A 235,912-nucleotide genomic window follows, 5' to 3' on the forward strand; every position below is an offset into this window, starting at 1 on the left:
GGTCATCATGAACTTGGGACTGACCATGCAGGCAGGTCCAGGCCTACCCCAGCCCCATCCTCCCCTCCCTCCTGCTTTGGACCCAGCTTTTGCCCAGGATTCCCATGCAGGAAAAAGGACCCTTGCCCCTCACCCTCTCTGGACCAGCTTGTGGACCCAGGTCCCTGGCCTGCAGCTCCAACCACCCATGAAATCTTAATGGAATCATCGATTCCACAACAAATCGAAACTCTCACAGCCCGGAGGACAAAGGGAGTGTCAGTGCTGCCTGGTAAGGGAAACTCGCCCGTACTGAAAGGGACTCGAGGAAGGGGTGGGGGATCCATGTGTCTCAAAGCAGCACCCCATCTCATCTCAACATGCCCCTCTCTAGAGCCTTCCCTCCTCTGCTCTCCAGGATAGCAAGATTCCTTCCCAGTCCTTGAGTCTGAGCTGGAGGCCCATGTCAGTTGTGGGCCAGTAACCAGGACCCTTTTGCAAACAGAGCCCCCTCTCTGTGCATTTCTCAGGTAACCTTCTGAGATCAGCACCAGAGCACATCAGAAATAATCAGGTCCCTTCTCAGTGGGTAACACTACCATCCCCCAGATACACAGGTCAGAACTCCAGGCATCATCCTTGACAACCGACAATGCCCTAGTCTCCTGGCCTAATCTCTCACCACACCTTCTCGTCTGGCCTGAGAATCTTCTTAAACCTGTCCACTTCTCAGGATCCCCATAGCTGCTGCCCTGATGCAAGCCCTGGCCAGAGACACCTTTCCCAAATCCAGACCTGATGCAGTTACTAAGGATTTGGGGAGCTGCTGCTAAAGGGGGGCACTCAGGGGGTTCTGGGTTCCCACCCCTCTGCTCAAAGCAGAGTTTGTTAAGTGAAGGAGCTGGGATGACTGGACCGTGCTCACCTCTCGTGCTTGTGCTGCCACGATTCTCTGCACCTGGGATCCCCCACCAGCCCACATCCTTCTCACCTCTGCCCTTTTATACTTTCCTCTTCGGACAAGCTCCGTTCTGCACTTAGCCCCTGCTTCCTTGATTTGAAACAACATCAGTTACAAAATGTATCATTCCAAGTTTTTAATTGGGATGGTGGGGACTGGGTGGTTGAAGTTTCGTTAAATGTATCAACTGGAAAATGCGTCCTGATGTTGGGGAATGGTGATTTAAAAGAAAACAAAAGGTACATACAATCTCCAACTGTAACTGATGCCCCCAGTTCTCCCCTTGCCCCAGTGCCCACCACAGGACCCCACATAGACAAGGAAATAGTCTGTTGTTTGATGAATGAAGAATTGACGGATGAGCTGTGTGAATGAGCTCCTCAGCCCAAGTAGAAGTCTGGGGCTTCGCAGAGCAGGAAGGAGGCCTCTAAAACCTTCCCCTCGTCCTGCCCCAACCCAACTCTCCAACTCTGAGGGGACGAACTCCAGACCACACGGCTGGCCCGGTTTTTGGAGCAGCCCCTATCTTTAAAAAAATTCTTCCTGAGGGGACCTGGAGCTGGCTCAGATGGTAGAGAGCTGGCGACTTGTGATCTCTCAGGGTTGGAAAATTCAAAAGCTCCTCACACAGAGTGTAGAGGGAGATTACTTAAAAAATAAATCATAAAGGGGCGCCGGGGTGGGCCAAGTTCAGTTAAAGTGTCTAACTATTGTTTTCAGCTCAGGCTGTGGATCTGGGGGTGGTAATGACATCGAGCCTCCGCCAGCCCCCAGGGCTCCATGCTCAAGCCGGAGAGTATGCTTCAAGGCTACCTCTCCCTTCATCCTTTGCCCCTCCCCCCAGCATGAATTTGTGTGCGCACATGCTCTCTTTTCCCTCAAACAACTAAATAAATATAAATCTTTAAAAATATAAATAAAGGGGCGCTTGGGTGGCTCAGGGGGCTTAAAGCCTCTGGCCTTCGGCTCGGGTCATGATCCCAGCGTCTAGGCATCGAGTCCCACATCGGGCTCTTGCTCAGTGTGGGGAACCTGATTTCCTCTTATCTCTGCCTATCTCTCTGCCTACTGTATGATCTCTGTCAACTATAAATAAAATCTTTAACATATACATAATAAATAAATAAATATTGAAAAAAAATTAAATTCTTCTTCATCAGCTTGTCCGTTTGGGCTCTTGAAAGACCATCCATCTGGCCCAGGAGGTCGTTCTTGCCCTCCCCTCACCACACTGAAAAACCCCATCCCCAGCCCTGCCCCGGCCTAGGCAGGCCTGAAGCCCGGGTCATAGACGGGGAGCCATGTCCTCCAGGGCAGCACTGGGATCCCCCCCCCAGCCCCCTCCCGATTCTGTTGAACCGGAAGCAGCGCTGGGGGGCCCCGGCTGGAAGAGGTAAGAGGTTGAGGGGAGTCCCTGGCCTGGGGCAGGCTGTGCTGTTTTGGGGGATGGTGCTGCCCCTGGTGGTCGACGAAAGGCCGATTGTAAAACTCGTCTTTGCGAGTCGCTTTCAGACATTCCTATTCTTAAAAACCCTTAGTGTGGACCCAGCTGGGGGATGCCGGGCGGGAAGGAGTGGAAGCCCGTCCTTTGGCCAGCTGGCGGGCGCGCAGCACACACCATACCACCCCACCGGCCATCTCTCAGAGGACTGTAGGTGTTTGCTGACCTCAACGCATCCCACGCACAGCTCTGGCTCCCACCACCCAGGCCGGCCAACCTGCTCCTCTCGCCCACCTCCCCTATCCCAGTCGTGGTTCTCCTTCTTCTTCCACAATACCCAGGAGTCACCCTTGAATCCTGTCCTCCCTCACCTGCCGCTGCCCCCACTCATACTCCTGCTGGTCATCTGGTGTGTCTGCCTCCCAAGTATGGCCCTGTGTCCTTCCACTGCGTCCTGCTGAGCCCCACCAAGTCCCACCATCTCCAGACTGGGACTGATACCTGCTGCAGCACCAGCCTTTTCACTGGCACTCCTGGCCTCCTCTACCTCTCTAGCCGGTTTCTACAGGGCCTAAAGCAAACCCCACCTCCAGTGTCTGCCTCTGCACTAAGGAAAGATACCCCCATGACCCAGGACTGACAGGGTCTGGCCCCTGCCTGCCTCCTCTCTAACTCAACTCCATCTTCCCTTCCCCCAGCCTCTTAGTCTCTGGTCATTCTGGTCTTCCCTCACTACAATCAGAGCCAAGTTCATTTCCACTTCTAGGGTTTTGACCTTATAATTCCCCTTGCTGGAATGTTGCTGCCCCTCCTTGCTGTCCAGGAAGGCTCCTGTTCACTCCGTGGTCTCTTTGGCTGAAGAGGAGAGGTTCCTGCTCAGGGGGGCTCTCCCTTGGTGCCCCTGATTGCTGTGGTCACTGCATCATTCCTCACACCCAGCATGGGGCCTGGCACAAAGTTAGGCATCACAAAGAGAGGAAAACCGGATTTCGTGGTGGCCCAGTCCTGTAAGGAGGAACCTCTCAAAGTACACCTCCGATTAAGCTGGCAAGAGCTACACGGTAAAAAGAGGTGGGTGGGCAGAGAGGGGCAGGGGAGAGGTGGGGAGTGTGTCTTTCAAAGATTTTTATTTTATTTTATTTATTTGACAGGACAGAGATCGCAAGTGGGCATAGAAAGGCAGGCAGAGAGGGGAAGGGAAGCAGGCTCCCCCCCCGCCGAGCAGAGTGCCCGATGTGGGGCTTGATCCCAGGACCCTGGAATCATGAACTGAAGCCGAAGGCAGAGGCTTTAACCCACTGTAACCACGCAGGGCCCCCAAGGCAGGAAATTCTTGAACTTGACACTCTGTATGCATAATAAGCATGCATCAGGTTGGGGTGAGGACTGACACATGCCCCAGACCCAGGAGTGGCCAGTTGCCTCCTGCTGGGGCCTCCTAGGCTTTGAAGATCCAGGAGGCTAAGCTCAGAGGCTTCCCTGACCTCACCAGCGTTGTCCTGGATTGACAGGGAGAAACTCCTGTCTAACATGGACAGCTACCTCTCTGATGTCTAGGGCTTAGACGGGTGCCAGCTCTTCCTGGGATGGGCATAAGTTCACTCCCTCACTCATCCGAGAATATTTTGTTGAACTCCTACTACATGCTAAGCACTGGTGCTTGGCCTTGAGGATCCAACACAGGGAGAGACAAACAGTGAACTTACAGGCAAAATACACATAATAATAACCGCTGACATTTATCGTGTGTTCTCAGTCTCTGTGGAGCACTGTTGCTAGAGCCCCAGATGATCTCATTTAATGCTCAAACATCCTTATGAGGCAGGTGACAAGTTATTATAAGAGTCCAGGAGGGGGCGCCTGGGTTGGCTTCAGTCAGTTAAAGCAGGGAGCAGGTGTGGGGCGGAGGGGGACACTTCTGGTTTCCGCTCGGGTGGTGGGATCCAGCCCCAGGATGGGCTCCGTGCTCCTCGTGATCTGCTTGTCCCTCTTCCTCGTCCTCCTGCTAGCCCTTCCGCTGCTTATGCACACACACACTCTCTCTAAAATAAAATAAATAAAAATCTTGGGGGGAAAAAAAATAAAAGAAAGAGCGAGCGAGGGAGCCAGGAGCCTTCTCCTGTAATCAGGGATACCCCCAAGGAAGGGCGCGGTTTTTGCCACGTAGCCAGAAGGATGGGAGGGAAACAGCTTTGTTTTAGGGCAGGGCAAAAGAGTTTTTCGGGCATGTGGAATAAAAAAAACAGGAAGTTAAGTGCAAAGGCCCTGAGGGAGGAGGAAAGGGCTCTAGTATCCAGGAGGCTCGACTTCTCCAGGACGCTGGGCCTATGCTCCCATCCGCACAGTCCCAGGCTCGTCCTGGCCCCTTGGCTCCCAGACACCCGCCCCACAATTCCGGGCCGGGCTTCCAGACAGCTTGCTCCGCCCGACCCCCTTTCCGGAGCAGCGCCTCTCCGTGGAACCCTCCGGAAGGTCACGCAGTCCCCCGCTCAGTCCCCGGGGCCCATTGTCTCCCTTTCCGCCTCAGAGATAGCCTTAAAATAGGCCTGGGGCCCTGCGGTGGCCCCAAGCGACTGGGGCCCTGGCCCCCCGCCCCCGGTCTGCCCCACCCGGCCCCCCCCCTTCCCCCCCGCCCCGGCCCCGCCCCGGCCTCCGTGGCGCCGCGCACCAGCGGTCTCTAGCGCGCGGCGCGCGCCCGGCGCCCCCGCTCCGCCCACCTCTGGAATCGTTGGTGTTCTCGCCGGGAGCGCTTGTTTCGCTGGCGCCCCAGGCCCCCCTGTGAGTGCCCGAGGCGTGGTCTCGTAGCCCCCACGGGCCTCTCATGCTTGTGGCCTGTGGTACTTGTTGTGTCGCGGAGAGGGAGGACGTGTGCGGAGAAGACCTGGGGGTCCGATGCGAGTGCCGCTTGCTACTGTCCGGGCTGGATGCCCAGCCAAGTTACTTAACCTTTCAGAGACTTGCGTTTCTCTCTTCTCCTTGCCCTCCGGCCTGACCTCACGGATCGCTCTGAGAATTAAGGGAGATGCGGGTGTGTGCAGAGGTGGGCTCGGGGGACAGGCGTCTTGCTGAGCGGCCACTGTCACACGTGGAGTATGTGGGCCTCACTTGTATCTCCCTCTGTGTGTCCTCTGTGGCCTTCTTTTCTCCCCTCCTCTCTCCCTTTTCTCTCCCTTTCCTTCTCCGGATCTTTTGGGTGTTTTCCTCTGTGTGCCTATGTCTCTTTCTGCTTCTGTCCTTCAGTCTTGCCATCCTAGCACTCCGATGACACACCCTTGGGGGGGCAGGGCAGCTGGACCATCCAGCCCCCTGTAACTCCCTGGAATGGGCAGGTGGCAGAGGCAGAAGCTGGGTGACAGCGCCGGGCTGAGAGCAAACCCAGGTGCTCCCGACCTCGGGTGCCTGCTGTCACTGTTTCCTGCCCACTCGGGTGTCAATGCTGAGCTTTCCTTCTGGGCTGGGGCACCTGGAAAGGTGGAGGTAGGATGGTCTCCCCAGCCAGGAGGTGCCAGGCCTGCTCTGCTGCTGGCCTCCCACGTGACACTTAGCACAGAGCTGGCCTTGGGAGGGAGGGTGAGAGAGCTGCATGTACGTAGACTGCAAATGAACTCACGGGCTCCTTGTTTAAAAAAAGAGAAGAGCATTTGAAGATGGCGATAGCAGAGCGTTCCGCTGAGTGTGGGATCCTTCTGCATGCAGGGCCCCTGTAAGGGCATGGGTCACTTTCCTATGAGTTAGGTACTGCCTCCCCCTCCCATAACACCCACCTTTCATTCTGCTCAGTAAATGTCCTTATCCCACCACTCCTGGAACTGATAAAGTGGGGGGTTGGGCTGAGCTAGCTCAGGCGAGCCCCACCCTCAAAAAGGGCTTGGGAGAGCTGGGGTCAAGTCTGTAGGGCCCCGGCCTAGTGTTCGCATGCATCCCTGCTCGGCCACGGACTCTAGAGCCTTGCTTCCTCTCGGAACCTTGGTTTTGTCATCTCTAGAATGAAGGCACCTGCTCGATCCCAGGACCCTGAGATCATGACCTGAGCCGAAGGCAGAGGCTTAACCCACTGAGCCACCCAGGCACCCCCTTTTTAAAAAAGATCTTATTTGAGAGAGAGCATGAGTTTGGGGAGAGGGGCAGAGGGACAAGCAGACTCCCTGTGCCCACCCAGCACCTCAGGTACCAGCTGTTTTTACTACATTGTTGATGCCAACGAAAGGCACAGAATGTCCAAATTAATTCATTTTGGGTGGAGGGGAAATGGAGGAAGAGGTTTGAAGGAAAATGTTCATAGTTTTAGTGAGGGTAGCATATCCTAACCCGAGCAAGCCTGGGGCATGCGGGTGGCTCAGCGGGTTAAGCATCGGCCTTCAGCTCAGGTCATGATCCCAGGGCCCTGGGATTGAGTCCCACATCCGGCTCTCTTCTCAGCAGGGAGTCTGCTTCTTCCTCTCTCCCTTACCCCACTCGTGCTCTCTCTCAAGTACTTAAAAACAAACCCAAAGAAAACCACAGCAAGCCTGGGGACCACAAATGTGTCATTCAAGTGCTCATAGAAGCACCTACCTTGTGCCATTTTACAGGAGGAGTTTTTGCTGAGTTTAGATATGACCCTGGAGAATTACTTAAGATTTTTTTAAAAAAAACATTTTATTTGACAGAGATCACAAGTAGGCAGAGAGGCTGGCAGAGAGAGAGAGGGGGGAAGCAGGCTCCCCGCTGTGCAGGGATGTGTGGCTCGATCCCAGGACCCTGGGATCATGACCTAAGCTGAAGGCAGAGGCTTTAACCTACTGAGCCACCCAGGCGCCCCAGATTACGTAAGATTTTTTGAGTGCGCCTTAGGAAGAGTAATTCATAGCTGAAGGCTATGTGAGTTTTGAGAGGGGGCAACAGACAGACTGCACTGGGGAACAGATGGGCCTCTGGGGATCTGAGCTACTGCTGGGCACATCACCTATTAGGTGCCAGGCTCTGCACCAGCTGCTGGAGATGATGTTGGGAGCAACACAGACTGATCCCTGTCCTCGTGGAGCTTCCCAGCTAGCTGGGGAGATGATCTCAGTGTGTCCTAAAAACTAGTAGGGTACTGCGGGAGCACAGGACTAGTCCAGAGCAGGGCGGGAGGTGGCTTCCCAGAGGAAGGTAACATAAATTGAGGCAGGTGCACCAGCAGAGGGAATAGCAAAGGCCCAGAGAGAGTTGGACTGAAAAAAGGTAGGTATGGGTGGAGAGGAGTCTGAGGGGCAAATGGTGAGTGAGGAAGCTTGAGGCCTTTGCCCTGAGAAAAATAGCAATAGGTTTTAAGCAAAGGAGTCAAATCTAAGAAAAATGTTCTGGCTGCCAACATGGAGCGCAGGGGTTGGACTGGAGGCTGGGAGGCACTCACGGCTCTTGCTGTGGTCAAAGTTCCAGACAATGGTGGGCATTGAGTAGGGTGGCAGAGATGAAGTCACCTAGAGGCAGATGGGTTTTCTGAGATAGTTAAGCTGCAAACCTGACACCCTTCCTTCCTTTCCCTGGCAACATCTGACCACCACCACATCCATATCCATCCTCAAGAAACCAACATGAAATCAACGAACTCCTTGTCCAAGACCCTGTCCTTTTCTAGAACATGCAGAGCTGGAGCTTGGGGAGTAGGATGGGCAGGGATTTCCCCACTCCTTTGAAGGTAGTGGTGGAAGCCTACTCAAGACCTCCCAGATGTGAGTGCGGCTCTCTGGATATGCTGCCATCAGGGCTGGGGTGGTAGTTGGCTGGCAGCACCTGGCACACTCAACAAGCCAAGTGATGAGAAAGCAGCAAGATGTGGTGGGACCAACACTGACTGGAGCCTGTCTGGTCCAGACCTTGCTCAGTGACCTTGAGCAGGCACTATCAACCGGCCTGCTCTGCAGCTTTAGTGGGTGGAGGTTGGTTGGCCTTGGATGGGGATGGCAAGATTAGAAATTCCCAGGCCTTCTCAGCACAGCACCACGGGCGGGGCATGGGGACTACGGGGAATCAGGTAATCATATTTGCACATTTATTACAATGTTCACCATGATGAAGTAAAATAGCATGGTGTTTCTAAAAGCAAGTAATGTTTTTTGACATTAAAAAAAAAAAGGAAAGGCAAGTAGTACAGGCCCATGATGGTTCTGCTGCTTCTCCTTGAAGAATGAAACAGGCAACCCTTGACCTTAGTCTCTAGCACCAGAGCCTCCATGACCTTCTGACACTCGGGCACACACATACACACCAATGCAGAAAAGGTTTTGTTCTTTAGTTTTTAAATCTTTTTTTAAAAAAAAAAAAAAAAAGAAAGAAAAGAAAAGAAAAGAGAGAAAGAAGAAAAAAAACCCACCCAAACCCCCAAAATCCCCAATAAAAATATTTCCCATCGGAGGCTGTTTCTTTTTTTGTCTTTTAAAAATTTTATTACACAAATATCTCCCATTCATGTGTCAGAGGAAAGATGTCCTTGCTCTTTCTAAAACCAATAGTGGAGAACGTTTAGAAAACCGAAGTCCAACTAACTTTCCTCCTTCCCTGGCCCAAAGCAACCCCCATGTGTCAACTGAGATAGCAGGACTTGCCCCCTTAATGCTTACATTTAATTTAAAATTTTTAGCACAACATTGGAGATTTGACTCTAAATCAGCAACAAAAAATATATATTTACAGAATTTCTCCAAACAAACAAACAAACAAACAAACAAAAAACACAACCAAACCCTTTAAACATAGTGACTTTAGGAGTTTTATTTATGGAGCAGTTATTTTTTTTAATCACCAAGTGATTTTATATTATATATATATATAAATTTTCTTCCTTTCCTTTGTGGTTTTTCGCCCCGGTGCTTGGAAAGATGGAGGCGGGGTGTCTGGCCCCTGCGGTCTGAGGAGGGCAGGCTCTCCTGGCAAGGCCACATCTCAGAGCAGATTGCAGGAAATGCGATGGGACTCCCGGGATCCTCTGTCCCCAGAGACATTTCTTTCCTCCACGCAGACCAACCCTCACCTCTAAAAAACCATTCCCCCCCTCACAGTCCTAGAGAAAAAGGCAACCCAGCAAGGGCGTAGGGTCCATCTGCCGCCAATCCTGGGCTCCCTTTCCTGCTGACCAATTTACGTGTGCGCGGTAAAAATGCTTGTTTTTCCAAACCAAAAACAAACAAAAATAAAAACCAAGCCCCCCCACCCCCAACCAAACCATCAGCTTGGAAATTTCTGTGGATGAAATGTCCCAAAGTCAGAGGCACTCTCCCGGCACAATCCCTGCTCTGAAGGGGTCTCTCCACCTCCCCTTTTATAAAAAGACAACAAAACGAAACAATCTTTTCAGTACTTTCCACAGGAGCAACCAGAAAAAGGCAGGAAGCTTCCAATTATAGGTCATTAACAATAATATTAATAAGGTTTTTGCTCAATACCCAGGGTTCTTTACAGAGAAGTCCCCCTAACTGAGGCACTCTGGAATAAATCACTGGCATTTTCCTCGAAGTTTCAGCCCCAGGTCACTGGGGCCTGGAGACCAACGGAAGGGGCAGAGGGTCACGGGAGCAGACTGCTGCTTTTTAAGGTGCAGCCAAGAGAATCAGCAGATTGGAAGGAACCGACACAATGCCACCCCGTACCAGGACCCAGTTTTCTCTTAGGAGGCCAGTCTATGCCAGGGTCAAAGCTGCGCTAGGTGGCAAAGAGGGGGCCCCCTCTGCCTCTATTTGCTTTGGAAGTGGCAAGTGTGCAGTTGGCGTCTCTCCTCGGGGTGGCTCACGCTTCAGACCCCTGGTGCCTGGGCTCCTTCCCCTCCCCCACGGGGCTCCAGGAGGAGGAGAGCCGGGAGACTGGGCTGCAGGGAAGGGGCCAGGAAGGAGGGGGCTGGAGGACGAGAAGGCGGGGCAGGGTTGTGCTATCGCTATCCTCACAGATGGGGAGCAGAGTGCAAATCCGCGTCTGTCACGTGTGAGCTCCTGCCGCGGGCTGCTGCCACTGAGCATCTCCTCACACACTTAAATATTGACCCAAAAGAAATTCCGACCTTTCTTTCTTTTTTTCTTCTTTTTTTTTTTTTTAAAGTGCAAAAAGCTCTCTGCTGCCCTAGAGAGAGGATCTTTGGACAGGCCGTTCTATGCAAAGTAAAAGGGGGCAGCTGATGGGGCTCAACACAGGGCGGTGGAGGGGGAGACACCACGCTCCCCTCCCTCGCTCCCTCCACACACACGTGTAATACACTCAGCCACACACACAGAGGCACATGCACACCCCCTTCCACGGCTACAGGCGGAGGGCAGGTGACTGGCTTCAAAGCAGGACCCCACTGCCCCCACCCTGCCACAAGGTGCCGGATCAGTGAGCCGCTGGGGCTAAACACAGGCCTGGGCTCTGGGGGCTACACCGCAGCGGAGGCCCAGAGCCTGCTGGGAGGCAGGTGGGGACCTAGCCAAGCTCTCTGCTCTCCCCGGCTTGGGGAGATAGGCTGCTCCCTCTGAGCACACACATCCTGGGAAAGCCCTGTCCAGGCAGGAAGGAGGAACGTGTGGAAAGGGCAGTGGGAGGCTAAAGACGGAGGGGAACAAGGAGATGGCGCCTGTCTCAGAATCTGCCTAGGAAGCAATAAAATGGGGGTGTCCCTGGGGTACACAGTTCCAGCTCCTCTGAAGAGCTTCAACCCCAGTAAGTGCAACAAGGACTTCAGAGAGACTAGTGGGCAAGTCTGGGGAGGGGGGTGACCTCATTACGCGAACTACCACGAGCATGGGACAGGATCAAGCTAAAGGCAGGGGCAGAGCGTGGACACGGATGAGAGGTTTTAGACACCTCAACAGCACCAGTACGATCGGCGCGGGTCTGGCCTTCCTGGGGGCCGCTGGCCCCTCCTGCGTGAGCCGGCAGAGTGTGGGGGAGGAGAGACACGCACTGGACACCACGAGGAGAACCGGGCCACGGAGACGGGGCCGCTTTCTTCCCTGGAAATTTGCTCAGAACCAGGCACGGCTGGGGACCATGAATGGGGAGAAGGGCACCAGGGCCCAGCACGGATGACGGCTGCACAGATACCCCAAACTGAGAGCCCGGCCTCCCGGCCGGTGAGCAAGCGGGCAGGCGGGCAGGCGAGCAAGCGAGCAGGCACCTTGACAGCACACAGCCTGTGCTCTCCCCTCGGATTCGGATCAGTCTGCTACTCCTTTCTCCTTGGGAGGAGAGGAGCCGGCAGGTAAGCCTGGTGTCTACCCCCCTTCTCTGCCCCGCCTGTAGGGGAAGGGCTCAAGGGACAGGAGAGCAGAGAGGGAGTGTGACGCTGGCCTCAGAGCCCGTGCAGGGTTGGGGAGAGAGGCTCTCCTGGCTGGGGAGTCAGGGGAAGATCGGTTTCCTGCTCAGTCTGGGCTGCGTGTGTTTTAGCTGATCTTCTGTATCAGCTTCTCGTCAGACAGGCAGTAGAGACTGTTGATGGACAAGTCTGAGATGAAGTGCTCGCAGGCTTTTCGAGTGATCTGCTTGCATCCTCGAAGGTCGATCAAGGTGACGTTGGCAATTCGCCGTAGGTAGATCAGGGTCTGGTCTGTCAATTTATTGCAACCTGTGAGGAAAGGGACCATGAGGGCAATGCCATGTGCGCACAGCCACAAGAGCCTGCTCCGCCGCTCAGCTCCCCAGCTCTTTTCCTTAGAATGCTAAGCAAAAGCCCTCTGTCTCATAAGCTACCCGGCTGAGAGACGAGAAGCGCGCCCCTTCTGCCTCGCACACCCAAGGCCAAGGGCCGACCAAACTGCAGCCGGCAATGGCCACGCCCTTAAGCAGCCAACAACTACTGGAGGCTTCCATCTGCCAATCAGTTAGAAGAGAGGGAAATCCGTGTCCTTGTCCAGATATGAGGAGGAAACAAGTTAATTCCCTTCCAACAAACCCAGGTTCTCTGTTTCACTGGTCAAGCTCCAGGGAGGGCTGAGCCCTTCCGGAGGCGGGCGGCCCTGAGACGCCGCGGCGGCGTACCTGCCATGTTGAGCTCCGTGAGGGAGGAGTAGCGAGTGGAAGACCCGACAGCGGTGAGCAGGGTTGGAGGACTGGTCTGTCAGGTGGCTGCAGTGACTGAGGTCTAGTCGAGAGAGGAGGGGCATGTGGCGAATGATGAGGCGAAGCGTGGCATCCGTGATGTCAAGGCCCTGCCAGCCGGAAGTCAGTCATGTTCCGGAGCTTGCTGCGATTGTCCTGACCTGCACAGGCAAGGCCGGCGCCTAGGTCAAAACTCTTACCTCAAGCTGGCTCCAAAGCTGCGGGCAGCCTCAGCTCCTTCCAAGCCAGGCCTCCTCGCAGGGGTTAAGCAGAACTGCCCACACCCAGCCCTGCCTGCGGGGAGTGAGTAGGCTGTGGGGGCAGTTTCTAGGAAACCAGACACATTTTCTTTCTTCCCAGCTGCTAGATTTTGCCTCACACAGCAAGCAAGGGGATGTGTGGAACGCTCCACTCCTCCCCACACTCCCACACTTTTCTAGACCATAATGCAAACAGCTTCTAACGTCCCACCTCAACCATGAAGCCTTCCCAGACTTCCTCAGGATTACACCATCTGCGTCCCAGACGGAGTCCCTCCTTTGCCTGCAGGCAGGTGGCCGGCTGTGAACAGCTAACCTGCGCATCCACACCACCCGGCACTTTGCCCTCCATCTGTACTCATCCACAGCATCGTTCTGGACACTTCCTTAGTTTCTGAGACAAAGTCTGTCGAAAGACAAAGCTACCCTAAGATGAACACAGAGAAGTCAGGGCCAGAGCATACCTGGTTTATCAGCCGGTGGAGTCAGCAAGTCCCGAATTTGAGGGTCCTTGATTCCTACTGCCCACCGAAGATCAAGGGTCCTGAGAAGGGGGCAGCTGGAGGTGCTGAGGGCAGATACTGCAGACCAGGAGCAGCCTGCTAGGAGGAGGTCCTTCAGTCCTACAACGGGAACAGACAGACATGCAACCGTATACTCTATTGCATTTCCTCGCTTTGGTGGTAAAACCAATTGCTTAGTTCCTACCACAGTAATGTAGTGAGCGTTAGTGACTTCCTGTCTTCTAAGACCCCAAAATGCTGACGAGAGAAGGCATGCTAAGGGGCCAATCATGGCAGTATCACACTCAAATCTTGTCAGTGGCTCTATCTGGGGTGATGATGGACTACTCCAGCTAGTCTGGAGTGGTGCCTTGGGGACTGGTCGTTAGGGGCCCTGGGTGGAACCCCTGCTAACAAGCAGGAAGATGACAATGGCATGGAGCTGCTGCCCAATATGCTCCAAAGCAATTTTATTTTATTTAAGATTCTACTTATTTATTGAAAAAGAAAGACAGACAGACACAGACACACACACACAGAGTAGCACGCAGAGAGAGGGGGAGAAGCAGGCCCTCCCCTGAGCAGGGAGCCCGACTCAGGATTGATCCCAGGACCCCAGGATCATGACCTGAGCTGAAGGCAGATGCTCAACTGACTGAGCCACCAGGTGCCCAGCCCTAAAGCAATGGGAAGCAGCACTGCCTATAGCCTTCCCTGCCTGCTCACCCGGCAGCCTGTTGACGAGCCACGTCAGCTGTTTCTTGGAGATGTTGGTCCAACTGAGGTCAAGGCTGACTGGCTGCCTCTTTGATGATGCCACTGAGAGCCTGGGGTACAATAGCCTTACACCTACTCAAGTCAATTTTTGTCCAAAGTCTCTTGTCGCAGCACCTGTGAGAGAGAGAGAGAACTGGCTGTCAATAACCCAATACCCATTGTCGGAGGAGCTCCCATCAAAGCGTGCTGCGGGCTTCTGGGAGAAGCAGAGCACGTGGAGAGCCACCCTGCCTGGTTAGGCTCTTCTATAAGCAGACAGGTACCACACCCTGGGTTTTTTTTTTTTTTTTTTTTAATTGTTTTTGGTTTTGGTCTTTTTTTTTTTTTTTGCTTCAGAGAAAAGGACTTGTCCTTTACGGCAACCATACAGGTTAAGTAGTGAACTTGATCCGGTTCACCAATTTACTCTGGAAGGGCTGAGAACACAATTGTTAGGAACACACAGCAGACAATACTATAACCCTTCAATTGCATTAAAACAATATGGCTCCCACCAAAGCTTGTAGAAGGACGTATTAAAAAATTTGACTTCTTACTGCCTGAAGCCTTAGACTTGCCTCCAATTCTCTCCCTTGTCAGTCGTACCCAGCTGCCCGGGCTGCAGGATGTCCTCAGCACAGCTACAATCCATCCTGCCTTAAGCCCTACAAAGAGCCCATCCCTGTATGAGGCCGAAAGACGGTCTTTATCATCAGGTCAGGACAGTCTTCTCCCTGTCTTGCATTTCTGCTTCAGTGCTGTCTTTTTATTTTCTGCTCCAATCCAGACCAGAACTGGAAGGGAGAGGGCCGCCTTCCCCCCTGCAATCTACAGTCCACAGGCCATAAATAGCACTGCAACATGCAGGCTTCTGTTTAATATTTTACGGCCCCTGCCCCCAAGCCTGGCTCAGAGTCTGGTCAGCAGGGGAAGGGGAGACAGCACATAAGATGTGTCTTATGTGACTTGGTCTGGAAACTGAGGGACAGAACCAGGCAGGCCCGCTAGCACTACAAAGAGAAAATATTAGGACAATTTGGGTAGATCACATATTAATTCAGATTTGGGAAATAAACTCGCATTTGCCAAGAATGAGGTCTTTATTTAAAGACTGAAAATATTTCACCAATGGCACATGAGACTTGTATGGTAAAAAAACAAGCTGCTTATGATAGAGCAGTGAGTCTCAAACTTTAACGTGTATCAGAAGCCCCTGGAAAACGTGTAAAAAAAAAGATGGCCTGGCCCCACCCCCCAAAGGTTCTGACTCAGAAGTACTGAAACAGGCAATGAGAATCTGCATTTCTAACATGATGCCGGGCAATGCCAGTGGCCCACCAGTAGTCTGAGCATCACATTTTGAAAACTACTCTAACTTTGTTTGGCCCAGATACAAAGAATATGTTACGTCCTAGGGCCTAGGCACAAAAGGAAAAATAATGCCCTACGGAAACGTCTGTTCATCATCTCAAGGGACTTCTTCTCTCCGCTAAGTATCTCACTGCTGAGCTTGAGAAGAAATGGCAGGTCTCATTAGGAAGGATGAGTAAGTCTCAGGAAGCTCAAAATTCGACTCTGCTTCCTCAAGAAAGGAATTAGGGTCCAGACTTGGGGGATAAGAACAAAAACTGGAAAACGGTGAAAACATTTACATTTTTTGAAAAGCATGTCCACCTCTTTCTATAGATGGAGAAGAAACCGAGGCAGGGGCTCGAGAACAGTCACCTGGGTCAGCAGCAACGGGTGTGACTGATACAGCTGAGACTGAGACAGGCTCTCAGCACATGTGTGCTGAGTACAGGTTACTTACGAGAGGGGGGTAAAACTGATGACTAAAGGTTTGACACAAACTGTACAAATCCAACCCCCAAATCAGTTTCGCACACCCAGCAGAGAGAAGCGGGAAAGTGCAGAGCAGGGAGAGGAAGCCAAGGGCCAACCTTGCCCGAGGACCCCTGCAGGTACAAAGAGCCGCATCTTTAACAGGACCCACTGTCTAGGGAACGGACTGAGTTGATTCAGTCCTTGGGGACCCAGCAAGCCTCCAGATGCCAAGAAGCATGCAGTTCTCATATGGAAAGTCTGCCACCTACTCCCATACCCCTATTCCTGATCCCTGTATCCCTGCTCACCATTTATACCACGTCTTGCACACTCGCATACATTCACAAAGTTCTCTGCGGCTGAGGTAGCGGAAGACAGACATCCAGACCTCCCGCTGCATCCAGCTTTCGTCTCCATCCTGAGCCCAACTGCCCCGGCCATTCAGCCTGGCTGCACCCCCCTCCTCTGCACTGTCATCTTCCTCCTCCTCCTCCTCCTCTTCCTCCTCCTCTCCCCCCAGCCCCTCCTCATCCCCACGCTGGGGGGTTCGGGCTGAGCAGTGCTGCACTAGCACACGGGGGGAATGGCGAAGGTTGGCAGAGGAGGCCGTGATGGCCTGCAGCTTGGGCACAATGGATGTCCCGTGGAGCTCTTTGGTGGGCCTCTGCAGCGTGACAGTGAGGTACGATCCCCGGATCTTGGCTTTCTCAACTTCAGACAGCTCCTTTTTGCCGCTGGGATTGTTCTCCTTTTCCCGTACCATGGTGCGCTCTGTGGCCTGTAGCCGCAGCAACTGCCGCCGTTTGAAGCGCTCATCGCGGCTGGCACTGTGGTGGTCGCTGGGGCCAGCCCCAGGGGATGACCGAGTCACCATACCCCGGGGGGAGACCGGGTCATGGATGAGCTGCAGCATGGAGGTGGGTGAGTGAGGTGGGGGCGTGAGGGGCTCGTCGCAGCTCCGCAGGGGCCGCAGGACTTTGGCTTGCACGGCTTCGTCGTCACTCTCTTCCATTTTCCGCTTCTGCAAAACACGCCCCCAAAAAGCCCCGTCAGTACTTTCCTCCAAAACCCTTTAAATTTGCAGCGAGCCTCACTGTTGCTCTCCGGAGACGAGAAAGAAGACAGATCACTGCTCTTCTACGGGCAAAGGGGTGGCTGCAGGCTACAGGGTGGTCACCTCCTCAGAGTCCACGATCTGCCACATCAGCAACCGGGCCCGAGCCTGTGCTGGAGAAAGCTGATTACAGACCCAAACCCTTAAAATAGGTCACTTGGGAAAATCTACCTGTGTGTGACACAAAGGTTTTGTGTCCAAGTATAGAGGAGTGAGACCCAAATTTGAGCTGCATGATTCCACAGCCCACCTTATGCATCTCTTGCCCCAAATTTTGGGATTTTAATTCCCTGGATAAAGATATCCTTTAAAGAGACCACAACTTTACCCCTATGCAATCTGACCATTTTAATTCTGTCTCTAATTTAGCTCCTTCACCCTGGAGAGGTGTCTGATGGTAGATGCTTGTGGTAGAAGAAAAGCAGCCTACAGAAACCATTTGAACTAGGACACGGATCTCACAGCAGTAAGCACCACGTTTAGCTCCAGTGTCTGAGCCAGACTCTACCAGGCTGCTTCCTCCCCTCCACACCCCACCCTATCCCTAGAGTCCAACCCCACGGAAGACAAAGCAGAGCGCGAGAACCTCTGTGAGCAACTGCAATGCTCCAGAGGCATGTGCGCCAGATGAAGAGGAGGAACTGGGGTTCAGTGAAGCCAGTGCTCCACCAGGGCCAACACCTCATCCCAGGGCACCTGTCTCTTCCTGGCGCCCACCGTGACTCTGCCTGATGACGCTGAACCAGTGTTCCACTAGGGATCAGACAGCAGTGTTCATATTCTCCTCAAGGAGACCGTTTCTGTCCCTCAGCAACAAGCCCCGCTCCCTTTGCTCTGTACTTTCTTAGAGCACTATGTTTGGAAGGGAATGACCGCCTCCTGGGTGCTGGCTTTGACAATGCAGGAAGGTAACACTAGAACACAGAATCTGTCGGCCCACCTGCTCGAGAAGGGAGGCAAACGCCCACCACTATGCTACTGCCGCCAAGGACAAAAAATGTAGAAGCTTCCAGTATAAGAACCTGAGGTACCTGCTGAAGCTGAGAACTTCAGCACTAGTCAACTCTACATCCCCGCAACTCCCAAGACAGTTAGACTGAAATTCAACTACCTCAGTGCCCAAGTGGAAAGAAACAGACGACAAGGAAATCTGTCTCTGCTCCTGTGCAATGGGGCCATGAGGGGACCACTGGGGGCTGGTTGGCTGCCACCAGGCCAGCTGCCTCCTCTGGGTGTGCCCTCAACAGGTCTTGTTCTTGCTGGTCTGAGTAACCAGAGTCCTTCTGGCCCTTTAGCATTACCCACCGGGCCAGCAACCTCCACTACTCAGGGCCAAGGTCATGGCACTGGTCCCCCTGCAGGGAGGGGCTACTTCTGTGGGACATGTTTGGGCACAAGGGCAGGGCTTTCTGCAAGGCCACAAAGGTGAAGAGGACAAAAATGTGAGCCTGCTTAACTGGAAACTCCAGCACACCACTGTACTTACCCACTGCCTCAGGTCACTGCCTTCCCTTTAGTTTCATTCCTCAGGAGCAACCGTGCTCGCCTCACCGCCCTCCTCAAATAACTCAGCTGTCTGGGCTGCCTAGGGTCCCAGAGTGTAAAAAGACCTCAGCGATTTGCAGACCCCAAGTGGAACAGTATTCAGTAATACAAAAAACCCAAACATTAAAAATTCCAAACAAAAGAAAAAATAATTAAGCAAAGGTAAAAAAAAAAGAGACACAATACAAAATAATCTCTGTGGGTCAGAAAAACCATGTAAATAAAGTTGCAAAGGCAAATGTATTCTAGCCATCCTCCAAGCCTGGCGTTTCCTTTCTTCTCCAGAGCAATCTGGAAAAAGCTCCCCTACCTGGGCTTTCTCCGAGCTGTCCTCCTGGTAGCACTTTGGACACTCCCAGCAATTTGGCAATTCCTCATTAAGCAGCCCTTCTCCATCCATCTAGAGTAAGACAGGGATGTTAACAATCTAGCACATTAGAAGCAAACAAAAAACCCAAAATATAAGAAACCCCAGCCTCTCTATTTTTTTTGAAGATTTTATTTATTGAGAAAGAGGAAGAGAGCACAAACAGGGGGAGCAGCAGGTTTCCTGCTGAGCAGAGAGAGCCCAATGCGGGGCTCGATCCCAGGACCCTGGGATCATGACCTGAGCTGAAGGCAGAGGCTTAACTGACTGAGCCCACCCAGGCACCCCCACCCCGGCCTGTTTCTTAAGGCTCCTGTATCATACAGTAATAGCCACATAGTTGGGAAGAACGTGGAAGTTACCTACTCGTAAACACGTCGTTGTTTGTGGAGATTCCCAAGAGTCTGGGTCAATGTGGGGTCTCTCTCCTGACATACACATGTATATATTTATCTCTCCTGACACATTCATTTTCTTGAAAGTTTCCTGCCACTCTGCAGAAGGAACTGACCCCACAATTCAGAAGGTGCCAGACCTTATTTTGATAGTGGGGCACAATAATTATGACTGCTTGGGTTCTGACACCAGTGGCCTCATCTCTGTGACACTGTGCTCTCAACTATAAAGTGAGGATAAATAACAACTCCTATCTTATGGGGTTATAGTGAGGAGTAGATGAATTACCTGTTAAGTGTTTAGGAAAATGTTTAGCGTATAGTAAATACTTTCTTTATCGACATGGAGAGGATATCGCATCTTACTGATCCTAAGATGCATATTTTTTTCACATCTATTTCTGAAATTGGGCTGCATCTCACAATTAACAGTATCTTACAATCCTTGTCAGCCAGGTGGCAGTCATGATACAGTTGTCACCCTTGGAGAAATCAACAAAATACCAGTACCAGTGCCCTTTAGATTGAAAGAAATATGAATAGGGTAGATCTGACTTCACAGGGCTGTCTTCAAGACGTAAACAAGAGGGGTGCCTGAGTGGCTTAGTCAGTTAAGTGTGTGACTCTTGGTTTCAGCTCAGGTCATGATCTCAGGGTGGTGGGATCGAGCCTCACATTGGGCTCGGTGCTCAGCGGGAGTCTGCTCTAGATTCTCTCTCCCCGTCCCTTCCTCTACTCATGTGTTCTCGCTCTCAAATAAATAAATCTTTAAAAAAAAATTTAGAAGAAGATGTAAACAAGAGAATGCATGTAAAACAGTGGTTCTCCAGGTGCCTGGGTGGCTCAGCTGGTTAAGGGTCAACTCTTGATTCTGGCTTGGGTCAGGATCACAGGGCTGTGAGACGGAGCCCTGCATTAGACTTGGAGCTGGTAGTGGAGCCTGCGTTCCCTCTGCCCTTCCCCTCCTCCCTCTCAGAATCAGTCAGTCAATCAATCAATCAGTGGTTCTCTGCCCCAGCTACACATTAGTATCATTTAAGGAGCTTCTGCACACACTTAGGCCCAGGGTCCCTGCTTGAAGAGTGGACATGACCTCTTTTTGTTTTTGTAAGATTTTATTTATTTATTCATTTGATAGCTAGAGATCACAATTAGGCAGATAGGCAGGCAGAGAAAGAGGAGGAAGCAAGCTCCCTGCTGAGCAGGGAGCCCAATGTGGGCCTCGATCCCAGGACCCTGGGATCATGACCCCAGCCAGAGGCAGAAGCTTTAACCCACTAAGCCATCCAGGCGCCCCAAGGACATGACCTCTTAAAAGACTGAACCAATTTCCCTATTACTTTCTTAGAGGCCCTCACGTGCGTACAAAGCGTGACAGAGCATAAGCACTCATTAAACATTAGCTGATACCATCACTCTCACCATCTTTCAGGAACTCATATTCAGAGACACACTGAAGTACATAGCACAGATGCTTAAAGGCACAAAGCATTCCAAAACAGACCAGGCCTGGCCTGGCGACTCCAAATATACTCTTTGGAGGCCAGACTGCAAGCTCCAGAACTGAACTGTTATTTTGTCCTGGGCTATCCCTCAGGGTCTAACACAGTGGCTGACACACAAACCAGGCATCTGAATCAACGAAAGATGTTAGACTATGACGTGACCCACAGATGACGGTCCATATTAGGGACGCTGGTGGCCTCTTATGACACATTCCCACTGCATGCTCCACCCGGTGCCTTCAGACATTCTACCAGCTGAGCCCTCAGGGGGCCCTGAGGCCTCTCCTCACCTGGAGGCAGCCAGGATGAACAATCTCATTGCAGATACAGCATTCCATGAGTTTCTTCTCGAAGTCCTGTGTCTCCTCATTTTGATCCACCTCTCCACAGAGGGAACACGTGACAGAGTGAGGCAGTCTGGGCTACAAGAGGACAAAGAAACCAAGAAAAGAGCAGACTCAGATGCTTATCAGTTCAGCTTCCCTTTAACTCAAGACGGGTGATTTGCTTCCTGTAATTCTCAGGGAGCGTGGAAACTGGGCAAAGAGCAGCTTCTGGGTGGCCAGCGGAGGAAGACCGGGAGAACCAACCGGCTGGCAACTGGAAACAGAGACCAGTTCACTCTCACCAGTCAGCCCGAGGCCTCACAGGCCCTTCCTCCTAACCCACCTAGCCTGGAGGGACCGACGGCAGGGACCTCTGTCCCTGCAGTACTGCCTTCTTAGCTGAAAACAGGGCAAGCAAGGTCGAAAAGGTGAACAGGGTCACTTCTGAGCCCAGAGAAAAAACGGACAGACAAAGCAAGCCAAAAAGAGACAGAAACTTCTTTCCATCTCTGAAGTCTCTAGAACTCTCACTCCCTGTACTTCAGTCCCTTTGGCACCACCTGTCTTCTCCCTCCCCCAAGTTCTTTACCCAGCAGGCCACTTACTGCCAAGCACTGCCGAAGAACACAGGACTGCTTCATGCGACCGGGCCCCCCAAACTTCTTCATGTCCCTGCAGTAGTGGCAAACACCACACTCTCCTTGCACACACGCTTTGCACTTCCGGCAGCGCACCCGTCTCCGCCGGGCTCCTGACACGATGGGGGAGGCAGCAGCAGGCCTCACGGGTGTTAACCGAGGAGCCGGTTTCATGGTGTGAGGCTTTGTGATGGGGATGGTAGGAACCCGCACCTTTGGCCGGGCGGGGAATTTAAGCTGGAAAGAGAAAGCAGCGAGGTCAAATATATCAAGTAACTCTGAGGACTGGAGAAGGTAGAAGATAACGCAGCTTGGCGAACTATGGCCCACGAGCACATCGGCCCGCTGCCCATTTTTGTAAATGAAATGTGACCAGAACACAGTGACGCTCATCTGTTTACGTATTGTCTATGGCTGCTTTCACGTGCAACTGCAGAGTTGAGAAGTTGCCACAGAGACTGTATGGCCTGCAAAACCAAAAATATTTATTGCCTTTATTATATTTGTCATCTGTGTATTACCTCTACAGAAAAGGTTTGCCAATCTTGTCAGTTTTTTCACCTCACCCACATCCGTCTCACTCTGCTGAGCTGTGACACCCCCACTCCCTGGAGCTTTCTATGTACCAAAGCCATCCAGGGGCCCTCTGATATTTCCTTGTCCTGAATAGTCCTACTCAGAAGATACTCATAAATAAGACCGTTAACTACTCGAGGGGGAGACGGATCTTGCTCATTTCTTTATTATTCTCAATCTGGTACATAACATACACTCCAGTAGCCCTTAGGTATAGAATCTCTCTCTTAGGTATACGTTTATAATCTTATTGCTTGTCTTTGTCCTGGTGATCTTTTCAAGAACAAGGACTGGGTCTTTTAGTTCTTCAAATTTCCAGGGTACCTTAAACATGTTTCTGACACAAAACATACAACAGCGAGAAATGACTGAGCTGTTCTGAGGCAGTTTCATGTGGTCAAGCATCGGCTAGGTGGGACTTCTCCACCTAGGAAGTGGTTCTTTTAAGACATCTTTCACAGCTATACATCTAAACATTCCTAAAACGTGACAGCTCTGCAAATTTCAACTGGGGACACCAAAGAAGGGCCTATGTATTTGCCAAACTCATGGCAAAGATCAGAATGCGAGCTCTTACTTTTATTTAATAAATAACCGTGACAAAGGACAATACAGGAAAAAAATCATACAGAACCTAACGAAAACTCGTAAATGACAATTTATTAGCTGACAGGTCATTCCTTTCCTTCTTTTTTCAATTTGATACCGAAAAATCCAAATTAAGGGGTTTCCTGAGTGTGTGCACTCACTCCATCATTGAAATAGTCCAGCCATTTAAATATATGTAATTATTTTGACTAGTTAAAAAATACCCGTGAAAATAACTGAATCACCAGGCCAGAAGGATAGGAACAAATCCATTCTGGTGAATAAATGTACACTTTTGGATCTAAACCTGGAGGCAGGTTCTTAGTTCTGTTAAGAGAGTCACCTCCAAAGATAGCCACTTATCCTGACCTAAGAGTTAAAACAGAACAGAGTAATGATTTTCTGTCAGTTTATTTTCATGTGCCAAAAGCTGTCTGCCTCTAGTTGTGCTTTTTCTTCCTGGAACGGTGATGACCAGCCAGCAAAATGCTTCAGCAGCCTGAAGATCAAGAACAGCTCCTTACCTTATCCCTTTTTGGCCACTGCACTATCGGGACTCCAGTGAGGGCTAACTTGGGATCGCTGTTGGCAAGCTCCTCCAGCAAAATCTGAGGGTAGGATAGGACAGAAGAGAGGGGGGGAGGAAAAGCAAGGCACAGTGAACAAAGAGCCGACGACTCCCAGCAGCATCAAGACTTAGCCCCAGTCCCTAAAACCAACCGACATGGGAAGGGCAGGCTGGCAACTGTGTTTTTCCCTTCGTTTACAGGACTCACTGTAAAACAAATTGAAGATGAAAGAGAAAACTCCGACTAGTACTAGTACTATCAAGACTTTGAATTTACCTTTGCTCCCAACCCCATACTCGCATACTCACTGTGCAGTTGGTATGTACACTGAAGTAGCTAGCTAGCTACGTGGCAACAAGTGTTACTTGTCATACAGTTCTATATATGGCGGTACAACTTTATACTGCCCCTTTAACTTCTCAATACCAGTCAATGAATATTATCAAGAAGTAAGTACTGCCTTCATTTTGTAGATCTCAGCAAAGTGGCAAAAAAGACTGGCTAATGCTGGATTAATATGAAACGCAGAGTCTTAATGTCTTGATTCAACCCAGAGCTCTGTTCTTTTAAAGTTGATTACAGCAATCTCAACTTCAAATCAACCAATCAATTGATCAATCTCTCTCTCTCACACACACACACACACACACACACACACATAAAGTCAAGTATTTGGCTTTATTCTTATAAACAGAGCAGGAACAATCTTGGGGACAACAGTTTTGATGGCTTTAGCCAATCTAGTCTGAACGACTTGAAGACAATGCGACAGTAAGAAACTGCCGCTGAAGTGATTCATGCTGGTCTACTGTTACTTGGAAACAAGTCTTTATGTTTTACACAGAAAACTTCTGAATCCCAGACCTAGCAGAATGAAATCCCTCTTTCCCTGACCTCATGAGCCCTAATGCAAAGGTAACAGCAAAAAACCCCTAAATCCAGAAGGCAAGTTACAAGATTCCTTTCAGGTTGCCCTCCCTAGTATATTAACTATTTCAACAACTAAACTTTGATCCTGGACCGTGAGCACGCCTGGGCCATCTTTAATAATCATTTCCATATTCCTGCAGGCTCTGCCTAGAAGACCAGGACTTTTTGAGGCATGAAGCACTTCTCTACCAAGCATTTTCATCCTAACCTAAGGATCATGATCCAAATCCCAGAGTTGGGACTCAGAAAGACCCTTTAAAACTCACACCCAGGAAGCTCCCCCACGAAGATCCCCTTTGCCAAGTCTCCAGATGCCTCTCACCCTCCCCCAAACTGATTTCATTTGCAGACGTTTTATTTACTTCAAGTTGCTATGGCATCCTATTCTGAAGCCTCCTGTTCAACACCGCCCAGCCCAGCGTGGGGGGGGTGAAGAGGCGGTGCGGTGCCACGTGGGACTAGGCTCTGGTACGGGCTCCTAATCTCCCTAGGGTGAAAAATTCAGGTCCATTCAACGTGTGTGTTAGGGAGTACATAGTTCCCCTCCCCCACGTCATACTGCCGAGGAGTAGGACTCTGCCCATTTCCTCTGCCGGAGAGCACTGAGCTGTCCACAAACAGGGACTTTCCACTTTCAGCAAAACAGACCGCACAGAAAGATCTGCGATTGTCTGAGGAGGAAAGGAACCTAACTGCTCACCAAAAGCAGTCTCCTTCTACCTGCACGATTTTTTGTGTGGGGGACAGGGAAAGGTAGGTGGAGAAACTGCCTCAGCGTGGGGGTGGAGGGGGGCAGCTGTTCACGCATATACCGCTCACTTGCTGGGGTCCGTGTGGGTGTGGAGGGAAATGCAGATTTCCTTCCAACCCTTATTTTGTTGGGGCCATACAACCAAGCTCACCCCGCTTCATCCAAAAGGCAGACTCCAGATGAGGCCCTCTAAGAAACCATATAAAGAAGCCACCACCCTTCACCAGAGGGGGTTTGGGACGGGGAGCGGAGAGCGGGGGTGGAGTGCGGAAAGGCTGACGCCTATCTAGGCTCCTGGCATTCGGGAGAACATTCAAACACAAGCCCACACCCCACACATCACAGGAAGGGGAAGAGAACAGCAGGGGCGTCTGGGCAGAGAAGGGCGGAAAAAGGATTCCCCAAAGCCCAGCGACCCAATTCAAAAAGCAGAGCCCACCAGGACAGGGCACAAGTGCGGTGAGGGCTCCCGGGCTCCCGCAGCACTGAGTAACCTGAGCATTGTCCGGGACCCGCCCGGCAGGCTGCTCTTCTGCCTCTCGGCCGAGACAAAGTCCCTACAGTTACACACACCCCGAGTCAGAAAGGGTTTGCCGCCCGCCCGCCTGACCTTGCGTTTCTCGTCGCTCTGGAGCTGCCGAGGCTCTTGGTTGAAGTTTTCCCAGCGTCCTTTGTTTTGTTTTCTGTATTGGAAGTTGTGCTGAAGGAGTTAGGTTTTCTCCCTCTAGGAAAAATACCAATTTACTTGAAAATTCTGGAATCTCCCAAAGTACATCAGGCAGGGCAGTCCGGTTATAACCCTTCAGGCTACCCGGAGGGAGCAGCCTGTCGTGTTCTGAGCTCCTTCTCGAGCCCTTCAGCTCAGCCGCGGCTTCCTGTGCCTGCGAACAATGCTGCTGCGTCACCCACATGCAGCTCCCAGAAATGCTTTGCAACGGAAGATGGCAGGAGGGGGAGCTGAGCTCGAGTGAGCGAGCCAGGCAGAGGGCCCAGCCGTCCTGCTGCAGAGTCGGGAGGGGGTGTGCTCGGCGAGGGCTGTCGGCCCCGTGATTGGAGGAAAGGCTGCCCAGGAGGCGAGCTAGGCCGCGCCCCGGCCCCCCCCCCCCCTCCCTCCCACCACCACTGCAATAGAGAGAACCCAAGGCCGGCCCCAGAGGGCTCCCTCCGGCCGACTTCGGAAGGCGCCAGCGAAAGGAAAGGCTTTAACCCGTTCTGCATCTGCGCCCGTGAGTGTCCTTGCCTCCGTCCACACCCTTCAACGCAGGGTCACCTCTTACTGTTACAGCAGCACTCTTTCCCGGGGAGCAAACACACACGACCGTCCCCCCTGCTCTTCAGGCAAACAGGAAGTCGCCCGAAGTTCAGCCTGTGCAAGAGCCAGGCACCCGGGTTGAGCTCCTCTGAGCCCCCTTTCTGCCGGCACACCCGCCTGCTTCACCTGCCCTCAGTGCTGCTCTCCCAAGTCCAGAATTCACAACGAACATACGTGTTTCCAGAAAAACCTTCAGGAACAACACATTTCAACCAATATTGAGATATTCAATACATATGTCTGTTTAATATCAACTATTTCTACAACAGATGCCTGCCTCTGGTTGCGACTGGGCACTCTCCCACCACCGAACAGCAATGCCTAGGCAGCTAGTGCTTCTAGCAGTTCCATCACGACCAAGTCCAGCGAGCTGAGGCTCAATCTCAGGTCCAGGTGCTTTACTCTCCTGCCACGGAACCAGCACAAGGAGCCACTGAATCTGTGTCTGCCAACTCCATTACCCACCAGTCTCCTCAGACTCTCCAGGACACCAGCACTCCTGCACATTTCCTATCTAGTCGTTTGTTTTGCCTGCCCCCATTCCTGATGTCCCCTGGATGAAGCAGGCGACCCTGCATCTTATCAGACACCTCAACCACGCCACTTCTGACAGCCCCTTGAATGATGTGTGTCACACACTCTCCATGCACTGATCACGGTTAGGGAGAAGCTCAGACTGAACACACTCTCTCTCAGGCTACAGTGTATCTTTTGGATCCAGATTTATGTAATTTTTAGACTCTCATAAATGTAACTTGGCTTTTTCAGGAATTACAGATGCTGCTTTGAAAGCCCTCAGGCCATTGGGAACCTAGCTAGGAAACATTCTTATTTATTTTCAGGACAGTTGTCTCAGTGAGTTTCTGGTGCAGAGTCAGCGGCTAATGGGCTTTATGGGGTCTAGGCCAGGGGCTACAATATGGGCTTTATGGGGTCTAGGCCAGGGGCTATTACATATTCACAGTAGTTTACCAAGGAAAGGTGGGAGTTCTGTGCTTTTTTGGTAGAGCTCTTCCTTGAAAAGGTTCTATGATCATCTTAATCCTGAACCTCTAGTCTGCACTTTATCTTAAGACTCAAAGACCAAGTGCCATCAGCCTATTATGTTTGACAAACTTTCCTTGATGGTGTGGGAGGTCTTCTTAGAAAATCCTTGTTTTGGTCTTGGTCCTATCTAACCTAGAGGGATGATAAAAAACGAATACTTAGGAAAACATATTGTCATGTTGTAGCAAGTGAAAACCCTAAAGGTCACCAGGAAAGGACAAAAACCAGATAAGATACTAGGGAACTCACTCCAAGTAAGTTTCCAAATCATTAATTAAACAAGGCTGATTTTTTCTATTAATTTAGAATAAGATAGGCAATAAAGATCAGAATTAGTAAGAACCTGACATGTAATACAAGAATGTAATAAAAACACTTTGAAGAATTACATGCATTTTAATCTAACCTTATATGCCTTGTAGCTGTTAAATTATTTAAAACTTTCTATTTAAGGGTGCCTGGCTGCTCAGTCAGTAGAGCATGAGACTCAATCTTGGGGTAGTGAGTTCAAGCCCCATAGTGGGTGGAGAGTTTACTTAAAAAAAAAAATATTAAGTATAAGTAAACAAAATAAAACTTTCCACTTATTAACAATGTGTGAATTATTACAAATAACAGTAAAAACTGCAAATGGGAGTTTTATTTATAGAGGCTGCCTTCTCCCCCCTCATCTAGTTTTATTAAAGATTAAGATCCAATACAGGGTCCTCTACCAGTTCTCTTTAACTAGCATCCGAGTCACCCCCAAAGTGTCAGATGAAGCAAACTTGTGAATAGTGTCTATACTTATCTGAAACCATGACTCTCTGCTTTCAGTTCCAGCACACTCCTGAGATGGAGCCGACTGTAAATTTTTAGATCATGGTTGCAAAATGTTAGCATCTCAGATCAGAGCAGCAGTAGTAGTCTATGCACCACAAAGAACAACTCTGGAATTTATAAGTTGAGAGCCATTTATATAATGTTGGCAATGAATCTATATCATCTAACAGGAAAGTTTATTAACTTTCTATTTTTTATTTAAGAGCTCACCTGAAATGTTTATTTTATTTAAAGATTTAATTTATTCATTTCACACATATAAAGCAAGGGGGGCGGGAGAGGGAGAGAGAGGGCAGGCTCTCTGCTGCGCATGGAGCCTGATAGGGGCTCAATCCCAGGAACCTGAGATCATGAACTGAGCAGAAGGCACATGTTTAACTGAGTGAGCCACCCAGGCGAGGCTAACTTTTTATTTTTTATTTATTTATTTCTTGAAGTGGGCTCCATGCCCAGCATGGAGTTCAATGTGGGGCCTGAACTCATGACCCTGAGATCAAGAGTCAGGATGCTTCACTGACTAAACCACCCGGGCCCCTTATTTATTTATTTTTAAGTAATCTCCCTACCTAACGTGGGGCACAAACTCACGGCCCCAAGATCAAGAGTCACATGTTCCTTCTATTGAGCCAGCCAGGTGCCCCCTTAACTCTTGAATTAGGAAGACTGGTACCCTCCTTCCCTCAGGACAGGATCCACCCACTACACCCAGTGCTCACTCGGCACCCTACACCACGCACAGCGCCTGTAAAACCTAGAACGCGCTGACTTTCTCAGCCCATTTAAATGGCTGCTCCAACATTGACCTGTACTCCCCCTGAGGGCTTGATCCATAGCAGGTCTCCATATTTACTCCAACACTCAGCCTGCTTCCTGGCACAGAGTAGGCAGGCATTATTCGGAGAAGTGGAATAAATGAATTTCATAGATTTGTAACATCTAATTTTGTTTTCTCTAACAGTGATATGGATTATTAAGTACTCTACTAATATTATCATTAAATTTTCAGAATAGCTCCACTGAGGTGGATGTTATTTTAGAGAAAATAGGCTTTCATATATCTAGTATCTTGACCGAAAGTCACATGTTTGCTAAGCTCATCAAAATAGCTTAGAGAAACCAAGAAAGTAAATATTTAGTAATATAATATATACTATATATATATTTACTAAATATATGTATTTACTAAATATATGTATTTAGTAAATACATGTATTTAGTAAATACATATATTTAGTAATATAATATAAAGTAAATATTCAGTAAACACTGAATTTGTTTCACTGAGTTGGGTAGCCAAATACACTGATACACTAAAAATCTTTTACTTATGTACGTATATTAAGAGCTCCTTTATAACCAAAATAAATACAAACAACACAGTAAAGTCCGATTAAAAACTTAGTCTTCCAGCTGACGCCCACCACATTGCTGTGACCCACTGGCAGCAGATGGCATGTCCCTCTCTCCAGCACCTCTGCGATGCACATACAAAAGAAACTTTTTCTCACATTAATGGCAGTGTACTATACACACTGCACCAAGTTCTGTCTCTAGTCAACATCTATCAAGCACAAGACTTCCCGGTTTCAGAGACGCGAAGTATCTCACAGTGCGAGAGAACTCCATTCTACTTTTAGGAGTCCAAGTCAACGTACCTCCCAGACACACTACTGACTACTTTCCCCGGATCTGTTACCAATAAGTCAACACTTTTTAATGCCCCCTTTTAAATCAAACCCCCTTCCAATTTTATATTCTACAATCTTTCTTCAACAACGTGGACTTTAATGTCTGGAATCTTCAAAGCCCTTTCCCACCATCACGAGAAAGGCCTCTTCTCTCAGGGATACAGAATTACGGATCTTTCATCTGATCACTTCTACTCTCATCCCCGCTACCGGCTCTTCGTGAGAGCCACACAGGCCGCACCAAGAAGCAATCCCCTCTCTTTGCAGGAAGAGTAAACTCCAGGCTTGCTGTCGTCCTCCACTGCAGCACAGGCCTCTATGCTACCCAGCTCCAAGTTCTCGAGCACTGCAGTCTCCAGCTGTGCGGGAGTGGCACCTACCCAATCCAGTGCTTCTTTTCTTTTTGGTGATGTTCAGATTCTCAAAGTATTCAGGCTCTAAATTCACTATTGTCTGAAGCTCAGACTAAACATAAACGGGTCAAATGCAGGCATGATTATCCACATGACCTTAAGTGAAAACTACCTGCAGAGCTGGGGGTCTCAGCCTGCCGTCTTCTGCAATCAGCTTTACTTTAACTACGGTTATCAGGGCAAAACAAGACAAGGTGTGGACAAGCCCCCTGCAGGAATAATCAAACGCTGTCACCCCCGCAGGTAGGTCGTCCGTCCTGGTGGCCACTCCCTCCTCATGCTCTGGTCTCTACGCCACTCTACCTTAGCCAGTGATGGCAACCATGTTTTTCATGCTTCCTGACAAACAGAAGGAAGCTCTCCCTAGACTCTTTCCATAATGCTCAGAGCCCTCTTTAGAGATCTTTTTGACTCATTCCCCTTTCTTCCTGCCTCCTTTCACTCTGCTTAGATATTTGACACAAATTTTTCTATATTTTCCTCTTCTACCACTCTGCCTCCTCAAATATCTTTAACTACTTTAGTTAAGGGAGCATCTGTATTTCTATCATGACACCTGACCCTTTACAACTGACCAGTGGATTATAATATGGCTTCCGACAACTGGATTCAATGAAGTCAAATCCCCTATTCTTTTTCAATGATTCAGAAATATAGATACCCAGACCAAAAGAATGTCAGTGAGATATAAACTTAGAAATCTTTCTTTTTAGGGATCCTATAGGCAAGTTTAATTAATTTAATGTTTCCTACAGGTATCTATGATGGAATAGCTACATACAAAAGAAACGTCTGAGGGAAAAAGGTAAAGATGCTATAAAATCAAACTCTCAGGAAAGAACGCTCAGGAAATAAAAATGTATGTCCTATCACATGGAAAAGAAAAAATTTAAATGCTCACTTTAGGGTGGAAAGTGAATTTAGAATCTAGTTTGTGGGGTGCCTGGGTGGCTCAGTGGGTTAAAGCCTCTGCCTTCGGCTCAGGTCATGATCCCCAGAGTCCTGGGATAGAGCCCCACATTGGGCTCTCTGCTCAGGCAGGGAGCCTGCTTCCCTTCCTCTCTCTCTCTGCCTGCCTCTCTGCCTACTTGTGATCTCTCTCTGTCAAATAAATAAATAAAATCTTAAAGAAAAAAAAAAGAATCTAGTTTGTGAGTCTGGGAAAGTATGGTTAAGTTTGTTTTGCAGCATATTAATCATTATAGAAACAAGACCACACCTACCTAGACCTCTGCCATTTCCTCCCCTAAATATAAGCAACAATGATACCACCTGTCTCTTCTAGAACAAACCTTGTAAAACCAAACTACAAAACCAACTGTCCCCACTTCTGTCACTACTGGAGAGGACCAACCTCACCAGGTTACCACTCTTTTCTGCCTCTAGTCTTTTAACACCCTTTCACTGATGCCTAAACAGTAAAGATACAATTAAAAAGTTTAACATAAAAAGAAAAAGCAGGAGAAAGAAAAGTTCAGGTCCCTATCCCAGATTACAGAATTCTTTCCTGAGGTGGTTGGCAGAAGTGGCCAAGGAAAAATGTGAATCAGGAAATCAGAAATGGAACAGACATACTAAGATATTAAGCCCATCTTCCTTAGGGCCACATAAAATTATTCAATATAAATACTTCTGTGGCTTAAAATAATCTGGTATGACAAATTTTGAAAATAAACACTTATTTACCATAGCGAACCAGCTTTCTAATTCACATATCCATGCCCCCTGCATCCAAACTGTAGCTCCAAATGATGACTTACAAAGAAAATTGATATTCCCAGCCTGTAGAGTTTTTGGGATTTATGGTAATGGTTACTTGTGAGGAAAGACTTAAAGGAACTTCCTCCAGTTTAGACAGTTGATACCTGGACCCCTGAGAAGCTCATTTCTTTGATACTAATACATGAAGGGTGGGGGACACAGCTCTGAAAAATCACTAATACTGGGAGAGCTCTTGAAAAAGCAAAAAATATATAACATGAAGAAACCTGATCTAGCAATCAGATAGGTTATGTCTGTCTTTTTTTTTTTTTTTTAAAACCTCTATGCTCAATTTGCGACTGACCTCACTACCCAGAGATCAACAGGCGCATGCTCCACTGAGAGAGCCAGCCAGGCGCCACGGGACAGATTATGTTTATTTACAATGACACTTCCTCAGAAGCTGTCCAATGGGTTTTAAAAAATTTAAATCTTAAAAGTAGATAAAAATGAAACTAAGTATGCGAAAGCCTACTCAACATCAACCAGTGGAAAAGAGCTTCTTCTTCCTTATCTGCTTGGGGTGAGACTGCTAGAGATTGTTATTGGCCACTTTATTCTGAAACAGGCCTCTTCATCTGCAGGTAACTTGTTTAAATATAGTATTTCCTAATACTATTACTTAGTATTAAAAACGAAAAAAGAGTCTCCTTTATTTTTAGAATGAATCTGAAATCTGTGTTTTTTTTTAGGACTAAATTTAAGTCCTAATTGAACATATAAATGTTAGTATTTCAACAGCAGGGACCTAACCTCACTTTAGGAATTCTAACACTGTACAGCACACACACACACCAGTAAATATTAATTTCTTTCTGAATGAAACAGATTACCCGGAATTCCCTATACTTTCTAAGAATGCGATGCTGCTTTCCCGAGCCAGATGAGTGGCTCCCATCCACATAAAACCACCCTTACCTTCACGTCGGCAATAAGAGCATCTTCAATCTTCTATCCCTGTGGGGACAACACACTTCTTGTGCAGTTGCAGAGAGACTCCAACTTATCTACAAGACAGCGAGAGGCCTTCAAGCTCAAAATGGGTCAGATGCACCTGCCTGTCCTTTCGAGGACTACACTGGGGATCCCACACATTGGCCGTTATGGAGGCCGGCTAGAAGTGGCTAGAGTAGAGACAGAGGAGGAGTCCCCTTACAAGGTTTGGTTTTCTATCAGACTTGGAAAAAGACTTCCGGCAAGATTTTGCAAGTCGTTCACTTAATAAAGTCTTGTGACCACTGGGGGGCTTTTTAAGGGGATAGTGAGCGACGAAAGGCGGCCTATTGATCAGGAGCAATTCTTGGGTTCTCGATGACACGGCTTTTCTGCCATCCCCATGTCAAGATTAAAACCCATTTAACAACATCCCAAATCGGAAAGTAAAAAAAAAAAAAAAAAGAAAAAGGCACTTGACCTCCTGTGTATCAACGAGGGGAGGCGAGAAAAGGCGGCATGGGAGGGACCCTGGGCCCCCACCCGGTTGTATAAATGACAAAAGCTGGGACATTTTTTTTAAGATTTTATTTATTTGACAGATGAGAACAAAACGTTGGAAGAGGATCGGGAAGAGAGAGAGGAGAACGAGAAGAAAGAGATAGGGCACGGATGGAAGAAAGGAGAGGGGGGCGAAGCAGGCTCCCTGCTGAAGCAGAAGAGCCCAGTGCACGGGTAACTAGCCCAGGGACCCGAGTTCATGACCCGAGCCGAAGGCAATGGCTTAAAATCACTGAGCCACTCAGGCACCCAAAGCTGGGACATTTTAAAATGGTCCTCGGTAGTCCTTATCCCAGACGATGGCCACTTGTTGAAAATCGTAGTTACAGGTAAGAACAGGATCCCGGATTAGTGGAGTTAGTGGGGACAGCTAAGGCAATGATCAACTGATTTTTCAAAAGATTGAAGATTCCATGAACTGGTGTGTAGAAACAAGTCAGCTGACAATGGCTTATAAATTACTTCCAACCCGACTAATAAAATTGGGGTTAGTAATGTCATTTAACTTTGTATTTCATTTTTATTCTATTTATTTGACATCAAAGCAGAGCACAAGAAGGGGAGTGTGCACAGGCAAGAGGGAGAAGCAAGCTCTTCACTGAGTAGAGTAGCCGTAGTGTGGGGCTTAGTCCCCGGGACCAGGGAACATGATCTGAAGCCAAATGTAGACATATAACCGAGCCACCCAGGTGCCCTTCATTAAACTTTTTAAAAAAGCAAGCAGTACGAAGCACATAACATTTTTTTGTTTTGCTTGGTTTGTAAATTTATTTATTTGACAGGAGCCGAGACCACAAGCAGGCAGAGAGGGCAGGCAGAGAAAGAGAGGGAAGCGGCCTCCCTGCTTAACAGAGGCCCCCATACGGGACTCGATCTCAGGCCCCTGAGATCATGACCCGAGCTATTGTACAAAAGACAATCATTGCGCACCCAGGTGCTGCTTACATACCGTTCTTGTTAAAAGTTTGGGTTATGGGGCGCCTGGGTTGACCGCTCTCTCTGCCTGCCTCTCTGCCTACTTGTAATCTCTCTCCTCCGTGTCAAATAAAGAAAATCTTAAAAAAAACCACGCTTTAAGTTTTGGTCATACAACTAAACTATGGAATTGAAATCTCAAATATGGGGTCCTGGGTGCGCAGTTGGTTGAGCGACTGCCTTCGCTCAGGTCATGATCCCAGCGTCCTGGGATCGAGGAATCCACATCGGGCTCCTTGCTCTGCAGGGAGCCTGCTTCTCCCTCTGCCTCTGCCTGCCATTCTGTCTGCCTGTGGCATCCTCTCCCTCTCTCTCTGACCTGCAGAAAGAAATCTCAAATATGGCCTAATAAAACAAAGCAGTGTTTTAAAAAGATTTTGATAGGGACACCTATGTGGCTCAATCCACCTTTCAAATCATAATACTTATTGTCACAATATCCTTGACCTGGGCTAAGAAACCTACCTCTCTACCTATGTGAACATAAGTGCCTTTTCTCATGTTATTTGGGCACTTAGAATGTCTTCTTAAACCCTCACCCTCCCAATACTTTGGCTTGTATCGTCAAGGCAAATGTCATCTTGGTAATATGTAGAAGTAAACATCTTCCTACATCTACCAGATTGTATCGCACTTATACTTTCTGGACCTTGAGCGTGTGATATGTATGGAGATTTCTTATCTCTATTCATAACTTTTGGGGAGGGGCAGGATTTGTCCGATGACTATTGTGCCTCTTTGTCGCACAGTGTTATAAAGATGGGCTATCAAATGGAGTGCTGGAATAGGTATACCCATATATATATAGCAATGACCACCACACACTAGAAAATAGTGCTGAGGCATGCTTCAAAGCACTATTGTGGGGGTTAAATAGCAGGGGTAGTTAGGTCCAGATCGGGTCATTGAAATCTCAGTCGGGTTTGATTCCTAGGCGCCACTTATGTTTATTTGTATGATGTAGAATAAATTTGGCAACATTGTTAAATTTCCTTATCTGTAAAACAGGTATGATGACTAGTACCTCTTTCATAGGGTCGTTGGGGGAATTAATAAGACAGTGTGCATGGGCTGCCCTAGAATAAAATAATACTCAATAAACATTATTTAACATTATAACTAAAATGCATATACCATATATCGTATTACTATAATTTAGTGAGAGGCTACCTGCTGTAATAAAAAAATATGACTTTTAGGGGTTCCTGGGTGCTCAGTTTGGTTAAGAGTCCAAGTCTGATTTCCCACTTAGATTATGGACTTCACGGCTGTGAGATCCAGCCCAACGATGGGATCCATCCTGGATGTGGAGGCCTGCTTTGAGATTCTCTCTCTCCTCTTCCCTCTGGCACCCACCCCCCCCACCCCCTACCAAGCTCATATGAGCACTTTCTTAAAAAAAACAAAAAAGAATATGACTTAAGACTTCCAGAGTCAGTCTTCATTGTTTTTACCTGTAAATCTGGGCAAGTTACTTGTTTTGTTGTTTTTGAGCTTCATTGTCACTATATGTGTAAAATGGGGATAATATATATTGACAATGTTGTGGGTTTTAGTAACGAGATGATGGTACACAGTAAGAGCTAAAAATTGTATGCTTCCAGGAACAAGACCTCTAATCTCAGCCAACAGCAATGTTTGAAGGCTTATTCTTTGATTGAAATAATAAGCCTATATGTATATTGGACATGTAATTTTCTCTCTAAACATCATTACTTTCACAAAGATTAAATAAGCTTGAGATGTTAAAAAAATCTCAGCTTATTGGGAAATAAGGGAAAGATTTATAGATTAATTTAGAAAATAAAGTAGGCCAATCAAAATGAAACAAACAGTTGAACAGAGAAAGTGAACATTGCCAAAAACATGGACTAACATCTGTCTTATCTATAAGAATAGGAAAATATAGTAACTTTCCAGTTTCAGGGTACACACACAGAGTTCAACTTGGCAGTAACCATACGATAACTCACAGGTCAGAAAACAGCTGAAGAGCCAAACAAATGAATGTAATTGACAGAATCAGAATATTAAGAGTTAGAAGGGGCTATAGGGACTATTTAATATTAGCAAACATTAGCAGTGCAAAAGGTTCTATAAAAAAGTGGATACTGGGGAGAGTAAGTCGGAGAAACTTATAAAGCTTAATAAAGGTATTAAAGATTCTCAGATGTAACTATGGAAAAAGAAACCTTTTTAATTTTAAAAAAAACTGATACTTTCCTTTGTTTGGCCACAGAATTCTTTTTAAAAATAATACCTAATAAGGGTACTCAGGATTAGGGAATATTTCTTTTATTTTACAGATAGGAAACCTCCAATGGAGGCTACATTGTTTGCTTAATGTAGCACAGAAAGAAAGCTACAATGGGAAGGGGGGACTCAGATTCTTACCTCTCAGTCCTCCTCTTTATTTATTCAACTGGTATCAGATGATGTATAAGAAAATAAAGCAAAAGTGGGTGTTCTAACATTCAAAGCAATCTGTGTTAAGCTAGGCCTGTGAAAGGAATTATTGAGGACTGATTTTTTTCCTCCTTCAATAAACAAACTTCAGTCCTTAAACATGGTTCTATTTATTATCACTTTTTTTATTATTAATGTTTCTGCTCTTCTATTTTCATGGTAGTGAATACCTATTCTTAGAGTCTACTACTTTCTCTTTAGTAAGAATGGACTCCCGCCCACCCACTTTTTGTCCATTATGTCCCACAACATTAACCACATGCTTGATTTATGCTCTCGCTTCAACCAATGCTCCTATAGTGATGGGGATAGGACACTGCTCTTAAAATAGACTATGCATATTCATCTGGGAGATGTGGCACAGTGCCAAGAATACTTAAAGTCACAGGACAATCTTAGTACATCCTCTTTAACCACTGGTTTACTAAAAGATTTAGTCGGGGCAGGGTGGGGAAGAATTTCTACATGAAAATAAATACATTAAAACTCACAATACAAAAAGTCACAGGAATTTTTAAGATTAGAAAATAAGAGATGAAAGGAATATTGTAGCTAAGGCAGGGTCCATTGGTTGACACCTCCCTGGCCTCTCAAGGTTGTGCCTACTCTCTCCTCTGATGGATGTCACTGGATATATATTCCACAGGGATCTAATTTTAGTTCTTAACTGGAGTTGAAGGTCAGCCACCTAAATCTGATAGTTCTAAACTTTTGCCCTCTGTGTACAGCACACGTGAGTGTGTGAGTGTATGTGTGCGCATGCAAGACAGACGGGGGGGTATTAAATTCTAAAATAAGATTACTATAATTAACAGTTGGAACAGTGTGGTCAGTTCTACAAGACAGACCTATTAAAAATTTCTATTTTACAAAAATATTAAACAATCACCGACTCACTGCCAGAATTTCTAACTGTGCTTCTAATAAAGGTTAGAGAAGGGATTCTGAAGATCAAATTTGGCATTTCTTTATTAAAAGCTAAAGATGAAATTTTCTAAATGAATATTCATGCAGCTGGGTCCATTTGATATTTAGCTTACTATTTATCTGTGCACTCTTGTGTGTTTTCTTTTCCTGCTTGTAGTACGGGGGGTGATGGTAATTCTCACTTTTTATGTAATGGATACTGTCCTCGTGAGCAAGGTTTTATCTCACTGCCTAAATTTCACCTCTACTTTCCCTTATGCACATGCATACTTTTCAGTAAGACAGTCCTTCCGGTTATGTTCTATACCATGGTAATTCTGCCAGACTGAAAAGAGTGCAGAGGAACAACAATTACTTAAGTTTGGCTCAAGCTTTTTTGCTAATTAGCAATCCTGAGAAAGACATGTTGCACCATCAAGGGTTCATTAAGGGATAGGAAAGACTGCTTAGGTGTAAATGGAAACACAACATCACTCAGCTACCCATCCTTCCTTGACTGACGGCAGAAATGGGGATGTCAAACTTTTTATTTCTCTTCAAATATAGTACCAGCCAACCCTGCTTCTCTTAGTACTTAAGAGTCTTTTAATTTTTCAGAAAGTCCTTTTCTCTACTACCTACGTAAAACATATTTTAGTGCTTTAATATACTGGCAAATACAAAGTATCATTGTTTGTTGCTTATTATAATTTACCAAATAAGGGTCATTATCTCATTTAATCTTCAGCAAATTCTTAACACAAGCTGTAGTTTGATTATGCAATGACTAACAGGGCTGGAAGATGGGCATTGCTACAATGTATACCTCATAGCTTAGTGGCTAATAGAGATCTTGGTCCCATGGATCTCTACAGCTGCTTTGCCTTTTTGCCTTTTTCAGTTTCTCAAAGTCTTTTCCTGTATAGTCTCTTTGGGATTTCCTTGCTTCGTGTCCAGTACCATCTACCCCATGACATTGAACTATTCACTCTGTACTAATTACTCTATCTCCGAACCCCTGGTTCTCAGCTGTAATGGCCCAGGTATGTATAGTATGCATAGGTATGTATAGAATGGCCCAGGTATGTATAGGTATGTATAGAAGATAGGGGCATTCTGATGGTAAGCTGATGTTATGGACTGAATGTCCGTGTCCCCATTTAATCTGTCTGTTGAAGCCCTAACCCCCAATGTGTTGGTATTTAGAGATGGGGCTTTCAGGAAAGTAATTAGGGTTAGGGACCCTCGTCCAATGGAATTAGTGTCTTTATAAGAAGAAACACTAGAGAGCTAGCTCACTCACAGTCTCCTCCGACCCCCTCTCTGCCCAAAAAGGTTATGTGAGCACACAGTGAGATGGCAGCCATCTACAAGCCAAGAGAAAAGGCCTCAGAATGAAACCTACTGCTGGCATCCTGATCTTGGACTTCCTATAGCTTCCAAAACTGTGAGAAATAAAATTCTGTTGTTTATCCAAGCCACCCAGTCTTATGGTATTCTGCTAATGGCAACCAGAGAAGACTAAGATAGCTGAGAAGAGGGACAACAGAGAAGTTAAGGTGTCCCTATGTGACAGTTATGAGATTTTAGAGATCCTTTAAGGTACACGAAGACACTAATGACGTAGCAGAAACTAAGCAGAGAACAGAGTATTATGTTTTTCTATTTCCTAGTGCTACTATTTTCTGAACCTGGATCTGGAGCAATTTTCTTAATCTACCTAAAGCTAAATTTCCTCATTTATAAGACAGAAATGTATCTGTATCACAGTTAGTCATTAGTTAATATAGATAGCATCTAAGAGAACATACAGTAAGATGTAATTCACCTTATATGTCACTTATTGGGAAACAGCACAATTGAAGTGAAGAAAGCACCTGGCTTGAAGCACTAGCTTTGCCCTTGTGGCTATGTGATCTTAGGCAAATTTCTTGAAATCACTTTTGCCTCATTTCTTCATCTCTAAAAATAGGAATAACATCTAGGGCTTTTAAATATTAAATGAGATTATATATTTAAAAATCTTTTGCTTGAGGTAGAGTAGAGGCTAATACATCTTACGTCATAAAGATGGCCAGATGAACAAACAGTTCAAGAAACATTAACAGGCATACTCTACACACGCACAATATGGCTAGGAAATTGTTATCTGTATTTGTCTTAATGGCAAAGCCACTTGAAAAAGGAAAATGTTGATGTTATAAACATAAAATTGCAATTATGTATTAATTTTATAGATTCTGTGGTGTTCACTTGGAATCTATAGTGTCCATTACTGAGCACTTGTGTACTCAGCCCCCATATAGGCACACAACTCAAAATGTTCCCAACTTAAAATTCAAGTGCAAGCAAATTATTCAAGAGAAATAAATTCTAAGTGACAAGAAGTCTATTTTTGGGTTGGGGAGCTAAAAAGCGCATAACTTAAGTTGTTTATATATTGGGAAGACTGAACATGTGTAAAATGAATAAATAAGGAATGTAAATGTGTTTCAATGTATAGCAATTTAAGCTGTGTATTAAAAGACTGAAGGAATAAACTATACATAATTCAGCCAGAAAAATCTTCTTGATAAATATGAGTGTTAGGGGTGCCTGGGTGGCTCAGTGGGTTTAAAGCCTCTGCCTTCAGCTCAGGTCATGATCTCAGGGTCCTGGGATGGAGCCCCACATCAGGCTCTCTGCTCAGCAGGGAGTCTGCTTCCTCCTCTCTCTCTCTGCCTATTTGTGATCTGTCAAATAAATAAATAAAATCTTTAAAAAATAATATGAGTGTTAGGCAGTAAGTGGGGAAAACATGATAGAGACGGTATGGCAGAAAGGAGGTAGGAAAACATATCAAAACAGTGGACAAAGGTAGAGGCAGAGAGGGATATGTGTAAAGTAGGGGATCAACCAAAGCAGATTTAGAGTTCATATAAGCAAAACCTTTCTAACAATTAAAGCTATCTGACAGCAGTGGCTGCTGTGGGTTTCCTGCTACTGAAAGTATTGAGTGTGATGACCCTTGGTGCAGGATACCTTACTTAGAAGGAATCCCACAGTACTGGAAGATATTTTGGGTCCCTTACTACACTGTGAGTTCCCTGAGGAGGAGCACTGAAGGCAGAAAAGGAGACAGAGGACATGGGTTGAGTCTTAGCTCTTCCATTCATTAATTGCGACCTTCGGCAAATCAACTTCTCAATTTTTCATCTATAAATGGGGAAGCTGGGAACACTGGAGATGTCTGTTCAGTCAGTAAACTCTTTCAGGTCCCTAAGAATTTTTAATTAGTCAAAGGCAGACATGCATGTTCTCCCTTTCCTTAGTACACAATCAAACTTTGTAAGGAAGAAAAGAGCTAACTGCTAAGAAAAAGCAGCAGTACCTTTTTGGAAAACAAAAACAAAAACAAACAAAAAAAAAAAACCCCAAAACTGCAGGATGCCCAATCAGAAGGATGCTCCTTCTGATCAAGTACTACACGGCTTAAGGGGAGAGCTGATACTACATACTACCCTATCCAGTCCCACTGCAAAGCGTGCTCTTCTGTTTCCTGTCAGTGCAGATAATCAGCTCAGTGTCAAAGCTTTGCTTATGCTCTGCATCAAGTTTTGAATTTTAGAAGCCTAAAATCAGAAAATGAATAGAATCAATTCCTAAGCTATACAGCAGGTCAGCTGAATTATTAATGAGTGGCAGTAAGGCGTAGCACACGGGCTGTGGAGCCAGACTGCCTGGGCTTGGATCATGGCCTCCCACATCACTAGTTTAGGCAAGTAATTTCCTGTGTGCCTTTGTTTCCTCATCTGCAAAGCAAAATAAAAGAACCTACTTTATAGCCTGGTTGTGAGGATTAAACATGTTAATATCATACACTGCTTAGAATGATGATGGACAGGGCACCTGGTGGCTTAGTGGATTAGAGCCTCTGCCTTCGGCTCAGGTCATGGTCCCAGGGTCCTAGGATCAAGCCCCACATCAGGATCTCTGCTCAGTGGTGAGCCTGCTTCTTCCTCTCTCTCTCTGCCTGCCTCTCTGCCTACTTGTGATCTCTGTCTGTCAAATAAATAAATAAAATCTTTTTTTTTTTAATTAAAAGATTTTATTTATTTATTTGACAGACAGAGATCACAAGTAGGCAGAGAGGCAGGCAGAGAGAGAGAGAGGAGGAAGCAGGCTCCCTGCTGAGCAGAGAGCCCGATGCGGGGCTCGATCCCAGGACCCTGAGATCATGACCTGAGCCGAAGGCAGCGGCTTAACCCACTGAGCCACCCAGGCGCCCCAATAAATAAAATCTTAAAAAAAAAAAAAAGAATGATAATGGACAGGTAGTGTGTGCTACCTACTAGTATTTAATAACAAGCTTTATTGAGCTATAGTTCATATATCATAAAGTTCACCCTGTTAATAAGTGTACAATGCATTGGTTTTCAGTATATTCACACATGGATAACCATCATCATCACCGTCTCATTTTAGAACATTCTTGTTACCAAAAAAAAAAAAAAAAAATCCACTAGTCAGAAGTTAACTCCCCATTCCTCTCTCTCTCTAGCCCCTATGCAACAACTCATCAATTTTGTTTCTACGGATCTGCCTATTTTAGACATTTCATATAAATGGAATCATACATTATGTAACCTTTGTGTCTCTGCCTTCTTTCACTTAGCATAATTTTTTCAAAGTTTATCCATGTTGTAGCCCTTATCAATAACTTTTTTTTTTTGGCTGAATAATATTTCATTGTATGGTTAACACGTTTTTTGTTTATCCATTCACAAACTGATATATTTGGGTTGTTTCTACCTTTTGGTTGTTATGAATAATGCTGCTGTAAACATTCACATGTAAGTTTTTGCATGGACATATATCGTTTCTTTTGTGTAGATACCTAAGAGTACAATTGGGGAGTTTTTAACCTTTTGAGAAACTGCCAGACTGTTTTCTAAAATGGCTGCACAATTTTATGTTCTCACCAATAAGGTATGAGGGTTCTGCTTTCTCCACCTCCAACACTTGTTATTATCTCTGATTATTTTTATTCTAGCCATATCAGTGAGTGTGAACTGGAATCTCACTGTGGTTTTTATTTGAATTTCCCTAGTGATTAATGATGTGCTTTTATCATTTTGATCATGTGTTTACTGGCCCACTGCATGTCTTTGGGAAAATGTCTATTTAGATCCTTTGCCCATTTCCGAATTGGGTTGTCCTTTTATTGAATTCTTTATGTAGTCTAGATACAAGTCTCTTACTAGATATATGATTTGAAAGTACTATCTCCCATCCTGTCGGTTGTCTTTTCATTTTCTTAATAGTGTCCCTAGAGGCACAAATTAACTTTGATGAAGTCCAATTTATCTATTTTGCTCTTTTGTTGCTTGTTCTTTTAGGATCATATCTAAAAATCCACTGCCAAATTCTGGGTCATGAAGATTCATCTCTGTTTTTTCTTCTAAGAGTTTTATGGATTTAACTCTCACATTTGGGTCTAATCTACTTAATTAACTTTTGTATATGGTAAGAAGTAAAGGTTTAACTTCATTCTTTAACTGGGACTAGCTAGTTATCACAGCACCATTTGTTAAATGACTGTTCTTTCCCCATTGAATGGTCTTGGCATCCCTGTCAAAAATTAGTCCCAGAGACACAGGGGTTTATTTCTGGACTCTTGATACTCTTTCATTGATCTACATGTATATTCATATATTTAATCTATCTGCATGCCAGTACCACACTGTCTTGAATACTGTGGGCTTGGTAGTACATTTTGAAATTGGGAACTGTGAGCCAAATTTGTTCAAGATTGTTCTGGCTATTCTGAATCCCTTTCAATTTTGTATGAATCTTAAGAATTGTCCTGTCAATTTCTAGAAAGAAGCTACATAGAATTCTAAAAGGTAATTCATTAAATTTGTAGATCAATATGGGAACTACTGCCATTTTAACAAAAGTCAGTCATCCAATCCATGGACATGAAATGTCTTCCCATTTATTAGATTTTATTTAATTTTTTTTCAACAAGATTTTTTGTGGTTTTCCTAAAATTGAGTTATTACTTGAGTCTAAGTTTTCTTGGTTCTTGCTCAAGGGCTTACTTCACATATACAACTTTTCAGAATCAGCTCCAGATTTATATTAACTTAATTCCAGTAAGATACAGAAACATTATTTCTACATGATACTACTCCCTTTCCCTCTTTTGGTAGCATCATTTGTTATATATGTATCTACAAATGTTGTAAACCCAACAATGTATCTTGATAAATATTGCTTTATATAATTTTGTCTTTTAAAGACCCCGAGGAGAAAGGAAAACAAGCATATACTTATAAATTTTGTTATATTAGCCTTCTTATTTATCATTTTGAATTCTCTTGATTTGTTCTTGAGGATGTGAGTTACTATCTAGACTCACTTCCTTAGTCTAATACAGCTTCGCTCTTATCCACTGTTGTGCCATTTAGCAAATATATTACATTTCTGTATGTTATTGGCTCAACAATGCACTGTATATTGTTTTATACAAATGTTTTTAAAAACCAGTTAAGAAAGGAGAAATATATGCATTTATATAGTCTTTTTAAATTACACAATTACCTTTACCAGTTCCTTTTCTTTCTTCATTAAATTCAAACTGTGGTTTGGGTCACTTATTTTCTGTCTAAAGAACTTTTAGTATTCTTATAAGGTGGGTCTGGAACAAATACTCGCAGTTTTTCATTTATCTGGAAATGTTTTTATCTTCCTCGCACTGTAAAAGATAGCTCTGCTGGTAACAGGATTTTTCTTTGAGCTGAATGAGTATGTTATCCCACTGCCACTGGCCTACATTTTTGAGAAGTCAGCTGTATGTTTTGTAGAACTTCCCTTGTAAATGATGAGTCATTTTTCTCTTGCTGCTTTCAAGATTTTCTCCTTGTCTTTGGCTTTTAGCATTTTTGCTAATGATGTATTTGTTTGTGGATCTCTGACTTATCTTACTCAGAATTATTAAGCTTCCTGGATGTGTAGGTTGTTTTCCAATAAATTTGGGAAATTTTTAGCCATCACTTCTTTCAGTATTTTTTCTTCATTCTCTCTCTCCTCTCCTTATGCTACTCCCATTTTATATAGTCTGTTGACATTAACGTTATCCCATATTTCTGAGTCTTTCTTTCTCTTTATTCTTTTTTCTTTGTTCTTTACCTTGTATATTCTCTATTGATCGTCAAATTTGTTTATTCTTTCTTCTCCCAGTTTCAACCTAATGTTGAGCTCCTTTAGTGAATTTTTATTTGTTACTGTACTTTATTATACCTTTCAACTCCAAAATTTCCATTTGGTTCTTTTTTTCCCTTTTAACAATTTCTCTCTTTGTACTGGTATTCTTTATTTGATGTGACATTGTCATCAACCCTTGCATTATTTTTTAAATCATGGCGTCCTTTAGTTCTCTGAATATAATTATAATGGCTATTTTGAAGTCTTTGTCTATTAAAGCCAACATCTGGTCATTCTCATCAACAGTTTCTGTCACCTGCTTTTTCCTCCAGTGTATAGGTCATTCTTTCTGGTTTCTTCACATCATTCATACATATATGAATATATATATATATATATATACACACACACATTTTTTTGGAAACTGGACATTTTATGTAACATACAGTAGCAACACTAGATATTGCATCTACCCTCTAAGACTTGCTATTATTATTTGCTCAGTGACTGGATGAGTAATTTTAATTAAGTATATTTTCCCTCTCCCTATCTACAGATGTTGCTCTGCAGGGGGCTCACCCTCAGTTATGCCACAGTCATCGTAAAATGACAGTGGGTTTGGCTGGCCCCTCTTTGACCTTCTCTTTCCCTGACCACACCCAGCTGTTAAGTTCCACTAACTACCAGATGATTGATCTACTGTCTTCAACAATGTCCTGGGTATAAATTGCTCCACAAACTGAACCAATCTATTAGGGCTCCTTTGAAGGGACAGTCCCTGAGGTCAGTATTTAGGATTTGTTCTAACTACCCCATGGCTCCTTCCAGCTGCCTCTTTCCCCTTTTCTCTCTAGCAAACTAGCTAGTCTTCTGGTTAGCCTGCTTCTCCAAAGACTATCAGTCTCCCTCCAGTTCCTTTCGCCACAACCTGCATCCTCAGGCATGCACTTCACACTCTGTTGCAAATGATGTTGATTTCCTTTTGGGAGAGATTCAGAGATCTCTGCAATAAGGTCTACTTGTTCCTCTGGGCACAATTTCTGAGCTCTGGTTTTGATGCTGTGGGCAAAGACAATGTCGTGCTTCTCTCTGGGTGAGTTTGATGAAGGGACAGAGAAACAGCAACCCCAGCTGTTCTCAGCTTACCTCTCCCAGAGTAGAATCTGCATCCCACAGGTGAGGGCAAGGGCAGCTGGGGCTCCTCTATAAGGAGGGGGACCCCACCATTCAACTGCATTCACCTAGAATTTAGTCTCAGCAACAGGTAGCTGGGCAGGATGAGAAATGCTGATCTTACATCCCTACTGGGAAGACAGCCTTCCACCTGAGAACTGAGGAAAGAGAGAGTTCTATGTTCTTGATTCTTGAACTCATCAGTCTGGAGAACAGTTTCTATCTCACTCAGCTAATAAAGCGGAAGGGAGCAGGTCTCAGTTCAAATACCATAGACTTTCATTTTTCTTACTGAGTTTTAGTAGATTTTCTTGAATAAGTACTTCTTATTGTCTGTATGCTCTTAGGACTATTTTCAGAGACTTTAAATGATTGTTTTTTAAAAATAATTTTCACCAGTTTCAGTGGGGAGCAGGTCTGTAGAACTTCTCATACTGTCACGACCGGAAGTGGAACTTCTTGATGATTTTTTTGTTGTTTTTGTTTGTTTGTTTTTGGTATGAGAAAATGAATCTGAAACTCTAAAGTACAAATTGGAGATACTACTCTTATTATTCTGAAAAAGAAATCCTAAAATGTAATCCAAAGACCATATGTGGGCTGCTACATCTATGGCCTGCTAAGTTGGAAGAGCTGTTTGATTTTTTCTCCCTACACTTAGTCTCTCAATGCCTTTGTAAACATCCAAGATAAAAAATGGAATCTGAAATGAAATTTAAATTATTTTGAACTCCTATGAAGCATTCACCTTGGCCTATGATACAATTCAGCCCTTCTAAGTCAAGTTTTATGCCAGATCCCAGCTGGACTAGAACTTCAGAAAGTAAAAGGTTTAGGATGCTTTTGTGTGTGTGCATGCACACATGTGTGAATGTGTGTTTTAAAGAAATCAAAATGAGGGGCACCTGGGTGGCTCAGTGGGTTAAAGCCTCTGCCTTCAGCTCGGGTCATGATCCCAGGGTCCTGGGATCGAGTCCCACATCGGGCTCTCTGCTCGGCAGGGAGCCTGCTTCCTCCTCTGTCTCTGCCTGCCTGCCTTTCTGCCTACTTGTGATCTCTGTCAAATGAATAAATAAAATCTTAAAAAAAAAAAAAAAAAAAAAAAAAGAAATCAAAATGATGAAAATGATTATTTTTAAAGTTACTGTCTTCTAAGTAAGAGTTGTACTAGTGTCATGTAACAGAATATTCCCTAAGGTGAGACATCAAATAAAATTTGAGTCAAATTTACAAGGCATATAAAGCTCATTCTGTTTTAGCAAAAACTGGAGTTTAACAATTTCAAATAACTAAAAAACAAGTGTAAAGGGCTTTCAGGATAAGTATCATACCTTGAGTTATTCCTAAGTATGAATTCACAGTATAGAATCAATGGTTCTGTCTTGGCACATTTTCCTTAGGGGAATCTAATATGGAAATTTACCCATTCATTTTCTAGAGTCTACAATGGCAATCTTTAGTATGCATCTATAGCTGAGAAAATGCCAAACCACACACCACAGGCAAATAGCCAACTTAGCAACCAAGGTCTAACACAGAACTTGGCACACAGGAATTACTGAAAAAATATTTGTGGACTACAGAGATCTCTACTACTATGCCAAGCACATTCAAGTCTGGGAGGAAAGAGTAAAATGAAGATTTCAAATGGTAGAATGAACTTTCATGTTCATATAAATTTATTTTGCACAATAAACTGGCTCCGTGTGTGATATTATTTCTAAACCAGTGACGTTTTTTATGTTCCCTTCCAAAAGCATATAATAAGATAATCAAGAAGGCTCCATTTTAGAGAAAATAGATGATTTTTAAAAAAGCATTGGTCTTTGTTTTTGCCCCTAATCACGCTATTATAGAAGAATAGAATATATAACATATGCTATATAATAACCATATTCTTATAATCTACTGTAATTTTCTACTTAAATATAGAAAAGGTAAAGAAAAATTATATTCAGATAGCCACCACTTAGTAAATTTCCTTTGTCATTTTTCTTTGTATAGTTATTACTTTTACATGATTATGATCATACTGTATGAATACTTTTGTATCCATTTTTTTTCCAGTAAACATTACACTGAGATTCTGCTGTATAATTAAGAGAATATCAGATTCAGAGTCAAACAATATGTACAAGTCATAGGAATTCTGGCCTCCACTCAATCTCCAAGTTCCCTCCATTTATTTAAGAGGTGTTTACTATATCTAGGTGCCTATTTTCTGTTGCAGGCGGGGCTGAAATATATAAAGAAAACTAAGCCAGAGTTCTTGTTCTTCAAGAGTTCTCTACTAGCAATTACTCTCTGCCTTATAAAAAATGGGCTTATCTATGTGAGTTTAGATGTTATGATATAAATGCTCAAAATTTGGCTATTTTTAACTTTACTCTCTTGAGGAAAATTGCTATGTACATAAAGATTTATCTCAGACAACTGAGGTTTTCCACATTCGATACGGCTGTATTCTCTTACCTGACAGGTGAAAGAGCTGCAATTCTTTTACTCTTTTACGACATGTATTTTTAAACATTTATTACTATTAGTACTCTTTATTGGTCTTGAGATCAGTTGTGTTTTAGAAGCCAATATAAGAGATTTTATTTCCTCACGATGTAAATGTTCAGATTATTCATCATACTCCCCCCCCCCCACCATCCTACCTATTTGCATGATGTATTTGTTTATGTGCAAGTAAACAATCACAGCCTAGAGGTAGAGGATGTAAGGCAAATGCTTCAATAAGCACAGGTGCTTTTATCCAACCATACAACGATCCACATGCGCCTGGAACTATTTGCATTATATGCAAAATTTAACAGTTGGATCTGACTTTGCTTCTCCCCAAAAACTTAAGCCCTCCTTGTTGGTAATTTCCTTTGCTATTTTCCAATTAAGTCTAGTTGCCTAAATGGTGTCTCAAGGAATGAAACAAGAGATAAAACAAGGTAGTGAGTCATAACTTCAAAACCTCTGAAATATACCTCAAGTGGTAATGAGTGGCAGCTATGGAGCATTGAGCAGTGGCGGGGCTGCACTTATCAGTCTGAAAATCCATTCTCTATTTGAGGACCTGCCACTTACTAGTCATGTGAGTGTTAGCAAGTTGTCATTAACAGGAGCCTCAGTTTTCTTATCCATAAAATAGGGTTGGCAGTAGTCTCACCATACTTACATCCTTACTGCATTACTGTTGCAATACAAATCTTCGTAAAAAATGTAGACACTACCTAAGGGTTGGGTCTTTTATTATATATTATATAAATATATTAGCTATATATATTAGGTATAAGGATCATTAATTTATAACCATTTCCTTAAAAGCTCAGTATAATCAAGTTTTATTTTTTGAAAGGCTCTGTCTATTCATTTACATTTACTTCTAAGTCGTCATTAAAGTTCTTAGAAGAAAGGGATTGTGTTTTTCAGAAAGATAACACCTGTAGTTTATTGAAAGGGGTGCTGCTGTTACCAAGGAGCTATTGGAAGAAGGCTCCAGAAACATGTTTAGGAAAGAGGAAAAGAGAACTGGGGCAGCAAAATAAATTGTAACTTGAGTTACTACTTGAGTTCCTCTTATTTTCAGATTGGGTTTAATGTGGAGTCATGCCTATACTATTCTACATCTCTATAGAGAGAACCTAAAAAGCTGTTAGGATATAGATCCTTTGGAGCATTCCAATAGTTTTAGGGCCTCGGGCATGAAAGAGTCACTAATGATTTTAACCCTTGGAGACTAACATGATTTTGTTTGCCTATGTTTTTCCATTAATAGGATAGCTAGCTACGTCCCTAAGGGCATATGTTTATATCTGACCTCCTAGGAAGCAGGAATCTACCTACCATCACTGATACAGAAGTTACTATCTCCAAAGATCTGGCAGGCAGTAAAAGACAATACTTAGATGTGTTACATTTTGCTACTATCCTACAGAAAATACACATGCTTTACTAACAACTGAGTAGGGAATTATTCTGCCTCAACTGAAACCTACATGGAGTGGGGGGAATCTCTGTCTTAATGTACTTATTTTGACCAGTAAAAGCACTATCAGATTCTAGTATCAGATTCTCAAGGCACCTTGAATCAAGAGATATAGTATAGATTCTCTCAAAGTAAAAGTAGCAACTGCCTCCTTAGCCTGAATACCTATCATGAATGTGTCAAAAATTATTCTTTTAAACACCTTGCCCCTTCTTTTTTTCACTTAACTCTGTCCCCTTAGCATATACCTGTCTCTCTCCTCCTCCTCCTTCCCTTCTCTCTTTACTACGTCATAGTATTCCACTATGCAGATGTACCCTAGTTGCTTCAAATACCCCCTAGACATTTGTTTGTTTTTAATCTTTTGCTATTATGTATAATTTTCAATAACTAACTATATTTATTTGGGTTGAACCTATTCACAGAATAGATTTCTAAAAGTGATGTTGCTTGGTCAAAGGGCAAAATGCATCTGTAATTTTGGAAGACGATGCCAGTTTCTATTCCACAGGGATTGTGCCATTTTGTACTCCCACCAAATGTGTAAGTACTTATTTCCTGAAGACTATTTATAAAAATACAAGTGCCTGGATTCCACCCCCCAAATTCTGACTCAGTAGATAAGGGGTCAGGCCTGAGTAGACCTTTTTAAAAAAATTTTTATTTCTTTTTATTTTTTATTAACATATAATTTATTATTAGCTCCAGAGGTACAGGTCTGTGAATCGCCAGGTTTACACACTTCACAGCACTCACCATAGCACATACCTTCCCCAATGTCCATAACCCAACCGCCCTCTCCCTAACCCCCTCCCTCCAGCCACCCTCAGTTTGTTTTGTGTGATTAAGAGTCTCTTATGGTATGTCTCCCTCCTGATCCCATTTTGTTTCATTTATTCCTTTCCTACCCCCCAAACCCCCCATGTTGCCTCTCAACTTCCTCATATCAGGGAGATCATATGATAATTGTCTTTCTCTGGGCAGGCTTATCTTGAAAAGGCTCTCCAACCAGCATATCCCTAGCTGAGAATCTGTTCCACAAGGTACTCTAGTCTTGTTTATATTGTTCAAATCCAAAAGAAAATTTAAATCTTAAATCTTTACCCTTCAGAGTCTATACCCCAAGTCACTAATTCAATAAATATTTTTTGAGTACCTATTATGTGCTGTTCATTCTAGATGTTGAAGATATAAATATTAGTATCTATCATTGGAGTGTGCAGAGTTTATCAATGAGAGACATTAATATATAATTGAAAGATAATGGGGAGCACCTGGGTGGATCAGTGGGTTAAGCCTCTGCCTTGGGCTCAGGTCATGACCTCAGGGTCTTGGGATGGAGCCCTGCATGGGGCTCTCTGCTCAGCAGGGAGCCTGCTTTCCCTCCTGCCTACTTGTGATCTCTCTCTCTCTCTCTCTCTGTCAAATGAATAAATAAAGTCTTAAAAAAAAGAGAGAGAAACTATGTGCAATCATAATGTTAGAGATTTACATAGAATTTTATGGGAACACTGAAGAGGGCTACTCCATCATGACAGAATGTCAGAGGAAGCTTCCTGAAGGTGTTCCTGGAGCTGAGCAGGTGAAAAGAGGAAGTGGTATACAAGAAGGAGAGGGCATTCTAGGTAGAAAACAACTTGTGCAAAGTTAGGAAAAAAGAGACAGAGGGATGTGGATGCGTATGTAGCTGGAAATACTTCATATGACTAAGGCATAAAATATAATATAGTACTGGACAGATATCAGATGACTGGACATGTATAATATCATGTTAAGATGCCTGACCTTATTCTATAGGCAAAGAAAGTCACTCATGGGTTTTTAAAGTTGGGAGTGACAAGATCATATTGTTGTTTTAGAATTAGGGACAGTGGACTGAAAAGACACATAACTGGAAAAAGCAGGAACAGTCAGGAAACTGGTACAGTAACTCAGGTGAAGGCTTGAATTAGGTCAGGGATTAAGAAGATAATGAACTGAAGGAGTCTTAAGAGGTAGAATGAGCAAAATATAGACATACATGGGGGTGGAGGTAAATAAAGGGATGATTTCAACATATTATCAAACCATTCCCAGCAGAGCCCTGGATTTAAGCTATTTTTTTCAGCAGCAGTGATAGTTTTTCACTGGTTCAGTCATATTCTCTCACTTGGTCTTGATATTTATATGGCCAGGGATAAATGTAGGGGCCCAGCAAATGCTCAGGGGAATCTGGTGAGCTCCTCCTTTAGCATCATGCTCTAATCAGCTAAGTAAAGCAACCACAGGAAACCCCAACAGGTAAACATAACATTACATGGTCTTATCTCTTATGCACCCTTTCTTTATTTTTATTTTTATTTTTTTTATTGATTTTAGAGAGAGGGAGACGGGGAGAGAGAAACTTAAGTAGGCACTATGTGCCCAATGTGGAAATCGACACAGGGCTTGATCTCATGACCCTGAGATCATGCCCTGAGCCAAAATCAAGAGTCACACACTTAACTGACTGAGCCACCCAGGCACCCCTCTGATCCACCCTTTCTTATAACTCCTCCGCTGGTGAGGCTCTTGACTCCATTTTCCTCTATGCCTGTGAAGTCAGTGACCAAGACAATTGCTGACAATATAAATAACTGCCAGTCCAGGAAACAATGTGTGGTTGAGGGGCAGCACCACGAACAGCTGCTTTCCCAAAACCTAATCCATAAAGCCAAGTTTCCCAATATTAGCAATGCATTTTTGGGCAGCCTACATTTCTGCCACCAAATAAAGTCAATTTCTGGAGGTGAGGAGACATGGGAAGAGTCCCCTCTAAACTCTTCCCATTTCCCTGATTTACGCAAGAATAATGGTCCTGTGAGGATGAAACAGAGAAATTTGGGTGTAATCCATACCACCCCTGGCACTGTCGTCTTCTCAGAGTTCCTAAAAACAAACTGAAGGAAAACCAAAAACTAAATAATCACCAGATGAAAACAAGTTCACTCTTTAGAGTCCATGAATGAAAATACACACACACACACATATACATACAAACACACACACACACACAAACACCAAAGCTTACCTTTCTTTTATCTTCATCTGTTGATTCAAATTTGAAAGTAGCCCTATGCTGAGGGGGGGAAAAAAAAAAGGGAAACAATGTCATTTTAAATATACAGATTTTTAATTTTGGTTATATTTAAAAACATGTCTGTAGAAATGTTGCCTTCCCACATTGTATTTCAACAATCATATTAAAGGAAGAAAGATTAGCATGTAAGTAAATAATTACAAAGCAGTATGAAAGCCTACAGCAGAAAAACAGACAAAAAGAACAGAGTACCAAGCCATTAACTTTGCCTGAGGAAATCTGGAATACTTTGCACAGAATATAGAGCATTTGAACTGGATCCTAGGGGCTGAATAGGAGTTTGCTGTAAGGACAGAAACAAAGGCTCAGATGTGTGAAATGCTATGATATATTTGTGAAATAAACAGGTCTGTCAGAATGAAATACAGGACACATGTGAGGGGATGGGAAAGTGGAGAAAGAGAATGGAAAAATAAAATGGACAGAAATTTGGAAGGGTCTTCAGTGTTGCTAAGACCCAATGTTGCTTTCTTTTTCATACGCACTTAGAAATGATCAGAGAATTGTAGACAGGAAAGAGATTTAAGAGACTGGTATTTCAGAAAAGTAATTCTCTAAGAATTAAGGTTTAAATTATTGCTCCACCACTAACTAGTGGAGCAGATAATAAAATCTTTATTAGTGGATTTCTCTTGTGAAAAGAGGGAATACCTAGTTCACAGAGCTGCTGTGAGGGTTAAAATAGCTAAGGCATATAACATACATCTCAGTGCCTGGTGCTGAGTAAACACTCAGTAAATATTAGGATTATAATGATGATGATGCCAATGATATTGATAAAAAAAAATAACTTGAAGAGAACAGAGCGCCAGGAATCTTTAAATTTCCGATCCAAATGATTGGCAACACTGTTTTCCTTTCTGTAGCTGAAACAGAGGATGGAGTAAGTTACTTGCCCATTGTCAACAGAAACAGTGATATTACCCAAAATAGAGCACAAAGCTTCTCATTCCCTTTCTCAGGTTTTATTCAGGAGAATCAAGTGCTCTTATGAATCTTAAGTTTTCCTTTAAAAAAATATCCACTGAACATCTCTGCCTTTCTTTTGTATTTTTCTCATTGGCCACAATGACATTTATTGGCAACTCATCAGGAGTTAAGTACACAAAGTACCAAAGACATCTTGATTACAGGTGGTTCTATGTTGTCAGTTTTACAGAAGAAGCAATTTTTGAAATTAAATGAGATGGAGAATGTTGACAGAGAAGCAGTTCTGAAGAAATGGTCAGGGGGAAGACTTAGAGGTAAGAGACAAGGCTGTTCAAAGAAACTGGAAAGAGGCTGCCTCACATATGGTTTGTGAAACAATTAAAATGGATGATGTCAGGTGGTAAGATGGGCTTGAATTTAAAAATTTATACCTGATCTAGCAGATAGGTGACAGGCAACTAAAGGAAGATTCTGAGGTAGGTATAAACAATAGAGCATTCTGGAAGAATATTTTGGGCAGCTGCTTACAGGCCAGATCAAAGGAGACCAAGACTGAGGACATAAAGCCTTCTAAGAAATAGGCATCAATAATCCAGGTGTGCTATTGCTGGCAGCAGTATAAACTGAAATAAACTCTAAAAGTGAAAGTAATTTGGCATCATATACTAGAAAATATAAAAATATTCACATCCTTTGACCCAGAACTTCTACTCCTAGGAAGTTTATCCTAATGAAGTCATCCAGAAGGAGAGAAAAATTATATACATAATCATATTTGTTGCAGAGTTATCTAATATTATGGAAGAAGGAGACAGTCTGAATATCCAACAACAGGAGACTGAGGAAATAAACTGCTGTGCATCCACTGATAAAATTTTACATTGCAATTACAACAAAAGATAGCTAAAAATATCTTAACAACAATGTAAGATTACTTATAATGGCATCAAGTGGAAAAATAGTAAAACACCAAGCTAGATGTCTATGGTGACAGTACATGTTTAAGTACATGGATGCATTCGAACAAAGGCTTGAGTGTTAAAATGCAAAAATAAAAGCAACTGTATAGCGGTGGTAGGATTTCTGGTGAGGTCTGACAAGTTCCATTGTTGGTATATTATTTTCATAATTAAAAGGGAAATTTAAAAAATGAAAGAAAAATGAATGAATGAACATGGAAAGAAAGAAAGAAGAGAGAAAGGAAGAACAAGTTGTAACTCCGAAGTCTGTAACTCAGGAATTTATAGGCAAGGCTTAATAAAAACTAACTTTAGATAAAGAAGCAGCAGACATCAGGCTAAAGTTTTAAACTGAAGCATAATAAAAGTCCAATACATATGATAATAAATTGCACTCAGAGACCAAGAAAGCTGATTTTTTCCATTATATGTGAAATATTAAATTCATAAATTATCTGGGATAAATGAACCTGGTTGCCAATATAATGGTTCTCCTCAACTTTTTCTGGCATTTGTGTTAAAGGAACAGAGAAAGAAATCATCTTTTGGAAAAACCCTCATTAAGTTATAAAAATATCTTTCAGACAATTTCTACATAGAATTCATCTTTTAAGGTGATAATTTAGAATAGTACCAAGGACTAAATTTTCTGTTGCTTTTAAATGCAAGGCTGATCCAGTCATAAAACCAGAACATTAACAAAGAAAGAGAGAAAAGCTTTCAAAAGCCCTAACTAGCATGAGGGCTTAATTTAATTAGAAAATATACTCGCATATGAGGCAATACAAATTGAATTTTGAATGTGCCAATCTATTCAGAAGCTCAGCCCTCTATGATTATTTGGATCCAAAGATGTTGGCTTCTCTAGGGCTGGTTTCTTTTATACAACTTAGATTGTACCTAATCTGTTTAGTACTTCTAGCCCTTATTCTATACCTTTTCAAAGGCTGAAAGGGAAGGGATGGGGAACTAGCATTTCTGGCTGTAAATACCTTTATAGAACTGCTAGCCAAGAGCCAGCCACCTCACCTTCTTTATATGCTTAATTTCCAGATGAACAGGAGCAACAAGTCAAATATAAACTAAAGAGTAAAACCATTGTTCAATTTAGAGACCAAGTAAACTAGGAACAGCTCTGTGATAGACCAGATTTTTAAGAGGACTCCTCCCTGGGTTTTATATCCCATGAGTAGGCTCTAAAAAGCTCAGGTTTAGGAGTTAGACAGCACTGGGTTTGAGTACAGTCCTGTTGTTTACTAAAAGTGTGACCTTGGTCAAGTTATCCAACTTTACTACCTGTCAGAGTTTCCTTATCTTTTATGTATGGCACCTTGCACATTGCAGGTGTTCAATAAGTGGCCACTATTGTTATTATAGCATGGCCTATGATGTGGCATCTAGCCAAATACTGACCTACTAGAGAACTAGGAGTCATTTCATATTTTAGAAGATATACTCAAACAGTACTGATACAAGGGAATTAGCCTACTGGGCGTGTGTGTGTGTGTGTGTGTTGTGCTGTATTTCACGAATAGAGATTATTCCTAGAACTAACCGCCAGTAACCGCCAGTTACTGAGAATTATAAGTCTGGAAACAAGAACAAGGTATAACAAAAAACAACTCACTAAACATGCTCCTCTGCAAAAAATCTGTGGAACAAGCTCAAAGAGTCAGAACTTAACCTCAAACTGGAAAGCAAAAAGTCCTCTGACATGGTCCAGGATATTTACATACCCTATTCAAATGTGTAGCCTGTATTTCTAGAACTGGCTCAATATTAGGTCCCTATCCATCAGGTTCTTCTAGCACATAAATGAAGACCTTGCTATGATCAGTATCATTTTCTTTTCTTATGAGGAGTACTCTTGGAGACCTACCTACTTCCCCAAATCTTATATAACTTTTATCTTTAATTTAGTCATAAATTTGTCATATTTCCAAAATGGAATCCTGTTGGAAATTGCTATGGGATAATCATAAATCCAGGTAGTCTCTCCGGCTACCAAGCCATCTCTCTATCATCATAGTTGATGACTCTAGGCTCAGTCTCTTCACTTATTAACTAAAGGGGACAGATCCAATTACCTTTGAGATTCCTTCCAGTCTAAATATCCTCTGATTCAGGGAGCTAAGATAATACTGTATATCTCAGGGCCATTGATCACTGTTCTGATAATCCTAACAACACCATAAAGGTGGTAATCTCTCTACTATATCTGTTGGTTTTTTTAAAAAGATTTTATTTATTTTGACAGAAAGAGAGAGAGCACACGAGTGGGGGGCGTAGGGGGAGAAGAGGCAGAGGCAGAGGGAGAAGCAAACTCCCCACTGAACAAGGAGCCTGATGTGGGACTTGATCACAGGAATCTGGGATCATGACCTGAGCTGAAGGCAAATGCTTAACTGACTGAGCCACCCAGGCCCCCCTCTAGTAAATCTGTTATCAGAACAAGACTTGAAGGAGGAGGAGGCTGGACAGCCTACACTAGACCAATCCATATGTCAAATAATTAATAGCTCACTCTATAACTGGAGTGGAGGTGATTAGGACCCAACGGTAACCAAAGGAAGTACTGTATTGGTCCTGAAAACATTTTTCTCTTCTGTGCTCAAAAACACAGAATAGACAGGGTAAAGGCAACATGACCTTGCACAAAGAGTCCTGATATGGAATCCAAAGAATATGGATATGGAATCTGCCACTTCTAGCTATACGCCCTTGAGCCCATAGGTAGTCACTTGTCTTTCCTATTCCCTGTGAAAGAGAATACTTCTATCTTTCTCATAAGTAATAATGTAAGAGAATTATACGTGATGACGTGTGAAAATGCTTGGGATAGATAATACATAGAACATAGCAAGCACTCAGTGAAGGTTAACAGGTGAATTGAGACAAATGAAAAAGAGTAACCATTCTCTCTATTTGTTTTTTAATACTTTCCTATGCTAGGTCAACTTGCATTATGCCCTTGAGAAACAGACAAATTTCATTTTTTTCTGGGATAGATGGCTCTTCCCTCTCCCCCAGAATAACAAGGGTCAGGGAATGAAGGAAGAAGGCTTAAAAATTAGAGTCTCAGTAATACAGTAGAAATTAGATGTTGTTACCTGGAGCCAGATAGGTAACTATGCTCTAAACAAGGTACAAGGTATTTTGCTATCCATTAGAAAATATAAGTGTCAAGGAAAAAGAAAGGCTAGAGTATACTCCCCTAATTTTTTGTTAAATCAGGCTACATCAACTCAGTGCTGCAGGTTTAACTCCTGCCTTCCTCACTGCCAGGTACTGTTTTAAGTGCTTTAGACATAAAACTCACTTAATCCTGACAACAAACCTATGCTGTAGGTACTATTATTGTCCCTGTTTGACAGGTGAGGAAACTGAGCCACAACAAAGTTATGTAACTTGTCCTAGGCCACATAGATGGTGAGTTAAAAATCAGAGTCCAGGCAGTCTGGCTCCAGAGCCTGTGCTATGCCCACAAAACGTCCTCAGTACCTTGATCACTAGAACTATAACTCACTGAGTAAGCACCTCCTAGGTGCACTGTGTTCAGTGTACAGCATTAAACTTCAGTTAATTTAAGCCACATGATAACTTAGGTAATAGTATCCCTATTTTACAGATTAGTAAGCCAAGACTCAGGCTTAAAATAACATCCATAGCCATGAAGCCAATAAAAGGCAGATTTGAACCAAGATTTATCTGACTCTAAATTCTACCTTCTTTCTACTATCTGGCAGGAAGAGCCCATTAAACATGCTCTCTGCAAAAATCTGTGGAATGAACTCAAAGAGTTGGAACTCAACATCAAACTGGAAAGCAAAAAGTCCTCTTACATGGTCCAGGCTATTTACATACCCTACTCAAATGTGTACACTGTGTTTCTAGAACTGTCCCAAGTTCTAGCTTTATTAGAGAAACAAGGTAGCATAAAGAACCTCATCCCCCAAATAACCTGTCACTTTCCCTATACATCGTTTATTTCCATTCTTGGTTAGACTCTTCAATGTCCCTAAACATTTCTCAAATCTACTTTTCCAGATGAGGAAAATGAAGCACACAATATTCAGCTACTTTTTAAGGGTTTAAGACTCCATATCCCATACAGCTGGGTAATTTCACCTCCCCATTTTTATCGCCAGACCACCAGTCATACTTCCCCTTCCTATTCATCTGCCTCCAAGGTCTCCCTTGCCTTGACGGGCAAAGCCCCATTGTCAATATGAACCTTAGCTATTTTCTTTGTACGCTAGCCCTACTATAATCAGCATTAAACATGAGAGCTCTCGGGGCGCCTGGGTGGCTCAGTGGGTTAAGCCGCTGCCTTCGGCTCAGGTCATGATCTCAGGGTCCTGGGATCGAGTCCCGCATCGAGCTCTCTGCTCTGCAGGGAGCCTGCTTCCTCCTCTCCCTCTCTCTGCCTGCCTGTCTGCCTGCTTATGATCTCTGTCTGTCAAATAAATAAATAAAATCTTTAAAAAAAAAAAAATGAGAGCTCTTTTCTGAAGGAGCTGACTGATGGGGCTTGTGTCAAATCAGAGCATTCTCAGGCATGGCTCAAAGAGTACTTCAGGAATACCACCTTAAATAATATACACCGGGCACTATAACTTTAAAAACATTCCCAATGTGAAAGGAGAGCTGGAGATGTCCAGAAGCTAAGCTCTGACAGCACCTGGCCAGGAGTAGTTAGTGGAAACCAACCTGGAGGGAGATCAAGGAGAGGAAGAGATAAACTCAAGGAATCAAATCTGGAGTTCTGGTCAGCTTAGACATGAAGGGAAGGAGAAATACTGAAGAAAGTGGTAAGATCCAGTTGGGGGGTTTTCCCTCCTCCCTTCCCTAAAGAAGAAAGTTCCTATTTATTGCTGGATATCTGGCATATAGTAATTGCAAAATAAATACTCATTGATTCAACACTCTTTCTTTTGAAAATCAGTTGGTAGCTGCCTCAATTTCTTTTTGGAAAGGAGTTACAAATCGGGTTAAATGAATTTAATCTCCACAATATGTACACCTATGCCTTAAATGAATTTCTCCTAAATTAGGCAGATACGCAATAGTAAAGCATATCAGAGAGTGGAAGAGCAAGATACAAACAGAATTTAATCAAGCCACACATCCTCCCAGAGAAAGCAACATAGTAGTGTAGAAAGAGCTGTCAGACAACCTATATTCAAATCCCAGCCCCATCTCTCAGTGACTGTGTGGACTTAGGGCAACCTTATCCTAAATGTCATTTGGGAAATGGGGAATACCACCACCTTCCTCACAGGGTTTTTGGGAAGATGAAATGGAAATGAAGGTGTCTTATCTTTGGATCTTCTCCACCCAGGGCAGAAACAGCACAATGGCAGCTCAGTCATACAAAGTACAATAAAGTGCAGTGGTGGGCACAAAGCAAACACAGAAGGGGAAACTATGAGTGGGAGCAAGTGAAAGGAAGAAGATGCGGTATCTAAGGTGAGACTTGGTGTTGGCTGTTTTCACACTAGTGAAGAGTCAGTCAATTCCTATAAAGTAGTCTCCTAAATGAAGAATAAAGGTGTGATGTGCTACCTTTTGTAGTGCGCATGTAAAATTCCTGGAAGGAGAAGTAATGGAGAGCTAACGGTTCTTGGAGGAAACATTCAGAGAAGTGACTGGGATTTATAACAAGATACCTTTTTACTGCACAGTTGTTAAGTGGAAAGAACAATTAATGGTTTGAAGACCTAGGTTGGAATCCCAGCTCACAAGGATGACCTTGGGCAAGTTACTTAACAGAAACAATCTCAATTGCAAAACGAAGATAAAACCTCACAGGACTGCTGTTGAGATTAAATGAGATGATGGATGGGAAAGCTGTTAATCCGATACATGTAATAGGTATTATTCGGAGTCAGAACCTACCCCCAATTTACAACATAGTATGTCCATGACCTTGGCATGATTTCAGTTCTTAACGCCTCGGTTTTCTCATCTATAAAATGGGAAGGATGCTACCATCTACCCTATAAACACCCTGAGAATCAAGTTTGCCCATACAGGAGACATCAAGCCTTGAAAGTGTGCGGTGCTGTAGGCATACAAAGAATTGCCATCGTGGCTGATAGGTTTTATGCCTATCAAGGGCCGTGTTTAAGCACGGAAACACGGATTTTCATGCTATACAGGTGAGGAAGCCTCGCGTGCATTTAGGCATCCCAGAGCGGGGCACAGGGCACAGACGCACATCTACGGATTCCGGGGGTGTGACTTGCACGCTTGGGAGGAGGACCACAGGACAGCCTGCTGGGCCAGAATCAGAGGAGTGGGCGCCAGAGTGGGGGCAGGGGGATGCAGGATGCACGGACGGGGAAGGCTGGGGGCACAAACACGCATGCCCAAGCCGGAAACGTTTTCGGGGGAGAGTAACGCGCATCCCCGGAATGAAGGGGGTTGGGAGGGATGCGAGGTGCAAGCCCCGAGGGCGGCCCGGGGGTGCTCTACCGCACGCCCGGGTCCAGGGCTCTTTACCTTATCGCTGTAATCCCTCAGGACCCGCTCGATAGCCCCCGCCTCGCCGGCCCGGACGATGTAAAGGGCGCGCTCCTCATCCATGGCCGCAGGTGCGGGGGAGCCGCGGCCGCTCTGCGCGCCCAAGCCGCTGCCTCCAGGTAAACGCCTCGCGCCCCCGCTCGCTCGCTCGTTCCCAGCTTCCTTCCTTCCCTCCTTCCCTCCCTCCCTCCTGCCTCCAACCCGCCAGCCTCCGCCCGGGCTGGGCCGACGTCACCGCCCCTCAACTTTCACCCCGCGACGTCACGGTCCCCCAGCAACCGGCGCCTCGCGGCCGCCCCCGTCAAGGCCCAGGACTCTATAGAGGCCTGACGAGCGGCCTGAGGCGGGGTCAGTCCCGAGGCCTGGCTTACTCTCCAGCCTCTCCCTCCCTCGGAGAAAAGTCCAGCCTTTTAAGTGGGCGCTTGCAGACAGAACTGTTTTTCTCTCCTGACCCTCCTCTATGAATCATTCTCCTCAGCTGACGAGAGCGACCCGGCTCTTCTCCTCCCCTCTAAGAGCCAGCACCTAAATGGACTACAATTCCCTGCGTTCGTTGGGGGCATTCCCCTCTTCCATCTAATTTACTCGTTTGCCGAATGGCATGCCGGGATTAGTAGTCATCCAGCGGGAAAGACTTCCCTCCAAAGGCATGCTGGGAGCTGTGGTCCGGCCAGGGCCGGAAACGGGAGTCCCGGGGCCGCTCGAGGCCGGCGGCGAGGAGACCGTTAGGGGGAGGGTGTAAGCGTCGGCTCTGCCTCCTTTTTGTTCCTATCGGAGCTGACTGTCCTGCTCTAGCCTTGGCTGGTCGGGCAGGTTGACAGTCGCGGAAACTGGCACCCCTTGGTGGGAACTGCCGAGCACCGGTTTAATTCCCTCTTTTTCTCGTTTAGCGGTTTCGGTCTTTCTGAAATTCTTTCCTTCCTCCCCTTGTTTGCGGTCATGTTACGTATTCAGCCGCAGTAATGTGGGAAATTGCAGGCACTTATCTGGATAAAAGGTCCCCCCCCCCTTAGTAATAGTGGCTGCCACGTATCGCGCGCCGCGGGGGCTCCAGACTCCGTGATAGATAGGTGCTCGCCATGCAGCTTCTGATTCTCGCGACACGCAGATTTTGGCGGAAGCAAAAGAACCCCGATAGGTTAAGTAATTTGTCCTAAGTCACATAGCTGGTAAATGGGAATGAGAGACTTAAATCCGGGTCTTTCCCCCAAAGACAGCTGCTCTACACCCTCCAGTCGTGTAATAATACTGATGTCCTAGTGATGATAGTGGCGATGCGGAAAGTGAAGGTGAAAGAGGCTCAGGTTTGCTAAATGTTTTTACTATGGGCCATTGTTCCTGTAAGTTACATGCTCCACCTGTGTCCTCTCAGTCGGTGTCTCACAAAGTCCACAAGTACTTGAGAACCTGCGTTGTGCCCGGCACTCTTCAATAAAGTTCAGTGCTGCTCAGTGTAGGTACAGTGGGCCCCAAATAACGCCCCTGCTCGTAGGGGGCTTCCAGTCTAGTGCTTAACCCTTTGAGGGAGGTACTGTTCTCTTCTTATTCTCACTTTAAGATGAAAAAAACAGTCTTGGAGAGGTTAATAGAGTAATGTACCAAGATTGGGCAATTTGGAAACAACCTGAATCTATACTCTTTTTGCTCTCCCAAGCTATTTGTTAGAGAATGAGTGAATTTCCCGAGAAATTCCCGAGTGAATTTCCGGAACAGAAATCTGTTCCTCTCATAATTATTCTATTTCTTCTATGTGTCAGATGCTGTGCTAGCTCTGGGAATTTGGCGATAAAAAGGAATATGGAATCTAAGCTCATGGAGCTTTTGGTCTTTCTGTGGATTATACTTTTCATGCGGCATTTATTGAGCATATTTGTTGAGCCAGGCCCTGGAGTGCATGCTGTGCCCATAATAAACTAATTCAAAAAGATTTTAATCTATCTTTTGAAATCAAAAGTACAGTTCTGGGGTGCCTGAGTGGCTCAGTGGGTCCAAGTCTCTGCCTTCAGCTCGGGTCATGATCCCAGGGTCCTGGGATTGAGCCCCACATCGGGCTCTCCACTCAGCGGGGAGCCTGCTTCCCCTTCTCTCTGTCTCTGTTGGCCTCTCTGCCTACTTGTGATCTCTGTCAAATGAATAAAATCTTAAAAAAAAAAAAAAGTACAGTTCTTAGAGGTGTTGCGATAATAAGCTACATTCCTTTGATAATAGTAATATCTTGCAATTGTTTTTAACAGTGTACAAAACATTTTAATATACACTGTCTCAATGGATTATTGAGAAAGGTACTGTTCCCATTTATAGATAAGAAAACAGGCTCAGATGAGCTAGGTAACAAGAGCTAGGACTCAAACTGAGAGCTTTAAGGTAACAGTATTTGGGTTCCTACTCTGTGTCCTATTACATGCCTTTTGGGTAACCATATATTTATTTTTGGAACAAGGGCACCATGACAGGATACTAACAAGCATGAAGTATCAGAGTTGAGATGTTTCTTTTATAGAATTTTTAAAAAGACTTTATTTGAGAGAGAGCAGGAGAGAGCATGAGCTGGGCTGTGGGGAGAGGCAGAAAGAGAGGGAGAAGCAGACTCCCTACTGAGCAGGGAGCCTGATGTGGGGCTCTATCCCAGGACCCCAAGATCATGACCTGAGCCACCCAGGTGCCCTGAGATGTTTCTTTTAAAGAGGGTCTTAGACATGGATTTAAAATATCTGTTTACCAGAAATAGGCTTGTGTTTTTAGCCTCCGACCCTGTACTTCTAAAAAGAGATTTTAAAAAAATGTAAAACCACATCAATTAACAACTTGGGAAACTGCACTTTAGTAATTTTAATTAAGCACTAATATTCTGATTTTATAAATCAAAAGGATCTTTGACTCTAATTCAAGTCATCCTTTGACCACTGACGAGACTCTGGTCCCAGAAACATTAAGTGACTTGTCCAAAGTCAATAGTTAAAAGCAGACTCTGGGACTAGAGCCTAGACTAGCTAAATTCTGGTCACTACATCACTTTACCTCGCTGAATATTTAGTTATGTGATACTTTCAGTGACTAGAGCTTCTAGTCCAGCATAGCTCCAGTTCCTATTGATTCTTGGGTGGCATGTACTGAAGAATTAGGATTTAGAGCCCAGATAATAAAAATACATAAGTACTCACGAGTCGTTGCTCTGAAAGATAGTAATATAATGATTTTATACATATATTTATTCTATTAATATGTATATTCTATACATATATTCACATAGTGCTTTACTCTTCTCAGATATCTCCAAATAGATCATCTAAGTTAATCCTCCTAATGGCGGAAAAATGCAAGGTCAATAGGACAGGCACTATCTTCCTTTTTATAGAGAAAAGGGAAGTTCAGGGTGTTGATTAGCTTGCTCACAAGCAATAAGTCTACTAATAAGTGGTATAGTTAAGGGTTAAAAGTGCACTGGGCTCTGAAGCATAAAATGTTATGGACCGGGGCCAGTGAAAAAAACCCGCAAATACATACTAGTCATTTCTTTTAGACTTTGATATATCCCCTTGTGGTATTTCCTCTGCTGTGACAATGGGCTCGATGGAATGTGCCAGATTGGTCTTTAAGGAGTACCTGGTGCTAACAGCTTTTAAAATCCAAATCTTGTATGTGCATGGGTGAGCGAGTGCTCACACTTTATACATTTTATAAATGTATACACACACACTTTATACATTTTCTATAGAAGAAAGCAGAAATTTAAGAGCAGAACAGTTTGGTCTACTTGCTACAGTCCCTGAACCAGAGAATTCCACTAATTCAGGACATGACCTGTCACACAGGAATCACCTTGCCACTGTGTCAGGCTACTTGCTCAATCTCTCTTAAGTCACAGAAACTTCAGCTATAAAATAAAAGGGTTGGTCCAGATAGTATCTTAGTTCTCAGTTCCAAAACTCCATGATTCCAAGAACAACAAAACCATATTTGATCATGCTCAGTCTTTAGAAAAATCTGTTAGGGTGAGGTTGTAGGAATCAGTATGTGCCGATCGAATACCAATGTATTACAAATCATTGCAAATCATTGCTTGGGGACACCTGCAAAGATTCTGATTCAGTTGATCTGTGGTGAGGTCTTGGTAGCTGTAAATGCTTCCAAGTTGATTTGAGTGAGCAGTCAGGGTTGAGAACCACTGAGCCGAGATTTTTTTTTTTTTTTTAAGATATTTGAGAGTGAGGCAGTGAGAGAGAGCATGAGAGGGGAGAAGGTCAGAGGGAGAAGCAGACTCCCCGTGGAGCTGGGAGCCTGATGCGGGACTCGATCCCGGGACTCTGGGATCATGACTTGAGCCGAAAGCAGTTGTCCAACCGACTGAGCCACCCAGGTGTCCCTGGGCCGAGATTTTGATAGCGTATCAACCACAACTAGTTTTTCTGTAGACTTATCAAACTCGTGTGCCTGTGACCCGTTAGTCTTTGAGAATTCAGAATAAACTAGCAGGTAAAAGTGATTTTTATTTCATTTTCTACCAATAATCCCCCTTTTGTAGAGAAGCTAATTAACATGGTCTGTTCCTTTAACAAATATTTGGTGCTTATTGGAGCACAGTGTTGTGCTAGGCACCCCCCCCCCAAAAATAAAATAAAAGTGAGTGAAAAGTGAGTAGAAACCATTTATCTTGTCCTTTGGGGGGTCTAAGAAACAGCCAGGCAATCCATGAATCTTTTCTAGCAGGAAGGGGAGAATTAAGTACTGTGCAAATCAAAGCAAGATACACATTAATGGGAAGACAAGGAAGCAGAGAAGCCTTTCTGGCGAAGGTGAATTATATAGAGAAAATAGTGGAGAGAGCTTGGAGGGCCAGGAGACCGGGGGTTGGGGGGGGTGAGGGGGATGCCTTGAGAGGAGTTCAAGAGACCAAAATTAGTGAGACACTTATTGAAAAATACCAACCTGGTTAAACTTGAAAGCCAGCAGTGGAGATTTCTTAAGAGGTCAGTTGGTCAGTGGGATAAGTAAAAGTTAAATCTGAGAGACAGTTCATTATCAATGATGACCCCACAGCCAACCAGTACAACTTCAGTTTGTGGAATGTGATGTTCCTGAAAACATTCTCTTACCCTGCCATATGACAAAGATAAATAACACTGGGAAACAGGAGAGGGTCTGTTGCCAGCTGGTGTAAAATAATTGTGCAGATCATTTTAATTTCTCAAGTATCATAAAATTAGAGTTGGACTGGATGACTTTGAAGGTTTTTTTTTTTTTTTTTTTAACTCCTAAAAATGTGAGGCACCAGGGTGGTTCAATGGGTTAAAGCCTCTGCCTTCAGCTCAGGTCATGATCCCAGGGTCCTGGGATCGAGCCCTGCATCGGCCTCTCTGCTTAGCGGGGAGCCTGCTTCCTCATCTCTCTCTCTTTGCCTGCCTCTCTGCCTACTTGTGATCTCTGTCTGTCAGATAAATAAAAAATTAAAAAAAAAAAAAAACCTCCTAAAAATCTATGATTACTCGATCCAGCCTTTTAGCACCTTTATTAGGTTCCTCGGGCATATTCCCAGTATTTTAATTGCTAAAATTGAACCCATGCTGTTAGTCCTTCTATCGTTGTTTAATATTGACTGTCCACAGTGGGACTTTCAAATGAAGCACACAAAATGGGCTCTGCCCTTTAGGAGTTTTTATTTATCCAAGAGCTGGAATGTGGGTCAGACCTATTTGCATCTTGCTGGCTTGGAATCCCATCCAGCACCTCTTGGGAAAACCCAGCGCTTTGGGTGGCGGTGCTGTCATGTGGCAAACGGCCCCGGGACCGGGGATTGGAAAACCTGGATTTGAGTCCCGACTCTCTGCGTGCATCTCAGAAGCCCATCATTCGTGAAATTCTTTAAAACCCCTACTGACAACTGATTTTTTGTATCTAATGGGAAAACTTGAAAGCCGAAAGACTCGTTTGAATTTTAACTCTGTCCCTGGGTGTTCAGGGATAAGTCACTCACCCTCTTTGAGCATTGATTTTTCTCAGCTGCAGCGAGCATTATAAAACTTTGGAGGGTTACAAGAGATGGCCATCCAAGTGGGCAGCACAGCAGCCCCAGTGTGGAGTAGCCCCTGAAATGTTAGCTGAACTGGAATGAAAACTGCAGCCTCCCTCACAATGATGTGAAGATCCGGGGATAAAGGTCATGTTATTCCTACTGGTGTACAAACACATGAGTTTTGTTGTTGCTGATGTGTAACAACAGAAGAGTAATTCTAGCACACTGCTTTGGTCTTTCAGCCTTGAAGTTCATGTCTTTAAGGCTGACATAATTTAACAGGGGACAGGACAGTTTGGGGACATTGTCATATATATGTGTATGTGTAAGTAAGGAGACTAAAACACTCAAAACACACACACACGCACACGCACACACACACACACACACACACACCCTATATCCGTGTCTTTGCAATTAAGTGTTTGAGATTCACAAGTCAAAAGAAATAAATTCTCAAAGCCTGTCTTCCCACCACTTGCTTTTTAACTGTTTAGGCAGTAAAGCATTAATTTACTTACCAACATTTGATTAAACTCTTAAGGTTCAACCCTAGGAGGAGGCAGGAGTGGACAAAGGATTATTGTCATTCATCATCAACACGTTTTAGTCTTCCCCTCCAGTTGCCTATGAAGGATTAGCATTTCCCTGGAAGGAGGAAGACAGAATAATTGCGTCCACCGCCAGAGAACTGCCAGCTCCTTTCAGCTGGGGGCACATACCGGGAGCTTTTCCCATATTAGTCAGCTTTATCTCAACTTTTGGGCAGTGCCTACATCTGAATTTCATGGGTTTCAGGGTCAGTCAAAACAGAATTGTGGGGTTGTTGAGGTCAGAGGCCACTGCTGTCAAAGGGTAGTGACCTGAACAGCAAGAGGTAGCTAGCCCCCCCCCCACTGCCTCCCCCCTTCAAATGACTTCATTCTCCTGAATACTTGGCTCATTGCACCTCCCCTGCAGAGTCTTTTTTCAACCTGCTAATAAAAATCCTCCTGTGACCTGGTATTTTTTTTTTTTTTTACATTATTACTGATTTTCTTTTGTTCCTGTTTCTGTGTAGAATGACCCAATCTTGGTCCTTGATCATGTATTGTTCGTAGGTACCCTGGGAAATGACAGAGGGAAAGCTCGTGTGCTGTTGACTTACAGTGAGTGGAATGCCACCTCGGGCGTGGGGGAAGGATCTGGTGCCCAGCTTAGAGACTGCCTTCATTGAGCGCACACAAGAATTTCCCAGAACTTCTGAAACTCTTTTCAACCCCAGTAGGTTCTATTACCATGGTCAAGGTTGATTGAAAAACTGCACCAGCCAAAGGCGCTTAGGAGAGAGGCTGGCAGGGGTGAGGGGGTGGGGGGTGGTGTGGAGACAAAGGAGGAAGGAGGAAGAAGGCAGGAGTGTGGTTGTAGGAAGAGCATAGACGCTGGAGCGGGGCCGTTGTGTGTTCAGATCCCAGCCCTGCCACTTAACCGTGTGTGACTTTGGGCCTCGGTCTGTTCATCTGTACACAGAGACGATTACGCCACTGGCATTGCAAGGAGGTTGTGAGGGATGGAGACGGGCCATCTGATGATATGCCTGGCACAGAGCAGACCCCAAGAAATGGGGACCTCCATCCAGGGAGGCAGACCCAATTGGGAGAGCGAGGGGAGGGGAGCGTGTTGCGGGGCTCCTCGCTTAGACTCACTTGCCTTGACTTATCTCCCCTCTCGCCGTTGATGGGGTCTGAGAGGCGCGGGCCGGGACACTCCGGAGGTCAGCCCCAGGGGGAGCACAGTCTGGCAGTTCCGGAAGAATCCACCCTTCTCAGCTTCTCTCCGAGGCTCTTTCCTCCTGTCCGGAGGCCAGTCTCAACACCGAGCGGCAGCCCTGCAGCTGTTCCGAGGCGGATTCTCTCACCCCTGCTGTCGCGGTCAGACCTCATCATTTCTCATCATCCTTCTCAAACAACTGGTTTTAGCTCTTAGGCATTTATGATGGCGAAGGGAGGAATAGGACTGGGGAGCCCTGTTTCTCCCGCCCACCACCTCTTTTCACCCACACTCCTTTCCTAGCAACAGCTCCTTTCTCAACTCTTGGGGCCCACGTCTTCTGTCGCACCTACACCAGCAGCAGCAAAATATGGGGGTGAGAAGGCTGGGGGGGGGGCGCGAGGTGCAGGAGGACGGCCGGGGGACGAGCCTCAGGGAGGAGGCTGACGAAGCACAAAAGGTTCTGACCTCCTTGGAAGAAGAGGAAAGCACAGGGGCCGCGTCCAAGCGGGTTCAGCTTGGGAGGCTGGCAAGGAACTGAAGCAGAAAAGGTCCAGGTTAGGAGGGCAGGCGGCGGTAGAGAGGTGGGCTGGGCTGAAGGGCAAACCACACAGTGCCCTTAGGGGCAGCTTCGTCAGCTGCGGGGAACCCAGGCGGCCTAGGTTATGGGGAGTGGCACCCTTCTCCACTCTGGACAGACTGGAACCCTGGGGTGCACACTCAGGGAGTAGCAGACCCCTGGATCTTAGAGCGTAAAGGTGGAAGGGTTTGTTCTCAACCTGGGCTGCATATTAGAATCACCTGGGGAGCTTGAAAGCTGCTGGTGCTGTTGTTGGGGGCCGGGGGGGGGGGGTTGTCGCATTCCTGGCCAATTACTTAGATAGGACGTATGCGTCAGTATTTTTAAAAACGTGGACAGGGTTAACTCCACTGGGCAGCCAGAGTTGAGAGCCGCTGAAGTCCAGGCCTACTTAGAGCAGAAATGTCCCTTCTATAGCATCTTCGGTGAGAGCGAGATTTAATCTCGGGGCTTCCTCCCTTCGAAGCCAAGGAGGAGAGCCATCTTTTTCTCTTAAGCTTCCAGTGACAACGTGTTGCACATTTCGGGCTCTTGACTAAGTGTGAACTCTGTGCTTCAGGAGACCTACATCAAGCCCCCCCCCCCCCCGCACCCCACACACATGCCCTTTTCCCTTTAATAAAGGGAGTATTTATACTATCCCCTCCCCGGCATTTACTTTTTTTTTTTTTTTTGAATCTTGTGATTCTGCCTAAAAGACGTACAAGACGTTGGGACAAACAGCCCGTTTGTTTTTGCTCTTTCCATCAGCAGATTCGCTTCCGACCTTTTGATTGATGTCACTTTGAAGCAAGTGTGAAGGACAGAGCTGGAGGCAGGGAAACAGCAGAAGACCGCAGTCCAGAGCTGTGGAAGAGGGGGGACTGGCTCTGAGGAAGGGGGTACGCCTCACTCAGTGGCGGGGGCAGGTTTACGGGCCCGGCTCATGGGCACGAACCCTGGGCTGTGTCTGAGCACCAGCTGGTGGAGCCGTCGCCTCTCTCTTGTGGCTCCCTCTCTGAGTCACTGCCCAGCTGCCAGTCCATTCTGTGTCTCCCCTGAGCTGTCTGCCCTCCTCACCGGGATCTGCCAGCCTTGCTCCATCAGCGCACAGGCTATAATCTGAGATGTTATAGTCCTAGAACCTGCCCACTTGAGGTCCTCACTGAGGAGGTAATGCCTCCGAGGTCACGTGGTGGTGAAGCCAAGACTCCCTTTCAGATCTTTCTCCAAGATTTCAGTCCCTCTCTCCATTCGGGTTGGGCTTGCCCAATGGCACACATTTCTGATTGGTCTCTGACTGGGTTGCAATCTCAGAAGCGCCACAGATTCCCTTTCTTCCCAGACCTGGGGCACACGAGAGGCCTGACAAAGGGACACAGCAGGGCGGACGCCTAGGACGCCACAGGCCTGCAACGTGGGTGAGCCGTCCTGGCTGGCTGCCGTTCATGACTTCAGCCAGTTTCAAGCTGGCAGAGTCCTTTTCAAAAAGAGTCCTAAGGAGGGGAGTGTCCCTTTATTGCCAAGACTCCTCTGTTCTTCCTCTGACAAGTGGCTGGCCCTACTCCCAGCTGCCAACCTTGCCCGTTCCCATTCTGGTCACTGGCGAGGAACCATCAGAGGGGAGAGAAGGTGCATTTGAGTCACGAGTTCACAGCAGCTGTTGTCTTTTCCTAATCAGATCCTTCTCAGTTCTGAACTGGAAGGTTTAGAACAATTGGGAACACGGGCAGTACACTCGACTCCCAAGAGCGGGCTCCTTGCGTTCTGGAGAGCGCGCCCAGCGACCCCCTGTCTTCATGGAAAGCTGCCGTCTTTCTACAGTGCTGAACCCCATCCTCGGCTCTGCAGTGAGGAGGAGGCATGCGTTCTCTCCCCTGCAAAGTCGATGCAATGACCATTGTTCTCTGGGATTGGGCCCTTGTTGGTTGAGACGATCTCTGCCTCAAGATCTGTCCATTTAATGACCTTGGGGCTGTTACTTGCACACAAGTATTGTTCGTTATGTGCTACCTGGCCAGAAAATTTGGCAAATGCTTCATTTTTTTCATGCTTGGTAAGTCCAATGTCAGACTGACTACATCCTTTCCTTTACGGAGCACTAGCTTTCTATTGTAAGAGAGCAACAGGCCTGGTTCTTCTTGGGCTCCTGTTACACGGTGACTAAATCTGACATTTTTTTCTTCTTCACCCCCACCCCCGCCCCCAGTGCTGCTTTCCTCAGACTGGGCCAACTAACACATCGTGGCCGAGAGATCAAACTAATTTACCTTCAGAGAGTGAAATCCAACATCTGCTTTCTTTTTGTTGAACAACATAGGGAAATATTTTTAAGGGATGCTATGTAAAATATATCATTTTAATCCTAAAATCATTTTTAGGTATAAATATGTTATGTAATGGCAAGTAAGAGCTTGGCTTTAAAAATAAATCTTTCAACATGCAAATTGAGTTGTCAAATTCTCTTTTGCCTTTTAGTTAAAATAGTCACTGCTACCATTTCTGGAAATCTGTGGCTCTCAATTTCTCATAGATCCTACTCTTTAATGTTTGGACAAAATAGTCATTTTGCCTCTGTATCCTCACTCCTCAGCCCTAGCGTTAAAATGAAGAGCTGGAGAAGAATTTGTTGAAACTTATTAAGTATTCAGTAATGTTACTGTTCTATCCCAGAAGTTTATTAGCATTTAAAGCCCTGCGCTTGTAATACCTTTGCACCCAGTGATCATTAAAGCATAATGAACTAAGTACCAGGGGACCTCTTCGTGATGCTGGTATTGAAGAATAATATTCCCTATAAGACCTGCTCTTTCCTGACGCTAGACATCGTGCAAACCTAAGCCAAATCCTTGTATGTAGGATTGGTCCCCTACAAACCTCCATTAGGCTATCAATGCTAAATCATTCAAGGACTGGATGTGTGGCCGATCCAAACGGTAGTGATTGTTTTACAACAAGATGACGGGGGAAGTGGATAAGCACAATCAGATGAGGCCACCTAATTTTGCCTGCTTCAACCTAAGTGTTCACAATGCTATGCATTACTCTTTATTTCTCTCTCTCTCTCTCTCTCTCTCTGACACACACGCGCACACATATTTTCAAATGTCAAATGCAAAATGAAAATGAAGAAAGAGGTCATTTCAATACTTTTTATTTGAGTGTGAAACCATTCATATCTTGCACAACTGTACAGATAAAACTATTTCCATTTTAGCTGTAGACATGATTATCACACTGAGCGGTGTGATCAAAGATTTTATTTACAGAACAACTGCTAAAACATCCGATGTCATATTTCCATTTATTTCTTACCCATAGGGTAATAGGTCCACCATAATTGCTTGGTGCATTTTATAATACAGAAAGAAAACCTATGTTAATCTCTAACAAACCTCACAAATTGCTACAAATCTGACAGAAAAATGCCTACGAAAAAAATTTTCCAAAAGTACAATACATTTTCTTATTTCCACACATACACAGTATAGTATAGGTTCAAAGGCACAGCTTTGAATTTTTTTTTTTCTATCAAAGTGTCGGAAATTATTATGGTCTTATGAAGGAACCATGAAAGTCGTTTTCACACTTGGTGCTTGGTAAGTGAACGTTTGGTCCATCTGGTTTCACAAAGTTAATACAGCAGAGCTGAGTGTGATACTCAATACCATAAACCCACATTCTCACAGAATTTTAAAAACCCCTCTCCTGCCTTTTGCTGACACTAGCCATTGTGCAAACTTAGGACAAATACTTGTATGTAGAAGACCCGGTCCCCTACAAACCTCAGTCAACTTAAGGCATACAGAACAGGCCTCTTCCTTCCCTCTAGACAGTGCTTACATTCCAAGACAATGCAGGTACTGTGAAAGACATGGGTGTGGTAACAGGGACTCTAGAGTTTTCCAGACACCAGCGTTTTGCTCTGGTGCTCCCGGAAGCAGTGATGGCACCACCAGGAAGAAGGGATGCGTAGAACATACCTGAGGGCTGTTCGTGGTATAGTAAGATGACTGACAGATGGCAAGGTGAATGTTCTTGGTGAATTATGTGCCCATCCAAGAACACAAACCAGACTCTGTCTCTAGTATCCATCAAGACTAATGAACTTTTGTCAACAGGAAAATAAGTAGCTTACGGGGAGTGTTTGCCAACACAAAGCAAAGTCATGGAACAGAGGGAAAAGGCACAGATTGGCCTGCCCAAAATAGTGCTCTATAGAAACAGTCAAGTCTGGCTTGGCTACAGGAACCCAATCTCACGGACTTTCAGTGAGTCCTGTTTCTGAACTAAAGTTGATTCATTCCACACTGAATCCCAGACTCACGTTCATTAGGGAAATGGACACCTAAGAGTAGTCCATGAGTTATGATGTATAGAGATAAAGTCTTCTGGGGGTGGGTTGTTGGGTTTATTATTATTAATAATTATTATTAATATTAAATATGGATTCCTGCAATAGCAGTCATTTAGCCCATCCTGTGGAGGCCTCTCCGTTGATGTAAGCAAAGCCAGGAAAGTGTTGCATGTGCTCGTACTCAGAATTCCTGCGCGTGGTCAGGGGTGTATACATGTCACTAGAGTTTCCATACCTCGTGGAATGCACAGACGGGCTTGTGTAGCACGTGTTGGCTGTGGGCACCTCTGGCCATCGGGGGGTGACTGGGGTGGGATGCAGTCTGGGAGTACTGCTCATCAAACAGGGTTCCATCCGGGAAGTAGGGCCATTGAAAGGGTACTTGTGGAGGGGAAAGAAATTCCACAAAGTTAAACTTAGCTTGCAAGTTGCATACACACAATATTGGTCATGCTCACAGTTTAAGTTAATTTCTTAAGATGCTATTAATAAAAGTTGATAGGAAGGAAATCAGTGAACTTCTGAAAGATGGAAACTTCTAAGGAACCAACAGGAGAAATGCAAAGGATTTCATATCCACAGTTGGTGTTCACTCAAGTAAGAGTACTGATTTTGTGCCTGGAATCTAGAATATTTGGGGAAGTCAAATCCAAAAGAAGGAAGAGCCCCACTGGGAGTACAGGCGTGTGTGTGTGTATGTGTGTGTGTGTGTGTGTGTGTGTGTATACAAGTAACAGCATGTCCAAACAGATATGGATGTATGGAGGTATGGCTGTGAATTTTACCATTAGGAGATGTGATAGGTCTCATTTCATCAACCCAAGAGAACAATACTACCAAGTAAAATACAGTGACATTATTAAAAATAGCATTTTACAGTTGAATTCAATTATGAACTGCAGCCTAAAAGCAGGCTTTTGAAGAGGAAGCAAGCCAACAGCTTCGAAGGTTATTATTAGTGCCTATCATTTAGAGAACATCTCTCTTTTTGGTTCACATTCACTGAAGTCCTGAAAGAGGCACGAAGTAGGAAATGGTGAATTGTGGGGCTTGGTGTGAATGTGGAGGAAGGAGTCGAGATAAGCCAATGGTGAGGGGATGGGAGGGGTGCTTTGTGGAGGACAGAAGAGGGGAAGTAGCTCTAGAAAGAACTGGGAATAAGAGAAGTGCTTCTTCCACATTCTTTTCTGTTTCCAAGACAGCTATGCAAATAAGCCCCTTTTAGAGGGGAGGAACGTGTGGCGCTTCAGGCTCCCTTTGAGAGCTCCAAGTGGCTGGCAGGTTCACACACAGACTTCCTCCCTGGGCTACAGAAGGGCCACCCCAGCAAGGATGGGTGCCAGTCAACAAGGAGGCAAAGGCAGCGAATAGGGGAGAGAGAGGAAGTAGGAATTCTTCTGCTCCCCATCTGTCTTCCCTGACAGTTGGAGAGTGGATCCCCGAGGGATTAGGTAGGGGGGAGACAGACAGGCTGAAGCCTAGACAGCCTTGAGAAGGGTTTCTGACAATAGTGGCTGCTCCCTTTAGTCAAGGGGGCCACACGGAACCATTCTGCTGCTTTGAGTGGGAGCCTGAGGAAAGCAGGGGCAGGCTGTTAGGCCCAAAGCATGCAGAGAGAAACAGTTACTCAGGGATCAAGAGAGACGGCTCCAACTCCTGGTAAGAACTCCTGGGTTTTTTTTATATGGGAAAGCATTTCTTGTATTGAAACTGCAGCCACTTCCCAGCCCAAGAACAGGTCAGAAAGAGGGAGAAGAGTGGAGATGGGGTCTGGGAAGTCAAGGGAGAAGCACCCAGGGCTCTGAACGCATACCAAGGCTTTCATATCCCCAAATCGGATCAGAAACCCTTGAGTGCACCCATGTGCCCAGTACGAGAATCTACATGGTCCTGTGTGTGTGGGGCAGCCATGGTGAAGTCTCAGGCCTGAGATCATAGTGGTACTTGACCTTGCCCAAGAAAACAAGATCCCAGGTATCACACAGGTAATGTTAATATTATTACAAAACAGTCTTGCATTTTTCCCAAAAGATTGCTTCCCCCTCCTGATAGTCTCCCAAGTAAGCTCCCTACGTGCATGTCACCTTGGCTCATGGGGCTCTCCCTGGCCCAGAGGCCCCCTCTCCCATCCTGTGGCATGCGAGGCTGGTTCCCCGCTCAGGGAATTTCGTCCTACCTGTTCCCGCTGCCTAGAACACTAGGTTTCCATCCTAGCCCCAGGCTCCTTGCATGGCCTGCCTTTTTAACCTCCTTCAGATCTCAGCTCAAACGTCGTCTCCTCAGAGACTTTTCTGGACATCCTATCTCAGGATGCTAAATGCTCCACGCTCTGCCTCTCAGGCCACGCCCTTACCATCCTGCTTGTTAGCTGTCTCTTTCCACTGCTCTCTATTCATAAGCTCCTGGCTGGGCTTCGCCATGTTCACTACCATATTCCCAATATCTGGAAGGATGCCGGGCATCCCAGCAGCTATCTGGCAACCGAACACCAGGGTGTTACCTCTAGAAAGCAGCTTAGGGATCCCATACTCCAGGCCGTGTATGCACATGAGAGCCACAGCCACCAGCAGGCTAACGTGAGGCTGGCATGGAAACCCGGGGCTGGGGTAGCGTGTCCCCCCACATCGCTGTGGCACAAACTAGGCATAACCGGCCATGACTGAATCACATGAGAGAGGAAGACGTGCCTGTTTCGGAACACACCCCATTATACCTTAATGTCTCTGTCCCTCTGGCTCTAAGTGCCCTCCTCTAAGGAGGTCAGAGGGCCTCCTCTGACCAGGCCTCCTCTTGCTCATTCAGACAGAACCTGCCTTGGCTTGGCCTGTGTAGGTAAAATGTCGCCATATGGACTTGTGGAGCCTCTTTCCCACAGAACCCAAGAGAGTGTGGCTTTTGTGCCTAATCCAGGACCCTAGATGCAGCTGTGCCCAGGGGTGGTGTCACAGGCTCAAAAGCGTAATTGCCTGGAAATGAGACTGGCTCAAAATATCTCTAATGGGACAATAAAATCCTGTTACCACAGAATGCAGCATGGAAAAATCTGTCCCGTTAGGTCAGCTAATTGCAAATGAGTCAGTGACTCGTTTTCCCCGTGGTGAAGAGACCATTGAAAGATGAGAGGCTGAAGGGCCCGCTGCCTCAGCCTGGTGATTAAAGCCACCAATGAAGCTTCTATTCAGTCTGGTGGGAGCGGCTGAGGCCGGCCTGTGGCACCCGCCTCACCTTTCACACTTTACATCCGGTTTCGTGCGGGGTCCTCCAGCATGCTGGGCACAAACCCTGGGGTCCAGAGAGCTCTGCCCAGAATAAAGGCGCTTTTTGTTGAGGGCCCGTAACAGGAAGTTACCACTTGCTGGCTTAAATCACACGCTGTGGTCACTGATGTTAAGCTGGGGAGAAGTCCCCAGTCCCCACCCGGTGAGAGAGGGGCTGAGGGAGGCTTGTGGGCACGTGCGTGCGTGTGCGCGTGCATCAGGAGTCCGACTTCCTGTCAGGTGGCCATCCCAGCTGTGATGGATTCTGGGCCTCTTTGGAATCACATTAGGAAGTTCTATTTTGAGAAACAAGTCCCCACCCTGAGGCTGACTCGATGGTCCTGCACATGAAGAGGGAAGAATGAGCCCTTTATCCCTGACCCTCTGCAAATGGGCTGCTCCTTGAGCAAGGGGTGAAAGGTGGCCTCGTCAGAAGCACAAACTGTTTTCCTATGAAAGGCGGCTCTCACACCGCACCGAGGTTCTGCCAGTGGGCCTGCCCCTGGGCAGGCTTCCTCTTAGCCTCTTCTGGAAGAGGATGTAGCTCCCCCTCCCCCACAAATCTTGGCCAGACAAGCCACATCCGCTGAGCTTTTAGGGTCTGGATTAAATGAGTTAATACACATGAAACACTCAGAACTCCCACACAGTAAGTTTTCAAAATGTGTTAGCTGTTACTAGTATTCTTCGCATCATAGGATCATGATCCGTTAATAATAGAAGAGCCTTAGTGACGGACCATCTGATCCTACCTCTCCTTCCACAGATGCAGGAACCGAGGTCAAGAGAGGGGAAACGATCTGCTTGAGGTCACAGAGCAACTTAGTATCAGAGTGAGGAGCCATTCATTCATTTCGTTTCATGGACAGATACTTAACTGAACACCTGCTAAAAGCCACATCTATTCTGAGCCTTGGGGATATAATAGCCAGGAAGAAAAGATGTGGTCCCTGTCTCTGTAGAGCTAGTAGAGAGAAATAGATATTCTTTAATTACACAATTGGTGTCATGAAAGATGATATACACAAACAGTGTTATCCATGAGCCAGGCCCTGTTCCAATCTTTATCAACTCACTTAACCCTCACAACCCTAAGAAATATGTACTACAATCCTTCCCATTTTTCAGATAAGGGAATTGATTAGAGGCAGAGCTGGGATTTGAACCCAGGAAGCTGGCTCTGTAGTCACAGATCTTCCACTACTCTGGCTGATTGACTTTTCTCCCCTTTGGCTCAGGGGAACACCCTAAGCAGAATGGCCCAGGGCAGGGCGGGGCCACTGGAGATTGTGTGAGAGCTGCGGGATTGGCTGGCAAGGCCCGGCCTTGGCCATGCGGATGAGGGATAAAGCACAGCTTTCTAGTCTACGCTAGGGGAATTTCTAGCCCTCCAGCTTCTAGTTGATCACACACCCCCAATCAACTCGGGTAGAGAGGTGATATAATTAACTTCTCACCCCACTTAACAGCTTTTGGGCTCCAGGGCCCAGTGCACATTCATGGCCGCTGAGGGGGGTAGAAGTTCCACAAATGTGTGTTGAATGAGGCTCAGAAATATTTTGCAGGCACATATTTGGTCTGGTTGGTTTTCCCTGTTTGGTCGGGCATGGGAATGGGGCACCTGGGAAGAGGCAGCCGAGACCATCCCTCGTTCACTTAGTTGGATGTGAACAAGTATGGCATAGTCGCAAGAAGGGTGTTTTTCTGAAATCGTTCAAGCCTTACAGTGTGAAACCTTCATCAGGACTAATTCAGAAATTACGAGAATTCAAGCAGGACTGGAGGTCTATGTTTGTTATTACCCAAGAGGAAAGCATGTGTCGTGCAAATAACTACTACAGGTAAGGGCATACACATACTCCAGTTCAAAAACCAAATGGGGGGGGGGGGCGCCTGGGTGGCTCAGTGGGTTAAAGCTTCTGCCTTCAGCTCAGGTCCTGATCCCGGGATCCTGGGATCGAGCCCTGTGTCGGGCACTCTGTTCAGCAGGGAGCCTGCTTCCTCCTCTCTCTCTCTCTGTGCCTGCCTCTCTGCCTACTTGTGATCTCTGTCAAATAAATAAATAAAATCTTTAAAAAAAAAAAAAAGTGGGTTCTGATTATTCCGAGCATACACCCGCTGGGGCTGGGACGCAGGATGGGGGCACTTCCCGGACACACTGCATTCGTCTTGAAGACGGGCGTTCATTTGCCGAGATTGGTTTTAGTTACTCTAGTGCTGATGGCCACCTGCGTTCCTTAACCGTGTTCTAGAATTGTGGTTTTTCTCCAGTTCAGACTGATCTTTTCCCCAGTAAGTCTGATATAATGAAGTGTGATATTCAGTTCTTAGGCACTAATCAGCCCTGCAGTGGGATTTCCCCTCTATGCTCAACGTTAAACCAGAGTACCACAGGAAGAAAGAAAGAGGGAGTCTAGGGTAGGGGATTCTTCTCTTTGGTCCCTTGAAACTGACTGGGAATAGCTGCAGTAACTTCTTGAATTCATATCTACCCTCCAAAAACACATTGGGGGTAGTGTTCATGGCCCCGGGCTTGGGGTTCAGAGCTGGAGAATTTGCATTTGAGTCTGCTTTGCTGCTTACTGGATGCATAAGCTGGGGCAAATTACCTTATGAGGCCATCTCCTCATCTTTAGAAACTGGAGAAAACTGCCTTCTTCCTCAGGTTGCTATGAGAATTAAGTGAGAGTGTGTATTTGCAAGAGTCTACAACAGGACTTGATGCATAAATGCTAATGAAAAAACAAAGGATTCTTTGTGTTGTACTGGCCACACACACCCCCAATCAACTCGGGTAGAGAGGTGATATAATTAACTTCTCACCCCACTTAACAAATGGAGGCTAAGGCATAACCCTTCAAGCACAGAATGTGAGTGTGTGGTGGGGGTCAGAGGTTGTCAAAAGGCCTTGTCAGAGGGGCGGAGGGCATGGTGCTGCCCGGCCCTGTCACCTCTCACCCCTCGTCTGGATTCAAAGGGCTCCTCCGTGGGCTTTCAATTAGTCCTTGGTCCTTTGATTCAGAGCTGCTATTAAATGATAGTGCTCCGTTCGGGGACTTCTGTGGCTTCCACAGAAGTGGAAGCTGCAGACCTATCATTGATCACCAGGGACCACATGGGCCTTTAGGAGACCCTGGTTTCTTTTTATGGCCATGGCTTTAAAGATACCACCCCTGAAATTTCACGAGGAAAGACAAGGGCGGGAGGAAAGAGGGAGGACAATGATGGCCACTGCGGCTTAGGACTTGAGCTTGATCTGGCCACTGCGGCTTAGATGACTGTCTTCTACTGGAGCCTAAGCTCTCCAAGGGCAGGTGCGCTTCTGTCCCTTTCTCCACTGTCTGATCAGGGACTGGCGCCCACTTGCCAGACAGCAAGCATCCCACAATCATTTGAGGAGTGAATGAATGAATGAGTGAGTGAAGGCCCACGTGAGCTGCTTCTGTTCAATGTGAGCTGGCCTCAGAGCAGCTCGGAGGCATCTTGCAGATCACAGTGAGGAGCACAGACTCTGCTCCCAAGGGAAGCAGGACCTCAGGAACCAGCTTCTCTGCGTGACGCAGTTGGGAGACCTATAATGAATGCCCCAGGTGATGGTTTAGTGGAATCAACTTCTTGGCTTGTTTGGGGATTATACTGGGGCTTCCCTTGGTACTGCAGATGGAAATCAAAACAGAGGCCTGTTTGCCCCGAGTGCCCGTGTATTGTGGATACAGGCTCCTCAGTGCCTCCCCTCCGAGGCTGGTCCTCGGGCTGGCAGCTGATGCAATCCTGGCCTCCACCCTTGCTCGGGTCCTGCCATCTCTCTTCTAGACTCCCACAAGTGCTCCGCAGCAGAGCTCCCTGCCTAGACTGGGCCCCTTTCCAGTTTATCCTGAGTACTCCCCGCCTCGAGCCGTGCTCCATCCTGCCTGCCTGGCTGCCCGTCCCCCCACAGCATGGAGTGAGGGTCCTCTGCACTCCCGTTGCTTGTGATGCCTCACTTCCTGTCTCACTGGTTCCAGAAACTCTTAGTGAATGCTGGCACAGGAGAGGGGGCAGAGGGCCACGTGTAGGAGCTTGGACACACGGGGTCGTACTGCCTGGGTTCAGATCCTCAGGCAGGAGGTTCTGCACACATTACCGTGACGATGTGTAAAGTGCTCAGGATGGTGCCTAGCCTATGACAAGTGTTCAGTCAGAGGTAGCTGTGGCTCTTGACAGGTGCCAGGGTTTGTGACCCAAGGACACCAGACTTACTTTTTGGCCCTCGAGTTGCTCTGGGGTCTCCTGCAGGAGTCAGAGAAGTCAGTGATGATAACAGGGCGTGAGGCGCTGTGTGAGTCTAGAGCAGTGGGACCTCATAAGGTCCTGGAGGAAGGAAGGACTGGTGTCAGAAGGCGCTGCAGAGATAAGTGTGGCTCCTGAACAACACGCCCAAGTCTGGGGAAAGAAAGTCCTACCCTGGGAGAAGAGCATCTGTGAACAGCACAGGGGTTGGCACGTCTGGAGGAAATGGAGTGGGGTGGCTGGTCAGCCACAGAGGCAGGCAAAAGCCTGATGGTAACAAGTCTTAAGACATGCTAAGACACGTCGTAAGGTAACATGTCATAAGAGACAAGAGATCTGAATGTGACTCTGAATGCGATGACGTCAAAAGAGGGAGAGTGTTAACGGCCCGTCGGGTTTTTTCCAAAAGACTCCTCCAGCTGCAGTCTAGAGGATGGGCCAGAGAGGGGCAGGTTCAGTGACACAGAGACCGGTGGGAGGGTTTTGTCACCATTTAGCTTAGCCCCGAGCTGAGGCAAGGACAGTGCGGGGTGCAGAGCTGTTGAGGATATAGAATTGAATAGAACTGGAGACCAACTGCCTTTGAAGCCAGAGCAACAGGAAGTGTCTGAGACAAGCAGAGGGCCCAACACTGGCGTTAGAGGTGCAACCACAAGTTCCATTCACCACAGGCCACAGAGGGTTGGTTTGGTTTGTTAGACAAGTGAAGAGCCAAAGGAAGTGTGTGGCTTGAGAACAATCTGATATAGGGTTCATTTCAGGAACATTCTTCTGGTGAGGTTGTGTGTGTGGATCAGACTGGAAAGGAACAGACATGAGACCCAGAGACCAGTTAGAATGCTGCCAGGTGACCGTCCTGACAGGACTCGACGAGGGCCGCCACCAGCAAGATGGCTGATCCCGTGTGTGGGCGGCTGCCTGAGATAGGGCAGCAGACACGGCGGCTGACTGGATCCTGGGATTAGAGAGGACGGAACCAAAGACAGGTGGTGTGCACCCACGTGGCAAGAGGGAGTGGAGCCTGAACAGTGGCCGAGCACCCACTTCAGTGGGCAGCCACCAAAAGGTGGACGTGACCCTGAGGAAAGGATCCTCCCCTCTCCTTGGTGACAGACACGCGTGGTATACAGAAGGTACCTATTAACTGTGTGAAATTGACTAGACCTGCCACCAAGGGACTCGAGGCCCGGGCAGGCCAGCAAGCAGGACCGTGGACTCACCTGTGCGGAGCTCCTGTGGTAAGGGGCGTAGTGCAGCGGGCCAGAGATGGCCGTGTCGTGGGGGAGGGCCGGGTACTGGCTCTGCATGGGGGGAGGGTGCTGGCTGCCGTAGCTCCCATAGTTGTAGCTTCCCGTGTATCTGAAACGCAGGAAACACAGTGAAGAGTGGGAGTCAGGGCGGGGCTGGCGGATCACTTTCATGCCTCCAAAAATCAACCTCATCTTTTTTTCTTTCTTTTTGGTCTTCTTTCTTCTTTTCCATTTTTCTCCTTCTTTTTGGTTCTTACCATCGCCACCCTGTTGTGGGTTTAAACTCCCAGGCTGATTTTCCTTCTCTCCTCGGCACACCTCCCTTACCATTTGGAGCGCGCTCAGGGAATGAAAGGCAGCCCAGAGCAAAACATAATTAGGGACAGAAACTTCTACTCCTGTTCTGTTGGAAAGCCCCATATTATAGCCTGAAGTCAAATAGGAAAGAAAGAAGAAATTACTTGGGGATTTATGTTTTGTATCGTCCAGGCCCCACGGGAGATGCATCATGGGCCGCTCACCCAGGTGCCAGAGAGCCTGCCTCTGCCCCTTTCTAGCTGTGGGAGCCTTGGGCAACCCGCAGCCTTATTTCTCACTTATGTAAAAATGCTGGCCCTGGTTATTCTGAGGGTCAGATAAGTGAAAACCCTCTATAAGATAGAAAGTCCTATGAAATACAGGATATTCTTATCACTGTTCTTCCTAATAACATCTCCTTAGCAAAAACACAGACCTAAGACCACGTGGGTGTTTCTTCTGCCATTGCCCCAGAATCAAAAGGCTTCCTGAAACCATTTTCAGAGTCTGTTCTAAAGGCGTGGAAAGATATCCTAAGAGATCCCCTGAGAAAATAAAGGTCAGGAGGACCTGACCCTGGGGACAGATCTTGGAGTCAGCCAGCCATTAGCCAGGCCGACGTCCAGCCTCGGGGTTGGCGTCTTGCTGGGTTTTGCTGGGCCACCATGTGGACGACACCTGAGGGGGTCGCCTCCTGTGTCCCGCACAGCTGCTCTGCTGGAAACACCTCCTAGTACCCATGTGGCAGAATCTCGCCTTCTTGAGAATAAGGGCCCTTTTAATGTCATGTAGTTTTCAGATGACTGCACATTAGACATTCTAGGATTAGTGTCTTTTGATGAAGACACTGCATGATGACAAGAAGCTCCTCTGCTTTCAGGTAACACCTCTTAATGGACTTGTGGTTCATTCATCACAGCAACAACATTTTTTCCCCAACAGAGATTTGGGGAAAAAATGAGCAAAACCAATGACTTATTTCTTTGGGCACAAAGCACCAGTAGAACCCATGGGGGTTCCCTGAGCCCCCTTAACAACTGCCGCTGTCCAGAGACCTTCAGCCCTCAGGTGGGGAAGCCCTCCTCTAATCCAGTCACAGGAGGCCTGGGCCTACCACAAGGCTCTACGAGCCTGGGGAAACTGCAGGGGCTCTGAAGCAGAAGAGAGGGAAGAATACAGGCTTTGGATGTGACAGGACAGATGCTCAGTCTGGGCCCTGCATCTATCAGCTGTGTGACCCCGAGGGACTGAACTTGAGCCATCATCTCAGTTTCTGCATCTGGGAAATGGGCTTGCTAATGCCCACCTCCAGGGCCCCGTGGGGACTGCAAGAGTCTGTTATACTCAGGATGGTACTGAGTGCCTGCAGAGGACAGTACTCCTCCTGCCCTTTGAGAAAACAGCTGCTAAGTGACCCCAAATATAAAAGTCCAATGGCATCTCAGGCAGTTCGCCTACCCGTGCTCCTCTCTGTGCGGATAAACTGGTATCCTGTGTGTGACGGAGGAAGAAGGCACATGGGTACTCCTCATACAGGGCAGCTGTTGGGAGTTTTCCGCTGGGGACCCTGCCGCCGTTGTCACCGTATAGGTCAGAGACCACGTGTATGACTGCATTGCTCCTGCAGAGACAAATTAAGACATGTACGTCACTCACGCAGTTCCTCCATGCCCCATTCTTAGAACACTTTAGTGGCTTCCTCCCATGCTCTTTAAGCAGCTGAAAGTCAAAATCTTTACAGAACATGTGTCTCTGTCTGAGTTGACCTCATGAGAAGCATCCCCTACCCCCGCCTTTGTTCTCTCTGATCTAGCCACAATAGATTTCTTTCATTTTTTCCCCCAGAGAACCACAATTCCCAGCACCACAGGGCCTTTGCACATGCTCTTTCTGCTGCCTGAAACTGTATTCTTCCCTTAGTTTCCACTCATTCCTCGTAACTCAATAGCGAGAAGCTCTATTGAGATACTAACCCCTTATCCTAACCCCAGACGGAGTCTGATCCCCTACCTCACTATAGTCTTTTGTGGTGTCTACAATAATTTGTCATCTTACTCCCATTCATGAATGTGATTTACTTAATGCTTTTCCCCTATCAACTAGAAGCTCCATGAGGATAGGGTCTTGTCTGTTTTGGCCCCTGTTGGAACGCTGGTGCTTGATACAGAGGCTGGTGGCCCCAAATTTTTTAATAAACATTTTAAAAAGAAGAGGAGGGAGAGGAAAGAGGGAAGGAAGGAGAGAGGACAAAAGAAAGCTCAGAGAAGCACAGCTAAGTAACTTCTCAACACTCAACTAACCAGGTGTCAGAGAGCCAACAAACTGCTCTAAGTAGCCCTAAGTAGATTATTGGGCTCTGCCTGCCCAGGTCTTTTTGAAGATTATTAGACAGTGACCTTCACGGTGACCTATTCCATACATATTACTAATTCCATTAACTTACTTTTTAATTGGATATCTTTAAAGTGCTAGGGATTGGGAAGGGAAATTGACAAACTTTAAAACCCTCAAGATGCTTAGGAATTTTACGAGATGGTTAGACTATAAAAATGGTAATTTAAGAAATCACTAAATGATACACTTGTCGATTTCTGATAAATTTCAAAATGTTGATCAGGGGAAATAAGGAAACCTATTGTAGGAGATGGGGGGGGGCTAGAATTGAACAGCCCCTTGCAGGTACAGGGAAAATTGAAGAACTGGTTATGGGAGGCCATTCTTAAGGGGAAGTAAAACTTGGTGCTTTAGTTCTGTTTTCTGCAGCAGATCTTTTCTATCCTAACATCCCTGAGGGAAGCTGAAGGAACGGTTTTCACTGAAGAATGCCGTCCCTTCTGTCCCAAGGACTTTGCAGATAGCACACGAGTAGCAACACTGGAGTGGAGCAGGTAGAAGGAGGAGCTGGTGGGCCAGCCCTTTGCCAATTACAGACAGGTTCACTGAGGGGTACTCTGGAAGGCAAGTGAAAATGGAGTCTGACTTTGAACATATTTATTATTAAAAGAACTCTGTATTGAACTCTCTTGTAAACCAGAGAATCTTTCAGAATGCAAATAGCGCCCCTTTTAAATGAAGGGACAAAGGTTTATTCCAAGAGCATGAAGGACACACCATTTATTGAGCATCTAATATGGTCCAGGCACCATGCTAAGTGCCTTACAGATACCCTTAAAATACTACCCCCACTTCACAGATGAGGAAACAGAAGGTTAAATCTGAAAGAATGTAAGAGAGCGCTTAGGAATACAAAGGAGTCAAGAAAATCATGCAAATGTGGGAGTGAACAAAGAAATTAAAACTGGAGCGAAACAGGAGTAAGGCTAAATGTGTCCACTCTAACTCTTCGTAGAGATGGGCCTTAACCTGGGCTCAGAGATTTTCCAGGAAACCAGGCCACAGGGAAACCTGACAAGTTGGAAGCCATGAGATAGCAAACAAGGTGCTCAGGAGTCACCTGTCAAACAGGAATTTCTTTCAGATGCCCCTGTAAAAGACAACTGGGACTTGCCCAAGGGTGACCCCCACAACACCCTTACTGTGGACTCCACACTTGATTCTCAGGACCGTTCCTTAGGTCCGCCCTTCAGGCTAGTGGCATCACACTCAAGTCCAGTTCAGGGAAACTCAGATTGATTAACTTGCCCGAGGTCCCCGTGGGTGGGACCAGTGGGGCTCTGAACCCCAGTCTGGCATAGGCTTTTCATTCTCTCTACCAACTGCCTCTCCGCTCTGGGGTCTAGTCCTGCTGAGTACTGGCTGGAAGATCTTGGGCGAGCCTCTGAAATTTTCTTTCATCATCTGTAAAACAGGCATGATAATAGCTATTTTGCAGAACTGTGGTGAGAGTTAACTGACATGAGCTTGGCACGGGGGAGGCTCTCGACGATATTCACGCGCTCTTCCCTGTGAATTCACTAGGAATCTTGTATTGGACTTTCTTAAAGTAGAGATTTCTCTGTGTCCCATTTCAGATGACAGGGAAGAAAGACACTTTTCTTGGGTCAGATTCTGTCACCGGGGTGAAATTTGAACAGCAGCAGAAATTGAGCTAATTATACCAAACTTCTAAACACGTTTTTTTCCCATAAAATCATAGATGTTCTTATTCACCAGGGTGCCTAAAAGTACCCCTTCCTGGTTTGCACATGTACATCACATACAAGGAGATAATGACTTTAGCAGGCTATCTGTTAGGTATCATTTATAGCGACTGCAAGGAGATTGGAAAGACAAAATTCCAAAATGATCATGCCCCAGAAGACTGGATTATGCCTGATTGCCCTCCTCTATATTTTGTGCTTCATATGAAATTATATTACTGTTATAATTTTTAAAAAGATCCTTTTTATTAAAACGGGTGATCTCTAGGCAGTGGGATTGAGAAAGGCTTTAAAACATTTTCTTCAATTTTGTTTATCTGTATTTTTTTAGAATGAATGTACACTACCTCTGTGAAAAGAAAAACATTATTAACATATACTAAACAAATTTTACAATTGGAGATAGAATTGGAGAAGGGTGGGAAGTACAGGAGAACAAGGAACCAGCCACAGCAAACACGTAATTAACCCTTCAAGCCCCTGGGACCTCGCCAAAAGATTTTCTCTTTTTCCACCCCACCCAGCAACAGGAAGACACAGTGGTGATAACAGCCATCACCTGAGGGAATGCAGTGGAAGTTACTTTTGTCTGAGCCCCTGGAATGGAGCAACTGTTCCTTATTCATCTCTGTATCCCCAGCAGAGGGCCTGCCAAATAGTAGGTGTTCAGTAAATATTTGTTTCATAGAAGTTGTTGTTGAAGGAATAAATGCTGCTAGAAATAGACGTTATCAAACAAAAAGCTAGAGGAACTCTTGGAAAAATGGGCTCCTGTGGTCTGGGAAACAAAACCCCTAGATGGCCATGTGCCAGGCATCGAACAGACCCACTCAAGCAGGCTTTAGCAGAGCAACACCTACAGGCTCGGGTGAGAAACCCTTTTTGCCTGGGGCCTAGAAAAGAACACCCCTTACATTTCCTGTCCTATCAGTGGGGTCTCCAGGGAGAGCGGCTGCTGCTGCTCTTTTCAGGAAACTAATAAAAGAAAATGTGTGTGGTTCACAGTTTGTGCTTAATTTTTAAGACCGCTCTCATGCTTTTTACTTTTTGGCAAGACAACAACAAACCTTCCCTATGTGCCTAATTCCCACATCTCTTATTCTTCCCTCCCTACACACTCATCCTTAGTTAAAAGTCTGAGGATTGTGGAGAAAATCCCCTTGGCTTTGAGAATCCATAAAGATCCCAAAAGATCCAAGAATCCTATAAAGTTAAGTTTTGTCCATGTTCTAGTATTAAAACTGTGGGAGAGCAAGATTTTCTTTCCTTCCCATCCCCAACAAAATGTTTTTCTTCCCTGTGTTTTTGTTACTGTTGTCATTTTTCCTGGAGGGGGTTTTAAACAGAGGCTAGGAAGTGGGCTTGGAATAAAACAGGTAGTCAAGAATAATCTGTTGAATAAATGAAGGAATGAATGATTAATCATCCAACATAAACCAGACCTCAAGCTACTTTCCTTTTTAATACACTAACTCACTGAATTTTGGCAATGACCTTTTGAGGTAGGTGGTCTTACCTCCTTTTCGCAGGTGAGACAGTTGTGGCCCAAGACTCACTCAAATTTGAACCCAGATCCTGCCCAACTCCAAAGCCTTTCCACAACAGCAGCGGCTTCTCACAGTTGAATGTGCCTTTGAATCCCTGGAGATCTTGTTAAGAGGCAAATTCTGATTCAGCAGGTTGGGAGCTGAGCTAGCAATTCTGCATTTGTAACAAGCTTCTAAATGATGGTAATGCTCTTGGTCCATGGACCACACTCTTGAGTCGCAAGGTTCTCTAAGCCACTGCCTCCGGTCACGCACACTGCGTGTAGCGGGCCCGTCAAGATCAGAGGTTGTAAGGATTTGGTACAGACTTGAGAAAATTCAGGCTACTTTTCAGGCTACCTGGCTGTAGCCTTCCTTCAGATCTTGACCTAAACTGTTTGAACCTTTTCCCCCTGCAAGGATTCTATGAACCATCACAGATGTTGCTCAGGTTTTGATCTAACCTAAGCCTTTTGTTAGTACCTTCCTGAAAAATAAGCTCCCTTAAGTATGTCTAGATTCCGGAGCTGCCTAGACAGTAGCCACAGGCCACAGATGGCTCTTAAAATTTAAACTAATTAAAACAAAATATGATAAAAAAAAATTCAGTTCCTTCATTGCACTAGCCACCTTTTAAGTGCTCAGTAGCCCTGTGTGCTCAGCATCTACTGCTTTGGTTAGCTCAGATTTAAAAAAAAAAAAAAAAAAAATTGCCATTATCACAGAAAATTCTGTTTGAACAGTGTCCTCTTACAGCATTTGCTACGAAGCAAACATTTGGTATAACCTTCAACACTGAGACAGGAAAAGACTTCATAGGTATATTCACCCCACCGGCTACCCATCCTCCAGGGAACAGTGCTTAAGGAGAATACTTGCTCAAGTTGAAAACCTCAGCTGTTCGGGTGACTTTATCAGTAGCTCCCTGGCCAAAATCTCATTGACAGAGCTGACCGGGATCCTTTCCCAGAGAGAGATGCTGGTTCGGCCTCTGGACCTGCCTCCCTCCGCAGCTTCCCTGGCTGCCACTTTCCGCTTAGGTAGCCACAGCAGTCAGTCCTCACGATGACAGGCTCTTCTCTGCTTCAGGCCTGGGCCCATGCTGTTCCCTATGACCTAGAATGATCTTTCCCTCTCCCCAGACTTTATGTGGCTGACCCTTTCTGATATTCCGGGTCGGAGAGGCCTCCTCTGACCATTTCCTAGCACACTCTCATTCTTGTTATGAGCGTTTGAAATGGTTTATTGACCTGGTAGTTTACTTCTGGATTGACTCCCCTTACCCACTAGGATTTAAGTATCACGAAGTCAGCACCTCTGCCTGTTCTTATCACTCTGTGCCCCCAGGACACCACACAGATGAGGCCTAGAAGAAGTCAACAGGAAAATGAATGAGCAACTCCAGAGGCCTCAGCACCAAGCCAAGACCCGATGAAGTGAAGTCAAGAAGAGATTCAGCAATTTGTTTTCAGGCCCAGTTTATGTTTCCTAATTCCATTCCTGTCGACAGAGGAAGCAGCAGGGCTGGAGGAGGAGGCCTTCGCTGGCAGGGACAACTCGAGGATGTGTCCATGAGTCATCATGGGCTCTGGGGCGGAGACGCGGTGGCCCCCGTGGCCCATTCCTTTTAGCTCCCCTCGGCATAACTGAGCTTTTGTTATTTGGAAAGAGTAGGGGCCAGTTAGCTTTGTTACATCCTCAACCGCCGGAGAGAAAATGCAGCTGGGCAGGCCAGATGTTCTACAGCTCAGGCCATTTGTAGGGAATCTGCCTTTATTTCTATAGGGATCCTAGAATCTCAGTGATTTAATTTGCCGGTTTTGTTGCACAGGGAAACCATGGTGGGAAGGTGAAAACACGCGTTTAATAGTTAACTTTTATTGTCATTGCTAAAGGAGGGAATACTTCAAATGACATCATAAACCAGGTCTTCGAGCCCTTCCGAGGCCTCAGAGGGATGGAGTGGGAGCTTTACAGTTTGCGTTAAATGACATTAAAGAATTGCAGCCCAATGTCATGTTAAGTGGGCTGGTCGGTGTGGCACCACCTGCCACGCCCCTGAGGAGGAAAAGAGCCACTTTCCCTTAACAAAAATGAAGGTTTCTGACCTTTGCTGGGCCAAGAGTGAGGCGGCAAGCTCACAAAGGGAAGAAAACAGATAAATGGGTTAGATTTTCACCTTGTGGAAATCTGTTGAAATGGAAACCTTTACCCAGTCACCTATCATGGCCTTGCTGTAGACTTGAACGTGCCCAATCAAAATCAGCCAGTATCGGGTTCCATGTTAGGTGCCCCATATCCTTTCCTTTCACTTTCTTCCACACCCCCCTCCATCCCTTTAAAAACAATTAATGAAAACAGTCCTAAGAAAACACTTTTAGAAATACATGTAGGTACGGACATAGATCGACACAAAGCCATAGATAAGGAGAGCGGCTGTTTCCCTAGCAAGTCATAACTCATTATCTATAATAAAGGACTTTGTATTCACTAGAGCTTGTACCAAGGATGCCGAGAGATTATGTGCAATGAATTTTCTCTTTGTGCACACCAAGCAGACATAATACCGTTCTCTTTTTCACAGCTGAAAAATGGGGAAGTGTCCATCAACAGTGAGACACTGATATGTGGAAGAGCTGCAGACACCTGATTGGCCTTGACTCTGACTCGAACTTGATAATATGTACAACATCTGAGTGATGATATCCAGAAAATGCTAGAGACCCAGCAAAATAACTAGGTCACTTACCATTTCATTTAATGTATTAGTAAACTGTTTTTAGCGGGGGTGGTTTGTTTTGTTTAATTTTCCCCACTTCTTTATTTCTTACTTTCTGGTTTGGGTCTTTTTAAAAAAATGCTTTTTCTTTCTTTCTTTTTTTTTTTTTTTTTAATTGTTAATCACTTCAGATACTTTCTGGAAAGTCATGGTATATAAATCAGCCAGTAATTTTAAGACGAAAATAAAAATTAACTGGGCATGAAGACCATATGTTGAGTTAACTTTTTGTTAAAAGAAAAAAAGAAACATGGCGAATGCATTTTATAAGATATACAATAATTGTTTTCCAATTCACAATATTGGTTAATGGAATATTTGCCCAAGTCCCCAAATTTAAGAAACCTACCACAGTACATTTCCTAATACTTTGGTATATATCAGGGATACATGTGTTTTATAATGCAAGATCTATAAAACCATCCGTGTTGTTAGGAAATTATGTTTATGTCTCCTCCAAGACCATGACCCACATGCATGCCAAGATCCAGTCCAATTTAGCCGTGGGATATTTCAAAAGTGGTGCTTGGGAAAAATATTACACATAGTTTTATCTAGGATGACATTTTTAATGCTCCCTGGAGATGTCTGAGAACAAAGCAGGAATGTGCCAAAATCTTCAAAGGTTACAATCATCTGAAGAGAACCTGTTTCACATTTGTATTTCTAAGAAGCTACTTTTATGACTCTTGAACACATTGCACAGAAATCTCTGAACACATTTACGATATTCCTGTGGGTCTGACGGTCACACCTGCCGCACCTCGAGGCCTCCACAGTGCTATGAGGAAAGCCAGGCAGACCCACAAGCCGGACGAGAATTACGAAGAGATTCTGGACATCCTGCCTTCGCAGCCCTCCCGTCCCCTTCTTGCCTCACAGTGTCCTGGCTGGACGCGCTGCCAAAGAGTTCCCCCCCACAAGCCACTTCTGTTCCACAACGCATGACTGTCTGGTGTGCATGGTTTCCCTGTTTATTTTCACGATAAGGACGTTGTCACCAATTGGCTCACGTGTGTCTCCCGGGAGTATGGGGGTGAGGCTGAGAGCCCTTCTTACCATCCTGGCTCCTGCCTTGCCCCATGCTCTAGCCTGGCAAGGACCACCGAGTGGCTAAAGAGCTGTGAACAGGGCTCAGAGTTCTCTCCCCGTGACTAAGGTGGTTCTTTCCCCTACGGCTCCTCTTCCCAAGCCTCTAAGCAGGAGCTACAACAGCCCAGGATGGAGGGAAAATGGGAGCGTTGGGGGGGGGCGTGTTCTTCCTCCTCAAAGTGGAGACAAAGCCCGATTCCAGGTGCATCCATGTAAACATGTATGTGATGGCGGAATGTAAATTCCCACGGAAGGTGAGGGCGCTTTCCAGCTGTGTACCCAAAGCAAAATCAAAGATCTATCTAATGCCAGTTTCTGACCCCCTTCCTTCACAATACTCTGAAGAATCCAGTCTCCTTAGCAGTCCCTGACAAAGGACGTTGAGTTCCTTGGCAAGTTTCCGCCCCTGGCACAGTGCACACGAGGGCAGGCACCCGATAGGCTCTTAAGCACCTGCTCATTCCCTGAGTAGCGCTAGTTCTGGAGAAGGAGACTTGAGGGAAGGAATTAATAGAAGATTCCTAGGATATATACTTTAGCTTCTCTGAAAAAGACATGCTGTCTCTTGCCTCCAGGTCTTTGTACTAATGCTTCCTCCCTCTGCCCAGACCACCTGCTCTCGCCTTGTCCAGTCTTCACAGACCCTCCAGATACATGGCGTCCCTTTGTGCTCCTCCCTACCCTGCTCCCAAATCAGCCCTAGTTAGCACCCATCAGATCCCGAACCTCTAAATAACATCGTCCCAGGAGGCAAGGATCTGAAGTTCCTAGTACATAGAAGCCACCGGAGAAATAGTTATTGGATAAATGGGTAGAGAAACGGATGGACCCGTAAACGAATGAATGGGTAAAACACAACCTCCTAAATAGTGCAAGCTCACCCTATTTATGTGGTCTTCAAAACCATGCGATTTAGTCCCTAGTCTATTCTGAAAATAATTCTCAGTAGAACTAGGATAAAAGTAAGCTCCAGCAGCGACTGGAGAACGAGCCTGCTCACAGGCCCGAGTTTGGGGTGGTGGACTCGGCCGCTGCACTTTGAGGGAAACCAGTGCAATGGGCAGCAAGAATGTGGACAGACAAGAGGAGAGGCAGGTCACCAGCTTGAGAATCCGCTCGACGTCCGCAAGAGGTGCGGGAAGACCTGAACACGCGGCGATGGTGGGAGGGGAAGAAACAGGTCAAAGGAGCCTTCGTTTCCCAGCTGCTCTCTGCAGTTACATGAGCCGCTGTGAGTGAGTCCTCGCTGGGGGGATGGAAGCGGAAGGGACCCGCACACCCTGCAGGCCCGGAAGGTGCAGCTTTGAGCGCATGCGCTCTCCTCTCCCCACCCACCTTCTCTTTCCGTCAGCTGGTTGCAGACTTGACAAAGCCCAAAGGCAGTGGGCCTCTAGCTGGTGTGCAACCCAGTCACCGGGAGGCGTGGTGAGCCAATCTGTGGGCCTCGCCCCCAGAGTTTCCCATTCAGATGGTCTGTGATGGGACCTGATAACGAGCATTTCTAAGACGTTCCCAGGAGAAGCTGGGACTGCTGGTCCCCAGACCGCACTTTGAGAACCACTGCCTTGCGCTGTGGTGCAACCTAATACCGAAAGACCAAGTGTTTCCAAATGGCTGCATTTAAGAGGGCCTCCTCTCGACCTGAACACCTTGCCAGGACTGTCTGTAAGCACGAAATTGCTCTCTCCTGTGTTAACTCAAACTTTTGGATCTGTTTGTTACAGTGGCTTAGCTTACCCTAGCTAACCTTAACCTAACGAATGCAGGAGCTGAGGGAAAGAGTTGAAGCCGACTCCCAGATTTCGATTTGGGTAACGGGGAGAACAGTTAAGCAGGTTTGGAAGGGAAGATGACGAACGGATCATCACAGTCTTAGAAGCCCTCCACTCTGCGAGGACTGGCGCTTCGGCTGGCCCAGCCCGACCCAGGGCCCATCTAGCAGAAGGTCGTCTCTGCCTTTCATTGCTCTCCTGTCGGTTCTCTGTCAGCTTCTAAGACTGCCTTGGCATGTCCCCTCTCTACTGCTGGCTTCCCTCCTGCCTGCCAGAGTTCAGGTGGGAAGGGAGAGGACCGCTGCTTCCTCTGGCATCCAGAGCTTCCCCGTCGCCTCCACCTTCTAGGCATTAATCAGAGTAACCCCTTCTATCTGGATCGAACCTCACTATTAGCAAAAAGCACTCTTGGCTTTCGTACCTTCTCTGATCCCACAGCAGCCACATGAGCTGCTCTGGAGGCACATGCACGCGCACACACACACACACACACAACGTGTTATCATACACTAGCGAACACGTGTTGAATATGCCACCGCCACAGTCTCGTTTCCACAAGTCTCATGAGCAATGTCTTAAGGACATTTGTTGAATGGCTGAGTGAGTGCGGTGCCCAGAACAAGGGACTTAAGCTTTGTCTCCCTTCACTTCTCCGCCACAACCTTGCAGTGAGAGACACTGTAAGTATCTCTCGTGAGACAACTACCGCAGTGACACCGGACCTTAGCAACTAGTTATTATTATCCTTACATCACCTCTTCTCAATTTTCCGAACCGTGTCTTGGCATTCGAGATCCTTCAGAATGCGACTGCAGCTTACACGTCCAGCCTCACAGGATGCCTTCGCGGACTTCCTACTGAAAAGTCTCCCGTGCCCTGAGAAAGCCTCACACGCCCCAGCCCTGTGCATCTGTTCGCACCGCCCTCTGTCTAGAAGGCCCTTCTGCTCCGCCATCCTCAGTTAAAGTGAAGAGCCACTCCTGTGTGAGGTCCTCCTCGGGGCCTCCCACCAGAGGGAGTCTCGGCTTCCTCGGGAGCCCCAGAGCACCCCTCCGCACCTTGCTTACCGCCCCCGCCTTGCCATGGTTGTCATGTCTTAGCATATGACTTTCTGGCTGCCCCACTTTCCAGAGATGCCTGCCACTCAATTTCTGGTTCACAGAGAACTCCCTTTCTTGTTTTCAAGAAAGAATTGGCTGTGTATTAATTTATGTCATTTCATTCTCATCATTTCAGTGGCTTAGTTGGGGAAGGTGGCGGTTATCATGTACTCCATCTGCCAACTTGAAAACAGAAGCAAGAAGAATATGTACCTATGAATAAATGAGTAACTGCAAGGCATCTGTAAATCCAGGCAAATACTTGGCATTTTGAGGGGCGGGGGGGCTGAGGGGAAGAACGTTTTTCCAGAAAGCTCTGGCTTTAAATACCAACTCCGCATTCAGAGCCTGCGGGAGGCCTTTCATTACCTGTGGTGCTGAGGCCAGTGTACTCAGGGGACGGGTTGCTGACCGGGGAGGACGGAGGTGGCACTTCCACGGACGTGGCGGATTTTGCTGGCGAAAACGATGGCACTGGGGAAGGGGTTGGCGGGGTGGCCTCTGTCAAGACAATCTCTTCTCGGACTTCTGCTACGGGTAGAGAAAGGGTAGGTCCTCAGAACCAAAGGTCAAGGCAAGTTGTCTTTAAAGGACTTAAAAATTGGAATATTCTTTCTCATCTGTGTCATGTCACCCCCTGCTTCAAGCCCTCTGATGATTTGGGCACCACCATCATGGCGGGCAAGACAATTCCACACACGCATGTGCCCACTCTATAGAAGAAGACATCATTGGTTCCACACCACTTGGCCTGCCAACTATAGCTAAATTCTTTGGAAGACAGAGCTGAAGAAACACAGAACATGGAAGTAAGGATACAAATCAAGTTGCCAAGTAGGGCAATTCCCAGGGAAATGGCAGCTTACCGGTGCTTCCTTCTCCCTTCATGGCTCGCATGAGCTCATTGGCACGTTCCTGACAGTGCAGGGATTCTAACAGGTAGAGCACGTAGTCATCAAACATCAGGTGAATTAAGTGAAAAGACCCTGATGAGAGAAGATCCGAACAGAAAGTTAAGTCAGGGCAGCTCAGGTACACCCCTCCACCTGCTCAGCAGTCCGTACACTGGGACTCCCGCAGGTACACTGGGCTCCAATGCTCCGTTCAAGTCTCTCATTCTCCACTCCATAATCATCTCCGCATGGTCAAAAGTTGCTCCTCTTTGCTGTATCCTCAGCCTAGGCTAACACTTTGTAGCAAGTGAGTCTTTTCCTTGCTCAATCTGGCTCCTCCAAAATGGCACCCATCGAGCCGTCTGCCCAAATGCCATTGAGCCGTCTGAGCCCTTGCCGAGCCACTGGCCTCATCCTCATCTGGGCACCACTCACTTTGTTCAAAAATCTTTCATTTTTATCTCTACCACAAGTATGTCTTATTTCCCCGACTGGACTTTAAGGATGTCCATGGCAGGGATTTTGCCTTCTAGTTCCCTATACCGATGTACCTGACATAATTCTGGGAGCAGAACTGAAAATCAAAAATTGCAACAACTGAATTATTTCCTTAAATGTTTCTGAGACATCTGTTTAACACATGGTTATTAGAAAAGGTATTAGGGGATTCCTGGGTGGCTCAGTTGGTTAAGCCGCTGCGTTTGGCTCAGGTCATGATCCCAGGGTCCTGGGATTGAGTCCCACATTGGGCTCCTTGCTCAGTAGGGAGCCTGCTTCTCTCTCTGCCTCTGGCTGCCACTCTGCCTGCTTATGTGCTCGCTCTCTCTCTCTCTGACAAATAAATAAATAAAATCTTAAAAAAAAAAAAGGTACTAGATTGAGAATGTATGGTATTCTCAAATAGCATTCTTCATTCTTAGATTGTTTATTAAAAGGGATGGCAACAATCCTCCCCAGGGATCTTTCCAAGGGCCAGTTTATGTGCTCAAAATCATATCCTCTGATTTAATCTCTACAACCACCCCATAAGGTAGTTATGTTCCTATTATAACACATTATTTCAAAACCATCTTTTCTTGCATGTCATACTGCCACCATGGCCAGTGGAATGATCCACATGTGAGAGGGGCTCGATTCATGTCTGCTGTAGTCAAACCTCAGGAAAGCCAGAGCCAGAAGGGCCAAACCTTCTTCTCTAGTCCCATGCTTCCAACTCCCAACGGGACATCTCCATGTGGCTCTTCTGCTACCCATGAAATGTCCAAAACTTCTCACCCACCTATGTACAGCTGACCTCCTCTTCCCATTTCCCTCTAGTTTACTTTTTTAGAGGACCTGGAAGAGCCTCTGGTATTACTTCTACTGTGATTCCATCATCACCACCATGACTGTTATCACTGTCCTAGTCATAGTCCTCATCGTTGCCGTCATGGTCTACCGAATGCTTACCATGTGCCCAAACTGTACGGAGCACTTAACACACATCTCCTCCTTACCACAGACTGGGATAGGTGGCACTGTCCTTCCTTAGGGAGCAGGAAAGGAGTCCCTCCATTAGCGGTATGTAGGGATTTGCCTCGGTTTGGTCTGGCCCCAAATCTGTTTCCTGTCCCCTACAGATCACCCAGTTCAGTCTACTCATGGCACAAAGACCAGGTCCCAGAAGGGTCCTTTGAGTTGGGAGCTGTGCCTTTTCAAGTCTCACTAATAGGGTGCTAGGGCTATGGCTCCAGGTGCACAGCTGGTTAGTACATGATACTTGTCAGAAGGTGTTGGGGCCGGGGGGGCAGGGGCTAACTGGATAAAACCTCCTTGGTGGAATTCATCAATTTTTCCTTTTCAATTCCACCTTCTTGGTAGAATTTGTCAATTTTCTTTTTAATTGCATCTGGCTTCTGCACATACACATGGACACACACACACACACACACACCCTTACAGAAGACTATAGAGGAAAATCCTCAGCTTAACTCTGAGGCCAGTGGATGCCCAGCAGGTCACATACACCAACTCTTATATCCCCCCTCTCTTTAGAGCCTGCCCCAAACTCTGGTCCTGGTATCCACAAAGCTCAAGCCAGGGTCCCTGTCCTATACTTTTTCCACATTCTTCCTTCATCCCCAGGGTGTTCTGTCTGTTTGAAATTCAGAAAGGAGTAGATTGTGCTAAGTCAGAGATGTAGCCTCTAAAACTCAACTTTCCATCCACTTCTCCAAAATGGGTCCCATGAACCACTGAGGAGACTCAGCATTGTGGGTAACAGCACAGGCGCTGGAGCAGTGCACCCAGGCTGACACCCAGCTCCGCCACTTAGTGACTTAGACCCTGGATGAGTTACTCCTAGTAAATGTTAACAACAAAATCAGCCACTTCTTGAGCCCTTGCTCTATGACAGATTCATGATCTGTATAAATATGCAGATTTATTATCACACTTAATCCTCATCACAACTATAGGAGATGAGTGATACTCTCCTTTTGCAAAGAAGGACACTGAGACCTAGAGAGGTGAAATAAGTGTCCAGTGTCACACAACTAGTAACTGGCAGAACTGGGACTTGAACCTAAGACTGTCTGATTCTGTGCAGCTCATTTGGCAACATAGCTCTCTAAAAGGGGGGGTAGTACAACTCCTTGTTTTGGTTACAGAAGTACTAACCATAATGAGGAAAAGGACACACTAGATGTTTACTGAATGGTAACTACTGTTATCTGTAAAGTCCCTTTTGCTCCTGAGGTTTTAAGATCCCATAGGATCTTAAAACATTTTGCTCATATAGCCAAAGAGGTCAAAAGACAGCATCAAATACTTAAAAGGGTCTTCAAAATGAAAAAAATATTTGCTGCAATGTTGCTCTAGGTCCATAAGGATAGAAAGATAGAAACACGGAGCGACGAATTAGAATGGAAAACTCTAGATAATGGAAATGGGTGTTGCAGTTTTATCCCAGGCAGATGCCTTTGAAGTCAGCTATACACCCTTCTCCTTTATAGACAAGGAAACAAAGATCTGACGAAGTGAAGAAATTTACCCAAGACCGCACAGGGAGAAGCATCATATCCAGGCTGGGGGGCCAGTACTCTGGGGCAAGTGTGGATTCTGAGCTTCAAGGTCCCTTCCTTAATGGCTCTGATCAGTTACCCAACTAAATCACCTTTTGATGAGTTTGTAGAGCTACTGCTGCCTGCCTACTGTTGTGCCAAGTACTCTGAGTCCACAAGAAACCTAAAGCTCAGATCCTGACTCCGCAAAAGCTACAGGGTCCTGCGTAGCAGAAGTCAATCATTAAGATAATTGGGCAACAAATAGTTCAGTGCTGGCAGTGGGGGGCGGGGCGGGGCGGCTGGCCACGGGAACAGTGCAAGGAAAAGAGGGCAAAGTGAAAAGGGGGAAATAAAGACTGAAAGAGAGAAAAAGAGATGGGGGGGCAGGATGAAGGGAGGAAGAGAGAAACATCAAAGACAGACAGACAGACGGGAGAGAGGCAGTTACAGCTAATACCCTGGGCTTTCTCTCCCTAGTGCTTATCACCGTTCCCTGTACTTTATAACCTGTATCACGTGCCTCCCTACACTAGACTACAAGCTCCATAAATGCAGATGTTTATCTTTTTTTTCCCCCAACTGTTCTCCATACCCAGTGTCCACAACAGTGCCAGGCACAGAATAGAGGCTCAATGACTATCTGTTAGATCAACCAATCAAACGCGCAAGCCCCGTGTACCATATGCACTGTACTGAGCTCTCTTTCCGGCAACACTGTGAGACAGGCGTTATTATTATCTTCAACTAATAATCGGGGAAATGAAGGCTCAGAGGCTTTAAACAACTTGCCTAAAGTCACAGAGTTGGCACTTGAGTCTGCTGTGGAAAAAGGTATTAGGACACAGACAAAGGAGATTTTTGTTGCTGTTGCAACGTGTTAACGTAGTTGAACACATTTCATAGCATCAAAGCATTTCTCTTTTCTTATGAACAATTTCAAATAGATAGAAAAGTACACAGAATTTTAAAATGAATGGCAGTGTACTCAACTCCTGGCTTTATAGCGTCTTAGTATTTTACTGTGTTTGAATCAGATTTGTTTTTTAATTGAAGATGAGGATGAAGCCTCTGTGTTCTTTTCCTTAATTGTATTTCTCTGCCTCATGGCATTCAACCTGAGGTAATCGCTGACTTGAATTTGGTATTTACTTGTTCTACTCTTACTACATATAATTATGTACCCATAAATAACATATGGTGCTGTTTTCTGTTTTCACACATGACGTAAACGGTATCGTACCTCACAGAGCAGTCTACTACTTGCTTTTGATAATCCATCCACATGGAGGCACGCAATTCAAGTCCGATGGCCACTGTCCGCATATACCATACTTTATTTATCCATTCTCCTGGTGATGGAATTTAGGTTGTTTGTAAGTTTCCACTATTGGAAATTGACTCTTATGAATATTTTCTGTACCTCTTTTCTTGTGTCTGTTGGGTCCAAGAGTGCCTGCATCTTCGGTCTTAAGAGATGGTGTTCCATTGCTCACCAAAATTTTTTACCATCCTACTGATAGTGTATGAAATATAATCCTTGGGGTGCCTGGGTGGCTCAGTGGGTTAAGCCTCTGCCTTCAGCTCAGGTCATGATCTCAGGGTCCTGGGATCGAGTCCCGCATCAGGCTCTCTGCTCAGTGGGGAGCCTGCTTCCTCCTCTCTCTCTGCCTGCCTCTCTGCCTACATGTAATTTGTCTGTCAAATAAATAAACAAAATCTTAAAAAATATATATATAATCCTTGCCGTCTGAAGGGTGTGAGGTGTTATCTTATTTTCTTTATAATTGGTATTACCCTAATTACTAGAAAGGTACACATCTTTTCAAATGATTATTGTTAACTTAAATTTTCCTTTCTGGGAATCACCTATTCATATTCTTTGCTCATTTTTCCTTTGGGGTATTGGAATAATATTGGGGTATGTGAATTTCTATTGGAGTATTTAAACAATTTGTTTACAGGGGTTTCTTATATATTCAGGTTGTTTGTTATATGCACTGCAAAATATGTTCTTTTCTGTGGCTTTTATCTTTTAACTTTGTTTATGGTATGCTTAATAAACACAATTTTGAAATCCAAACATATTTATTTTTGAAAAATTTTATGATTGGTCTTTTTTGTGCCTTTTAAAATAAATAATATACTATTTCAAGATCATAAAGATATCATTCCTTGTTTTCTTCCAAAAGGTTTAAGGTCTTTTTCCCCCTCATTGAGATGTTTCCTTTCAGAAGCTGTAGACAAGGGGTCTAATTTTTTTTTTTTGTACTTGTCCTGTACAAAAAAAAGGCTTGTTCAGAAGAAATTTGCCCAATCCACTGATTTTTAATGCCATCTCTGTTATATATACAATCCTCTTGTTTAACAGAGGATCTGATGAGGGGAAGACAAGTTTTGTATCTGTCTGTCTTGGGCACCTCTGTTCTGTTTCACGGCTCTACCAGTCTCACTACGTTACAGCCCCGCACTGTCTTAGTCCATAACAAATGTGAGTATCAGGTAACCAAGACCCTACATCTTGTTCTTTATCTTCAAAATGTCTTTACTATCCTTGGCATTTTGCCTTTCCACATGAATTTTAACATCAGATTGTCAAAATCAAAGGGAAAAAAATTAAGAATTGGTCTAGAATTCTATTGAATTTGTGTATTAATTGGTAAAACAATCTCTTTGATGTTGACTCTTTCCAAACATGAACAGGGTAGATTTCAATAATATTTTTGAAATTTCTCTTTGAAGTTCTTCAAACAATTTTTGTTAGAATTATTTTATAGGTATTTTTTAGTTTCCTTGGCTATTTTGAATGGTATATGAGTGTGTATTTATATATACTATGATATATACTTAATATATGTTAGTATATGCTTACTATATACACACACTCAATTATATTTTCTTTTTTATTTTTTTAAAAGATTTTATTTATTTATTTGACAGAGAGAAATCACAAGTAGATGGAGAGGCAGGCAGAGAGAGAGAGAGGGAAGCAGGCTCTCCGCTGAGCATAGAGCCCGATGCGGGACTCGATCCCAGGACTCTGAGATCATGACCTGAGCCGAAGGCAGCGGCTTAACCCACTGAGCCACCCAGGCGCCCTCAATTATATTTTCTAATTAGGTTCTGGTTTATGCTAAGAATACCAATGATTTTAAAAAAAAAAAAAGCTCAATCGAATGATCTCACTGAATTCTTCTTTACACTATTAGTTTGCAGACTCTTTTGTCGGCCATCATGACATCTATAACAAAAGTCAGTTTTTGTGTTTTCCTTTCCATTTCTTAGATTTCTTTTACTTTTCTTATTGCATCAGCTAGGACTTCCAGTCAATATTTATTAGAAACAGTGTTAAAAGGCATTTTTGTCTTAATGAGTTGAATGGGAAAACTTCTAAAGTTTCACCAGTTAGTATGATGTTCACCGCAGGGTTTTGGTTGCCCTTGAAACATACTAAGTAAATCCTTCTCTATTCCTAGTTTGCTAAGAGTTTTTAAAAATTATACCTGGGAGCTGAATTATATCAAATCCTTTTTTTCTCCTCTACATCTATAGGGAGGACCGTATGATTTTTCTCATTTAATCTGTTTAATAATGTATGTTGATAAGTAATTTTTCTGACTTTGAATCATACTTGAATTCTTGCCATAAACCTTATTAATCATGATCTTAAAAATTTTGCTGCTGGATTTGACCTACTAGTATTTTATTTAGAAGTTTTCATCTATATGTGTGGTTGGGTTGGAATTTTCTTTTCCTCTACCATTCTTCCAAGATTTTGAAGTTGAGGTTGTATTAGCTTCATAATTGAGATTACATCAGCTTTGTGAGTTGTATAGCTTTCCTTTTGTTTTTATTGTCTAAACATGCTCATTTTCATTAACTAAGGATTTTATATTTCTTAAAAGTTTAGTAAAAGCTATCTGTAAAAATATTTATGCCTTATGTTCTGGAAGGAAGAGACTTTGACATCTACTGCGATTGTTACTTGATCTTTTCTCTAGCATCCTATTTTATGTTTTTGGTTTGCCATCCTGTTTCTATGCTTCTTTTATCTTGCCATCTCTTTTCAAATTTTTCCATTTTCCTTCGTAAATTATGATGATTTAGTGATGAGCTCTTGATTTATTAACATACATCTCACACATTAAATCCAAACTGTATTTTTTTCAGTGAAGTCCAAAATTATTTAGCATTCAGAGACAAAAACCTTAGCGTGCCTTAACCAGTGCTTGAAGCTTCTCTTCCCACCACCTCATGTTACTTTGTAGCCTGGGGCTTGCTTTTATCTTTTTTAAACATGAAAAATATTTTTTAAATGATAGTCATTAAATTTTTTTGCAAATTTAAGAATTTCTCTCATCTTGAAAAAGGGCTCCCAAATTGTTGGACATTCCTTCCGTGGAAAATTGAGTGTCTCTGCACCCTCTTCAGACTTGGTCGGTTTGTGACTGCTTTGAGCAACAGAGTATGGGGGAGGTGACAACTTCTGAGATTGGGTCATAAAAGGCAATGTGGCTTCCCCCCTGGAAGAGGGAGCCACCATGTGAGAATTTTAATTATTTAGAGGCCACCATTGCAGTATGGACACTGAGCCACATGGAATGCCCACAGAAGGCACCCTGATCACAGCAGTCCTGTCTTCAAGATATCCAAACCCAAGCACAGACACAGGAAAGAAGAAGCCTCCAGATGATTCCAGCATCCAGCTGTCAAAGCACCACTGCCCTTGAGTGTTTCCATCTGAGGTTCCAGACATCATAGGGATAAGCCAGCCCTGCTGTGCCATGTTCAAATTCCTGACCCACAGAATCCACATGCATAATGAAAGTACTATTTTAATGTCACTAAACTTTGGGGTAATTTGTTACACAGCAATAATAACTAGAACCTGGTTGTTTCTTGTATCCCAGACCTTTATTTTTCTTCTTGCTGAAATGCATCCTTTAAGTGCTTTTTAAGTGATGTTCTGTGGGGCCACATTCTCTTAGTCTTTGTAGAACCGAGTGTGTCTTTACTTTGCCCTCAGTCCTGAATGATGGTTGACAGTTCTTTGTTCTCAACACTTGAAAGATATCATTTCTGGCATCCCTTATTACTCTGATGTTTTGTTCTCTCATAGCTTCAAAACATTTTTAAATCTATCAATATGGATTTTTAAAAAATCCATCAGTGAGGATTAAATAAATTTGTCTTACCTTTCGGTGCTCAGCATCTGAGTCCAGGGTGTTTGTCTGAGTTGTGGAAACTGAAGCAGCATGGGTTTCGTGGTCAGGCAGATGTGATTTTGAAACAGAGCTCTGCCCCTTGCCATACTGATCTTGGGCATGAAAATTCTCCAAGCTTCTTTTCTACCTATTATTATCTGCTTCGAAGAGCTAATGTGAGGACAGAATGTAGTACATGCCTTCTAAGCATTTGCTACAATGAGCAGCATTATCCTGTCTTTGCTTCACGTTCTCCATCAGACTTCACAGGTTGTTGCAAGAATTAAATGAGGATGTGCCCAGTATCCTGCCTTGTGCATGCTAGGCTCTCCATCAATGTTACCTTGTTTTTATGAGTAGTATTCAGCTGCAGAAAGCTAGACGAGGTGGTGGCTGAGCAGGAAGAACAGGGCTCTAGGATGGAAAAGATTCAGGGGTCTCAGCACAGTCTGTGGTGCACCTGTGGGCCAGCCCCTCTCCTCTGGGGTTGGCTTCCTCCTGAATACAAGGAAAAGCAGTTCCTGCCTCCGAGCGCTTGGCAGGGGCCTGGCTGATGTGTGCAACGTTTGGCAGGGTCTGGGTAAGAGAGCCAGGCCTGGTCACCTACACCAGGAGAAGCAGTCTGAAGTCTCTGGTCATGGCCACCTGGTGTGGGAGCAGGGTGCCTGACGGGGTTGCTCCCACGTGGCCCCCTCAGCCCTTCCTGAGCAGCAGAACTACGACACTAAGCCAGAAAACAGGTGCGTGGGCAGGTGAGAACGTGGGCCGTGAGCAATCCTGCCCCCTTGGTGGGCAAACCTGGGGTGGCTTTTCCAACAGTTTGATGCCGGAGTACTTCCAGGAACCACAGTTGCCTCCAGATGTTCCCAGCCGTGAAATCCGGGGCATGTGGTGAAAACCCAGAGTAAAAGGGTAAAGACACCTGCACTGACTTGGGATCCAGGTGTCCTCTGAATGGAAATCACAGCCGTCGACGGAAAATACATGGGTGTGAGTGTGTGTGTGTGTGTGTGTGTGTGTGTGTGTTTCAAAAGTAGAAACTATTTTCCTCAGCCCCGTTAGGACTCAAAGTTCATCTCCTGCCAGCCTGCCTTTGCTGACTGATTTTACTAGAAACTGCTGCTGGCGGCAAAGAAAGATCGTCTGGCTACTTCAGTTCACAGCATAGGCTCTTTTCAGTGAGAAGGAATTAGGAAGAAAAGAGTGAAAAGGAATTAAGGAGAAGAAAGGAGTCAACTACCTTTTGAAAGAGGCCGTTCTGGGCAGAGGTGGCAGAAGACCCCCCTCCCCAGGATCGCTGTGATGTTCCCCACCCTCACGGCGCGGTCAGCCCGCACCACTGGGGCGGCAGGGATCCTGTGGGAGTTACGAGCCAGATAGAGCTGGCCCCTGCCACTGGGGGAGGGGGCCGGTGAACAGAGGGCTCTTTTTCCTAATTAGCTGTTTTTATACAGGGAACACATGACCCAAACACAACCACCAACTGTGTCTTTGACATATACAGGCAGAAAGGGGGAACTGGGCTTTTGTCTGCCGCGGATTCTTTCAACTTGCCTGTCACCCCAAAGCTGCCGAATTCCACAATGAGTCGGATGAGCAGGACCACGGCAGACAGTGTGCTAAACGGACTTGGAAACAGGTATTATTTCAGCCCACCTCGGGTTGGGAAATACTGACAACGTGAAGTTGGGTGAGCGACTCCTTGTCTTTCCTAAGAGATCTGTGACCGTTTCTGCCATTTGCCCAAGTTTCTGGTATATCCTAAACCAGTGCGTGGTTCAAGAAAGGAAGGAATACATTTCAAGGAAAACGTTTCTTGGTAATAAATCCAGCCCTTTTCACAGAACCCTAGCTGTTCTACTGTCTTGATTTCCTATCACGTTGTTAACTTAGTAAAAACAAATGAGTTCCAAAGAATCCTGCCAAGTAAATTACTTTCCCTGTCTAATGAAGGGGCCTCCGTAATCTATATAATCAGTTTAAGAATGAGCACACTGAAGATTAAGGGATAAAGCAAATAAGGCGGCTTGCTTTGTGGACACGGGTACGTATATTTGGGTGCGATGTTGTGGATTCTTTGATTTTGAAGTAGTGAACAGACCGCAAAAATGTTTCAGCCCTTCGCTGGCTTGAAAGCAGCGATGCGCGAATGGTTTTCCCAGAACCAGAGGTGACATGTGCTAACACTAACTGCTGGAAGTTATCAAAACGCCGTGCCCGATGGTCCTGCCCAGGTATCGGCCACCAGAGCATTTCCATGCACCATTCACGGAGAATTTCCATCTGTAGCCACGGCTCAGGCCAGTGCCGAGAACTTCCCAAGGCCGAGATTAAAGAAATCCACAACAAAACACTGCTCCAACTGGGGAAACACAGTCTTTCATGGGCAGCGCTGTTTAGAAAAAATAGTGCCGCCTTTGTTTTACCACATACTCGCTTCGTTGTGTAGCACAACTGGAAAATGGTGACAAGACCATAAAAAAGCTGGATGGAAAAGTGTCAAATTAAACCCGGAGCGAAACCCAGAGCCGATTGGCTTAATTGGAGGTAATGAGAAATGAAACTACATCTCTACTCGCAAAGTCAAGTAGTGAACTGAAGCAATTACCCAGAAAATCTACCAACAGCCCTTTGCCGAAATGCTTCAAAATTTGAGGCAAAAGTGTTTGTGGAGATTTCAGATGTCTGCTAACGAGGGCCTGGACTCCGTGAAAACGAGTAAACCGTGTCCCACAATGTAGCACAGCATTCACCCTGAGTCGGTGGTTCGGTTCCTACCTGTGGACCAGCGTGAGCACCTCTAGGCAGAGATTCCAAGTCATATTACTGTGGGAGCAGCAGGCGTGCCCTTGGGGAGGGAGGTGAGGAGCACCCAAAGGGTCAGCAAAACCAAAGGGAAAATGAACATGAAAGTCCTTTTCTAGGGATCTGACTGAGGCACAGCGTTAAAGAAACCTTTAGACATTCTCCCCACTCCTGGAGCATTAAGCCAAGCTATATGCCAATGTTCCCACACAGAGGCTTTCGGTCTTGGGAAGGCCACACTATGAAATTCTGCAATAGTCCTGGGACACAGTGTTCACTGGGGACACCTGGCCAAAGGGGAGTGTACCCAGTGTTTTTTAGTCCCCTCTAAACTCCAATAATACTAGCTGGGTGAGAACCTCCATCTTCAGATTTGCATATGTTAGCACACAATGCTGTCTTTCTCCCCGAATGTCCAGACAATGTTGACTCCTTCCAGAACAGCTACATTTCAGGGTGATGTCCTTGTAGGCTCAGACACAGCAAGTGAGATCAAGGCTGAATTTAGAGAGGTGACATTCAAGCACCAAGTCCAGAGAGAAAGTGTTTGGATGTGGGGAGGGCTGGGGCGGCCTTACCGAAGCTGGGGGCACTATGCAAGGTCATGTCCCGGATCACCCTTGTGCCAAAACAGGACCACATCAAGAGGAACTGCTGGGCCACTTTCTTCAGGGACCCTTGTCTCTTGGCAGCCACCTACAAGAAAGGGAACAGCTTAAACAGTGGTCAGCATAACCTTTCATTTATTACTGACTGCCTGAAAAATGTCAGGAAGGCTTATGGGTCTCCAAGTTTAATGCTATGGAACAATGGATTTTGACTTGCTTTGTCTTCCAGCAAAAAATATGCTTTAAAGAACGAAATCTTCTGTCAAAACCCAGTGTACACAGCAGATAAAAGAGATGCTGACCCGGCTGAGTCAGGGGAAGGAGACTCATGGTCCTGCCTCCTGCAACTCCCACCTCCAGAAGGGGGCCCAGGCCTCTCCTCAGAACCCCAGGGCTCCGTGGCTGCTGAGGAACATTCAGATGGCTCAGTGTGGGGCTCTCTATGTCCCAAGTGCCACAAAGGTGGATGGTGGGTCGCAGTACCTGGGCTGCTCCTTCCACTCTGGGTTACCAACCTTCACAACACACCGGTCCACCATGGTGTCTAGCCACTCGATGTAGGACTCAATGGGAGACTGTTCCTCCAGGAGGTGGTCAAATTCCTGGTACACTGTCAAACAAAGGAGAGAGCCCCATACATCACTGCAGCTGTGTCTACACAGAGATACAACTTAAAAGAACAAAGGAATGAAACTGAATAGAACAGAACTCCAGTCTTAACAGAGCATTCAGGTTTTAGAAAATACGCCCCAACTTACCTTTCCAGGCTCATCCTCGCCACTTCTGAGCGCGTGGGAACCTGGCTCCCATGTTTAATTTGCCATGCCCTCAACAAGCCCTGCTTTCTCAGGCAGTTCTCTCTGCCTGGACTGTCTGGCTCCTAGTGCCCAGCCCACATGATGCCTCTCATGAAATCCCTTTCCTCCGCAGGACCCTCGCTGGTAGAACTGATCACTTGTCTTTGAAGCTTCCAGCAGAACTGGTCACTCGTCCTTGAAGCTTCCGGCAGAACTGGTCACTCGTCCTTCGAGCTTCCAGCAGAACTGGTCACTTGTCCTCCGAGCTTCCATAGCACTCTATTATCTGTATCCACCCCTTCGCTGCATTGCTAATGCTGTGTGACAGTTGTGGTGTGTCTCCCGGGCCAGTTCTCTATCCAGGATCTTTCCTAGCCGGGGCCTTCCCGTATGCAGCTGTTATCTAGGATGTGTTTGGTTGCTTGAACAGACCCAGGCAGCACTGCTTCCTTGCTCCCTGCCCCGTGGCAGGGCATGTTTGATAGTTCAATGCTTCTAAACCACAACTATATTGGGCAAGTCGCCCAACCAGCCTCTCAGGGCTCAGCATGCAGTAGATGCTTAATAAATGTTCACAGTGCAAAGGGAACAATTTCTGTGCCCTTAGTTTCTGCATTAGGAAAAGGAGGATAATGGTGTCACTTTATAGCCCATCTTCAGCTGCTCGTCAAATAACCAGTCCGGAAGGGCTATGGAATGTGTGAAGCACTAGAGAAAAAAGTAACCCCGCTGGGGTGACCTCCAGTTTGAAATATCTCTTTTCATGACCGTTTTGTGCTTTCTGCATGTGGAGCTCTGTGAACCAAACCACACCTTTAGATCCACACTTTTAAAAATTTCTTTTATTTTTTACAGTTTTCATTTCTCCACACCGCGTTTGGTCCCCCATTCACAGGCCCAGCTGAGGTGCTCCTGTTTCCTGAGTTGATGACTGCGACAAAACACAAGACATCAGCCACTGGCCTGGGAGATCAGAGCAGTTTTAGAATGACAAGGGGCTTTATTTACTTATTTATTTAAAGATTTTATTTGTTTATTTGACAGACAGAGATCACAAGTAGGCCCAGAGGCAGGTGGGGTAGGGGGTGGGAAGCAGGCTCCCTGCTGAGCAGAGAGCCCAATATGGAGCTTGATCCCAGGACCCTGGGATATGACCTGAGCCAAAGGCAGAGGTTTTAACCCACTGAGCCACCCAGGTGCCCCGAAGGGGCTTTAAATGTCCGTTGCGTCAATATCAGTGTCCTTTTACAGAGGAGGAAGCTGTGTTTCAATGAGATTAAAGGTCCCCCTCGAAGTCAGAGGGTGAGCGAGTGCCAGAGCTGGGACAGAGCCCAGGTATCTGATTTCTCTTTGGGGTGCTTTCCTCTCGATGGCCCCGTGGATGCATCAGGCGCTATCGTGCTTCTGTCGATGATGGTGAGGATGACAGAAGTGGCGGAGAGAGCGCTTACGGCTCACGCCTCCTGGGGTCTTGCCGTGTGCCAGGCACCTTCCTCACTGCTTTGCAGGGACACTCTAGCCTAAGCCTGCAGCAACCTCGGGAATGTGACAGCAGATTCTCAGGTGCTGGCTGAGTGAACAGACGAACCACCCAAGGAGGCCAGTGCTGTTATTGCTCCCGTTTTCCAAAGGAGGGGGCGGAGGCACTCAGTGACCCTCTGCGGGTCTCACCGCCAGCGAATGGCAGAGGTGGGTTTCAAAGCCAGCCAGACCCGACGCTCGCCTCCCAAGCACGGCACTGTCCCAGGCCCCTTTCCATACCCCACGGTCTCCCCGTGTCAGAGACTTGGAGGCCAGGGTCACTGGGCACAAGAGCCAGGGATCTGGGGGCACCCAACCCCCCTGCTCTTACCACGGTCATGCTCACCAGCACGCTCAAGTCCGAATGTGCACTCTTTAATTTAGGGTAAGCGAGCATTCCCAGGAAGGACCTGTTTTACTGAGGAGACGCAAACCCCCTAAAGCAGGCACGTGCAGGCTTGTCAACTGCTGATAAGGAAAGGAGGGCGCAGCACACAGCTGTGTTCACGAACTTACTGCCCAGCTGTCTGGGGTGGGGGGAGGGGATCCGCAGGGATGATATTCACGGGCCAGGCCTGCTGCCTTGGGAGTGCCCTTGTCACTCTGCGGCCCCCTTTCCAGGCACTGCATCATACAGAGGTGTCCTCTTGGGTAACACGCCACCATTTATGAATTACTTGTTCAATGTCTGATCTTTCATGAACTCTGAGCTCCACACAGGAAGTGCACTGTCCATATTACTCATTGCTTTTTGCCCCGCTGCTAACACAGTACCTGGCCCACGACAGGCGTCCAGTATCGGCTGGGATGAATCAAACCTCAGCACTCCCTTCCTCTGGAAGAAGAGCACACTCACAGCTTTAAAGGGTGCCGTTCTGCGGGCGCCTGGGTGGCTCAGTGGTTTAAGCCTCTGCCTTCGGCTCAGGTCATGATCTCAGGGTCCTGGGATCGAGCCCCACATCAGGCTCTCTGCTCAGCGGGGAGCCTGCTTCCCCCTCTCTCTCTGCCTGCCTCTCTGCCTACTTGTGATCTCTGTCTATCAAATTAAAAAAAAAAAAAAATCTTAAAAAAAAAATGTGTTTAAAGGGTGCCTGCCGTTCTGTCCTGGGCTGAGGAGAACCTGAAAAGGAAATCCTGAAACGTTTTCTTCTTGGAGAGGTTGCAGTGATCTCCAAGGTGTTCCAGCAAAGGCTCAGAGCGTGGTCCCTACAGCAAGCCATGGGGACTGCACTGTCCCCTATGAGTATGGGTGATCTTTTCCTCCTCCACAAAAGGTGCCGGGGGTCTGGAGAGAGCTGCGTCTCATGCTGCTGGGAGTCATGTCATTCTCGGTTCCCATGTATCCATGCCTGGCCTGGGCTGAGGTCCTGGAGACACAGTGATCAGAGGTACAGCTAGTGCTGGTAGGCAGCGGACACCCAAGCTCTCTGTTGGCCTTGTAGCAGGGAGCGGGGATAAAGAGAACAGGAGCATGACCGTAAGAATCTGAAAAGACCCCGCAGCTTCTGGAACTTGCCCATATCTCATCATTTTTGTCTTCTCTTCTCCTCCAAGTGAGTAGCACTGGAGCACGGTGGTGAAGCCAAGGTCAGGCGTAGGTCAGGGGCCCCGCTCTGCTGCTGGGGGTAAGGGTCACCCGCTCTCTGAGGCTGAGCCTTGTGCTCTGTAAAATGGGGGCAGGTATCTTCCTCGTGGGGTTGGTGTAGAGAATTAACGAGATTATGCCCATGGTAGGTCTGGCCGAAGACCCTGCACGGAGGAGGTCATCTGTGAGCTCCCGTCTTATTTTAGTGACCACCTCTAAGTTCTTACCAGGGGCAAGCAGGCTGGCGGCTGCTGTGGAAGGAGGAACGAGCATGCAAGGCGCCCCAGGGAAGGACCCTAGGGTTCAGGTTTCAGCTGCTTCCGTGGCTTCCGAAAAGGACTCAGTGGGAAGGGGGTCTCTAACAGGAACATCTTTCTGAACTTAGTTATTTTTAACCACCACATGCTTAGCCTGGCTGAAGAAAGTTCCCTCAAGAGGACATGCAGAAGGCACAGACTGGCAATCTGAGGGGACCGTGGTGCTCAGGAGAACAGGCTGAACTTCTCAGGGGATGGCCGACCTCCGTGCAGCTTCCCGTTTCCTCACTCCTGGCCCCACCCAGGCGTGAGAAAGGAAAGCTGAGCAAAGCCAGGAAGCTGCATCCAAGGAGACCCGCATCCAGGAGACCCGCATCCAAGGCCACTGGGGTGGGAGGCCGGGGCCGCACGCTGCGGTGGGCGCGTGAGGAACAGCAGAGGTGTGCGGACGGTGGCGGTGTTCTCTGGCCCCTGCACGTCCGCTACTGCTAACAACACCCGGCCTGACCTCATCCAGACAACAGCTGGAACATTCCCGCAGTCTTTGTCCACCGGGACAGGAGCACATGTTCACAGAAGTGCACCACCATCCGTTCCCCACTCCAACACTGAATGTGATTGGCAGGTTCGCCGGCCCGTAGCTGGGCTAACTCGTGCGACCCTCCGCTGGGAAACAGGTGCAGCATATCTGGCTGACTCCAGGCCGATGTACACGCAGACAGGCAACACACTGCTGTTCTCATTTTTTTATGTCACCTATGGGACTACGCCCGGCACCAAGAGTCACGGGGTGGGGGGCCTTCTGCCTGACACTGTGCACTGCCCAGCAGCCCCTGGCTCCCTTTCCCCCAGGGATGTTGACACACGTCCTCTTAAATCAATTAGCCCTTCCATCTGGGCTGACCCATTTAACAGGAACAATAAGAGAGAAGGGGTCCTAGGGGGCAGGACAAGATGGGAATGCCACTTAAATATTTACGCAGATACTTTTTCTTTCTTTTAAAAACAAAGAACAGACAGACCCGTTGGCGGAGCGTCTTACACTGGATGATGAGTTTCCGGTGCTCATCGCGGGAGTCCTCCATGGTGTAGAGGGTTTGCTTGGTGATGCTGTTGAGGTCCACGTTCCTCCAGTCTTCCAGCATTTGGAATGTGATGTCTGCACTGTGGATCACTGTACGAGATGCCTGTAATCCAAGCCAATTAACTCATTAACTCCAGAGCTGTTAGGTTAAAACCCCGGCACGTTATTTTCTTTTGAATGAATCTGCATAGGGTATTTTGCAAACTACTTTGAAATTCAGGAAAACCCCATTTCAGGAAATCAGCAGATGAGCCCATCACTCAGAAGACCTGTACGGTCTTTTCTCTCGTGGTTCTCTTCTGTCAGCTGTGTAAAAGATTTCTCCAGGGTGGCAGAGGCCAGACCACACCCTGCTGTTCCCAGCCCCTTTGGTCTTGACCCCTGGGGAACAGTGGGATGAAGGCCAGAGACCAGTCAGGCTACAGATGTAAGCCTGCAGGATGGAAGCGCTGTGCTTAGTAACCCACGTGTCTCTCGTGTCCGAGAAGCTATGGGCCCAGACCTTGGAATGGTCCTGCTACCCAGGGGCCAATGACGGTTTCCATCTCAGCAATCTGACCATGTGTCTTTTTCATATAAATGCATTCTGAAGCAGTTTATGGTCTAGCTTTCTCTTTTTGCTTTTTGGTTTTTAGGTGAGTATCATGAGGAGAGGAAGGGAAGGGGAATAAAACCTTGAGACTCAGTTGCTCACTAACGTGCCTGTGGTGTTTGTGCGAGCATGCTCGTGTGCACATTCAACCTCTGGTTTCCTCCGCAAACCCTGCAGTTGGTGAATGGGAACAGTACTTGGGACCACCAAGTTCAACAATGCTGATAAGCAAAGGAAAACATTTCCAGAATCATTTCCTTTGCTTGCATGTTTTTAAAATGTCTTTAACAAAATGGAAAAAAAAAAAAGATTTCTGATACACATGGACATTAAAAGTCTCCTAATGAGCGTGAATTTCCAGGCAAAGGTAAATACTGACAACCCCTTTCTCCCCACTCCGAGCACAAGTAAACTCTTACTTAAATCACTATAGGACTTTTTAAAGGTCAGTGGCCTCGAATATATGAATCTATGAATTGGGTCCATCTCTAATGATAATGAAAACAACCAGAGTAAAGATCTGGGATTCTGGATTCAAATATATTGAGTTCGAGTCCTGGCCTTGCTGCTAACCAGCTGGCTGATTTGGGGCGGGCCAGCAGATTTAACCTCGGTTTCCTGATCTAGAAAATGGAGGGAAGAGGCTCTGCCTCTGAAGGAGGCTGCTGCTGGGGGACTCCGTGAGATGATGTTTGAAAAGGGCATAGTTTTGGGAGGAAGAGCTCAGTACAGGAGCTACTATTACTCAGGTCCGTGCTGGTTGTGGTGATGCAGGGACACCTCAGGGCCAGGGCTCATGGCTGGGAGCCGGGGGGGGGGGGTGGTCCTCTTGCACCCTGCCCGGCAATCCTGCCATCACGCACGCTCCAACTACAAGGTCACACCCGAGGTGTGGCCTCCTTAACCCCTGCGTCTCAGTCACACTCACGTGCCCCATTATTCTCTATTTCCATTGTGTTTCCTCCCTAACACTTAGCACTTTTAATTAATTATTTTTTCATTCACATTTTTTTCCCCCGCTCAGGGCAAATACCACTAAACATCATGTCTGCATATAGTAGGCGCTCAAAAGATTCTGTGCAATGAATGGCTGAGACAGGAATGCCAAGCTGCTTGTTTAGTGAACCCCAAAGGGCCTGGGTGCTTAGATCCCGGGTTTCAACATGACTTGTCTTGTATGTGTTTAGGAAAGCTTGCTGGGATGGATATTAGCTGGGAAGTTCCACGGAGTTTCCTTCCTATCACCAACCCCGGTTCCTCTGGCTGGTCCAGAAGTGTGCCTCCGAGCTTGTCCGGTGAAGATGGAAAGGTAGCACATGCTGATTAAAATACGTACCATCTGTGTGGGAAGCGGAGAGTGAGCTTATGCGTGCACGTGTGTGAGCGCACACGCGTGCTGGTAGCTGTAGGGACAAGTACGGATGTTTTTACCTGCATGCATTAAAGGCTCAAAGGCTTCCTTAAACTGCCTGAGCCCCAGAGGGAGGCATCAAAGCCATGCCTAGTTCTCCAATATGATCTAACCCCAGCTCTTCTAAGCTGGGGAAAGAACCGGAAGGCATGCACCCACAGAAATACAGCAGTGTTTCTCTGTTGTGCCAATATTTGTTTGCTCCCCTAAATCCCACTAATCTGGTAGGGCTCTGCCCTATTCTGGAACAGTGCCTGGATGTGGCCTCTCTCACAACCAGCATGAACATGAAGGTATAACTCTGGTTTCCAGATCTTCCAAATCACCCGCTGTGCCATTTATGCCGGGGGCAGGGTAGCAACAGTGAGGTGTGCAGGAGTGTAGTTCTGTATTCTGAAAGTTCTGTAGTTCTGTATTTTCAGAATGCAGAACTGGTCTGGAGGCTTCCTGCAGGTCACTCTAAGTAGAAACCCCTCCTTCCAACCTTGACCTTGAATAAACAGCACTGACCCAGAACCCACAATAAGAGGGAGAGGTGGCAAAAACCCACCCATACAAAGAAGGCAGGCAGATGGCAGGCGGCAGTGAGGGGGTCCTGCCAAGCTTAAGAAGCAGTGGGGCTGACAAAAGAGGACAGTGCCTGATGGAGAGGAGCTCGGCCCATCCACTCGCTTCCTGCCCTGGGAAATGTGGCTCAGGGGCTGCTTAGCTGACATCTCCTAGGGCCAACTATTAACAATGAAGTAAAAACAATTTTTGAACACATGCAAATCAAACAAAAATAACCCCACTCATCTGAGGCCCAGATCTGACCTGCAGCCACCAGTTTGCCCCTTCTGCTTTAAGATCATTAATGTTCTAACGAATGTTAACTGGGGCCTTAATATGCTTCGATTCCCTTCCTTAAGGTGTAAACTTAAGAGAAACACAAAGCTTTATGCCATTGAATCATCACCAAGGAGTCATGGGGAGAAATTCTGCCTTTCACTGTATGCATTTTTGTTACTGCTGAATTTTTTATAGGAAGCATATGTCACTTTAGTGCTGAAAAGAACAAAAATCCGGATAAAATAAATAAAAGTGGGTAAATATTTAACATACTGTGAAGCTCTGAACTCCTCGGGATGATACATACACAGCAAATCACCCCCTTTATGCATTTGAATCATTTATCTCTGTGACTCCCAAGAAGGGAGGAGACACTGGGCTCCCTGGGCTCCATTGGGTTGGTACTTGGGGATGCGGTGCTGGGCATCTGGTGTTGGCATGCGGGACGAGGCCCGGGATGCCACCAGATCTCTGTACTGCACCAAACATTCTTTCTCCCAGAGAAAGAATGGTCCAGGCTCATGTGCCAGCCACGGCTGAGAAAGCCTCATCCAGTCAAGGGAAATGCAAACTTGCACGAGAACGTGATGCATGGTTAAGGAGCGACTGACGTCAGAAGCTATTCTGTATGTTAATCAAAACTATTTCGTGATTGCCTAATGCTTTTATTCTTTATCTGTAGAAATTAAAGGTAATGGTAAGGATGTATCAAACACCTATTATGCTGCATTCAAAGACCAAACAGCCCGACAACAGTTCCTCCCGGGAGCTGTTCTGTGCATGTGCTCCTCACAGCTGATGACTCCGCAGGACACGTACCTGGCAAAGGTGATTCAGTGATGTCTGCCGTCTCAGAATTTGGGAAAACCTTCTCGACACTGCAAGAAGGAAGAGTTAGTCTGTAAGTATTTGCACGCTGTATGGTCCCACCTCAGATTTTCCAGGGGCGGATTTCAAAAAGTGGCTTATTTGGCCTAAATTTGTCTCGCTGTCCAACCCCATTTTTTATGCACCCGCTGGCAAAACCCTGCATTTCTTTGTTCTCCCGTGTGGACAATGATTTCCTAAAGCGGCGATATTTGGGGTACATATTTCAAAGTCAACCACATGCCATACTGGCAGGTGTGAGAAATTGTGGCGTCAATCAACCGTAAGTAAAAGCAATTATTTACTTGTCTTTCATTTCGCTAATTGCAAGCTCAATCGCTTCTCCCCATAAATAATTGCTGGAATCAAGTGGAAGCTTTGAAGAAGGCCCTTTAAAAGTAGTATATCTAATAGGGAAACTTGATTGAGCCTCAGCGGTGTGGTGGTGTGAGGGGTAGCTTTTAGGATGGGACCCTGGGCTGTATCTTGGAATGCTGCTTTGCGTTCATAATCTGCTACTTTTATCGAATGATCTCTATGACCTGTTGGTGAGTTTCACGGATCCTGTTTACGACAGTGATAAAGCAGGCTAATGGTCCGAAACGGGATGACCTGAAGATTTCAACACCAGGCAGTCAAGTCATGTGCCAGCCTCAGGTCTCCGCTCTCACAGAGTTGTCTGGAGTGGTGAGTGTTTCCACTCCTCGCCCATCCTCAAAGTCCCCCTGAGGTTCCCTGGGAAGAGGGGTTCCCGCGGGTTCCAACAGGTGGAAGGTCCCACAGACCTCCTCGCTGCCAATTTCAACAGGTTTGTTTTGTCAGCACAATTAAAACAGGTGCAGGGCATTCTTCTCATTAATTTCTGAACTGGTCAAGAAGCAGAAATTTCCCTGGGATTATTCTAATTTGTACTCAGAGCCAGCTCGGTTTGAAAAATAGGGCGTGGGGTGGGGGAATGGGGGGGTGAGGGCACAGATGAACTTCTAATTTTCCAGACCGATCAATCGTTAATCCTTCTCCTTAATTACTTTTTCTTTAACTTTGTGATGTGGAATTTAGTGCTCATGAAAAGAAAAGAACTGAGAGCCGTGAAATAAAGCAGGCTTTATCAGTAGGTGCTGGGCGCTGCAGGCGGCCTCAGCCCCCGAGCGGGTCTGAAAGGGCTCCCTGTGCCTGCCCAGAGAGGGTAATTTGATCCTCTTCATTTTCCCTGCCGCCACTTACTCCCGGGCAAGAATGGCAAGCTGTATTCAAATGCTGCTTTAAGAAACCTATATCTTAAAACTTTGTTTGGCTTAAAATCATTTCATCCTTGTGGAGTAGCACGTGCGTCTTTCCACAAGTATGGAAACACCGGACAGAGGAATAGGACCGGTTTTCTCAGGCAAAACGAATGGGGGAGGATGGCTGGTGATGCTCAGCAGGAAAAAAATAAAAAAATAAAAAATAAATCACAGTCCTAATCCCCGTAGGAGAAATATTAATTTGGCTTTCTCATTAGGCAGAGAATTGAATATGTGAAGCCCTGAAGCCTTTCTCTGGCTCCCATCACCACCTTTTTGGGGGTTTCGAGGTTTGGGGTTGGACAGACTTAAGTTTGACTCCTGGCCCCTTCTTGCTGGCTGGGTGGCTGGGTGGCTTTCCGGAGGTTTCTCTGCCTCTCGGAGCCTCATCTGCAGGGAGGGGATGCTGCCCCTGTATCATAGAGGTGGCATGAGGATTAAGTGGGACGAGATAGTGGTGACGAGCAGACACTCTGGTGTGGACAGACAGACCTGCGGGGGGGAATCCTGCCTTTGCTACTGACTAACCCCCCTAAGCCTTTTCATTTGCCATAAAAGAAGGGCGCCACTTGTAACACACCTTTTGGGAGCACTGACGAAGTTCATGCAGGAAAAGCGCTAGGCTTAATATCTGGTGCTTTGCAAACAGTAAGTGGAAGTTATTATTATTATTATTATTATTATTTTATGAACAATCAATGTAAGACTGTTTGACCCTAAAATGTTGTTTTCCCTTCCCCTCAGCTCACCACCTCTGTACTTACATTCAAACTTAATGTTCCGCAAGTTTTCTGGGAGGTCATGGAGAGCCACTTTTAGCCACTCATCCAGCTGCTTGGCAAACTTTCGGATCACCTGAGTTAAGCTGGAAGGAAGAAAGGATCCGTTTTAAGTGCCTCGTGTGTTGCCCGACCTGGTTGGGTTGTTCTAGAATCGTGTTTTGGCCATGCCAGTGTCACTCGGAGCAGTGGCCTTAGGGGCAAGATGGGTGGCCCCGCGTGGCGCTTGTGGGCATGAGCAGGGCCTGGAGGCAACGTGCTCTGGTGCCCACGCTGGTGGCCGGAGGACGCCCTCACTCTGGGTGTCATTGGTTTGCTGCTGCACAAGCCTGTGTGAAGGCAAGAACAAGCCACATGTTCTAAAGGCACATCAACCTCAACATGTCCAAACTGAACTCATTACTTTTCCATCAGACATTCTTTTCTTATGTTGCCTATTTCACTGGGAACTCTATTTTCCCTAAAATTTTTGTTTTCAACTTTTTTGCATGGAGAAATTTCAAATATACCCCAAGACAGAATGGTATAATAAACCTCCAAGTAAATCCGACCCAGTTCCAATAAAGAGCAGTTCAGTTTATCACATGCTGCTCTGTCTTTTCTGGAACGCTATAAACAAATTCATGATGTATCATTTCAGAAACTTTGTGTCCATCTTCCAACATGCACTTAAACATGTACTTATGTGTGTGCATGTACACACACACACACACACACACATTTAAAACCATCGTTGCCATTAGTATACTTAACAGAATGAACATCAATTCCTTAATATTATCTAAAGCCCAGTCTGTCCTCGAATTTTCTATTTCTCTCAGAACAGTCTTTTGGTTTCTTTGAATCAGGATCCAAACACGGTCTACACATTGCACAGAAAAATGACCTTGTTCTATTTCTAAAGACTTTTTAAAAAGCCTCTCTCATGCCATTGGTTTGTTGCCCCCCTCCTGTTATTTGTTCCCTGGAATGCCCCACCCTCTGATTTGGTTGACATCCTCATAGTGCCATTTAACCTGTTCATCTATCCTGCGTGCTTCTCATAAACTGACAGCCCAAAAGAACAGATCGAATGAAGTTACAATTATTTTTAAGGCACGAGAACTTCACAGGTGGTCCATGTCTGCCCTCTGTACCACACCATAAGGCTTATAATGGCTGCTTGCTCCTCTTTTACTGTATCTGGTTTTTGACACTTGAATAGTCTCTTGTCCCATGAGCAGGTACTGCCGATTTTTATCTCCAAGTTTCTCTCAACCTCAGCCAGTCTTTCCCTCTTCTCCCAGCTATCAGTACCTCTCACCCGGGCCAGTACTGCAGCTTCTGCAACAGTGGGTACAAGAGCCGACCTGCTCTGCTCACCTCCTCACCTCTACCTCGTCTTCCACATTGCGAGAGGGATTTCTCCAAAACACTTGCAAATCTGATCTAGTTCACTTTCTGATTAAAAACCCCCCCAATACTTTCACATTCTTCTTAGGGTGAAGACCAAAATCCTAACCACGATCCACGATCCCCCAAAGCTCACATTCCAGCTTTGCTTTCCTCTCCAGCCTCACTTTGCAGTCTCTCTCTTCACCATGTTTCAACCCCTCTTGCCTCTGCCCAGCTCCTTCCCACCTCAGAGCCTTTGACCTTGGCATCCTTCCATCCAAGAGCATCTTACCCTTCTTCATCTACTCAATTCCTCCTCATTGATCTGATCTCAGAGCAAGTGTCATGTCCACAGAAAAACTTTCTCTGAAGCCCTCTTGGAAGGGGCAAGTTGTGACAGTTGGTAACTATACACTGATTTGTGTGATTATCTGGTTCATGTCCATCTTTCCCATTGACTGTATACTCTGATGTGGAGGGCAAGGGGCTGTATCTATTTTGCTTATCACTGTGTGTTTAGCACCTAAGCATAGTGCCAGTCACCACACTGTGTCCCCTTTATCTTTCTGACTTCAGCTCCTCCCACTCCCTCTCACCACCCCACTCCCGCCAGCTTACTCAATTCACACAGCACCAGCTTTTTTTCTCTTTCTTCAGGTCCTTGACAACCTCACCATGGCCTTTGCATCTGCTGTTCTCCCAGCTTGGAAAGCTCCAGCCCCAGACTGCAGCCAGTTTTCTCCCTTCCTTAACAACTTTAGAGGTTGGGTTCAAGTGCTGACCACAGGATCTGAAACTGCCAGTGTCCTTACACTTCCAGCTCTACCAACTATCTCAACACTATTGAGCCTGCCATATGTTTTAAAAAGATCAGCCTGGTTCCTGAGATGAAAATTGAGTTTAGAAGGGCAAGGACAGAGCAGGGAGATCTGTTTGAAGGCTATCCCAATAATCCAGGCAAGAAAGCATCCTGAATGAAGATGTTAACAGTGGAAATAATGCAATATGGTCAGATTAAAATACTTGGAAGGCAGAGCCAACCATGATGCCCTGGTGAGTGGTTGTGGGTATATGAGGAAAGAAGGTTGTCAAAGATGTCTTCATGAAAGCAAAGTGGTATAGGTACCCTCGTGCCTAGCACAGTGCCTGATATACAGGAGGTACTTAATAAATGTTGAATACTGAGTGAACCAAAAGTACTGCACATGTAGTAAAGCCCTAGCACATTCTCAGTGACTAGCACACTGGATCCAGCTTTGGAGCGAGAAGACTTCTCAGAGTAGTTGGCTACTCTTGACAGAGGTCAACATTTAGAGAAGTGCGTGGAGTAATCATCTGATAGCTGCTGTACCATCCAGGAGGGTGGGCTGCCATTGCTCACCCATGACACCTTGCCCAGGGGCCATTACTTGCAGCTGGAGTAGAGGAGCTGCCCTTTGTATGGGAGCAGGAAGCAAGCAGCAGGACCAGGGATGGTCCTTTTGCTTTGTGCAATCATTTGATTTTATTACACTGAAGAAAAGTAGGAAGAGACTCACCTTGGAAAGGATTCTATTTGGGGACTTGGAACTGGGACAGACTTTTAGGAGTGATCTGAACATGAGCAAGTGAGGAGCTAGCCTCCTGATCACCTAGCCTGGAGATGTCCCCCCGGCCCACTCCACCTTCCTGCAGCCTCAGATGACCCTGACCATCACCTCTTTCTCACAGACTCTCCTCCGATGGTATACACCCTGTGGTCTGACCCCCTTTCTCTGCTGACTACCCTGTCTCCTTCCATCTCACTCCCCAGGTCTGTCCCCCAAATCCAGTGTTACACTTTCTTGTCCATTTGGTGCAGCTGGCTCTCTTGTCTATAGCTGCTGCTTCAGCCCTTCTCCTGCATCTTTTTTTTTTTAATATTTATTTATTTATTTATTGGAGAGAGAGAGAGAGAAAGGGAGAGAGCATGAGAGGGTAAGAGTCAGAGGGAGAAGCAGACTCCCTGCTGAGCAGGGAGCCCGATGTGGGACTCAATCCCTGGACACCAGGATTATGACCTGAGCCGAAGGCAGATGCTCAACCAACTGAGCCAGGTGCCCCTTTTTCCTGCATCTTAATTCCACACTTGTAACTCTCTGAATGACTTCCAGCCCTGACGCTGGTACAACAGCAACAGCGCTAATACCAGCTGCTGTTAATGAGTGCAGTGTGTCAAGTGCTAAACATTTCACACGTATTTTCTTATTTAACCCTCATATCTACCCTGTGAGGTAGGTACTATTGTTAGTCCCAGCAGAGAGGTGAGAAACTGAGGCTCAGAGAAGTTACGTGATTTGTCCAAAGAGATCCAACAAGCAAATGGGCAAGCCAAGACTGCAGACTGCATGTGTGTGCCTACAAAGCTCTAGCATCTCAGTCTTCTCTTTGCTTCTCTGCTATCTCATCTTCGCCCTTCCACCACTCCTACGCACATGTGCACACGTACATGCACACTCACGCTTCCTTACTTCCGATAAACCAATCATCACCAACAACCACTATGCCAGGATCGAAAGTGACAAGCCCAAGTCTGAGAATGATCTACTTTTCTTATAAATACACAGCAAATGGTTCATGGTTATCTCTATATTATCACTTGTTTACTGAAGAAGATATATATATATAGAGAGAGAGAGAGAGAACGAGAGAGAGAGAGAGAGAGAATTTCAATATGCTTTACTGAGTTAGAAGGTAAGGGGTGGGTCTGAGCTAGTCAGCTGGTGAGAACCTGCAAGTCATATCTCATTTCTACCCTGGTCAAGCACAGCGCCAGGCACTCAGAAGACACTCAAACAAGTTTCAGGGATGAAGGAGCACATAAAATTGTGAAAAGTTAGCTGTCTGATGAAGTCTGTCTTTGGAGTAACTTTCTCTTTCATGAGAAAGGGGCTGGATTTCCAAGTCAAGGATCACTTTGGCAAAATCATACAAATCAGTTAACAATGTCATTTTAAAAAAAAAAAAAAAAGGTCTCCTGGGGCAGACTGTGAGCTCAGTGAGGGCAGGGAGCACATTTGTCATCTTTAATGTGATGCTCCAGGACTCCGCATAGCACCCTGCGTGTTGTAGGAATCAATAAACACTATTTAATGTGGAATGAACAGCTGAGTCGTGGCTGTTTCATTTATTTGCAACTGAGGATGGACTTAAGTTATTTCAGCTCCTAAGCTTCAATTTTTATGTCTATAAAAACAAGCCAGTTACAGAAGAGGCAGCAGGGGTTAGCATTTCATTAGCACCCCACAAACTGCTTCATAACAAACCAGGATGCCTGGCCTGTGTGTAATACCCAGTAAGCACTACTAGTGGAATATGAAGCCCTCATGTAATGGTGTGTATACTTCTGCTGACCTGTCTCTCCACCCCCAGAAGTACCTTTCCACTACAGAACAAATATACACATTTGGCCACTATCTAGTTCCCTTTAACAATACACAAGAAAGAATAACTCAAAGCTTAAAGGGGTCCATATATATATATGTATTATATATATATGTAGTTTATATATAGATATAAAATGTGTGTATGTTTATTTTTATATGCATATTTAAATTTTGAAATCAGCTATATATGCATATACACAGGATTATAAAAATAATCTAGTCTTAATTAGAACACTAGAAAAATACAGAAAAGCATGAGATTAAAATTTGACCACAGTCCCACCAGGATGTACTCTTTGTTGCCTTTCTAGGTGTGTTTCTGTTCCACCTAGAATGTGAAAAATTAGAAGGAGCAACTCTCCCACCATAACAAGAGAAAACCAGATAATTTGCAAAGTCCTAACTGTTCTTTAACCCATTGGATAGCTGAGGTCACAACTGCTTAGCTTGGAGTACACAGAAAGACAATCACCTCCAAAGAAAGGAGGACTTGGGTTCATCTATGTCTGAGGGAGGAAAGTGGGACATCTAAGTTAAAAGAATTCAGCTCAATTTTTAAAACAAATTGCTAAATTCAACGTGTGAGCTCACTTGATGGTATAGAACTCTGAGAGCCATGGATGCAAAGGAAATGTACATCTATTCACAAGATCGCCACAGACCGTGCCCAGTGCTCAAGAAGAGTCCCCGAGAACAGAGAATGGAGAAAGCCTATCTCTGAGGTGCCTGTTTTGCAGGAGGAGAGCAACCACTGCTGTGGGGGAAAGCATGAAGTCTTAGCCAGCCTTCTCCCTTATGGAACAGAAGCCTCAAGTGGCTAGGGGAAGGACAGAAACACTATTGACCATGGGCAAACAAAGAGACCCATTGCAGGTGGGGGAAATAAAAAGAAAAAGCTCTCTAACCTTGGTAGAAATCATCACAGGCTTAGATTATTAGAGGTTTCTCTTGGGGGAGTGTGACGGGGAGGGTGGACAGGGTTTGTTGGGACTAAGCCAGGAGAGCAGGGGACCCCCACACCTCCACCTCAGCCCCAAAGAGGCTAACAAGTAGGTCTACTTCCCTAACAGGGAAGACCCAATGTTAACAGTGTAGCAGCAACATTGAGAAAAACCCCTTCTACAAACTTCCAACCTGAGCACAGGGCATCCCAGAAGAATATGAATCTGGTAGTTCACTGAGGGTACCCATAGCAAAAACAAAACCCCAAAGCAATCAATGCCCAAATCAACGGACTCAATTCCTCACATTAAGAGACTAGGAGAAAAGAAGTGTGTCTATTTCCAGGCATAAATACTCTCTACTCCAGTCTCTACTCTAACCACTGTTTGGAAGTCAATAAAAAATTACAGGACACACAGAAAATTAAGGAAAAGAACCGATGATGACTAAATGGATTAAAGAAACAAGACTATCTCTATGCCACCTACAAGAAACTCACTTCAGACCTAAGACACATACAGACTGAAAGTGAAGGGATGCAAAATGAGAGTGAAAACAGAAAAAAAAAATATGGGTAGCAATACTTATATCAGACAAAAAAGGACTTTAAAATAAAGACTGTAGCAAGAGCCAAAGAAGGGCATTACATAATCATAAAGGAATCAGTCCAAAAAGAAGTAAAACCATTGTAAATATCTATGCGCCCAACACAGGAGTACCTAAATACATAAAGCAAATATTAACAGACATAAAAGAAGAAGTTGACAGTGACACATTAATAGTAGGGAAACTTAACAGCCCACTTACATCAATGGGTAGATCGTCCAGGCAGAAAATCAATAAGGAAACAGTGGCTTTGAATGATACATTAGACCAGATGGACTTAATAGATATATTCAAAACATTCCATTTAAAAACAGCAGAATGCATGTTCTTTTCAAGTTCAAATGGAATATTCCCCAGGATAGAGCATATGTGAGACCACAAAACAAGTCTCCGTTAATTGAATATTTAAATATTATTAAGCATCTTTTCTGATCACAATGGTATGAAACCAGAAATCAATTCCAAAAAAAAAAAACCAACTGGAAAAACCACAAACATGTGGAGGCTAAACAAAATTCTACTAAACAACCAATGGGTCAATGAAGAAATCAAAGAAGAAATGATGGGCATTAAGGAGGGCATTTGATGAAATGAGCACTAGGCGTTACACGTAACTGATGAATCACTAAATTCTACCCCTGAAACTAATAATACACTATATGTTAACAAAATTGAAATTTAAATAAAACATTTTTAAAAATACATAGAGACAAATGAAACTGAAAATACAATGGTCCAAAAATCTTTGGGATGTAGCAAAAGCAGTTCTAAGAGGAAAGTTTATAGAGATACAGGTCTACCTCAAGAAACAAAGAATATCTCAAACAATCTAATATTACACCTAAAGGAACTAGAAAAAGAATAAAACCCCAAAAGTCAGTAGAAGGAAGGAAGGAATAGAGATCAGAGTGGAAATAAATGAAACAGATACATATAAAACAACAGATCAATGGAACCAAGAGCAGGTTCTTTAAAAAGATAAAATTGATAAACCGTTAGTCAGACTCATCAAGAAAAAAGGAAGAAGACTCAATAAAATCAGAACTGAAAGTACTGACATCACAGAAAAAAATTATGAGAAATTATTACAAAAAATTATACACCAACAAGTTGGAAACCTATAAGAAAAATGGACAGATTCCTAGAAACATATGACCTTCCCAGCCTGAGCCAGAAAGCAACAGAAAATCTGAACAGACTGATTACTAGTAACAAAATTGATCAGTAATTAAAAAAAAAAAAAAAACCTCTCAATAAACAAAAGTCCAAAGTTTTACAGATGAGTTCAACCGAACATTAACCAAAGAAAAGTTATTACTTATTATTCTCAAACTTTTCCCAAAAACAGAAGAGAAAGGAAAGCTTCTAAATTCATTCTATAAGGCCAGCATTACCCTGATATTAAAACCAAAGACACTATCAGAAAAAGAAAAATACAGGTCAATATCCCTGATGAATACAGATGCAAAAACCCTCAACAAAATATTAGCAAACTGTATTCAACCATACACTATAAGGATCGTTCACCAGGATCTAGAGGGATTTATTGCCAAGATGTTCATTTAACACAAATCAACCAAAATCATACATCACATTAACAAAATGAAGGATGGATAGATGCAGAAAAAGCATTTGACAAAATTCAACATCAGTTCATAATAAAAACTATCAACAAAGTGGGTTTAGAGGGAACTTACATTGACATAATAAAGGTTATATATGACCATTCCACACCTAACACATATTCAATAGTGAAAAACTAAAAGCTATTCCTCTAAAATCAGGAACAAGACAAGGATGTTCACTCTCACCAACTTTTATTCGATTGAGTACTGGACATCCTCACTAGCCACAGCAATGGGATAAGAGAAAGAATTCAAAGGCATCCAAACTGGTAAAGTAGAAGTAAAACTGTCCCTATTTGCAGATGAAATGATACTATATATAGAAAACCCTAAAGAGTCCGCCATAAAACTATTAGAGCTAATAATAAGTGAATTCAGTGAGGTTACAGGATAAATATACAAAATAAATATAAAGAAATCCATTGCATTTCTATACATTAATAATTAAATCCCAGAAAAAGACTAAGAGAACAATCCCATTTACACATGCACCAAAAAGAATAAAATACCTAGGAATAAATTTTAACCAAGGAGGTAGAAGGCCTGTACTCTGAAAACTATAAAACACTGATGAAAGAAACAGAGCACAACATAAACTAATATAAAGAAATACATGCTTATGGATTGGAGGAACTTATACTGTTAAAAGGGGCCTAATACCCAAAGCAATCAATAAAATCAACACAATTGCTTCAAAATACCAACAGTATTTTTCAGAGAACTAGAACAAATAATCCTAAAATTTATATGGGAACACGAAGTACCCCAAATAGCCAAAGCAATCTTGAGAAAGAACAAAGACACCACAATCCCAGATGTTAAGATAAACTACAAAGCTAAAGTAATCAAAACAGTAAAGCACTGGGACAAAATGAGACATACAGATCACTGGAACAGGATAGAGAGTCGGAAATAAAGCCATGCTCATATGGTAAATTTATCAATGGCAGAGGAGGCAAGAATATACAATGGGCAAAAGACAGTCTTTGCAACAAATGGTATTAGGAAAACAAGACAAAAGCACACCCACAAACCCCCTCAAAATAAGACGTAAATATAAGACCTGAAACCATAAAACTCCTGAGAGAGAAAACCTAGGAAGTAAGCTCTTGGACACTGGTCTTAGGCATTTATGGACATGTCTCCTCAGGCAAGGGAAACAAAAGCAAAAATAAACTATTATATATCTGTATCTATATATAGATACATATAACAAAATCTATATATAAATATACATTTTATAATATATATAACATAATTTTTATAAAATAAGATTTTGCACAGTAAAGGAAACCATCAACATAACAAAAAGGCAACCTACTGAATGGAAGGAGATATTTGCAAATGATATATCAATAAGGGGTTAACATCCAAAATATATGAAGAACATACGCAACACCAAAAAACAGGTAATCAAATTAAAAATAAGCAGAGAACTTGAACAGACATTTTTCAAAGAAGACATACAGATGGCAAACAGACACAGGAAAAGATGTTCAACATTACTCATCACCAGGGAAATGTTACCTCACACCAGTCACAGTAGCTAGTATCAAAAAGGCAAAAACTGGGGCGTCTGGGTGGCTCAGGGGGTTAAGCGGCTGCCTTCGGCTCGGGTCATGATCTCAGGGTCCTGGGACTGAGTCCCGCATCGGGCTCTCTGCTCAGCAGGGAGCCTGCTTCCTCCTCTCTCTCTCTCTCTTTCCTCTCTGCCTACTTGTGATCTCTCTCTGTCAAATGGATGAATAAAAAATCTTTAAAAAAAAAAAGGCAAAAACTACTAAGCGTTGGTGAAGATGTGGAGGAAAGGGGACCCTCCATCCTGTTGGTGAGAATGTAAATTAGTCCAATCACTGTGGAAAACAGTATGGAAGTTCCTTGGAAAGTTCCAAATAGAAATACCATACAATTCAGTAATTCCACTCTAGCTGTTGACTCAAAATCAAAACACTAACTTGAAAAGCTATGTGCATTCCTATATTCACTGCAGCATATTTACAGTAGCTAAGATATGGAAGCAGCCCAAGTGTCCATCAATTAAAAGATATAGAAAATGTGGCATAGATACATAACAGAATATTACTTCACCATAAAATGAATGAGATTTTGCCATTTGCAACAAAATACGTGAACCTAGGAAGTATTATGTTAAGTGAACTAAATCAGACCAAAAAAACAAATGCCATAGGAGTTCACCTATATGTGGATTCTAAAAACCAACCAAATGACCAAACAAAAAACCAGCAACAGCCTCATAAATACAGAGGACAAACTGGTGGTGGCCTGATGGGAGGGGGACAGGGAGTATGGGCAAACCAGGCGAAGGGAAATTATGACAGACCAACTCCCAGTTTTAAAACAAGTCAGTCACAGGGATGAAAGGTACAGCACAGAGAATATAGTCAATATTATAATAATGTTGGATAATGACAGATGGTAACTACCCTTATTGCAGTGAGCGCTGATAATGGATAGAATTTTCCAATCACGATGCTGTATGCCTGAAACCAATGTTACACTGTAGGTCAACTACACTCCAAAAATAAACATTTTGAAAAGAGAAAGAGTCCACTCTCAAGAGACGAAGCAATCAAAAGAACCTATCAAACAAGGAATTTAAAATAACCATAGTTAATATGCCAAAGGCTCCCATGGAGAAGATAAACAATAAGGATGAACAGATGAGGAATTTCAGGAGAAAGAGAAATAATAAAAATGAAATGTTAGAAATGAAAATAAAAACAAAACATGGCAAAAGAGATGAAGAATGCCATCAACAGCTTCATCAGTAAAGTTGACATATACTAGAAAAAAAGTCAGTAAGCTTGCAGATAGGCCAATAAAAAATGACCTAAACCAAACCACAAAACGAGTGAAAAAAAAAAAGTTAAACAGAGCCTCCAAGGGCGCCTGGGTGGCTCAGTGGGTTAAAGCCTCTGCCTTCGGCTCAGGTCATGATCCCAGAGTCCTGAGATTGAGGCCCGCATCGGGCTCTCTGCTTGGCAGGGAGCCTGCTTCCTCCTCTCTCTCTGCCTTACTCTCCGCCTACTTAAGATCTGTGTCTGTGTATCTACCTAAGATCTGTGTCTGTCAAATAAATAAATAAAATTAAAAAAAACAAAAAACAAAAAACAGAGCCTCCAAGTAGTGGAACAGTATGGAAAGGTCAGACATGCACGTAACTGAAATAACAGAAGGAAGAGAGAGAGAGAGAGAGAGACAGAGCAGAGGATAACCGCAGGGAGTTTTCCAAATATAATGGAATACATCAAAGCACAGATCCAAGTTGAGAAAATCTCAAGCAGGATTAAACACAAAACAAAACAAAACAACAAGACATGTCATATTCAAACAGCTAAAAACCAAAGATAGAGAAAATCTTGAAGGCAGCTGTGGGGGGGGGGGGAAGGCACACTGTATACCGAGTAGAAAAGATGTGCAAACAGGCAAGTCAGAAAAAAACGGATTAAAATCTGTAAAGTGCTGAAAACAAAACAAAACAGAAAACTTGTGAATCCAGAACACCACCCACTGAAAGTATCTTTCAGAAATGAAAAAGATATAAAGACTTTTTTGGACCAACAAAAGCCACAATCATTCATTAGCACCAGACCGGCAATACGAGAGGTTTTAGAAGATTCTTCAGGCAGGGGATATGACAATATATCACAGAAACTGGGATTTTATGTAAAGAAACAAGGATCAAAAATCACTAGACTGAAGGTAAATTTTAAAGATTGTTTTCTGTATCTTTAACCAGTCTAAAGGATAGTTATCTAAAGCAAAAACAGTAACAACACATGTGAGTTTTGAGTATATATACGAATCCAAAACGTGTGACAGCAGCAGCATAAAAAATGAGAGGATGAATTGGGGTAGACTGTTGTGAGGTCCCTACACAACGTGGGAAGCAGCAGGATATCATCTGAAGGTAGGCAGCAAGGAAGGCAACCACTAAAAATTTTTTTGTAACAGGTATAAAAGAACAGTTTGATTATGGAGAAAAAATAGAGTGATACAAAAATTTAACCTAAAACTAGGCACAAAGAGAGGAAAATGGGATAAAAACAGAAGGAAGTAATAGAAAATAATAGGGGAAGTAGGGGACGCCTGGGTGGCTCAGTCGTTTGAACGTCCGGCTCTTGGTTTTGGCTCGGATCGTGATCTCATGGGTTGTGAGATTGGGCCCCATGTGGGTCTCTGTGCTCAGTGGGGAGTCTGCTGGAAAATTCCCTCCCTCTGAATTGTCTGGGTGACTCAGATGGTTAAGTGTTTATCTTTGGCTCAGATCATGATCTCAGGGTCCTGGGATCAAGCCCCATGCTGTTTCTCCTCTGTAGCCTGCTATATCTCCTCCTTGTACTCTCTCTCTGTCAAATAAATAAATAAATAAAATCTTTAAAAAAAAAAAAACCAAAAAGCAAAGAAAATTCTCTCTCTGTACACCTTCCCCCATGTACTTGTGCTCTCTCTCTCTCTCTCTAAAAATAAATAAACAAATCTTAAAAAAAAAAAAAAAAGAAAAGAAAAGAGGGGTGCCCAGATGGCTCCGTCAGTTAAGCGTCTGCTTTGGTTCAGGTCATGACCCTGGAGTCCTAAGATCGAGGCCCAGGTTGGGCTCCTGGCTCAGTGGGGTCTGCTTCTCCCTTTACCGCTGCCCCTCCCCTTGATCATGCTCACTCACTTGCTTGTTCTCAAATAAATAAAATCTTAAAAAAAAAAGAAAACAACTAGTTAGAAGGAATTTTTAAATGAACTGAATCATTAATATTAAATGCATAGGTCTAGACATAGCAACTAGAAGTAGAAATTGTCAGATTGAATAAAAAATCAAGCGCTTACTATATTGGCTACATGAAATCTATTTTTTATGAAGATACAGGGTAACAGGGTGGAAAAGGATATGCCATGCAAACCCCGAACGATAAGGAAGAGGGGCATGAGAACATTTTTAAAGTGGTGAAACTACATCTTGATTGTACAGTCGACACTTGAACAACATGGGTGTGAACTGTGTGAGCACACTTATATGGGAATTGTTTTTCAATAAATACTGCACTGTAAATTTATTTTTTCTTCCTCATGATTTTCTTAACAGCATTTTCTTTTCTCTAGCTTACTCTATTGTAAGAATGCAGTATATAATACACGTAACATACAAAATCTGTGTTTTTGTTTTATGCCAGTTTATGTTATTGGTAAGATTTGTGGTCAACAGTCGGCTATCAGTCATTAAGTTTTGGGGGAGTTGAAAGTTATACACTTTCTTCAACTGCACAGGGGTTTGGCACCCCCAATACCTGTGTTGTTCAAGGGTCAACTGTATACACTAAAAATGGCTAATGTTGATATATATCAAGTATATTTCAATAAGCCTGAATTTTTTTAATAAAATTAAATAAAAAGCTATAAACATATATGTAATTATGTAAAATGAAATGATAGAACTAAGAACAAATTATCTGTTGTGTCAAGAAATGTAACTGGGCTATACTTACCTAGCAAGAGAAAAGGTCAACTGAACCATAAAACAAATTCTGAATGGTTCCGCATAAGTAAGTTATAAAGGCCACAAATAAGAAGATGGACAGGGTATTCAGGTATTCAGACAGAGGAAAACAAAAAGAACGTAGAGGTCATGATCTTAATATCAGACAACCTAAATTCTGGGCCAAAAAATTTTGAATTAGACTTTATAATGTTAAGTGTACCAAAAAAATAATGCTAGGAGTACAATTTACAATGAAGATGTTGCAATTCATACTGAAGGTATTACACTGAAGAGAAGGCAACTAGAAATATCAAAACATTATACAACATAGCATCAACATTCAAAAACAAAAATTAAGGGAGATTCAAGGTCAAAGAGTTAAGCACATATTAGTAAAAAGTCTGAAACCTATTTACCTGTCTTGGTCCGTAACAGTCCAAGTGGACCAGTACTAAGACAACAGAATAAATAACAATAATGTTGACCCAGATACAGATCTGTCGAAGTCTGCACTTTGAAGATAGATAGTGCTTCATTTTCCCAAGATTCACAATATTGACCATGTATTAGAAAACACATAAAATATCAAAAGAAAAAACAGTTCAGAAAACAGTCATTAATCACTAGGCAATAAAAGCTAAAATGAATAACATAGCCAGAAAATAACAGCTCCTAACAACTGTAAGTTTTTAAGAACTTTCAAAAATTTTTTAGGGCAAAGAAGAACTCCAAACCAAAGTTGCAAAATATCTAGGAAATAACAATGTTAAAATATTACATATCAAAACTTATGGGATGCAGCTCAAATAGTGCTCAAAGAAAAACTCAAGTCTGAAATATTTATGTTGTTAAACAAGGATGAAAGAAAGTAAGTAAATCAAGCGTCAGTTGGTTTGGGTCACTGATGAAACAACAAACTATGTAGTGGGCACTCAATAAAGTGTTTGTTGAATAAAAGAAGAACAGAGTAAACTTAGGAAAGTAAAAGGGATGAGTTAAATAACTTGCTGTATTAGAAAATAAAGAGTAATGGCACCAATAAATATATCCAAGAGCGTGGGTCTTGAAAAAATGAAACCAGTAACTTAATCACAGAGAAGCAACAGAAAGCCCAAGTACACCAACTGAAATGTATTAAAGCAGAAATATTGAGACACAGAGGACACTCAATGAGACTACAAATCCACTATGCTCAACCCTCAGCAAATAAGTTTAAAGATCTAGAAGTGGATATTATGTAATTTACCAAAACTTACCTCCGAGAAGACAGAAAATCTAAACTAACCAATTACTATGGAAAAAGAAATAAGAAAAATTTCAAAGACTTACTCCCACAAAACACCACACTCAGATGCCTTCAAAGGGGAATTAATTCTTCAGAGACTTCAAGAGCAAATAATTTCAATGCTATTTAAAGTGTGTCAGAGCATAAGGAAAAATGGGGGTAGGGAGAAGCTTCCAGATTTCTTTTATGAAGCAAGAATAACATTGATACCAACAACTAATGATGATTAAACACAAAAAGAAAATTGCAGGGCGCCTGGGTGGCTCGGTGGGTTAAGCCACTGCCTTCGGCTCAGGTCATGATCTCAGGGTCCTGGGATAGAGTCCCGCATCGGGCTCTCTGCTCGGCAGGGAGCCTGCTTCCCTCTCTCTCTCTCTCTGCCTGCCTCTCCATCTACTTGTGATTTCTCTCTGTCAAATAAATAAATAAAATCTTAAAAAAAAAAAAAAAAAAAAGAAAAGAAAAGAAAATTGCAGACCAGGGTGCCTGGGTGGCTCAGTGGGTTAAGCCTCTGCCTTCGGCTCAGGTCATGATCTCAGGGTCCTGGGATCGAGTCCCGCGTCGGGCTCTCTGCTCAGCAGGGAGCTTGCTTCCCTATCTCTCTCTCTCTGCCTGCCTCTCCATCTACTTGTAATTTCTCTCTGTCAAATTAATAAATAAAATCTTTAAAAAAAAAAAAAAAGAAAACTGCAGACCAATCTCACTCTATGGCTGTGAGGCAGAACCTCTAAATAAAACATTAACAAATAAAATCCTGTAGCACATTAAAAAAATATACTATGAGCAAGTGGGGTTTATTCTAAGAATGCAAGAATGGTTCAGTATTAGGAAACAGATAATGTAATAATTTCCATAGATGATGAAAACCATTGGATAATATTCAACAACATCCTTCACAAAACGTTTAATGAATTAAGAAAATTCAGACATTCCCTAACATGATAAAGTTTATCAATCTTAATTCAAAAGCCAGCACAATGTTTTATGGAGAAACACTAGATGCATTTTCATTAAAGTCAAGAACTTCAACATGTTCTTGAGGCATAAGCCAATGTAATTAGGTAAGAGAAATAAATGAGAGGTATAAAAATTAGAAAAACAACAGTAAAACTATTTGCATTTATAGATAATAGGATTCTAAACATGGAAAATGTAAGAATCTGAAAAAAGAAATACAACAACAAGATAAGCTTGGCATAGCCAGCTCCAAATATAACCACACACATCAATAACTTTCATAGACATAAACCACCAACTGTCAAGAGCTGTAGAGGAGAAGACTGCACTCACAATAGCAACAAATAGATAAATATCTAAGAATAAATTTTTTAAATGTGTAAGATTTATATGAAAAACATTTACAGGGGTACCTGAGTGGCTTCAATGGTTAAAGCCTCTACCTTGGGCTCAGGTCATGGTCCCAGGGTCCTGGGATCCAGCCCCACATCAGGCTCTGTGCTCAGCAGGGAGCCTGCTTCCCCATCTCTCTCTCTGCCTGCCTCTCTGCCTACTTGTGATCTCTGTCTGTCAAATAAATAAAATCTTTAAAGAAAAAAAAGAAAGAAAAACATTTACAGTATTCCTACAGTCACAAAATGAAGATCAGAATAAATGTCAAGGCAAACCATGTTGTTAGGAATTCTCAGTATCATAAATACATAATTCTCCCTAAATTGGTCTCTAAATGTAATGTAATCCCAATAAGAATACATGTGTAAGTGCAATCTATGAGCTATTGAAATAGGCAAACTGATGACAAGGTAGTTCATATGGAAGTTTTTAAAAATTATGAAAAATTATTTAAAAATTTTAAAAAATTTTTAATTGTTAAATTATTAAAAAAAGAAAGTAAGTAAGAGGAGCTTGTCCTACTAACTATTAAATATGTTTAAAAGCACAAAACCTAAAGCAGAGTGACCGTGGAACATGAATGCAGAGAAGTATCAATGGCATGGTCCAAAAACTGCCTCAAATACATATAAAATTTACTATATATAAAAAAAGGGCATCTCCACTCTGAAGAAAAGATGGAATAATTGGCATACGGTGCTGGGAGAACAGGAGAGCTGCTGAGGAGAAAACAAAGCCATACTTCTCATCTTACCCCAGGATGCGTTCCAGATTGAACAAAAATTCAAAAGTACAGAATGAAACCATAAAGTTAGTGTGATAAACCATGGGAAAATTACTTAATCGTTGGAATGGGGAGGACTTTTAAAGCTAAGATACCGAATCCAAAAGCCATAAAGCAAGGACTGATAAATTCAACTACATAAATCGATTTCTGGGTGGCAAAGACAAAACAATGACAACAAAATGAGAAACTATTTGCAACTCTTAACACAGATAAATGGTTATTATACCTAATAAATAAAGAGCTCCTGGGGATGCCTGGGTGGCTCAGTCAGTTAAGTGTCTGCCTTTGGCTCAAGTCATGGTCCCAGGGTCCTGAGATGGAGCCCTCCCCAAGCAGGGAGCCTGTTTCTCCCTTTCTCCCCTGCTCATGATCTCTCTTGCTTTCTCTCTCTTTCTCAAACAAATAAATAATATCTTAAAAAAAAAAAACAAAACTCCTATAAATCAATGTGAAAACCATCAACCACCAAATAGAAAAATGATCAGAAGATAAGAACTGAGCGGTCACAGGAAAGAAAACAGAAGTTGCTCTTAAAGATATGAACAGATATTCAACTTCACTCATAATAAAAGAATGAGAAAAGTTTAAATCATACCTCCTTTGAACCAGAAATTCAGCCCTATAGGAACTTATTCTGCACACATATGTCATCTAGTGGGATAAGTGGTACCCCCTCCCCACTCCCCAGTATGTCCACCTGAATGTGTGAAGGTGACCTTATTTGCAGTGTGATTAAATTAAAGGTCTTGAGATGAGATCTCGGATTAGCTGGGTAGGCCTTAAATCCGATAACAAGTGTCTTTATGCGACAGAGAGAGACACATGGAGCAGGAGTCAATGTGAAGACAGAAGCAGAGACCGGAGGGAAGCATCTACAAGCCAAGGAACACCAAGGACTCCAGCCACCGCGAGAGGCTGGGAGACAGGCACAGAGTACGTCTCTGGAAGGAACCAATGCTGCCAACACCTTGATTCCAGAATGCTGGCCTCCAAAACCATGAGGGAAGTCATGTCTGTTATTTTAAGCCACCCAGTTTGTGCTACTTAGTTGCTGCAGCCCTGGGAAAGCTAATGTACCCTGCCCCCTGAAAAAGAATGTACAGCATCCATCACAGCATTATTTGTAGTAAAACAAGGCTGGAAACATAAAGACAACTGATTACATCCAGTCCAGTGGGAACAGTATGCAAGCACAAAAAAAGAATAAAATCTCTTTACAGACTGATGTGAAATGTTTTCTAACAGTCCTAATAGGAAACAGAGGCCACTCAAAATAGGAGAGATTATTTACAAGGGACACGTCATGAAGGTGTCCATAGGCACAAAGGAGCCCATGATGAAGACTCTGCTGTGGGGTGGGGGGTAAGGGGCAGCAGGCTCTCACCCATCCCATGTCCAAGGGACAAGCTTCCAACCTAAGCACAGGTACTCCAGGAGAATTTGAATTTGGTGGTTTGGTGGTGGGGGCGTGTGGATGGCCACGGCCAGCCTGAGGTGACCTCCCAGGGAGAGAGACGAGTCCGTCTCCTGACTTCCCTCTTCTCCCTCCCTCCTGGATGCTGTCTTCCCTTGAAGATAGGGAAACAGAGCCTTGTGAGGTACTCCATTTGGTCCAGCCCCCGGGGAAGGGGGCAATGTGGGGCATGGTAGGGAGTGATCTGGAGGCGCAAGGAAGCCCCAGCATAAGCTCCATGATTTTTTTTTAAAGCAAAGTGCAGAATAGTATAATAGAGTATATCACCGTTTCAGTGGGAAAGAAAAAAAGAATATGATGTATGCATTGGTTATATGCGCTCAGTAGATCTGGATGGACCCCGCTGAACCTCATCCCGCGCCCAAGAAAATGACTCAATTTGATGCTTTATGGAGAAGTCTGGGGTACCTAGGGAACAGGAGTTGGTAGGGAAAGACTTTTCACCATTTCCGCATTATACCTTTTGAATTTTGAACCACACAAAATGGTTCAAAATGTTCCAATTTTTATTTATATTAAAAACTGTAAATCAAATTGAATTTTTAAAAGCCCAATGTCTGCGGTCTTTACAAGGGAGAGCACCAGAGAGTGCGTGATTACATTCAGTGAGAGAGAGGCAGGAACAGCACGAGCTAAGGACGAGTCACAAGAAGAAGCGTACCCACCTGTCAGGTAACGCCTGCAGCACGGTGGGCATCAGCACCCCCGAGATAGCTTTGTAGAGGATGGAGTCACATACGCCGACGATGTTCACCACTGTGGAGGAGCCCAGCACAGGCAGCATGTGGGGGGGCATTCCTTGCCAAAAGTGCAGAAGGAAACTTTGAACCTGTATCAACACCCAGAAAGGAGAACCATGAGGTTAGGAAGCCCTTCCATCAAAGCCGGGGGTCCCACCAGCCTGCAGTGGGGTCGTCTGCTCCCCCTTGCTGTGCAGGGGTGGCCCCAGCCCCAGCCCCATCCTCCCCCTGCCCATCTATGCATGCTTCCAGCTGCAGAACCACCTGGCCTCACAGCCTGGGGTCAAGTCTGTCCTGCCAGAGAGGACAAGCACGGTAACCCATCCCCCCCTTTCAGGCTCCCCATGGTCCAGGGAAAGATTAAGGAACTGAGAGCCCCAGTGCTCACTATTCTTTGGGCCTGTTGGGGCCCTTGGGTGTTCTCAAAAAGAAGGGAATGATGTGTGAGGTGCTGTTAAAAGGAATGTATCTGGAATGTATCTTGAACTTTGCGTACCCAAACCAGAAGAAAATGCAAGGACCTCTTCCTATCCAAATTCCTCCATCTCTCCAAAGAGCCCTGGTTGGCTGTGGCCGCTGTGGGATGCTAGATGGTAGTATGTGGACGAACCATGTGGGCACTCCCACCCCAACCACTAGCACAGAACAGAAATACAAGCGGCACTGGAGAGAGAGCGTTATCCACATCATGGCAGGAGCTCTAGCTGTGCCATTGCTGAGGAAGTGGCAGAGCACGTGTCTAAGGCAGACAACTCTTCAGGGGCCTGTACACCTCCATCTTCTCCCATGTGAGCTGGAGGTCAGGGAGACAGCGGGGTGTGGGCCCGGGGTGCAGGACAAGGTAAGGGAAGTGGAGGGAAACAGCAGAGACGGTTAACTAATGTACCTGATACCATTAAAATACCTAGAATTAAAAAAACATATGTAGAGTTTAGCTAACACTGAGGAGTGTCTCATCTTGAAGACAGGGAACAAATGACTGAATCTTTGTGAATTCTCATAGGCTCCGCTTGGTTCCTGGACTATGTGTCCTTCTTTTCCCCACAGATGGGTTCTCTCAAACCCCCACTTGCAGCATTACCCACATTCCTGGCTCCTAAATCAACCCTGATCCAACGCAAAAGATAATTTGGTACCCTCCCTCTCCCCTCCCCGTCTCCTACTTTGGAGATGGGATTACTGTGGGCATCTGTTTTATTTATCAAGTCACTACGACAGACCAGGCACTTTGCATGGGTGCTCTCACTGAATGCTTGTATTACTACAGCTGAGAATCCTTGCTCCCACTTTGCAGAGACATTAACTTATTTGTCCAAATGCAGACAGCATGTCAGGGAATGGATGAGTCGGAGCCCATGTCTGTCCACAGATCATTCCACAGATCAGTCTTGTGGCTAGTTTGTTCTTCTCATGGTAACAGCTCTTCTACCCCATACCTGACACCCACAGCTCTTCTTGGACTGCTGTTCACTTCCCAGCTTTCTACCCCTGTCCTCACGACCCCTGTCTTCATGACCCCTGTCCTCACGACTTGCAGTGTCCTTCAGGCCCCTCTCAGGGGTAGGGTCTCGCCTTCCTCTGACCAGGCTACCTCTGACTCCAGCCTGGTGACCTGAGATCAGCCTCCTGTGGACAGACTTCCCTGACACCCATGGCCTGGCCTGAGTGCAAGGCTAATGGGATAAGGCATGGGGAGAAAGCACGCCCCCGGGCTTTGTAGGGGGCCCATGGTATCGAGCAAAACCATGATCAATGTGGTGAATGAAGTTCAGGTTTGTAAACTGTGACACTTAAATCACTGATCCCCTTTATTCTATAACAGTGACAATATTGCAGAGTATTCAGGCAGACTAGAACTTAAAACAGAAAATGCAGATGAGCGAAAACTATCTTCCAGAGTTCCAACCCAGGCCCCACTACCAACCAGGGGTGTACTGTCTCTCAGCTTAGAGATAGGTAAGCTTCCTCACCTGTGAAATGGCAGTAAAGGTAGCACTTACAGCACAGGTTTTGGTAAAGATTCCTGTAAGTACCTATGTTAATGCTTGGCACATGGTAGATACTTACTAAAGGTTAGTGGCAGTGGTGATTACATCATGTAGACACAGCCACTACTGGCCCCAAGAAATCCATGGGCTCCCCTAAGCTTTGTGATACCTTGCCTAAGCTTCTGAGTGTTACCCAGTCAGGATGCCCACCGCAGCTCTGCTCACCTGTCAAGGCTCTTGCTCTGACATTGGGATGGCTGGTGGCTGACTGCTGGCTGGCTTGAGCCTAGAGATGGTCAGGGCTCTTGGCTAAGTGCTTTCTTTCTAGAGGACCCTCCACTGTTCCCTGAGGCCAGCTTGTCCCTGGGCATCAGGGTCCCCGGGTCCTAGACCTCCCTGCCTGCCCTTCTAATACTGCCTAGAAACCTCTGCCCAGTTGATTCCTATGATTTGCTAGATTCTGAATTCATCTGTCTTTCTTCGCTTTCCTTGCATGCAGCCCTACTCTTTTTTTTTTTTTTTTTAATATGTGAGCAGTCAATTTCTAGCTGAAATTCTGGAAAAGACCAGCGGCTGTGTAGTTAAAACTAATCTGTGGAAAATCAGTCTTTAGCAGGCATCTGTCTGTTTTAATCCTGCTCAGCTTGCACAGGGAGCCCTGATCAGTCCTCAGTCTCCTGAGCAGCCTTTGGAGAGGCGGGTATTGGGTCAGTTTTAACCTTCCTTTTCATCCTCCACATTTTAGGCCATTTAACATCCTACGGTGCTCTTTCTTCAGAGTGAGGAGGAAAGGAAGAAGGGAGAACAGTGGAAAGCTCAAGAGCCTAGACTTGGAAGTTGGGTGTGAAATGGACAGGCAGAGTGTTACACAGGAGGGGGAGCAGGTAGGACCTCCTAGGATGCTGGGTATGAAGGGTAAGGGGAGGAGAAGCATCAAGATTCACAGCATGAGCCATTGGTGGAGGGGGGGGGATTCTGAGAAGGGAAACACAAGTTCAGGTGCAAAGTCAGAACTCTGATTTGGCCACATTAAGTTGGATGTCAAGTCAACAGTCTGGAGCTCACGCAGAAATACCTAAATAGGAAACCTGTTGGCTTTTGTAAAATAGAGATCACGTCTACCCAGTACAGGACCCAATAAGATCATGGAGGCAAAATGCCTGGTAGCATGTAGGGAACTAACAAACAGAAAGGGAATAAAAATGAGTAGTCCAAGTCCAAAGGGAGGAGGTTTCCTTATTCCTTGTAAGAGGCGACATCGTCAGAGGCAAAGGATGGAAAAGCACGAGTTTTCTGGATTATCTACTTCAGTCCCCTGAACTCCCAGCTCTTTCCTTCTTGGTTCAGTGAAGCATCAGGAGAAGATTTCCTTATGAGTACCTATGTGGGCTTTCTATTTCTTTTCCATATCTGTTCTTTACTTCATCCTGAATATACTAGCACCTTCTGGAAACACATCACATAACTTCCAGTCAGGGGTGCTTAGTTGCTACGGCATTGAAAGGATCTCAACAAAGCATTAGCCACCAAAATATCTATCATATCTTATGCTCTGATTTCAAAATCAGACACTTCCAGGAATTCTCATGTAGATAAAATGATCATCTCCATTTTAGGGCCAAAGAAAAAGAGGCTCAGAGGGATTAAGTACTTTGCTCAAGGTCACAGGCTGGTAAGTAGTGGATTTGGACTCAAACACAAGACCTCTGGACTTGACAGCTCTTTATGCAACGTAGTTTGGAGAAGGCTTTGCAGGGAGTCCCCTCTGTGCAGACTGGGGCTCTCTGTACTTGCCTGACTGGGCCACAAGGCCGTGGCACTTTTACATCCCTCCACCCATCCATCCATGCTCTCATCTCCCCAACAAATATTTACCGAGAGCCTAAGAATATGGGTAATGTGGATACAGGAGCAAACAAGACAGACAAACACAGTAGGAGACAAACAGTGAGTCAGCCAACAAGATCATTTAAGAATGTGATACCAGCATTAGTTATAACCTCAACCCTTAAAGATCTTAAAGACCTGAAGCAAACTGCAAGGTCAAGGTGTACCACATGCACCTACCATCCACTTACCCATGACTTTCCTCAGCCATGGGAGAAAGCCATGCCCATCAAAAGGAAAATAACCCCCTTCATTCTTTTGTGGCTGGGTGAACGAACCACACTTTGATTACCCATTTTAAGAACAGCCACCAAATATCCCTGCCAAGGGCATGGGAAGAATATTGGACTGCAGGTGTCAGGTGACAAAAGAGGTAGCCATGACTTTGGCCCTAACCGAATGTGTGTCCTTGAGCCAGTCTCAAGGTTGACATACCTGACAAGCATTCCTATGACCTTGTATAGTTTACAAAGGGTTTTTGCTAAGCATTGTCTCATCTTCACCTTCCAGGAACCCACTGCATTAAAAAGGCAGGGATGATATTTTTACCTTTATTTCTAGGATAAACAAGAACGGCCTTCACGGCAGAGCCTGGGCTCGGAGTCTGGCACTTTCCCCACAAGAAACGTGGCCCCCTCAAGGTTTCCGCAGCCTTCACTGTATACTCTGCATCCTACTCCTGATGTGCATTCCCGTTTTCCCCCCTGTGGGCTGGGTCTTACTTCTTGTCCCATTCCTGAGACCTACAGCAGGAGCACGGCCCCGTTAAGTGCCCAGTAAGTGCTGGAATTAATGCATGGAATTAAGTGTATTGAGAGGATGAGCCTGAGTTTTGAGATGAGTAAAGTACATACGAATGTAAGGGGACACTGTCTCTAGTTCTGTGGCTAGTACTTGTAGTGGAGAGGGACAGCTGGCCACTAGAGCTCCCCGAGCTCCTCTTCTGTGGGAGAGAAGTGCTGCCCAGTGAGGACATCACGGTGGGGCCAAGAGAACAGCTTCTGCCCATGGAACATGCGCAAAAATGATGCCTTTTATTTCCAGGCTGACAACGTTAAGAAACGGGTAGGTCTTCCCTGTAACCTTTTCCCCATCTGTTGGCTGAACAATGAGGACGCCAAGGCTCTAGGGCAGGGTGTGGCCACATGGTGGCAGGAGCCTGGGTCCCTCAACTACCCCCAGGAACCAGCCTGCCCCCTGTGAGCGCCCACGCTGGGTCGTGACAGCGGTGGGAAATAAACTTCTAATGTATTTAGACTTGGGGTTATTAGCTACAGAAGCCAGTGTGGTCTGAACGGAGCACGAACCTCTATTTGCTCTCATCTCAGTGACCTTTGGGGTGTAAGACATAAACAGCCAAACCACAACAAGAGAGAAAGCAGTGATTTTTCTTTCTTTTTTAAAAGAACCCACTTAGGGACGCCTGGATGGCTCAGTTGGTTGGACAGCTGCCTTCAGCTCAGGTCATGATCCCGGAGTCCCCGGATCGAGTCCCACATCAGGCTCCCAGCTCCATGGGGAGTCTGCTTCGCTCTCTGACCTTCTCCTTGCTCATGCTCTCTCTCACTGTCTCTCTCTCAAATAAATAAATAAAATCTTTAAAAAATAAATAAATAAATAATAAAAGAACACGCTTAAATGGCTGCTCAATGAATTGGGAGATTCCAACCATCTCATGAATAAAAGCCAAGAGCAGGAACAGGAGTCCTTCTCTACCAGCACCCTGCCATCTCCTTTGGACCCATGAGCCCAGTGCCAGCTCGCAGGCGACCACCCGTGCCCCAGTTACTGAGTGAACAGTCCGTGACCTCTCACAGGTAAGCGCAGCGCTCAGTGAATGCTCACTGCGGTGAGCCATGGGGGCAGAAAGGCACAAGAATGTGCGGGAGAGAGCACTTTGTGCTCCATGCCATCTTGTACCCTCCCCTCTCCCACAGGGAGCACCCCAGCGCCCCCCCAACACCCCCGCCCTGCAACCCACGCCAGGGAGTCTCCGGGATCTCATCCACCAATAGCTCCTGGTTTTTACAGCCCCACTGGAGCCTGCATCGTCCTCTAATTCAATGTCCACCACCTATGCCAGAAGGTGTGGGGCGGGGGAGGGGTTTGGATTTTTTTTTTTTTTTTTTGCCTCAAGCCATTTTCTGGAATCAGAAAGGCCTCAGGTTTATGCGGTGAAACGAGTGGCTTCTGGCTGTCCCTCTGGAAGGCTTTCTTGGATGGCATTTTAGGCAAGAAGGTTTATTTTACGGTCTCTCTGGTTACGTAACTTGTCCTTCATCCTCTCCTGTTTTTCCTCTCCATTCCTTAACTGTACTATTTTAAAATAAAAAGAAAATGGGGCCTCAGGAAAAAATTAAATCCAAAATATAGGAAAGCTTTCCTCCTGTCTCTCCGAACCTATAATACCGGGGATAACAGTAACCCTGCGAAACCGTCTTCCTCGTAAGCCAGTGGGGCAGGCGACAGTGCACGAGTCAGATCAAGGAGCGGGCCATGCCACCTGCTGTCCACACAGAAGATGTGGGAAACGGGGGTAAGGACAGCACCTGCTTCCCGGGATCACCAGCAAGATGATGGGAGCTGACGCACCACAGGGGTTTCCCAAGGCCCGGCACCCAGTAGGGGCTCTCAAAACAGGAGCTCCTGCTACCATGATATTTTAATACAGAGTGTTCTGTGGCTCAACCTTGACCGACCTACCTCATCAAAGTTGGCTCGTATTACAGTGTCCAGTATTCTCTGACAGTGTGTTCTGTACATCATAATAAAGGTAGAGACCTGTGGGGAAAAGGGGGGTCAACAATAAAAGCATAATTAATAGACATTACCACTGTCTCCCCTTGGAATTTCAATTTTCAAGTCGTTTATTCCCTGTTGAGGGGATGAAATCCACTTAACACCTACTCATCCTGTAAGACCCAAGTAAGTCTGATTTTCCTTTGTGGTTCTCTCTGGCCCTGGGGTCCCTCCTCTGTGCTTCTGGACATGTCTCTGTCCAGCAGAGCACCTGCCCTGGGATCCAGTGGAAAGCGTGGGCTTCTCTCTCTCTCTCCCAGTCCCCACACCTGAGACCATGGGCCCTGGGAAAATTTAAATGGCATATTATTCCTACTCGTGTATCTAGCGCTTTGCACGGCCCCTGGCCCACCACAGAGTTCAGTAGGACGTTATTAGATTCTCCTCATCAGCTGAGATACTGAAGAATTAAAACCCAATGAATACTTATAAGAAGGATGTTTGCCAAAAATCACAAAAAGACATTCAGAAATTTCCTGGAATCTGCTCAGTAGAAGAACATCTCCAGATCTATTTATCCAAGAATTTTAAAGCTACAATATAGGAAGTTTATTGATATATTTTTTAAAAAAGCAACTTTAAGGGGAAAAAAGTTACTAGTTCTTAGATTTAAAGCATTTACAGATACTCATCTGGCTCCAGAATGCAGACATGCATTCATTTATGTAAACTTGTGCACGGACATCCATCTCCCCGCCTCGACCATGAAACTCCTGGGAGCAGGATTCATGCCTCAGTTACAGCGTGTCCCAGCTCCCAGGGGATCCGTAGACAGCAGACGCTCAGCATTTGCTAGTGCACTGGGCTGTGTCAAGATACTGAGGTGAGAGATGTATTTCCAGGCATTTTCTCCAAATGCCCTATGACCCAAACTATCTGACTCACGGTACCCTATAAAGTCTTCTTTGTCTATGGGACTATGATTTCACCACATCCTCTGCAGCACACAGGGACACCAACTCAATCCTATTAAAAAAACCGATCCACAATCTAGAGCTAAAAGGGTTCTTCCTTCGTGACATGAGACAGTGTGGCAACATAGATGAGGAGGTAGGGAGGTTAGATAGGTAGATAAACTTTTTGTTTTAGGAGAGTACTGAATTTGCAGGCAAGTTCTGAAAATAGTATCGGGAGCTCCTATATGCCTCACACCCAGAAGTCCTATTGCTAACCTCTTACATTAGGGTGGTGCATTTCTTACAACTAATGAATAAATTTGGGTACATTATCATTAACTAAGGTCCATATTTTATTCTGATTTCTCTCTTTATATGTTTTAAAATTTTTTTAGAGGGAGAGTGTAAGCATGTGAGTCGGGGGGGGGCAATAGTGCAGAGGGAGAGGGGATGAGAGAGAATCCTAAGCAGACTCCACGCCCACTGCAGAACCTGATGCCGGGCTCGATCCCATGACCCTGAGGATCAAGACCTGAGCCAAAATCAAAAGTCTGAGCCACCCACGCACCCCTCTATCTTTATATTTTTAAAGTCACCATTTTGCACTGAGAGGGAGAGAGGCTGTGTGTGTTGTGAGAGAGAGAGAGAAAGGGAAGCCACCCACTCCCAGCAACACCTCAGATGTGGTCACCTTCTCCTCAGGCAGACTGGCTGGCAGATTCAGATCTTTGACATTTGGAAACTCTGGCAGCAGCGTTCCAAGTTTGGACCGGGGTGAATATGCCACCGTCTGTTTGCTCACTTCTTTCTTGCCTGTCTCGCTCACCCAGGCGGCTCCTTTCTTGGAATACATCACATCATAATACTGGGAGCTCTCCTTCACCGCAATGCCGTAGTAATGATACCTGGGCCAGAGAGGGAGGGGGAGGGGGAGGGAGGGAGAGAGAGAGAGAGAGAGAAGACCCATATGTACTTTATCAAGTGTGGCTTCCAGGGAGGGGGTCCCCAAGGCCAAGGATGGTTGGGCCCACCCTCCCTGGGCTAGAAGAGTTAACTCTCTTGGGAGACTTGACATCTCAGAAATCTAGAATTAAACCAAAGTTCCAAGTTGCCAGCCATCAATCAGGCAGGTAAAAATAACCCAAATTGCCTCCTACAGAAAATGTTAAGTCAAATACTTTGCAAAGCAGAAAGGGGGGGGATGCAAAAAATTTCCATTGGTATTTAGTCTCTTGTATTGTGCCAGTGTGATCTCAGAGGAACAGAACTCGGGGGTCCTTTTCGGTGAAGACCCAAGAAGAAGGGTGTGTTTGCAACCCCTAACTGCACCACTGCCACCAATTCACTGGCCCAGATCTTCCTTAGTCAATAAAGATAGTCTTAACTGGATTTTCAAAAGATACAGTCGGCGGCTTCCTTGGCACTGGATATGTAAAAGGCCGAAACTTTTCATTAACTCAAGTGGGCTTAGTAATAGCAACATTTTCCATGAAGACAGAAGAAGGGACAGAAGCTACATTTTGTTTAGATTCTAGCTACAGAAACTCCTGAGTGCTTGCCCCATGCTAAGCACTTTGCCAACCACTTTACCTACATTTGGACTTTGGAAACTACTACTAGGAGATGGGGATTATTACACAGTCTTTCTACAGATGAGCAAAAGGAAGGAAGGAGGCTTAGGACACGTGCCCTAGGTCATCCAGCTTTCTAGAAGAGGTTCTTGAACACCCGTCTCTCTGACCACGAAGGCACTATGCTGCCCTAGCAGAAAACACCACGGGAGGCGACTACAAACTCTGAGTCACTTACGCAGCGTAATAAAAATACAGATGCCTAGGCCCTTCATAGACCTACTGATTCAGAACAGGGGAGTGGGACGCAAGCATCAGCACTGGGGCAAGCCCCTCGGGTCACTCCGACGCACGTCAGTTTGAGACTGACCAGCCTACTCGGTAGAGCACCTGAATTACATTCCCAGCTCTATGATCCCCAGTCGTGGGAGATGCTGTCACGATTTACTATTACATGACGCTCATCCCAGCAGCTAATGTGGTGCTAAGCACTCTAGACACATTACCTTATTTAATTTCGCAAAACCCCCGTAAATCTGGAATTAACTATTAGCCCCGTTTTACAGACCAGGCAACTAAGGCCTGGGGAATTGAAGTAACCCACCCAAGATCCCCCAGTTGAACAGAGGCAGGATTTGAACCTCTGAAGTGCTTTAACTACTAAGCCAGGGATTCTCCAACTTTAGCTACTAAGAAGAATCACCTACAAAACATTAAAATACAGACTCCTGGGCTCCACCCCACCCCCAAAGATTCTGATTCAGTAGATCTAGAGTAGGTTTCTATAGCCACACGGCAATGCTAGTGGAAGAAATTCATGGACCTCAACTTTCAGAAACGCTGTACAGCACATAAATTACTCATTGCTGCTCGCGGAGGTACGGTTGGGGGTAGTCCTCAAATAATACCGGGAAGAAAGCATTCTGAGTTAGGGGAGAGGCTTCACGGGGAAGGGAGATGAGCACACATAACCTCCCCTCTCCCTGCCCCCCTTATCCTGATACCATTCTGTGATATTTCTGCTTAGTGGGCATCTCGCCTCTATCTGAATGCCTCCTGGGATGAAGAACTCAGGCCCTCCGAAGGCAGCCCAGTTCATTTTGGGTCGGGACAGTTATCAGAAAGTTCTTCTTTGTGTTGAGCTGCTCTCTGTCTTCTGCACCTTCTACTTCCCAACTGTCATAACTGCCAGCGGCAGGGAGAGGTACCCTGGGGCGGGGGAGGGGCGGGTTCCGTGGCTCCAGGACTGTCCTCCAGGCAGCCAGGCGGTTAGGACACGCCTCCTGAACCTTAACAAAGTTCCCCTTTATAATCTCTTGAGATCAAGGGACCGATAGCATATTCAGATCAGACCACTTCTTGATTTTCCAGAGAGTGTGCTGCTGAGAGCAGCCATTTCAGCGAAGCTGTTGCTCTGCTTTGAAAAATGTCTCCGTTTTTTTGTTTCAGTTCTGTAGGATAGGTCAACACAACTCACACTCCCCCCTCCCCCACCATATATTCTGTCAAGGTAAATTTGCTGAGGGATTTTTTTTCTCCTAAGGCCAACTGGCAGGTTGGAGATGAGAGCTTCTTGTTACCTTTCAAACGGTTGAAAGTGTGGACCAACCTGGGCAGGGGGGGGGTTCCTTGTGGAAGGGATACCATGCAACTGACACCACGGAATTTTTAAAAAAGATAGTGCCCAGTTTGCCTATTTCTGGGTTAAAGAAGAAGAAAACCAAAAACAAAAACAGGTTCTCACATGTAGGCAGAAGGTAACTCTCTCCAAGTTTATAAAGGATGGGAAACAGTTCTATTCCATCTTTACCACCTTTCCTCCCCGTCTCTACTATGGTGCTATTTTTGCAGTCTTATTTCTACTCCTCTCTCTTAGAGATGAGCAAAAATGTATTAGACCCAGGGACTTTTCAAAGACCCACTCATTTCCGTTCATGCAACACTGTTCCTACCAATCTGAGGACTGAATTGCCCATTGTGTGCCAACCCCTGGGCTTACCAGCAAATAAGTAAGGAGGGGTGTGGTTTTGTACTCCCTACTCTTACCAAGGCTGAAGGCTCACTTTTAAACAAATACTGGATTTTTTTTCCTTACAGATGAGATTTGTACTTCAGAGCAGTTACTTTGGAAAATTATTAGAAATTTATTCCAAAATATCTCCTGCTCAAAATATTTCTGTAAAGCTCATTGGAAATTGCCCCAAGAGCTTCTGAGCCACATACACACAAAATGAGTCTTGTTATTTTCTAGAGCTTTACTGCCCCCCCCACCAAAAAAGGGGTTTTCCCAGTTTGATCACTTTTTTTTTTTTTAAGATTTTATTTATTTGACAGACAGAGATCACAGTTAGGCAGAAAGGCAGGCAATGGGCATGGGGGCGGGGTGGGGGGGGAGGTAGGCTCCCCCCTGAGCAGAGAGCCCAATGCGGGGCTCAATCCCAGGACCCCAGGATCATGACCTGAGCTGAAGGCAGAGGCTTTAAGACACTGAGCCACCCACGTGCCCCTGATCACCTTTTTTTAAACCTAACTTGGCTCCAAAGTTAAATCCACCTGGGGAGGACAGGAATGCTGCCCAGGGTCAGGAGGAGCAGAGGGAGTTGGGGGACATTACGGGACATGCTGCTTTTTGAAGTATAACCCTCAGTTTCAAGTCTTAACAAGTCCTATATAGTTGTTTTTTGTTTTTGTTTTCTTTTTAAGTGTCAATATTTTGTGTATCAGTATGTGCTGATCTGCTACTGGACATGGTCAAAGCATTAGAAATGCTACATAATAAGGCACCCTCTAGTGGAGTCACCGTGTACATCAACATAATAAAGGTTCTGAGAAGTCCTGCATAAAGGAACCTGTTGAATGAACTCCATGCTTTCCAAACGTATGTGGCAAACAGAGCTTTTCCACAGAATACCTGTTAATATCCAATAATTTTTGAAACACCCTTTGAGGCAAACCTTCTAAATCAGATTTTAGTGAAGGCTACGCAGTGAAGGCAGAGATTCCCTCCCCACAACTCCCGCGTAGGAGAAGAGGTCCATGCATCCTTCTAACTTTCCAGGACTCTTCCCAAAGGGCCTTTCCTGGGCTACCCTTTCTAAGCTAGGCCACTCTCCTTTGCTTATTTCCTATGACAAGCCTCTTTGTCACAATCTGTGTATCTTGTTTTGATCTGTTTTCCCCACCAGACTATACCCTCCGGGAGGGCAGGTGATGTGCACCTGCTCTGTCCATGAGACACACAGAAAGTGTGACAGCAGATACGGGCTGGCTGCTTGACGGCATGCCCTGTGTACCAGGGTCTGGCTGGACCCCTCCACCCCATCTCTTTTGCAGGGATTGGTGCAAGTAGCTTCTCTGGTCAACCGGATACTATCAGAGTAGAAAATGTGCTCAGCAAAGCAATCCAAGGAACTAGAGATTGTCCACGAAGCCTCCAGTGCTCTTCTAAGTGATGGCCGAGACCATTTGACAAAAACACCAAAAGGCAGGGTGGCCCAAAGTCAGATTCCTTAAAGCAGCTGGCTGGGCCCGATTGCCCTGGGCCTTCTCACAGCCTCTCTGTCAGAGGCCCTGGGAGAGCGGGCCCTGCTGTCTTCTCTGTGCCAGACCCAGACTTCCCGCCAGGAACGGAGCTGGGGATAAACAGCCCAGAGTGCGGATCTGACTCAGAGACACGCGCTCTGTGGACGGCACGGCGGCTGGTGCTTACTTTGACTGTCCTCGGGTCCCAAGTCTTCTGGTGGTTAGCTGAGGAAACTGCTGCCTTATGATCTGTAAGTCAACACAAGAATCAGTTACCCATGGGGAAAAGGTGGGAGCATAGTCACTGCGTTTTACAAACAATAATCCAAAGAAAAGGGAAAACATGACCCTGACTGCAATGACTTCTTGGCAGTCGGTAGGGACCCTGGAGAAGACACCAGTGCTGGGAGTGGGGCGGAGGGGACGGAGCATGGGAGTGACCGTGAGGCCCTGGACTCTGAGGGGTCTCACTCGGCTGCCCTGTGCTTTGCCCTCCTGCTCACAATGTGGGGGAAGTGCGTGCAGAAAGTGTCTGCCCTGCTGCTTAAAGCCTTCAGATGGATTCCATCGTGCCTGGAACGAAGACCCACCCTTGGCCTCTGTCACCAGCCCCTGCTCTTACCTCCTGGTCTTCCTCTCCTCTGACTCACCCTTACTCAGCAGACTGCAGCCACGCTGGCTTTTTAAATTCTTTTCCCTATTTCTGAAACACACCAGGCTCACTCCCCCTGGGCGCCTTTGTAAGGCAGCTCCCTCCTTCCCGGAATGCGACCTCATCCACATCCCCACTCGGCTTACAACATTCAGATGTCTGCCCGGTGACCTTCTCTGACCAGCCAGGGGGGAGGAGAACCAGCAGTCCTTTACCATCTCGTGGCCCTGCTTCGTGTCTTCTTCTTACTCTGAACACTGAAACTATCTTGGCACTTGCTCCCTGCGTGCCGATTTTCTGCCTCCCCTGACTTGAATGTAAGCTCCCTGAGAGCAGGGACCTGGCTCTGCGCTAGTTGCTGAATGCAGGGATGAAGCCCCACCCCCGCCCAGGGGTCTGATCCGCTCATGCGCAGTGTTGCCTGGTACAGTCCTGAGGATTTGCAGGCAGCTTGGAAGCAAAGCCATCTGCCAAGGTGAAGACACAACCAGCAGGCCTCAGCCTTGGTGTTCACAGAGATGATGTTTGTGGAGAGGCAGGGGGAGGACGGGGTTCTGTGGAAGGGCTTTGGAGCTGGGCTACCTGGGTTAGAGAGATCGAAACTTAGCCATTTGTTGGCAAGTCAACATTCAAATGACTCAGTTTCCTCATTTGTACAATGGGAATGATAATAACCCCGACCTTAGAGAAGTCTTGTAAAATCTGGTAGCAAACGTATGCAGATAATTTACAACAATGCTTTGCACTTGGTAAGGACCCAGTAAAAATTATCCGTTAGTACCATGGATTATCCTGATAATTTATTCCCTTTTACTTCAAGGGACTTTTCTCCTCTCACCAAACTCTTCCAGCCTCCCTCCTCTTCTAGTACCTCACCAAGCAGGCAGGCATGGTCAGAGAGAGCCGGCCTGCTGGCTGCCCTTTGTGAGATGAGACCGAACTGCCGACTTCCCACGGGCGGGGCGTCAACACTGCGTGCCTTTCAAGGACGTGGGGGAGTCTCTCCTGATCCACCCCCATTCTCTTCCAGCCACACTGATGCTCTCACTAATGGATCTGCTCAGCCACTCGACAGACACTTACTGAGACCCTGCTAGTTACTTGAACTTGGACGTGCTGTTTAACTTCTCTGTGCTTAGCTCCCTCCTCTGAAACCTGGGGACACTGGGGTTTATATGCTCCTCCCCAGATCCGAGGGATAGGTGATGGTGGCCTCAACTAAGTCAGCATCAGTGGGATGGAAGGAAGTGGACAAATTAGAGAGAAATTGAGACTCTGGAATGGGTGCCATGAAGGTTGACCATTTCTGTTCATTAGGAAGCTGTCTCCAGTGTGAATAATGGGGCAGGTTTTCCTCATTTGAAAATGGATAAAAAAAAAAAAAAAAAAAAAAAAAAAAAAAAAAAAAAAAAAAAAAACCAAGCAGAAAAACATGCATTGCTTACAAGAATGGTTAGAAAATCTAATAAGAGAACATGACGATACCACTTTAGGAAATAAAAAGGGCTTCTAAAATGTTATCTGATAGTGATGATGCTGCAGGAAACAATGTAGTCATTCTTTGAAATCTTGGAGGACATCACATCTGTATCTGACACAGACCTGGTTTCTTTCAGCCTAACTCCTGGAAGCTGCGGCGATGGGCTCTCACTTTGTCTATGTCCCTCTCAAACGGCTGAGACCTGAGGAAAAGCAGGATTCGGGGAGGGGGGTTCTGAATGGGGTCAGGGACAGGGCTTTCTACGTGATCTGCCCATGATCCGTGGCATGGTTTGGTTGGCCTCACAACGTCTGGCCAAGGACGCCCTCGGACTTTCATCACAGAACTTGTCTCCCCCCCGAACTGCCCAGATACAAAGCAGCTGTTCGTGAAGCTGCAGTACTGACCATTTCTAGATATGCGGATAGAGATCGCAGAGAAATACAGAAAGCAAGAAGATGGATGGAGTCTGCACTTGGTTAAACATGGGATTATGATTTGGGTTCAGAGTTTCCTATCTAGCCACTACAATAAAGTTGCAAGAGCCCCAGTCCCCACAAGATAAACACTGATGAGTTGCTTTGGAAAAAGCAGAGATTTTTCTTCATTTTAGTCTGGGAGATTCCCCCCATACAGCAGGCACAACAGGAAGATACCATGTTCAATGCTCTAATATCAGCAGACATTCGGAAAAGAATGTCAGGTGCTTTCCAAGGTGTGGCAAGACTGAGGTTCTCACAGATTGCTGGTGACACAGTTTATGGGTACAACCCTTCACAATATACATACGTATATTCACAAAACATACATACATACCTTTCGGTCTATGAAATCCCAGTAACTAATCTGAAGTAACAAAAAGCTTTGTGCAGGACCACTGGTAAGAGATCCTGCAGAGGAACTGGAAGAGGAACTGGAAACAGTGTAAGTGTGTATGGCAGGGAGCTGGCTAAATGATCATATGTGCACTCAACGGACCACGATGCAGGCATTAAAAATGGTGGTAACAGGGGCCACTGGGTGGTATGGTCAGCTAAGCGTCCCAGTACCACTCTTGGTTTTGTCTCAGGTCCTGATCTCAGGGTTGTGAGATCAAGCCCCAGCTCAGGCTCCAGGCTGAGTGGAGAATCTGCTTGAGATCCTCTCTCTCTCTCTCCCTCTGCCCTTCCTCCAACCTCCCCTTCTCAAATAAATCTTTAAAAAAAAAAAATGAGAGTAACAAATACTATGTCACAGCACAGGAAGTCTATGTATGACATAATGATAAATGAAATAGCATCCCTCAGACTACGTTGATGCTATGCTTATAATTTATTTCACAAATATAGGAATGGAAAGGGAAGAAGGAAAAGTAAAAATGGCTATTGTTAGGTTAGTAGGATCGTGATGAGAACAAAAAGATTTTTCTTTAACATTTTGTACAAGGTCAACATTTTCTGTAAATAAAAAAGGGATTTTCTTATTGCAAATATTCCTAATTGACAAAAGAAGTTCAAGATGACCTTGAAAGAAGCACCAGAAATCTTCCACAAGGTTCTGGTGGCTCTTTTACTTTTCTTAAAAAAAAAAAAAAAAATCATGGCCTATTCCCTGAAAACCATATGTAGATAATCAAAAAGTAGCATTTTGGGGACACCTGGGTGGCTCAGTTGGTTAAGCGGCTGCCTTCGGCTCAGGTCATGATCCCAGCGTCCTGGGATCGAGTCCCGCATCGGGCTCCTTGCTCCACGGGGAGCCTGCTTCTCCCTCTGACTCTGCCTTCCACTCTGTCTGCCTGTGCTCGCTCTCGCTCGCGCTCTATCTCTGACAAATAAATAAATAAAATCTTTAAAAAAAAAAAAAAAAGTAGCATTTTGTTGTTGTCATTGTTGTTCCTAAGCCTGATCATACATGACTGAAGAGAATGGGCAAATTTCTGAATCTTTCTACATACTTAGCCAAACGGCATCCTACATGATGTCCTGGCCCCAGGCTAAGGTACCAGGGCCGCAGACTCTGGTCTAGAGATGTTCCCGAAAGCCCCCAGGAAACAAGGACAGATTTCTGAAGCTGGCTGTTCTACCTCCAAGAGGCAATAAAGCATACAGTGCATTTGAAATTCTCCACGCTGTGGTCTTGGGGAATTATCGAGTTGTGGAAGGGGGCCTCTGACTCCATGAATCAATGAATCCTACGATTTCCTTGCTGGCCTATGGGTTTTACTTGCTCCTTTTGAACACTGTATGGGTCAATACGTGCCATTTTACCAACTCCGTGGCCGGCACCAGCCTCCGCTGAGTCACCCAAGACAGAAGCAGGAGAGATTACACCCTTCCCGACACCGCACAGCCCCATGTCCTACCGATTCTGACGAAGACACCCACTGAGCCTGGTCACCTCTCCCTGTCCCCCCAGCCATTGCCCTCACCTGCCGCGACCCCTCACCGGGACCCACAGCCTCACCCTCCGAACTGCCTGGCCTGCCCCCAGTCTTGCTGCCCAGCCCAGCACCGCCTTTCTAAAATCCAAATATGATCATTTCATTTACATGTTGAAAATGCTAGATGCGTCCTCATGGCCTACACGGGATAAAAATCCAGCCTCCTCAGGCTGGTCCATGAGGCCCTCTGTGATCTGCCCCAGTCCAACACCTCAGCCTCAAATCCCGCTACCCAACCCCCTACATGTCTCCTGAGCTCCAGGCACACGCTGCTTCCCTCTGCCTGGAACACCAGACCCACGCTGTGCCCCGTTCACACTGGAGGAACTCCTCTCTTTCTTTGAGCCTGTGCAATTCCCCTGGGACCTTCCCACATGACCTCAGATGCTCCCGTCTCCATTTCCCTGGCAAAGGGCGAAGCTGTCGGTATGGTGGTTAAGCACACCTGCTTTGGGGTCAAGTCCTGGTTCAGGCACTCTGCCAACAACTTTACGTGTATTATCTTAGTTAATCATTACAGCGGTCCAGGTTCCACTGCTACACCCTCGTACAGATGAGGGAACAGAGGCTTGGAGAGCCTAAGTAGCCCACACAGAGCCACGCAGCTCACGAGACGTGGACCCAGGATTCAAAGGCACCCAGTCTGACTCAACATTACCATGACACTACTATTGCCTCTGAATGAATGAAAGGGTCCTAGGGCCCCCTCATCCCCTCTTTTAACAGCAACCTTTTTTTTTTCCCTTTTATGTCATATTCCTGCATTTACACATCAGGTGAGGAATGAAATGATTACTTGTTCCCATCGGCTCTTCAATGAGGATTCCAGTTTGCCTCACTGTGACACTCTTGGCAGCGTTCTGGTGGCCTCTGCTATGAACAGCCGCTGAGGGCCCAGGCCCCAATCCCCCAGGGAAAGGGAGAAACAGCTGACAGGAGGGTGACAGCTGCCGGCCAGTGATACCCGCAGGTGTCTCCTCTAGATTCAATCCACCCGCCTCCAGTAAAGTGAAATCTGGCAATTAAACACGTCTTCTGCTTAATAGAAATACTCAGTAAGCAAAAGTCATTCTGTTTGGACGATTCAGAGTGCCCTGACGGACTGACCGAGAGAACAATCCAGATCATTACCTGTCTCCTCAGAGGCCTCTCTGACAATTCTCCACGCCAGCTGCCTGAGCAGAGACTCCTTCTTCTGGAGCTCAGATGCACTGTGCAACGCCTCGCTCCACTGCCAATTTTGCTCTCACAATGTCCTTGCGTGACCCCGTGCTCCATCCAAATTGAACTACTTGGCGCCCGCCAGTTCTCCGAGTGCCCCCCGACCTGCCCCAGGAACCATGTTCCAGCATCTTCCCCCCGTAGCAGTCCCCGGGCACCCAGCATGTACATGGCTCCCACACCCCTTTCCTGATTCTCCGGCCAGATAAGCGCTCTCCCTGCTCCAAACCAGGACTGCGCCCGCCACTTCCAATCTGTGCCCAACGTCCATCCTCCCTCCATCGTGAACATACCCGGACGCTGCTGACATCCTCCCGTTACCACCAATCCCAAGGCCGCGATCTCGAGCCTGGATTGTGAACATGGTCTCCTCACCACATCCGCTTCCAATCATGGCACCACGACCACTTCTCCGTGAACCCCCTAGATGAAGTCCACACCCACCCGTCCTGCTAGACTGGCCCGGCCTTCATTCTAGCTCACCGCTCCCCTCTTCCTCTCTCGGTCCCCAAGGCCATATGCAACTTCTTTCAAGTTTCGAGAATACACTGCGCTCTCTCCTACTCCAGCTTTCCCTGCAGGCTGTTCTCATTTTCTGGAACCCTCTCCCCATGCCCTCATGGCTGCCTCTTGTCTACTCACCTTTGAAATATTAACCTCTACCTTATACCTTTCCAAAAATCTTCCTTGGGCCACAGTTGGGTTGAAGGGACTGTAGTTACATGGTTCACAGGACCCACTTATCCAGCTTTTAATACTTTCAATCTTCCTCTCAGCCCCACCAAGTCCTTGCCTCGGCCCATGGGACTCTCCAGGAATGGGACCTGCAGCCTTGTCTCCTTGGCTCTGTCCATGTTCGACAAGCTACAGCCTCAACTACAACTGGTTGCCTGCCGGTGCATAGTTAGGATTCACGCAACAACAAACATTTACTGAGCTCTTCCTACACACCAGACATTTGGCCAGGCTGAGGGACACCACACTGAGCTGAACAGAAACAGCCTTTGTTTAGGAAGCCTACACCTAGTGGGAGAAGACCAAAAATAAATACATTAAAAAGTCGATATTATCTTATATCAGGTAAGTGCTACGGAGAGAAACAAAAGGAGCAGGGGGAGGGGAAGGGGAAATGTGGGGGTGGGGCTTATTTTTTAGGGTGATAAGGGCTAAGTACTAGGCATTTGAGGGGTGATCTGAAAGAAGTGAGGGAATGAACCTTCTGGATCTCTAGGCGAGGGAGGGTGCAAGCCCAGAGAACAGGCAGTGCAAAGACCCTGAGGTAGGTGCTTGTCTGACGCGCATCAGGAAGAGTGAGGAGTCCAGTGAGCACTTTCTGTGCTCAGGAGAGCAGAAAATGAGGCCGGGAGGCCAGGAGGGGTGATGGAACACAGTTCACACGGGGCCTTGTAGGCCTCTGTGAGCATTTTTGCTTTTACCCTTAATGAGATGGGGAGACGTCAGAGGGCTCCAAGAAGAAAAAAGGAAACAAGGCTGACTTAGCTTCCCAAAGGATGGCTCTGGCTGCTGGGTGGAGAAAGGACCATAGGGGCCAAGCGTGGAAGCAGGGAGGCCATTAAAAGGCCACTGTGTAGTCCCCAGAGGAGACATGACAGCTCAGCACATTAACTCGGCGATTCAGTAAATGAAAGAATAAGTGAGTATCTCTCTTGGGCTGGCCACGGACATTGCTTCCGATGTCCTGTTGACATAAATCATGCTATGAGCGGTACCTTTTGCAGAATGATTTTGATTTTTATTGCTAGCATTTTGGAGGTTCTCCCCTTATTATAGTTTCTCAAGTGTGGAGCTGCTTGATTAAAGGGGAGAAACATTTCAACGTTCGTAAAAGATACCATCAAGTTGCTTTCCGTGAAGGGTAAAAGGCGATTATCTGTGCTAAACTGAGGAGCCAAAAGAGACCTTCCATTTGACATCCGGCCTCTTGTCTGTAAAACGGGGATAAAACACTTGCTCAGCTAACCTCGCAGGCTTACAGCAAGGCTCTGCCTCCACGGGCTCTCCTGGCGCCACAAGGGGGGCACTGACCCGCTGAGGGGCAGGGGGCTGGAGAGAAGAGACCACGTGTGGTCACACTCCCCTCTCTGTCTCCTCAAACCTCTCCTGCATTCTCTTCACTGACGGAGTTACCCTTTGATGGGTTTTTGGAGGATCCAACTCGTTTTTTTCAAGCTCTTGTGGTATATCCAGGTCTCCCAAGCAAGATATTTGTGCTGCTAGAATATTTAGTTCCCTTTGGGAAAATACTTTTCATCTAGAAGTACTGGAAGGCCAAGCCCTCCCCTCCTCCTCCAAAAGAGGGAAAGGTAATTTCAAACAGAGAACTAAGAGGAAGGGCTGGGGGCCGAGTAGGGGGGGGTGGGGGATGGGGGGTGGGGGATGGGGGGAGGCGCGGCTGGACCGCAGCCCCTTCTGCCCAAATGGAGGTCAAGACTTTTCCCACTCTGCGCACAGAAAGGGCTGTTACAGCCACAACAAAAACCTGTGGGAAGGGGGTTTACTGCTTTTTTTATTTTTTTCCCAGTGTTTCTTATGGGCAGCAAATTACAAATTATTGTCCTCTCTTTTCACCAGATAATCAGCTGGTCCCAGAACCTGAAAGCCCCGCACAGTTTGGTTTGAGTCTCAAAATGCGGAGTCGGTTGAGCACCACTAAGGCTGTTCAGCTTTTAATTTCTGGAGCAAGACTCAGCCAACAGCCAAACACTTTTGTGGAACTGTGAAAGCTGAGTTGCGCTGTTTGATAAATGAGCAGACGGCAGGCAGCCCCTCTTTCTCTTTTTGTATGGATTCAATGAAGCCTGCCTAAAGAACGCCACATGCTGTTCTAGCTACTGATCTAACATTCCGCAACATCCCAGCCTTCCAAATTCCCTTTAATTACTCAGGAATCCCCCCTTCTCCCTTTCAGCCTAGGCAGCCAGGCTGGGGCAGGGGGCTCCGTGGGGCTCAGAGTGGGAGGCAGAGCAGCTCTGCCCATCTCCCCTCCCTGGAGCCTCCGGGATTCTTCTCGGTAGTGGTGGTGGCGGCGGCAGCCAGGTTATCTGTCTCCCTCGTCCACGCTTCTCCCCAGCCACCAATACACTGCTCCAGGTCGGAGGAAACTCCGCGTGGGGGCTACCCTGACCTCATCTTGAGGGTGCAGTTTTGAAATAAATGTGAGTTTTAGGCATATGTTTCTGAAATGGCATATTCAAATCACTGGCCTCTTTTAAGATGGGGGAGGGGAAAGGGGAGGCGCCACCCACTGTGCGCCAACAAGGACCAGGCACCAGATGGGGTATTTTACACACAACGTTGATTTTATCCTAAAAATGACACTGGAGGGAAGTATGAAGATTCCTGTTTCACAGATGAGGTACTGGGATCTATGGCCATTCAAGGCCGCTCAGATTCACAAACTCTGCCAGTGGGAGAAACGGGATCCCAGGTCCACTGTCTCTCCTGTTCCTCAGTATGGCTGGCACCCATGGGAGCCAGCAAGGGGTATGAGACCCCTGATGTCCTCTCTAGATGCTGCCTCAAGGGACACCTTTGGAGCCACTCCATCTCCTTAGTCTTACAGACTGGCTTTGTTTGACTTTGACCTCAAACCGTATGATCTTGATCCAGCTTAGTCTCCAAACTTAGTCACCAGGGATGGCTCTGAAAAAAGGCTTGGTTGTTTCCAAAAATTCAATCCACCCTCAGCAGGCAAAGATCTGCCACCAACAAGAACCAGTCCAAAAGGAGTTTCAAGGTAATGGGATAAGTGCAGATCCTCCCACACTTTGAAGGAGAAAACTTCTGTGGCTAGAAAGAGTCAAGTGTGCTTAAAATAAGAGCTGTGAGGGGCGCCTGGGTGGCTCAGTGGGTTAAAGCCTCTGCCTTCAGCTCAGGTCATGATCCCAGGGTCTTGGGATCGAGCTCCTAGTCGGGCTCTCTGCTCAGCGGGGAGTCTGCTTCCTCCTCTCTCTCTCTGCCTGCTTCTCTGCCTACTTGTGATCTCTGTCTGTCAAATAAATAAATAAAATCTTTAAAAAAAAAATAAGAGCTGTGAGTCTTAGTTCAGAGGTTACTTGGGTGTGGGAAGAGAAGAGGGACAATTCAAATAGCAAGAAATGAGAAATCCAGTACCGTGACAAGTTGTTGTTTTGTAACTGTATACTGCAAAAGTCTTGTGCCTTCTCTTAAAACACACACGCTATTTTGTGAGCACAAGAAAGAAATGATGAGGGATCCTGACTCGCTAAAGGAATTAATACCGTCACAACTTTAAGTCTGAAAGTGAGATATGGACTCACTGTCTTTGTTGACAAGAAACCTCACCCCTTTAACAGAAAAGAGAATAAAAATTAAATCTGGTACTACCAATAAGGATTTTTAAACAGCCTACCTCAATTCTTTCATTTTGAAATGGGTGTTTGCCAGAGTGGTTACACGATGCTGTATAACCCTCACCATTCAATGGTTTCTTTGTCACACCTGCTGGGCACTAGGTACTTGGTGGTGGGGGGGGGGGTCAATGGGAGTAGGATACTGTAGGTTCATAGGAAATCCCCCAAGAGCAATTTCAAACATTCTCAAGAAACTCCTATCTAGTGCAATGAGACAGGAATGGAATTTCAAATCACGCGTATGGATGGATGCAGGACTTTGTGGACACCCCCAGGGCCAGGAGGGTAGTAGCTACTGTGTTGCCCCTTAAGAAGTACCATGGATGACAATTCCAAGAAGTCTCAGATTCCGTAGGTGAGCCCAGCATCGTCCCGAGGCTGCCTTGGTGACGTGTCACGTGTGAGAGTATGAGAAGAGCCAGTCGTCACACGCCGACTTACTTGGAATGAGGTGAGTTACATAAGCAGCAGGTTAAGTCAAACCTGGAATAACTCTGAGGGCGATAACAAGAGCGGGTGAGGGTGGCAATGGCAGCATGTGTGCGAGCAGGAAATTTTTAGAACAATTGTTCTCAAGATTGTTCAGGAGGAAGAGTCGAAACATCGATGCTGGCGGTGATATATTAAAAACATGTAGGAAAGTCATGAGCGGTTGCCATGGTAAACTGAAATCATGATTCCAGCTCCCGTGGCGTCAGTGTTTGTATTTACCAGGCGCTGAGCCGAGGAAGCCCCTCTGACCGCCATCACGTCAACATCTCTCCACATGGTCGCTGTCACTGTCCCATTCTGTGGATGGGAAATGGAGGCCCCAAGTGATTCAGAAATTGTCTGAGCTCATGCAGCGGGGAAATGGTGGAGACGGGATCTGAGCCCCCACAATCTGACTTCTGAGCTCTCACACGGCACGACAGGAGAGACACCTGAAATAACAAACTATGGGACCTGGGGTGACATCAGACCTCCTGACACAGACGCTCCACAGCAGGTACTAAAAGTGGAGAAAAACATGCACGAGAATTTAAAGTTGAGAAACTCTATCGATGTACCGAAGGGTTTCCTTTGAAAACTGGAAAGAGACCGTTCCTGAAGGATCCTAATGTCCCAAGAGCACCTTTATCTTGGTCAGTGGCCCCGCATGGGGGTGCACACGACCCCAGGCCGGGGTGGCCCGTCAGCGCTCTTGAGGAGAGACGGCAAAGTCAGAGGAACCTTTGGTTCCCTCTCCGTTCAAGGTATATGCAGCTGCCCCAAGCATGGGTCCTCAGAACATGCTGGGCGATTCTTGACTTTGCTCAATCATGGCCAGCCATGAGGAAGGAGCCAAATATGTACGGAAAAGCCACCCACAGCCCAAATTGCCAATGCCTCAAGTCCTCAAGGGGAAAAGGCAGGCTATCAATGAACCCAATTCATACATCCGGCACCCCAGCTTCCCCTTCTTCAGTCTCTCTACTGCTTCCTGGTGTCCCCCACCCCAAAGCCCCAGCCCTGCCAAGACACATGTGACCTCAGGAGAACCACTCAGTCCCTCTCTCCATCTCCTCAGCTAGAAAAGGAAGGTGGTTGGGTCCCACCAACCAATCTCTAAGGCCCTTGAATAGCTTGAACACTTTCCATTTGAGATCTTAGTAACCCATGCGTATTAATGAATTATCCGGCTCTGTTCTAGCTGCATTTCCTCAAGAAAAGGAACTGAGGATTCTGAGACATCAACAAGTCTTCAGGGGACATGCAGTTTTGAGGTGACCTGGCCTTTCCATGTATTCAAATTACTCTGTGTCACAGCTGTCCACGAATCTGTCTCTCGCTGACACGTTGGACGGTGCTGACTGTAAATCACGTTACCCTGCCCGAGCCTTAAGAGATCGCATTGTGCTGCCTCTGTTCCTTCCCATGGGCTCCTAATCTGAGGGTGTTTGGTACACGTTTTCACGATCCTGGGTTCCATTTCATAGTGGATACACAAGGGCCATGTAGGGAAAAGGGGTCAACAGGTTCCCCCTTGTAGCTGGGAGACGAGTAAGTCCCGGAGACACCAAGGTCAGCACGGTGGCTATTGTCGACTTGCTGGACATCTGAAAGCTGCTAAGACAGTGGACCTTATAGTTCTTATCACCAAAAAGGTTCTAATCACAATAAAAAATTATTAACTACAGTAATGAGAGATGGTACCTAAGCTTGTCTGGTGACTATTTCACAATATACACATATATCAGATCATTATGTTGTACACCTTTAATCAGTTATATGTCCATTACATCTCAATTTTTAAAAAACAGAATACAATGGATTTTTAAAGTGTCATTATGTGGCTAAAATGTCTCATTGTTTCCCCTTTTTTCTTTATTAACCAAACTCTAATTTTTTATTCCAGGGGGCAATGTTCAACAGTTTCCCACTCCCCTGACAACCAGGGGCGGCAGGCAAGATAGAGGGCTCTGGCAAAGCTCCTGAAGACAGCTGATTTGGCTGGAGTTTTTGACCTTTCTCTTCTTCCCCCCATTTTCTCCCACTTGTTGCCTGGAATACAGCCTTTGCCACTTCGGCCCATGAGGTATGAAGTAATGCAAAGTTGGAAGCCATCTGCTACAAAGGCCAGAGCACAGAAAGATCGAAGGTTCCCAGGTCCCTGATGCTCTTCTAGACCTGTAATGGCAGCACTGGGTAATAGTCTCTTAGACTTATTCTACGTGAAGAAAAGCAAAATCACTCATTAATTTATGTCACTGTTTGGGGATGGAGAATAGCATTTTTTTAAAGCCACATTCCCAACATGATTCCCAAGTGTTCCACCTTCTGATTTCCACCCAGGATTTACTTCACAGAGAAGGTTCCAGTGGCCAGAGTCAGCCATGTCAACTTTCAAAATGAACAAACCAACCAGCGTCTAGCTCACAGGGCCATATGAGGAGGACACGAGACACTGCCGTGACTGTTTCTGGCTGCAAAGTACTTCCAGCTCATGTGGTAGAGACCGTTGTATGTAAGTTTCCCATGTGACAGACGGAGGGATGGGGGTACAGAGAGCAAGGGTGATTATCCTCAAGTTTAAGACTCCACAGCTGGCATTACTGGAAACTCCTGGCCTATCGCACACAGTAGAACCTCAACCAAGGCTTGTTAAAGAAGACCTGTTTTTGCCTTTCAACCTCTCACCAACGCATGTAATAGATGCTTGGAAAGCAATCCATCAGTAAGTCAGAGACATACTCTGAGATCTGAGACCCTTTTTTGTTTCTGAAAAAGCTTAGCTTGCTGCTAAGCAGGGATGCTCCATTTTTGTAAAGGTAGAGTTTTTGCTAAGAGTTTCCAAAAGACCAGTGGAGCCGCAGAAAAAAGAAGTATTTGGTGACAGTAAAACACCCTCTTCAGCTTCTGTGGCTCTCACAGGGCTGCTGTGGGGAGAGGATGACTGTGGGTGTCTGGGGCTCCTCCCAGATTGGCCCCGCTGTCCGGCTGCTGCCCCTGCCCCACCCCGAGGAGGCCGCAGTTTCCTCTCTGCACCCCTCCACTCATGGGCATTCCAGCTCAGGGGCACATCTGCCACTGTGCTCTGTGGTTTCCTGTAGGGATATGTCCCTTCTGCAGCCTGCACCCCTCAAGGACAGACTATCTTCTTCTTCTTCTTCTTCTTCTTTTTTTTTTTTCAAGATTTTATTTATTTATTTAACAGACAGAGATCACAAGTAGGCAGAGAGAGGGAGGGAAGCAGGCTCCCTGCTGAGCAGAGTCCGATGCGGGGCTCGATCCCAGGACCCTGAGATCATGACCTGAGCCCAAGGCAGAGGCTTAACCCACTGAGCCACCCAGGCGCCCCAAGGACAGACTATCTTCTTCATTCCAGTTCCCACCTACCCATACAGGGCTGAGGCCACAGCAGGATGAGGTCAATGAATATCTAATAACTGGGTGAACCCAAGTGTTAAGGGGGAAGCAGCATGGGGAATTCTGGCGACAGGGTTCACAGTGCCTAGAACCCTCTGGTGGGGCAAGATGTGGGGGGCCTTTCTCAACTGCAATGACCAGCACACTTGCCCTTGAGAGACAGGCCAAAACTTCACTCCCAAATTCCATCATATAAGAGGTTGCACGTAGCTGCTAATGACCACACCGAAGTCCAAATTCCCATGGTTTTGTTGTCCACATAGACCTACTTCCCGCCTCTAGACATACATACTCTACTCCCCCAAAAATAAATGCTCTGGGTAATGACATAAGTTTAAGTGCCTGGACTCTTGGAGCCAGACTTCCCAGGTTCCCGTCCACTTACCGGCTATGTAGCCTTGGGCAATTTACCTTCCTGGGACTCAGTTTACCCATCTCTAAAATGGGGGGGGGGTCATAGCAGTTCTTACCTCAAATAGTAGTTTGGAGAATGCTGATTTATGTAAAATGCTTACAGCAGTACCAGGTCATAGAAAGCTCTATGTATTTGCGATTTTTATTCATTTTATAAAAAGTCTGAGTGCTGCATTCATAATTAGACATAGCTAAGTACTTCTAACATCTGTTAAAGAGTTACCCATTTTTCTTTAAAATTTACTTATTTATTTGAGAGGGAAGGAGAGTGTGGGCAAGTAGGGGAAGGGGCAGTGGGAGAGAGAGAGTCTTCAAGCAGACTCCCCACTGAGCACGGAACCTGATGTGGGGCTCCATCTCATGACCCATGATATCATGACCTGAGCCAAAACCAGGAGTCAGATGCTTAGCCAACTGAGCCACCCAGCAGCCCCAAGAATGATATGTTAATAGGCTCTGGCAACTTAGCTGGGTATGATGTCGCGGGTAGGTCAACTGATCCCTATGATCTTGTGTTTGTTTCAATGGACAGTTCCATTGTAAAATTTAGTTTACTGCTATTTCTGGAAAACTAGGGTTACTATTTTGGAAGTCTTTTTTCTCAAGCTGACAAGCCTGCAGACTCCAGCAGCAGGAAGAAAAGTTCAAGGAAAAGTAAAGGTCAGATCACGCTTTCTTCTTCCCCACTGCAGGTCCCCAGGCCACACATGGTCAAGGCTGAGCTGGAGGTCAGACAGGCATATTCAAGCGGATTTGAGGTTGCAGGTTTGTACTGGACTGGACTAAAAGAGTCTGAATGTCTAAAAGAGTCTGAATTATTGAAAAGAGGCTTGCTCTTATAATCAATAACCCAAAAGCTCTTAAACCTGCCCTGAAACTATCAGGGTCAGGGAAGGAGGCCTGGCCAGAACATGGTAGAACAAAGCAAAGTCACTTTCTGTGTGCACACTGCTGAGTTCAGCCTGTCCCATACACTAGCTCCATTTGCGGGGGCTCATCTGAGCATCTCTGAGAGTCGGGGTGTAACAGTCGGTATGCAGTAAGCTAGTCAAAACCCTCTGACACAACTCAGTGGAGGAACAAGAGCGGCCTGGGGGGTAAGTGGTGGAAGGGAGGTCAGCTGCAGAGCCCATCCCTTTAGCCAGTGTGGATGGAGATCCATAGGGTCCCCCAAACCCATGAGCCCAGCAGAGGTCACTAGCAGGAGGAGACCTTGCAGGGCACCAGCTGCTCAGAGTGACTCCCGTTGACTTTCCTCCTTCCGCTCTTCTCCGACATCCCTCTGGCCCAGCTCTGGAGAAGTCGGAGGACAGCGGGAGGGCCCACCGTGCCCCCTGGCACAGAGCAAATCCTGCGCCTCACTCAGGAAGGGAGAGACTCTGACTTCCCTGTCAGATGGAGGTTTTTGTTGTTTGTTTGGTTTGGTTTTTGTCTTTTAAAAGATTTTATTTATCTGTAGGACAGAGAGAGAAAGCACAAGCAGAGAGAACAGCAGGCAGGGGGGAAACAGGCTCCCCACTGAATAGAGAGGCTAATGTGGGGCTCGATCCCAGGACCCTGGGATTATGACCTGAGCTAAAGGCGTATGCTTAACCAATTGAGCCCCCCCAGCACCCACAGATGGAGGTTTTAAAGTGGACCGAATGGGACTTTTTCATAGCTGAGGGGGAGTTTTAATTATCCAACCAAGACCAAAATGATGATTAGATGTTATGGGGTTTCTCTGTGATGTCATCAGAGGACAGAGCGGGAAGGCTCAACAGAGGACTCTGGAGGTGGCCCTTCAGAGTACAGGAACACACAACAAGTTTCCCCTGGTACCTGAACAAATTCATCCCTGCTCAGCAAATGGGCTAATGGAAAATGGATACCATGTCTGCTTCATATGGGTCAAACAAATTCACAAGTGTCAAAGGATTCCAGTGTCCTTGTCCATAACATAAGTCATTCAATCTTCAATAAATATCTGAAGATCTATTATGCGCCAGGGGCTATTCTGGGAGCTGGGGATTCACAGTGAACAAAAGAGTCCTCATGGAGCTTCCATTCTAGAGGAGGAGGCAAATAAAAAACAAGCAACTAACATATACGTACACATATATATTTTTTAGTTATGTCATATATATGATAGTTATACAGTTATGTACAGTCTATAACCAGTATATAACTAGTTATATACAGTCTATACTATCTGTAGTATGTAGTGGTAGAATAATAGGCAATGACATGTAGATAACTACCCATGCAACATGTAATACATTAGTTGTAGCATACAGGTAACAGTCGGGACAATGATAAATGCTACTAAGAAAAGCAAAGCATGGGGCGCCTGGGTGGTTCAGTGGGTTAAAGCCTCTGCCTTTGGCTCAGGTCATGATCCCACATGGGGGGGTGGGGGAGGGTCTCTACTCAGCAGGGAGCCTGCTTCCCTTTCTCTCTGCCTGCCTCTCTGCCTACTTGTGATCTCTCTCTCTGTGTCAAATAAATAAATAAAATCTTTAGAAAAGAAAAGAAGAAAAGCATGGTGGGAAACAGAAAAAGCCAGATGGAGGGAGGCCAGTTTTAGATAGCGGCGCCTTTTTCCATTGGTAGAACATGTCACAATTTAAAAAATGTTCTCATAGGCGCTCTGTCATTTTATCCCTACAGTAATTTGTCATTTTATCCCTACAGTAACTACTCCCATCTAGAGGTAAGGAAATGGGAGCTCAGAAAATTCCAGTGACTCCAAGCTGGGTCACCTTCCGTGGTGGCCAGCAGAAAAGCAGGCACAAGACCAGCTCGGCTCGAAGCCTCAGCATTCTCTGCGATGCCTAAATTAATTCTGGGACCCAAAGTCAATACGGTATTACTGGAAGCCAGGGCTTATGGTGTGTGGCCACAGTGCTGGAAAGAGGATCTCTTTCGGCTCGTACTTGGGGCAAAACAGTTGCTGCGCCCTACTCACTTTATCAAGGACGGTATCCCAGCCAGGCGACCCGGCAGGAGAGCCTCGAGGCTGACGTCGGCTTCACTTCAGCCCACTTTGCAAGCTGGGGACGTGGGGGTAGGGTAGGGGGAAGCTGCCACCAGTGACATTTTTCTCTAAACGTGAAGCCCAAGTATTGAACCTTGTCTACTCAGAGTTAAAAGTTCGTAGATGAATCGAAAGTTTGGATGGATCTGTTCAAAGCAAGGCTGCCCAGGATGACAATCCCAGGCTTCACAGAACAACCAATCCCTTTCTGGGGGGGTGGGGGCGGCAGCAGCTGGGAGCCCTCAGGAAGGGCGAGTGTGGCTGGGGCTCCAGCTCGAGGAGTTTAGTGCGGAAACCCTCAGCGGACCCCTTTTGTCCTCTGTGGCTGGAAGGACAGCCCCGGTTCCCAATACATTTGAAATCAATGTCTAGATACCTGCAAAGAGCTCTTCCATTTGTGTTTTTAATACCACTGGACTATGTCCTTGCTTTTGGAATGAAGATAAGATGGCGTTTGGCTGCCTTTTCAGTGACTATTTTGGAAGCAGCTGACATTATAATTCTTAGAGAGGAAAAGTTATTATTTGGAAAAAGATACTGAAAAGCCATTTGGTGCATAGAGGTCAGCAGGAACTCGGATCAGAGAACAGGGGCGATTTGGTGGAGGTGGTCCGGGAGGAGGAAGGCGGGGGAGGTGAGCTGTGGGAGGTGGTGGAGGGGGCAAGAGGAGGCAGCCAAGCAGAGAGGGCTGAGACCACTTGTGGGGAACTGGCAGGGGGAGGCCTCCAGTGTGGTGGGGAGTCTTGAGCTGGGGATACCCGTTCCACAGGACCCTGTCTGGGATTTAAGTCCCTCCTGCAGACTTCAGTCTCCTGAGATCACCGGTGCTTCCTGCGGGCTGTCTGGTGCAAAGCCCAGAGGGCTGTGAGTTTCATCCCTGGCTCACAATGGTTCAGAACAGGGCTGTCCAATAATACCTTGTGTGGTGATGAAGTGTTCTATTTGCACTGCCCAGTAGGACAGTCTCCAGTTACCTGTGGCCAGTGGGCATGTGGAATAGGGCTAGTGTGCCTGAAGGACAGAATTTTTTCTTCTGCTTATGTTAAACAACCGTAGTGGCTACTGTCCTGAACAGCACAGGTGGAGAGAGGTGCTCTGGGCAGAAGGAAGAGTCCCAGGTCAGAGTGACTCAGAGAAGTTAAGGGATAAGTCCAGGACAGTTAGCATTCTGGATCTTTCGGTTCACCCAACCTCTCCCTCCACTGCAGGCCTTATCTGAGCTCTCCACTGGGGCCGCTGCGAGAGGGGGGATGCGAGCGAATGTCCCCGGACCCCAGAGGCGTGACAAAGCTCCAGTTCCCCCTGCATTCTTGGTATGCCCTTCCTTCTCACACCCACTGAGGTGCTTGCCGACCTCCCTCGACTGTGAGGCTCTCCACAAGTGGGACCCACACTCCATTTCCTCCTGGCCTCCGCAGAACACAGTGCCTGCCACGCAGCCCATCTCGACCCACACCGAAGGAACGCAGAAATGAATGAAAGAAACGGTAAAGTTGGTTTCCCCACTCAACTTTTTAAACAATTATTTGCACGTGGAATGCATCACAAAACCATAGGCCCTCCCCTAAGTCACCATGGAGCACCCTGCCCTTTCCTCAGTGGAGCTAATTCTCAGCCACGTGGCTTTGAACTCCGGCGGAGGGGCAGGGGTCGCTGGCTCAGGCCTGACGCTGTTCTCTGTCCCCTAACCCAGCGGATGACTGATAAAGGTCACTACTTCTTGCCACTTCAGTCCTTGGTATGGGCGCACTCGCAAACCTAGTGAGGAATCCTGGTGCAAAACACAGGATTTCTTTTGTGTTTCCCCATGTAGAAGTTTTGCTGCATCTGCTCACAAAAAGAGCAGATGCAGCAAAACTTCTACATGGGGAAAGAAGCTAATAAAATAAGGAAGAGTTTGGATGTACCGACTCAAATTAAATTAGGTATTTTAGAGGTATAAAAACATATATATATATTTTTTTAAGATTTTACTTATTTATTTGTTTGTTTACTTAGAGTGGGGGGAGGGGCACAGGAGAGGGAAGACAGAGGATCTTAAGCAGACTCTGCATGGAGCACGGAGCCCGACTCACGGTTCGATCTCACGACCCTGACATCATAACCTAAGTCTAAATTAAGAGTCCAATGTTTAACCATCTGAGCCACCCAGGTGCCCCCAAACCTGCATTTCTATCAAACAAACTAAAGATTAGTTTTAGACGAGTGTTCCAGCAGTGCTCCTTGGCCTGTTAAAATGAATGACCAGCGACAAGGAGTTTTTGTGGACATTGCCTGAAGTGTGGAATGTATTTTTATCATGAGATGGACAGACAGCAGCCAGGCTGGCAGTCATGTTACACATAGCATCGCCCCCCACAGAGGATTTTCAGACCCTCAGGCTAACGATGTGAGGCCGTTTTCCAGCTTCCCCAAGGCTTTCCCAGGACAAAGCCAAGCAGTCTGCCCGCCCCAGTCTCACTGATACGCACGCAACACGCTGGGGAGTTTAACATTGGCCTCTCGGAGAAAAGAGGCCATTTCCTGCAAATTAAGTACTGAGGAAATTCAAGTTAGGTGTTCGCTTTTTCATTCGAGGACCTGTCCGAATCGTTTGGTTTTCAATACTTGGCAATTAGTTCGTTTGGTATTCGGCTTGGTTATCACCTTGTTAAGATGTGTTGGTTGCAGCAAAAACCAAAGCAACGAAGACGTCAGCAATGCTTAAGAATGGTGCGTAAGTGACTCAGAACATGGGAAGAGGAGGAGGGCTGGGGAGGCCGACTCACCTTCCCGAAGCTGGCCGCGTTGACAGGCTGCGTGTCGTTCCTCTCACAGAAGTCCAGGTAGTGCACGTACAGGGCACTTCGCGGGATGCAGACCCCCTCCGCGATCTCGTAGTTCTCCTCCAGCCTGTGGACAAACGCTCAGTGAGCAAACCTCAGGCAAGAGGGCACGCGCCTTCTGGTCCTGACCAGGAGAGAACTCTTCCTCCAGATGGGGAAACCGAGGCCCAGGAGGACCAAGTAACCTGCCGGTAGGTTAGCGGGATCAGACTTGTGGTCCCTGTGGGTATGACTTTGGGTCACTTTCGGCTCACATTCCCAATCCCTCTCTCCTGTGCTGTCACTAGTCAGCCCCATTCTGGGTGGGGCAGGTTCCGAAATGTTCCAAAAATACACAGGAGCTTACAGGCGCCCCGTTCAGCGGAGCTTCGAACCACACACTCCCTTGTGCAGCCTTTTCTGTTGGGGTCCCAGGGTTGAAGCATCTTTGTTAACAAGAGCAGTGCGGTGGGATGGCCTGAGAACACAAATGCTAAAGGAAAAGCCAGACAGCTAGACAGCCAGGGACCCACTGACTGAAGGGAGGTTTTATGACCCCAGTGGGGGCTGAACCCATTGGTCTCTTTGGGATCATTATGATTCCATGCCCATCACCTTCTCAATGAGTACAGTTTAACGGCCCAGGGTGAGGGCTTCCTACAGGGGCTCAGACCCCAGTGTGGTCACCTGCTCGCTTGATGACCTTGAGCAAGTTATTTAACCTCAGACCTCAGTTTCCTTTTGGAGGTGCTGCCTGTGATCACCTTCGATCACATATCAATCAGATGTGACGTGTGACCTGAGCCAGCACCGTGAGAAACGTGATCAACACTTCGATGTCGGACCTCATCATCCTCCACTTTTCCTCTCCGTAAAACCTCTCTGGGTACCTACACGTCCAGAATCTGTGCTAGATCTCGGGCACATAAAAGTAAACTACGTAGAGTTTGTCATTTTTCCCCCTCCTCCTTAACACAAACACCAGAGTGGAGGCATCAGAAAGAATCCTGCCCCCTTCGTCACAGACAGTTTGGAAGATTGAACACTTCTTCCGATAGAGCTGCTGGGGTACGTGACAACTGGGGGACTTCTCTTTGGGCTTGCCGAATCCACAGCCTAGGGCACACACTGCTCAATTAACTCAAGAGAAAATATTTCTCTTTTGATCACAGATTGGATTTTAGGAAACAGCCCAAAGTCACTTGGAACCAAGTTGGAGGGATAAAGTGGTTGGAAGAACGCTTTTATCCCAAACAGTTTGGGGAGGGGAAGGAACAAAAATAAGGCGTGATCCTAAAGCAGTGAAACAAATATCCTCAAATGGCTTCTAGCTTCTCCGGGGGCACTGGCCAAAGAAAAGGTCCAGCACTGTCGTAACTATGAAGTGCAGCGAGGACGCAGCCTCCCGAGGGGCCCACTTGAAAAGGCAGCACTCGCTTGGCTCATTCCGACACGCGGTTGAAAGAGAATCAATTCAATCATTTCATATCCAGACCCTATGGATGAGTTCAACCCCAGCCATGCTCAGATGAATGAAGAATCCTGGTGCGGAGTGGTCTCACCATCTCACCCACTCCCCTCTCTCTGGGAAGGGGCATGCTGAGTAACTCCTGACCGTTTTTAGAAGCGTTCCAGGAAACAGTTTGTGCATCCTTTCTGTGTGACCTAATTCCTGGAGACTGGCATGGTGTCTGAGTCACTCCTGCATCCCTGAAGGCCAGCATAGCCCTTGGCACACAGCAGGTGCTCCATAAGTGTTTGATGGCTAGATCGCTGCCGTCATGCATTCATTCCACAAATACTTACTGATCTAGCTCCTGCCAAGTTGCTGGGGATGCCGTGGGGAGCAAGACTGTCCTTGTTTGCATACAAAAAGCAGATTACTGGTGGGCAGATGGATAAAGACACAAGTAATATTTAATTCAACAAGTGTTTATTGAGTTCCAGGTGGTGGTTTAGATATTGAGGAAATAGCAGTGAACAAAACAAAGGCCCTGTCCTGAAAGGGCTTCCATTCTAGTACACGTGTCCCCAACATCGTAAATCAGAACTCCAAATGTGGTTCCCTGTGGGGAAAGGCTTTCATACAGAGATTACATTTCGTAGGACTGTCCTAAGCTTCAGGTCAGCTATGAATGGGAATCAGCCTTCTAGCTTAGCCTGGACCCCTGCATGCCATGCGCAGCATTGTTTCTCACTAAAAGTGAGCTCAGTGGTCCAGAGAACCAGCTTATGCACAAACCTGTGTGGGCCATCTGAATCCGACGGTCTCACAGACATGCCTTGATTGACCTGAAAACAGCCTTGGCCCAAGGACACTTCATATAAAAATCTAACTTCCTTTGAAAAGGCTAAGATCTGGCAACACTGAGCCCATATTCCCGCATGACCAATAACAGGCCAGAGGTATGTGTGCCCTCAAGTTGGGCAGAGTCCCCACTCCTCCCTCCTTTTCTGACACCTATTTTCTGTTCTATGTCTGGCTCCTGTAGGCTCTTATGTTGACATGAGGCACGACCCAGGCCCTAGCTCACTTTGCAGCCTATCTGCAGAGGGTACCGCACAGAGATAGGAATCCTTAAGCACAGCAGGAGCGGTGGACAGTGGAAGATGCTGTAAAGGTTCGTGGATGGACTGGGATTGAACCTTGTGACAACCAGGATGGTTAGCATCTCTTGCTCTCTTCAAAGGATGCCAGGCACTGGGTATCTGGTATCTCTTTCCATCCTCACAAAAACCATTTGAAGTAGGCAAAACTGAGGCTCAGGGAGTGGAACTCAAGTGCCTGTGGTCAACAGCCGGTCAGTGGGACAGTCTTACTCTGTGGGACAGCATCCTTGCTCTGGTGGATGGAGGGGTTCCAGGCGAGGAGAACAGGGGGGATGAGGACACACCGACACGCACTTTGGATGATGAAGACAACAGTATGAGCAGAGAACGGGCTTGCAGAGGAACCTCTGAAAACACAAAACCATGGGGGAGGGGGTATGGAGAATTCTTTGGTGCCCACAAGAGAATAGGGCCTGGCACAGGAGTCTGGCAGTCCTTGGAGTTTAAGAGTTACAACAAAAGTGTTATTTTCTGGGGGTGGTGAAGCAGAACTCAGAGAACTGAAAAAATAAAGACTCAGAGGAGGGAAGAGCAGAGTGTTTCTGGGATCCTGCAGAAGTCAACACTGTGTCATCAGTAACAAGAGTCACTAATATTAATTTAAAGCTTAATGTCATCTGTTAAGCAGCAACGGGTTGACCGTAAGAGAATATAACAATCAACACAAAAAACACCCAAGTCTCATAGGTTCCATCTCAGACTCCTGAGAGTCCTACTAAGCAACTTCCTTTGCAAGCTTTGATTTCAACTCTCTGGACTATGGGGGAACATTTTCCAGACCAACACACACACACACACAACTTGGGCGGCTGCAACTTTGTGCAGGACAAGCTGTGGGGAGGAAAAAAGTATCCCTTTTTGCTCATCCTCGCTAACAATTTCCTAAAATTAATTTTGGCCAGAAAAATCCATGGGTACATTCAACACGCATGCATTTCAAGCCATTCAGAGCTCGTCTTATGAAAGGCATGTGATCCTTTAAAATGACAGGGGCCAGTTACATTTTCTTTAGCATATTGTGGCCTGATCAGATTCATTCTTTGGAAAGGTCACGATGGTGCCGTGATGGTGGGAGGCCACGGGTGATTAGTGAGGCCTGGCACATCCATGGCGGCTGACTAGTAGTATCTGTTGAATGAATGAATGAACAAATGAGACCAGTTAAGAGCTGCTCCAAGAGATAGAGCGAGGAGTGGAGTGAAGGAGTGGCTGTGGGGGCAGAGACAGCATTTAGGCTGTGGCTGCCAGATGTGGGGTGGATGGGAGAAACCAAGGCACGCTCTGGGGTTCCTGGCTGGGCCAACTGCATGGCTGGGGGCCCCGTTCCTCATGACTAAGGGGCCGTTCCTCATGACTAAAGACTGCAAGGGAGTTACGGAGGGCAGGCGTGATGTGGTATGAAAAAGCACAGGCTCCCAGGTAAATTCCCGAGTCCCCTTCCCATTAGCTATTTTATTTAGGCCCCTCCCCCCCATGCCTCAGTTTCTACTGGACGTTCCTGTGGGTTGTTTGCTCACTCAGTAAGGCCAACGGATCAGCATTAAGATGGAAGACCAAGGTTAAAAAGTATCCCATTAAATACACCCATAGCAGCAACAAACTATTTGAATCCATATGGGTCCAAGTCACATTCACACAGGCTGAGTTAATTAAGCAGTTACCTGTCAGAGGCCAGAGCCTTCTAAAGAAGAACGTTTCTACGCACGTTTTATTCCTCAAGGTATCCAGGTGGCTTATGACTATGAAGCATTTTAATAAGCTCTGCGACTGAATAGTTGTAACTGGCATTCAGGGTGACTTCGATGCTTGATGAGTTTCCACAGAAAGAGCGTCATGATACCTTTCCCCAAACCTCCTTACGAAGTCCAGAGGTCCGCATGTGTACTCAAGTTGCTAATTGGAATGTCCGCTTCGCTGACCAAGGCACCGCAGAAAGAAAGGCAGTTAATTATTTCTCTTCATATCTGATGAAATCTCCCCTTTTCCTCCTCACTTGTGGAGGACATCATTAGTCTGACATGGTGAACAATACTCCATTATACCTGGATATTTTTAATGATCACCAAAAAATTCCCCACGTCTTCCATTTTCTGATCTTCTATTTAATAACGCGATCATATTTGAATCGAGCCCATCCTATTATACGGAGATAATGAACTCCGTCCAGGAGCCAGCAGCAGTCATTATCTGCAATACACAGTTTGAGGAAGACCTCCTCATGAGGTTTGGGGGCGCGGGGCGCAGGAGGAGGCTCTGTGTCCGCGCTGGCAGTGAACATCTCCACACCAGCACAATGGGCCCTGCCCATCGCCTGAGCAACCTGTTCTCTTCCAGGCACACCTGAGCATTCGGTTCCGAGTCTCCTCTCCCCAGGTCCTTGCAGACATGTCTGTAACAAAGTCCTCCTCTTCCATTTTCCCAGAAGATCAGACAGCAGGGTTTTTTTTAAAAAAAAAAAAAACTTCATTGGACATAGTAACTTATTACTGAGGCTTTCAGAGTTGTCCGAGACTTAAAAATCTGTGAAAACACGCTTGCTAAGCGATCAGAGGCCAGATGGTGATCCAAACCCAGCTGTGTCTTCCCTCTGCCTCTGTGAAGTCCTAACTCCTTCCCTTGGCATCTAAGACCCCCACATCGGACCCCTGACTACTTCTCCAGGCTTCCGCCGACCCACTCCTCTGCACACACACTTGGCTCCAGCCAATGGGTCCATGGCCCAGCTCGGATTCCTCTCTCCTGACACCGCGGTGTTTGATGCCCACCCAGCCCCCGAGGACGGCCTCTTCACCGGTTCTTCCTCCTCACCTGATTCCCTAATTTGTGCGCTCCGTAACGTGCAGGGCGCTGCGATGCGCACCTCCCGGCACCCAGCCCCGTGCGTGGAGCACAGCGTGTGGACAGGAGGCCCGGCCTCTGCCCCTATAGCTCTCCCTGCCTGTTGGGCCTCTCCATGGCCCTTGGATCCTTCTGCGGCTCCCGCCGCCTTCGCTGAGCAGCAGCACTGGGTTCCGAGGTGGGTTCCCAGGTGGCACTCGCTGGGTTTATATCCCGCCTCCGCCGCTCGCAAGCACCACGGTCTCGGCGGTGCTGCTCGAACTCTCAGATTCTTGCCTCCTTCTTTGGTAAAATGACCCAAATGATTTCCCCAAGGCCGCAGAGGGATTCAACGAGAATCCACGCACAGCCAACAGCCCGCCGGCCGGCAGAGAGGAACCCAGGTTAGGACACCTGCCCATGTTATTCTAGGTTACGGCGGAAGATTCCCGGAATGTTTCACGTCTTGGAGTGAGAGTCCTGTGAAGGCAGGAACCAAACCGAACCCCTGTTTATGTTAGCGGAGTTCCTAGCCCTGAACACAGGCAGTCAATACTTCAGAAGGAAGAACAGAGGCGGTGGCAAGGAAGGAAAACAGATTTTTGTACAGATCAGAAGAGCTTTGTTTTTCTCTGTTGTTGTTGTTGTTGTTTTTTTAATCTTAAAACCTAGGTGATTAAAGAAAAACCCTGATTCATATGAACGTATTTATATTTTCCAGTGCCTACAGTATGCCAGGCATAGTTACGTTTTCTATAGCTACTGGCGCAAGGTGGGTAACATTATCTCCATCACATGGAGGAGGGGAGGGACTTGCCCAAAGTTGTTGTGCTGGGAAAAGCTAGGCTTGCAGTTTGAACTTCTAAAGCCCTCACTATGCTATGGCCTGACATTCATGGTGGGGTCAGTGAGCCAGCACACATTTATTGAGCACCTACTATGTGCCAGGCTGTAGAAGACAGCATTGAACACCAATACACAATTCCCGCCATTGCCTTTAGGAAGCCAATGGTTGATCCGAAGAAGATGGGAACCAAAGAGAGAACAGCACCAGACAATAACTACATATGAAATAGGGGGCTCTGGCTCCGGCCAGATGTGAGGCTGATAGTATAAAAAGCCCAAACAAACAAACAAAACCGATCCATTTTATCCAATAGCACTTAAGTCCACGATTTGCTCCTGGGTAGACACACCAACCAGACACCCGCATTGAGGTGGCTCTGGTAATTGTCCCAGGACCTCAGCTGACTCTGCTTCCCCTTCAGGGGCCTTCTTGGGAGTCAGGCATTCCCCTACTCGGATGGAGTGAGACTGTGACCCTCTGCTGCATACAGCTGCCAGCTTGGTTTCCTCCTCTTTAAACAGGGCTCACAGTCCTGCTGACTCTACAGGGTTCTCACAAGGAACAAGAGAGCTCAACTGGTGATGCCACCTGGTGCAAGCTCACTTGAGCTGTAGGTCTGGCTGATGCGGAGCAACGGACTGACTCAGGGACTTAGCGCTGCCATTGTAATTATGGAATTGGAATTGGATCAGAACCTCCAGGAATTGAGGCTCCTCCATAACCTGTGATTGGCCAATTGGCCTATAAACTACTGGGTTGGTATTCCAGAAAGGCCTGGGATTAGCCAGGTTCTAGAATCCTTATGTTCATTTTTTTGGTTTAAGTCGCTCCCCCCACTTTTTTTTTTTTTTTCTGGACAAAAATTCAGCATCATCTAACAGTACCGTGTCACAGTTCTGCACTGTTGCTGATGCTTCTGTTGGGGCTGGCCTGGGGGAGGGCAGCCCAGAGCTCTGGGGGGCACCCCTGACAGCTGAGGTGATTTGGGCACCATTCTCCACCACGAGCCATCCTCCCTCTTGATATTCTCTTTCCATCCCTTCCCTGTCTCTACACATCTCTCCTTCACCCTCATGAACACCTGTGGGAGTGTTTGCCATGTTGGGGTCAAGAAGTGGGAGTGGTCGGGACACACAGGGAAACGTTAGTGGGACTACAGAACTGCCCGCTCAAATGCCTTCACCGTATTATATTTTAACCACAGCACAAAATACTAAAAAAAAAAAAAAAAAAAGACTCCTAGCGCCACACCACATCTTCTCATGCTCTGAGTCCCACCCCTCATGGGGTGCTGACCTCGTCTCTCCATCGGCAGCAGAGGATGCCACCCCACCTCCTGGCATTACCTAACAGCTCTGGCTGTGTCTGACCTAAAAACGTTTGGCCTGCCTTTCCAGAACCAGGTGGGGGAACTCCTATGATGGAAGCAAATAAGATCATGTCACTGTTGAGTAAGGGATCAAGTCAGAGAGGGGTACAAAATGTCAGGCGTCGGTCACACTCAATGACTCTGGTTTAGGAGCTGTGATCTGGTGTAAAACTTCAACACGCTTCTTTGGAACAGCACAAAGCCCAGCGTTCTACCTCTGGCCCCCAAGAGCATTTTAAAGGGAAACACGAAATTTATTTTGTTTCGTATTAATTTGTATTATTTAATTTATTAATCTATATTATATTATATATAATATATTATTACATAATAATATACATATAATAAATTATTAATTTATATTGTTTCATATTAATTTGAACTATTGAAAGGCTGTCAATCACCCAAGACTTCATTTTAGTTTTTTCAAAAGAAAAGGAAAAAAATGCTCCCCAACAAAGTGACAGTTTGGTCTTCTACCGTCTTCCATTGGGGAAGAAACTCCCTCCCTCTGTGACCTGCTGAAAGGGAGGATGTCTCGAACACTGATTGGCGCCCATAGGCGACAGGGAGGTGTGTGAGAGGGCAGGGCTGTGCAGGGGGGGACATGTGCCGGCAGCGAGCGAGCGGGCCAGGATAGAGGAACAGGCTGCTTTCCATTCCCAAATCCTCTGCTTGAATAGAGGTTATTGTGCGGCCGGGTCTCCAGCAGCGCTCACCCTCCCCAGCGGCTTGGGCTTTACTAACCCTCGTGACCAAGGATGCTGGAAAGTGTTCGGCAGAAGGCATTTGACAATATTTGCCTGTTTTCTGCTGGGAGCTGCCTCCAGATCACGTGGCCCCAATTATTTGAGGCTGCTTGGCCACTGTATTATTGGTTCTTAGAGGGGGGGGTGGTCTCGAGGGTGATGGTGAGGGGCCTCGTGGCAAGGAGGGAGAAGGTGGGGAAGCAAATAGCCCCTACCCCAATTCCCAAAACAAGCCAAGCGTCCCAAGAGAGCTCAGCACAGTCGGGCCTCCTTGGCAAGGAAACCAATGTCCTTTTCTAGGCCTGCGGTCCTGAGGGGCTGCACACTGCCACTGCAGAGAGGGGATGGAGTGAAGCATGCACGTGCCTCGGAGAATGAGATGCAATGGTGTAGAGCTAGGGTCCTACTTCTTTTTTATTTTTCTTTAGAGAGAGAAAGAGTGGGATAGGGGGAGGGGCAGAGAGAGAGGGAAAGAGAGAGAATCCCAAGCAGGCTCCAAGCCCAGCGCGGACCCTGATGCAGGGCTGAATCTCACACCCCGGAGATCATGATCTAAGCCAAAATCAAGAGTCAGACACTTAACCGACTGAGCCAGCCAGGTGCCCCCCACCGCTCTTTTTTTCTAAGTATTTTGTATGGTGGGTGAAGATACAAAATGGCAAAACCATTTGAAAGGACAAATTTTATTCCCATTAATATTTTCTGAGCACCCAGCTCTTCTACTTCTTGACCCCAACATGGAGAACATTCCCGCAGGTGGGCAAGGGGGCAGGTATGCAGAGGTTCCCAGCAGCGCTGTTTGTAAGGGCGCAGATGAGATGTGGACACAACCTAGATGCCCATCAAAAGGCAAGTGGCGAAATCCATGGAATCACGCGCAGCGGTTACAATGGGGCTGCTCTTTACCGACTAACACGGGGATGGCTTCGGGACCTTCCAGTGAGGAAAGAGCAAGCCATGGGTCAATACAGTGTAGAAGCGTATTTTTAGTGCAATATGTCTGCATTCCTTTCAGAAAGGAAGAAATACGAAATCCTAAAAATCAGAATTTGGAAACTTGTGTTGGTACACAGACACGTAAACGTGTCGACAAGGACAGTAAACACACAAGCACACTTCTCACTGGTGACAGGGCTGCTCTGGGGGAAGAGGCAGGAACTACAACCAAGTTAGCCTCATAAAAGATATTTCCGTTTTTAAAAGAGGAAATATATCCCTCGTGTACATTAAATAAAATAAAATAGAAGCAAAAATAAGTATTGAATTTGTATCTTGTCTTTTTCTACAATGTTAACAAAAGAAAGAGAAGAAAGTCAGACAAGGGAAGAAGGGGAAAAATACATGAACACAGATTTAGCTCTGAACTCGCTGGCGCCCAGAGCAGGAAGGGTACGCGGGCTGAATGATACCATTTTCCCTTGCGAAATGGAGGGTGCGTCCAGTTCCTTTTCAAAGACAAAGTATTTGCGCTGAAACTACATTCTCAAAATTTTGCTCAAGTGCAACTTTACATATAGGAGGTCATGCGTCTTCCACTACAGTCTGAAGCACGACTCTGTTTTTATTTAAGAGAAATTCTGGGGGCGCCTGGGTGGCTCAGTGGGTTAAGCCGCTGCCTTCGGCTCAGGTCATGATCTCAAGGTCCTGGGATCGAGTCCCACATCAGGCTCTTTGCTCAGCAGGGGGCCTGCTTCCCTTCCTCTCTCTCTGCCTGCTTCTCTGCCTACTTGTAATCTCTGTCTGTCAAATAAATAAGTAAAATCTTTAAAAAAAAAAAAAGAGAGAGAGAGAAATTCTGGCTGATGGGTATTAAGGACGGCCTGTGCTGTGATGAACACTTGGTGTTTCATGTAACTAATGAATCCTTGAACACTGTATCAAAAACGGACGATGTACTATATATTGGCTAACTGAACATCATTTTAAAAAAATTTTAAATAAAAGAAAATTTTAAAAGAGAAATATTGGGGCGCCTGGGGGGCTCAATTGGTTGGGCGCCCAGCTTTTGGTTTCGGCTCAAGTCATGATCTCTGGATTGTGGGATTGAGCCCCACGGCGGGCTCCTTATTTAGCATGGAGTCTGCCTGGGATTTTTTCTCTCCCTCTGCCCCTCCCCACAACTCAATAAACAAACAAGTAAATAAAATCTTTTAAAAAGAGAGTCTTTCCTGCTGTTCACAGATCCTCTCCCCTGACTCCCTCTCCCTATCTTTATCTCTCTCCTATCTCTTGCTGTGTCCCACGCTGGCTGCTTCCTATGGTTCCTTGAACAAGCTCGGCCTGCCTCCCATCCTGGAGGGAGTGGCAGACACTGTGGTGTGTGCCCAGGTTACTCCTGAGGACTGAGGCATCCTTCCTCACTGCTGGGAGGTTGGTACTGAGACTGAATCCGTCCTAGGGAGTTGTCCTCAGCAGAATGTGAAGAACACTGACTTGTCCAAAGCTTCACCCTCCTCCCAGGGAACCGCTGACATCCAGTGATGGGCAAGGGGGGGAGGAGGTAAAGACCTGGATCCATTGCCTAGATTCTGGTCTCTCTGAAGGGCCAGCCCAGCCTCAGAAGTCCCTTAGAGATTGCTGAAGGCTCTGCCACAACCTCCTGTTAACCTGAAACCCCCCAGCCCCGCCTACCCTAGTGTCCCTCACACTCCCACGTGTCGATACTGGGGGCACACCAGAATAAAACACCCAGACACCTGCAGAGAGCAGGTCTCTGCTCAGACTGCCTCTGGGAAAGCCCGACCTACAATCGTACAGCCTTTTTAGAAGCTGTTCCCTCTGCCTAGAATGTTCCCCAACCCTGATTCTCACATTGTCATGTTGTCAGTGAGGACTTCTTGTCATACAAGTGTCCACTTAAATGTCACCTCCTCTGGGAAGCTTTCCCTCACCACTCCACCTAAAATACCCTCTGAGACACTACCCTGTCAGCCGATTCAAATTCTCCGCACAGCCCCTGTCAGCATCTAATGTATTCCTTGTTTCTTTATCATTAACAGGATACTTCTACATCATTATAAATTCACCTCCCCTCGGTCCCTATTCCTGGGCTGTCTGATTCACTGGTACATTTTCAGAGCCTAGAAACAGGGTGTGGCAAAGGATGGATGCCTCATTAGATGTCCTGGCATTATGGGAATTTGTGTGATCATAATTTAGGGGGAAGGGTTCAGGCAGAGGTGTGACCAGGGAATAGAGTAGAATTTTAAAGAAAGCCAAAAGCAGCAAATGCAACAAGGAAAAGAATATAGGGACAAAACGATGGAAACAAGCCAAAGTCTGGAAATCAAGCTCCTGCAAACAACCTTACTCTCCTGGCAGCCAAGCGAGCCGAATGTGGAGACTCTCGTTAGGTAGGGAAGATTGAGTTACGCTCCTGCACGCTTTCCCCCAATGCTGTCTTCCCCCCACCTGTGCGTGGATTAGTCAAGAGAATCTAATGCGATGTGCTCATTAAAGCCCACCTGCTTCCTCTTCTCATTTGTTCTCTCCTCTCTATCCTTCCCGAATCTTCTCTTCCTTTCTTCCAAAGCAGGGGCTTTGCAGTTAGAGAGACCCAGCCAGGTTCTTGCCTTTGCCACTTCATGGCTCTATGTAGATTCAGGCAAATGACTTAACTGTCTAAGCTTTATTTTCCTCATCTGTGAAATGGGCACAACAATATCAACTTCAGAGAACCGTGAGACTGAGACCAGGCACAAGGCGCATATTGGAAGCTCCTCGCGTGGAGTCTGGCACATACTAGGTCTTCGTGCCTTCCCTTCCCCAGTCCTTCCTCCCTCTCCTTCTTTCCTTAATCTCCTCAGGTTTGCTGGGCTGGGCTGCCAGTGGAAATAACAGCCTTAACTGAAACGATGTTTGGGGAGAAAGCTACAACACGATCTAAGTGAGCCTCTTACAGGAGAATTGATCTGTAAACCTCAAACATGAGAGCAGCCACTCAAACAACATCCATTAGGTGTTGCACCAAGTCCAGGAATTCCAGATACCGAAAGGAAAGCCACTGAAGTAGGTAACGCTTGTTCCTGTTATTAATGTTAAAATAATTGTATTATAGTTGCAATTAAATATGAACCCATGAAGGACTCTTTGGTAGGGGTGAACAGACCTATGTTTCTGTAATTTGCTGCAACGTTGTTAATTGTAACAACTCATTCCAGAAAGTCAGTGAGCAACACCCTTGGGGGATCCAGCCCTTGCCAGGGTCTTGATGACGGGACAATCTCTCCCAAAATATAACAAATATGGAAATCCGAATCTCTAGGCAGGATCTAAGTTGAGTATTTTATACAGAGCCGCAAATCAAACTGATTGCATGTGAGCTGCAGGATATCAAGTTCTCAGGACAATATCAGACCTCCCAGTGACACCCTGCTCCGCGGGTAGGAAGTGACAGTTGCGCGAGGGCCCCATCAAGAGAGGACTTGCTGAAAATGAACTTACCATTGCAGAGTAGCAGGAGTGGAGTGGGGCTTGGATGCTCTATTGTTTTCTTTTTCCTCATCTGTTAAAGGAAAGAAAAAGGAGTGACCTTCAGCAGGAAAAGTACTCTCCCAAGCAGCCTATGGCGCCCAAGGGTTTGAAGAAAACTCAAAAGCTGATGCTTCCCACATGTTAGATATCTTCTTGAATAAGGACAAAGGGAAACTGACTTATACAGAAAACTCTTAGAGTACCTGGCATTTTTAATTTGATGAAATTCGTCAGAGTTGAAGAGCTGTCTCTATCACTGAGCAATATGACTGTGTTCACCCAATATACTATTTTTCCAACTGCAGCTGGATGCCTGGACTCTATGATTCAGACCCTAAGAACTCACCATTTGCTCCTGCTAACCCCACAGAGAAGTATGGGGTAAGGGAGGGGAAGTCAGTGCCCAGGAGACTCGGGATAGCAAGATCACAGAGCGGCACTAGCCGACTTCTCTGTAAAGGGCCAGATACTAAATATGTTAGGGTTTGGGGGCCAAGAGGCAAAATCAAAACTACCATGTCATATTTATATAACAAGGGTAGACAAATTTCCACAAAGCTTTTATTGATAAAATTCAAAACAAAATAATAGCAATTGAGTACAGTTTTTGTAATATGTCTACTACTAAGAATAAATGAGATTGCTTTGGGGGAGGAGGTTAACATTTTTCTAAACTGGGGTTTAAAGTTCATATTCTCTACCATTGAGCAGATTACAAATATTCATCTATAAAAGCCATTCTTGGCTTACAGCCCTATGAAAACAGGCATCAGGCCAGACCTGAATAACAGATCCAACTTTGCGTCTAAAAAGAACTCTCATAATTTCATCATGGATTAGCTGAGAAATACATATAACGACCCTCATCTGATTCCTGATAAAGCCTATTTATAGAAATAGTCAACATAAAATTTCTTGGTCCACAAAATTTGACCCAAGAAGACCAGTATGGATTATAATCTCAAGAGAAAATTAGTGATGTCAAAGCCTACAACTACAGTCAACTAAATTTATAAAGAACATGTAAAATGGTCAGTGAAATAAATCTCTGGCATAAATTTTATATGGAGAAGGATCCGTACCCAGAGAAAAGATTTCAATGAAACAAAAATGAAAGTGGAAGAAAGTGAAGTATGCTTAGTGAAAAGAAATTTTTAAATGAATTAGCCTAATAGAGTTCAGAAAATATTTTCTTGATGAAAATTTATCAAGATTGGTATAAATCTGACAATGGAATACTATGCAGCCATCAAGAGAAACGAAATCTTGCCATTTGCAACGACGTGGATGGAGCCAGAGGGTATTATGCTGAGTGAAATAAGTGAATCAGAGAAAGATAATTATCATATGCTCTCTCTAATATGAGGAATTTGAGAGGCAGGGCGGGGGGTCGTGGAAAGGGGGAATGAAACAAGATGGGATCAGGAGGGAGACAAACCATAAAAGACTCTTAATCTCACGAAACAAACTGAGGGTTGCTGGGGGGAGGGGATAGGGAGAGGGTGGCTGGGTGATGGACACTGGGGAGGGTATGTGCTATGGTGAGTGCTGTGAAGTGTGTAAGCCTAATGATCTACAGACCTGTACCCCTGGGGCAAATATACATTATATGTTAATAAAAATAATTAAAAAATAAAAAATTAAAAAACAAAAAGATTGGTATAATTCTGATTAATTAGTACCTGTGGCAGATACTGAGGCTGCTTATTCAACCATTGTACATACTCAGCTTCTTGCTCATTCACAGAACCGCAATGTAGAGGGAACCACGTGTCAAGGGGGGGTGTTGATTCCCCTTTGAATCCCAAACAGCTGAATGTTGATGAATTTAAATATACCCATGGAGCCACTGATGGGGTCGGTGTGGCAGGTGACTTGGTGCTGGCCTATCAGACTGACGGAAAAGCTCTCTGCAAGCTTCTGGGAAAGATATTTTTCCCTACCAAAAAGGAATTGGAGGCCTTGATTTTGAACTTCTGTCCTCCAAAACTGTGAAAAAACAAAACAAAACAAACAAACAAAAAAAAACCAGTATCTTCTGTTTTGTGCAAAAGCAAACAGACTAGCAGCTGAGAGAGTCTGGTCTGTCCTGTTCTCGAACATGGCAGAGCAGACCCAGAGCGGTGAGCTTTCAGCTGGGAAGAGAGCAGCCTCAGCATGAAGTCCTTGCTGAGGTGGCAGAGAGGAAAGGGGGGGGGACTGGGGGATCTGAGGGTCACATTGTGCCTGATTAGCCAATCCCCAGTGCAGCTGCCTCCCTGTTTTGTGAGGTAATAAAATTTTCTTAGTTCATAAAACCTCTTTTCATTGGATATTCTCTTCCCTGCCACCAAAAGCCTCGTAACGGATACAAACTCTCTCATACTCATCTTTGTGTTTCCTCCTAACAGTGCCTGTTCCACTAAATAGCCAGGTCTGTCTTCCACAAATGCCTTCGACTATCATCAGAAAGTAAGTAGCACAATAAGGAGAACGGACATGTGAGTCTCACAAGAATATAGACAGACACAGAAAACAACACTCAACCTCAGCTGTTCACAGAGAAATAAAAAAGAAAATAATAATGAGGCACAACTTTACATCTCTGAGAGTAACGAAAATGCTAAGTAATGATAATCCCCAGTGCTGGTGTGTAAGTGGTAAAACTGACACTCACATACTTCTGAAGGTAGTGTTAACTGGTACAAAGTTTTTGGTAATCAATTCGGCAGTTGCTTACCAATTTACCAACTGCTTACCAATATTGAGAGCCATCTAAAATGCACGGTCACCTGACCTCACATTCCAACTCCTAGAAATTATACTAAGCAAGTAATTGAAAAGAAATAAAAGGCAGCGTTAAAAAACACGATCAACTGAGTTTTTTCCTTAAACAAGGAAAAGCATATAAACAACCTCTCAGCTTATGTTGGACCACGATTGGACCAGTTTCCATTCCGCGTAGAACTGGCAGAATTTTTCTCCTCTGCTTTTTTAAATTTCAGCATTTCAGCCAAGCTGGACTAGATATCAAAAGATCTATGTTCTAGAATCAGTGCCAAAACTCACTGGCTGTGACTGAGCAAACCCCTCATTTTTCTTCATTTGTAAATGGTCACTTTACAGGGCCATTGAAATGACTATATTAATTAATTCAACAAATATTCACTGAATACCTAATTTATGCCAGCTAGACACTGGGAATAAAGAAATTAGACTCCTGTCCTTCAGTCTGGCTGGAGAAAGAGAAAGACAAACAGTGGAGAGAAAGGCCAAGTTTAGTAAGAAGCGAAAAATGCTGTAATACAGGTAGGCAAGCGGGAGCCTGAGAAAGCAGAGGCTTCACAGAAGGCTTCCTGGAGGCAGTGGTAAGTGAGCTGTAACCCTTGAAGTGTGTCAGAGATGGGAACCAGATGGCAAGGAAGGTGGGACCAAGTCAGGGGAAAGAAAGTAGAGACGGCGAGGGACAGACCAAGACACGGGGACCCATACGATCATGATGACCACAGCTTGGGTCCCTGTGGGGGACGGGGACGAGATCTGGAAAGGGACTTTTCGGACATTCTAATGAGTTTGTTTCAGCTTCCAGACCGTTTCTGAAACTGAGGATGATCATCACGCCTACCTTAAAAGGCTGTTGGGGGAATGATGACATGAACTTAACAGAGACTAAGAGCCCCCAAACCTCCCCAGACTGCCCTCAGCTGCCCTGGGGGCCAGGATACCTGGAGCCATTCTGCTCGGAGATACGCACAGGGGCAAAGACAGGCAGGGACGGAGACCCCGCCAGGTGAACACACTCCAGGCCATATCATGGCTCCACACAGGAGGGGGCATCTGAGCTGTGCCTTGAAGACAACAGTCTGGGTTTTTAAAATAACTTTGTTTCCTGTTCCCCAAAATCATCCACATTCATTTTTTTTAACTTTGGAAAATAGAAAAATCTCTGTAAATCCAAGCCCCTCTCAACACAGCGAACTATTGTTTTATCTTATTTACCTCCAGTCTGTTTTCAATGTTCTCTTTCACACCCGAGGACACGCACACAATCCTAACTTAAAACAAGAGAGGGCCACTGGCTTGTGGCTGCGTCCTTCGCCTTTACAAGGACGAGTTCGACTTTGAGGGGCAGACTCTGAGGGAGGGGCATTCCAGGAGAGGAGGCAGCAGGAGAAAGGCTGGGAGGGCAAAACCCAGAGCAACAAGGCAGTGTGGAAGGGTTCCACTTGGCCGTAGCCAGAAGAGCCCCTCATTTTGGGATTCTGTCCAGCACCTCCCACACAAGTGAGACCTGTCTCTATTGTGTTGATGGCCCACTTCGGATACCAGTGAATAGAAAGAGACTTGGCTTTGGGGGCAAGGCAGACCTGGGTTTGAATCCCAGCCTTGCCCCTAACTCTGGGTGGAACCCTGAGCAGTTAGTCCCTTAACTCATCAAAGCCTGAGGGTCCTCTCCCTAAAACATGAGAATCATAGCTTAGATCCCAAGGACAGCTTGAAAATTAAATAGAGTATCTACCAACCAGACACATGAAAAAAAGAATACCGTCACAATCACAATAGCATTTATTGGCCAAGGACTCAAGCCAGGGATAGGCATCATTTTTCGTATGCCATCCCACTGTTTTCCTCCTGAGCGTGCTATTTACTTCTGACCTTATAAACAAGGAAGCCGAGCTTTGGGGAGTCTCTCCCTTGCAGGGAAGGCAGGGTCTCACCGCACGCTCGGCATATGGCGGCTACCGATGGTACTAACCAAGGACTGGTCTACCCTGGTGCCAGTGTGGCCTCTCCATCTCCGTCATCAAACAGGTGCCTTCCACCTCTGCAGACCCCTTTCTAGAACACTAGTGGCTTGGCGCTCAGGGTCAGAATGCCCAGCCTCTTTCTTCTGGAAGGGGGTGTGTATCACGGTCAGATGCCTCCTCTCTGGGGACTGTCAATCCCAATTCACCAAAAGTGCTGGTTGCTCATTCGTGCATCAAATATTGATGGTCTGCTACAGTCCAGCCCTGTGCCGGGGGCGAAAGGGCGAGGCCAGACAGACAGGGTCTCTCTGCTCTCTCAAGCTCAGAGTCAAACTATCAGCAAAGAAACTGGACGGGAGAGTCCAGGATGGTAGAGCAGGACCAGATGTGGGCTGTGAGTTGAGCCTTGGGAGCTGAAGGAGGAGCCATCGGGCTGATGAGGACAGCAGAGCACATTTTAGGTACAAAAAAAGAGCCATAGCTGATAGAAACTTCAGGAACTGGTTCTGCCTAATGCTTTTTCTTTTATAACAGGCAAAAATGCCTCAAGCCAAATGAGATTCACGCCATAATTTCAGGCCAGCAGATTCCTGGAGGTGCTCACGGCCCAGGTGGGGCCGTCCATCTGTGAAGCCCACCGTGCTCGTCCTACCCAAGTCGGAGAGCAACCGCCTGCTTACACGTCTCCCGGCAAGACGCCGCTCACCTGCTCCGTCCCGCTGCCCCTGTGCAGTCCTGTCTACAAACACACTCCGGGAAACCACAGCCCACTTCCCGGTGGTGAGCTCCTCTGCTTCCCTCTCTGCATCTACCTTCCGGTAGAAGCTCTGAGGCTGAATTTCCAGGCTCCAGCCCTGGCTCTACCACTCGCCAGCTGTGTGACCTCCAACAGCCTTTTGGTGCCTTAGTTTCTTGTTTGAGAAACAGCGATAATAAAAGCACCAGGCACATATTGTAGGGATTAATTAACCACTTCTGGCACAAGATACAAGCTACCCTAAGTATTCCCTATTCCTATAATAGTTGTCAGTCTTCTGGAGGGGCCAGGCACCTGGCTCCCCATCCTGTCCACGTTTGGCAAGCCCAGCCTCTGGGACAAGGCTATTTGCTCCTCCCCAGTGCTCCTCCAGCACCCTGGCTGGTCCCTAGAAAAGTCCTCGTGGGGTGTGGTCACAGCTTGCCCCCAGTGTGTCTGCCTCACTTGTCTGTAAGTTCTTTAGGGCACAGACCGCCTCACCACTATGGTTCCAGCACCCACACAGGGTTGGGGCTCAAGAAGCCTTTGTGGGATGAATGAATGAATGAATGACCGGCTAAGATAGTACCACAATTAAATTCAGCCTACCCATCGGATTTCATAAGCATACAGATAATACTACCACCAGAGAATCTTTACTGAAAATGTGTAAGGGGCCAGGCACTCTTTACTTCACTGTATTTAATTTTCACTGCTACCCAAGACAGTGAACAGCTTAACAGACATAAAACGTCAAATACGGTGCTTGATGGATACGTGGTGCTTAATCAATTTTAGGTCTGATTATTAATAGTATCCCCTTTTAAGGGAGAAAGAAACTGAGGCTCAGATAAGTGGGAAGCAATTGGTCTGAGGTCACACAGCTAGTGGTGGGGCAGGAGAGGACCCAGTCTAGCTGACACCGAAACTTCTCGAACCCAGCCATCATGAGCCTCGGTCTCTCTTCCAAACTCTAGTACTGTACTAAATATTTTAGGGAACATATCATCTGCTTGATATCTGCTGATGGAATTCACAATATTTGGGAACGTCTTCTAGAATATTTCCTGCCCAGAGCCAGTGTGGTAGAGTTTAATATAGAAGGAGAAAGTTTGTAAATTAATTACTTCTCTTCAAATCCCAGGAAAGGTTCAAGTTTATGCGAGTCTCGAGTTTCACTTCAAAGTTCTAATTCTATTTCCTTTCATTATACTAACCTGGCTGCACCTGGCCTGCCAAACATTTCATTTCCCCTTATCCAACCCCTTCCCAGCCACTGCAAAGCTGATGAGCGGGGTGCCTGGACCCAGCCTTTGGCAGTGGGCACAGCCCCTGGCAGCATACCCTCCCCCCCGTGGGAACAAGGCTCAGTCCCAAACAAAACTGTGATGTTGGCAGCATTGCTCTGAGGGGGCCTCACACCTGCCTCCTTTTACCTCCTCTGGGGGAATTCCTTCAGAACACTGGAATAAGAAAAGACCTTTCTAATTTTGATATTAAACCTGAAAGCCATAAAAGAAAATATTGATAAACTTTCCTACATAAGAAATCCAAAGCTTCTGCGTGTGTGTGTTGGGCGGGAGGGGGGGTGGGGGGCACCTACACCTTAAGTAGAAAGATAACAACATGCCTGGGAAAATCGCAGTCCTACCGCAGATGATTTCATCTCCTCACTGCAGAGAGAGCTCCAGGAAAACCAGAAGGAAAAAGGCTAAGAACCCAGAGAAAAAAGTAGGCAAAGCACCTGACACACAGTTGGAGAAAAAGACAAATGTTCTTGAAATGTGAAGAGATGATTAATCTCGATTAGTGAAAATAAGAACTGGACTAAAATACCATTTCTCAATCTGATTGGCAACAATCCAAACTCGACCACACCACTCTGCAGAGGCTACGGGGAACAGGTGCCCTCCCGCCTCGCAGGGGCGGGGAGGGTGTGAAATGGTGCCCTCCCCTGCCCCCCCACGAGGAGGTCATCTGGCAGAATCTCCTGAAATCCCACATGCTCTCTACCCAGCCGTCCCGTGTCTGGGAACAGATCCTCTGGCAACGTAGGAAATGACCACACGCAAGGTTTTTCTTTGCAACTTGCCCGACACAGTCAAAGTTCAGAAACAGCCCAGTGCTCATCTGGTGAACTAAATGAGGATACACCCTCATTTAGTCGCAGAATGCGACACGGCTGTGGAAAGAAGATTAAAAACAAGAAAAGAATGAAGATGCTCTCTGCTCTTACTGATAAGGAACACTCCGGGTGTTGTTATTAAGTGAAAAAAGCAAGTCGCAGCAAAAGGTCTATAGGCTGTGCCCTTGTCTGTGTTAGAAAGTGGCAATAAAGGGAGTGCCTGGCTGGCTCAGTCACGGAGCATGCGACTCTTGGTCTTGGGGGTTGTGAGTTCGAGCCCCGGATTGGGTGTAGAGATTACTTAAAAATAAAATCTTTTTAAAAAAGAATAAGAACATTTTAAAAATGAATAAGAACATAAGTTTGAATTTTTATTTGCATAAAGAAATAAAATACTGACAGAATGCACCCCCCAAAAGCACCAGAAATAGTGGAAGAAAACACAAGAAACAAATAAAAGTATGCACCCCAGGGAGTTGAGGTGGGAAGACAGGGGTGGGACCAAAACTTCTCACTGAGTATCTTTAAGGCATTTTGGGTTTTGAGCATATGAAATACTCTCAGTGTGGACAAATGAAAAACTCCTCTACTGGGCAGGGAGCACCTACAGGAAGAATCTGGTCATATGGTTAAGTGGTCCTGGGATGCCCTAAACTATAAGCAAAATAACAAAGACTCATAACCTGCCATGCATGACTTTACAGCATTTTGCTTTCCTAATATCCATTTTCCTAACCAACACTGTGCACCTGCTATGTTCCAGACCCTATTCTAGTAAGTGACTCAATTAGGCATGTTCCCTTCCCCTCGGGTGGTTATGGCCCATGGGGGTGCCGAGGGGCCCAGTCACAGATGACAGACTAGCCCCTTCTCTGCAAGAGGAGAGGACAGATGGACACTCAGGGGGACAGGAAGGGCAGCCTGTGGTGGCAGAGTGGATGGTTGAGAAAGGGGAGGAGTCTGGTGGGTTGTCTTAAACCGTGGCCTCCTCGGCCGGCCAGCAGTCTTGTTCTTGGCTTCCCACTCAGGAATAGAACTGCAGCAGATGCCCCATGAGGGCAATCAGATTGTTAGAAGCCATCATGGGGGGACTCCCTGCGGCGGCACCCCCCCCACCCCCCACCAAGAACTTCCCGCTCTAAGTCTGTGCCTTTGCCCTAGAAGTTATCAGAATGCCTTTCTGCTTTTGGTAGGGGGCTTTTGTCCACGACTCGGTGGGAATATGACAATGTTTCGCTACATTTCCTCTTCTCCGGAACCCATCTTAGGAAGTTACAAGATCTCACACTGGATAATAACCTGACATGCTGAGTGAGTGGAGTGGGGTGACACAGTTATGACACAGCCTGAAATGTGAGGAGATTTTAATAGGATAATGATGAGTCACAGGAAGCTGTGACCTGCTATGACCCCGGTCGTAGGCCATCATGGCACTGAATGCCAACTTTCCCCTCCCTTGTGCTGTAAAAATCCTCCATCACAAGCAGACTGTCGGTAACTGCCCTGATGAGTTGGTGAGGGGCCAGGGAGGGTGACGGGAGTAGGGCTGTGTGCCCAGGCAGGCAGGTGAGACAGAACAGCCCAAACTCACCTCTCCAGCCCAGTTTCCCACGGTCTTTCAACCTCTCTGCTCAAGCCAATCTGGAAAATTCTCCAAGCTCAAAAACCTCCTCGGGGCTTTCTGCTTCCCAGCCCTTGACCATCACCAGTTAAATGAACAAACCACACGGATGCTCTGAGGCCCCAAACAAATGCCACTTCCTCCAAGATGCTTCCACGGTCACCATCCAGGCTGTGACCTCTCCCAACTTCCACGTGCATGCCCATCACCTGGGGGGGGGCTGTGTAAAGAGGCAGAGCGCAGGTGGAAGCAAAGCAGGGTGGGTCCTGAATGATGCTGAGCTGTTACATAAATAACCCTGGAATCTCCGACATCTCATCTTTTAGTTACATGAGATGATAAACCACTGTGAGGTTTCTCATCCCCCAAAGCATTCTTAAAATATTAGATCTGGGTTTTTTTTTTTTTTCCTGTTTTTTAAAACTTCAACCATCTCCTGAGCCCCCTCTATGTTCCAGGCCCTGGTATTCCAACAGTGAACCCCACAACATATCTGCCCTCATGGAGCCTCCAGTTGTGTAGAAAATGTGACAAGGCACAGACAAAAGCTGGTCTACCCTTCAGCCACTGAAAAGGAGTGATGAGTACTCGTAGCTCTGGTCTCATTTTCCTGTGAACAAGCTATGAAATTGTCAACAGCAAGCCTTTGATGCACTGCCTTCTGAGAGACAGAATAGTGCAAAGACAAAATGACCGACGTTCAAAGCAGATGGACGGACCCAAGTTCAAATCCTAGCTCTACCACTTACAGCTATCTAATGTTGGGCCTTTGAGCCTCGGTGTTCAAATGTCTAAGAAGAAGCTCATTTTGGGGCGCCTGGATGGCTCAATGGGTTAAAGCCTCTGCCTTTGGCTCAGGTCCTGGTCCCAGGGTCCTGGGATCGAGCCCCGCATCGGGCTCTCTGCTCAGCAGGGAGCCTGCTTCCTCCTCTCTCTCTGCCTGCCTCTCTGCCTACTTGTGATCTCTGTCTGTCAAATAAATAAATAAAATCTTTAAAAAAAAAAAAAAAGAAGCTCATTTTAAGATACTTCCTAAGACTATTATGAGATTTGAATGAGGTCATGGACTTAGAGCACTTGCTCAATAAATGACAACCATATATACCTGTAACTATAAACATATACATATATAAAAGTTTGCTTAAAAATACATGCTAAGGAATAAAGACTAGAAGGACGTCAGGAGTGGTTGCCTCTGGACAGTGAAATTAGAGGCAATTAGTTTTCTTCCTCCTCTATTTTTTCCTAGATTTTCCAAAAATATATATACACATAACTCATGGCCAGGAGATATATTTTTTAATGTAATCTTTAATATATATTTTTAATGTAATCTTTGTGTTTCAAAAATGAAAACAACATGTGGACAGTAAGTTCTTTGTTCTTTTATCCAGATAGGGGTCAGGTGGCCCCATTCTAGACATAGCACTGGCACTGACTCGCTGTGCAATCATAGAAAGTTCCTTCACCAATTCGAGTCTAAATTTCCCTGTCTAAAATTAATGACAACCAGACTCCTGGTCTCTCCATGGTGAGATTGCTTGCACTGGTTTAACTCATTCACCAAAACAACTAAGGAACCATTTTCCAGAGAGAAGAACCTCAGAGAAGGAAACATATCTTCATTCGAATTCCCGTTAAATCTTAAGCCCACTGACTCATGCAGAGAGTAAGAAGCCAAAAAACCAAGGAGAGCATATCAGCTTAGAGGCTGAAGAACTGATCAAATGACCACTGACTAGTGGGGAGTCAGAGGCTAGAGTTCAAGCTGAATGAGGAAGAAGGAACTTAGTAAACACCCAGAGCTTTTAGCTGTGAGCTTGGAGTAGAGACCCCATCGTAGGAGCATAGACAAGACTAACACACATCAGATTTAATCAAGATTAGACAGGATTGAGAAGACCTGCTGGTTCTCTAACTACCTGCTAGAACAAAATGTAACCCCCTTCAGAGGAAGTTAACATAATTCACCCAAAGCCTCTCTCACTTTGTATCCATAATACCCACATCAAATCAAAAACTATAAGGCATCCTGAAAAACAGGACCCAAACCCTGAAATCCAAAGGAAAAAAGACAGGTCTTAGAAGTTAATCCAGAGAGGACTCAAATATTACAGTTACCAGACTTTAAAATAACTATGGTTAATATGCTTAAGGGGCCAAAGGAAAAGATGGTCAAAATACAGGAAATGATGGACAACACAGATGAAAAACAGGGAATACCAACTGAGATTCAGGGGAAAAAAAGAAAAATCAAACAGATATCTACCACAGAAGAAAATGTGAAATTTAGGTCACTTGGATAGACTTATTATCAGGCCGGACAAAACAGAAAATGAGATTTAAGAACTAGAAATTCAGGAAGTCAATAGAAAACACCAAACTGAGGTACAAAGAGAAAAATGGACAAATCAAAGCAGAGATTAAGAAACATAGGAGGTACAGTCAAAGGTCTAATAGTCCCATAACTACAGTCCCAGAAGTAGGTAAGACAGAATGGGGCAGGAAAACTATTGGAAGAACCAATTGTCAAGAATTTGACCAATTTGATGAACAACAATCCAGTTGTTCAGTGAACAGCGAAGTTCAGTCAACACCAAGAAGAAAGAATATAAGAAAACCATACCTATGTACCTGTAGTCAAAGTGCTTAAAGAATCTTTAAGGCAGCCAGAGACAAAAAGACATATTGCATCCAAAGGGGTAAAAATAAGTCTGAAGACTAACTTTTGAAAGCCAGAAGACAATGGGATGACAACTTGAAGGGACTGAAAGTGGGGAGGGGTGGGTGGGATTTTAACAACCTAGAATTCTATATCCAGGAAAAATGTCCTTCAAAAATACCGGTGAAATAAAGATGTTTTTCATGCTCTCCACTACCTGACACTGTACTACCCAAATATTAAAGGAGTTTATTTGGCTTGAAGTAAAAATGGTCCCAGTGGAAGCACTTAGGGCGTGAATCAAGAGCCCTGAAAAGGGTAAATATGTGAATAAATAGAAAGAAATGTTGACGGTTTAAAACAATAATAATAACGTCTTACGGGGCCTGAAACATTTAGAAGTAAAATACATTAAGGCAATAGTACAGAGGGTGGGACGGAGCTAAACAGGGTTCAAGTGCGAGCATATGCATGACTGGGCTGGAAGGAGAGGAGGGGCAACGTGAGGTGCACCCGAGAGGACCGCTGAGAAAGAATCTGTCACCGGAAAGTCAGCAGAGGAAAACATCAAAAAAAAAAAAAAAAAAAATCTTAAACTGGATCATCCCTTCCAAAAAAGCAAGAAAAGAAGTAACAAAGGAATAAAGACAGAAGGGACAAATTAAGATTAAATAGTAAGTTTGTGGATTTAAACCCAACAATGTAATTTAAGCACATTCCATTTAAATGATGTAAATATTACAATTTAAGTTACAGATGATCAGACTGGTTTAAAAACACACATTAAAAACTTTAATATTCAATTCAGAAAGGTTGGAAATTGGAAGATGAAAAAAAATAAACCATTACCTACTTGATCTAACTGATTTCATCCATTATCTGCTGAATACACAGCCTTCACAAGTGTACATGGGCATTTGCCAAAGAGACCATCTGTCAGGACAAAAAGCAAGTCTAGACAATCTCAAAGATTGAAATCATAGAGAATGTGTTCTCTAACCAAGGTGGAATTATAATAGAAGCCAATAACTAGATAACTGGGAAATAACCAAATGTTTGGAAAACAAAGCAATAGATTTCTAAGTAAGCCAGAAGAAAAAGGAGAAATCACAATAGAAATTGAAACAGGAGTTTAACTGAATGATAATGAAAGTATGACATCAGAAAAATTATGGGATATACGTAAGCAGTTCTTAAAGGAAAATCTGTAACTTTAAATGCCTGTCTTGGACAAGGTTAGATTCCATGATCTAAGAGTCTGTCTCAAAAGCTAGAAAAAGACAAAACTCAAACAAACTAGAAGAAAAGAACATAGAGGAGTAGAAATAAATGAAATTTTAAAAAGATGTCAATTGAGAGAAGCAATAAGTTTAAGAGTTGTGTCTTTGAAAAGACTAATAAAATTGATAAACTCTGGCAGAACTGATTGAGGAAAACAGAAAAACATAGATTGTCAATATCAGAAACGAGAGGGAGCCATCGTTCTAGGTGCAAAATACATGAGGAAAAGTGACAAAAGGAAAGTTTAAACAGTGTCATATAAAGAAATTTGAAAATTTAGATGAAATTAATTCCTTAAAAATAACAATTTGCTAAAAGTAACAAATCAAGAAAAAAAATAATCCTTAAAGAAAACTCCAAACCCAGAGGACTTTGATGCTGAATTCTTCCTAACGTTTAAAAAAGAAATAGTGTCAATCTTACACAAACTCTTCAGAAGAAACAAAAAAGAAGAAACTCCTGCCTCTTTTTAGAAGGCCTGTATGACACCCGAACCTGAGAAGGGAATCATAAGAGAGAAAAATCAGAAGTCAATAAAATCTTATAAATAACAGGTACCAAGATTCTTAACAAAACACGTAATGTAACCTAGAAATAGATAAAAAAGATAATATATCTGACCAAATGCCATTTATGCCAGGAATGGAAGATTGGCTTAACTTTCAAAATTTTATCCATATAATACACCATATTAATAGAATAAAGGAAAGAAACTACAATCATCTCGACAGAGGCAGAAAAACATTTAATGAAGGTCAACATACGTTCAAGAAAAATCTCTCAGCAAACCAGGGATTTGATCAGGAATACCTGCAAACAAAATCCACAGTAAGCCTGACATTCAATGCTGGAACACAAAATGCTTTTCCTCCTTAGGTCAGGAACAGGACAGCGTGTCTGCTATCACTAGTTCAACTCAATGTTGCACTAAGGTCTCTAAAGCACAGAAAAATAATAACATACAGACTATAAAAGAAGGTGGAAAGCTCTCACTATTCTCAGATGACATGATTATGTCCATTGAAAAAATTTTTAAAGCAAACTCATAATTAATAAGCAAATTTAGCAAAGCAGCTGGATATGGTCAAGATCTAAGAAATCAACTGCATTTTCATATGCTAGCAACAAAGAATGAGAAAAAAATTGTAAATACGACTACTTACAAGCACACTGAAAAACATCAATTACCTAGGAATAAATCTAATGCAAGATGCACAAAACCTCTACACTAAAATCTATGAAATACTGCTGAGAGAAATTAAAGGCCATTTAACACATGGAGGTGTGAAGCCACACATGTAGATGGGAAATTTGATGTTGGTGTCCATTCTTCCCAAAATGATTATAGAATCAGTGTCATCTCAATCAAAATCCTGTGGATTTTTGTGACAATTGACAAACTGGTTCCAATATCTGTATGGAAATGTTAATAATTTAAATTAACCACAAAGATCTTAAAGAATCTTATGACCCCAAAACAGAAAAACAGACCGAATGGTTCATAATATATAATAAAGGTCAAGACAGATCCACATGTGTAGTCTCCTGATTTACAGCCAGTGGGTAAAGGATTCTTCCCAACAAAAGGTGCTCTATCAGTCAAAAATTAAAAATAAAATTTTTTATTTTTTGTTGTTGACTCCTCCCTCACACCATATACAAAAATTCCAGATGGACTTCTGATACAAAAGTAAAAAGCAAAACAATAAAACTTTTAGATAATAATATGAAAACTATCTTAATGACCCAGAGGTAGGCAAAGATTTCTTAATGCAAAACAAAAGGCACTAACTACAAAAGAAAAACACTGATAAACGGGATGTTATTCGAATTAAGAACTCCGTTCACCAAAAAAATACCACTAAGAGAATGAAAGGCAGACTACAAACTCAGAGATGTTTGCAATACTTTTATCTGACAAATACCTCCTCCTGAGAATATAAAAACAACCCTTACAAATCATTAAGGAAAAGACAAACAGCACAACTTAAAAAGAAACCAACAGGCAAAGGATGTGAGCAGGCAGTTCACAAAAGCAGTATCTACAAGAATGTTCACTAATCCTTCTCAAACTCTTCCAAAAAACGGAAGAGGAGGGAACACTTTCCAACTCATTCTATGAAGCCAGCATTACCCTGATACCAAGTCCAGACAAAGACACTACAAGAAAAGAAAGCTCCCGATCAATAGCCCTCATGAATATTAATGCAGAAGTCCTCAACAAAATCTAGGAAACAGAATTCAACAGTGTGTTACAGGACTGTACACCATGACCAGGTGCAGTTTTTTATTCCCCAAATGCAAGGATAGTTCAACACAGGAAAATCAATCAGTGTGTACACCATACTAACAGAATAGCCACATGGTCATCTCAATGGGTACGAAAAAAGTGTTTGGCAAAATTTAACACCTTTTCATGATAAAACACCCAACAAAACAGAACTAGGAGAAAACTATCTCAACACACTAAAAGCCCATACAAATAACTCACAGCTAACATCATACTCAACGGTGAAAGATGGAAAGGTTTTCCTCTAACATCAGGAACAAGACAAGGATGCTCACTTATGTCACTTTATTTAACATAGTCCTGGAAGGCTTAGTCAGAGCAGCTGGACAAGACGATCATATGCAACACACACACACACACACACACACACACACACCCCTTAGTGCAAAGCTACAGTAATCAAAATAGTGTGACATTGGCATAAGGATAGACATACAGACCAACAGAATAGAATAGAACAGAGAGACAAGGAATAGACCCTCACATATATGGTTAAATGATTTTTAACAAGGGTGTTGAGACCATTCAATGAAGAAAGAACAGTCTTTTCAATAAATAGTGCTGGAAAACTGGATATCCACATGCAAAAACAAAAAAAAATTTAATTTGGACCCTTACCTTATGCTGCATATAAAAACTAACTCAAAAGAGTCAAATACCTAAACATGGGAGATAAAACTATAAAACTCTCATAGAGGAAAAGCTTCCTGGTGTCGGGTTTGGCAATGGTTTCTTGGATATAACACCAAAAGCACAGGCTACAAAAGAAAAACAGATACACTGGGCTACATCAAAATAAGAATTCTGTGTGTCAACAGACACAACCAACAGAGTAAAAGGCAATCCATGAAATGGAAAAAAGAAAACAATTTGCAAATCATATATCTGATAAGGGGTTTGTATGTAAAATATATAAAGAAATCCAACAATTCAATAACAAAAAAATAAATAATTCAATTAAAAAGTGGTAAAAAGACTTGAACAGACATTTCTCCAAGAAAGATATGTGAATGATTAATAAGGACATGAAAAGATGCTCAAACCACTAATCACTAGTGAAGTACAAATGAAAATCATGAGATGCCACTTTACATGCATTAAGATGGTTATTACTTTAAAAAACACAGACAACATAGCAAATATTGGCAAGAATATGGAGCTACTGGAACCCTTGTTATTTGCTGGTGAGAACGTAAAATGGTGCAGCTGGTATGGAAAATGGTATGGAAAATTCCTTGAAAGATTGAAAATAGAATTAGCACACATTCCAGCAATTCCACACCTGGGTATACAGTCGAAAGAACTGAAGGCAGGAACTTGAGCAGATATTTGCATACCCATGTTCACAGCAGCATTATTCACAAGAGCCAAAAGGTGGAAACAACCCTAATGCCTATCGAAGGATGAATGGATAAACCAAATGGGGTATACACATAAAATGGAATGTCATCCAGCCTTTAAAGGAAGAAAATTCCTGATACACGCCAAAACATGGATAAACCCTGAAGATACTATGCTAAGTGAAGTATGCCAGTTACACACAAAAAAAAATGTTATATGATTCTACTTATATAGTCCAATTCATAGAGGCAGAAAGTAGAACAGTAGTAACCAGGGACTGGGAGATGGGACGGGGGAGGTGAAAATGGGGAGTTACTGTTAGAGTTTTAGTTTGGGAAAACGAAAAAAGTTTTGGAGATGGATGGTGTGATGGATGAATGTACTTAATATGCCATCAAATTGTACACTTAAAATGATTAAAATGGCCAATTTATTTTAGCACAAGACAAAGAATGCTCAGAGATGCTTTAGAAATAACTAAAAACTTGAGACAATTTATGTACCATCAACATTTAAATGGATGTGTAAACTGTGGCATATGCCCACAGTGGAATACTATACAACAACAAAAAGGTACGGGCTACATACAACAGGTGGCTGCATCTCACAGATATCACATTGAGTGAAAGGAGCTACATACAAAAGAATACATACAGACTCTATAAGTCCATTTATATAATGCTTCAAGAACAGGCAAACTCAAACGATAGTGATAAAATTCAGGATGGTGATTATTAACAGGGATGAGACACAAAGGAACCTCCCAGAGTTCTAGAAACATTCTGCCTCTATTCTGGGTGGTGCTTACATAAGTAGATGCAAAATGAGAGAACAAAAGATATTCATCAGACCATTCACATAAGGTTTATAAACTTTATGTTCAATTCATCTCAATTTTATAAAATGATGCAAAATCGTGATGATAGAATGACAATGCCAGAAAGAACCTGGAAGAAAGCTGTTTGGCATGTCCAGCAAGCACTGTTGGGGACTGTGGAGCAGATGGTCCCTGGGCATGCTCTGAGAAAGCTGCACTAAGGCAATGTACTTTACCGGCCAAGGGAGAAAGGCACTCTGTCCCTGCTGGAAATTACATTTACGATGAGCTGCCCCACTTTTTCAGTGTTTAGGGGGCAAAAACAAGCCCCCATCAGTCTTCTCTCTTAATATGAGGTCCCCAGAAGACCCAATCTGACATAACCCAGGGAAAGGTACAAATACAGCAGTTTATATCATCCTATTAACTCCCAAATCTCTAGTTCAAGATCTGGGAGAAATCTTTACTTTCAAAGAGCGAGGACATTTCCGACTCTGAAACAACGATCCCGTGACACACTGATTTAATCCTGCATCTACAGGGATGCAGAGAATGGCCTTTCCCATTCAGGGTCCACATTTGCCCAACTGGAGTGTCACTGTAACTCGGTCTTTGGGGACTCCGACAATATGAACGTATAAACAGCAGGTGTTTGCTGTGGCTCGTTTCTGTGTTTACTTGATTGCACTGCACTCCCCAGCGCAGAATGTCCTGGCGTTGGGGGGCTAGTGTATTCCATAAATGGCTTCAGAGTCTCTTGCCCCAGGTGACTTGCCCCAGCCTAACATTCGAGAAACACCATCCCTCCCATGAGGACACTGGCTGTGTCTAGGACATGATGGAAGAAGGAATTTCAAGCACTTACTTTCATCATTAGAAACATTCCCCAGAGATGTGTGGCTGGAATAACGTTTGTTCTCACTTTCATTGAGACATCTTTCAATCCAGCTCTCTAAAAAAAAAAACAAAAAACAAAAAACAAAACAGAAAGAGAGAAAGAGGAAAGAAAATCACAGAATTGCAGAATTGCTATTGGTGTTTGTGAAGAGGCAGGAACATCATAAACACATTCGACTCAAATGCCCACTGGTTTTCATCTGAGCCCTGCCCCGGCTGAAACTGGGCTTTCCACAAAGCCCCACGGGTGCCACTGTGGAGGAGACAAAATGGTGACTGAAGCCCCCTTGAGTATTTCTTGGTCAGATTCTACTACTTCTGGAGTAGTCACATCCCAATAGTACCAACTGAGGATTATCTTTCTTTGCATCGAGAAGTCGTTTGTAAAACAAAGTTTGGTCTACTAAACCGCTGGTGGTGGTTTATAAATAAATTAGCAGCAGAACCCTTCACTCAAATGAAAAACAAAAAGGAAAACAGATATAACCTGAGGGTTTTGGATGAACTGGAGGAGGAGGGCAGGGAACTTGACAGCTCCCTTCCCTTCGCCAGGTGACCCTTCCCACCGCCCCCCACCCCTCCACCCAAGGAGCACTTCCAAGCATAGCCCCAAAACCACTGTGGGAGGAGATATTAAAAGCTATATAACAGGTATGTAGTACTTTCAAAATCCAAAAGACTGTTTTCTTCATCAGATTCCAAAGTCTACAAAAGTACTTTCCACAATGTAGCACGATGGTTAGTCCATTCGGTAGACCGGCTACTGCTCCCTCCTTCATTCATTCAACAACATCCGCTAACTGCAGTCCGTTCTCCTACAGTGCTTGTTTTGAAAATAAGCATGCACTCCCGTGCAGGTAATATATTAGGAAGTGATCTGAGCAGACAGCAAGCTTTGTGTTTGCTAACGCTCATTTCTTCCCTAAGAAGCATCAGGCGAATGCAGAAAACCACACATAGCTGAACCAAACCCCCAGCCACAGGAATACGCAAAAATCCCACGTGCTCACGCCCGAGACATCTACCAGCTACCTGAGCTCACCATGCATGTTTTGAGCCACACCTGCCTGGATAAGCCACCTTCTACCACTTCACCATAACCCACAAGTGACAGCCTTTTGGACATCCACTTCCAAATCAGACTTCAGGTCTTTTCCAAGGGGAAATGCCAGGCTTAATTGTATTTCTGCACCTCTTAAACATTGAATTAATGTGGGCAAAACTCTGCTGTCATTTTAGCTAGACTCTTAATTTTTTAAGAGCTTTCGAGTGTTCTGCCCCTCATTTATTTTTCTAGTAAACTGGTTTCTATCATGTTGTTTTGTAGAACGTAGTGGTTTGGGGGAATGCCTATATGGTATTAGAGCAGAGCTGACTACAGTTTTGTGTTTCTGCAGGGGGCAGTCCCCCCCACACCATGTTGCCTTTAGAATTTAGGAGCTGGCATTAACTGAGCACCTATTCTAATCTGCCAGGCACTTTGCATATGTCATCTCACAGAATTCTGACAACTCCCAGAAGGAAAGATTTTAATCTCCATTTTTCTTCCTAGAAAGCATGAGATTTAAGTCATGTGACTCCTTGTAATTCAAAGAGCCAAGGACAAGATCATGAGTTAACACTGTAGGTGACATATTCCAGAAAGGAGGCATGCTGGCAACCGTGGGGCAGGGGAGAGGGCGGGGGTGGGGGACAGGGAAGGATCAAACGCAAACAGCAGGGAGAAATGTTGGGGTTTTGTTTTCCATTTTATGTCCCAACAAACTGCTCTTTTAAAAGCTGCTCCCTAAATTGTAAATAAGTAGGGGGAAATATCCAAGGGGAGGAACCCGAGCCAGCTTGTTAAGCGGAAATGGAAAGCTGGTATTTCTGAGGAAACACTGAGTAGCAGAGAAATTCAAAACATTAAAATGCCACCCGTTTCCAGACACCAACTGTGCAACGCAGAAACAAGCGGCTTGTGAGGCTGTCAAAGGTGTGATGACAGAAGGTGGGTGTTTGTCACTGCATTGCTTCCAAAGACGCTTTGGGGTACGAATCTCCAGAATTCTTTTCAGGACGCTCTAGAATATCTCCACTCGGATCTTCTAATCCCCTCGAGTTCTGGCCCGTTTTCCTTGGCGGCAGGCGCGGCTGGTTTGGGATGGCAGCTCCTGAAATCCGTGGCCCTTCCTCCACCAGCGCACCCCCGCGAGAGCAACTGCTGTTGTTTCTCAAGCCCGCCCTGGTCTTGCTAGCTAGTCACATCTGGCGACTCTCACATGCGTATGGACATGCACATGCACGTGCACACACATGTACACACACACACACACACACACACACACCCTTTTCAGCAGACACAAGGAACTAAGAGAAATACTCTCCCTCTCACCCATTCATCTGTGTCAAGGTCAGGACTGTTGGGGCGCCTGGGTGGCTCAGTGGGTTAAGCCTCTGCCTTTGGCTCGGGTCATAATCTCAGGGTCCTGGGATCAAGCCCTGCATTGGGCTCTCTGCTCAGCGGGGAGCCTGCTTCCTCCTCTCTCTCTCTCTGCCTGCCTCTCTGTCTGCTTGTGATCTCTGTCTGTCAAATAAATAAATAAAATCTTAAAAAAAAAAAAAAAGATCAGGTCTGTTAACATTGGAGTCCTCAAAGGGCCAGTTCCTGCAGGTGAAAAGCCCCAGTGGTTGGCGGGGCACTCTTTGAAGAACTCATGCTAACATTCTGGAAGGGAGATGGCTCTGAACACCCAAGGCCAAGAGAGCGCAACACCAGCCCACAAGAGCTCAAGTCAAAACTTTCCAGAGAGCTGTGCTCCCCCCACCCGATTGCCCAACCCTGGAGAGAAATGAGAGCAGAGTGATGAGAAGAGAGAGGGGACTCAAGTGCCGGAAGGAAAGAAGAAAACTCACCAAGTAACCGTTCCCTCCACTCACAGCACCCACTCGGGTCTCTCCAACCCCACGGCCCATGCTGGGAGCCACCCTGCTACTCTTCTCCCCGGGGCAACACAGAGTAGGGTGGCCTGTCATGCACACGGCACCGATCAGAAGACAGCCACCACGGCTCCATCTTTCTGGTCAACGTACCCCCACACACTTCTGCTCTTGCCTCGAGAGAGCTGTTCCCACTTCCGTGCCATCCAGTCCACCTGCATCTGGCTGTCTTCTAGCTCATCACTGGCCACTTGCACCTGTGGCATCCAGGATGCACTCTGGAGGGTCCAGACCATGGTCCCAGCAGTGCCAAATATGGCAGAAGCATCTGATGTTCTGGACATCAGGAGTTCTCAGAGCATTCAGAGGTCTTACATCAGATGTCACTGGGACATCTAAACAGACCACTGGCCTTAGCTCTGCAGGTGCTCATTGACCTTCGTCCTCCCTGGCGTGTCTCTCAACAGCGGCATCTGCAGTCGACGCCCCCTAAGTCAGGTTGGTCCACACGATTGCAAGTCCTCTATTTAGGTCACCTGCAGGAAACTTCACCTACTTGAAAACTATTAACAATGAATTTTGGTCTTACAAAGATCAAGAATTACTCAACCAAAACAACAGGAATATTGCATTTCTAATAAAGCCCTGTGCAAACTTATGTACTTGAAGATTATGTGATTTAATAATAATAATAAAGGTCTCTGTCCATTGGCTCTTTATGGGCCAAGCATTACGCAAATACATTACATAAACCAGAGTACTTAATCCTCGTAACGAGCTTGAAGTAGGTGTTATCAAGAATGTTAAGGCTCAGTAAGATTAAGTGACTTGTCTGAAGTCACCCTGCTAATAAGAGCAGGACTGTCTAAGACAGTCCTGAGCTAGAAGACAGCCAGATGCAGGTGGACAGCAACACTGAGCACAGTCTGCCTGGCATTCGGACTTTCATTGAAAGTCTACGTACCTACTACTGTTTTTTGTTAAATTCATTCATGTATTTCTTTGCCAGCCTTTGCTATACATAGCAGGCCCTTCTGTTTAGGTCCTAAATATCTTCAGAATGAAGTCCGTGTTATTCTATTTCTTTCGACTCTCACTAGCACCTGGTCTGAAGTTGCTCCGATAGCACCGTCCCGAGAAATGTCACGTTACTGACACACGTGGTATCAAAGAATGCACAGCATATAAGCAGATCTGTATGTCTACAGAATTTCCTAATCTTTTCTTTTTTTTTTTTTTTTTTACCACAGAAGGCACAAAATGGTACATCAAAGATGATTTTTCAAATAAGGAAAGCAGCATTCAAACAAGTGTCTCTGTTGTGCCTTCTGGAAGAAGCATCTTTAATAAAAGTCATGAGTGACACAGACATGAGGAAGACTGGCTTCCGGCCTGCAGTAGTCACTGGAAAGCAGGGCAGATGCTACGCCCCATACTCACAAGTGCAGGAAGGCTGTCCTTTCTGTCCACCTTGTACCCAGTAGCTTGCACTGTGCCTCACCCCATGGCTGTGACACAAAAAATGTGTTGTTCAGTGCATTTTTTTTTTTTTTTTTTTTTTTTGAAAAATGTTAAGTTCCCACTGTGTGCCGGGTACTATACAAGATATTTTCACAAATGTGGCTTACATTACAGGGATCTCAGAATAACAGTAGGAAGTGTGTTTTAAGATCTCTACTAACAGACATGAAAACTGAGGCTTGAAGCAAAAGTTCCAAGAGAAGGCAGGCTGTGGTCAGTGCTGCCCTATCTGTGCCCTTGACCTGGGCATGGGACAAAGAGAGTATAGCTCACACTTGGCCAACTCCCTGCTCCCCACTGCCTCATTCTTGATCTGTAAAAATAAATCATCTGATCTTTGAGTAAGGACCCCGTGTGCTCTAAGTGTCCACAGGATGTACGGACAGCTGTGAGTTGGGCTTCTGGGCTGCAACACATCACTTCCCCTGATTCATCTGGGGTCACGGGTAGGAAGGAAGACACCAGCCATGCTTGTAGATTCTTACTTTCCAAGGAGTTTAACCCGCACTCCTCCGAGGCAGATCTTTAGGCCTTCCCAATTTAGACTGGGTTTTCTAGAAGGTTGGGTTCCTGTGCAGCAGCAAAGAGCAACCAGGAAGGAACTGCATCAGGAAAATGGCACATCCAAGGCTCAGAGCAGCTTCGGGAACAGGTATTGATCTGGCGGGAGGGCACAACAGAGATGGTGGCCTAAAGCCAGCTAATCCTTGACGTTCACAGGGCACACTGACACAAGAACATGATCTGAGCTTCCCGGTGCACCTCATGAGACTGAAATTCACCCTACTTTAAACATGAGGAAACTGGGGTCTAGACCATGGCAGTGGCTGGTCCAAGGTCCCACAGTCAGACGGGATTAAAGCCAGAATTCAATCCCAGACCTTCCATCTCCAAAGCCTATGTTGCTTCTGCCTGCCACATCATACCGGGCACAGACAGTGATCTTGGGCTAGCCATCCATCCACTCATGCATTTTGCAAGTTGTTACCAAGTGTAAAGTTGCAATGGAAGAGACGACACATACACTTCAACCGGGGGCCAATATATTACAGCAAGGTATCTTTGGAGGACCCAGGGTCTCAGGACCTGAGAATACCTTATTTACTTATTCTTGATTTATTATTTATTTTCCCCACCTTACACAGGTAAGTCTAAGAACCTTATCCATCTTTGCCCTGCGTCATTCGCAGGCACCTGGCATGGTGCCAGACTCTGCATCTGAGCAGAGACTGAGCACAGGGAGGGCATAAGTCTTCCAAAGGTCCACAGGGAGGGGCCCAGGGAGGCCAAGGCCCTGAGGTTAGATCCTGGGCGGCTGGTGATCATGGGAAGGACGGCACGAAGGCCCTGTGGCTCATGGAGTGACCAAGGGCGAGACAGTGCAAGATGACAGAGAAGACAGAGACAGGCCAGGGAGAACGCGGGGTTCGGGGTTAGAACAACTGGATTTCAAATCCCAGCCCTGCCACTTACTAGCTGTGTAACACCAGGATGATTCCCGAAGCTTCCAGGAGCCCTACCTTCCAGGTTCTCCGCAGATTAACTGAAATAATACAGGTGAAGCGCTTAGAAGGCGTGGCTTTGCAGGCCATGGAAAGATGAGAGCGTGGTCTCTGTCCACCAGGAGCTCGCAGCCGAGTGACGAGGACAGAGAGTAAAGGCCACGTCCGGCATTTCCTGACCTTTCTTCCCCCACACCAGTCACCCTGTGCCACATGCCTCCCTTTATCTCCTCACGACCCTCTGAAACAGAGACCTGAAGGATTCTGACTCGGGAGGAGGCACTGGAGACTCAGAGACGCAGGGTAAAGGCAGGCAGCTAGCTGGTGGCCACGCCAGGGTCCTGTCTGGCTCCCTTTGAGGCTGGTGTGCTCTCACTGGGACACACAGCCTCAAGAAGCTGGCAGGTAACCGGGAGTAGTCTGTTACTATAATACCATGCCCGGGAAGCACAGAGAAGCTTCCGTGTCGGCCTTTGTACAGGAGGTGGCATTTCACCCGGTCCTTAAAGGATTCAGCCCCGACCAGACAGAAGAGGCCAGGAGGGCCATGTCACAGACAAAAGCACAAAGTGGGTTCTGGGAAAGGCGACAAGCCCACTGACCTGGGATCAGAGGAGTGGGGCGGGCGGGGGCAGGGGCGGGCCGGTGGAAGAGTCTGGGAGGAGCAGATTGCCAAGGCCTCACCCACCAGACCCAGAAGCCTACAGGCAGCTGGGAGCCAGCCATCATTCTTGAGCAGTGGGGGAGTGACACGACGAGCTTTGTTTCTGAGGAACTGGATGAGAACAGGGAGTTCTTGACTTATGCAACACCTGAAGAAAATGCTGCCTGACTTACAAACTGTCACCGGGTTTTAATAGAAGGCGTTATTCATACTCTTTGTATCAACAGTCTTTCAGGGCCCTGTGCTGGGGCCTATTTTAGGAACTCACAGCTCTAGAAATGTTACATCAAAAAGTTGACACGTCACACTCCCAGCTGCCAAGGGAGCGCCAGACCCCAGGTCCAGGAGGTGTCAGGGTGTCCCTGCCCCCTCCTCCCCTCCCCGAGGCGCAGCCATTACCAGTGGAACCATGCCGGCAAGGCCTGCTCCTGTCTCCCCCGGCACCAGGGCGTGATCTCCTCTTCATCATTCTCTCTCAGCCCCAGTTTCCCTCTGCCCTGGGGTCCCCACCGTAGTGACACTCAGGAAAGCCTGCCTCCAGGAGGCAGGCAGCTGTGGCCTCTGGGGGAGGGGGGCAGCACAGGTCAGTGGGTTGCCATGACAACACCACAGGCCCTGCCCCAGGGGCCGCTGGGTTCCAGGAAGGGGCCCCTGCCCTGCCTCCAGGGGGCCACCCCACTCTGCCCCTGTCTGTATTCCTTCCCTTGCTCACCAAACATTGCTTTAGCACCAACTATTTGCCTGGCACTGAGGTAGGTTCTCGTACTGGACACCACAGACAAGGTCCCTGCTCTCAGGGAGCTCGGATTCTGTGGTGGTGATGCCCAGAAACAAGCATGCACGATGACTTCAGAACACAAGGAGGGTTAGGAAGAAAATGAAGCCCCAGAATGAGATAAAGAGAGATGGGGGAGCTGTTTGAGGTAGCAGGACACTGAGGGCCTCTTGGAGGAGGCGATGTTGGGGCAGGGGCACAGACCTGAGGAGGGATGGGCCTGAAAACCAGTGTGGCGCGGAGAGGACCGGTGAGAGCAGTAGGAAACGAAATCAGAGGTAGGAAAGGCCGAATGCATGTAGGCACTTGCTGGCCCTAGGAAGAACCCCACATTTACCCCACACGAGCTAAGAAGCTGTTGGAGGGCCCAAAGCAGGTGATGTGAGCTGCACAGGCTCAGAAAGTATAGCCTGCTAGGGGCCGTACACACATCCACCCCACGGCCTGTTGGTGAAGCATCTGTGGGGCACCGCGTGCCAGGCGCTCTGCGACACGGGAGGGGCAGCGTGGCAAACCAGGCAGGCACCGCTTCTGCCTTCAGGGAAGGTTAGAGTTTAGCATGAGAGTCAGCTGTTGGATAATAGAGATGGGGTTCCTGAGAGAGCCGCGGAAGAGAAAAGAAAAGGGAGTCTGACCTTATGTGTGAGTCAGGGAAGCTTCTCGGAGGAGGTGGCATTAAACCGACAGCTGAAGACTCCGAAGGCATCTTGTTGCCACCCCAGGTCAACAGCGAGGGAGGAGTGTTTCTGGCAGAAGGAACGTCATGTGAAAAGGGTCTACAACCAAGCTACCCAGGTGCCCCAAATAAGTAAATCTCTAAAAAACAAAACCAGAAGCCATTCTGTGGGCAGCTCCACTGGGTGCTACTGAACACAACCTCAGAGGGCAGAGAAAGGGAAGCAGGAGACCACATGATTATTATCCAAACTTTGGAGATTGCTTTTGCCAGGACCACATATGCAAGCTAGTCCCAGGCAAACTGACACTTAATGGCCCCCAGGTAGGTCGTCACTGCAAGAGCCTCATGAATTTAGAGTGGCTTAGGACAGAGGCAGCAAGATGAGAAAAGATAAGAACTCTGCCCTCTTTCCATCTAACGGGATCCACTACTCTAGCTGGTCCAAGACACAGGTGTCCCCATGTCCCCACAGCTCTTCCTCACCTGCTGGGGTCTCAAGCACAGTGTGAGGAAGTGAATCTGAGGTGACAGTAATGACACGTCCTGGAATGTGCTGCCCACTATCTTCACCACCAGCAGCATGGTAGCTTCCTGTTAGAGCATCGGCGCTGGGCTCCTAGTCATTTACGGGGATGATCTCAAACAGTGCAGATGGGGAAGGTACAGGTTACACAGACGCATGGCCAGGACAGAGAGGAGTGTGAATGGCTTGGTGCCATTATCCCCACACCCCGGGCTTCAGGATGTGTCCACTGTGTCCTCTTTGTCCCTGTAGCTGATGGGTACCCATCGCACACAGAGGCCAGGGTGCTCAGAAACACCAGTCCACTTAGTATCCCCTCAACACTCAGTGGCCTGGGCCTGGCTCTCTGCGAAGATGGGAGAGGACTTGCTTCCTCCTTCAATTCAACCCTTTACTGGGAGAGATTCCTAATTCACAACCCCACTCACTCTCCTAGCAGTACTTGCTAAAGAACACCCTCCCCAGTTTTCCTCTTTACTTTTCTTTTCTTTAAAAATCTGAGCAGTGGCAGGGGAGGGGGGCACCTGGGTGGCTCCGTCAGTCACAACAAGACTGGTCACCACCTCAGGGTCCAGAGATCAAGGCCCCACGTCAGGCTCCCCGCTCATGCAGAGTCTGCTTGGCATTCTTTTCTCCTTCGCCCTCTGCCCCTCCCCATGCTCGCTCGCTCTCTCTTCTCTCAAAATCAATCCATCCATCCATCAATCAAATCTTTAAAAAAAATCTGAGCCATGTTTTCACGTCTTTCCCAATTCTAGTATTTTCCTTTAAAAAATAATGTACACCCCCCCGCCAACTCCCACTGTAGGTATGTCTCAGTTTCCAGTTCAGCCAAATAATTCCTGCTTCAGAAGGCTGCCCTGAGACTCCTCGGATGTGGACAATGGATGAGAGTCTCTGAGGAAGGCGGCCGTGCTGACGGCACACCAGGCCTTCTTACTTCCGCCGCAGGCTGTGCCACTCTTCCTCAACCCCCTCAGCCTCAGTGCTCTCTCATCTGCCCAAACCACTCACTCTGTTTTTCTAGGGGCCTCTCCACACTCCCCGAGTTCACCTGCTGGCTGTGCTGTCCCCCCATCCATACCCTGGGGAGCCTCTCCTGCAGGTCTGGAAATGACCAAGCATCAAGGCTTGAGCCCCCTTATGGCCGACGGCAGCAAGGAAGCCCCTCCTGTCAGCGGGGGGATCCGATACAGAGAAAAGGACAAGGAGGCCTGACTGCTGAGCCTCGCTGTCTCACTGCTTTGTGAACGTGACCACGTTCTTACCCCTTTCTGAGCCTCAGTTTCTCTCTCTGTTACAGTTACAGTAACTACCACTGTGCGAACCGCCATTTTGTACCACTGAGCGAAACTGCTCCATACCTCGTCTTGTAATTACTTCATATACAGGAATTATCAACTCCTTTCATAGATGGGGGGAGCAGGGCCCAGAGAGAAAGGCCTGGATGAAAAGAGCTGAGGCCTCTGCCTTCTTTTTGGCTAATGGAATTCCCTCTCCCGGCTGTTCCGTGTGCCCCGTGTCCTGTCAGGTCTTCCTCATCGGCCGGGGTCTCAACCACCGCAGAAGGCAGGGGAGCCCAAGGCGACACTAATGCCATCTCCTGGAATGTGACCTCCCCATGCAAGCACCGTATCTTCATGAACGTCGTGGCAATGACTTGTCCCAAATCACACAGCCGGTAAGCGGCCAAGCCAGGGTTTGAACCCAAATCTAACCTAACCATTCACTTTTTTTTTTTTTTTTTGCTTCAATTATCATTTGAAAATTACTTATTGAGCAACTACTCTCAGACACTATCCTGGGCTCTGAAGATACAACAGTAAACCAAAACCACAAAGTCACTCTTCACACGCAAGCAACAAAAATAGAACTTAAAAGTATCCACCGATGAAAGAATAATTTTAAAGAATGACAGTTTGACTCAAAACACATCAGCGGTTACACCTAACCATTACCTTATACTACAAAACCCGTAATTATATATGCCTTAAGGTCTCACTGTGAGTACCCAGCTGTGTCTGACGTACTGCCAAGTACTCATCAGGGGCTCAATAAAGTTAAGCCCTTTCTCATTTTGGAAAACTCAGTACAGAAAACTCAAAAGCGGTCACAGAGACGATGGAGGTGTCCTTATTGGTAACAGACAAGAATTAACAAGGAAACCCCAAAGTGCCCCAGTGCTGTTAGCTCGCAGATCACACAGACTCACCAACATCCCTGGAGACTAGAAAAAATGAAAGCTAAGGTGTTCAGTGCCATCTCCTGTCAAAGACACATTCCATGTAAAAGCAGATCTCTGCTCTGGAAATGTCCCTGGGAACAGCAGAGTTAACGTACAATCTTGCCTGAGTATGCTGGGCAAATTTCACTTCCCCTCCACCTAATGCGGGCAGACTTTTCTTTCGTTTCTATTTCTATGATTACAACATTACTAAAAACATATAAAAGTCTGGAGAAAGGTTCCTGGGGCTGAGGCTCCTCACTAGGCATGGCATCTGATGGTATCTGATTTCTGACATCACTGCCTTTTCTTTTTTTTTTTTTAATTCTTTTTTTTTTTTTAAGATTTTATTTGACAGACAGAGATCACAAGTAGGCAGAGAGGCAGGCAGAGGGGGCGGGGCGGAGGAAGCAGGCTCCCTGCTGAGCAGAGAGCCTGATGCAGGGCTCGATCCCAGGACCCTGAGATCATGACCTGAGCCAAAGGCAGAGGCTTAACCCACTGAGCCACCCAGGCGCCCCCATCACTGCCTTTTCTAGTCTGGGGGTTTGCTTTGCCTCGTCTGCATTTCTTCTCACTCCCTCTCTGAGGGGATGGGGCTTCGCCCCGGAACCTCAGGAGCTCACCACTCCTGACGGCAAGACCCAAACAGACTTCAAACGAGTCTGAACCTTCCCGAAACATCCTTCTAACAGGCCAAATGCTTTTTTTCACTCCTGTATTTTAAACTGTATTTTAAATTGTTGAAAGGAGAAACCTATTCACCCACAATCCTGCCCCTCTCACATGTGACTACTTGTCCTTTTCCTGGTGTTGCCGCAACTACAGCAGTCTTGGGCACACAGATGACCTACATCCCCAGGGACCAGTTGGACATGCTGCTTCCATTCATTTTCCCTTAACATTCCATCATGCAGATTTTTCCTGTTTCCCTACAGCCCTCGTATTGATCACTCATTGATGCCCAGTGTTCCCACAAGCTCATATTCCTATTTTTATAACGTCTTAATGAATTTGGTACATATTTTTTCTCTTTTGAATTATTTCCCGAGAGTCAACTAGGAGAAAGAAAAACAAATGCATGGGCTTAGGAACGAGCCAGGAATGAGTGGCCTGAAATCCAGCCTTCACACTTTGGGCAAAAAGTCTCTAAACCTCAGTGTCCCCTTGTGTAAAACGGGGGGAACGATAATCGGCCAACCTTATCTTAGTGGTGGGAGGTGTGGAAAGCTCTTATCATAGCGCCTGTTCTAGAACCATGGAACCACCACGATTCCCGAGGCCCTGTCTATGCCAGAGACATTTTGTGTGTTTTCACGACACGGTAGGCGTTAAGCACACAGCCTGTGGACCTCAACTCCCAGGTTCAAGTCTAATTGCCTTGCCGTGTGACCTGGGGTGAGGGACTCAACCTCCTCAAGCTTCATTTTGTTGTTTTTAATCTGCAAAAGGGGGGTAGTCCTAACAACACCTCATGGAGTTTCTATGAGACTCAGTGAACAACACACAGAGAATGTTCACATGATAAGCACCACGAAAGTCTTAGCTGTTATAATTTTTGCATTATGCCAACCCCCATGGCACACGACAGTGGTCCCTTCTGTGAGCATTCTTTCCATTTGATTCTTAGATCTTTGGTGCAGTGAAGACCTTTGGAGGACACTAATTCTACTGTCCGCCCTCCCCACCCCCGGAAAAGTCACTAAGTTCTGCAACCCTAGGCACATTATTAACCTCATGAGTTAACCTCATGAGCCTCAATTCCTTCCTATATATAAATAAGAAACGGGGTACCTGGGTGGCTCAGGTTATGATCTCAGGATCCTGGGATCAAGGAAGGCCTGCATCGGGCTTCCTGTTCTGCAGGAAGCCTGCTTCTCCTTCTCCCACTCCCCCTGCTCGTGTTCCCTCTCTCTCTGTGTTACTGTCAAATAAGTAAATAAAATCTTTATAAATAAATAAGAAACTACCCCCATGAAGTTACTAGGAGGATTAGGACAAATATAAGCTCCTTAAGAGCGGACTGCACCGTACTCACCCCACTGTTGCCTGCAGTCAGGACGGAGCTGGGCATAGAACTGCAGGTCAGTGAGGAGAGGAAGGAGGAAAGGGAGGAAGCAGCACCAGCATCCGTGCCTGGCACCACGCAGGGGCCCCGAAGAGGGCCAGCTCAGCCAGAGTTCATCAAGTACTCATCTGCATGGAGCTACGAGCCAGCCTTGCTAGAAAGCAAGCAGAGAGATGCGGCGTTCTTCATAATATGAAAGATGGGGTTGACTTTATTTTTTTTTAAGATTTTATTTGAGAGAGAGAGAGCATGAGTGGGACGGGGGGTAGTTAATCTGCATCATGTTCTCTTAACCCTGGAAAGTACGGGATAGATGTTTTCACAATGAAGAAAACTGAAAGCTTCAGAAGGAGAGGGAGAAGCAGACTCCCAACTGAGCACAGAACCTGACACGGGGCTTGATCCCAGGACCCCGACCGAGATCATGACTGGAGCCAAAGGCAGATGCTTAACTGACTGAGCCACCCAGGCGTCCCACATTGACTTATATCTTAAGTAAACATTTACTGAGCACTGACTTGTGCAAGACACGGTGGGCAAAATGCTTGGTCCTGGGCTAAGCCCAGATAGGGACGACACGGGGGGAATCTTGGGAAACAAAGAAAGAAGCGTCAAGTAAACGTGTAAAAATGAGGCTGGAAAAATGTGTGCACTTCTGCACACGTGGGTAATTCCCCCGTGAGGCACGGTTACGACAGTTCTTTGTGTAAGGGAAACCGCCATCTCTTTCCTTACGACCCGATGTTTTCGAGGGGGACAGCAATGGCCCGGTTTAAAGGAAGCAACATCGGTTTTGGTGCCATAGCTGACCTCAGGGTGGACAGTCTCGCTACATGAGCCATTGCGTGTGACTGAGCCCACTGAGGGGTGGTTTCACTAAGAATGAACTGGGGAAGGGCTTCTGGGTGGCTCAGTCGGTTAAGCATCTGCCTTTGGCTCAGGTCATGCTTTCAGGGTCCTGGGATCAAGGTCCACATCGAGTTTCACATCGGGCTCCCTGCTCAGCCAGGAGCCTGCTTCTCCCTCTCTGTCTGCTGCTCCCCCTTGTGTGTTCTCTCTCTTTCTCTCTCTCAGATAAATAAAATCTTGAAGGAGGAGGAGGAAGAGAAAGAAGGAAGAGAAGAAACTGGGAAAGATCCTGCCTATAGGTTTACAAGGTCATGTATTGAAAAGACTGAACACAGTGAAAGTGTTGTATAAAATTTTGTTTTCTTCTCCTATGCCATCCTCGTGGAGAGGGGAGAGAAGACAGGTCTTGGAAGCTATTAGGGGAAAACGAGAATCACATGGAAACTCAAAGCACCTTTTGTTTATTGAGTTTTTATGACATGCCAAGGCCCTGTGCTGACCTTTTACACACTTTATTTCATTTAGTCCTCACAATATCCTATGAGGTGGGGACTACACATGGTCCCACTTTACTGGCAAGCAAACTGAGGCTCAGAGAGCTTACCTCACTTGATGAGTTCATACATCCCAGCTCATGGAAAAACCAATTCTCATCAAGCCTTTGGGATTCCAGAGGCAGAGCTGTTAATGATTGGGTCGATGACTGTAAACTCCCCACACGGACGATTATACCCGTGATTGCAAACTGTAACACGCTATGCAAATGGAAGGCACTGTTTTATTTGAACAGCAAACTTTCAATGTTGAACCTATTATAAGGAAAATCATGCCTATAAGTAAGTAGCTATGAAGCCCTGATGGTGCGTATAGGATGTCAAATTTGCCAAAGTAACTGGCCAGCGGGGTTCCCTTCCGAATGGTGGGGCCAGGTTGAGTTTGGAAGCTGGGGAAATGATTTGAGACGAAGGTACACACTGCACCAAGGCATCCCCGCAGGAAGGAACGTCCATGGGCGTCCTCAGTCAGCCTATTGCCAAAGTGACATTGAGGTCCCCATGGCAGCCAGACACCCGCTGCCCCCGGGACACTGAGCTCCCAAGAACCGCAGTGTGAGCTGCCTTCCCCCACCTTCCCCACCATCAAGGATCAGGGATGACTTGACCTCCTGAACTTCTTTAGGTAGGAAGTAGGGGAGGTGAACTAGCATGGACCTCTCTTGGGTTTTCCTTCTAACTCTAGGTTTGGGGAGGCAAGGAGGCAGCCTGGTTTCAAAATCAGAATAATCTGTGTTCCAAACCGAATTTGACATCATATATTTGGCCTGGGCACGGTAACTTGGCTCTCTGAATCTCAGCTTCCTCGCTTGCAAAACGGGGACAATGATACCCAAGGCCCAGAACAAGAATGAAACGAGGTAGCACGCATGAGCAGTTAGCACAGAGCCTGGAAGACATGGTACAGTTTATTAATCTGCTACCCAGTTTCAAAGAAAGGGATCATTTTATTAAGAAAGTAAATAACCAGTTTGAAAATAACTCACTCAGTCAGCCTGACGTCAATTACCCAAAGTGATTTCAATGTCGTTTCCTTCTTCCTCCCATTCTTTGCTTCTCAAAAATGATCTATGTGTCAACGGATAGTCTCCAGGTACTATCTATAATCATACAACTTTCATGGGACTGCTTGTTTGTTTTCTAATCTCTCGAGATCATGAAAACCTTTGCACAAAACCCAGACCCACAGGAAGTCCCTTTTCTAGGTTGCTCTTCTCTTGGATCCCTCTGCAGCCCTCTGGGCCCCGCTTCAAGCTTTCTCGGCAGGGCTCCAGGTGAGGCTTGCACCTGTCGTGGGGTGTGAGTCTGGGTGGGCAGCTCTCCCTGCTCCCAGCACCACCTCGGCTGTGCCCAGTGGGGTAGCCGAGGGTGCCCTACCACCTGGGCACCCTGAGGAAACCCCAGTGAAGCAGAGAAATAATTCATTCTTCTAATCACAGCAAAGTTTTCAAACTTGAAAACAGAGCCTTGATTAGGAGAAAAGCTGTGTTGTTGTTTTGGGTTTTTTTTCCTAAAGGCCTGGCATTTCTGAAAAGTTCCCCTATTCTACCCAAACCACAGCAACCTCAAAAACTCTGCCCACTGCATTGAAAGTAAAAGTTCGTGGGGGACCATAACCTCTCTCACAATAACCGCTCAATCTTCTTTCCAATGCTTGAGAGTTTCAACGATTTAACTGAGGGCCTCTAGCCCTCTGGGATCTCTCTTCCATGTAGACTCCCAGGGCTTTCTCAGCCAGCATTATTTATTTTGTATGAGGTCAAATAATGCTCTTATAGAGAATCTACTTCTCTTTCATAAAAGGATCATCAAGTAGAAGAAATTAAACTCCTAGAAACAGAGATCATTTTCGTAGTCACAGAAGGATGACACAAAACTCTTTGGTTTTCTTTTGGATGGAACAAAAAATGGACACATACTAATTCCCAATTCCTCCCCCACTCTACACTTATTATCAGCAGTGGAATGGAACCCTGCCAAGAAAACATGACAAAATATTTAAAGTTATTGATATCACATCATAATTAAGTTTGGGAGTGTGCCCTGGTCTCAATTCTGGAACTTTATAAAATCCTAAAAACTTCACTAAGATCCCAGCCTACCCATGAGCCTTTGGAATCAGGACACAAATTAGAAATCCATTACGTCCCCCATGAACACCCCAAACCTAGCCTAATCATTCTGAAAAAGAGGACGTGGGACTCAAAAAAATTGCCCGTGCTCATCTTTTAAAAATCATACGTTCAATAACTGTAACGTTCCAAGAAATACCTCTTTCTTTAAAAGTCTAATAATAGCAGGAAATGATTTCGCAGCCATCACAAGGTTCAAAACAAACGAGGGGCACCTGGGTGGCTCAGTTGTTAGGCGTCTGCCTTCGGCTCAGGTCATGATCCCGGGGTCCTGGGATCCAGCTCCACATTGGGCTCCCTGCTCAACAGAGAGCCTGCTTCTCCCTCTCCCACTCCCCTTACTTGTGCTCCCTCTCTCACTGTCTCTCTCTGTCAAATAAATAAATAAAATGTTTAAAAACAAAAACAAAAGCAAAAAAACCACGCTGCCGTAATTTTCTTCACGAAACGCATCCACGCCTCAAAAATTAGATGCTGCTGGTGTAAATCAGCAATCGCTCGTCACTCTCCAGATTCTTCAAATGACCATTTAAAATCTAGTTCAAGAGGAGTTCACTTGTGTCGAGGGGATGCACTTTCGCCAACAAGACGGAGTCAGGGGATCAGCGCTTCTGAAGCGGTGGTTCTCCGCTTCAGAATAAATAAAAATAAAAATCTGCCACGTTCGTCCAACCCATTTAGGCTGCGTCTGAACAACACTGACGTTTAGCACAACGAAAGCACACAGGACACAAAGTGCGAACAGACCTTCCCTGAGCTGCAGCCCTTTCAAAGGCTTTTCTTGTTATCCCTCTAAATTAAACAAGACCCTAATGGAGATGAAAACCCACCACGCCCAGGTTCATCTGTCTACTGATAATTATTGATTGCTCAGGGGCAGATCACACTTTTATGTTTCACTGGGGATTAAGCACCCTCAAAAGTGGAAACTACATACATATTTGGAAGTTACTCTGCTCTAAGGATCCGATCTAACACAACAAACAAAAACCAGATAGTCTGCTGGTAAGACTGGTAAGTCTGCTGGCAATCCAGTCCTGTTCACCTATGTCTGGGTCATAGTCAACTGAACACCTAGTGGCCGAGTTTCATTCTTTTCTGCCTTTTATGATCTCTCGCTTTCCCTTTAAAAAAAGTGGTTCACATTTCAGAAAATTTACAAATCACAACATAGATTTTAAAAACTCACGATAAAGGCAGAGACAGACAGGCAAACATTTTGCCCCTTGCATGAAAAAAGTATGCAAGAAAGGCAAAAGGAGGAAACTCTTTCTGTGTATCTTGTTCAACTGAGTTTCAGAGACTGGCTCGTTTGAAACAGAATTTACCACTTCCTGAAGATCAAGTGTAAAATGGTTGTCTTTATTTTTTTTTTATAATTTTTGTGGGGTTTTTAAAAAGATTTTTATTTATTTATTTGACAGAGATCACAAGTAGGCAGAGAGGCAAGCAGAGAGAGAGAGAGAGATTGGAGGAAGCAGGCTCCCCGCTGAGCAGAGAGCCCATTGTGGGGCTTAATCCCAGAACCCCGGGATCATGACCTGAGCCAAAGGCAGAGGCTTTAACCCACTGAGCCACTCAGGACCCCAAAATGTTTGTCTTTAAAACGGTGATGCCTACAAGCAGAACGGGGGTGGGGGGCAGGGACAGAGAACGTAGGCCTTCCTATTCCAGGATGGGAAGGGTCTTGGGAGTTGTGGGGGGGGGGGCTCCGGCAGGGGGGCAGAACGTAGGTCTACTCTGAGGGCCCCATGGAACTTCCTTCCAGGGTGCACATTCCAGCGAACATGTGTTCTCTCTGCCAAGACACATTTCCTACTTCCTTTAACAAGCTGGACAACACAAGGATGAAATCGTGGCCAACGGCAGCATTTAAGATGCCTTTTACATGGAAAGGTAGGGAAGCGAGGATGAAATTAATCCCTCCTTCTAAACTTGAGAAGAGTGATTTATCTGGACATTAGAGTCAAGGTCGTATCTACACAGTAACAGAAAACATCTAGCTATGCTGAAACAGTCCACGTTTGTTTCAGGAGTCTTATCCCCTTTTCCCAACTAGACACACAGAAGTGGGCGTAGGAAGACCAGATAAATATTTTTAAGAATGCTATCTGCCACTTACTGAGCAATTTCTAGAAGCCAGGCTTAACTTAACACGTGTTAAGTTTCTCATTATATTCCCTTAACCCTGAGACGTACGGCGTAGATGATTTCACAAAGAAGAAAACGGAAAGCTTCAGGAAGTTGGGTCATTTGCCGTGGGTCACACAGCTAGAAAGCAAATGAGCTGAGACTTAAACCTTGGTCTGTGTGATGGTAAAGCTTACGTTCTTGTCATTGTCAGACCACATTCGCCTCCAGTCACAGGTTACTGCATGTCTGTGAATGACTTCTCTCTGCAATACACTGTTGGATAAGTCACCTGAAGACTACGTTTATTCACACATGACCTAATGGCTGTTCCCTCTTTAGTTTAATCTTATGGAGGTACGTCGGCATGTGAGCAGGAAGGAAGCTGTGACATTCTCAGGGACAAAGCAAATGTTAAGTTCAAATGAATCCCAAAGACTAAAGTACATTTCACCTCTGTAGTAAAGAAATGAATGCTTTATCTCCCTATTTTTGCCAACAATAGTTAAAAGAAATTTGCCTCCAGTCTAATGGACGACACTGCCACTTTCATATAGGGACAAAAATAACAAGTCCTTCGCTTTCACTAAAATGATACATGCCTTATTGGACATCCTTTCCAACACAACCCTCTCCCTCACTAGCAGAAGGAGGGGGAGGAAGGAGAGGGGAGGAAGGAAGAGGAGGAGAAGGGGGAGCACGAGACGGAAGGGAAGGAGGAGCGGGAGGAGGAGGAACAAGAAGAAAAGGTCATCAGTATAGCCTTGTGACTAAGAGTGAGGACCACACGCAGGTTAGGCCACCTACTCCCTTCATGGGTACTCTTTTTGCCCCAGAAATCACTGCATAGAATGGAGTAGATCATAATAGTACCCATGACATATATTTTAAAATGCGGCCAAAAATGCATTTACTTTTTTCAACTAATAATGCATTTAAAGCACTTAGTTCATGCCTGGCACGTGAAAGGCACGTAACAAAGTTTAAACACCCAAGTGCAAAGCTAGAGCCGGCGCTTGCACGCTGCATCAGTGAAAGTCAGGCACACACAGCAGACATTGCTTCCGGTGCAATCACAGTCTGTCTCACCAGCCCAGCTTCTGATGCTCAGAAACTCACTCAACACTTGACAGCTCCTAGCTTTAAATTTTGTCTCTTGCTTGCTGGTTTCCCCATTTACACCGTGAATGACAACAGTTCCTTCTATATATATAGGGTTGTTGGGAGCACTCGCCAGCCAATGCATTTAAATAAAAATGCTTAGTAGCACAGTAGAGATATGTACTGACGGTTACGTATGGCCATTTTCACATTTTATACAAGGGCCCTTTCAGATGCTTGGATCAGTTCCATTAGAACACTGGGGCTCATTAAAGTAAGCTTCTAGATCAAGGGCATCCAGCTTTATGGGGCACCCAGAAGGTAGAAACTTTCTGATCACCATGCTCTACCTTCTTCACTCCAGGGAGTGGTTTTTCTCCTTAGAGTGCTTATCACACACTGAAATTACCTATTTTGTGTGTTTGTGTATGTTACCTTGTTTGTCTGTCTAGAATTTATGCTTCAGAAGAGCACTGCTGGCATTTTTGTAAGCCTGGCATCCAGGAGAGTGCCTGGCACACCGGATACATGTAGTTTTCTTGAATGAATAAAGCAAGCTAAAATGTGTCCAAAATCATCATTCAACCACAATGATACATGGCTTTCCATCACAGCCATCCATTAAAAGCCTCTCCAAATGAAGAGTCACATGACTCCTTCAGAGACGTTTTCTCTGGGAGCCAAGACTAAAACTTTCCATGATTCTCCGCTTTCATCCACTTCTCTCCAAGTGGAATTCAAATCCATCTCAAGGCCAGAGGCGTCACCAAGGCCTGCCAGGCTAGCATTCTAGCGGGACCCATAGGAGGGGGACTGGCTGTGGCGAGGGGCAGGCTTTCCCAGTCTGGTCTCATAGGAGCTGTGACCCCACACAAGTTCTAGACCCTCTTTCATCCCACAAAAGGGATGCCGCGGAATTATGGTCAGGTTTACTCGACTCGTGTGTGAAAATGTGCCTGTGACGGGGCTGACCCATAGTGGGTTCGACAAGAAAGCACATCCTTTCCTTCAGGCTCCAAGGAGCACCTATTCCTATGTCCCCTGGCCACTCACAGCTCTCAGGGTGTCCACGCCTTCCCTTCTCAAATGCACTGCATTTGACAGCAGAGACTGTGACCTTGTCCCTCCTGCTACCCAGCAGGTGCTCAGCGAGTGAGACTGAACAAAACCTCCAATAAACTCACGAGAATTATTTCCTTTTACTTTTACCTGATGCTTCCAAATCATCTGTTTGAGTTCACTCTCTCTCCCCTAGCCTTAATTAAAACTGCACAGATATCTCAAATAGAGTGGAAGGGGCAAAACCAACATTAGATGTTTCCTGCACCTTTTCCACCCCGCAGAGCCCTGGAGGGGTGGCTGAAGGAAGTCCCAAGTGACATGCAGAACACATGGGGTTGGCCCTCAGGGGCCTGTGCAAGTGGAGACCTGCCTGTCCGACACCCCCGCCCCCATGCTGCGATTTCACCATTATATGCCTTCTCAGCCTTTTGGGTGCAGACACCAAGGCAAACACACACACGTCAACTTGACTTAGAAGCACCACCTTACGGCATTAGAAATGGAAGAGAAACCCTGTGCTTGGTGCAGGCCACAATTATATCCCTCTCTTGGGGTGCTTTTGAGGATCAATGTCTGGAAAACGGCTTTACAAAGTATGGTAGATTCCACATACATAAAACGAGCAGGTAACCATACGGAAAATTTTAGGTGGGCCCTAGCGCTTTACATTGAGTCCATTCAACTATAAATGAGGTAACAGAGCGTCAGGGAGAAGGGAAGGGCTCCTCTGCTCGAATTATCACCAGGAGGGGTGGCTGTGTGAGAAGACCCTCTCCCCCTTCTAAAAGCAAGGGAGAAGGGGAGTCTGGCTTTCCTTTGATTGCAACATTTCCCTTCTTTGGCCAGTGTGTATCCGTCTCCCACACAAATGAGGGTCTGTGATGCTGGCTTCATCCTCCAGATGCATTTCAGCGTTTCCTAAACTGATGCGGGTATAGCCCCATAAAATTCCTGTCTTCAGAAATGCACCTTAGCTATAGTTAAGAAAGGAAATTATAGACCTTTAAAAAGTGGTTATCCAAGGTCCTTGACTCTTAAAATCCTAGTAGTTGGCTCACCGAAACATTTTAGTGTATCATTAGTGTGGGAAGAGAGGCACTAATTGTACAGTGGGTCACAGTTCAGATGGTGGTTACCGGCTCCTATTTGCTTCCTGGGTTCTACAAGTAAAGAGGTTTCCTGGATTCTATCATAAAGAAGTTTGTATCTACTCTATCAGAAAATCCCAGACTATAAGCTGCCTAAGGTTTTATTAGATTTTCAAATGAAAATCTGACAAAGCTCTATAAGATTTACCTAAAGTAACATTTATAAGCGGCTGAGTTGGAATTATAACTCAGAGCTTTCCCACTGTGCAAAGGAGGGAAAAAAAAAAAAAAACTGGACAGGATCTCCCTGCTCCCATACCAACACCAGCACCACCACCCTCTGATTTCAGACCAGGAGCCTCCTCCTCTTCTCTTTCCCGCCTTATCCCATTCCCTCACCCTTTTAAGAATGATTTTGAGAAGGAGTGACGAGAAATTCCTCCTGGGTGACCTACAGGGCATGAGGGGGAAAAAAGCCTGAACCTCTCATGTTGATGAGCTTGTGGCTCCTGTGGGAGGCGGGCGCACTGCCCAGCTGGCGCCTAACCTGGGGATGGGGAGTGAGGCTGCAGGAGAACCTGGAGAAGAGGTGTGGGAGGAAGGGCTCACAGGTGGGCAGAGAAAAGGTGTAGCTGCCGGGAGGGAAATTAGAGACCTCGGCGCCTCTGGGGAGCAGGTCAGCCCAGCTCTCACGCAGCAGCGGGAAGGCCCCGAGTAAACTCCTCTCTCCAACTCGCACTGGGTCCTTTGTTGTCGGCCTGTGCCTCTGGCTCCCGCTCATGCCCTCCGGTCCCCCGCCCCCCATGAAGTCACCCCAACTGCACTCATAATATTTTGCTTTGCGCCGGGTCTGTTTTCCACCACCAACTTCCAGCGGTCACCATGGCGACGCGCCCGGGCGGGGGGAGGGCGCCGCTAAGGCAATCCTAGGGCCTAGCGGCCCCGCGGCCCGACAAACTTTTCCGGGTCTCCCGATCCTGCAGGCCGGGTGGAAAAGCGCGCTGTCACCGCCGCCGCGCGGAGTCGCTTGCGGGGCTTCGCGGACCTGTCCTGAGCACCGCGTCCGCGTCGGCGAGGGCCGCAGCCACCGGCCTGGGGACCCTAGGACCACGCGGCTCTCACTTGACCCTGCTGCTAAACTCACAGACGCCGGCGCTTGGCAGGTGGCGAGGGTGGGGGCGCTCATGCCCCCCAACCCGCCGGCCACACACACACACACACACACACACACACACGCCCGGAGAGGGAGAGGACAGCCTGATGTGGGCGCAGGAGCGAAGGGCAGACCCCAGCCCTCTGCTCCCTCGAGCCGGCAGACCGGTTCCCCCCCGCGGGAGAAGGCTACTCCTTGCCTAGGGCCATGGCCAGGAGAGCATGGAGGAGGCCCGGGCCCTGTTCCCACCCGGGCGCTCTCCGTCCCGGGGTCCCCAAGCCAGGGCCACTGACTATCTGTCCGCACCTGGGGGCCCATGGGGCCAGGTCAGGCCTTGTGCTGAGCCAGGGCCCGTAGGCCGTGCCTCTCCGCCGCTGTGGCCCGTGGTGCTCAAATCCGGCTCCAGGGGTACTTCGGCCTCCCCAGCTCTGGATTCTGGACCTCCGGGCAGAAAGTGGTCGAGGCAGAAATTTCCAATTCGGGCTGGGCAGTGCCCCTCTCTAACGTGCCATCCCGTTTAACAAGAAACGACCCCTCTGTTGCGTAGCCGACCAACCCCGCCCCGGCCCACTTGGCACAAGTTCTCCGTGGCCTAAAATTCTACCTGCTTTTCTCCCTCGTTCTCGAATTTTCGGCTTGAGTCACCGAGCAACGCTCGCCTGGACAGGGCGGCCCGGCTCGGACCCACAGGGCCAGGCTCGCGTGGCCGCCGCGGTCGGCTCTCGAGGCGAAGGCGGGCCGGGCGGCCGGGTGCCGGCGGGCGAGCGGCGTGGGGCGGCCGCGTGGGGCCGACGCGCAGGCCGGGAGCGGCGTGCGCACGCCCCAACCGCAAACCGCGCACCGGCGGGGCGGCGCGTCGACGGCCCCACGCGCGCGCCTGCGGCCTTCGCCCTCCGCCGGAGCTCGTCTGCGCCGCGGGTCTCCTGGGAAAGGGGCTCGGCTTTGTCGCGCTCCGCCGCGAGCGCGCGGAGGGCCCTTTGAGGCGCGCGCGCCGGCTCCCGGGCCTCCCCCGACGGGGCCATTGTCTTAGCCCCGCACTTGATGAGTATTTGGGGGAAAACTGGGGGAATATATTACCGACTCGGTGAGCGGAACAAAGGGGCGCGTTTCCTCAGGTCACGCTGAAGTGGCCCCGAGGCAGACCACTAGAGCCCCGGCCCCTGCAAAACGGTTCTCCCGGGCCCGAGGCACTTTGCGGGGATTTTCCTTTTAAGAGTCGGGATCGGAGGCCTGGCTCCAGCACTTGCTGCGAATCCGTTGCTCGAGCCCTTTGAGGATGAAACAGTGAGCATCACACTCGTGGTTCCGGTCGCACGCAATCTGCTGGAAAAGGAGCAGAATCGAACTGCTCCTCGGAGCGCTAGTCTCGGCGAGCCGGGAGAAAGGACCTTTACATAACAAGGGAAACTCTGAAGAAAAGCTAATTGGATTAAGTTCTCGGAAAGGGAGGTGCGGGGAGGCTCCTGGACCGGACCGCGCGGAGCTGCACTTTCCTAGTCGTCGGGTTTGCGACTGTGAAATGTCAGTTGGTGCTCCCCGTGTCATTTCTTCACCCTGTCATTGCCCAAAACTTTTATTTTGATTTCAGCATGACGATCTGAGGATGTCTCCGATTTTCGGAAAAGAGAGGGGAGTGGCTGTGGAAAAGATTTCTGTTTTAGATCCCGTGTGGGGGTGTTTGCGGTTGGGGTAAAAGTGACCAGATGCCCCCACGGCCACCAGCTATATCGAGGACAAGAAACAAAACGTTTTCACGCCCCATAAGCCGCCTCTAGAACGCACAAGGAGGTCCCATCTAGTGGAGAGGGCACTTAAAACCCCAAACTGGGGCTTGGCTGGTGTGGGGTGTGGGGAAACCCCAAGTCCATACATGGCTCCCCTTGTGAATACTTGGCTGCAAACAATGCAGACATGGGTTTAATTTTATTCAAGGATATTTGCTTCTAAATTTGGGGTGCTTGGGGTGCGTGCTGATGCAAGCGCTCTACATAAAAATACAGAGGGCTGGGCTTGCTTTTTTTTTGTGGTACCTTTTTTGCCGCCAGCAGAGAGCACCCCAGCGGGGCCCGCCGGGTACCTGCAGGCTGGAACGCGAAGCAGGCGACCCCTCTCCTTGCCTCGGTTTATACAGTAAGGAAGACTGCGGGGCTCAGCCTTTCCCTTCTCCGAGGCGGCCCACACTAAGTGGGAGAGGGACTTGACTCTCGGGATCAGAGATAGGCAACTACCCAGGAAAACCAAAGATCCCCCCCGCCCGAGGGGATGGGTGTCCTGGCCACCAGGGCCTCGGCAGAAGCCCGCAGAGGCTGGAAATCTCTGCGCGGACTGATGAAAGACCATCTGGGGCGATGCCCAGATGACCTCTACCCCCACCCCCATCTATTTCCAGCTTGTTTCGGGGGGTGGTGAAGAAACATTTTGGTGGTGGTCGTTTATTTGCTCGGGGAAGGGACGCGAGAGATGGCAGCGGCTAGAAGGCACTTGTTGCTCCCTTCTGCTCCTAGACCTCAGCCCCAGGATCTCGTCAAGCTGCGGCCTCGGCCCAGGCTGCGCTCACTACCCGGCTCCTGCCTCTCCCCGACCCTATCTCCCCAAGAATCCCGAAGGCTGCATCCGAGTGGTTAGGGACTGTGGTTGGAGAAGGGGGGGGGGCGCTTCTAGGGAACTTCTTCCACCTGGAACGAGCCTAGGGTACATAGCTTAGATCTAGAAGTTTGGCGGCTCCTCCTAAGTGCTAGAAAAGGAAGGTGGAGAAAACTCCACTGGAGAAACAAGACGCCGGGCTTTTTCTTGTAAGAGATTCCTTGGTTTCCTTCCTCAGTTGTTATGCACCGCCGCCACCCCAAAACCTGACGCCCACAGCCTTCCAAAGTGCCGAGGAGTTTTGCAGACCCTGACGCCAGGCCTTGTCGGCCGCACTGCGTCCGGCCCTTCCTCCAGCGGAGTTACAGCCCCGCAGCGGAGCGCGTCGTCGGAAGGCCGTTCGGGGCAAGGAGGTTACACCCCGCCTCGGACGGCCGGGGGCTCCCACCTCCGACCCGGCGCGGATTCCTCAGGACCACCGTGTTCGCCGCCGCCACTCCCTCCAGCTGCGCGTCTCCACCAGTCGGAGCCTCCGTCCCCACCTCCCAGGCGCTGTGCGAAGCCCTCGCCCTCCCCCGCCTCTGGGGAGTTCCGCTCGGCTTCCTGGCCCTAGCCACCAGCCTCAGAGCGCACCGCTATTCCGGGGCCCCCAAACCCGGGGGAGGAGCCGGGCCCGAGAAGGGGGCGGTCGGCTCGCAAAGTTTCTGCGAGCGGCACCTCGAGCTCGCCGCGAGCCAGAGAATCTTTACGTAACTTTGTGTTCAGGACAAGCAAAAGCGCGCTCGTCAGAGCGCGCGCGCGCACACACACACATTTACACACACAATCACACGCTCACACACACACTCCACGCATCCACTTACATCACACATTGCGATGGATTGAAAACTTGTGCACGCTCTCCGCTATTTCCTAGGGTTCCACTGTCAAGTTGACCCTTCTGAACTTTTTGCAACTCTTTCTGAAGTTCCCCTTCTCCCCTTTCTTTCCCTCCCAATGTCTCCCCCCGCCACCCCCCACCAGTAGGACTGACCTGTGGAATCCATGTCGGGTTCCTCCAGTAACCCACAATGCATGCTCTTCCCATGGACAGCACGGGCGCCCCCCAAAAGTCCTGATGTTTGGGGATCCCCTGTGCTAGAGATGCCCAGGGAGGAAAGGAGTCTGAAAGAAAAAGAGACGTCGAGAGTGCAAGGGCAAAAGGATAGAGGAGGAAAGGAAAAGAAAGAGAAAGAAGAAAGAAAAGAGAAAGAAGAAAGAGGAGAGAGAGGGAGAAGGGAGAGAGCCCAGAGAAGGGGGAGAGAGAAAGAGCGAGTGAGCGAGGGGACACTCAGTAATCCAGCCGGGCAAAGCCAAACCCGTCAAAATGTTTGCGGATGTTTCATGGGAAAAAGCATCATTTTATAGGAGCCCCGATGGGAGCAATGTCATTGATAGGCCAGCCGGCCTGATGAATGGCCGCTCGTCAGATGGGGCCGTGGCGAGGCGCACTGTGAAGCCCATTGTGGGCCTGTTTTGAATAAGAAAAGCCGCCTCCGAAAAGGGGGGCTCAGAGCGACGCAATCCCAGCCCTCCGACTTCCCCCTTCTATTATAGCATTAGCAACGTTTTTCTTATTTAAAGTTCCAGAGGCCTTCTCCAGCCTTCGCCCGGCACTCATTATAGGCGAAATCAAAATTGGCTTAGATGTGGCCCCCTCCTCCCTCCCCACCCCTCCCCCGATCGGGCCAGGCGGGGCGGTGGGGGGTGGCAGGGGACTCCGGGGAGCCTGGGGAGTCGCCTACGCGGCCACGAGTGGGCTCCTTTCCCTCTCCTCTGTGCCCCCCTCCCGGTCTGGTCCCGGGTCAGGTTTTGAGTGGGGGGCCTGGGAATGGGGAGGAGGTATGCTTCGACTGCCTTACACGCGGATCCGCGGACACGCGTGGAGGAGTAGAGGGCGCGGAGGGTGAAAGGTGGGGGAGAGAACGGCAGCCCTAAGACCCCAGCCCCCACCCTGGGCAGCGAGGAGGCCGCCTGGCGGGGAGGGTGTGAGGGGCGGACTCGTCTCCTCCAGAACTTTCTGTCTTTCCCTGGGTTTATCCATCTCCTTCACCGAGTCTCTCCCCTTTCCCTGCCTCGCTCTCGCTCTCTGCCTGTCTCCCAGTCTCTGCCTCTCACTCTGTCCTTCTCTCGTCCTCTGTGTCCCTCTATTTCTCCTGTTTTGGCTGCCAGTGTTTCTGTCCAGCCCCTGCCCCCACGTCTCTTTGTCTCTCCCTAAGACTCTGCTCCTCTGTCTCTATCCCCCTTGGTCTCTCTGACACCCCCCTCCCCGCCTCTTCCCGTAACTCTGTCAGTCTGTCTGTGTCCCAGACCCTCCCTCCCTCCCTCCCCCCGCCCTCTCCCCCGCCCCCCAGCCAGCCGCGAAGTTTGTGAGAAGCCCGGCGTCCAAGTGGAGACGCGGTTTTCCCAGGGACCCCCTCCCCGGCTGAGTTTAAAGTGCAGAAAGAGGGGGGCGAGGAGCTGGGGGTCTGGAAGTGGAAGTCGGGGGGGGGGGACGGCTGCGTCTCTGAGGGCCCCGATAAAGTGGCCGTTCGCGGGCCGGCAGCGCTGTGATTAGAATATGAATGGGGCTCTGCAGGCGGAAGAGAAAGGCGGATTACCCCGGGTGCTTTGACCATGGACAGAGGCAGCGCCGGCCCGGCCGCGGAAGGGGCGGGGCGCGCGGGCGGGGTCCCTAACGCCTGGCGAGGGGGGTCTCTAACCCAGGACCCCAAGCTGGGTGCGTCTTGCCGCGGTCCCTCGCAAAGCCCCCCAGTCTGTCCTCCAGGAAGGGCTAAGTGGGGCAATGTGGGGGGAGGCGCAAGGGGCCAGCACGTGCCGAGTTAAGGTCACGGTGCGGGAGGGAGGAGGCGGCGGCGCCGAACGAGGGCTGGACAGAGCCCGGGTTTGGCATATTTCAGAGCACTGGGTTCGAATTCCGACTCGATAAATGCCTTCATCTTTCTGGGTCTCGGCTTCCTTGTCTAAAGGAAGGGGCAAAGATGTCCGCTCTCCAATTTAGGGGAAGAACCAATGAGGCAGTGGATGTGGCAGGAGTCGAGCATTTACTTGCTCTTTCCCCCCCCCCGCCCCCCAACAGCATGTCGCCCTGTGGCCCGCTCCTTCCCACCACCCGGGGCTCCGCTAAGGGCTGCCTCCTGGGAGTGGCTGAGCCTCTCTGTGCGGGTCCCCTCTGACTCGGTCCGCTGCCGCCTTCAATACCCGTTCGTTTCTGCGGAAACTTTGTTCACAGCCGCAAGCAAGCCCAAGGCCCAGAACCGAGCCAGGCGTTCTTTCCAGCTGCGACGGTTGACGACCGGAAAACCGATGACAACCTGTGGCGACCGAAGGCGATTGTCGCACGTCGTCGTGGTGTGCCTGGCGGTGAAGACAGCGGGATTCGGAGTCCAGGGATCTGAGCGTCTGGGTCTACCTCACGGATTTCTCCTTGAGCGGAGTGGGACGAATGATAAAAGCCCACCTTCGGCCGCCTGCAGGCCCAACGGGAGGTGGAAGACTGGCCAGGAGCTCGATCAGGTGCTTGCAGAGGGCAGCCGGAGCTGCCACCACCCGGAGAGTTGGGGGTCCACGGGACAATTCTAAAGGGATGCTGCGGGGGGTGAGGGTGGGGGGCAAGATGGTGTGTTGTTAATATTATTTTAATTATACACGGAAAATGGAGGTGGGGTGAGGTGGAGTGGGCCTGACTGGCGAGGAAAGTGAAGAGAAAGAAGTCTCAGGTGGGTCGGGCTGGGCTGGTGCTCGGGGGATCCTGCCCTGTGCTGTCTAACCTGGAATGGCACTAGCGCTCCCCACTGACAGTGCTGCAGCACCCGGGAGCTGAAAGAAATGCAAATAAGCAGGCATCATTCATTCCTTGGCAAATTTTTATTGTGCACCTACTATGTGCCCACCACTAGTCAGTCTAGGAGCTGGGGATGCAGCAGTGAAGAAAGAAGACTTTTAAAAAAATCCCTGCCTTCCTGGAACTTACACTGGAAGGAAGGGAAATAGCTAATAGCTAAAATAGATCATTAGATGATAGAGGTTGTCCAGTGAGGAGTGCTATGTAGCAGGTAGGACCAGGGAGGACCTCTCTGAGGTGATAACATTTGAGTTTAAAAACAGTGCTATCCTAGGGGCTGGTAACAAGGGTGTGTTCCTTGGTGGAAATTCACTGAGCTGTGTACACTTCGGATTTTATGCATTTTTTTCTGAATGTATTTCAAACCTCAATAAAAAGCTTGTTCAGGTTCAGTAACATAAGAGGAATAGCTACCATGTACTCTTCATGCGTGGGTTGTGCCTCCACTGTGGTAGGCCTTTCCACACATTATCTCATTTAACCCATACAATACAACTAACATTAAATATTGTTTTCGTCTCCACTTTTCAGAGGAGGACAATTGGGATTCAGCGTGGCTGTCTTTCCCTTGGATAGAATCACAAACAATGCAGCGCTGAGTCTCCAGAGCTTGAAATCTAAAGCAAATATAGCAAGGCCTGCAGAAGGGAGTGTGTGGGTGTGAGGGGGACCAAGGGAGGAGAGGGGAAACTGAGTCTGGGAGGCTCAGAGTCTGTGGTGTTGAGGCAGGCCCCTCGAGGAAGCGGAAGTCATGACTAAGCCAGGGGCCAAACGCAGCAGGCAAAGGGGTGGAGGGTGTTGCCAACAGCTGTAAGGACATGAGGAGGGCCTATGCAGTATGCTTGAGAACTTGAGCCTGGCATGGCTACACACGCAATGGGAGGCAAGGAGTAACTGGCAATTTCTTGGGGAGGTAGGTGAGGATCAGATCGGGAGGGTCAGGCTAAGAAATTTATCCTGAAAGTGTTCTGAGCATACAGGACTTGATTTGTGTTTTGGAGATGCCAGTGTGGTCATGGTGTGCCCACATGGTGTTCCTAGAGGTGGAGGTCATTGGGAAAAAGATCATGGTGGTCTGGAATAGAGACTTGACAGTGGGGGCAGGGAGAGGTGACTCATCCACCAGCTTTGCTGGTGCCTGGGTGTGACCAGTGAGGGACACAGAAGACGGATGTCCAATTTTCTGACTTGGCCTATTTATACCCTTCCCTGAAATCATCGGTAGGGGGGAGGGTCAGGGGGAGGTGGTGGGAATGGCAGGATTAGAGATTTGGCACCTACTATGTGCCCACCACTAGTCAGTCTAGGAGCTGGGTGACTTGAAGAGCTCATAAAACTTCCCAGTGGCCCACTAGGAGGCAGTCCCACAAAAGCATGGGGTTAGAACCGCTTGTATAGCCCTGGGAGGCTGCTAGAACCCTCAGAATGGATGCATGAGCCACACACAAGGGGAAGGTGCAAGACTCCTCCCTTTCCGTCATCTGGTATGTTCTGCCACCACTGCTGCACTCTCCGTGGTGCCCTGTACTTGCTAATCCTAAAGTCTTGGGATCGTTTGCTTGTCTGATGCTTTGTTTTGTCTACACAGCTTACCACCATCTAAAATTATTTGTTTCCTTGTTCGTTGTATGTCTCTCCACGTCAGAATGCAAGCTTCAGGAGGGCTGGGACCTTTCCTTCTTGCTCACTGCTCTCATCTTTATCTCTGGACAGCATTTATTGGCCACCATGAACAACCCATCCCCTGGCCTGACTGGAAGCAGGTGACACAGACCCACAAGAGCACAGGTGGATTTCCTTGTGCAACAAAGTCGCTGGACACAAGATTTGCACTTCGCATAGTACTGAAAGGTTCTTAGTTATTCTAAGTGAAAATCAGAGCTCTGTTCAACTGATTCTAAAAATGAAATCTATGGAAAAATATCTCGTCTTTAAAAATCTCCCAAATATGTACACATTGTATACATCTATAGCTTAGAATTGCATTATGGTTGGGTCTAAGCCGAGATCACCTTCCGTAGAGAAACCTGTACAGAATAAGACCTTTTCCTTTCCTTCCTCCCTCCCTCTTTCTCTCTCTTTCCTTTTCTTTCCTCCAATACTGAACAACAAGCCATGTGCCAGGCTTTGCTCAAGGTAGAGGTGCAGAGGTGAACAGGATAGTCAAGTGTCCTCCTCCCCCCTCCACCTCCTGGAGTTTACATTCTATTGGCCGAGCTGAAAATAAACAAAGAAACTAAGAGCAATAAACAAAGAAACGACAGCAATCTTTCCTTCATGGATCTTATATTATAGTAAAGACATGCGCCCCAACCTTATGTTTGTTAATGGTTCATTTGCTAATTAGCTAAGTAATTATTTCAATAATAATTGAATAATAATAATAAACATGGCCTGAGCACCCTCTATGTACCTCTGTGAGTTCTGAGTGTAAATAATCTGATATGACTGTGTTTACCTTAAGTCGTGGCTCAGTGAAGGAGAAGGTCAAGAAAAACTATAAAACAGCTGGATAAGTACTGTACAAGAGGGGTACCTTGGATAGCCATGGAAGGAGGGGACTCCCCCAGCTCACTCAGGAAGCACCTGAAGGTTAAATTAATTTCTGTTCACAACGGTCTTCTATAGCCAGAAAATGCAAAATGCAAAATCTAAAGTGAAAGGTTTTTTTTTTTTTTACAAAATCACTATCATATTACCATTATCACACCTCTATCAACAATAATTCCATAACCAAATTTCACTGTTCACATTTGCCCAACTGTCTGATAATATTTTTTAAAAGTTGGTTTGCTTGAATCAAGATCCACAGAAGGTCCACACAACGCATTTGGTTGCTATGTCTCTGAAGTCTCTTTGAATCTGGAGATTTTCCCTCCCTATTTCATTCCTTCTCAGTTATTTGTTGCCAAAAGCCAAGTTGTCTTTCCTGTTGTGTGCCCAACATTTTGCAATATGTTCGTTGCATCCCCACTGTGTTATTTACCATGTTCTTCTGTCCCCTATAGTTCCTGTAAATTGTTAGCTGGGTCTAGAGACATGATCAGATTCAGATTCAAGTTTATGGCAAAAATAGCACATTGGTGGTGATGCATACTTCCTGTTGTATCACGCAGGAATTCACATAGTCTCCCTCTGGGTTATTAAGAAGACGAGAGGTTCAGGTGTTATCAGGCTCTAGGTTCTTTCCACTTATGCTCAGCTTCCCACTTTTCTTGTCTTCTGCTACTAAGGACATGATCACAAGTTCATTTATTCTTCATGATCACAAAATGGCTATAATTGCCAAAGTACCATAGCTTCCCTCACACATTTCTCAAAGACTGGAAGGAGAAAAGAGAAGCTGTCCCTTCCCCCATCCTTTCTTAAGAGTAAGAAAACTTTCTCAGAAGCCTCTTGGATAATTTTTCCTCCTGTCCCATCAGGTAACTGATTTACCTTTCCATCCCTTAACCAATAACAAAGGGCAAATAAATACCCTGGAGGCTAAGATGAACTAAAATTCTCCCCAGGGGCTAAAGAAGGGCCCACCTTCCTCTAAAACAGACAGACATCAGGTACATGAACCAAATCTGAGTTCAGTTACCAAGGAAGAAGGAGAGGCATGAGTAGCCAGTTGTGTCTGC

At 46.2% G+C, this 235,912-nt stretch overlaps 2 protein-coding genes and 2 long non-coding RNA genes across 8 annotated transcripts; 1 reads left to right on the forward strand and 3 right to left on the reverse strand.

Annotated features, from left to right (window-relative positions):
• Positions 1–10,439: 10,439 nt before the first annotated feature.
• On the reverse strand, positions 10,440–26,129 carry LOC123393280 (lysine-specific demethylase 2A-like). The gene is given in 15 exon segments (XM_045084749.1): positions 10,440–11,934; positions 12,348–12,408; positions 12,410–12,517; positions 12,519–12,568; positions 13,132–13,290; positions 13,897–13,978; positions 13,980–14,061; positions 16,059–16,771; positions 18,720–18,809; positions 20,967–21,098; positions 21,608–21,877; positions 23,329–23,412; positions 25,665–25,709; positions 25,712–25,792; positions 25,794–26,129. Coding segments are annotated over 15 exon segments (2,175 nt in total). The 5' UTR covers positions 25,830–26,129; the 3' UTR covers positions 10,440–11,752.
• Positions 26,130–53,340: 27,211 nt separating this feature from the next.
• LOC123386992 lies at positions 53,341–62,421 on the reverse strand. Its single transcript, XR_006608026.1, has 2 exons — positions 61,793–62,421; positions 53,341–53,378 (listed from the first exon to the last, which is right to left on the reverse strand). It is a non-coding gene; the product is annotated as an uncharacterized LOC123386992 (long non-coding RNA).
• A 10,848-nt stretch (positions 62,422–73,269) lies between these two features.
• On the reverse strand, positions 73,270–229,872 carry RFX4 (regulatory factor X4). Of its 5 annotated transcripts, none has more exons than XM_045084750.1 (18): positions 229,437–229,872; positions 202,845–202,931; positions 184,350–184,410; positions 171,479–171,602; positions 151,414–151,475; positions 146,825–147,038; positions 145,142–145,219; positions 138,489–138,652; positions 119,471–119,571; positions 117,376–117,434; positions 113,684–113,828; positions 108,997–109,091; positions 108,452–108,569; positions 96,797–96,916; positions 96,300–96,458; positions 85,020–85,182; positions 83,235–83,373; positions 73,270–74,869 (listed from the first exon to the last, which is right to left on the reverse strand). In XM_045084750.1, exons 1-18 carry the CDS (start codon positions 229,477–229,479, stop codon positions 74,597–74,599), a joined length of 2,205 nt encoding a protein of 734 aa, XP_044940685.1. In that variant the 5' UTR covers positions 229,480–229,872; the 3' UTR covers positions 73,270–74,596. The 5 variants fall into 5 exon arrangements, with proteins under 5 accessions (XP_044940685.1, XP_004743123.1, XP_012907007.1 ...); XM_004743066.2 differs by having other exon boundaries at positions 96,300–96,461; positions 229,437–229,871; XM_013051553.1 differs by lacking the exon at positions 229,437–229,872 and adding an exon at positions 226,127–226,336 and having other exon boundaries at positions 96,300–96,461.
• Positions 229,873–231,106: 1,234 nt separating this feature from the next.
• Positions 231,107–235,390, forward strand: LOC123393281. The gene is made up of 3 exons (XR_006608027.1): positions 231,107–231,161; positions 231,675–231,958; positions 234,000–235,390. It is a non-coding gene; the product is annotated as an uncharacterized LOC123393281 (long non-coding RNA).
• Positions 235,391–235,912: the final 522 nt, after the last annotated feature.

The sequence above is a fragment of the Mustela putorius genome, unplaced genomic scaffold (genome assembly GCF_011764305.1).
Source record: "Mustela putorius furo isolate JIRA1106 unplaced genomic scaffold, ASM1176430v1.1 tig00000788_pilon_pilon_pilon, whole genome shotgun sequence".
NCBI classification, from domain to species: Eukaryota; Metazoa; Chordata; class Mammalia; order Carnivora; family Mustelidae; genus Mustela; species Mustela putorius.

Coding starts and splice junctions, on each gene's coding strand:
- RFX4 (XM_004743064.2), bottom strand. CDS start 209,951: ATGATGAAGAGGAGATCACGCCCTGGTGCCGGGGGAGACAGGAGCAGG. Junction 138,653..145,141: donor TACGAGCCAACTTTGATGAG/GTAGGTCGGTCA, acceptor GTGTTGATACAG/GTTCAAAGTTTCCTTCTGCA. Junction 74,870..83,234: donor ACCACAGGAGCTCCGCACAG/GTGAGTCCACGG, acceptor CCCCTCCACAAG/TACCCTTTCAATGGCCCTAC.